The following is a 232,496-nucleotide window of genomic DNA, read 5'->3' on the forward strand; positions in this document are numbered from 1 at the left end:
CTGATTCATTCTTCTGCTTTGTCTCATCTATTTATTCAATCTAGTGTATTTTTAATTTTATTTATTGTGTTCTTTATCTCTAATTGGTTATTTTTTATCTCATTGTTAAGGGTCTCAGTTTTCCTACACTCTTTTCTGAAGCCCAGTCAGTATCTTTATGATCATTACTGTAAATTATCAGGCATATTACTTATTATTATCCCGTGTTGTGATTTTGTTCTGATCTTTCATTTGGAACATATTCCTCTGTCTCCTCATTTTATCTAACTCTGTGTCTCTTTCTGTGTGTTAGGAAAGAGAGGTTTGTCTCTTGCACTTGAAAATAATGACCTTATAAAGAAGAGGTTCTGTAGTGCCCTGTTGTGCAGTGTCCTCTATTCACCAGAACTTGATGCTTCAGGGTTGTCTCCTATGTGTGATACATACCCTCTACTATTGTGGCTGAGCTGCTTTTTCCTTCAGTCATCTGCAGTGGTTATTTTTGCCTGTTGCAGATAGTGTTTGGTCCTTGTGGTGTTTGTGGGTCAGTCTGGGGATACCTTGGGCTTGAGTTGAGTTAGACCAGGTATTTGCCAGAGATGCAGTAGTACAAAACTACAGGGCACTTTCCTTGTGTTGTCCCCTGAGAAGCTTTTGTTGGTGGGTAGGGCCTCCAGCCCACTTCTGTGGCCTGTCTGGCTAGTATGTGTGATTATATTTCCATTTTTCTAGGGCAAGAATCACTTTGAGTGGGTGGGGAGGGGAAAAAGAAAAAGAGTCACTTTGGAGTGGTGCTGGCCACTATTGGGGCTGTTTGCACACTGCCAGACCTGTGGCACCGCCCTGTGTGGTTTCTGGCCAAGAGCATATTAGAGAGGAAGGATCTGCCAAAGCACAGCACAAGGGAGTGGGGTGGCAGGCTGGCAGTGCTAGTAAGTTAGGTAGTGGATGCCCCAAATGGTTTTGTGTTTATACTGGGGGTGAGGGAAGAAATGGCACCTGCCAGTTCCTTTGTTCCTGGGGGACTTCCCCAGCAAATTCTGTATCTCTGGGACACACTTTGAGATTAGTAAACAATTCTCCCTCCCTTATGCTCCAAGAATTTTTCAAACTCTGCTTCTATGTTGTATCTTTGTGGCCTGTTTGTTGTACTGTCCCTTTAATGGCATGAAAGGTTTCCTTTTATTCTCCCAACTCTCCTAGAGCCTAGCCCACTAATTTTTTTTTTAATTCCAGGTTTTACATTCCATTGGTTGTAAGAACTCACAAAATTCAGCCCCTCTAGTTTTCAAAGCCAAATGCTATAGGGAATCATCTTCCCTATGCAGGCTTCCCAGTGTGCGGATCTGTTTCTCTCCCTTCTCCATGCCCATAGTGTCCCTCCTTCCCACAGAAAGTCCAGTGAGTCTATTTAGTTCCTGTGTCTTTGCCCTTCTTACACTCTTTAATGTGGCCTCTTCTCTACACTTAGTTGTGGAGATTATTCGGTCAGTCTTTGGGTTATCTTCTGGGTTATTTACACTGATGTGAGTGTTTTCTAGTTGTATCCATGGGATGAGGTGAGCCTGGGGTCCTCCTACTCCACCATCCTCCCCAAAAGTCCCTAAATCATTCAGGTTTTTAAAGTTAAATTTTAGAAATCTTTGCCTTTTTAGTTTTCCTAGTGAGTTTGTCTACCTGGTTATTTGGTTCCTTCAGCATTGTCCTTTTGATATATGTCATGAATATGGAGATGTCAGCTAGTGCTATATTCTGCCATGTGTCCTTACCCCATATGTTCTTATTTCTCATTTGCATGATTTCCTCAACATGTTCCTGACCAAAGAGCTACTCCATTAGCTACTGCCCATTTAGTCTGAGAAAAGTTATACTTCATTCTGATTCTCATTAACAGACTATTCAATCACCTATTTTATGACTATTTGTTGAGCATATTGTGCTGATTCTTCTGAACCTGATTCTGTTGGGGTTAGACCATCATTAGTCCTCAAGGCCATGAACAGACAGCATAATTCAGATGGTGTCATGGAGGTGATCTATCTATAGACCGTGTATTGTTGAGCCATAGGCAAGGGTGCTCCTGATTGCCCAATCACCTGAGCTCAGATGGGCTCACCCTTTGAACATCTGGCACCACTACTGGCTTTGCTGAGATTAGCTTACCTTATGCAGAGGGTTGGTCCTCCATCCGTTTGTCCTGCCTAGAAATATGCCATTTCCGTGATAAGAGTTTATGGTCAGGAATAGTTTCCCTCTGTCCAGAGTCTGCTTTACCCATTCCAGAATAGGCTGTTGTGTTAAGTATAATTCATTTGTTTTTTGTCAGTGGCTCTGTATTTTGTAGGGCCTCATGGAGTACCCAGCCGAGCTTTTCAATTGGCTGGTATGCAATCTATGTTCTTTATGACTGGGTCTGATATTTTTCTGCCTTCAGGGGACCTACTCATGCCTAGAAATTTTACTGTAGCTTGGGATCCTTGGTCATTACTTGGATTCATATGGATGAAATGAAATTAACTCTATTTTTTACCCTTTCTGTTCTTTCAAATTATCACATATAAGGATGTCATTAATATGCATAATGCTGGTTTGTAGGTGTTGTGTTTTCATCAAAGGCCTGAATGTCTTGTGTTAGATGGTTGTGGGCTCTTACTGAGCTGTTAAGGTATCCTGTGATACCCTAGTAAACTGGCATTGTCTGCCTTCCCATGTGACTGCAGTCATGGGTTGGCTTTCCTCACCAATTAGAATAGCAAAGAACATGTCAGATAAATCTATCACCAGGTAATCAGTTCCAGATCCAGTGGTGATATTTATGATAGCATCTATATATGAGAGTGCTCCCTCGATTTGGGAAGAGTGTTTAAATTCCTATAATCTACTGTAAATCTATATGATATGTCTGGCTTTTTAATGGGCCAGATTGGGTTAATATATGGCAAAAGAGTAGGCACAGTAATTTGTTTATTTATGAGTTCCTAAATGTTTACCTTGATTTTTGTATGTCCTATCATCCATTCCAAGAATGTTTTTTTAATTTATTTTTTAATTTACATCCAAGTTAGCATATAATGATTTCAAGAGTAGATTCCAGTGATTCATCCCCTATGTATAAGGCCCAGTGCTCATCCCAACAAAGTGTCCTCCCGTAAGCCCCTCACCCATTTAGCCCATCCCCCACCCACAATCCCTCAGCAACCCTCAGTTTGTTCTCTATATTTAAGAGTCTCTTATGTTTTGTCCCCTCTCTGTTTTTATTTTTGCTTCGCTTCCCTTATGTTCATCTGGATTGTATCTTAAATTCTCCATATGCATGAAATCATGATATTTGTCTTTCTCTAATTTCGCTAAGCATGACACTCTCTAGTTCCATCCACGTAGTCGCAAATGGCAAGATTTCATCCAAGAATGTTTTCTAAACTGCAGCCTATACGGCATTTAGCTGTAATGAGGTGGCCTATATCTATCTTCCATTGCTAGGAATGTAGATAGATACCCATGTCCCTGGGGTTAATTTTCCTCCTAATTCTTTAATAGTCCCTTTTTATTGTGAAAGAGTTTTCTAAATTAGTAGGATATCCTTGTATCAATGTTACTTGGGAAACTTTAAGAACATAATGGCATACTGTAGTTATTTTTATTTACAAAAGGTTGACATGGCCAGTGTAGCTTATGGGCAATTGCCTCTGGCTTAGGCCTAGAGACAGAGACTGCTGATAGGGTTTTGCTCTCTTTGGCAATCCCTGGCTTGCTTATTAATGGGATTAGGTTTCATAAAGGAGCTAGTGTTTACAATAAATAGGTTAGTGACTCCAAATGTGGGTTTATATTCTGTAAGTCTATTTACTTAAAGGTTTGGTTGTTTCCATTTCTCTAAGACTGTATGTAGTTTTTGAGGTTTCTATTTGGATTTCTATTTTTATAACTTGTTTTAAAGGGTGGTGGTCTAAATGGTTTCAGAGGCTAATAGGACCTTATAACTGTAGATCTATATGGTCTATTTTGATTTGATATATTGTATCAGCCTGTTTTGTCTGTGTGTGTGTGTGTGTGTGTGTGTGTGTGTGTGTAAGCCATAGTCTTTATCTTGACTTAGTTCCTCAGTTGTTCCTATCAAGCCAGTCAGTCCTGTGTTTCTGGCACCTGCAAAGACTGTGAATAATCCTGCTCTGTCCTGCAGGGTGCAGCTTTTAGACTGACCTTTTAAATTTGTTCTGTTGCTTCCATAAGTAATGGTGAGGGTATCTGCCCCCTATCATTAATCATAGTTAATAGCCATCATTTTATTATTAATAGTTTCCCCTGCTGTTTTCCATAGAGATGTTTTAGGGAACGTATATTAGGTAGAGGCCATTTTAATCTCTAGGTTGCTGCTCCCTAAGTATCTTTGTAAATTAGTATTATTTTCTCCAAATGCTCTAAGGTGTTGTTTCAATTTAGCGTCAGTGGTAATGAGTCCAAGTTGCACAATCTCTGTTCCAATAAGGACCATGTTTTGTTTTTCTTTGGACCATAAATCTAATAGCTGCTGAGCTTGTGTCCATTTCAATTTGTTAGAATTCCATTCTAATGTTTGTCATTTCTTGTCTAAGCTCGCTCTTCAGTGTCTCTGATTGGTTCCATATTCTCATCTGTTTTAGTTTTGTCTGTTTTCACAGGCCTGGCTTTTTAGTTAAATTTACCAGGGTCAAAGGGGTTAAAATAATCCTTTTCCTGGGGTGTGGATTAGTGCCGTTAAGAGAAAAGGGACTGGTTTCTTCCTGCTCTGGGGATTACTTTCTATGCCAACACTTTCCTCTCTACATCTGTTACTCAATGCTCCTAATAAGAGCACTGGAATGTTTTCCTCAGTTCTTTTCAATATAGGCTAGAACTCGCTGAAATGGGTGATCAGGCCAACACCTGGAGTTTAAGTTTTATAGGTCTCCAGGGATCTTTGCAGTTAAATATCACTCAAATCATCTCGAGCAATTTTGTAGGGTGAATGAGTGAGGCATAGTTACCATTGTCTTTTTTGTTGCCTGATGGGGTCCCATGCTTCTCTAGGAACCAGGACCCCAAGGTGTCTCCAAATGGAGGATACCCTGTCATGTGCTTTTAGCTCCTCCCCTGCAAGTCAGTTGAAAAATCCACAGCTCTGTCTTTAAGCAGAATATGCCACTGTGGATAGTTAGGCCTTTATGCATTAGGGTTGATGTCTTGTACCCCCCCATGACCCTCCTCCTATGATCTAGCCTCATCCGACATTGCCCTGTTTTATGTGTCTGGCTACCCTGACCTGTGTGGCCTGTGCCTGTACAACCCACACTCTGTCACATGGCCTTCAGGCCCAGGGAGCTCTGGGTGGCCCCCAACTCCTTTAATGGCCTCAGAGTGCAGCAAGCCCACCCCTTGAACATTAAGTGGTAGATTTAAACTGGCAACAGTCTGTCGCAATTTGGACTGGTTGTCTGATCGGGTCCTGGGCTTTTCCAACAATGAGGGTTCTCACAGAAGCCCCTGGTTTAAGCTGGAAGCTAAAAGGTTGGCTTTAAGAGATACCCGGGAGTCTTGATTACAGGTAAACCTGGGACCTGTTTATGGGGATTGAATGTTGCCTGTTTAAATTTGTCACCTCAGATTCATGAAGGGTCGTGGCGTGGATTTATTTCTCCCTGGAGGCTATGCAGGTGGCTGTTGACAGGCCCCAGCTCCAACCACCTGGAGGGATCCTGGTGTCTCAGGCCAGCTGAAGGAAATGAACTGCACATGAGTGTGTTGCACAGTTTAGAGTAGCCGGGGACCTAAAACATAGCCATGGTCTTGAGAGGCTGGGTCACAAGAGAATCTCTTGAAGAAAAGACATATGTATATATGCAAACCTAACCTAACTCACTACCTGAAGGCAGAGCTTGAATTAATGGCCTGCATTGGTGGGGCAGGTCTGGGAGTGCCGGCCATGGTATCATCTAATAAGAGGTTCCTTCAGTCTAAGGTTGCTGAAGTCCCAAACCTCTCAGACATCAAGCCCAAATGGGGACTGTTGCCAATCACCAGCTATTGCTTCCAGGTGATTTTCATGGTGGGCCCACAACATAGCAGAAACTGTGCCATTATTTGGGAAAGGTCCGAGCTCCGTGGGTCTAAAGGAACTGAATCCCTCAAGGAACCTGAAGGGGATAAACTGCGAATACCCAGGCCACGCAGGTCAGGTAAGCTGGGAACCTGGAAATGGGCACGAACGGGAGAGGCTGTGGCACAGAAACAGGATCGTGGAGACCTAAGGCATCTGCTTCATTCCAAGCCCTAACCTACACAAACATGCATATTCCCCCAGATGACATCACTGAAAGAAACCGGACTGCCTTGCCAGCGTGGGGCTGGGCAAACTAGATGAGGTACCCTTCAGTAAGAGACACCTGGGAGCCTTGATTGTTGGAGAGGCCCAGGATCCCATCAAGCAGCCAGTCAAATATGTACTGACGGTCACCAGTTTAAAGGTGTTGCCACAGAAGATTTTTGAGGGTGGGATCCCTTTGCCCTAGAGGTTATGTAGGTGGTTGGGAACTGGCCTGAGTTCCACAGGCCTGGAGGGCCACAGCTACCCTCAGTGGGCTAATGGGCTGCATACTAAGCAAACATCAGCTATGCAGGTCAGGGGACCCAGGGACCTGGAACTGGATAACGTTGGGAGAGTTCAGATCTCCAGAGTGGGCTTTTGAGGATCCATGGCATCTGCCTAATTCTAAACCCTAACCTACACAAATGTGCGTATTCCCCCTTAAAGGCATCGCTGGAAGAAACAAGACTGGCTTTCCAGAACAAATCCAGTAATCAAGACTCCCAGATGTCTCTTGTTGGAGGATACCCCATCAGTCAGCCCGTCTACACCTTGGCAAGGCAGTTCAGTTTCCTCCAGCTCTGTCTTCAGGGGGGAATACGCACATTCATGTAGGTTAGTGTTTGCAATTAGGCAGATGCCTGGTACCCCCTACAGCCTATTCTTGTGACCCAGCCTCCTGACACTTGCCTTTTAACAGGTCCCTGGCTTCCCTGACCTGTGTGGCCTGTGCTTGTGCAGTTCCAGCCTTGGGCAGCCTAGAACCTTCAGGAATGTGTAGTACCGGTTGTCCCAAACTACCTACATGGCCTCCAGGGCAGAGGGAACCCTCCTCCTGAAAATTTTTCTGAGACAGCAGCATTAAACTGGCAAGTCTCCATTCGGTCTGGCTGCCTGATGAGGTCCCAGGTTTACCAGTGGAGGGGCCCAGAGAAGGCCACCCAAAAATTTCCACAGTGAGATATTATTTTGAATTAAAGTTACTTTAAAAATGGCCAGTGACCTTCCTTTGTCGCCTGAAAGCAATGAATACATCTCCTGTGTGAAAGGTACCCTCCCTGTACCAGAAGGAGGAGAGATACTCTTCTCATCAGAAAAAAGGAAATCCAGGGCTGAAAAACCCTCTATACACAAACTGTGTCACTTTTACTAATTTATTACCTCAGCCCAAATCTTGTTTAGAATTCTTTACTAATTGAAGCTCTTGAACATAAGTTTTGTTTGTCCTGTCCATTCCTCACAGATTTATATTTGTCTAAAACATGTAAAACCTACATGCCTGCGTCATTGATTTCTTAGGGCCTCTATGCACACGTAATTTGACTTTTTTTTCTTTTTTTCTCAAGTGACTCTTCTCGTGTCAACTAAAGGTAGAGAAAAAATTTTCTTCCCCATCAGTTGGCGTAGGGGTGGGATAAATTTCCCAGACTGGATACTGTTTGCTTTGAGGCTGCTGCAGCTGAGAGATGCCAACACATCTGATCAACAGGGGGCAGAAGGTAAGAATCTTTACCACAATAGCTTTCTGGTTCTCTGCCTTCAGTGTCTGACAGAGCAAGAGTGGGGAGAGTCCTTTTTCTCTAAATTTAGATTAGCAGAAGAAAATATTTGTGTAACCAGTTCCTTGGACTTAGCAACTCTTGTAAATGTGAAGGACTACTCTTGGTTGGAATAATTCAACTCCTCCTAGAGATGGAATCGCTTTTTTGCTTCATAAAAAGGAATTACTTTAGGGAAAGAATGCAGGTATAGGTCCTTACAGGTATAGGTCCTGCTGTTTGAGCCAGCATCTGTTTAGACAAACTTTGCTGTGGGTCCTCTATGAAAAAAAAAAAAAAAAATCCACAAGGCTTTTCCTTTTGTCTGTCTTTATATGCTTGAGAGCTTGGCTTTGTGACTGGTGAGAATATTCCCTCTGGTCTCCATCATCCAGAGGATGCACTGAGTGCGCCTTGGTGGCCAAATAGGCTGTTTAAAGATACGCACTTATAAGCAGCATTCTTTTTCTGGCCATTCCAGCTCTCAGGGGAGTTTCTCATAAGGGGTCCCAGCCCATAAAACACATTTTTCATTTCAGCCTTTGTTGCTTGTTATGTTAGTGTCATGGACTAGCATGTCTGTGACTGGAGAGGTGTCATATTTTCACAGGAGACCAGAGAAACTATCTTGATGACACCATTCTTACTTCCGGTACAATGAAGGCCTTTGTTTTCTTATACTATTTTCGGGCAAAAACTTTTCAATAATGAGGGCCAAGGGCACCTCTGTGTCTATAACCTCAGACTGGAAAGTTGCCTCAGGGTCTTTCCATTAAAAAAATGTTTATTGGTCTGGGTCATCATTAAGATTAAGAAGATCCTATTCATCAATGGCCAGATGATGGATCCTTTAAAGAAAGAAAAAAAGCTTTATAGACTGGCTGGTCTTATGGACTCCTTTATTAAGTCTAATTTCCGATTTTTCATTTTAATATCTACATTCAATGTAAAGTTTCCTTCTCAAAATCTCTGGCCTCCAACTGCTTCTTCCTCCAGGATTTACAGAGAGCACTCTGGCCTAATCTTTAGGCCAAATTATACAGGTTACTCATGTAAATCCTGAAAACCAGAAAGTAAATTTAGCAGAAGGTGGTCCTTGTAATTCCTTCTACTTTTTAGGGCTCTGCAATCAGGCTCTCCTGGCTTCAGGCATTCTCATGCATTGTCCTTTGCACATATATCCTAAACTCCCCACTAAAAAGAAATTCGTGTCCCCTGGACAGCAAATCTTTTAGAAGATCCTACCAAATTTAGAGAAAAATTAGAAAGATTCATGATGATTCACAGCACCCCATCACAGAGAAAACAGATGACGAAAATTTCTCCTACGCCCTCCTACAAATCATCAGCTAAAGGCCAATATTCAAAGCCAAGGCAGAACTGTGTATTCAAAATGCTGTCCACAGACTTTACAAAGGCATAAATCTTTTCAATCTCCCTGACAGAAAGAAGTTAGAAACGTGGGTTAGTCCCTTGATATTCAGGTTGTAATTACAGTTCTTGCCTTGCAAATCCCTACAAAACCAGAACTGCAAATCTAGAAAAAAGGTCAAAACCCACCTATTTTACCAATCCCCAAAGTGACCTATTCCTCTCAAAATGCTTGTAGATATTATAAAAGATCAGGACATTGGAACAAAATTGAGCTGTCCTTAAAGCACTTACAAACTTAGATTTCTTCTCTGTCCCTTAAAGTTACAGATTTCGTTGTGTCTTTGAAGTGTAAACACAGCCCACAATCTCTTGAAAATGAAAAAAGAAAAAAATGGAAGGAAAGAGGCCTTGTTAAAAATACAAAGTGCAATTAGTACTCTTGCCCAAACTATAGATCACAGCTTCTAGAAGATTACTTCCAGGGACAAATACCAGTCTTAAAAGACCTCTCCAAAAATAGCAAATGACTTGAATCATCTGAGTAAATTAATATTCCCCCTACGATTCAAAAACTGGTAAGTTTTATATTGTTTTAAAACCAAGCTCTGAGATGTATTTGTCTATATGTATATGTGTGTATGTCATTTAGAGGTAGGATATTTTTTTGTTCCTGGATGTTACTGCCAAAATTAATTTGTAAAATAGCTCTATTTAACAAGCATTTGTATAAATTTAGTATTCATAAACTCTCCAAAATAAGATACAAACTTAATCCAAATAAATTTCAGGTTCATATGACCTGGTAAATATTTGGCATTACAAATAATTTAAGGTTTTTGAGTTAATTAAAATAGACCTGTAAGTGAAAACGTCTACTCTGCTCAGTTACTAAAAGTTAAATAATTTCATATTACATAGGCTGCAAAATTTTTCAACAACAAAATAGCTTGGGAGAATGGTTAATTTTGTCTGAAATCTCATGAAGTTTTTGTGGATGATCTAAACATAACTGTTAAAAATAAGTAAATTGAATATCTGTCAAGTTAAAAAGCTTTTAGGTAAACTTTTCAATGGTTGCCCAATGTTTTTGATAACCTGAAACTTTAAAATTTTGTTACAGGATGAGTTAAGTTAAATTCATTGAATATCTAGACCATTTCCAAATAAGATAAAATTAAATATTAATTACTGAATATAGGTTTACTTAGTTTTGGATTCCTTAATACAGAGAAACTAAAGATAAATTTGGATCGGTTACTAAATATTTTTGTGCTTCATTGAAAGATTGTATTATAAAGAAGCACATGTTTCTAGAAATGTATTCATAAATTTGCCAATCTAAAAAATGCCAGCGTAACAGATTCACACTACCTAGATTTTACTAGAAATTAAATTTCTAAGAGTTAAGAAGTCTAATATACATGAGTATATATAAAAAATAATAAGGGAAACATCTCTAGTAAAATGTGTGCTTTTGGTAGAAGAAGGTATGAGGAATGGAAATGCATTTTTGGTTGGAGAAAGTAATCTTGTCCTAACATGAGGCTGGTTATTTAAAAAGGAAAAACTTAGGACAAAAATCTGAATATAAAAGAGGAAACTTATAAAAGGTTTGTGAAAAGGGAATCTTTAAAGGAATTGTAGATTAAGATTAAAATGAATTTCTTTAGGGGCACCTGGGTGTCTCAGTCAGTTAAGCGTCCAACTTTGGTTCAGGTCATGATCTCAAGGTTCGTGGGTTTGAGCCCTGTGGTGGCTTTGTGCTGACAGCTCAGAGGCTGGAGCCTGCTTCACATTCTGTGTCTCTCCTTTTCTCTCTCCCTGCTCTTCCCCTAGTTGTGCTCACTCACTCTCTAAAAAATAAACATTAAAAAAATTTTTTTAGTGAATTTACAGGCTCTGGTTTAAGATTGTGATGTAAGATCCTGAACTCACCTCCTCCGCAGACACACCAAATATACACCTATTTCTAGAGTAATTCCCTCTGAAGAACTGAGGGCTGAGAAGCTCCTGCATAATCAAAGACTGAGAGAAGGGCAGGAAAGATGGAGACACTGGAAGAAAGGAACTCTCACTTTGATGCTATAGATTGCAGCAAGGAGGAATAGAACCCAAGGGATTATGAACAGATCTGTTTGCCTGGGGCACAGAAAAAAACAAAAAAACAAAAAACTGCAGTTCAAAAGATCAATTAGAATATAAAGGAACTAGCCCTAGAACCCTGCCCTGTGGTGAGGGGTGTTCTGGAACTCTGTGGGTCCAACAGGCTGCTGAGCACCTCGGTTTACATTCCCCAGCCACCCTGATAATGCAGATGGAAGCAGCATCCAAAGCCATAGCTGTCCTTCTATGTCCTCAGTGAACCCTGGGCCCCTACCACACACCAGCCCCAGGTCCCCTGGGTACTGACAGAAATCTGTGGTTTCAAGAGCAGCTAGAATATAGAAGATCCAGCCCTAGAACTCTGCCAGATGGAAAGAGAGTGGTTGGAACTCTGGGTCAGAGGGACTGGCGAGTACCACCGTTTATGTTCCTTCTCCACCTTGGTAGAAAGGATGGAAGCAGCGTCCAGGGGTCTCGGCTGGCCTACCACCTCATGGGCCTGGAGCCCCTAGCCCACACCTGTCCCAGTCATCTCAGTAAAGTGTCCCCAGTGCAGTGCACACCAGCCTAGCCCTGGGCAGTGTTTACTACAGCTCCAGCCATGTCACCAAGGTGACAGAGAGGTAAAGCATGCCAGAACACTCTAGAACCATACCACTTTGGCTCCAGATGACTTGTAGGGCACCTCTGGTGCAGAGCACTCTGGGACCTCCCAGCTTAGGCCTGCCTCTGCTTCCGCTGCCCCACCAGGGCACCCCTTTTGCTGAGCACCCCAGGACACCCCAGCTTGCACCCATTTCAACTTTATCCATCCTTCCAGGGCACCCTCTGCACAGAGAACCCTGGGACCACCAATCTCATGCCCACATCAGCTGTGGCCATCCCACCAGGACAGGCCCAGGATGGTATACCCCAGGACCCCCATACCAGCCACAGTTCCAGCCAACCAGCCAAAGTCACCAGGCACACATAATCTACATAGGGGTTGACCATACACAAGACCACCTTCTCAAGTTTAAGAGAAGTAGCTATTCCATCTAATTCAAAGAAGCAAACACAGAAAGTCCAGCAAAATGAAGGGATAGAAGAATGTGCTCCAAATGAAAGAACAAGGCAAAGCCTCAGAAATAAAACTAAATGAAATGGAGATAAGCAACATGCCTGAGAAGACATTTAAAGTCTCACTGGACTGGAGATTATAATATAAAGCTTATAATATAAGCATCTTTATAAAGATTATAAAGCTGGAGATTATAAAGAAGCATATATTATAAGATGCTATATTATAAGCTTATATTATAAAGATGCTCACTGGACTGGAGAAAAGAATGGAAGAACTGAGTAAGAGCTTCAACAAAAAGATGGAAAACATAAAGGAACTAATCAGAGTTGAAGACCACGATAACTGAAATAAAAGTACTCTAGAGGGAATCAACAGTACATTAGCAGATGCAGAATAATGGACCAGTGATCTGAAGTCAGAGTAATGAAAACTCCTAAGCTGAACAGTAAAAAGGAAAAAAAAAATTTTTTTTAATGAGGATAAAGGATCTCTTGGACAACATCAAGTAAACAAACATTTGCATTATAGGGGTTCCAGACAGAGAAGAGAGAAAAAGAGGCAGAAAATGTATTTGAGGAAATAATAGCTGAAAACTTCCCAAATTTGAGGAAGAAAACACATCCAGATTCAGGAAGAACAGAGTTCTAAACAAGATGAATTCAAGAGCCTCCACACCAACATACATAATAATTAAAATGTCAAAAGTTAGGCCATCTTGTGTCCCTGTGTGTACCTGATCTCAACTGGTCCACCCAAGACCCCTGAGTGCCAACCCCGGGTCCTATTTCCACTCCAGCAAGATGAAAGAAACTATCATGAACCAGGAGAAAGTCGCCAAACTGCAAGCAAAGTGTGCATTGGTGGAAAGGGAGCTGCTCACTGAAAGAAGAAGGTGGTTCATAGAATGGCTACAGCAGATGATACAAAAAAAAAAAAAAACAACTTCAGTTTTCCTTAAAGAAGTTAGGGGTAAACAATATCTCTGGTATTGAAGAATTGAATGTGTTCACAAACCAAGGAGCAGTGATCTACTTTAACAACCCGAAGTTCAGGCAGCCCTGGCACTTTCACAATTACAGGCCACGCTGAGACAGAGCAGCTGACAGCAATGCTACCCAGTATCTTAAACCAACTTGGCGTGGACAGTCTGACTAGTCTAAGAAGACTGGCTGAAGTGCTGTGCAAACAACGTGTAGCTAGAAAAGGGCCACTTGCTACAGGAGAGGAGGATGATGATGAAGTTCCAGATCTTATGGAGAATTTTGATGAATCTTCCAAGAATGAAGCAAACTGAATTGAGTCAACTTCCGAAGAAAATAAAACTTGGAGTGACTGGGAGCTGCTATTTTGTATTGTGACTGCTTTTTAAAATTTTGTTTATGGCTCTGATAAAATTAATATAGATAGCTAATATTTTTAAACCCAAGCCCCTTGGACATTGCAGCTCTGTTCGGTTTTGACTTACACACAATTCATTCTTTGCAGCTAATTAAGCTGAAGAAGCCTGGAAATAAAGTTTGAAACAAGGTTAATAAAGTTCTTTGCCCAATTAAAAAAAAAGTCAAAGGTTAAAGATAGAGAATTTTAAAAGCAGTGAGAAGCAAAAAGTTATGTTCAAGGGAAACCCTATAAGGCTGTCCAGCTGATTGTTTTCAGAAGAAACTGTGCAGGCCAGAAGGGGGTGGCATGATATATTCAAAGAGCTGGAAGAAACAAATCTACAACCAAGAACACCCAGCGAAGTTACCATCCAGAAGTGAAGGAGAGGTAGAGTTTCCCAGACAAGCAAAAGTTTAAGGAGTTCTTTAAGGAAAAAAGAAAAGGCCATAATTAGAAGAAAATTATGAGTAAAATTATGTAAAATATGACAACAGACACATAAAACATGGAAGGGTAGTAAAAATGTTCTTTTAGAATGTGTTCAAACTTAAGTGACCATCAATTTAATATAGACTGCTATAAAGTTAGAATGTTATATATAAATCTCACAGTAACCACAAACTCCAAACTTCTAATAGATACACAAAAAAATGAGAAAGAAAACCAAACAGGACACTACAGAAATTAATCACAAGGAAAGAGCAATAAAAGAAAGGAATACAGATCTACACACACACACACACACAAAAGAAGCCAGAAAACAACACGATAGCAGTAAGTACATATCTATCAATAATGACTTTAAATGTTAATAGTCTAAATGCTCAAATCAAAAGACATAGGGTGATGGAAGGGGGAGTAACAATCAAGTCTCACCTATCTGATGCCTACAAGAGATTCCATCAGACCTAAGACACCTACACAGTGAAAGTAAAAGGATGGAAAAAGATATTTCATGCAAATGAAAGGGAAAAAAACCAAAAAACCAAGGTAGCAATACTTATACCAGACAAAATACACTTTAAAAGAAGAGACAAAGGGCATTACATAATAAGTGATCAATCCAACAAGAAAATATAATAATTGTAAATATGCACTCAACATTGGAGTACCTAAATAGAGTAAATATTAAGAAACATAAAGGGAGAAATTGGTAGTAATAACAAAATACTAGGGGACGTTATCATCCCAATTACATCAATGGATATACTGTCCAGGCAGAAATCAATGAGAAACAGTGTCTGAGTGACACATTAGACCAGATTGACTTTAAGAAATAGACAAAACATTTTATCCTAAAGCAGTAGAATACACATTCTTTTCCAGTGCACATGGAACATCCTCCAGGAGAGATCACATATTAGACCACAAAACAAATCTCAATACATTTAAGAAGATTGAAATTATATCACACATCTTTTCTGACCACAAGAGTATGAAACTTGAAATCAATCACAAGGGAAAAAAATGAAAAAAAACACAAATATGTGGAAACAATATGCTACTAAATGACCAAGGGGTCAATGAAAACATTAAAAGAGGAAATAAATACATGGAAATAAATGAAAATGAAAACAACAGTTCAAAATCTTTGGAACACTGCAAAAGCAATTTTAAGAGCAAAGTATACTTATAAAAGGATACAGTCGCAACTCAAGAAACAAGAAAAATCCCAAATAAGCCATGTAACCTTATACCTAAAGGAACTAGAAAAAGAACAAACAAATCCTAAGGTTAGTAGAAGGAAAGAGATAATACAGATCAGAGCAAAATAAATGAAATAGACTAGAAAAACAATTTTTAAAAGATCAATGAAAACAGCTGATTCTTTGAAAAGATAGAATTGATAAACCTTTAGCCAGACTCATCCAAAAAAAGGTGAAAAAAATAAAATCAGAAATGAAGTAGTAATAACCAACACCACAGGAATACAAAGGATTATAAGAGATTGTTATAAAAATTACATGCCAACAAATTGGACAACATGGAAGAACTGAATATTCCTGGAAACATACAATCTTCTAAAATTGAATCAGAAAGAAACAAAAAATCTGAATAGATCAATTACTAGTAATGAAATTGAATCAGTAATTGAAAAACTATCACCAAAGTCCATTACCAGGTGGCTTCAAGTGAATTCTACCAAACACTTAAAGAAGATTTAATAACTATTCTTCTCAAAGTAGTCAAAAACACATAAAAGGAAAGAAAATCTTCCAAATTCATTCTATAAGACCAGCATTACCCTGATACCAAAACCAGACAAAGACACTACAAAAAAAGAAAACTACAGACCAATATCCCTGATGAACAGACACAAAAATACTCAACAAAATATTAACAAACCACATTCAACAATATATTAAAAGGATCATTAAATACAAACATTTTTTCACAGAACTAGAATAATCCTAAAATTTGTATGAAGCCACAAAAAACCTTGAATAGCCAAAATAATATTGAAAAAGAAGAAAAAAATGGATATCACAATCCCAGATGTCAAGACCTACTACAAAGCTGTAGTAGTCAAAACAGTATGTTACTGGCACAAAAATAGACACATGAAAAATAGACACATGAAACAGAACAGAGAGCCAAGAAATAAACCCACATTTATATGGTCAATTTATGACAAAGGAGATAAGAATATAAAATGGGTAAAAGACATTCTCTTCAATAAATGGTGCTGGGAAAACAGGACAGCAACATGCAAAACAATTAAACTGGACTGCTTTCTTACACCATACCTAAAAATAAACTGAAAATGAATTAAAGACCTAACTGTGAGACTTGAAGCCATAAAATCCTAGAAATGAACACAGGCACTAATCTGTTTGACATCAGTCTTGGCAACATTTTTGTAGATATGTCTTCTCAGGTAAGGGAAACAAAAGCAAAACCAAAAAAAAAAAAAAAAAAAAGAAAGAAAAGAAAAACAACAAATTCTTGGGACTACACAAAAATGAAAAGCTTTTTCACAGTGAAAGAAACCATCAACAAATGAAAAGGCAATATACTAAATAGGAGAAGACATTTGCACGTTATATATCCAATAAAGGGTTAATATCAAAAATATACAAAGAATTCATACAACTCAACACTAAAAAAAAATCTGATTTAAAAATGGGCAGAGGACCTGAATAGACATTTTTGCCAAAAAAGACATACAGATGGCCAACAGATACATGAAAAGATGCTAAATGTGTCTAATTATCAGTAAAATGCAAATCAAAACCACAATGAGATATCACCTTATACCTATCAGAATGGTAGAATCAAAAAGAAATGTTAGGATGTGGAGAAAAAGGAACTCTCATGCACTGTTGGTGGGAACAAAATTGGTGCAGCCACTGTGGGAACCAGTATGGAGATTCCTTAAAATATTAAAGATAAAAAGACCATATGATCCAGTATTTACCCAAAGAAAATAAAAACACTAATTGGAAAAGATATATGCACTCCTATATTTAATGCAGCATTTTTTACACTAGTCAAGATATGGAAGAAACCCAAGTGTCTGTTGGTAGATGCATGAATAAAGAACACGTAGTATATTATTACTCAGCCATAAAAAAAGAATGAAATCTTGCTATTTGTGACAACATGGATGGACCCAGAAGATGTTATACTAAGTGAAATAAGTCAGAGAAATACAAATACCGTATGATTTCACTTATATGTGGAATGTAGAAAGAAAACACATGACTAAGTGAACAAAAAGCAGAAACGGAAGCATAAATGCAGCATACAAAATGATGGTTGCCGGAAAGGGCGGTGGGGAATGGGCAAAAAGAGGAAAGGGGAGTGGGAGACCCAGGCTTCCAGTTATGGAATAAATAAGTCGTGGGGATAAAAGGCACAGCATAGGAAGTATAGTCAGTGGCATTGTAATAGCACTGTATGAGGACAGATGGTGGCCACACGTGTGGGGAGCATAGCACGACATAGAGTTGTCCAAACGCTGTTGTACGCCTGAAACGAGTGTAACACTATGTGTCAATTTAGAAAGTAAGCTGGTACAAAACTAAAATTTGTGCGTTTTGTTGTTGTCTTGCTGTTAAAAGACCAAAGTGTTCTTAGATTACTGGTCTGATTTGAATAAGAAATTGTAAACAGAGATTTTTCTTTAACAGTGTCATCTACCTAGAAAGCAAATGTTCTATGCTTTATCTTTATCAAATGTTTGGTTACTTTTAAAAATCTGAGTCTATTTAATATTAAAAGAGCTAAGAATTTTTATAACAATTTAACTTTCTGTATTTACTTGTAAAGTCTTCGGTTCATAGTGATCTGTGATCCTATCAGATTTCAACACCTTTTGATATTTTTTGACAAACTTCTCAAAACTAAGTTCAACAGTGAAGTCTTCTGGGTGGCTCAGTCGGTTAAGCGTCCGAATTTGGCTCAGGTCATGATCTCCTGGTCTGTGGGTTCAAGCCCTGTGTCAGGCTCCGTGAGGACAGCTCAGAGCCTGGAGCCTGCTTCGGATCCTTTGTCTCCCTCTCTCTCCCTGCCCCTCCCCTGCTCGCACTCTTGCTCTCATTTGCTCGCTCTCAAAAATAAACATTAAGAAAAATTTTAGATGAAGTCTTTTGACCACAAGCTATCTTTGAAATTTTTCAGCAAGTCCCTGGAATGATTCAAAATACTTACTCTTCTCATAAAAGAGAGATTAAATAAATTAGGTATGTGAAATCACATGGGAAGCAATGTCAAATAAGAGTTGCTAAACCTTCTTAAATTGTATTTGTGTAAATATGGGTTACTAAAATAAGTATTCTATAAATTGAATGAAACTCCTGGAAATCTGATATTATCCATGTTATCACTTATAATTCTAGTTACTATCTTGAAATGCTGTATATCGCAGAAATAACCAAATTTCCTTATTTATTGCATTATAATGAACTTAAATCAGATCTTTGGCCATTGCCATTTGTTGAGACTCTTTGTAATTTAGAGAATTCTTCTTTTATTTTGATAAAGAATTATTTTTACAAAAGGGCTTCATTTTGAAAGAGATTCAAAGGAAAGATTCTGAGAGGTACTATAGAATACAGGTCTCAAATAACCTTAAGAGCATACCATTGAATTGTGTAAGGATTTATAGAACTCTAATGAAGAAACTGATGGCTTCACACAAATGCTAACAAAAAATCAAAATCAGTTACACAGTACTGAACAAACTGAGGAGGATAATTGTACTTTTTTATGATGTTTTGCTTGAAATATTACTGGATCTTTCATCTTTTCCAAATATACGAAAACCTCTCCTCTTAAGTAATTATTATACTAATTTGGTAATTATACCTTTGTAAGCAGGATTGAAACATTTATCTTTTTCTCCTTACCTGATCCCTCTAGAATCAGAAACTCCCAGGGAGTATTTTTATATTTTCAGGACAATATATTTATTTGCATGTGTTCAATAAGAATCTAGTCTCTGTGACAGGACATAAATGGTAAGATTGGTTATGTTATCAAGGCTTTGACTTGAATGTCCTATTTGAGAGAGACATGCGTAGACTGAGATATGACCAGACAGCTTTAAGTCAGATTGACTTTCTGAAGCCAATAAAACTCCTTGGAAATATTGGCCTGATACCTTGCTTACAGGGATCCCAGAGGCTTTACCAGATGAATGAAGGTCACTTCCTAGCAGGTGTAGGAAACTCAGGATATTTTGAGAGAACTCAAGAAGACAGGAATTAACCCAAACATCAAGTACCACAGGTGGAGTATGATGGCAAGTAGTTGACTTGGCCTCTTCGTCTCAAGAGGCTTTTAAAACGTCAGTCTGGGATTCCTTATGAAAAGTTCCAGCCAAGCAGATTTTTAAAGTGCATATATGATCGATTGCTATTCTTGTTGCACTTGTATAAATAAGCAAGCTAGATTTATTGAAACTGGAGTTCATTTGCAAACAAATTAGTCTTCCTATTATTGGTAGAAATCAGAGTAATTATAGAGAGAAAAATTACATTTCAATTGAAACTATAATACATACTTTTGGATATCAGATTCTAATTCTGCTCACTATTATTAAGGTTTTGATTTCTACCTGTAAGCTAGACTTGATCCTGAATTATTCTAGTTTCTTCTAAAGTCTGGATACAACTCTTCAAATTAATTTTTCCAATTTTCTCCTATCCTTTTGACTTGAAATCATTGAAAACTAAAACTTCCCTTTTTCTTGAAGCCTTCCAAACTGAATATGAATGACTTTATATAAACTTTAGAGAAATAACCACAACAGCTTCATGTATGAATACTCTTGGTGCTGGCAGCCACTTTGTGGCCACTAACAAAAATCACCAGACATTCAAACACCAAAAAAAAAAAAAAAAAAAAAAAAAAATCTACCAGCATGCCATTGCCTGCCTTCACTCCCTATAAAAATACTTTGATCCCGACATCTGGAAATCATCTCAACTGGCTACCCTCATAATTTAGAAATTGACTTATAATGTGTTCCAATCTTTAACCAGTGTTTTATTTTGTTTCCATTGAAATGACTCTTATTTAATCGGATTACGTATTACTGATTACTTGAACCACAGGCCTAACTTTGAGAAAACATCTGCACACTGCCTCCTGAAATGAGTTTAACTGAACTGACCTACTGTCAGGACAAAGAGACGGGTTCAACGAGAGGAACAGTCTACCAATTTTAGTATGCAAAACCTTAGATTTTAGTTTGCAAAACTTCCAGGGAAGTTTCAGAGGAGGAAACCATAGCTAAAGGCCGGCTGCCCACCATCCCCCCACAAATGTGCCCCTTATTTTGATTTAAAGTTACTAAAAACTGGCTACTGTATGAAGAACACTCTGGCACTCCTTTATCTCCAAACAGCAGGAAATATATCTCCCATGTGAGAGGCCCTCTCCCCATACCAGATAAAAGAGACATCCTAACCATCAGAGCTAGGGAATTCAGAACCAAGAAGGCTGTGTAATCAAAATACTTTACTTCTTCAGCCCAAATCCTGTTTAGAATTCTTCACTAAGCTCCAGAATATAAATTTTGTTTGTCCTGTCAATTACAGATTTATGTTTCTTTGAATAAAACATAAGCATGACGTGGTCGTGTTTTGGGTCTTAATTTCATCATCAGGCCTCTGTATACACATAAAACTTCAGAGGTTTTTTTCTCCTATTAATCTTTCTTAGATCAGTTAGAAGACTATTGAAGGGTAAAGAAAAAAATTTCCTCCCAAAAACCAATAATCAGTGCTCCCAAGTATCTCTTAATGAAAGGTATCCTAACCAGCCTGCCTGGCGGTGCCCTGGCGAGGCAGTTCATATTCCTCCAGATCTGCCTTTAGGAGGACTATGTACTCCTGACACTTACACTCTTCCAGCTCCCCAGCTATCATGGCCTGCACAGGCCATGCGTGCATGGTATGCATCTGTCGGCCAGCCTTGGGAATCCCAGGCCCCCAGGCCTATGGAGAACCATCTGGTCCCCAACCACCTATATCCCCTCCTGGGCAGAGGAGGCATCGCCTTCAAACTGGTGACATTCAGTCTCTATTTGGACTGGCTTCCTGATGAATTGTGGCGTTCAGGAATGAAAGCTCCCAGGTGTCCCTTATTAGAGGCTACACCTGGCAAGGCAGTCCAGTTTCCTCCAGCTCTTCCCCAGACGGACTATACACACATTAGGGCTTGAAGTTAGGCAGATGACTTGTACCCCCAAAAGCCTGCTCCTGTGACCAGGCTTCTGCCGAAACTTTCTACAGTAGGTGCCTGGCTACCCTGACCTACATTGCCCACACATACCCTGTTTGCACCCCAACAGCAGGTTTCTACAATAAAACCTATTTAAAACACAGGTGTGAGCAACAGGAGGCCAATAATTAATATGCCTCACCCACTAGCTTTACCAAAATCACCTAAGAGGTGGTTTAGGGGTCGAATTTTTTATATATTAATTTCTGAGGATCCCTGGAGAACTATTGAAGACAGTCCAGACAAAACTTAAAATTAAGGAAATTCCAGATATTGGCCTGATCACCCAACCCAGGGAGTCATATTCTATATTAAAAAGAGCAACTCGGGAAGACATCCCAGTACCCTTTTTAGGAACATTAAGTAACATAGATGCCAATAGGCAGAAAGAAAACGTGCCTGCACAAAAAGTGATCTCCAGAGTAGAAAGAAACCCAGTTCCTTTTCCTCCTAAGGAAAAAGGCACCTCCTAATCCTAAAGGCACCAATCTACCCGAGGATGAGGATTATTTTAACCCTTTTGACCCCAGTAACTTTAAATAACTAGAAGCCAGGCCCATAAAGACAGACAAAACTACAACAAATGAGAAAATGGAACCAATCAGATGCACTGAAGAGCAAGCTTATACCAGAGAAGAAATGACAAAAGTTAGAATTCCAACAAATTTAAATGGACACAGAAACCCACTGGCTATTAGATTTTTGACCTGAAGAAAAAACATGGTCCTTACAGGAGCAGAGATTGTACAACTTGGAGCTGTCACCACTGATGCTAAATTGAATCGACACCTTAGAGCATTTGGACAAAATAATACTATTTTTAAAAGATCTTGGGTAGCAGCAATCTGGAAATGAAGATAGCCTATACCTAATATATTATCCCTTAAAACATTTTTCATGGAAAACGGCAGGGGAAACTACTAATACAATAATGAAATTAGGACTATTAAATATGATTTAAGATAGAGGACAGACATCCTCACCGCTATATGTGGAAACAACAGAAAAATTTTAAAGGTCAGTCTAAAATCTGTGCCCCCACACAACAGAACGGCATCATTTACAGTATTTGCAGGTGCCAGAGACACAAGAGAACTAATTGGCTTGATAAGATCAGCTGAGGAACTGAGTCAAGATACAGGTTATGGCTTTAACACTCGTGTATATAGACAAAAAGGCCAACACCTAACGTAAATAGACCAAATCAGAATAGAAAACATAGACCTAAATCTACAAGGCACTTTTGGCAACCTAAACCATTTAGACTACCACCATTTAAAACAACTATAAAAATAGAAACCCATTAGAAACCTCAAAACTATGTACAGTGGCAAAGAAATGGAAACAAACCTTTTAGAGTAAAATAAACTTATAGAAAATAAGCCCAAATATAGGCTTGCTAACTCATTTATTATACACACTAACTCCCATAGAAAACCTAATTCCATTAACAAGCAAACCACTGATAGCCAAAGAAGAGCAAACCCCATGAGTCTCCCAGAGAGACTCAGCAGTCTCGGTCTCTTGGCCCAAGCCAGAGACAATCTGACCTGTATGTTACATTGGCCGTAACAATAAAAACCCTTTTTGTAAATAAAAGTTCTATATATATTAGCATGTTGTTAGATACTGCATCTCAAGTAACAATGATACAGGGATATCCTACAAATTTAGCAAACTCTTTAAAAAGGGACTAGTTGAAGGATTAGGAGGAAAATTAACCCCCAGGACATCGGTACATAGATTCTTAAGAATTGATGACAGACCACCCATTAAGGCTAAATACCTTATAGATCCCAATTAAGAAAATGTTCTTGTAATGGAGGTAATAGGACATACAAAAAAAAAAAATCAAGGAAAACATCCAGTAACTCCTAAATAAACTATTGCACCTACTATTTCACCATATACTAATCCAATCTGGCCTGTTAAAAAGCCAGGTGGATCATATAGATTTACAGAAAATTTTAGGAATTTAAACCAACCCTCTCCCCAAATTGAGGGAGCACTCCTGAATATAGGTGCTAACATAAATATTATCAACATTGGATCTGGAACTGATTACTTAATGATAGACTTATCTGACATGTTCTTTGCTATTCCAACTGATGAGGAGAGCCAATTCATGACTGCATTCACATAGGAAGGCAGAAAATATTAGTTCACTAGGGTACCACAGTAGCCCAGTAATAGTCCCCAACCATCTAACACAAGACATCCAGGCCTTTCATGAAAAACACCACATATATACAGATTAGCATTTCCTATATTGAGGACATATTTATGGTGATAACTTGCAAGAATAGACTAGGGTCACAATAGAGTTAAATAAACTCCTTACACTCAGAGGATGGACAATTGACCCAAGTAATGGCCAAGCACCCCACACTACTATAAAATTTCTAGGCTTAAGTTGGTCCTCTGCAGGGAGAAAAATACCAAATCCAATCATAAATAAGACAGATTGCAAACCAACTCCTACCACAAAAGAAGCAGCTCAGAACCTGACAGAACCATTTGAATACCGGAAACAGCACGTACCGCATATAGGGATTAGATTAAGACACATTTGTGAAATAACGAGAGTAGGGAATTTAGATGGACAGACTCAAGAGGCAGCCTTATTTGAAAAATTCTGTCAAAACTTCTTAACATACTGGCACAAACTAATGAGGACTCTAAATATAGAGTGCCTATACTCATAAGAGTTTACAGAATAGTCACTGTGGACTGAAACAATGCAGGACCTAAAATCTTACCCAACTTCATTTTGGACTAAGAGGTTTCCATGGTCCAAGAACGTATACCAACCAACTGAAATGCTCACTCTCTAAGGCCACAAAATACAGAGCCACTACTCCGTCGGTTAGCTGTCTGACTTCAGCTTAGGTCATGATTTCGTGGTCCATGGGTTCGAGCCCCACATCAGGTTTTGTGCTGACATCTCAGAGCCTGGAGCCTGCTTTGAATTCTGTGTCTCTCTCTCTCTGCCCCTCCCCACTCACACTCTGTCTCTCTCTGTATCTCAAAAATGAATAAATGTTAAAAATTTTTAATTTTTGTAATGTTTATTCACTTCGGAGAGAGAGAGAGATAGAGTGTAAGTGGGGAGGGGCAGACAGAGAGGGAGACACAGAATCCACAGCAGACTCCAGGCTCCAAGCTGTCAGCACAGAGCGTGACACAGAGCTTGAACTCACGAACTATGAGATCATGACCTGAGCCAAAGTCAGATGCTTAACCGACTGAGCCACCCAGGTGCCCCCAAATTTTTTAAAAAATACATAGCCACTAATAGATAACACACTAGTTAACTTAAATTTCAACAGCCTATTCTGGAATGGATAAAGCGGACCCCTGACAAAGAGGGTAAAATACTCCTGACCATCAACTGTTAATGTGGAGATGGTATATTTCTGAGCAGGAAATTTATGGATGAAGGGTCAACCCTTGGTGTGAACTGAGGAAATTTCAGCAAAGCCAATAATGGTGCCATAATTTTCAAGGGGTAAGCCTATCCAAGATCAAGCAATTGGGCAATGGAGAGCACCCTGGTCTATGGAACTCAACAATGCATGATTTATCACCTTCATGACACCATCTGAATTATGTGGGCAGCCTGTGGCCTTCAGGACTAATGATGGTCTAACCTGACACAATCAGGCTCAGGAGAATGAACACAATATATTCAACAAGTAGTCATAAAATAGGTGATTGAATAATCTGATAATGAAAATCAGAATGAGGTATATCTTTCCTCAGACTCATGGGCAGTAGCTAATGGCACAGCTCTTTGGTCAGGAACATGTTGGGGAAATGACAGGAAAATGGGAAATAAGAACATATGGGGTAAGGACATATGGCAGAACATAGCACTGGCTGACATCTCCATATTTTCCACACGTCTCTGCACATCACAAGGACAATGCTGAAGTACCCAAATTTAATAACCAAGCAGACAAACTCACTTGGACAGCTAAAGAGGCAAAGATTCCAAAAATGTAAAAGGAGAATGATTCATTGCTAAGGAAGAAACCAACTCAAAGCATAACCACACATATACAAGAAGGGCAATGCAACATATAACTGAACATTACCAGTTGATAGGATCATTGCATGGGCAGACCGCCAACCAGGTCATGCTGCACACACAGCTGTAGAACATGGTTAGAGAAAGACACATGTATATACCCACCAAAAAAACTCCAAATTCAAATTAAATGTGAGGATTGCAAAGCAAAAAGCTTGTAGGTTATGAAGGGTCCAGATAAAGTCAAAGCTGACAGACCCTCCCAAATTATACAAATTGATTATACAGGACACTTGCCTATATCCGAGTATAACTACATGCATGCCCCACTGTAGGGACATGGGCAAGAATAGGAGAACCCTATCCCTGCAGGAAAAAAATGATTTTAAAAGATCCACTCTTGGAGTATTAGAAACCTAGATGCTAGCTAGGTTAGCAACCATCATAAAATCAGATCAGGGCATAGACTTCACAGGAAAGCAGAGACAAGAATGTGCTAAGGAACAAGGAAGAATATGGAACTTCTACTTACCCTATAACCCAACTGCCTCTGGAAATGTAAAATGGCTTGCTCAAGCTAAGGCTTAGGTTGCTTACTAACAATCTAAATATGAAAGCTTGGGCTAAAACTATCAGGAAGCTGTAAGATATCTAAACCATAACTATAGAAAGGATGGAAAACCTCCTATTGAATTGATGTTGCAGACACCCACAAAGACAAGCATTAGCACTATCAACCTAGAATTTAAATTAAAAGGAAAAGTGATTTTATATATATAATATATATATAATATTTTATATATTTATATTCAATATATTAAATATATATTAATAATTATTAAATTTATATATATATAATAATATATATTATATATATATATATATATATATATATAGTCACTGGGTGACTGAAGGAAAATGCATATTACCTCAAATTAAAGAAAATACCATCATGCCTCTAGAAAAATTTCAGACGTGAAAAACACCATCTTTTATTGTATCAACACCAGATGCCAAATGTTTAGCCAAGCATGATGCAGGGTGATCATGCTTGGAGAAATATTAGCAATAATAGCCGTTATAACTATAGATTTCTTTGAATGGCAAGAACAATATGAAAGAATTAAAAATGTATAGGACACTATATTTATTTTGCAGACATGAATCCAGGATGCATCTTTAATCCCATCAAAATTATTAAGTGGGTTAGTGCAGCATGCTACATCTGACCATAATGTTTTGCCTATTGCTTACTATTGGATACAACTCTCATTGCAGCTATGGATACCCCTTCAACAGCTCCAGTAATAGCATTTGCACAAAGTTAGTTCCAGGTTAGTTTGCTGCTTTCTGGTCCGATACAATGGCATTGTCTGTGACATCCTCTACTCCCTGCATGGATCACCATTCTGGTCACCTTCTTGCAACTGAGGACTCATAAGTATCACCAACATCACCAGCATCACTAACCCCAATCTCTCCACCCCACTCTCTCCTATCAGCATCATCTAATCCCTGGGAAATCTTCAATCAGTGGAGAAACCAAATACTTAGAGAAGCTGAAGAAGTAGAAACCTCCTCTTCAATCTCCACAAGAGTCAAGGAGGATCCTGAACAATACCCTCGTTAGACACTGACTTAGAGGATAAAGATTGGGCTGAACTACTAACTGGCTGTTGGTATTGTAACATCGCATATCGTATCATATCTTACTGAGTTGAATGAAACATTGGATATGTAGTAGAGACTGTTGAAATAACTCCAACTTAATTCCTGATTTACTTTGTGATTTAGTATTTCATAAAAGAGGAGATACTGACTATACAGAATGGGCAATTATATCTTTGAATATAAATAGGACAAAATAGATGATTTACTATAATCCCAATTTACACTATTTAATCAATATTGACCTATTGGAAAATGAATAGATCATGGACTCTACGTTCAGACTTTAAAAGAGCATGGACACATTGTAAGGTATATAGAGGACACATAGGAAACTTAGCATATAACACTTATTATCCTTCATGGTATATGCAAGGCTTCTATCTCACACCACAGATTTATACCCCAAGTATATGGAAACCTAGGTTCATAATAAAATCAAAAATAAACTATTGGGACTACACCAAAATAAAAAGCTTTTGTGAAGGACACCATCAACAAAATGAAAGCCATCAACTGAATGGGAGAAAGTATTTGCAAATTATATATCCAACAGCAGGTTAATATCAAAAATATATAAAGAACTTATATAAGTCAACACCAAGAGAAAAACCCAATGAGATTAAAAATGGGTAGAAGATATGAAGACAGTTCTCTGAAGAAGACGTACAGGTGGTCAACAGACACATGAAAAGTTGCTCAACATCACTTATCATCAGGGAAATGCAAATCAAAACTACAATGAGATACCACCTCACACCTGTCAGAATGACTAAAATGAAAAACACAAGAAACGAGTGTTGACAAGGATGTGGAGAAAAAGGAACCCTCATGCACTATTGGTGGGAATGCAAACTGGTGAAGCCACTGTGGAAAACAGCATGGAGGTTCCTCAAAAAATTAAAAATAGAATTATCATAGTAATTCCATTACTGGGTATTTACCCAAAGAATATGAAAACACTAATTCTAAAAGATACATGCACCATGTTTACTGCAGCATCATATACATTAGCCAAATTATGGAAGCAACCCAAGTGCCCATCAATGGATGAATGGATAAAGAAGGTGTGGACTTCTTTATGGACTATTATTCAATGGACTATTACTCAGCCATTAAGAAGAATGAACTCTTGCCATTTGCAACAATATGGATGGATCTAGAGAGTATAATGCTAAGTGAAATAAATCAGAGAGAGAAAAATGTCATGTGATTTCATTCATATGTGGAATTTAAGAAACAAAACAGAGAAGAAAGGAGACAAACCAAAAACAGACCCTTAACTATGGAGACGGGAGGTGGGTGGGAGGATGGGTGAAACAGGTAAAGAAGATTAAGAGGGCATTTATGATGAGCACTAAGTAATGTATAGAACTGTTGTACACCTGAAACACTCAATTGTACACCTGAAACACTGTTACGTGTCTGACATAACACAATCCAACCAGAAATGGCTGGACTTCTGGGCAACTAATGGCAAATCCTAATGGCTGTGATTTCTGGGCAACTGTGAAATTAGACTCTTGGCACTTAAAGGAGGGAACATGACATTAGATTATGACACTTTTACAGATCCCCAATATCAAAAGGGAGATTGGAGCCTAGAGAACATAGAAAGCCCCCTTATGATAGAAGGAAAGCACATTCCTAGGGATATTTGTTGGAATGAAACAAAAATACCTTTATTATTACTAGACTTTGGCTATACCTATGGTACAAGTACCTGTGGCTATGGCCTTGACACTTCCTCTACCAGTTATATATAATATGGGAAACTGGACCAGGATAATACACTCTAAGGCAAACCTCACCCTAACTTACTGGAGTCAAGGGGGAAATAAGGAACATGAAACATGCTGAGATGTGTAAAATGAGAACAGGTAATGAATGTAAAAACAGAAGGAAAAAGATGTAACTATAGTCAATAGAAGATAAGAGAACTAGGGGTGCCTGGGTGGCTCAGTTGGTTAAGTGTCCGACTTCGGCCCAGGTCATGATCTCACGTGGGTTGGTGGGTTCAAGCCCTGAATCAGACTATGTGCTGATAGCTTGGAGCCTGGAGCCTGCTTTGGATTCTCTGTCTCCCTCTCTCTCTGCCCCTGTCCCACACACACACACACACACACACACACACACACACACACACTCTCTCTCTCTCTCTCTCTCTCTCCCCCTCTCTCTCTCAAAAATAAACATTAATTTTTTTTAAAAGAAGAGAACTACTGGGGCGCCTGGGTGGCGCAGTCGGTTAAGCGTCCGACTTCAGCCAGGTCACGATCTCGCAGTCCGTGAGTTCGAGCCCGCGTCGGGCTCTGGGCTGATGGCTCAGAGCCTGGAGCCTGTTTCCGATTCTGTGTCTCCCTCTCTCTCTGCCCCTCGCCCGTTCATGCTCTGTCTCTCTCTGTCCAAAAAAAAAAAAAAAAAAAAAAAAAAGAAGAGAACTACTAAAATAACCAGGGAAATATTTCACACTAAATTACTAAGTAGACTACTAAAAGTAAACTAATAAATGCAAATCATACATTAGAAAACTTAAGACAAATATGGCACATTTGGAAGATGAGACTACTAAAGTCAAAATAACTTTGCAGGAATTGAAAAGAACAAAAACGTGCATCCCTAAAATAATGACAGGCTTGAATTCTGATGTTATAGCAATTGACAGTACTATGCAAGCTTGTGCCCCCTGGAGCTTTATAAAAATAATCTCTACTTGGAAATGTGCTTGTCAAGGAAGTTGAGTGGTTTAAGAAAGTTTTTTACTCATTTGGCAGTTGGATATGGTACCATGGTAGAGAGTTCTTTACGTTTCTATTGATAATATTAGGAATATGGTTGCTTAAACTGGTCATTAAACTATGGTGTAAAAGAATGTGCATTGAGTAAAAATAACCCCAAAAGATGAATGGTGTGATTAAATTCATATGTGAATCATAGAGTGGACTGATATTTTTGTGAGCTTAGATTTGTATTGGGCATTAGTCCCTTAGTATTAATTAGTGTGGAAGTGATTTGAAATCACCGGGTAGAGGTTGTGTATTGGCTTGATACTATTTCAAATCCACTTGTTTATGACAAAGACCAAGAAAAAGTTGGTTAGAAAGTTGTTTTGATATAAGAATGAAGTAAGTGGTGTCAAGATGTTAGTTCATCTGTCCTCACCCATAAGAACTCGAGAGCTCAGCTCATGAAGGGCCTTGCTGGAGGCTTATTAATAAAAATGTATGAAGAAGGAACTGTGGCAAGGGGCCACGAGACTGCAAATACAGAGCATTTCTGAGGATGAGAAGAGAGTGCTCGGTCTGCACAAGGCTACGCTTTTCTGATGTAAAATAGCTCTCTGAGGACCGTGGGGCAATTAGCTCCTGCCTGGTAAAGACAACACTTCTACCTGCGGCGGCCAGAGCTGTGCAGTCACCCCTCGAGGATGATCATCTTGCCCATCAATACCAGGACTGTCACTGCTAGCAACGTGCTCTAGCGACATGAGACTTGCACTTTTGCACTGGCAGCTGGACATCAGCTCTCAGTTGGCTAAGCCATAATCCCAAGTATCAACTCATATAAATATACACATCAACTAAATTTACACCATTCCTTTCATCTCCCCTTGCCTGGAGCGATCGTGTGATTAGCAATGTTTTGGGGTATGTCATTTCTTTAATTACTGATTAACAGAAATTGTTCTGTGTGCTGTTGGCTTGCAAAATTCGCACAGTGAACCAACGCAACTACATTGCTGGCAAAGACAAAATCATGGGGTGCCTGAGTGTCCCAGTTGGTGCAGCATGCAACTCTTGATCTCAGGGCTGTGGGTTCGAGCCCACGTTGGGTATACAGATTACTTAAAAACTTTTTAAATCTTGGGGCGCCTGGGTGGCGCAGTCGGTTAAGCGTCCGACTTCAGCCAGGTCACGATCTCGCGGTCCGTGAGTTCGAGCCCCGCGTCAGGCTCTGGGCTGATGGCTCGGAGCCTGGAGCCTGTTTACGATTCTGTGTCTCCCTCTCTCTCTGCCCCTCCCCCGTTCATGCTCTGTCTCTCTCTGTCCCAAAAATAAATAAAAGAAAAAAAAAAAAAACAACTTTTTAAATCTTAAAAAAAAAAGAAAAAGACAAAAGCAGTCCCTGAGCATTATTTGCCTCCCCAAACAAAACAGCCTACAGTGTGACTATGTGCATTTGCTTAGACTAGGGTTTGGAATCAGCAGATGCCAGGTACTAACAATAACTTGTCCCTGGGACCTGGTCTTGCCTGCCGTTGCCCTATTGCAAGTCTTTGGCTACCCAGATCTGTACACCCATATGAGCCGTCCTCACTCTGTCAGCCACCTTGGCCAGCTGGGACCCTCCAGGCCTGTGGAGTTAAAGCCTATCTTCAACCAAACGCATTGCATCAAAGGTAGAGAGAGCCCACTCTGAGGGAACCACTAAAATAAGGGATAGTCAGTCCCCATATTTACTTACTGTCTGCTGAGGTCCCAGGCTTCTGCAGCAATCAAGACTCCCACATGTTTCTTATTAGCATACACCTCAGCCAGCTTCTGGACCCAGCCATAGTAAGGCAATACGGAGTCTTCCAGATCTGCCTTAGGGGGAACATGGGCATTTATATGTGGCATTTATATAGGTTAGGGTTTATAGTTAGTCAGATGCCTGGTACCCCAATAGGCCCCCCCATGACCTGGCTGCAGTAGACACTGACCTGTTCCAGGTCCCTGATACCCTTGCCCTGTGCCTCCCACGTATGCACAGCCCATACCTAGTCAGCCAGTCTTTGGTTGAGGGGGTCCTTCAGGTCTGCAGAGCTCAGGCTTTTCCCAACCGCATGCTTACCTCCTGGGATAGAGAGAGCTCACCCCAAAAATCTTTCTGAAGCTAAAACTTTTAACTGATGACGGTCAGTCCCCATTTGGACCTGCTGCTTGATTGGGTCCAGACTTCCCCAGCAACGGAGGCGCCCAGGTGTCTATCACCGGATACCCCGGCCGAACCTGCTGGTCCCACCCTGGAAAGGCAGCCCAGACTCCTCCAGCTCTACCCTCAGGTGAGTATGTTCATTAGTGTAGGTTAGGATTTGGAATGAGTCTGATGCCGTGGACTCCAACAATCTGCTCTTAAAACCTGGATTCTCCTGACTTTGCCCAGTTCCAGGATGCTGGGTACCCTGAAGTATGCAGCCTGTGCATGAGCACCCCATCAGCTGTCCTTGGCCTGCCTGGTACTCCAGTCCTGTGGAGCTCAGACAGGTCTCCAACTGCATAGCCTCCAGTGTGAAGGCTGCCCAACCCCCCACCCCCAATTGTTCTGAGGTGGCAGTTTTAAACTGGTGACACTTAGTCCCCATATTGACTTGCTGTCTGAGTGGTCCCAGGCTTCTCTAGGAACCAGAACTTCCAGGTTTCTACAAATGGAGGGATGGCCTGTCCTGCCAGGCACCCTCTATCTGGAAGAGCCATTGAAACACTCCAGCACTGCCTTCGGAGAGAGTATTCCACAATAGGTAGGTGGGCCATGCACATTAGGAATTTGTACTGTATCCCCAATAGCATCCTTCTGTGACATCGTCTTATTCCAGGTCACTGGATACCCTGATCTACATGGCCCACACATGTGCCGTCCACAACCTGCCACCCAGCATGGGCGAAGGAGGTGTTCCATTCCTATGAAGCTCCAGCCAAACACCCACCACCTTGAGCCCACACCCCCCTCCTGAAAATCTCTGATACTCCAACCTAAGCTGGCAACTCTCAGTCCCCATTTAGACCGGCTGCCTAATGGTGTCCCGGGCTTCTCCAAACATCCGGGCACCCAGGTGTCTCTTACTGAGGGTGCCCCAGCCATCCCACTTACCCCTGCCCTGGCAAGGCAGTCCAGATTCTTCCAGCTCTGCCTTCAGGGAAAATACATGCCTTTGTGGAGGTTAAGCCCTGGAATTAGGCATATAACAGCCACTCCCAGTAGCTCCCTCCTGTGACCTGACCTTGCCCCTAATTGCCCTGTTTAAGGTCCCTGTCAACTTTGACCTACACGGCTCACAAATGTATAATCCTTACCCTGATGCCTGGCTTTGGTGCTACAGGACCAAAAGCTCTGGACCCCAACCACCTGTATGGCCTCAGCGGGGGAGGGTCCGCACTTTCATACATCTTTCTGTGGCATCAGCTTTAATGTGAGCATAGCTGTCCCCATTTGTACTGGCTGCCTGATGAGGCCCCAGGGATCTCCAGGAATAGGGGTTCCAGGTGTCTCTTTTTAAAAGATATACTGGCAAGCCTTCCTGGCCCCTCGCTGGCAAGGCAATCCAGATTCCTTCACCTCTGCCTCCAGGGGAATATGTACATTTATGTAAGTTAATCTTTATAACTAGGCAGATGCCAGGTGTCCCCAAAAGCCTGCTCTTGTGACCCGGACTCTCCTGACACGCCTGTTCCAGGTGCCTGGCTACCCTGACCAACTCGTCCCATGGATGGGTAATACTTCAAAAGCTGTCCAAAAGTATGGTCCCCCAAGTCTGTGGATCTATAGCCCACTCCCAACCACCTACATAGCCTCAAGGGTGGAAGGAGCCACCCCCCCCAAATTATTCTGAAGCAGCCACCTCAATGGGCCATAGACAGTCCCCATGTAAACTTACTGTCTGCTATTGTCTCAGGCTTTAGCAGCCATCAAGTTTCCCAGATGTCTCTTATTGGAAGATACGCAGGCCAGCCTTCCTGATCCAGCCCCGGAAAGGCAGTTCAGATGACTCCAGTTCTGCCTTCAGTGAAAATATGCTCATTTGTGTAGGTTAGGGCTTGAAATTAGGCAGATGCCTTGTAACCCAAAGGTCCGCCTCCTGTGACCCACTGGTATTGCCGAGTGCAGGGACAGCCGGCTAATCTTGACTTGCAAAGCCTGTGCGCGCATACTTCATACCCATCAGAGGGCTTCCACTATAGAGAGATCTCTAGGTCTGTGGAACTCTGCCTGGAATCCAACCACCTCAATGGCCTCAGAGTGGAAGGAGCTCACCCTTCGAAAAGTTTTGAGGTGGCAGCTTTAACGTGGTGACAGTCTGTCCCCACTGGCTGCATGATGGGATGTCAGCCATCTCCAGCAATTAAGACTCCTGGTGTCTCTTATTAGAGGAGACATCCCTCCCAGCCCTGCCCAGGCAAGGCAGTCCAGATTCCTCCAGCCCTGTCTCCAGGGAGAATATGCTTGTTTCTGTGGGTTAAGCCTAGGTATTAGTCAGATGCCAGGATACCCCTATAGCCCCCTGCTGTGACCTGGCCCTACCCATTTCAGGTCCCTGGACACTGACCTTTGCAGCCTGCATGTGCGTGCGCAGTCCAAATGCTGTCAGCCAGTCCCAGTCCTTGTCTGTCAGGGCCTTGTGGAGCTCAAACAGGTCCCCAAACCCCTCCTAGCCTCCAGCGTAGAGAGAGCCTACTACCTGAAAATCTTTCTGAGGCTTTCAGCTTAAACTGATGATAGTCCCTATTTGGTCTAACTACTGATCAGGGCCTCAGGCTTCTCCATTAATGAATGTTCCCAGGTGTCTGTGCTGGAGGGAACTCCGGCCATCTGACCCAAGCTTGCCCAAGCAAGATTCCTCCAACCCTGCCTTCAGTGGGAAGGGAAGTGAAAACTGACATACACCAGGCCCCTCCAAGAGCACCTTCCTGCGACCTGGCCTTGCCCAACTCACCCTGTTCCAGGTCCCTTGTTACCCTGACCTGTGAAGCCCGTATCAGCACCCTATTAGCCACCCTTAGCTGTTGGGGCCCTCATGGCTGTGGAACTTAAGCTGGTCCCCAAATACCTAGAGCCTACAGGATAGAGAGAGCTCACCCACCCGCTAAAAATACTTGAGGCTCTATCTTAAACTGTCAGCCCCTTCTTGGTCTGGCTGCCTAATGGGATCCTGGGATTCCCCAGTAATCAAGGCTCCCAGGTGTGTCTTATGAGAGAGCCCCCGGCCATCCCAGCCAGCCTGCCCTGATAAAGCATTCCAGCTTTCTCTAGACCCGCCTTTAGGGAAAATACCAGCCTTTGAATAGGTTAAGGCCTGGAATTAGGCAGATGCCAGGTACTTCCAGTGGTCTGCTCTTGTGACCTGGCTTCACAGGACCCTTGCTCTGTACAAATCCTTGGCTACCCTGATCTGACCGGCGCTTGCATACCAAGTACACACACTCCATTTGGAGCTGGGGCCCTCGAGACTGGTAGAGTTAGGGTCCTTGCTCAACAATCTAGCCTCAAGGGTGGAGAGAGCCAACCGCCCCAAAATCGCTCTGAGACATCCACTGAACTGGGCAACAATTAGCCCCCATGGAGGACCTAATGCCTGCTGAGGTCCTGGGCTTCTTGCAGCCCAGGGGAAAAAAGAGAGAGCGTGGGAAACCAAGAAACAGACTCTTCACTATAGAGAACAAACTGAGGGTTACCAGAGGGGAGGTGGTGGGGAGGATGGTTGAAATAGGTTGACGGGGGCCAAGGAGTGCACTTGTTGTGATGAGCACCACGTGTTGTATGGAAGTGTTGAATCGTTATATAGTACACCTGAAACTAATATCACGCTGCATGTGAACTGGAATTTAAATAAAAAATATTTTGAAATCCTTACAAAAAAAAAAATCATCTCTTGAAAAAGATTATTGCCTTTCCTAGTGTCTTTGCTCTTGTAACCAGCTTGGGTTGCTCATAAATATGGACTATGATCAATATTAAAAAGTAGCACAGGTGTTCCACAGTTAATTGTATAAATATAATCAACACTCACCAAAATCTTAGAAAATGACATCGTGAATCTATTAATACTAACTGTGCTATGAACAAAATTAAGAGTGAGCCCTTTAGTAATTGATTACTTTTTAATGTATGTGATTCCAAAGAAAAAAGGCATTAAATAGCCAATCCTTTTACATGTGAAAGTAAGATTTTTCAAAGGAAATTGTTTTAGGAGATTGAATGCATTTTTTTTATATTATCACAGTTGTTTTAAATTCAGTTAATGTAAAATTAAATGTCCAAAGGAAATATTTAAAATATTATGATTTATATAAAGCTTTTGGTCTGGAATAATTTTAGATTTATGGAAAAGCCACAAAGATAATGAAGATAAAGTCTTTGTTAATTCGAAAGTAAATGAAGGAATTATGATTAGATTTACTACATAAACATCAAAAAAACAACTTTTATAAAATAAGTGTATTTGCAACAAATTTTTAGTTTCTCTGTGGTGGTTAGATGAGACTTAAATGTATTAAGTAGGAAATATATGGCTGTCATTTACATAGGTTTTTAAAGTAGGTTATGATTACACAGTGATTCATGTGTTAATTCTTAAAAGTTAAGAATGCAACTAGATTTGATGCAATGCAAAGTTACAAGATATCACCTTAAAATGTTTTTATCTTAATTATGTATATCTTTATTTTTTTTTTTAATTTTTTTTTTCAACGTTTATTTATTTTTGGGACAGAGAGAGACAGAGCATGAACGGGCGAGGGGCAGAGAGAGAGGGAGACACAGAATCAGAAACAGGCTCCAGGCTCTGAGCCATCAGCCCAGAGCCCGACGCGGGGCTCGAACTCACAGACCGCGAGATCGTGACCTGGCTGAAGTCGGACGCTTAACCGACTGCGCCACCCAGGCGCCCCTGTATATCTTTATTTTTATCCTAAAGTTGCATTTTGGAGAAATTTAAAATGTTCAGTCAACTGATTTTAACTAAGTATTGTTTGAAATGAACATAAAAATCATAGTTTAAATTTTTTTTAATTTTTTTTAACATTTATTTATTTTTGAGAGACAGAGACAGAGCGTGAGCTGGGGAGGAGCAGAGAGAGAGGGAGACACAGAATCTGAAGCAGTCTCCAGGCTGTGAGCTGTCAGCACAGAGCCTGATGCCGAGCTCGAACTCACAGAGCAGACTGCGAGATCATGACCTAAGCCAAAGTTAGATGTTTAACCGACTGAGCCACCCAGGCAGCCCTAAAAATCATAGTTTAGACTCTTATTGTTGAATGTTTCCAAAGCCGCCTATTACAGCAAAATCATGAAAATGTTTTTCGATCTGAAGATCATCACCGAAGAGGTCTTTATGGTTCTCAAAGTGTATTGTCTTACTTTCTACATATCTTTATTTTAAAATAGCATATCTTATGGTTCAAAGGTAATATATGTTAAAGATAGAAAAATTGGAGAATAAATCTTCTAAATTGGAGAATTTAGAGATAATCTGAATTTAATTATAGTTATTATAAATATTGTTATACTTCCTGCCAACCTTTGTTCTATAAACATTTATTCAGTGTTCAAAGCATAGTGTGTGTGTGTGTGTGTGTGTGTGTGTGCATCTATACTTGTTATTGAACTTTTAAAATCTCTGTTAATGTCATGTTATAATAGTTATGTACCTAATTAGATTCAAATTCCTCTTTATGATTTGTTTGAATTATTACGTTTGCTAGAGAGACATCTTGTAGGAGACATGCATTTCATCATCTTTTGGCATATATATCCATTTATAGATAAGCAAAAGTAAATGATAACTACTTACATCTTATTACTAACATAGATATGACATAGGCTTCTATAGGTTTGTGAAGTAGTATTATTTTGAAGATGGGTGCATTTTTCCCCATTGCCTCTGAAATGGAGAACCTCAGGCATTCTCAAGAGTTGTGGAGAAATCTTTGAGAAAGTTAGGAGAAAGATGGATAGAAGCAGGCATTGAAGTGATCTCATCTAATTTCTTGCCACAGATATTTCATGAATAGGACACAGCATTTTGGTTCACCAAATTATAATGTAGTGCTTTTAAGAAATGATTCACTTGACTCTCAGATGATAGCAACCACATATTATTTAACACAAATTCTGATTTATGAATAAAAATTGGTTAAGCAATAGTTGAAACAATAACTGAGAAGAACTGGATTCATAATGAAAAATTCAGAATAAATGTACATATTTTAATTTTAGGACTGCATTTTAGCCATTGTTTTTTACACAAGTGGGATATTCCAGTTTCCCTTCCTGACAGGTTATTCGAAATGTGTGATGTGGTGTCTTTTTATGATATCCACTTTTACATACAAATTCAATAATATCTCCTGTTTTAGAATAAAATTTTTTTTCATGTCTCCATCGTAACTGTATGTTATGTTTATCCATGACTTCTTCTGATATCACACATGCATCTGAAAGTATAAAAAAATGAACATAAAACATTAATTAGCATACAAATATTTTCCACAGAATCTCAGACTTTCAACTAGAATATTCTACATTCGTCTAGGGCTTCATTCTCAAACCTTTCCAAGCCAACTCACTGAAAATCCGTCATGTAGATTTAAACCATTTTAAACAACTCAGGATATAAAAATGAGGTGCTGTGTTTAATGTGTAATAATTAAATATTATAATCTAAGATACAAAATGTCAGTTGTCACAGGAAGAGCTTTGATTAAAGATCTTTTGTTGCTGTTATTGCTTGAACAAGAATTTTTCCAACTTTATTTTCTCACATGTTAATATTTGGTAGTCATTCAACGGAATGGTTGCTTGTTAATCCATGAAAATTCTACAAATACAAATTCTACAAATACATCATATTCATTACCCAGGATCTATGAGGATGTTAAAATACTTACCCAAGCACTTTGGTGGTTCTGACCACTGTCCATGACTACATATTATATTCTTGTTTCCCTGAAGTTCATAGAAGGACTGGCATTGGTACTCAACTAATGATCCTGGAGCATACGTTGATAATGGGAATGAGGTAATGTCTCCATTGTCGATAGGTGGAGGAGGCCCACATTTTCTTTTAGGGTCTAAAAAAACGTTGTTTGATTTATTGAAAGACCAAAGGAAAACACAGGTTAAAATAAAGGAATAAAAATATAGCTCAGTACGTAATATCAACACTTGTGATTTCTGATGACATAAATGATTCATTAAAGAAATTTTAATCACTTAAAATGACGGTTCCACTTTTAAGCCCTTCCTTTCACCCCACATGAAAGCATGCATAAAACATTAACAAATATGTCTCCTTTGCATTATTTCAGTATTAAAAATGCTTTTTTTAGAGAATGTATGCTAAACAGCTAGGTAACTTAGATGAAGAAATGTCCTTTTTTTAAAATATATACAACATATTGTAATGTCTATTGGATCTCTAGTCATTTTTTATTGATTTTTTCCATTTTTATTACAAAATAAATATCTATCCCTTCGATAAAATTCAAAGAATTACAAATTTGTATAATGTGAAAGGGAACTGCTGGCTTCCTAGTCTGGACATGATGAGGGAAAAACATTTCTGTGTATTCCTTCTGCTAAGTATGACTAAAAATCCTAAACATATTGTAAAAACCAACATAAGACATTGCCTAGGCCTAGCAAGACAGAGACATTTCTTACAATACCTGAATTATTTCCGAGAAACACCACAGAAGAAACCTAAAACCACCCCTTTCTCCATCTTGATCAGCGAAGGCCAAGTAAGGAGCCTAGACTTCTACCCACACTCCTAGGGAATAGGATACCCCTCCCCCTTCCCATGGTGTCAGTGGAGGCCAAGTGGGAAGCCTGAACTTGTACCCTGCATGATGGTAGAGAGGACCTAATAAATAAAATATTTCAATAAAATGCAGAATTTTGAAACATAATACCCCAAATGTCCAGAATACAATTGAAAATCATTCGTCAAAGCAAGGACCAGGAGAATCTCAAAAGAGAAAAGAAAATCAACAGAAAACCATACTGATATGACACAGATATTGGAATTGACAATGGTTTTTAAAAATTCAATAAAGCAATAAAAATATAGAGGAATTACAGAACTAAAAATATAACAGAATTCTTTTTTAAACTCACTGGATGGGGGCAACTGAGTGGCTCTATCGGTTAAGTGTCTGACTTTGGCTCATATCATGACCTCACGGTTCTCGTGAGCTCCAGTCTCACATCTGGCTCTGTGCTGACAGCTCAGAGCCTGGAGCCTGCTTTGGATCTTGTGTCTCCCTCTCTCTCTTCCCCTCCCCCACTCACATTCTGCCTCTCTATCTCTCTATCTCTCCCTCTTTCTCTCTCTCTCTCTCTCAAAAATAAACAATAAACATTAAAATATTTTTTCAATCCAAGATGTGGTCACCTCCATTTTATTTTGCACCTCATTTATAGCATTTTTTAGCTCCTCCTGACTGTTTCTTAGTCCCTTGATCTCTGTAGCAATAGATTCTCTGCTGTCCTCTATACTTTTTTCAAGCCCAGTGATTAATTTTATGACTATTATTTTAAATTCATTTTCTGTTATATTGCTTAAATCGTTTCTGATCTGTTCGTTAGCCGTCGCTACTTCCTGGAGTTTCTGAGAAACTTAACAGAAGTCCATGGGGGAGGGGAAGGAAAAAAAAAGAGGTTAGAGAGGGAGAGAGCCAAAGCATAAGAGACTCTTAAAAACTGAGAACAAACTGAGAGTTGATGGGGGGTGGGAAGGAGGGGAGGGTGGGTGATGGATATTGAGGAGGGCACATTTTGGGATGAGCACTGGGTGTTGTATGGAAACCAATTTGACAATAAATTTCATATTTTAAAAAAATGTAAAAAAATCCAAACTCAAAAAAAAATTTTTTTAAATAAAATAAAAAGTAAAAAATAAACTCACTGGATGGGCTCAGTAATAGATTGCAGATGCAAGAAGGATAAATAAACTTGAATATACAGCAATACAAATTATTCATTTTGGAAGTAGACTGAAAAGAAGCAAACAAAAAAAATGGACAGAGCTTCAGGGACCTACGGGAAGATAGCAAAGAGTAGATACTGAGAAAAAGAAAGAGGAAGGGATTGGAAATGAAAAAATATTTCAAAAAATAATGGCTGAAAATTTCCCAAACTGTTCATAAGACATAAATGTATATACCAAAAAAGTTGAGAAATCTCCAAAAACATTGAACCCAAAGAAATTTATGCCAAGATACATCATAATCAAACTGCTGAAAACTATTAAGAAAAGGGGAAAAAAATACCAAAAGCAGCTAGATAGAAATTATGCAAACCTTTGGGAGAGAAAGGACTCAAATATCAGTGGGGTACTCATCTGTGACCATGGACCCAGGAAGAACTGTCAACCCCAAATTCTATACCCAGTGATACTATTCTGTAGGATTTAAGGGAGAAATGAAGACATTCTGAGATAAAGGAAAACAGAGAATTTGTCTTCAGCAGACTTGTCCTTGGAAGACTTTGAAATGAAGGGAAGAAGAATTAAGAATTAAGAATTCTTTGGAATTAAAACTTTGGAATGAAGGGAAAACAATGGAATTAGTAAAAAATAGGGGAAATATAACAGACTATCTTTCTCCTAATTAGTTGGTTAAACTATGTTTGGTGTTTGTACAAAATTACATCATTTGATATTATTTGATATTTGAGCAAAACTATATCACATGATGATGTATGCATTGGAAATACTTAAGAACTTTAATGTGGGGAGAGTAAGTGGACCTATATGGAAGCAAGGTTTCTACATTTCACTTGATGTGATAAGATGTCAATACCAGGCAGAATGATAAGCTATATATGTGCATCTTAATATCTACAGCAACACTCATAAAACTATACAAAGAGATATGCTCAAAAACAATATAGATATATCAAAATAAAATGAATTAAAATGTTCCAAAAAATCCACAGGGAAGGCAAGAAAACAGGAATTAGAGACACAGGAAACACACACAAAACAAACAAGAAAATGGCTTACATGGTGCCCCATCGATCAATAATGACTTTAAGTATAAATGGTTTAAATACTTCAGTTAAAAGACTGAAAATGGTAAAGTGGACATATAAACAAGACCCAACTGTACGGCATCTAAAAGAAACTCACTTCAAACATGGTAACATAGGTGGGCTCAAAGTAAAAGACTGGAAAATATATGTGGCAGGCAAAGGTTGATTTGAAAAACTACAAGTGGCTAATATAATATCTCCTTAGTTGGCTCCCTTTATTTCCTGAACTCTAAATATTAGTGTGTCCTATGACCAAGTTCTCAGACTTCTTTTTAGGTATACAGTAATTCCCTGGATAAGCTCAGCTAGTAATCTATCTTGAAATATAATCCACATGTTGAAGAAGCCCAAATTTATATCACATTCTATGATCACACACCAGCTGCCTATTTCATGTCTTCATGTCTCAAAGTGGAATTTCTTGGGCTGTCAAATGTACTTAAAGTATCTTTAAATACACTTATTCCTCAGGAAATAACTCTCTTAATGCTTATGATAGGAGAATTTTCCATGATTCCAACTGTTCTTTTAATCTGGACATTTTATAAAACAAATATACTATATTACTTAGTTCAGTCTGAAAAAAAAAACTGGATTTTAAGTACCATCATTTTATTTGTATTTTAAAAATATTCCATAAGAACTACTACATTACATATTTATAGCAACATATTTTATCTTTAATATGTTCTCTAAACTTTGGAGATGAAATAATAAATAATAAATATGGAATGATATAATCTTCTCTTTGAGTTTAGTAAAATAAATATTATAAATTATATAAACCTTAAGTGAATTTATAAACCACAAGAAAATTATTTTTAAAAGATTATTTGACATCAGAGTTTGGTTTATAGTCACCCTGTTTTTGAATTGTAATTTTGGCCCTTAGTAAAATAGATACAAGTAGTCAATTCCTTAAAGACTAAATCAAGAATTTATTTACTTTAATTAAGACTTGGACATATTTCATTTGAGGCAACATGTATGGACCTAAAGGGTATTACGCTATGTGAAATAAATCAGACTAAGAAAGACAATTACAATACTATTACACTCATGACCAGAATCTAAAAAAAAAAAAAAAAAAAAAAAGATTAACAAACAAAAAGCAGAATCAGAACTATAAACAAAGAGGGCAAACTGATGGTTGCCAGAGGGAAGAGGAGTGGGAGGTTGGGTAAAAAGGAAAAAGGAGAGAGGGAAATACACACATGCCTCCAGTTATGGAATAAGTAAGTCACAGGAATAAAAGGCAAAGCATAAGGAATACAGTCAATGACACTGTGAAAATAATGTAATGTGACAGATGATAGCTATACTTGTGAACATAGCATAATGTATAATCTTGTTAAATCTGTTAAATCACTTAGTTGTACTCCTAAAACTAATGTAACATTGTGTGTCAAGTATACATACATACATATATATAAAGTAGACTTTCTGTAGAAACTGACAAGGTGATGTTAAAACTCAAAGAAAATGGAAAACAGCTAGAAAAGCAAAAACAGTTTTAAAAATTAATGTTAGTTTTCTACTGCTGCTACAAAAGAAACCCATATATTCAGAGGATTAAACAATACTAACTTATTGGGCACCACTGGGGAGGCCATTATTCTGCCTTCCACAATTAAGAACAAATTGGAGGACTCTCACCACAGTAATCAAGGGAGGGCATAAAGATATGAGGATAAATATAAATATTAGTGTGAAAGACTAAAAGTACAGAAATTGACACAAACACACTTCTCCTATATTCAGTGGACTTTTGATAAATATGACAAGATATTCAGTGAGTAAAATGATACCACTCCCAGCAAAGTGGGTAAAACAACTGAAAATCTGTATGAGAAAAAAGAAAAAAAGATGAACCCTATTCCATACACAAAATACCTGTAAATCAATCACAGACATGAATGTAAAAGTACATATGTAAACTTTCTGGAAAAAAAAAAAGTATGATAAATCTTTGCAACTTTGAAGTTGGAAAAAATGTCCTATGTAGATCACAAAATTAAAAAATTAAAAAATTGATCAACTTGTATTTCATTGAAAGTTAAGGCATATGTTCCTGTAAATAAACTATTTTAAACTCAAAAGATAAGACATAAAATGTGAAAAAAATGTTTGCAAATTACATACTTGATTAAACTAGTCAGGAAGAAATTAAAAAATGCTATAACCAAGATGCTAAACTGACGGAATGTAATGAACACAAGGATGGAAGAAACAGAAACAAATAAGTGATATAGAAGATAAAACTGTAGAAAATAATGAAACTGAAAAGAGGGGAAGAAAAATATTAGATCATGAATGTAGACTTAGGGAACTCAGCAATTCCATAAAGCATAATAATATTCATATCATAAGAGTCCTGAAAGAAGAGAGGATAAAAGGGACAGAAAGTTGATTTGAGCAAATTATAGCTGAAAAGTTCCCTATTCTGAGGAAGGAAAAAGAGATCCAAATCCAGGAGGCACAGAACTCCCATCAAAATCAACAAAAGCAGGATAACATCAAGACATATTGTAGTAAAATTTGCAAAATACAGAGATAAGGAAAGAAACCTGAAATCAGCAAGGGAAAAGAAATTCCTAACCTACAAGGGAAGACAAATAAAGTTAACAGCAGATCTCTCCAAAGAAATGTGGCAGGCCACAAAGGAATGTCATGATATATTCAACATGCTGAATGGGAAAAATGCACAGCCAAGAACACTTTGCCCAACAAGGCTGTTATTCAGAATAGAAAGAGAATAAAGAGTTTCCCAGACAAACAAAAACTAAAGAAATTCATGACCACTAAACCAGCCCTGCAAGAAATATTAAAGGAGACTCTTTGAGTGGGAAAGAAAGACCACAAGCAACAAAGATAGAAAGGAACAGACAAAATCTCTGGAAACATCAATTTCATAGGTAACACAATGACACTCATATCTCATATGAATGACACATTCAAATCTATCGATAATCACTCTGAAGGTAAATGCACTAAATGCTCCAACCAAAAGAAATAGGGTACCAGAATGGATAAAAAAACAAGACCCATCAATATGCTGCCTACAAGAGACTCATTTTAGACCTAAACACACCTGCAGATAGAACAATCTATCATGCTAATGGAAGAAAGCCAGAGAAGAAAGCCAGAGAAGCCTTACTTATATCAGACAAACTAGATTTTGAACCAAAGACTGTAACAAGAGATGAAGAAGGGCACTATATCATAACAAAGGGTCTATCCAAAAAGATGATCTAACAATTGTAATTGTTTATACCCTCAACTTGAAAGCACCCAAGTATATAAATCAATTCATCACAAATATAAACTCATTGATAATAATACAATAATAGTAGGGGACTTCAACACCCTACTAATAGAAATGGACAGATCATTAAGCAGAAAATCAATGAGGAAACAATGACTTTGAATGACACACTGGTCCAGATGGACTTAACAGATTTATTCAAAACATTTCATCCTAAAGCAGCAGAATACACATTCTGCTCAAGTGTACATAGAACATTCTCCAGAATAGGTTACATATTGGATCACAAATCAGCCCTCAACAAGTAGAAAAAGATTGAGATCATTCTATACATATCTTCAGAACACAACACTATGAAACTTGAAATCAACCACAAGAAAAAAATTGGAAAGACCACAAATACATGGAGGTTAAAGAACATCCTACTAAACATGAATGTTAACAGGAAATTAAAGAGGAAATTAAAAAATACATGAAGCAAATGAAAATGAAAGCATGATAGTCCAGAACCTTTGGGATACACCAAAAGTGGTCGTCAGAAGGAAGCAAGAAGTAAGAAAAGTCTCAAATACACAACCTAACCTTACACCTAAAAGAGCTAGAAAAAGAACAGCAAATAAAGAGTAAAGGAGCAGAAAAAGGGAAATAATAAAGATTAGAGCAGAAATAAATGATCATAGAAACAAACAAACAAAAAAACAGTAGAACGGATCAATGAAACTAGGAGCTCGTTCTTTGAAATAATTAGTAAAACTGATAAACCCACAGCCAGGCTTATCAAGAAGAAAAGAGAAAGGACCCAAAAAAATAAAATCATGAATGAAGGAGGAGAGATGACAACCAACACCACATAAATATTAATAGTTATAAGAGAATAGTATGAAAACTTATGTTTCAACAAATTGAGCAATCTGGAAGAAATGGATAAATTGTTAGAAACATGTAAATTACCAAAACTGAAACAGGAAGAAATACAAAATTTGAAAGACCCATAACCAGCAAAGAAATTGAATCCGTAATCAAAAATCTCCAAACAAACATAAAGTCCAGATGACTTCACAGGAGAATTCTACCAGACATTCAAAGAGTTAATACCTATTCTTCTCAAATTGTTCCAAAAAATAGAAATAGAAAGACAACTTCCAAACTCATTCTACAAGGCCAGCATTATATCTTGATTCCAAAACCAGACAAAGACCCCACTAAAAAGGAGAATTACAGGCCAATATCCCTGATGAGCATGGATGCAAATATTCTCAACAAGATACCAGCAAATGGAATGCAACAGAACATTAAAATAATTATTCACCATGATCATGTGAAATTTATTCCTGGACTGCAGGACTGGTTCAATATTCACAAATCAATCAGTGTGATATACCACATTAATAAAAGAAAGGATAATAACCATATGATCCTCTCAATGGATGCAGAAAAAGCATTTGACAAAATACAGCAAGTTGGAGGAAAATACAGCATTTATTCTTGATAAAAACCCTCAGCAAAACAGCGATAGAGGGAATGTACCTCAACATCATAAAGGCTGTATATGAAAGCTAATATCATCATCAATAGGGAAAAACTTAGAGCTTTTCCTCTAAGGTCAAGAACAAGACAGGGCTGTCTACTCTCACCATTGTCATTTAACATAGTACTGGGAGTCTTAGCTTCATCAATCAGACAACGAAAAGAAATAAAAGGCAACCAAATTAGCAAGGAACAAGTCAAACTTTTACTATTTGCAGGTGACATGATATTCTATATATAAAACCTGCAAGACTCCAACAAAAAAATTTCTAGAACTGATACACAAACTCAGCAACATCCCAGGATACAAAATCAACATACAGAAATCTGTCATATTTCTATACACCAATAATAAAGCAGCAGAAAGAGAAATCAAGGAATTGATCACATTTACAATTGCACCAAACACCATAAGGTACCTAGGAATAAACCTAACCAAAGAGGTAATAAAAGTTCTATACTCTGAAAACTATAGAACATTTATGAAAGAAATTGAAAAGGACACAAATAAATGGAAAAGCATTCCATGCTCATAGATTGGAAGAACAAACATTGTTAAAATGTCCAAACTACCCAAAGCAACTACACACTTAATGCAATCCCTATCAAAAGACCAGAGGATTTTTCACAGAACTACAGCAAACAACCCTAAAATTTGTATGGAACCACAAAAGACCCTGAATAGCCAAAGCAATCTCGAAAAAAAAAAGAAAAGCTGGAGACATCACCTTTCTGGATTTCAAGCTATAGTCATCAAGCTGTATCATCAAGACAGTTTGGTACTAGCACAAAAACAACACATAGATCAATGGAATAGAATAGAAAACCCAGAAATGGACCCACAATTCTATGGTCAAATAATCTTCAACAAAGCGAGAAGTAATATCTAATGGAAAAAAGATAGTCTTTTCAACACATGTTGTTGGGAAAACTGGACAGCAACATGCAGAAGAATGAAACTGGACCACTTTCTTACACTGTACACAAAAATAAATTCAAAATGGATGAAAGACCTAAATGGGAGACAGGAAATCATCAAAATTTTAGAGGAGAACACAGGCAGCAACCTCTTTAGCTTTCCATGTCTGGAAACTAAAGCAAAAATGAACTATTGGGACTTCAAGATAACGTTTCTATACAGCGAAGGAAATAATCAACAAAACTAAAAGGCAACCGACGAAATGGGAGAAGATATTTGCAAATGACATATCAGATAAGGGTTAGTATCCAAAATCTATAAAGAACTTATCAAACTCAACACCCAAAAAGGCAAATAATCCAGTTAAGAAATAGGCAGAAGACACGAGTAGACATTTTTCCAAAGAAGACATCCAGATGGCCCACAGACACATGAAAAGATGCTCAACACCGCTCATCATCGGGGAAACACAAATCAAAACCTCAATGAGATATCACTTCATATCTGTCAAAATGCCTAAAATTAACAACACAGGAAACAACAGATGTTGGCAGCAGATGTGAAGAAAGAGGAACCCTCTTACACTGTTGGTGGGAATACAAACAGTATGGAGGTTCCTCAAAACATTAAAAATAGAACTACCCTACAACCTAGCAATTGCACTATGAGTTATTTACCCAAAGGATACAAAATACTGATTCAAAGAGGCACATGTACCCCAATATTTATAGCAGCATTATCAACAATAGCTGAATTATGAAAAGAGCCCAAACATCCATCAACTGATGAATAAAGAGGAGGTTTTATATATATATATATATATATATATATATATATATATATATATATATATATAAAATGCAATATTACTCAGCCATCAAAAATAATGAAATCTTGCCATTTGCAAGGATGTGGATAGAGCTAGACAGTATTATGCTATGTGAAATAGGTCAATCAGAGAAAAACAAATATCATATGATTTCATTCATATGTGGAATTTGAAAAACAATACAGATGAACATAGGGCAAGGAAAAAAAGAGAGAAGGAGGCAAACCATAAGAGACTCTTAACAATAGAGAACAAATTGAGGGTTGCTGGAGGGGAGACAGGTAGAAATTGGGCTAAATGAGTGATGGGTACTAAGGAGGGCATTTGTGATGAGCACTGGGTGTTATATGTAGTTGGTGAATCACTAAATTCTACTCCTGAAACCAATATTACACTATATGTTAACTAACTAGAATTTAAATAAAGACTTCAAAAAAAATGGCCAGTCTGGATTTCATCACAGGCTAAAAATCTGTTCCTGAAAATAAACTGTTAGAAACACAAAAGATAAGCCACAGAAAGCGAGAAGATATTTGCAAATTACATATCTGATAAAGGAATTATATCCCGACTATTTAAAGAACTATTACAAGTGAATTATAGAACAAACTATCCAATTAAAATTGGGGGAAAATTCAACATTTCACAAAAGAATATATACCAATGGTCAGCAGGAGTGCCTGGATGGCTTAGTCGGTTAGGTGTCCAACTCTTGGTTTTGGCTCAGGTCATTATCTCACAGTTTGTGGGTTCAAGCCTGGCATCGGGCTCTATGCTGACAGCTCAGAGCCTGGAGCCTGCTTCAGATTCTGTGTCTCCCTCTCTCTCTGCCCCTCTGCCTCTCTCTCTCTCTCTCTCTCTCTCTCTCTCTCTCAAAAACAAAATAAATAAATACATAAATAAACATTTAAAAAAATTTTTTTTAAAAATAAGTCAACCATAATTGCCAAAACCTAAAGTGTTTTGTGGAAACATTCCAAAATTGTCTCTAGCTTGATTGGGATTGTGGCTATATACATGTAAACATTTGTCAAATCATTAGCCTGCACACACATATGTGTCAATCATATTGTATATAATTCATACTGAAGAAAGATGATTTTTAAAATAAGCATGTGGAAACTAAACATATAGTTGTCAAAAAAATGTTTAAGTGATGTAATGACTAGAAGAAAAAAGCCAAAGCAATCTGTCTAAATAAAAAGTGAACATATATGGAATTATGAGAAAAATCAAGCCAAATAACAAGAAGCTCCAGACAGAACAGAAAGAAACTAAGACATAAAAACAAAAATAGCACAAGGAATGAGTGACATCGGCAAGATGGACAAAAAGAGATTCCTCATAAATCCCTCCTCCCAGTAATTACAATATGGCATCTGTCTACAGGCAAAGTGTCTTTTTTGGGAGATATGGGATCCAGGTAGGAGACTGTGAAACCCTGGTGCAGTCTAAGAACAAGGAGAGCTGTTTGAAAAGATAGCCTTCACCCAGGCAGCCAACTTACCAACCATCACCCCAGCTGGAATTGCAGAAACAGCTCCATAACCCTGAGAACTGGGCTACAGACCCATTTGACTTTGACCCTGTAACCAGCACCACCTGCCAAGGGAGTTGGGAGGAGTCTCACCCACCCATGTGTAGAGTAATAGGTACACAGACTTTGGCCCTGGCTCTGGACCCTGAAGCAGCCTGAAGCAGCCAGCTCCTCTCAGTCACTCTAGGACCCCCTAGAGAACACCAATTTCAACAATTAGGCCTAGATAAGAGAGCCTTTGTAGAAGTCCAGGAGTCAGACAGAGAAGTTCCAGCACATCATTGCAGCAAAAGATCCAAGATTGGTTGTTTTGAAGTGGCTCAGTTTGGCTTTGCCATGATAAAGGAGTAAGTGTAAAGGGAGAGCCTCAGAATTTTATGCATTCAAATATAATTTCCCTGCTCTCATCACATAGTAGTAAACAATAACCCTGCCGCAATTCAATTCAGTATCCCCAGCCTGTGTACATAATCCACTTCTATGCCTGTTAGTTCAATGACATGAAACGCCTGAGATAACAGATTTACCATCAACTTCCAGTAAAAGGAAATATTGATTTGTCCCTGGTGAAGGCATTATATCTTATGACCTACCTTCTAAACCAGCAGAGTACAAACTTGCAAGCCCAGAGAAAGAATGTTAGTGATTAAACATCTTAACGGATGCAGATAAGGTGATAATTGAATACAATACAACAAATATTTGGTCAAAAAAGAAAATATAATAAACGAAATTCTTATAAACACAAATAGAAGAGAATTTCTTTAAGCAAACAAAAAAGAGCTGTGAGATATTATGCTACCAATATGCACAATTCCAATTTACTTGCCACATGTTAATAGTTGTGATATGATTTATAACAAATATATATTTAGTTTTTGACCCCACATCTGGCATAGAGCTCCTAATATTAAGCCAATTCCTAAATGATTGGAATTTCCTAAGTGATGAGTGTGATAAAGGTATCTTTAGTTATGTAAATGAGGTGTCTTTTGTAAATACCAAGGATGGGGGCTGGTTGCCCAAGGAGTCAGCCCTGTCTTTAGAGAGTTGGAACTAGCAGTCCTACCATCCTGACCCCCAGGGAGAGGAGAGGGGCTGCAGGTTGAATCAATTGCCAATAGCCAATGATTTAATCAACCCTGCCTATGTAATGAAGCCTCCATAATAATCCAAATGGACAGGGTTTTGAGAGCTTCTGGGATGGAGAGCACATGGAGGTGCCAGGAGGGTGGTGAACTCAGAGAGGGCGTGGGAGCTCCACACCCCTTACCACATATCTCGCCCTGTGCATCTCTCATCTGGCTATTCCTGTAATAGCTTTTTGTAATAAACTAGTAACCTAGTAAACAAAATGGGTTTTGTTCTGTTGTTTTTTTTTTTTAATTCTGTGAGCTGCTCTAGTAAATTAATTGAATCAGAGAAGGTCATAGGAACCTCTGATTTATAGCTATTTGGTTAGAAGCACAGCAGACACACTGAACTAGCAATTGGCTTGTGAAGGGAATGGGGGCAGTCTTGTAGGACTGAGCCCTTAATCTGTGGGATTTTATGCTATCTCCAGGTAGGTAGTGTCAGAATTGAGTTGAATAGTAGGACACCTTCCTGGTGTCAGATAATTGCTTGGTGGTGTGGAAAAAACATACACATCATAATAGAAAAGATTACCATACGAGTTGAATAGCAAATTTCAGTTAGGATTACAATAAGACTTATCCTCAGTGGACGTAAGGTAAAAGGCATATATGAGAACTGAAAATATCAGCTTTACAATTTGCTTTTGCACAGTTAAAATAAAGCTAGTTTTCTCGTCTCCCTTTGTTTCCTTTCTATATACCATCCACTCCTGACGGATGAGGGAGGATAACGCAAGCTGAGGGCAAAGTACAAGCTACCACCACCACTGCCACCCCCACCCCACCCCCACCCCACCCCCAGCCAAGTAGAATATGAGTGATATTCCTCGGACACTCCTGGCTACCCAAGAACAAAGGAAAGGGGGTTAAGTGCTTGCCGTGTGACATGGGAAACTAAGGCAAATGAAAAATTAAATTCCTTTACTGCCTACAGCCTATTCACAAGTCCTTGAAACAGGCAGAGTGAACTCGCTCTGGGAGCCCAGTTGCCTTGACGATGACACTTTGCTAGGGGCAAAAGGGAATATTGGCTTAACATTATCCTGACCCCCCAGGAACCTATAAGTCTACTTTAAAATATAAAAATTCCTTTGGAAACTTCCTTTATCTCAACTCCCCCAAGGTATATTCTGGCAACCATACTCCAAGCTTATGGCCTCCTGATATACATCTGAAGGGTCTCACGACTGAGGTTTTACTAAAAGGTAATAAAAAGCATTTTCCTGACAACACCTAGCCCCTCAAGGTCTTGGAAACCTTGCTTCCAAAATAACTTAGAGACTTACTCTATCCCTAACCCCCTCCCAACCTGACGGTATATAATCAATTACCCATCACAACCCCAGTGCAGCTCTTTCTGCCCAAGGGTCCTGTCCTGGTGCTTTCATAAAATCACCTTTTTGCACCAAAGATGTCTTCAAGAATTCTTTCTTGGCCGTCAGCTCCAAACCCTAGCATCACGCCAAAACCCCATCACTGACAACTGACCTTGTCAGAGTACTCAAACTGTGCCACCTTTGAAAAGTATTATCATAAACCATACTTTGATTTGCTTCTTTTAATGTATTGCTATATTATGTGAAATTAGTAGGGATTATATACAAAATATCCTATATATCTAAGAAGCAGCACAATATGTAATATCAACACTTGTGTGATTCTGAGGAAAGAAAGAATTCATTGGTGAAATTTTAATCGTATCCTTCGAGACTGAAGGAGAAATGAAGACATTCTCCAATAAACAAAAGCTAAGAGAATTTGTTACAAGTAGACATGACCTCCAAGAAATGTTGAGGGCTGAAGTATAAGGACATCGGACAGTAACCTGAAGCTAAATGAAGACATAGAGCACAATGGTAAAGGTCACTATTGGGCAACTATAGGTAATAAAAATAAACGTAAAAGCCATTTTTATTATATTTATGCTTTTAAATTCTTTTTCTTGGGGCACCTGGCTGGCTCAGTTGGCTGAGTGTCCAAGTCTTGATTTTTGCCTCCGGTCATGATCTCACAGTTGTGGGATCAAGCCCCACATCAGGCTCTGTGCTGAGCCTAGAGTCACCATGCTATCCATTAGATCTCCAGAACCGATTCATCTCCTAACTGGAAGTTTGTACACCTTGACCAACATCTCCCCATTTCCCTCAACCCCCCGTCCCTGGCAGCCACCATTCTTTCTGTCTCTATGAGTTTGGCTTTTTTAGATTCTACCTATGCACGAGATCATAGAGTATTTGTGTTTCTCTATTTAACTTAGTTCACATAGCACAATGCCCTCAAGGTCCATGCATATTGTTGCAAATGGCAGGATTTCCTTCTTTTTTGTGGGTGAATAATGCTCCATTATATGTCACATTTTCTTTATTCATTCATCCATGAGTGGAAATTTACATAACTCCTACCTCTTGAAAATTATAAATACTGTTGGTATGAACATGGGGGTGCAGACTTCTCTTCAAGATCATAACTTCATTTCCTTTGGATATATACCCAGTAGTGGAATTACTGCATCATATGGTATTTCTGCATTTAATTTTTGAGGAAACTCCATACTCTTTTCCATAGCAGCTATACTAATTTACATTCTCAATAGTACATAAGTTTCCCTTTTCTCCACATCCTCGCCAACATTTGTTATCTCTTGTGTTTTTGACAATTATCATTCCACCAAGAATGAGATTTCATTGTGGCTTTATTTTCAGAGTTTTTCTGTGTGTGAACAAGTTGTCAGACCCACCTTGTATACATATTGTTTATTTCCATAAAAAGATATATATTTTTTTCTCCCCTGGAGTTTAAGATTCTTCTCATTTTTTTTGTTTTCCATTTACTTAAAAGTATAGTTAACATATTATAATATTCAGCCTGTATCAGACAGTCCAATTCTCTCTTTTTCTACATTGCAAATAACATAAACTAAAGCCCCAGAAAAATACTTCTTTTCTCCATTTTATCGTACCCCAGAACATGCCACATCTAGATTCTCCTAACTGGCCTTCCTCCTTTCTCTTCTTAATCACTCCAGATTCATTTTCAAAATAGCAATCATAATGATCTTGTTTAAAACTCATTTTGTGTCACTTGCCTGCTTAAAATCTCCCAGAGGCCTCTAATTGCACACAGGCTAAAATCTGCAATATATATTATAGCCTATAACTTTTAAATTAATTAATCCAACACTTTGCCTCATCATGGGCCAGCCACATTGGCCTCCTTGTTTTGCTTCAGTGAGTCCAAATCTTTTGATGCCTCAATGCTATTTCACCTCTCCAGATGCCATCCTGAAGGTCGGAAAAGATTCGAAAACTATCATATGTAAAATGTGCCCTTCCTCAGGTCACTATTAATATTATATTTTATAATGTACATGACTTTTAATCTTTAACTTTCTATTTTTTTATTTTTAAAATTATTATTATTATTGCTCCTGGTTTTCCACTTGACATAATAGGCTATGAATAAAGAGATACTGACTCTTGTAGAGTATTGATCTCCAACAGTTTTGGTAGTGCTTGGCATATAAATGTTCACAATAAATACTGATTAGATGAATTAATGATGAATGGGAAAATAAGTAGGGCTAGAATAGACACTGTTCCCTTAGAGTCTTTGACAATGCTTTAGGAATCTTATTATTTCTGAGACCCTTATTCACATTCAGCAACTGTTTTGTTTCCATTAAAAGTATGAGAAACTCCAACTCAACTTCAGCTCCAATATACTCCTATTTTCGACATTTTTTTTTTTATGAAGGAGATTTCTATGTTGTAAGTTATACCCTGGAAACCTAAATTTCAGAAGTACAAAGTTCTAACAATGTGGAAATTATCAATACATTGGTGCTTCTCTTTAAATGATGTAAATTTAGCATTTGCCAAAAAAGATAAATGCCAACTAGCATTTAGCAGTAAGATTTCCTAGCAATAAGATTTTGCACATGTGGAATTCTAACCATTACACCTTGCAAAATCGAATTTATTCTCATGTTGTGTCAACTGATTTTGCATAATTTCATTATAAACATTAAATTTGTGTCACTATAACATTAAAGTATCTACGAAAATTTTCATTATGCTCTTGACCAGTGTTTCCTAATATTGCCTACATTGAATTCATGTAAAGACAAAATGATTTTCTAGGATTATCCAGAGACTTTCATATCTACTCAGACACAACGGAAACCCTAAAACTGAAAAGGCAAAAATAGCAACAACAGCAACACTGCATATGTTTCATGATGTTACTTCTTTCTAAAATAAAAAAGAATACAGGATCCCAAAAGACTTACCTGTCGAACTGCATTTAGGAGGGATGGACCAGCCACTCTCTGTACATGTGATGTTGCTCTGATTATTTAAAAGGCGATAATCTGTATCACAGACAATTTTTGCAGTGTCACCTTCCTGGTGTGTTTGTCCTGAAGAGGCAGAATGACCATTTTCCACCCAAGGGAAAAAGCACTGTCCTAAAGACCCAAAAGGTAACTAATATAAATCTTGCAGTGAAGGAATATTATATTTTGCAAGCTTCAAAAGAGAAACCACACACAAAAATTCGTTTCTTAAAAATGAGTTCATGCAAGTTAAAAATATTAATATGTAACGTCATCAATCATCATGTGTATGTATAAAACACTCGACACTTGTAAAATTCCTTTAGATATCAGAAAAGTTAGTTTTGGTTTCTCATTTGATTATCTAAATTGCTTCCTGAAGGAGGAGATGACTTTTATCTCCTGTGCCTTTTTTGCTTTTCTCTTTGATGACTCTGTCTTCTTCATGACTCTGCTTTTCTCTGTGCTCATTGAGAGAGGAGGGCAGATGTAATTTTAAAAAACAAAGATGTGAGGGGTGCCTGGGTGGCTCAGTCCAACTTCAGTTCAGGTCATGATCTTGTGGTTTGTTAATAAGCCCTGTGTGGGGCTCTGCGTGGACAGCTCAGAGCCTGGAGCCTGCCTCAGATTCTGTGTCTCCCTCTGTCTCTGTGCCTCTCCCGCTTACATTCTGTCTCTGTCTCTCTCTCAAAAATAAGTAAATGTTAAATAATTTTTTTAAAAAGATGTGATTAACAAAAAGCACAAAATTAAGGATAATAGTAAAATTCTTCTTGGATATTCAAAGAAACAGCACATTTTGAATCTGATATTACACATAAAAATAAACTCTCTTGAGAAAACCTACAGTCATACAATTACCAATGAGTGTGTTTAAATACTAGCAGTTAACAGTATTGACCACCAGTATTTAAAATGAAAAGATTTATAAATGGCTTTTATGATGTTTAAGTATGTTCCTTCTATCCCGACTTTCTCGAGGGTTTTTATTAAGAAAGGATGCTGAATTTTGTCAAATGCTTTTTCTGCATCGATTGACAAGATCATATGGTTCTTATCTTTTCTTTTATTAATGTGATATATCACATTGATTGATTTGCGAATGTTGAACCAGCCCTGAGAAACTTAACAGAAGACCATGGGGGAGAGGAAGGAAAAAAAAAGAGGTTAGAGAGGGAGGGAGCCAAAACATAAGAGTCTTAAAAACAGAACAAACTGAGGGTTGATGGGGGGTGGGAGGGAGGGAAGGGTGGGTGATGGCTATTGAGGAGGGCACCTGTTGGGATGAGCACCGGGTGTTGTATGGAAAACAATTTGACAATAAATTCCATATTTAAGATAAGATAAGATAAGATAAGATAAGATAAGATAAGATAAAATGAAAAGGTTTAGACAAAAGTTTGTATCTTGTTTTTTTTCTGATTTGATTTCCACAAACAGTTTCTTATAAAAGGAGGAAAGACTACCTTGTCTTTGCTGATTGGTTCCTCCAGCCCCTGATTCTGTGATTGTCTAATTGTTCTGTGATTCTGTGATCTACCCCCTGGCATCCACTTCTCCACTCACTGAACACACTAAATAATTCATCCAGATAATAACCAGGGTATTTACTCACTGATACACTTTGGTGTTGGTGACCATCCTTCCTCTGTGCAGGTTATTTTAGTCCAGAGTGATTGTGAAGGAGACGCAAAGCTGTGATCACACGAGTAGTAGAAATACTTTCCCAGAGCAACTGGGAAGTTGTGTTTATATCTGTCTTCATCATATATATTTCCATGTTTTATTTCTGGAAAACCACAAGTTCTTCCTTAAGAAAAAAAAAAATAGTACCATACATGAATGAGTAATTCTATTTTAATAATCACATTGATGACTTTATGATTCTATTTAAGTTAATTGTTCCACTTGTATTTGTGATTCAAGAGCTGGGGCAGTCTATAACTAAGAATACAAAGGTATTTGAGGTGTTTGTGTTGTTTGAGTTCTTCAGAAGTATTTCCAAGATTAAGATCACACAGAAGAAGTAAACACTGAGAAAAAGAATAAAAGTAGGTCTATCCACTAAGCTTCCCAGGTCTAAGAACTTTGCTTCTGGTGGGATGCTCAAACTCTTTGCAGTTCTCCACTCATTTCCGGTGTCTCTTCTTTCCTGTGTCTCATGCATACCTCCCCTCAGAAACCTTAGCCATTTCCACCCCTCTTCTCCTACTCTAGGCAACACATCATACATAGGATATATAAACATGTATGCATATAAAACTATAATTATAAACTGGGTGTCCTAAATAACAGAAATTTATTTTCTTGTAATTCTAGAAGCTAGAAGTCCGAGATCTGGTATCAGCAGGAATGGTTTCTTCTGTGGTATCTCTCCCTGGTTTGTAGATGGTCTCCTTTCCCTGTGTCTTCACATCTTCTTCTCTTTGTGTCCTAATTTCCTAATTTGTTCCTCTTATATGAACACCAGTTTTATTGGGTGAGGGCCCACCCTAATGACCTTGATTTAACTTAACTTCCCCTTTAAAGACCCTGTCTCTGTATACTGTCACTCTTAAGTCCGGGGAGTTAGGATTTCAGCATCGGAATCTTGCAGAAACACAATGCTACCCGTGCCACTAAACACACAAAGATGTATTCTATCTATGAAACAGTCTGCTTCCACTAAACGAGTTCATGTCTCCTTTGAGAAACATTGGTACAACCCAAATTTACAGGGCATTCTTCTTAAAGGTACTTTCAGAAAAGAGTTACTGAGTGAGGATAGTTTTAAACTGGACGGGACCCTTTGTTGTATTGTTCTTATTTCTGTTGCTAGGAAAGGAAGTTGCCTGAATATAGTCTTAAATAGCATCTAAAACTCAGTGTGGGGCAAATTACAAAAATAAATTCTAGTAAATTCAGGAGTAAAGCATAGTGATTTATGTCCTACTCACAAATGCTGTAATGAAGTACCCTAAAGCACATTAGAGATTTCATTTACAATAATCTGGAAATAAGAGGCTTTGCTTTTAAAAGAAATCAGAGACTTTAAAAAGATATCATAATGAAAAATTTATAAAGATGTTAAGGAAGGAGAAAAATATAGTTATACAAATAAAAATCTTAAAGATTTTATACATGCAAGAGAAAGCTATTAGAACTAATACACAAAAAGAAATTGCTCTCTAAAGACAAGCTTAAAAAGCTACCAATTATATTTGTTATGTCATAAGATATAATTTTTAATACATAAGGATTGCATTCAGAGATATAATCTAGAAAATATATTACTCCAAAGGTGAAAACAAATCAGTGCTACAGTTAATGCTCTGAAAATTTTTATTTATTTACTCAATACTTACCAGTGGACTCAGAAATGTAAATTAAAATTTATTGTCTTAATGCTAATTTTGTTGAAATATTAAATTGATTATAATTGCTTACCACAGCTTTATTAAGGTATAATTGAAATATGGTAAACTGCATATATTTGAAATGTCTGATTTAATAAGTTCTTTTGCATGAGTGAATTGAGATAGCGGTTTTCTCCAAATAAAACATCAATTACTTTATTTTACTAAACTACTAGCTTAGGACAAATACTTATTCTGTTCTGTAAAGACAGATATTTTTAGGTTTTAAGTAGTTTTTAAAAATTAAATATCCACATATTGTGAATAATAGCACAGGCTTTCCTACTTGTTCAAATCCAAAATATTTTAGAATGACTTTATCCCAACCAAAAAGTGTCATTTTGTATTGAGAGAAATTACTATTAAGTATTGATTGTTACTGATTAATTCATATTTTAAGTGAACCTCAATAGTTGAAAAATATGACAAATATTTTACTTCCCCTAAATTTAAGCAGTTTTGACATATGAATTCATAAAACTATCATCATATACAAGATTATGAAGATATCCATTGCTCCCAAAGGTTTTCTTGCATTAAAACAAGAAACCTTGGGCCATCTGTGTGGCTCAGTCAGTTAAGTGTCTGACTCTTGATTTTAGTTCAGATCATGATCTCACGGTTTGTGAGCTCAAGCCCTGCATAGGGCTCTGCACTGACAGTGTGGAGTTTGCTTGGGATTGTCTATCTCCCTCTCTCTCTGCCCCTCTCCTGCTTGTGGCCTCTCTTTCTCAAAATAAATAAACTAAAATAAATAAATAATAAATAAATAAATAAATAAAATAAAGAAACCTCCATATATTTATTTTGAAGTCAGCACCTCACTTTTCTTGTGACATATTGCCTAAAGTTGTGTGAGCATACTCACATATCTCCACATTGAGAGTCCTTTTTCTGACAAACTTAGGAAAAAGAAAACAGAATTTATTTTATTTTCCCCTTAGATAAACACGAGGTAATTTTCCTATAAAGTTATATCCCATTATGGTGTCACAATACAGACTATTTTAACTAGTAAATTCATTAAAAAATACAGACACATGAAACTAGATACGATATGAAGTCACATTTAAGAAGGAAATCAAATGTTCAGATGTCTTTTCAACTTACCTTGTCCATGAGCACAGGAAACCCACAAGGTGAGAATGATACTGATTAGTAACAGCATGTTAGTTATTCCCAATGGTGTATCAATACAAATATTCCAGTTGTGCTCTTTGTGGTTTTAAATCTGTTCTGTTAGCAGTTACCAAGTGTGACCCTGAATTTAAGTGCACTACCATGAAGCTTGTCAATTGAGGTTACTTAGTAAATATCAAAGTTCAACGAAGTTTGCAAAGTCTCTCAATTCCTATTAGTGGTTTCACAATAATTTCTTGAATTCATTCCCTGATATGTACTTGTACGACTTTATTTAGGGACAGTAACAGGTTGGACCCAAAAGTGAAAAAACACTAAACTTTAAATAAACACCTATTGAAAATTGGTAAGGCTTTTCTCAACCAGATGAATCATATGCAAATAACTGAGTCTCTGTCATTGTATTTTTCTCTTGTCCGTTACTTACCCTCATTATGTAATTAATTAGGGGTCTATGAAAACCAGTGTGCATTTGGACCCTATTCCATTATCTATATTTTCTTATGCTTAGGGGAACACCGCTTGACTTTTAAACTCACATTAGATTACACTACTGAGTACAAGAGTTTCAGCATCTTCTTGGCATTTAAATATCCTTTAACCAACATGCTTTGAGGCACCTTTTATTTTAGGGTACAATATATTCAGAGGCATGCAGTGATATCCCTTTTGTTTTAGGAACATAACTCAAATGCCCTCACAACTGTCCTTTCACTGATTTATTAATTGCATTTGTTCTGATTTTTTAGATATACATGCATATTTACATATATATAGCTAATTATATTTGCCATCTTCAAAGATACAATTACTTAATATAAGAGCATTGTTTTCAAGCAGATAATTAATATGGAAAATTAATATTACTATAAAGGAGGAGAAAATAAATCAGTCATCACTGTCATAGAGTTAACGCATTGAAATTTATTTATTTCCTTACTATAACTACATGGTTTTAAATATTAAATAATTTAGTAATATATACAACTAATACTTCCAGAATACAAAAATAGCTTATATTAAAGTGAACCTCGGGGTGTCTGGGTGGCTCAGTCAGTTAAGTGTCTGACTCTTGGTTTCGGCTCAGGTCATGATCTTACCGTTCGTGAGTTTGAGCCCTACATCGGGCTCCATGCTGACACGGTGGAGCCTGCTTGGAATTTTGTCTCCCTCTCTCTTTCTGCCCCTCCCCTGCTCACTCTCTGTCTCTCTCTCAAAAATAAACAAATAAACTTAAAAAATAATAAAGTGAACCTCCTACAAATAACAGATATAAACTCGGCACAAATTACAAAAATGAACTGCTTGAGTGAGTTAATGCAAGCAGAAAATGAAAAGTGTCCAATCTTTGAAAAAATTGAATTAAACTCTGAGATCCATCTTTATGTATTTTATGAATTTAGAACACACCTACATCCACATGGTGCATGGATGATAGAACTCGGGCAGAAAGCAGGAGTCTCACCCATGGGACAATTTAGGGATCTGAGTATGGGCCTGGAAGAACCTCTGCCAGGTGAGAAGAGAAATGTATGGAGCTTCATCAGGGAAACCCCCCAATAATCTCCATATGTCCCCTTAAATTATTCCCTGATCAATATGAGCCTGCATGGGGCAAAACCCCAAGCAGCCCAGTGGGAAGAAACTACTGACTGCAAGGCTGAAAACTTTGAACACTTCAGGTAGTAATCAGTGTAGAAGAGAACGGGTTTGGAGTTCAAGGCCAGCATAGCTTATTAAAGTTGTCACATTTTACTTGAACCAGACAGATATGTCTTAGGAGTAAATACCATGTCCCAGGAGTTGACTAAGGGCTATATTCTTGTATTAAGGCAACACTGAAATAGATCAACTCTAAAAAAACCCTTAAAACTAAGACCTCACAGGATTACAGTATTCCACCAGGAACATAACTTCTGTCTTGTATTCCTTTATAAGACAGTCAGCCAGATATGATGGCCATAAGAAGAGACAGAGGATAGATTTAGGAAAAAATAAAGTTTATTATACTCACAAGTCCTAGAGGCAGAGTCAGAAGATAGGGATGAGGGGAAGGTTTGGGGGCCAGAAGAGGTACGGCTCTGGATTGGTTAGTTTGTAGATCAAAGACAGTCTCCTGTCTGGGCTCTTTGATATCTCTAAGATTTAGTAGTCTCTCTTCAGTCAGAGGTTTTGTAAGATATCAAACCATCATAATATACAGAAGACGAAAAAATTTACAATAGAACTTCTACTAGAAGAAAAATCTATATTATTCAGAGGTAAACACCAGAATCCATAAATCTCTACAATGTTTTCTGGTGATGTTCATTGTACAATAAAAACTTACTGGACATGCAGAGAAGCAGAAAATATGAACCATAGTCAGAGGAAAAGAGCTACCAAAAGAAACAGACCTAAACACAAACAGTATGCTAGAATAAATAAGATAAACATAACTTTTCAATGACTATGAAATAGAAGTTAAAGAATTTACAGGAAAAGTTATATATAATTGTTTAAGAGATGTTGACTTTCAGAATAGAGGCAGACAGTGTCTAAGTACCAAATATGAATCCTAGCATTAATGCTAGATATAATCTTCATAAAAACTGTAGAAAAATAATAACAATGAGAAATGTAAAAGAAGAAATAAATGGACTTGAAAGTAGGTTAATAAAAGTTATCTGAAATAAATATCTTAAAAATAAAAATGAGAATGAAAAATTAAAGACTCAGTGATCTGTGGGGCAGTATCATGTGATCAAACAAGAAGAGAGAAAGTTCAGGGCAGAAGACCAATTTGAAAAATTATGGATAGCAATCTTCCAAATGTTATTAAAGACATGAAGCCATGGAACCAAGAAGCTCAGCTAACATCAAGAACGACAAATACACAGAAAACCATAATTAAAAAAACAACAAAACTGTTAAAAATCAACATTAAAAAGAAAGCTTTGAAAGCACCTAGAAAAAAAATGGAGAAAGAACATACATCATACATAGACAATGCCAATCCAGAGATGAGCTAATACTGTCAGCAGACTTCTCATCAAAAACTAAGGGCCGGAAAACTAAAGAATTACATCTTTAAAGTATTAAACACACAAAATAATAAGGTGTTAAACATACCACGTACATGCACGCACACACACTGTCAAGTAAGGATACAATACCCATCAAAAAGATTCTTCAAAACCAAAAGTGAAATAAATACATTTTCAGATTATTTCAGAGAATTTGTTACAAATGATCCACGCTACAAGTAAGATGAAAAGAAATTATTCCAGAGAAATAAAACTGATACTAGCTGGATATGTGGATCCCAGAAAAGAGCCTAGACCCTGAAAGTGATCATGCTAAGGATGCCACCTGATTTGATGCAATATGAAGTAACAAGATATCACCTTAAAATATTTTTACCTTAATTATTTATATCCTTATTTTCATCTTAAAGTTTTCATATTTTTAGATACTTAAATGTTTATAGTCAACTGATTTTAACTAATTATATTGTTTGAAATGCATGAACATAAAAATCACATTGCAGACCCTTGTCTTTGAATGTTTCCAAAACCCTCTATACCAGCAGAATCGTGAAAATGTTTTTAGATTTTAAGAGCATTACCAAAAAGGTCTTCATCGTTTTCAACATGTGTTATCTTAGTTTTTAATATATCTTTATTCTAAAATAATATATACTTGTGATCCAAAGGTGATATATGCTAAAGGCAGGAAAAATGGAGAATACTGTTAAGTATTAAGCAGTTAAATAGCAACTCTGACCATTAGTATTTCTAACTATAGTTATTGTAAATATTCAATCATACTTCTGCTGACCTTTGTCTTATAAACATGTATCCAATGTTCAAAGCATAGCGCATATATGTGTGTAAGTTTATACTTGATATTGGATTTTTTGTCACTTTTCATGTCCTGTAATGATAGTTATGTACCCAATTATGATTGGTTTTAATCTTTATGTGTGCTAGATTGTCATCTTGTTAAGAGATTATGCATTTCATCATTTTTTGTGTATAGATATCTATAGACAAATAAGCAAAAGTTAGGTGATAGCTACCTACATCTTATTGCTAACATAATTAGGTTTTTATGTGTTTTTGAAGTGATATTATTTTGCAAAGAGAGAAAAGCATTTTCTCCCATTTTCTCTGAAACAAGAGTCTCAGGAATCCTCAGAAGTTATGGAGGGAGCTTTGAGAAAGTTAGGAGAAAGATGGATAGAAGCAGGCACTGAAGTGATTGAACCTAATTTATCACCGTAGATATTTTATGAATAGGACACATAGTATTTTGGTTTGCCAAGTTTTAATGTGGTGCTTTTAAGAAGTGATTCATAAAAAAACAAAAAAAAAAAAAAAAGAAGTGATTCATTTGTCTCTTAGATTATAATTATACTATCTATATATTTTAAACACATATTCTGATTTATGATTAAAAATGAGTTAATACTTGAAAAAATAAACTGAGAATTGATTAATCATGAAAAATGCTGAATAAATGTACTTACTTTAATTTTAGGACTGCATTTTAACCACTGTTTCAAAAAAAAATTTTTTTTTAACGTTTATTCATTCTTGAGACAGAGAGAGACAGAGCATGAACAGGGGAGGGGCAGAGAGAGAGGGAGACACAGAATCGGAAGCAGGCTCCAGGCTCTGAGCCATCAGCCCAGAGCCCGACGTGGGGCTCGAACTCATGGGCCGCGAGATCGTGACCTGAGCCGAAGTCGGACGCTCAACCAACTGAGCCACCCAGGCGCCCCTAACCACTCTTTTATACACAAACACGATACATCAGTCTCCCTTCTCAACAGGTTGCTCGGAATGTAGGAAGTGGTGTGTGTCTACAATAGCCAGTTTTACATGCAAATTCAACAGAATCCCCTGGTTTATCATAAATTTGTTTCTTAAAACTCCATCGTAACTGTATGCTATGTTTTTTCAAGATTTCTTCTGCTCATACACCTGAAAGTGCAAAAAATGAACACGAAACATTAAGTAGTAAATAAGTATTTTCCACAGAATTTCAGACTTTCAGGTGCAATCTTCCATGCTGGCTCACGGCTTCACTCTCAAAGTCTTTTCTAAACCAACTGATTGAAAATCCATCATGTTGACTTAAATTATTTTAAGCAATTAATGAATTAATGATGTAAAAATGAGGTACCATGTTTAATGTGTGATAATTAAATGTTCTAGCCAAAGATTCACAGTGTTAATTATCACACGAAGAGCTTTCATTAAAGAATATTTTGTTGCTGGGCGCCTGGGTGGCTCAGTCGGTTAAGCATCTGACTTTGGCTCAGGTCACGATCCCACAGTTCATGAGTTCAAGTCCTATACTGGGTGAGCTTGAGCCCCATTTCAGGTGAACCCGCTTCTCTCTCTCTCTCAGCTCTCGCTCACTTGCTCCCTCTCTCTCTCTCTCAAAAAAAAAAAAATTTTGTTGTTGTTGCTTGAACAGGAATTTTCCAGACTTTATTTACTCACATATTAATATTTAGTAGTCAAGCGTTCAACAGAATGATTGCTAGTTAACCCATGAAAATTCTATTATAAATAGATATTCTACAAGAATATTAAAATACTTTTTTTTTATTAAAATACATTTTGGTGGTTCTGACCACTGTCCATAAGTACATATTATGTTCCTGTTTCCTTGAAGTTCATAGAAGGACTGGCATTGGTACTCAACTGATGATCCTGGAGCGTATGCTGGTAATGTGAATGAGGTAATGTCTACATGGTCAATAGGTGGAGGGGGTCCACAGCTTCCTTTAGAGTTTTAAAAAAAATTATTTCATTTCTTGCAAGACTAAAGAAAAACAGTTTACAATAAAGCAATAAAAATATAGCACCACACTTAATATCAAGACTTGTGATTTCTGCTGACATAAATGATTCCTTGAAGAAATTTTAATCACTTAAACTGAGAATCTCACTTTTAAGCCCTTCTTTTTGTCCCACATGAAAACGCACAGAAAGCATTAACAAACATATCTGTTTTGCAGTATTGTGATATTGATATCACAGTTTTTCTTGGTGACTATTTGCTGGATAGATGGCTAGCTAATATAAACAAAAAAGTGTTCTTGTTATACACAACATACTACAGTGTCCACTGGATCTCTGGTCATTTTTTTCATTGATTTTCATTTTTACTACAAAGGAAACACCACCTTTGATAAAATTCAAGGAATTACACATTTGTATAATGCGAAAGGGCATTGCTAGCTTCCTGTTCTGGACAAGATGAAGTAGAAACATTTCTGCTTATTCCTTCTGCTAAGTAAAAACCCTGAATATATTTCAAAATCCAACATAAGAGACTATGAAAGATGTAGACAAGAAATCAATCTTTCAAGGACTTCAGAATTCAAGGAATCACACTGCAGTGAGTTGTTTGGTTTTTCATTTTGCCTTCTATATATCCTAGGCTGGGCACTGAAGAAGAGTAAATCCAGAAATGATATCAAGTTCAGGCATAAAAAAGGTTCCAAGAGTTTCCTTCGTCCCTTTAGACAATGGTTCAGGAAAGGAGCGACCTAGCAAGGCAAGCATTTTTTACAAGACTTAAATTACTTCAGAAAAACTTCATAGAAGAAACCTAAGACCACCCCTCTCCCCACCTTGATCCAAAGACCAAGTGAAGAGCGCGGACTCGCACCCTGCCTGGTGGCGATGGGGACCTGATAAACAAAAGATTTCAATAAAATCCAAAGTCTTAAAACATAATACCGAAAATGTCCTGTATATATTTGAAAATCATTCATCATACCAAGGAGCAGAAAAATCTCAAAAGGGAAAAGGAAATCAACACAAGACCACACTGAGTTGATAAGGATATTGGAATTACTTGACAATGGTTTTAAAAAATCCAATGTGAACATAGAACTGAATAATGTAATAATAAAATTTCTTAAAAACTTATTGGATGGGCTCAATTATAGATATCAGATGACTGTAGGATGCACAAACTTAAACAAAGAACACAGATTACTCACTTTGAAAATATACTGAAAACAACAACATAAAGTGAACAGAGCTTCAGGGACCTGTGGGAAGACAGCAAAAGACTGGATACCCAGAAAGACAAAAGAGGTTGGAGATGAAAGAAAACAACTTCCAAAAATAATGACTGAAAAGTTCCCAAATTGGACATAAGGCATAAACCTACACATTAAAAAAGCTGGACAAGATAAACAAAGAAATTCATGCCAAGATACATCATAATCAAACTGCTAAAAACTGGTAAGAAAAGGAAAAAAAATCAAAAGCAGTGAAATACCACCTCACATCTGTTAGAATGGCTAAAATCAACAACACAAGAAACAACAGGTTTTGGCGAGGATGCAGAGAAAGGGGAACACTCTTGCACCGTTGGTGGGAATGAAAACTGGCGCAGCCACTCTGAAGAACAGTATGGAGGTTCCTCAAGAAACTAAAAAAAGAACTACCTTTGATCCAGCAATTGCACTCTTAGGTATTTACTCAAAGGATGCAAAAATTCAAATTCAAAGGGGTACATGCACCCCAGTGTTTATATAGCAGCATTATCAACAATAGCCAAACGATGGCGAGAACCCAAATGTCCATTGACTGATGAATAGACAAAGAAGATATAGTATGTACACACACACACACACACACACACACACACACTCTCTGGAATATCACTCAGCCACCAAAAAGAATATTATTTGCAATGATGTGGATGGAGCTAGAATGTATTACGCTAAGCAAAATAAGTCAATCAGAAAAAAAATAAGTCAATCAGAGAAAGATAGGATTTCACTCATATGTGGAATTTAAGAAGCAAAACAGATGAACATATGGGAAGGGGGGAAGAGAGAGAGGGAAACAAACCACAAGAGATTCTTAATGATAGAGAACAAACTGTGTTGCCAGAGGGGGGTGGGGGGGATGGGCTAGATGGGGGATGGGTACTAAGGAGGGCACTTGTTGGGATGAGCACTGGGTGTTGTATCTAAGTGATGAATCAGTGACTTTTACTCCTGAAACCAATATTGCACTGTATGTTAACTAACTAAAATTGAGAGGAAAAGAAGAACAGCAAATAGAAAAAAGAGGTAAATAAAAAGAAATGATTACATAGGAGGAGCTACCATCATATCACAGAGAAATTGCACAAATGCTTCCTAAAACCACCATTCTGATGTGTATCCAGCTGCCAACCTGAGCAAGAACATGAAATTTAAAACGTCTATTTATTTATGAAAGAGTTCTTCAATGATTCTCAAACCAATAATGAATAATAAAAGGAAAAGCATTGAGAATTAACCATTAAGAAAAGTACCATAAATTGTATATCAGAAGGGGCATTATAGGAAAACAAGAAATGTTTTTTTAAAAACCTCCTGGAAAAGCAAGCATGAAAACTTACATAAATAGATAAGAATGTGAATAGGTAAACTTATATGAATAAGTAGGTTTAGTCTCACTACATATCTAGTTTTAATTTTTTTAATGCCAGAATTAAAAGTGATTCTATTATGAACCAATCAAATTAACAAAAATAGGATTGAGTTCATCATGCAAAAATTGTTTACTAAAATACATAAATATATAAATGATTTTAAATATTTAGGTATAAATGATTTTATATATTTAGAAATCTATAGGATTTTGTCTCATGACTTTGATGCCAATTTATTATGTTTAATGAATCGTATTGAAAACAGATTTTAGTTTGCGTACTGCCCTCACCTACACACTGAGGTGGAGAACTCCATTTTCCCATGTGACAAGTTATCTCGTCTTCTGCAGATATCCTGTAACCATCTTCACAAATAAAACTTAATTTAGTGCCATGTGCATAAAGCCTGGGTTTAAATGTTTCTTTAATGAGTCCATTTTCTACTTGAGGTGGTTGAGAACATGGAATTTTTTCTATGTGAAGAATAGAGATCAAAGAGTCAGGCACAAATATAATGTTTTACATTGAAAAATACAAACAAACACTGCCTGGGGATTTTAAAATATGGATAATTTGAACAAATTAAATTATTTAAAACTGAAACTCTTTGAAACTTGCAAGGATATATGTCTCCCTAATATCTATGCTACTATCCTCCTGTTCAATATGCCCCTTCATTCTTGTCTTGTTCATCATAAGGAGTGAAACAGGCAAAAACAGAAATCTTATCCCAGATTTACAGAAGGTTTTTGTAAGGTTTTGTCTGTGTTCATTTCACAGAGTGAAAGAACGGGGACTGATTTGTATACTTAGATTGTAATTTACTGTATCAAGATAAAGTTTAACATAGAGAAAGGCATAGAGAAAGGTTTAACATAGAGAATGAACATATTCAGGGCACCTGGGTGGCTCAGTCGGTTAAGCGTCCGACTTCAGCTCAGGTCACGATCTCGCGGTCCGTGAGTTCGAGCCCCGCGTCGGGCTCTGGGCTGATGGCTCAGAGCCTGGAGCCTGCTTCCGGTTATGTCTCCCTCTCTCTCTGTCCCTCCCCCCGTTCATGCTCTGTCTCTCTCTGTCTCAAAAATAAATAAACGTTAAAAAAAAAAAAAGAGAATGAACATATTCTTGTTCATTTATACAAAGCACAGGGGAGTGTTAACCTCATTCAAAGAACATCATAAAGCAAGTTATGCGCTACTGACCAACACAGCGTAGTGTTGACTGCCATCTTCCATCTTTACACACAATTTCTGCTGCATTGCGAATTATAGAATTTTCTTGACACAGAACAGATATTTTTTCTCCATCACGGTACTTCACTGTAGTTGTCATATCTCGAGCATTGGGAATCTGAGGTGGAGGTGGGCATGACTGCATTTGTAGCTCTAAAATTATTAAAATTAGATTTCTTGATTAAAAATCATAACTTAAATGTATCAAGAGGTTAATTTAGCAGAGAACTCAAAATGATGTATCATAAATGGTCAAATAATAATGGCATGTTCTGGGTTTAAATATGGTATACTCTTTGATACTTCAGTGTATCACATTTGGCTTATTCTTATGGTTTTATTTGTTGTTTCTTTTATTCTTTCTGTGATCATAATTTATATAAAACCTCTTCTAATTATTTCTAACCATTAAGATGTTCTGAGTTACTCAGTATCAGGCACTAAATAAAGGTTTTCTGAGTATACCCCAGGAAGTCTTCTAAATCCTTTCAATTGTCCACGTTTTACATTTAATTCAGGGAAACATTTGAGTAAACTTTATTTGTGCTACTAATGTCAGATTTTCTATTTCTAAGCTGACATGAGTAGTGTATATTTCATCACAAATTTTTTTTCTTATATTTAAGTATTTGGCATATTTTTTTAACGTATTCTCTTCTATGTCTGATATTTAATCACTTTTAGTCCTAATGATTCAAACTTGTACTTCCTCTTGATAAGTCTTGCCATAGGTTGAATTTAGCTGAATTTTAGCATGATACTCATCTAATTGTATACATTACATATGTGTAGTTCTTTATATAACAATCATACCACAATAAAGCTGTTTTAAAAAGAAAAATGATTAGAAAACATAAATATATGGAAATTAAACAACAAACTTCTGAATAACTGACTGGTCAAAGAAGAAATCAGAAGAATATTAGAAAGACAATATTTTATAAAGAATTTAATGAAAATACAATGTATACAAAAATTTTCGAGACACAGCTAAAGTAGTGCTTAGAAAGAAAAATGCAGTTTTAAAGTTTATATTTTAAAAGTAGGTTGGTTTAAGTCCATATTTTAATTTTCTACTTTAAGAAATAATATGTGTAATAATATTACACATGTACCTTCAGAACAATAGAGGATTACAGAACACTTCTTAACTTGATTTCTCAGTCTATAGTATCCCTAACAACAAAACCTGGCAGAGACATTACAAGCAAAAGTAACTGTAGGTTAACATCCCCCATGAACATAGATGTAAAAAAAAAACCTTAAAACTATATCAGTAAATTTAGTACATGAAAATACATCACTACCGAGTTGAATTAAGAAATGAGAGATTTAGGGGGCACCTGGGTGGCTCAGTTGGTTAAGTGTCTGACTTCGACTCAGGTCATGATATCACGGTTTGTGAGTTTGAGCCCTATGTTGAACTCTGTGCTGACAGCTCAGAGCCTGGAGGCTGCTTTGGATTCTGTCTCCCTCTCTCTCTGCCTCTCCCCTGCTCACTCTGTCCCTCTCTCTCTCTCAAAAATAAACAAACATTAAAATGAATAAATAAATAAATTATTCAACATTAAAAAACTTATACATGTAATTCACTGTAATAACACAATTAAGAAAGCCATATTATCACATCTATAGTACATCAAAAGCACTTGAAACATCAGTGGTTGATGATAAAATTGACTCAGCCAAGTAGGAATAGAAAAAAATTCCTTTGATCCAATAAAGGATATCTATAAAAATCCTAAACTGACCTTATAATTATGGTAAAATGTTAAATGCCCTCTCCCAGTGGTCAGGAATAAGACAAAGATGTTTCTTCCTTTAAAAAGTTTACTTAAGGGGCGCCTGGGTGGCTCAGTCAGTTGAGTGACCAACTTCAGCTCAGGTCATGATGTCACAGCTCGTGAGTTCGAGCCCCGCATCAGGCTCTGTGCTGACCGTGCGGAGCCTGGAGCCTGCTTCAGATTCTGTGTCTTCCTCTCTCTCTGCCCCTAACCCACTCGCATTCTGTCTCTGTCTCTCTCAAAAATACATAAAACATTTAAAAAGTTTATTTAAGGTCCTAGCCAATGCAACAAGATAAGAAAATAAACAAAAAGTAAAAATAAGAACAGACTCAGACAGATTTAAAATCTTGTATTTGTAATGACATAACGGCTCATAGAAAATTGTAACAGATCTAAATAAAAAAAAGAAAACTATAACAGATCAACAAAATGATACATAAAATAAGGCAACTTAATATAGTTTCAAACTATAAAATCAATACACAAAAGTCAAGTGCATTTCTTTATACTTGCAGTAAAACTGGAAAATATAATTTTAAAAAACTGCATTTATAGCATAAAATATAAAACAGGAATAATTTTTTTATAGCTGTAAAACTTCTACACTTAAAACATTATTGGGAAAATAGAAGCATAAAAAATAATTGAAGAAATCTAGTATGTTTATGGATTGAACACTCAATATGATTAAGATGCCAATTCTCCCTAATTTATTTTTCATTATACAAACCATCCATTTCATTATACAAGCAGATATCTTATAGAAATTCATAAGCTTTCCTTGAAATTTTTATGGAAATGAAAAGACCAGAATGAGTAAAGCAATTTTGAATAGCAAGAACATATCGGAGAACACAAATCAGACTTCAAGACTTACTATAAAGCTATAGTTACCAAGGCAATGGGGCAGGAATAAAGATAGAAAAATGGATACATGGGCTGAGTAGAGAGTCTAGAAGTAGATCAATGCTTACATAGTTAACTGATTTTCATTTCAAAGTCCTTTCCACACATATTGCTAGAACAATTGGCTACCTATATTTTTTAAAAAATCAACCCCTATTTTATGCCAAACTCAAAAATTAATATAATATGGATGATATACCTAAATATAAATGCTAAAACTATAAAGCTTCTAGAAGAAAATGTAGAGCATATATGCTTCATTGCACATAAATATTTATTTCCTTTTACAAAAGAACAAAAAATATGTTGAACCATAGGTAGTAGGTTGGGTCCTTATATTCACGTGACACTACTTTCCATGTATTCTAGGCTTGGGGAAATTAGTTAAAATATTGAGGAGAGTAAGTTAAGGTGTCCTACTGATAGAGAAGAGAGATACAAATATGAAGAGTGGAAAAATGGAATAAAGCCTGTGCTATTCAATAGGAATCAGTGGTGTCATCAGATACAGAAGTTTCAAGACAGATAAACACATAAATAAATAGGTGATAAGGGAGATTCATGCATCCATAAATAGATACATACATAGATACATTAATGGATATATTTATAGGTACACAGATACATACTAGTTATAGGCATAGGCATAGGCATAGGTATAGGTACCTTTGTGTGTAATAAAAGGAGTTAAAAGCAATGGTATTCCAATAGTAATTTGTACACCTACTGCCCAGATGTTAATTTAAAGCCAAGGTTGTAGGTGGTAATGTTATATCGCTAATACGGTAATGATACAGTAACACTAATACAATAATGATACAGTAAGTATTTAGAAGCAGTGTTTTGGCTCTTTTTTAAAATTACCTTCCCACTTGAAAATTATTTGTAATAATAAATAGCTAATTTTTTAAGGCACAAAGATCATTCTTTTACAGGTTAGAAAGAAACCAAATAAATTCTTAAATACATTATAAATAATAGCTTACCTGTGCAGGGTATTTCAGGATCCCATCTTCCATTTATGCAGATTGAGTGTTTGTAGTCTGTTCTTCCTCTACATTTGTAACGCATGTTGGTATTATGATCAATCACCTCATATGAAACTAACTGTGATGATTTACACTTCTTAAGTTTATTTGTTGCTATAAAATTAAAATATTCCCTTGAAAAGACTAATCATAAAAATCAAAACAACTACTACATAAAAAATAGCTATAGAGTCAGTAGTCTAACGTATGCTCATAAATTCCACCAAGTCATCCTGATCATATTGCATGAGATGGGCTTATCATAAAGACAAGAAATAACAAGTGTTGGTGAGGATATGGAGAAAAGGGAACCCTTGTACATTGTTGCTGGGAATGTAAATTGGTACAGCCACTTCAGAAAACAGTACGGAGGTTCCTCAAAAAATTAAAAATAGATCTACCATATCATCTAGCAATTCCACTTCTAAGTATTTATCTGGAAAAAAAAATGAAAACACTAACTTGAAAAGATGTATGCACCCCATATTTATTGTAGCATTATTTACAACAGCGAAGATATGGAAGCCATCTAAATGTCCACTGACACATGAATAGATAAGGAAGATGTGGTATATAAATACAAGGGAATATTTATTCAGCCATAAAAAACAATAAAATCTTGCCATTTGCAACAACATGGATAGACCTTAGGACATTATGATAAGGAAAAGAAGTCAGACAGACAAATACCATAGTATTTACTTATATTTGGAATCTAAAAAACAAATTGAAAGTTCATGGATACAAAGAACAAATTGGTAATTGTCAGAAGCGGGGTGGGGTCAGGTGAAATGGGTGAAGAGAGTCAAAAGATACAAACTTCCAGTTATAAAATAACTACGTCGTGGGATGTAATGAACAGCATAGTGACTATAATTAATAATACTGTGCTGTATGTTTTTAAGTTGCTAAGAAGTAGACCTTGAAAGTTTTCATCACAAGAAAAAACAATCTATAACTATGTATGGTGATAGATGATGGATTTAGTGTGATCATTTCACAATGTATACAAATATCAAATCATTATGTTGTATACCTAAAATGAACATAAGGCTGTATGTCAATTATAAATGTATATATGTACATATAAAAATTAAAACCCCCCTTAAAAAAGAAATTGGTTGTTTAAAGTCACGGACTGTTTTCTGTATATGCTCTTAGAATCTTTGAGAAGCTATTCTTTTTTATACCTAGTCATCCTATAATCCAATAATATTATAATGCCATAATAATAAATTTTTGCTAGCTTCAATATGTTATTTATGGACTATAGAGGCTTTTTATATAGCTATACATTTCAATAATTCAATAAAAATGGGAGTCCTTTTTGAAGTTGATAAAATCTCTTCATAGGCCTTTGCTAGGATTTGTTAATGGTTTAAAATACAGAGTCAGATGAGGATGAATAGAGCAAACTCAAATAAGTTGGCCGAAGAAAAGATTTTGCAATGCAACCTTAAGAAAAAATAAATAAAAAAGAGTCTAATTCAAAACAAACTAGAGGCTCCAGGCTTCGTCCTATTTTTAGAACTGGTCCAGAGTGTTGAGGGAGAGAAAACAAGGTATTCTTCAAGGGATGGTAACTGAAGGAAGATCTGTAATCAAGAGGAGCGGTGGTGGTTGTTGTCATGCCCAATTTTTGAAAGGATTTCTTCGTTCATGAGGAGAAAATAAACATATGGAGAAAAGTGAAAGGAAGAGTGGAGGTACAAAGTAAAAACACTGAGAGGGGAAAACTGGAGTAAAACCTAATGTAGCTGAAAAGGTGACATTAAATGTAATACAGGTAGAGGATTAATGTTAAGAAGGAAAACTCTGAGACCAGAGGAGAGTAATCACTGAAGCAGATGTTTTGGTGTTAAGTTATAATGAAAAGATGAGAGTTTTCATGCCTCGTATTACCTTGGTTTTTTCCCGCATATGACAGAAATGAGGTGAGATCATTTGTGGGGATAGGACAGCATTAAAATGAGGTTTGGTCTTGGGGGACTGACAATACCTTTGACAGGAATGTGTTTAGAAATAAGCAACAAAATTTATTGATCTATTTAACAAACTCCTACTGAATGCCTCCTCTATGTCAGCCAGTCTTCTGAGAACTGGGAACAAGTCAGTGAAGTATGAATCCCTGTTTCCTTGGAGATTGAATCCCAACTGTATCTTCTCTTGGGATTAATTAATGCCCAGAAATTGGATGAATAAATGAAACTGGACATCCTGGTCTCTCTTTGAATATAGAACCCAGAAAGACTCTTGGAAAGAACTCATTCAAAGGGAGAAGTGAAAGAAGGCCCCCAAGGTTCTCCAAGTTAGTCCTCAAAGGGCAGGATGATTCACTTACAGAATCAGAATTTTTTTCTTGGCCCAATCTCACCTGCCTCCTATGACTGAGTTATACTACTGACCGCCCACCCTCCAGCACATGAACTTCTTTTCGCTGCATTTGAAACTGGCTGAGGAATCATCTTTTGTTAGAAAATTTGATAGAGGCAAGATTCCTGTTGGAGTGTAGCTAGTGGTATTTTGTCAACTTTATTTCCTTGTTTTCCAGGGCCTGAAAGAAAGAGTGCCCTATAAAAACAAAACTGGTATTTATGCAAAGATAGTTATACTTTCCTGGTAATTAGTACTCATGTTTTAATCATATATACACCTGCAAGTAAAATTTATCTTCACACTTATAAACAATGTCAATATCAGGGACAGGGAGCGTCATAAAATTCAATTGCTAGTTTATATTTTTCCTCTGTTGGTACATGTTGAACTATAACAACAAATGTCTGAATATAATTTAAGACCTGATGTGTTTCACAAATATCTCTAAATTTCAAAAATATTGTCACAGATATAGTTTTTACAATAAAAATGTTACGTTTTACTGAATGGCAATTCAAGAAATACTATTCTCACCAACACACTGAGGAAGTGGGGTCCACCGTCCACTGTCACATGTAATTGATCTGGGTCCAATCAATGTACATGTTTCTCTGCAACTGAACTCCACTAAAGCTCCATGGTGAAAGGGAGGGGCAGAAGACTCCACAACATAACCATAAGCAAGTCCAGGTACGTCACCCCATGTACTGCCCTCTGTAAAAACTTCACAAAAAATATGTTTCTCTTTAAAATATAATTTATGTGGTTATATGCAGATAACAAAAAGTGTTGATTTAATCACATTTGAGTGTTCGTGCTTTTTATACATTACCACTACATAGAGGCAAGGTTGTCCATGTTCCATCTACACACTGAATTTTATTAGAACACGTCATCAAAAATCCAGAGTTGCAAACATATTCCACCACTTTGTTAAGTTCATATTTTTCTTTGTTTGTTTCCTTAATCTCCCCACTGGGGGGTTGAGGAGGCATACCACATGATTTTACCTGCCCTACGGTAGAAATACTGTGTAAATAATGGTTACGGTGTCTATAATTTCAAAATCCACTAGAGTGGAGAGATTTTTTTCTTTAATCAATTTATTATTTATTACATAATATATTATAGCATTCTTAAACAATAAAAAATGGTGTTTACACCAGATTCATTTCCCAGTTCTATTACTTCTACTGAACTAACCTATTAGAAGTATAGTTAAGCCTTGCAAATATGTTCAATATATGAAGGCATAAATCTGACTAAGGATATGCAAACTGATACTTGAAAATGAGAAAACATTGTAGAGATAAACTAAAGGCCCAAATAATGAAGAAATATAGTTCGGAAGATTTAATATTGTTAAAACGTTAATTTTCCCCAACGATCTATACAGCCAATGTTATCCCAATCAAAATCACTGCAGGTATTTTTGTAGAAATTGAAAAACTGAATCTAATATTCACATGGAAATGCAAAGGACCTAGAATGGCTAAAAAACTGAAAAAGAAGGAAGGTTTGAAGGAATAACATGATGTGATTTCAATACTAATCATAAAACTACAGTAATTAAGAAGCTGTGGTTTGGGCATAAAGACAGAAAGATTCAAAAAGAAAACAGAATGGGGTTCAGAAATAGACCCATATGTATATGGACAATTAATTTTTGACAAACCTACAAAAGGCCATTCAGGGTAAAATGATAGTTTTTTCTACAAAATGATATAGAATTGGACACTCACATAAATCAAATCAGAGCTTTGATTCTATCATACCTCATATTCATGTCTCACATACAAAAATTAACCAAAAATAGAGCATAGGCCTAAATGTAAACCCAGAAACTATAAATCCTTTAGAAAACAAAAGAGAAAATCTTTGTGAAATGAGATTAGTAAAATATCTTACATATGACACATAAAAAAAAGACACAAAAAATATTTTCTGACTACCTTACAATCCTGTAAACGTAAGAAACTGTTGGAGAACAAGAGGCGGGAGGCACGGTAAGAATGTCCTGAAGGAAAGGGACGGAACAGCAAGGAACTGAAAGCTGTTTCATTCCCAGGACGCCGGAAGGATCCTGGGACTGCTCGTTCTCTCCAGAAGGACATCGTACGGGCGCCAGTCCTGGGATAAGAATGTTTCGTCCGGCGCCAGATGTACTCATGACCCGGTATGGAATACACTGCAGGTGGATGGCCTGTCCAGATGTCAAATACCGTGTTGTATGTGCTTGCTGCTGTCAGACAGTTTGCAAAAATGAAAGAGGCTTGAGCCAGGGGACCGATGCTTGCGCTCCGGGAGAGTCTTAGCCCCTGCTTTGTAATTCTCTCGTCACCGCACCTTTAGGACCCGTCTCTCTACGAGAAACTTCAAGGGTGAATTAGAAACCTTGGTACACACCCTGAATTCAATTTTGAAAGTATAGCTCAGACAGGAAAGAGTAGCAAAAGAAATCTGTTCAATAATCTAGATATTCTAAAGAGGTATTCAAACCAATTAGTAAATATGACTGTATAATTATATTAATATTCATATTACATGCAAAAAATTTATCAAAACTTTCTTTAAAAAATACCATCATTTGAGATGAGCGCTTGATCAATATTTTTAACTTTGATTAAACCATATATGTGACTGAACTGACCAAAAGTTTAAATACAATCAGTGAAATGAGATACAATCAGTGAAATAGCCCATGCTATTAAAAATGTCCAGTATTAATAGTGGAATTGTAGGCAAAAGGAAAAGTAACAAAAGTCCCTTCAGAGTCAGACATCATAAAAACATCTATTCAGATTTCCACTGCATATTTCAATGAACAATTGGAGATTAATTTCTTAAATAAGAAGTCTAAAATATCTACTACCCAACACATGTCCTGCACAGGGTCTATCTCTGGCTTAATGCATTAGATTGTAGACACAATGGAAGCCAAAAGAAAATTAAGAGAGGAAAAAACTTGATATCCAAAACTCAATTGTTTCAGCAATTGTAGGATAAATATTCATCTTTACATGTTGGAAGATCAGGGGACCATCCAAAATGGGAACACTGAACTGAATCTGGTCCAACTCTTGTAAGTTTTTGTCTGCAGGAAAATTGCAACACATCTCCAACTTTATATTTGTCTTTTTTTGGCTTAGGAATGAAGTATTTTTCTATTTGGAAATTTTTTCTATTTTCTATTTGGAATCGAGCATTCTCTTTCTATTAAAAAAAAGGTAAAATAATTTAATGAGAATATATAATTAATCATTGCCAAAGTAAATTTTACATGTCTCATGTAATAGTGAGGTGCAATGTATTATATTTACAGAGGGACTTCAGATAAATTCTCTTCCTTGAAAAGTTGCATACTAGGTTTTATATACCTTCTAAAGCCATACAGGACTCTTTGAGAAATATTAAGGTGTTGAACAGCAATAGATATATCCTGAAAATTTATTTGTAAAATCACTTTACCTATACTGGATCTGATTTTATCACTGACATTTACAAAATTTAATGTTATATTTTTTATACTCTCAAAACAGAAAAGTATTCTCTCATTAAAAACTCAAAAAAAATAATGCTACAATTTTTAAATTGCACACTTAAATAAGAATTGGTATTTTTGTTTAATATAATTGGGGACCTGGAATGCTAAAGAGAAGCATTTCTTATGTATTTCAGTTAGAGGAACATTTAAAAAGCTTAACTGATACTTTATAAGTGAAGAAATCAAAGTGAAACATGAAACAAAATGAAGAAAGATGTTCAAGGCCATAGAGTTATATTCTAGGTGTCATGAATAGTTATGTAATATACAACCAACTATTATTATTACATTATATTATATTAACTTATGATATATATGTTATATATAAACTTATAATTATATTAACTGTTAATAAATTGTTGGTTGTTCTGATTCAAATTAGGAGTGTGTAAAATTATCTCTTAAAATTTGTAAAATTTGTGAAATTGCTAAGTAGTATCAAAAACTGCATTTTTCTTATTGAGAATCCTCCCATATTGCTAATTAATTTATAAAATTAAAAACTGGAATTTAAAAATTTGAATCATACTCCAAAGAAAATTCATACTATCTAGAAGTATTAACACATAATCATAAAATTAGATGTAAGAGAACTATTTTTAAAGTAATGTCACTAGGGGCGCCTGGGTGACTCAGGTAAACTTTCTTCTTGGTTTCCGCTCAGGTCAGGATCCCACAGTTCATGAGTTTCAGCCACACATCAGACTCCACGCTGACAGCAAGGAGCCTGCATGGGATTCTTTCTCTCTCCTCCTCTCTCTGTCCCTCCCTCTGCCTCTCAAAATACATAATAAGCTTTTTTAAAAAAGTAATGCCACAAAAATAACTCCACAAATGTGCTTTTGTTTTAATCTTGGGTTTTATAGATTAGTTGAGGTCACACCTGATGAGAACTATAGGAATTCCTCTCCTAAAATTCTATTCCAGTCTTCTATGTAGCAATTCTTTTTTTTCTACGTATCTTTGTTTATATACCTTGTGCTCATTTTATATATTCTCTATCTTTAAACACATCATGAAAAATTCTGCCTTAACACCAAAAAAATAATAATAATAAATCTTGGCCATCGGTTATTTTCCAATTGTTATATTTATATAAAGCTAATGACTTTTAAATTGTGATTTAAAGAAGAGTTTGAATAGGCATATCTTGAATTAGAGATATTTATCTTTATCCAAAAGTTAAAAATCCTAAATCCAGGCACTGATACTTAGAAATGCTAGCATAAATTTTTTAAAGTGTATATTTATTTAATATTGCTGGAAATACTGTTTAGCTTAAGTGGTTTATGACAACCATAATTCTTTGGAAACCTCCCCCCAAAGGGGAGAATGCCCAGGACATTTGAAATAAACTCAATATCATTCAATCTTTGTGCAATTTTCTGCTACATGGTCGAGGAAAGTCATTTGAAAAGAACACTAAACTGTCATTTGTTCATTCAACTTTTGGAGGCCTTACCATGCTGGTGAATTCCTACCAATGAGTTCATAGGGTCATAAGTTTTATAAAATTTGCAGTAAAAGCTTTATTGGCCACATCTGTTTCTACCACTGTCCTTGTCACCCCAACTTCTACTCCATCCCATTTTCCTGACATGTGGTGACATTGGAAAGATTATGGGAATTATATATTTAAGATTTTGAATTCTTTTTTAAAGAAGGCCCCTCAAAATTGTAAACGCTTCTGATTTTTTAAAACCTGTATCTGTCTCTAATCCCAGAAAAGAAATTCATGATCATCTTAAAAGTCTCCCCTTCTACTTAGAATAAAACCCAAACTCTTTATGATCCGTTTCTTGCCTACACTTCCAATGTAACTTCCATGTCTCTCCCCCTGTCAATCCAGACGCCAGGCTTTACGATCTTTGGATTTCTTTAAATAGCTCAAGTTCCCTGCTGTTCAGCTGTTGCACAGACCCCCATCTCTATCCTGAAGGGTTTTCAACCTTCCTTTGTGTATATGCCGTCCTATATAAAATTGAGTCCTCCATCCCCACCCTCTCATTTTCTAAGCTCTTGGATTCTTTTGTTTCTTTGAACAAGGTTACATATAAAATATATTTAAAATGTGTTTTTATCATCTGGTCCATTATTGGGCTTAATTCATTGTTTGTTGGTTTGTTTTCATACTGGGTTGAAAGTTCCCAAAAGGCAGACCCATGTTTTTCTCCTAGCCTATATCGAGCTCATAAATGGGTGTTTGTCAACAGCCCGAATTAATCAACTTTCACTGGGACCAACACACTACTCAGCAAGTCTACCTCATCTCAATAACAAACTCACTGCGTGCTCCTTTCTTGAAGTCTCTATTTTAAACCATTTCCCACACTTCTAAGTGTTCCTTCTCCTCCTTGTCCCGTGCACAACTCCATCTCTGGTGACTTTGTCTTGTATCTCAAAGGAAAATAGAAGCCATCAGCTCCCACTTCGTTCCAGCATGAAATTGACACATCCGTTTTCCTTCCTTCCTCCTGTTCAAAACTGGAAGTGGCTCTGTCGCCACAGAAGCCTTGTACTTCCACGGAGCTCTGGTTTCCTTTCCTTCCCACCTCCACAGGGAACCGCCCACCTCACGTCCTCAGTCTCTGCTATAGCCTATTCCGCATTCACTTGGCTCTAATGTCCTCCGTCTTTAGAAAAGACTCCCTTTGGTGTATGATTTCCTCTAGCAATACTCTGAACTTTCTATTCACATGCTCACATAAACTTCTTGACAGATTTATGACCACATACTGTTCTGAAGTTCTCACTGATGATTTCTCTTCGGTACACTCTATGTAGGTTCTATGCCCTGTGTTCCTTAACTGGCTCAGCCAGTTAAATGTCCAACTCTTGGTTTCAGCTCAGGTCATGATCTCATGGTTCATGAGTTCGAGCCCCACATTGGGCTCTGCAATGATGGTGTAAAGCCTGCTTGGGATTCTCTCTCTCCCCCTCTCTCTCTCTGCCTTTCCACCACTGGTGCTCTCTCTCTCAAAATAAACAAACTTTAAAAAATTACTTTAAATATTTTCAAATCAAATTATATCATTCCTTAAAAACTATTTTATGGCTTTTTTAGTAGTGATTAAATTAATCTAAATGCTGACATGCCCTAATATAACCTAAATAATCTTTCCTTTGCCTCCTATCTAGTTTCAGCTTATAAAACTCCCACATCTTGACTAGAACCCACTTACCGGAATATTTCCCCAAACACTATTCTGTTGTCAAAGTTTTGCACAGTCTACATCCATTCATCTCCCCACGTAATCAAGCTCTCCTTCTTATTCTGGACAGCTGATTGGTAAACACAAGAGAAATTCATGTAAGAGTCCATAGAACTTGTCAAAGTCAGAAAACAGATAGATTTTCTCAAGACCGGCAGAAATTAATTCTCAAGGTGAGAGGTACAAAGCAGAAACTCAAGAGCAAGATGGGTGCAGAATTTGTAAGAAACTAAAATTTTACTGAAGAGAGCTAAATTTAAAATAATTTAAAAGCTCCCGTTTAGTAAAACAAAAATAATTATACTTTAACCACAAATCTGTGATGTATCTGGCCCATAGGAAATATTAATACAGTGTGTTAAAATTAGAGTATTCTCTTTGGGCTTCAGAACACCTTCTCTTCCCAGTTTACATTAAATCAGAAGAATTTGCCTTGATTTTGTTCCTTAAGAATATCTCCAGGGGTGCCTGGGTGGTTCAGTCGGTTAAGTGGCCAACTTCGGCTCAGGTCATGATTTCACGGTCCATGAGTTCGAGCCCCGCGTCGGGCTCTGTGCTGACAGCTCAGAGCCTGGAGCCTGTTTCCGATTCTGTGTCTCCCTCTCTCTGACCCTCCCCCGTTCATGCTCTGTCTCTCTCTGTCTCAAAAATAAATGAATGTTAAAAAAAAAAAAAGAATATCTCCAGATCATTCAAAATTCTATAAAAAGGAACACAGAGATAGGGGCACCAGGGTGGTACCAGTTGGTTGAGTGTCCGACTCTTGATTTCAGCTCAGGTCATGATCTCAGGGTTGTGGGATCGAGCCCCGCGTCAGGTTCCACACTGAGCATGGAGCCTGCTTAACATTCTCTTTCTCTCTCTCTCTTTCTCTATCCCCTCTGCTCCTCTCCCCCACTCGTGCTCTTTCTCTCTTTCAAAAAAAAAAAAAAAGAACACATACAGGTTTTTTTTAACTCATTTTTCCTTTTACAAACTTTATGTTGAGGTAACTGATAACTGCTCTTGAAGACAAAAAGGTTTTTTTTTTAAATATGAAATTTATTGTCAAATTGGTTTCCATACAACACCCAGTGCTCATCCCAACAGGTGCCCTCCTCAATGCCCCTCACCCACCCTCCCCTCCCTCCCACCCCCCATCAGCCCTCAGTTTATACTCAGTTTTTAAGAGTCTCTCATGGTTCGGCTCCCTCCCTCTCTAACCTTTTTTTTTTTTTCCTTCCCCTCCCCCATGGGTTTCTGTTAAGTTTCTCAGGATCCACATAAGAGTGAAAACATGGTATCTGTCTTTCTCTGCATTTTTTAACTGAAGTATAGTTGACAATGTTATATTAGTTTCAGACGCACAACATAGTCATTCAACAATTACAGACTTTTTTATCCTAAAAAAAAGAGAGAATGCCTGAAATGAAAGTACTTACCATAACATGTAGGTGTATCAGACCAGCCATTGTTACCACATACTATGGAACCGTGTTGCCTCCAAGTCTGCTTTCATATCCATCATAGCACTCAAATTCTAACTCGTCATTGAGCTTAAACGACTTGCCACCACTTTTGAGTCTGGCATTCTCAAATCCTGGCATATCACAAGATTCTAGTTCATAACAGAATTGAAGATTTTATTGATAATGTTAATTAATGAACAACCTAACTTAATAATCCCATCCCTAGAACAAAAAGCTTTATCAATTAATATGTGCTAATGAATTAAACACTAAGTGAAAGTAATCCAAAAAGATCGGTGATGAATTGCCTTAAAATAATTACCAAAAGTGAAAACAGTGTTACTACAAAGCTTTTTCTCATCACTAAAACGCTGTGAAAATTTATTTTAGGAACATTTTTCTCAATTCAATTATATTTATGTATTCATAGCATGCTGGTAATAAAAGAGGCCATTACAGCATATAGTATTTTTTTCTAGGACACCAGAATAGCATCTTAAGAATTAAGATGCCAAACTTCTTAGCAGTTGCAATACATAGACCAGAGAAAAATGGATAATTAAATAAAAAGATTGATGTATTTGTATTATGTAAGACATTTTCCCTTCCATAATAAGAAATCTTGTAATGGAAAATTGATTACAATGAAATCAAATCTCTCTCCTAATACCTACATAAAGTTCAAATTTGAGTTCTGGAAGGAGGCAGCAGAGTTGTCAAGATCAGAAACATGTTTATTTGTTAAAACTTAAATGTTTCTTGAAAGAAATACCTATGTGCAATTGTTGCTTGCCTTTTTGCTTTTTCTAGTCTATAAATGTTGTTGAAAATGCATGGAAAAAAAGAGCAGTTACCTGAGCAATCTGTACTTCAGAAAGCTTAACAAAGGATCAGGAGGATGAACTATGGAAGGATAGGATTATTTTGCAGGTGGAACGAAACTGTTCTATGGTTATCTCCAGGGATAGCTAGGATTCTAGTCCTAACCCTTTGGCCAAGATAAGCATGTGGTACCCAGTGATTTATAATGTGCGGTTTAAGTATGAAACTCCCCTGGAGACACACTGTACAAGCTTGTCTAAATTTTGTAGGAATATATAGATTTATGGTTTATACCTGGTTTAATCAGTTACAGAAACTAGTTTAAGTAAGTAAGCATAATGGTATGAGACCTCTTTGTAAATTTGTGTACTAGCCTACCTGAAAACGAGATACCTTACATGTATCTTGGTGATTTGGAACCCAAAGATGAAAAACATCCGGAAAAAATGGTACGGAATGGCTGTGCTTGTAAGTGTTCAAACTTCTCTACAATTGCCTTTGTTTCTCTCTCCTGTTGTACTACGGTCTTTAACCTTTACAAACCCTAATGTAAATCTATGCTGTGGAGTCCTGCTAATCTTCTTAATCATCAAATACTGTATAATTGATGTAATAACCTATAGAACCTGCAAAATATTACCAAACTAATAGTAAATTAAGGAAGATGATGCTAAATGGTCAATACAGTAAATGAAATTGTATTTTGATACAATAGTAATGGGAAGTGGGAAATCAAAACTTTATAATTTGTAATAGTATTAAAAGAAAAAAAAAACCTGTGCCACAAAAGGAAAGATTTAACAAAACACGTGCATGACTTGTATTCAGAAATTATATAACCTCCCTGAGAAAACTTGAAGGAGGCCTAAATAATTGGAGCGATAAACCAAGATCTTAAATTGGAGGAAAAAATATTTTTACAATCAACTATCCCCAGAATAATATACAGATTCAACTCAATTCCAATGAAAATCCTAGTAGACTTTCCGTAGAAATTAACAAGGTAATAACAAAACTCAAAGAAAATGGAAAACAGCTAAAAAAAGCCAGAAAAAAAACATTAAAAATTAATGTATGAATTGTCTACTGCAACTACAAAGAAAATCCACATACTTACATCAGGTTTAAACAGTACTAATTTATTTCTTAAATTTTTGTCGGTTCAAAATGTGACAGGTGGATCACTGGACTAAATCAAGGTGTTGCAGAGCTGTGTTCCTCTCTTGGGGCTCCAAGGGAGAATCAGTTTCCTTGTCTTTTCCAGCTTCTAGAGGCTTCCTGAATTGATTGGTTCATGGTCTCTTTCTCCATCTTCAAAGCCAGCAACTGTCTCTCTCTGATCCTTCTTACCTCATCTTGTTTCTCTATCTTTCCCCGTCTCTGCCTCTCTCAATCCCACCCTTCTTTCCATATGGTATTACGGTGAGCCCATTTAGAAAATCAAGAATAAAGTTTCCATTGCAAGGCCTTTAACATTAGTAATATCTGAAAAGTTCCTTTCTCTAAGTAAGGTACCATAATCACAGGTACCAGGGATCAGACATGGGCATCATTGGGGAGGCCATTATTCTACCCCCCAAAATTAAGAACAGATGGGAGGACTCACACTACAGTAATCAAGGGAAGGCATAATGATATAAGGATAAATATATAAATTTGTGGGAAATGATAAAAAGTCCAGAAATAGACACACACGTGCACGTGCGCACACGCGCGCGTGCACACGCACACACATACACACACACACACTTACCTATATTCAGTGGATTTTTGACAAAACTGACAAGTTATTCAGGAAGTAAAAGGATATCATTTCCAGCAAATTGTGCTAAACAACTGAAAATCCATATGAGGAAAAAAGATGAACCCTATTGCATACACAAAATAGCTAGAAATCAATCATGGACATGAATGTAAAAGTACATATGTAAACTTTGGAGAGAAAAAAAGTATGACAAATCTTTGCGACTTTGAAGTTGGAAAAAATGTCCTATATAGAGCACAAAATAAATAATTAAAAATTGACCAATTTGGACTTCATCAAAAGTTAAGGCATATGTTCCTGGAAATAAACTGTTAGAAACTTAAAAGATAAGACACAAATGGGAGAAAATATTTGCAAATCATATACTTGATAAAGGAATTGTTTCCCAAATATCAAACTACCTACTTAAATTTGGGAAAAATTCAATTTCACAGAAGGAGACCTAATAATGGCCAATAACCAGATGAAAAGGTGTTCACTATCATTAGTCAAACAGCAACGTAAAATTAAAGCAAAATGACATCCCACAATATGCACAACATAGTGGTTAAAATTTTGAACCTGATGATCCTGTTTGTTAATAAAGATGAGAATCAACTGGAATTCTCAAACATTGCTGGTGGGGATGCAAAATGCCAGTTAACTTGAAATTCAGTAAGGCAGATTCTTACAGATTTAATCATGCACATAACCCAGCAATTCCCTTTTGGATATTTATGCAACAAATAGTAAATATACGCGCATTCAAAGACTTAAATTCAAGTGTTCATAAATAGCTCAATCATAATTGCCAAAACCTGAAAACACTCCAAAAATCTATCAATATTGGAATGGATAAACACATTTTATATCCATATAATGCTACACAACTCTATTATGAAAACAAATGAGCTACTGATGCAAGAAACCACACAGAAGAATGTCACAGACATTATGCTAAAATAAAGCAGCCAGATAGGAGAATCCATTTCTATAAAGCCATTGATATGCAACTGTGGAAAGGAAACACTATAGTAACAAAAAGAATATTGGTTGCCTGGTGTGGTGTTGCTGGGGGAAGCTGAATGGCAAGAGAAGAACAGAACTGGCTCAGAAGATGAAAACTGTCTCTAGCTTGACTTGGTTTGTGATTACATAGATGTACACATTTGTCAAAGCACTGGCCTACTCACTAAGATGTATGAATTTTATTGTATATAATTCACACCTATATGGAGATGATTTTTTAAATAGACACTTTGCCAAAGAAGACATCCAGATGGCAAAAACACACGTGAAAAGATGCTCAATACCGCTCAGCATCAGGGAATTAACAAATCAAAACCACACTGAGATACCAACTCACACCCACCAGAATGGCTAAAATTAACAACTCAGGAAACAACATGTTGGTGAGGATGTGGAGAAAGGGGAACCCTATTGCAATGTTGGTGGGAATGCCACTCTAGAAAACAGTTTGGAGGTTCCTCAAAAAATTAAAAATAGAACTGATCTACGACCCAGCAAGTACACTACTAGGAATTTATCCAAAGGATACAAAAATGCTGATTCGAAGGGGCACATGCACCCCAATGTTTATAGGAGCACTATCAACAATAGCCAAATTATGGAAAGAGCCCAAATGTCCATCAACTGATGAACGGATTAAGAAGATGTGGTATATATATACATACAATGGAATACTACTCAGCGATGCAAAAGAATGAAGTTTTGCCATTTGCAACAATGTGTATGGAACTGGAGGGTATTATGATAGGTGAAATAAGTCAATCAAAGACAAATATCTATGATTTAACTCATATGTGGAATTTGAGAAAGTTAACAGATGAACATAGGAGAAGGGAAGGAAAAATAAGATAAAAACAGAGAGGGAGGCAAACCATAAGAGATTCCTAAACAGAGAACAAACCATAAGAGACTCTTAAATACAGAGAACAAGCTGAGGGTTGATGGTGGGGATGGGGGGGGGGTGTTACATGAGTGATGGACATTAAGGAGGGCACTTGTTGGGATGAGCACTGGGTGTTATATGGAAGGGTGAGTCATTGGGTCCTACCCCTGAAGCCAAGATTACACTGCATGTTAACTAATTTGAGAATAAAATAATAATAATAATAATAATAATAAATAAATGAGCACTTGGAAACTAAACATACAGTTGTCAAAAAATTTTCAAGTGATTAAGTTACTAGGAAAAAAAATAATCTGCCTAAATAAAAAATAAAAAGTGAAAATAAATGGAATTACAAGAAAAATACTATGTTTCAAAGAAAATCAAGCTGAATAATAAGAAACTCCAGACAGAAAGAACAGAAAATACTAAGAAATAAAAACAAAACTAGTGAGACAGGGAAACTGAAGAACTGCATAAAAATCTGCTCTTTGTTCCTTTTCCTGTTTCTATTCTTGGCAGGACCTGCACCCCCACTCCGCTTTACACATACCTTGTAATGCAAACAGTATATGTCCTCCTTGTAAGAGACAAGGAATTAATGATTTCTCTAGAATAGGTAACATCTAAGGAAAGACCAGGTGAGAATGACCTGATGAAGCTATCATATGCATATTCAAGACCACTGGTGCTAGATATCTCCAAGGCCCTCTGGCTGCAAGGAATAATGCCTTCCTCCCCACCCCACCCCCATCTTCCCCCATCTTTGTACTAGCCAGTTCCTGGATGCATGAGGGGACACTTCACCAGACCACCATCCTCAATAAAAAACCCTAGACCCCAAAGACGAGATTCATGCTCCTTTCCTTTCTGACTCTCCCAGATGCTGTCTGTATCTGCTCTCTCTATATCTTCAGTAAACTCTGCTTTCACCTCCTGCTGGCTTGTGTTTGATTTCCATCCTACACAAAGCCAAAGATCTTGACTGGTCCTGCAGGACCCCCTCTGGGTCACCGGACCTGGCCTGCCAGCATCAATAGCACAAGGAATGAGTGACATCAGCAAGATGGTGGATAAAATATTTCTCACAATATCCTCCCCTAACCACTAGCTGGCATCTAGTTACAGACAAAAGTGCCTTTGGGGGAGATGTGGGATCCAGGCAGGACATTGTGAAACCCCAGAGAAGCCCAAGAACAAGAGGGCTGTTTTGAGAAAACAGGTCTGCACCCAGGGGCTGACTTGCCAATTGTGGTCCTGGCTAGAAACACAGAAACAGCTGCACAATCCTAAGGACTGGGCTACAGCCCCATCTGGCTTTGACTCTGTAACCAGCACCACCTGCCAAGGGACCTGGAAGGAGTCTCACCCACCCATGTGCATAGTAATAGGCACACAGACCTCAGCCCTGGCTCTGGACCCTGAAGCAGCCTGTGAACCAGCACCAGCCCCTCTCAGTCACAGTCTAGAAGCCACTGGAGAACGCCAATTTAAACAATTACGCATAGATAAGAGAGCCTTTGTAGAAGTCCAGCAGTCCAGCAGAGAATTTCCAGTACATCGATGCAGCAAAAGATCCAAGACTAGTCGCTTTGAAGAGGGTCAGTTTGGCTTTACAATTGATACCTCTCCCTCAGGGGTCTAGAGAGAGCTTCTTGGTGCATGATTCTTCTCCCCCCCGCCCCCCCCGCAGGTTAAAGTGAGGGTGTGTGAATGAGTCCAAGGCTTCCCAGCTGTGTGAGAGACTGCCAAGGAGGCCCATTTCTCTCTTGCTGCATCCAGAGTACTGATCCATGAGCTTTGCGGTTTGGAGCAGTGAGCAGCTGAGAGGACAGCAGCCAGTGCTTGGAATGAAACATGTCAAAGGCACCTAGTGATTTTTTTTCTATTGTTTTACTTTGAGCCAAACTATCTTTTCAAGTTTGAAGTCAATTTCTTGTAGATGGCATATAGCCGGATGTTGTTTATGTGTCCACCCTGCCATTGTCAGTCTTTTAATTAAAGTATTTACACCATTGACATTTAAAGTCATTATTTTTATATTAAATGGCTACATCAGCCATTTTATTATTTGGTGTGTGTGTGTGTGTGTGTGTGTGTGTCCTGTTTCTCATTCCTATTTCCTTTTTTGTCTTCCCTGTGGATTTCTTCAACATTTTAAAATAATTTTGGTATATCTATACTGTTGACTATATCTCTTCGTATGTTTTAGCAGTAGTAATCTAAGCATTAATATATACATATAAAGCTTATCACTCCCTGGTACTAGTTCACGTAAAACGTGGAAATCTTACTTCCTTTTGGCTTTCCCCACATCTTCAACTTTGCATACAACAAATATGTCTTTTTTCTATATGACTTATTGCATTAGTCATATTCAGTCAGGGAACAGAAACCAATCCATCTATTTCTGCAAGTGAAAATTAAATACAGATAATTAGTTGCAAAGGTGTAGAAAGGTCTACAAGACCAAATGGGAAAATGAAGAAGCTGGGGGACATGAACAGCAATAAGTATAATATCAAAAAGCAAAAGATACCATTGCTTTCAAGATGGCATCTAAAGCTTGCACCTGTTGCTTTGTTGTTGGAAAGAGTTTTATGGTTACTTCTGGCTCTAGTGAAGAAGGAACAAATTAGCAGGACTTCCGAAAACGGCATTCCCTCTGGATCACCCAATTGCTACTTGAATTATATTGTACAAATACCTTGTCTCTAACTACTGTTGGGAACTGCCAGTCTGGGAGAGCCAGAATGTTCTTCCTTGTTTCTGATGTCCCACTACTACTTCTATGGGCAAAACTCATTGAAAACCGACAAACAAAGAAGAGTGGGAAATATACTTTATGCTCTAAGTCTTAAGAATACGCAGCTTTGTATAGAAATTTGGGTGTGGTGCTAAATGACATCAATTAAATAACCAACACAGTCCACCACAATAACGATAATGATAGTTCCACATGACAAGATTACCTTTGCTTTCCTATAATGAAGATGACTTCGTTCTCTTCTATAAATGGGAATCAAAACTTCCAAGAGTCATCCTATTGATACTTGGTGATGTTGTTACCTTACTTTAGTCACAATCCCACAGAGGTATTCTGTATCTTTTTTTTTTTTAATTTTTTTTTCAACGTTTATTTCTTTTTGGGACAAAACAGAAAGTATAGTGCTGCAGTCCTCATTTAAGTTATTGATCATTAGGCTGTGGTTGATATTATAAATGTTTTTCTACACCCCATGTTTCCTTCCTCTGCAGCCAGCATCTAAACTAGTCCAGATCCTCTACCTGATGGGGCTAACCAAAACTTCATTTCCAAATTGTCAGAGACCATAGCAACCTCACATTTAGTAGGTTGCGGATGTCTTCCATTAACCTTTATTGATGCACAGAGAAGTGTAAAGAAGAAGCCTCAGTGTTTTCCGCATTCAAATATAATTTCCCTGTTCTCTTCACGTAGTGGTAAACAATAACTCTGTCACAATTCAACTCAATATCCCCGGCCTGTGTACATAATCCACTTCTATGCCTGTTAGTTCAGTGACTTGAGAAGCCCAAGATAACGGATTTACCATCAACTTCCAGTAAAAGGAAATATTGATCTGTCCCTAGTGAAAGCATTGTCTCTTACAACCTGCCTTCTAAACCAGCAGAGTACCAAGTTGTAAGCTTGGAGAATGTTATTAGTGATTAAACATCCTAACAGATGCAGATAAAGTGATAATCGAATACAATTCAACACAAACTCTTGGTCAAAAAAGAAAATACAATAAAATTCTTGCAACACAAACAGAAGGAAATGTCCTTAAGCAAACAAAACAGAGCTGTTGAGATACCGTGCTGCCAATATGCTACAATCCCAATTTACTCACAACAGTGTTAACAGTTGTGATATTGTGAAATACATATTTAGTCTTTTTTTCCCATTTCTGGTACAGAGCTCCTAAAATGCTTGGAATTTCCTAAGTGATGAGTGTGATAAAAAGTGTCTTTAGTTATGCTAATGAGGTGACTTTTAGAAAACACCAAGATAGGGGCTGGTTGCCAGAGGAACCAGCCCTGATTTTAGAGAGTTGGACTGTTCAGTCCCCTGACCTCCAGAGGTTGGATCTATTGCCAACGGCCAATGACTTAAGCCTTACAAGAAATGATGAAAGGAGTTCCTCAACTTAAAACAAAGTGTCGTTCACGTTAACATGAAAACATAAAAATAAAACACACTACTAGGTAAGTATACTCAGATTCAAAATACTCTAAACTGTAATATGGTGGTGTGTTAACCACTTAATTCTAATGTAAAGCTGAAGGACCAAAGAAATAAAAATAGGTATACCTGCAATACTTAATGATACAGAATATAAAAAGAAATTTTGACATGAAAAACATAGAATATTGGGATGAGTAAAGGGTAGAATTTTTATACACAATAGAAGCTAAATTGTCATTAGTATAAAATACAGTGTTATATCTATAAGATATTTGAAGCAGGCCTCATGGTAACCACAAAGCAAAAACCTACAGTAGATATACAAAAGATAGAGAGAAGGGATTCAAAAGATACCAAGATGAAAATTATTAATCCACAGAGGAAGACAGTAAGAGAGGAAAAAAGGAATAAGGGAACTGCAAACCACCCCAAAACAATTAATAAGATGACATTAGTAAATCCTTACCTATAAATAATTATTTTAACTATAAATGGATTAATTTTCCAATGAAAAGGCATAGAGTGGCCTATATGTATATGCTATAGAAAAGGCAGTGGAATATACTGCCTACAGGACACCCACTTCAACTTTATCAATACACATAGAATCAAGGTGTAGGAATGGAAGAAGATATTCTATGCAAGTAAAATCCAAAAACAAGCAAGGGTATCTATACTTATATCAGATAATACAGACTTTAACTTAAAAATAGTACAAGAGGGGTGCCTGACTTCAGCTTAGGTCATGATTTCATAGTTCGTGAGTTCAAGCCCTGCATCAGGCTTTCTGCTGTCAGCACAGACCCTGCCTTGGATCCTCTGTCCCCCTCTTTCTCTGCCCCTCCCCTGCTCATTCTCTCTCTCTCTCTCTCCCTCTTTCTCTCTGTCTCTCTCAAAATAAATAAACTTTAAAAAAAAAAAACAGTATAAGAAACAAAGCAGGTGATCATGTAATAAGAATGATTAAGAATGAGTTTTATCATCAATGATAAGAATGAGTCTTCAACTCATCAAGAAGATATATAATAGTAAATATATATGCACCCAACATTGTAGCACCTAAATACACTAAGCATTACAAATAAATCTGAAGGGAGATATAATCCACACACTAATAGCAGGGAACATCAGTATTGCATTATCAACAATGGATAGATAATCTAGACTGAAAGTCAATAAGGAAACATTGGACTTAAACTACATTTTAGACCAGATGGAATTTATAAACAAACAGGGAGCATTTTATCCAACAGAAACAGAATACACATCCTTCTCAGCTCACACGCACATTCTACAGGATAGATCACAGGATAGAATGTAAGCTATTATTTATCATAAGTATAGAAAACTGCTCATGGGCTTTCATCTGAATCTTTTTTCCTTATTTGTCTCTTGGGAAGGGGGTAAGTCTTTGATCTTCCATATACCTTTTAAATCAACTTATCAAGTTCCTTTTAATAGCCTTATTTATTTTCATTTAGAATTACCTTTAAACTTCGTAATTTATAAAAAAATTCATAGCTTTATAATGTTGTGCCTTTTCCTGAATGTGGTATATTCCTAAATGTAATAGGTCTTTTTCAATGCTCACTATTTGTCTTCTATTGTATATGTTAGGGAAGTTTTTAGTTTTTGTGAGCTGTTTTTTGTAGATAACATGGTTATTTGAGTTCTAAGAATGTTCTTTTTACCTTTGGTGATTTGAAACGTCACAAAACTATATTAGCTTAAAATTTAGAATTAACTTTATTGATGATCTTTGTCTTCCTTTGTGCTATTTTTTAAATAATTTAATGTTAAGATTTCTTTTTTGAGCTCTATTGAGATATAATAGATATATAACATTGTGTAAGTGTTTTTCTGAGAAATACCTTTTATATCAACAACTAATTTTTTTTTGGCTTTAGAAGTGCATTGCTTTGTAGATGATATACAGACAAACAACTCCTGTAATGCTGCATTAAAATGCAGGTGATACTTCGGAATGTAACAAATATCACTTGTAAAAACTGATGCTCCAAAGTGTGCATCCTGGATGAACCCACCTTGATAAAATTAAAAAGAATTAAAATAAAATACACTTTCTAGGAATATATGCAGAGGCAAGCATGGTGTATAGAGAGAAAGCAAGGAAATAATGACTAGGAAATACCGGGTGGTGTTTACTCCAAGTGAAGGGGGGAGAAGGTGATTCATGAGTCACCATATAATTAACAATAGGGGAATTTTTGTAGGGGTTCTAGCTTTCACTTTGGCTAATTTGTTTAAGGGAGTTTACACATTATTAATAGTTATTAACTTCATATTTTTAAAAATTGAAAATCAGCCACACAAATGACACAAACATGATGAGAATGAGTCACGAAGCACAAATGACTAATCTCTATGAAATTTTAATTTAAAGCTCTGTGAATTTTAATTTTTTAAAAGAGGTATGGTTTTCTATATCTATCAGATGGAAGACTAGGCTGTCCTAAGAAATCTGCAATTGTGAAGCACCTACCAGCCAGGAAGAATAGTACTCGCATTATCTCAAATGTATAGTTGTTCTCATAAGAAAGTTAAATCTCTAGACACCAAATAAAAAAAGGAAGGTGAAAACTCTTACCTCACATAGATTTACTCCTTATTAAATGTTTTTCTTTTTTAAGTAAAGTGCTGTGGGGCATGGTTGTGGATTTCTTTCCCTTTCCAACCTCTTTACTGGAACACCTATGCAAACATAGGTGCAGCATAAATGTGTAGGACATTTAGCTCAAAGACCCCTTTTAGAAAGAATTCACTAGCTCCTAAAACAAGATTAGTTTTCAACTGGAATGTGGGGTAAAGGTTTGTTCAAGTTTTACATTTAACTTTCATGTCTGCATATTCCCTTTCCTCTGCTATTTCTCTTGTCTAGAAATATCCTCTTTTAAGAAATGTTTATTTATTTATTTTGAGAGAGAGAGAGAGTGCACGCACATGAGCTGGCAAGTGAGGAAAGGACAGACGAAGAGAGAGAATCCCAAGCAGGCTCTTCACTGTCAGTGCAGACCCCAACATGGGGTTCGATCCCACAACCCTGGGATTGTGACCCGAGCCGAATCAAGAGTCAGACGCTCAACCGACTGAGCCACTCAGGCAACCCTAGAAATATCCTTTTAATGCCAATTCTAATATGATCTAGGGGATCAGAGCATTTAACATACAGTTGGGAGTCAGGAGGAAAAGACCATCAAATGACACATCTTCCCAGCTGGTCAGCAAGCACATTGATGATAGAGCCCTCCCTACTGGTGAACTGGGGTACTTTTCATTGAAACACTTAGGACTGGACAGGAAGCTTTATTGTGTTGTTTTTCATTGTTGTTGATAATGAAGGAAATTTCCCAAATATAGATTTAACTAACATACAAAACCCAGCATGCAACAAATTATGAAATGAAGAATGCTCACTGATGCATAGTCTGCTTGTACCTGGTATTTAATGAGGTACCATAAGCTCATTAGAGGTTTCATTTACAGTAGCTTGGAAATAGAAGACTGGATAACAAAAGAAAATGACAGACTTTTAAAAAAAACACATGAAGAATTTATCATTTTAGTAATAGAAATGATTTTAAATTTTCTTTTATTTTCAACAGTTGCCAATGGTCTCAGAAAACGAATTAAAATGTGTGGGCATTACACTGGGAATTAAGAATACACTCTACATTTTATTAAAAGGGATACGCCTACTACACATAGCTAACTTTACTAAAATATTAAACTGATGGTAATGTTCCTGAGTTTTAGCAGATGAATTGAGGTATAATTGACATAGAATAATATTTTCAATTACTGTATGTATTTAAAATGCACGACTTGATGAGGTTTGACATATTAAACCATCATCACATATGAGGTTATGAGGGTATCTGTCACTCCCCAAAGTTTCCTTGTATTATATATAAGAATCCCAGATACATTTTGAAGTTACAATCCAGCTTTTTTGTGTCTTATTTTCTAGTTAAGTTTCCATGAACATATCTACAGATCTCCATAATCAATGTTAACTGGCCTTTCACACTGTAGAACTCAGAAAACAGAAAACATATTTTTTACGTTACCCTTAGGTGAATATGTAACAATTTTTACACAAACATATTCTTTAGTACTAACTAACAATACAGACTATTCTTGCCTGTCAATCCAATCAAAAATATACCCACATGAAAGCAGACAGTTATATTTAAGAGGGAAGCTGAATGTCGAAAACTGTTTCAACTTACCTCGTCCATGAGAGCAAGAAACCCACAAGATGAGAATGACATTGACTAGTAATCACATATTACATATTCTCAATGGTAAGTTAATACAGTTTTCCAGTTGAGTTGTTTGGGGTTGTAAATCTGCTTCATTAGCAGTTAGCAGGTGAGACCCTGAATGTAAGTGCATTACAGTGAAACTAGTTAATTGTTGCCATCCAGTTAAATAACAAAGTTCAAAGAGTTATACACAATCCCTAAATAATTCCCCTCCGTAGTTTCACAATACTTCATTGCATTCACTACTCAGTATCTAGTAAAAGGGTTAAAGCAAATTCTTAGTATTTATATATTGTATAACTAATGTGCCTCGAGCCACCTTTACTTATGGCCCGATTTACTCTGAAACATATAATGATTTCCCCTCTTAGGAAAAATACCACATAAATTTCTTCCTGGTTATATTTGTCATTTTTTAGGATATGATCCTATGCTATAAAAAAATTGTTTTCAAACACATAATTATAATCTAAAATATGATATTACTAGAAAAGAGAAAACTAATGAGGAAACAAGGCATCTGCTCAATTCTAAGCACTAACCTACCCAATATCCTCCATTTCTCCTGACAACAGATCTAGAAGGAACTCAACTGACTTGCCAGGGCTGGGTAAGGTGGGCTGGTCAGAATGTTGACCAGTAAGAAACCACTGGAAGCCCTGGCTGCTGGAGAAGCCTAGATCTACATCAGGCAGCAAGTCCAAATGGGGACAGACTGTCATCATTTTGTAGCTGCCACCTCAAGGTGATTTTCAGGGGATGGGCCCCTCCACTCTGGAGATCATGAGGTGGTTGGGCCTAGAAAGCCCCACTGCCTAAGGCAGGATTTAAGGTTGCACACTGTGCATGCATGTGCCCAGTAGTTCAGGGTAGCTCAGGACCGGGAACAGGGCGCTGCTCAGCACAGTCTGGTCTTGCTAGCATGGGGCCACAAGGACTGGCCGGGGTGTCATCTAAAAAGAGACACCAGGGAGAGCCAGTTACTGGAAAAGCTGGAGACTCTATTAGGCTGCAAGTTCAAATGGGCACTGACTATAGCAAATTAGCAGAAGCAGTCTCAGGGTGATTTTTAAGGGATGGGGACCAGCTACAATGGCAAATACACAGGTGGTTGTGGGTCACCCCAGGCCTAAAGTGCTAGAGGCCCCAATCCCTAAGGCAAGCTGAAGGGGTACATACTGCCATGGGTGTTCAGAGCAGATCAGTAATCACTTGGGATGTGGAACAGACAATAGATTGGAAAGATCAGTCACAGGAGCGGAATCATGGAGACTCAAGGCATTTGTCTTGCTCAAAACCCTAACCTGCAAAATGGGCATATGCCTATGAAGGCAGGGCTCAAGGTTACAGGATTGCTTTTGCAGGACTGTGTTGGGAGGGCTGACTAGGGTATCATATAATCAGGGATACCTGTGTGACCTAGTTTTGGGAGAAGACCAGCACTGACTTTTTAGCTCCCATTTGACAGACAGCTAGTCCTCAAGGACAGGGTATCAGTCCATTAGGAGACACCTAGGAGTCCTTATTCCCTGTTGAGTCCATGAGCCCATCAGGCTACAGGTCCACAAGAGTCTCATTTTTGGAGCTGGCCTCTCAAAGTGATTTGGGGAAGCAGGTCTTCCCTCCATGCCTTCAGATCTGCAGGTGGTTGGGACTGGCCAGGGTTCCACAGGTTTGAAGGGATGGGTCTGCCCCTGGCCAGCTTTCCAGTGTGTTCCCTGTTACTGTGCCCACGTCATGGCACAGATCAAGGGAGCCAAGGACCTGACCAGGAAGGGCACCAAGAGCCTGGGTCACGGGAGCAGGGTCTTGGTCTTACTCGCATCTACTTGATCCTAAGACTTAACCTATACAAAGGGGCATATTCCTACTGAGGCCCTTCAGTAGTCATCTGGGCTGCTTCCCCTGAGCTGGGTTGAGCAAGTTGGCCATGGCAACCTCCAGCTGATAAAGGGACACCTGGGAGCCTTGCTCACCTGGCCACTGATGCCCAGGAACGCAGCTGATGATGGTAAGTGTATGTGAGCACTGACCACGGCCAGTTAAAGGTCAGACCTCTAGAAGGACTTTCTAGAAATAGGATTATTTGTTCTAGCTCTGTGAAGAATGCTCGTGTTACTTTGATAGGGATTGCATTGAATATGTAGATTGCTTTGGGTAGTATCGACATTTTAACAATATTTGTTCTTCCTATCCAAGAGCATGGGATCTTTTTCCATTTTTTTGTGTCTTCTTCAATTTCTTTCATAAGCTTTCTATAGTTCTCAGTGTATAGATTTTTCACCTCTTTGGTTAGATTTATTCCTAGGTATTTTATGGTTTTTGGTGCAATTGTAAATGGAATCAACTCCTTGATTTCTCTTTCTGTTGCTTCATTGTTGGTGTATATGAATGCAACCAATTTCTGTGCGTTGATTTTATACCCTGCAACTTTGCTGAATTCATGAATCAGTTCTAGCAGGTTTTTGGTGGAATCTTTTAGGTTTTCCATATAGAGTATCATGTTATCTGCAAAGAGTGAAATTTGACCTCCTCCTGGCCAATTTGGATGCCTTTTACTTCCTTGTGTTGTCTGACTGCAGAGGCTAAGATTTCCAATACTATGTTGAATAACAGTGGTGAGAGTGGACATCCCTGTCTTGTTCCTGACCTTAGGGGGAAAGCTCTCAGTTTTTCTCCATTGAGGATGATATTAGCATTGGGTCATTCATATACGGCTTTTATGATCCCAACATATGCTCCTGCTATGCCTACTTTCTTGAGAGTTTTTATCAAGAAAGGATGCTGTATTTTGTCAAATTCTTTCTCTGCATCTATTGAGAGGATCATATGGTTCTTGCCCTTTCTTTTATCGATGTGGTGAATCACATTGATTGTTTTCCAGATATTGAACAAGCCTGGCATCTCAGGTATAAATCCCACTTGGTCATGGTGAATAATTTTTGTAATGTATTGTTGGATCCGGTTGGCTAATATCTTGTTGAGGATTTTTGCATCCATGTTCATCAGGGAAATTGGTCTATAGTTCTCCTTTTTAGTGGGGTCTCTGTCTGGTTTTGGAATCGAGGTAATGCTGGCTTCATAGAAAGAGTCTGGAAGTTTTCCTTCCATTTCTATTTTTTGGAACAGCTTCAAGAGAATAAGTGTTAACTCTTCCTTAAATATTTGGTAGAATTCCCCCTGGAAAGCCATCTGGCCCTGGACTCTTGTTTGTTGGGAGATTTTTGATTACTAATTCGATTTCTTTACTGGTTATGGGTCTGTTCAAATTTTTTGTTTCTTCCTGTTTCAGTTTTGGTGGTGTATGTTTCTAGGAATTTGTCCATTTCTTCCAGATTGCCCATTTTATTGGCATATAATTGCTCATAATATTCTCTTATTGCTGCTGTGTTGGTTGTGATCTCTCTTCTTTCATTCTTGATTTTATTTATTTGGGTCCTTTCCTTTTTCTTTTTGATCAAACTGGCTAGTGGTTTATCAATTTTGTTAATTCTTTCCAAGAACCAGCTCCTGGTTTCATTGATCTGTTCTACTGTTTGGGTTTTTTTTTTTTTTGTTTGTTTCGATAGCATTAATTTCTGCTCTAATCTTTATTATTTCCTGTCTTCTGCTGGTTTTGAGTTTTATTTGCTGTTCTTTTTGCAGCTCTTTAAGACGTAAGGTTAGGTTGTGTATCTGAGATCTTTCTTCCTTTTTTAGGAAGGCCTGGATTGCTATATACTTTCCTCTTATGACCACTTTTCCTGCATCCCAGAGGTTTTGGGTTGTGGTGTTATCATTTTCATTGGCTTCCATGAACTTTTTAATTTCCTCTTTAACTTCTTCGTTAGCCCATTCATTCTTTAGTAGGATGTTCTTTAGTCTCCAAGTATTTGTTACCTTTCCAAATTTTTTCTTGTGGATGATTTCGAGTTTCATAGCATTGTGGTCTGAAAATATGCACGGTATGATCTCGATCTTTTTGTACTTGTTGAGGGCTGATTTGTGTCCCAGTATGTGGTCTATTCTGGAGGACGGTCCATGTGCACTGGAGAAGAATGTATATTCCGCTGCTTTAGGATGAAATGTTCTGAATATACCTGTTAAGTCCATCTGATCTGGTGTGTCATTCAAAGCCATTGTTTCCTTGTTGATTTTTTGATTAGATGATCTGTCCATTGTTGTGAGTGGGGTGTTGAAGTTCCTACTATTGTGGTATTACTATCAATGAGTTTCTTTATGTTTGTGATTAGTTGATTTATATATTTGGGTGTTTCACATTTGGTGCATAAATGTTTACAATTGTTAGGTCTTCTTGGTGGATAGACCCCTTGATTATGATATAATTCCCTTCTTCATCTCTTGATACAGTCTTTAAAGTCTAGATTGATATAAGTATGGCTACTCTGGCTTTCTTTTGTTGACCATTAGCATGATAGATGGTTCTCTATCCCCTACTTTCAATCTGAAGGTGTCTTTGGGTCTATAGTGGGTCTCTTGTAAACAGCATACAGATGGATTTGTTTTTTTATCCATTCTGTTACCCTATGTCTTTTGATTGGAGCATTGAGTCCATTGATGTTTAGAGTGAGTAGTGAAAGATATGAATTTACTGCCATTATGTTTCTTGTAGAGTTGGAGTTTCTGGTGGTGTTCTCTGGTCCTTTCTAGTCTTTGTTGCTTTTGGTGTTTGTTTGTTTGTTTTTCATCTTTTTTCCTCTCAGAGAGTCCCCCTTAATATTTCTTGCAGGGCTGGTTTAGTGGTCACAAACTCCTTTAATTTTTGTTTGTCTGGAAAACTTTCTCTCTCCTTCTATTTTGAATGACAGCCTTGCTGGATAAAGAATTCTTGGCTGCATATTTTCCTGATTCAGCACACTGAATATATCCTGCCACTCCTTTCTGGCTTGCCAAGTTTCTGTGGATAGGTCTGCTCCAAATCTGATCTGTCTTCCCTTGTAGGTTAGGGACTTTTTTTCCCTTGCTGCTCTCATGATTCTCTCCTTGCCTGAGTATTTTGTGAATTTGACTCTGATAGCCTTGTTGATGGTCAGTTTTTGTTGAATCTAGTGGGAGTCCTCTGTGCTTCCTGAATTTTGATATTCATAACCCTTCTACCCCTACTTCTCTCTATTCCTCTTCTGGGACCCCTATGATTCTCATGTTGTTCCTTTTTAATTAGTCACTGATTTCTCTAATTCTTAAATCGTGCTCTTTTGCTTAGTCTCCCTCTTTTTTTCTGCTTCATTATTCTCCGTAAGTTTGTCCTCTATATCACTGATTCTCCTCTGCCTCATCCATCCTTGCCGCCATAGACTTCATTCAAGATTGGAGCTCAGTTATGGCATTTTTATTTCATCCTGAGTAGCTTTTACTTCTTTATCTCCACAGAAAGGGATTCTAACCTATTTTTGACTCCAGCTGGTATTCTTATTATTGTGATTCTAAATTCTGGTTCAGACATCTTGCTTGTATCTGTGTTGGTTAAGTCCCTGGCTGTCGTTTCTTCCTGCTCTTTCTTTTGGGGCGAATTCCTTCGTTTAGTCATTTTGAAAGGAGAAAGGAATTAATGAGGTAGAAAAAATTAAAATTTAAAAAATATTAAAATTAAAAAACTAAAAACAAACCCACTCACCAAAAAAAATCAAATAAATGATGTTAGATGCTAGGTGTGTTTTGGTCTGGGTGTTGAAAGCGGCTTCATGGATTAGAGAAAAAATGGGGAGAAAAAAAGGAAATCATTTGAAAATTTGAAAAAATGAATACACTGAAGTAGACTAAAATGAAATGATGGAAGTAAAATAGAATTTGAAAAAATTACACAAAAGAAAAAATATAGTAGAAAAAATTTAAAGAAAAATATTTTTAATAAAAATTGAAAATAAAAATGATTTTTTTCTTTCTGTATTCAAGAAAAAGAAAAGAAACGAAAAAGAGAAAAAAGAGAAGGAAAATTGAATAGATGAACCAGCTAATAGACTGAAATACGACTGAAATTACTTCATTTTCCACTAGAAGTCAAATGATGAAGTGCTTTATAGTCCATAAACTAAGCAAGTGGTGAGACTTGTGTTCTTGAACATTGAGGTTGGCCCAGTTGGGCGGGGCTTAGTGTAACGGCTCCCTTTTCCACTAGATGGTGCTGCTTAGCTTACTGGGGTGGATTGTTGTGGCACTTGTAGGTGTGTGCGCGCGCGCATGTGCGGGAGCAGTGAAAATGGCATCACCCAGCTACCCAATCTCTAGTATAAGAACTCTGTTCTCCCCAATCAGCAATCACACACCCATCCTTTGTCTACAGCTTCCATCCATGCCCCGCTTTTACACAGTCCGTGACCAAGTCCCAGGCAGCACCTCCCTCCCTAATTTTGTCTCAGATGTGGCTGTTTCTCCCGGCCCCTTATTTCTGAGGGACTGTGGCTTTGACCCATTCTGCCCCTCTGCAGACAGTCTCACCGAGCAATGGCCAAATGCCGGCTGCACCCAGGAAAGGTCACAGCACCGTGATGCTGCCAATGCCCGGAGACTGTGGCTGGGTGCCAGCCTGCCCCAGAAAAAGTTCGCGAGATGGTGTAGCAGCAGCATTTCAGGGATTCTGGCAAATCACAACACACATCACCAGGCTTCACCCTTAACAACCTTGTTCCAGCACCAGCAGCTGTTGTTCTCTGGGGTCTGCTGGGGCCAGGTGGCCTCACAGCCTCTACCAAATGTCCTTCCAGCAGTGGAACCGCTTCTCCCCATGTGGCCCGAGAACCTCCCAGACACCACTCTGCTCCTGGGGATTCGCCCTTCACACCAGAGCACCTCCAGGTATCGAGCTGCAGAGTTTCAGACTCTGCGCTCCCCCTATTTATAGTCTTAATGGAATTTAAACCCTCTCCTTTCTCCTTTCTCCCTTTTTAATTCAGTCCCTGCGGCTGTTTCCAATTTTCCAGTTTCTCTCCAGCTGCTTTTGGCAGGGGGGTGATTTTCCCATATTCTGCCCCCCACCCCACCCCCGTGTCCATCCTCTCTCCACATTTAAAAGCAGCTCCCTGCCATCCACAGCTTCTCTCTCCCCAAGTTCACCTCTCCACACTGTGTGCCTGCTGAATTCTGTGGTTCAGGCTGTGCATATTGTTGTGTTAATCCTCAGATCAGTTCTAGGTGTACAGGATGGTTTAGTGTTGGTCTGGCTGTATTTCATGGGCGCAAGACACAAAAAACTTCCATGCTGTTCTGCCATCTTGGCTCCTCCCCCCTAGCTGTTTGTACTTTAAAAGGCCTCTCTCTTTTTGTGTTCTTCAGTCTCAGATTATTGTGTGCTGTGTTTACATTTCAAAGGTATGATAACATTTATAACCTTAAGGGATAGAGAATGGAAGTTTTTTTAGTTTTGGAGTAATTATTATTTACCTTTTTAAATTTCAGAGCAACTTGTTCTAATATTCTGGTGTTTTGTTAGTGTCTACAAACATTTTGACAGGAATAGGCAAGGTTTTAGGATTGGTAAAGATAGGTGGGTTTTGACTTGTTTCTAGAGTTACATTTCTGGTTTTGTAGAGATCTACAAGACAAAAACAGTTGTTTCTAATCCCCAAAGAACTGGATTACAGCCTGAATATTAAGAGACTGACCTACCTTTTTAACTAAACTTGCATCTTTATATCTGGAAGATTTTTAACTAAAATGAGAATCAAAAGATTTATATCTTTATAAAGTCTGTATAAAGCATTTTGACAAAGGCCTTATTTCTGAGTATACAATTCAACTTTCACTTTTACCAGTCCATGAACATCGTCCTTCCACTGATCATGTGTAGGAAGGCCTAGGAGAAATTTTGGTCACCTGTTTTCTCTGTGAGGAAGTGCCATGAATGGCCACTAATCTTTCTAATTCTTCTCTAAATTTGACAGGCTTTTCTGAAACAGAGGTAAAAGGACTTTATAACTTAAAAGATCTCTGCTTTTTTTTTTTTTCAACGTTTATTTATTTTTGGGACAGAGAGAGACAGAGCATGAACAGGGGAGGGGCAGAGACAGAGGGAGACACAGAATCGGAAATTTTTTTTTTTTCAACGTTTATTTATTTTTGGGACAGAGAGAGACAGAAAAAGATCTCTGCTTTTTAATGGACAGGAATTTCTTTCTGGAGGAGAAGGGGAAAAGAGACAGACAGGGGTAGGGGGATCCTTGGGTGGCTCAGTAGGTTAAGCGTCTGACTTCAGCTCAGGTCATGATCTCATGGTTCATGGGTTCGAGCCCCGTGTTGGGCTCTGTGCTGATAGTTCTGTGCTGGAGCCTGCTTCAGATTGTCTCCCTCTCTCTCTGCCCCTCCCCTGCTCAAGCTCGCTCTCTCTCTCTCTCTCTCTCAAAAATAAATAAACATTGAAAAAATATTTTTAAATAGGCAGACAGGGCCAAATTTTGAGAAGGGGAACTTACAGATGTGGATATTTTCATCTTAAGTCTAATTTCTGTTTTTTTCATCTTGCCAAGGGAGTCCTTAAGGCCAGCTGTTACACTAATAAGGACAATTGAAAACATTCTATAAAGAATTTTTTCTTCTTTCAAATACACCCAATTTAAAGGAGCCATCATCTGGCTCTGATGAGTAGGATCATATTAATCTCAATAGTGACTCAAACCAAAAAGTCTTTTTATGAAACGACCCAGAGGTAACTTTCCAGGCTTTGTCCTTGGGTGCAAGAGGCATCCCTGGATACCACAGAGATGATGCAGTCCCCATGATCCACAAGTTTGTGCCCCAAAATAGCACAAGAAAACAAAGGCCTTTGTTGCACTAGTAATAACAATGGTGTAGTGAAAATGAGGTCTCTGGTCTCCCACAAGTGTGAGATGCCTCCAGTCGGTCATGCTAATCTGTGACACTAGGCCGACACTTCTGCAATGGGACTTTTCCATCACTACCAAGCAATAAAGGCTAAGATGACAAAGGTCCCTTATGGGCAGGGACCTCTTATGACAAACTCCCCAGAGGGTTGGCACAGCCAAAGAGACAGCTGCTTGTAACTGCGTGTCTCTGAACCCAGTGTATTCAACTGGCTATCAAGTTGTACCCAGGTAAGCCACCCTCCAGATGGCAGAGACCAGACAGAATATTCTCACTGGTCACAAAGTAAAGGTTTCAAGACATAAAACAAGACAGAAGGAAAAAGCTGGTCTGGTTTTCATATATGGGCCCACAGCAAAGTTTGTCTAGCCACCGGTCTGATGAGAACTGTGAACTCACCAGGCTGTGAGGCTAGGTCAAACAGCAGGCTGATAAGACCAATGCCTGTGTCCCTTCTGTAACATAATTCCTTTTGTGACAAATGACACAGAAGACAAACAGTGATCATCTCTCAGAGGAAATGGGTCAAGCAAAGAGTACTTTACCAAATTTACCAGAGATGCTAAGCCCAAGCAACTAGTTCCACAAATATTTTCTCCTGCTAATCTACCTTTAGAAAGAGATTAACAGGAGTCTCTTCATTCTTATTACATTAGACCCTACAGTTAGATAACCAGGTAAGGATTCTTACCTTACGTCTGCTGTTTACCACCTGTCCCAGGATCTCTCAACGGTAGCAGTTTCCAGCCACGGAAGTTCATCCTTCTGCGTATGCCAGCTGTTGGTGAGGAAAAATACTCTTCTATCATTCAAGGTTCTTCTAGCTGGTCTAAGAATTAAATTGACATGAGAGAGATTAACAGGAGAAAAAAAATGTTTAATTAACTGTGCATGAAGGTCTAATATTAAAATTGAGACCCAAAGGAATGACCAAGGCAGCCAACTTTTATGCTTTTTGGGCAAAGAAACAACAAACCTGTGAATAATAGTAAAAAGAAAATTTATGTTTGATGGCTTCAGTTAGTAAGGAAGTGTAAAAAGAATTTGTTCTGAGGTAGTAAATTATTAAAAGAAACAAGATTTGTTTATATAGCCTTCTTTGCTCTGAATTCCCTAAATCTGATGATAAAAATGTCTCTTCATATCCTGGTACAGGGAAATGTATCCCCAGCCTCTCACATGGGCAATTTATCTCCTGTTTTGAGGAAATAAAGTGGGGGTCTGGGTGTTCTCTTTGCACTAGCTGTTTCTTACATAACTTTAATTCAAAATAATGAATATACCAAAGGAGCATATTAGGGCAGACTTTCATTGACCCCCACATGCACATTTGTGTAGGTTAGGGCTTAGGATAAGGCAGATACTGTGGATTCTCCAAGAGACCACTTGTGAGAACTAGATTCTCCAAATGTGGCTCCGTTCAGGTCACTGAGTTTCCAGATCTACAGTGGCCCATGAGTGTCCAGTATATACCCTGACAGCCATCTGTGGGCTACCTGAGTACTCCAGGGTTGGGCAACTCAGATGGGTCCCCAAACAAATGCATAATCTCCAGTGTAGAGGGAGCCCAACCCCCAAAATCCATTGTGAGGTGGCAGCTTCAAACTGGCCACACTCCGTCCCCATTTGGACTGGTTGCCTGATGAGGTATAGGGCTCACCAGTAATCAAGGTTCCTAGGTGTCTGTTAGGAAAGGCAATGCCAGCCAACCCACCCACTCCAGCTCTGGCAAGGAAGTCCACATTCCTCCAGCTCTTCTTTCAGAGCCGAGCTATCCAACCAGCCTGATGGCGGGGCCCGGGCGGTGGACGGATCGGGACTGCAGGGCGGCGGCCCACCGACAGTGAAGCTTCTTGTATTCCCGCTTTTATGTAATTTGGCCTTAATAAAAGTACCTGAGGAATTGCCCTCGACAGGTCCCCTGGGAAAAGAACCACTGGGAAAGAAATAAGGCTCCGCAAGGACATTGTGCGGCCCTACATTTAGCCCTTGCCACCGCCTATAAAGACTCCTCCACCTAAAGGAAGGCTAGCCTCATACATTTCCCAACCAAGGAGGGACAAATGGATTTAAAAGCCCCACTCCAGCGACAAAGGAGTGTATCTATGGGCACAGGTTACTCCAACCCCTAGGCCTACTTGACCCCCAGGAGGCATTCCAGATGATGATTGAACCTAGTCGGTTAGAGTACAGAATGGCTCATTAGTTCCTAGGTGCATTGTCTCTCTGAGAATGTATAAGGCGTGCGTTCCTAAGGCCCTCTTGGCCCCCTCCTGGCACCTCGGACCGAGGCGAACACTTTTGTTCCTCAAACCACAAATGGTTCGGGGAAACAACTAAGAGGTCACGTCCCTGTAACTGTTCCACTTGAGGTGTTGAGAGATAGATGACCTTTCACGAAAACAGCAGAGCAAATGCTTTATAGATAAACGTAGATACATAATGAAAATAATGTAAGAAATTAATCAAGAAGCAAAAGGCAGGAGGGAACGTTATGAGAAAATAACCATGTTATTCCTTAAAGGGTGATTACGCATAGGAACATTTTTGGAATTAGGTAATGCTAGAAAACATAGATGACGCACGCTACAAGGGAATTGCTAACAAATATAATGCCACGTTTGCCACAATAAAGCGGCCAGTCCAACACACTGCTGTTGTCTGTGTCCACTTTTATTTTTGTTTTATTTTATTTTCATTTTTTCGCCGACGCCGTTCATCCTTCGGGAACACCGGGACCTGCTGGAGCTGGACTCCGGCAGAGCACGGGCATTTGTGGAGACTAATGCTTGGAATGGACAGATGCCAGGTATTCCCAAGAGCCCTACCTTCTGGGACCCAGCCTCGCCCAGCATCGCCCTGCTGTATGCCCCTGGCTACCCAGACTTGCATGGCTCACATGTGCCAGGTACAGACCCATAGGCCAGCCTTGGGAAGACTCAGCCCTGTAAGCCTGGGGAACTCTAGCTCCCTTCAAACGCATGCATAATCTCTGGCATGGAGCCCACCTCCTGAAAACTGCTCTGACGTGGCAGCTGCAGACGGGCAACGGTCCTCACGTGCATTTGATGCTTGTTGGGGTTCCAGGCTTCTCTAGGAACCAGCCCTCCCACGTGTCTTCTAATGGAGGATACCCTGTCCTCCTGCCCAATCCCTCCCTGGCGGGGAAGCTGACAAATCTCCAGCAATGCCTGCAGGGGGAATGTTCCCCAGTGGGTCAGTAGGCCTTGAGATCAGGCCAATGTTTTATTCTCCTAAGAGCCTGCTCTTGTGAACCAACCTCTCCAGACACTTGCCCTATCCTAGGTCCCTAGCTACTCTGAACCCTGCAGTCTGTTCATGCATAGTCCACACTTCACCACCCGCCCTTGGTCAGCCAGGGCCCTTCAGGCCTGTGGAGCTGGGACCCATCCCCAAGCTAATGCCTTGCCTCAGTGTGGAGGAGGCCAACACCCCAAAAATCACTCTGAGACATAGCCGACATGGCCAAGAGTCAGTCCCTTGTGGAATGGCTACCTGATGGGCTCCCAGGCATCTCCTACTGGAGCCCACTGAAACCAGTTCACCCAAACCAGCCCTGGCAAGGCAGTCTAGATTCACTCAGTTCTGCCTTCACGGGGAATATTCACATATGTGGAGATCAGTGCTTCTAATTAGGGCGATGTCAGTTACTCTCAAAAGTCCCCTCCAGTGACCCGGCCTTGCCTGGCATTGCTTCACACCAGGTTCCTGGCTACCCTGCTCTGTGAGGCCCACACGTGCACAGTTTGCCCTCTGCCAGCAGGCCTTGGTCTGCAGGGGTCACTTCTGCCCTGTGGAGCTCTGGCCTGACCCCAATCACCTAAATGGCCTCAGAGTGGAAAGAGCCCTTCCTCTGATATACTTTTAAGGCAGCAGCTTTAAACTGGCCACATCAATCCCCAAACTAGAACGGCTGTCTGATGGGGTCCTGGGCTTCTCCAACAGTTGAGGCTTTCAGGTGTTTGCTGTTGAAGGGTACCCTGGCCGTCCCACGCTGCCCCACAAAGGCAAGACAGTCCAGGTTCCTCCAGCTCTGCCTTTAAGGGGAATATACACATTTGTGCACGTAAAGGTTACGAATGAGGCAGATGCCAAGTTATCACCACTAGGCTGCTCCTGTGACTGGGTTACTTCTGACTCAGTTCCAGGTTCCTGGCTATTCTGACCTGCCTCCCCAGCAAACGGGCAGTCCCAGCTCGTCAGCCTTTTACTGCCGGGGCTGCCAAGCCCGTGGAGCTCAGGCTGGTCCCCAAACACCTGCATAGCCTTGTGAAAGAAGATTCCAAAGTGAGGTAAGCATTGCTAAGAGAGTGATTCAAAATAGAGGCAGGAGGCTATTGAGGAAGCAGAGCCTACGCACTCTCCTGTTTCAACTCTTGGAACACCGTGAACTTGTGACTTTTGTCAGTTACAACTGCATGCCCTCCCCAAACACATCCTTCTACTTTGGACTGAGATAGAGGTAATGAACACTTGTTAGCTAAATTGAAGATTATTCACACACACAAAATTCATTGTCCCCTGTACTAGTCTCTGTAACACCCCCCTTTTCCCTGTTCACAAGCCATATGGAAGGGGATGGAGATTTGTTCTGGATCTTAGGGAAAGTAATAATATTTTATTTTCTAAATAAGATATCAAAACATTAATTACTGAACAGAGATTTGCCCACATTGGGCTTTTTATTATAGAGAAACTAAAGATATTCAGGTCTATTAGTAAACATGTTTTATGTCACATTGAGAAAACACATGTTTTCTCATGTGTTTATGAACATGTTTATAAACACGTTTATTAAATGTATTTATAAATTTGCCAGTCCATAATTGGTTACCTCTTTGTTTTTGCTGGAAATTAAGGATTCTAAGGTCTGAGAATTCTAATTAATGTATGTGAACTTAAAACTGCTAAAAGCAATAAGGATGAGAGAAAACAACTGTATATGAAAAGTATGCAAAAAGGAAATAGAATGTGTGCTTTTTGTTCTGTAGAAAAGAACAATTTGAGAAGTGGAAAGAACAAGGGACAAACAAAATGGGATGCAGAACGTTGTAGAAAGTTTGTAGAAAAGGAGTTTTATGTTGTATGGTCAAAGCTGGCTAAGACTGAATGTTATTTATAGATCTTTTAAAATGAGCTCAATAGTGTAGTGATATCAAACTAGAGTTTGGTTTTCTCTCTGTTAAAACAACAAAATTTTCTTATTTCTTATTTTGTTTACTTTCAGATACTAGCCTGTTCTTAGTAAGAAATTATAAACAAAATTTCTTTACCATTAATGTAATCTGCCTGGGAAACAATGACTCTGGGTTTTTGTCTTTATCATTATCTTCTTTTACTTAGCAAAACTGAGTCTTCTCTATTCAAAAAGAGCTAAGACTTTTGCAGGTATGTAATCTTCTATATTTATACTTGAAATATTTTTTGCCACTTTGGTTCAGTAGATAATTAGGTACTTTCATAATTTTCTGTGATCCTATTTAGCTAAGTGTCCAAACCTGTTATTTTTAACAAACTTCCCCAGATCAAATTCTAAATAAAGTCTCTCTGACCTGGAAGAAATTTGGGTGTTTTTTAACCCCAGAGGGTCCCTGGAACATTCCAAAGTATCTATTAAACTAATTAAACTATTATATCATTTGATATAATAAGTCAGAGGAACAATAGCTCAAAGACTCAAAACCAGGGGCGCCTGGGTGGCTCAGTCGGTTGAGCGTCCGACTTCAGCCAGGTCACGATCTCACGGTCCGTGAGTTCGAGCCCCGCGTCGGGCTCTGGGCTGATGGCTCGGAGCCTGGAGCCTGCTTCCGATTCTGTGTCTCCCTCTCTCTCTGCCCCTCTCCCGTTCATGCTCTGTCTCTCTCTGTCTCAAAAATAAATAAACGTTAAAAAAAAAAAAAAAATTAAAAAAAAAAAAATAAAAAAAAGACTCAAAACCATTCACCAGATCTACCCTTTGACTAAAATAAATGAGAACCTAACTGATATCTAGACCTTATTTCCTCAAACCTCATTACTTAAATGTGGGCCATAAGACTCTCACCTAGCACGCTTGTTGAATATGCTAAATCTCAACCAAGTATGAAACGTGCTCTCTTCCGAGGGATATGATGGACCTAGAGCAGGCTGCCAACGGCTCCAGCAGCGAAAGGGAATTCCTGCATCATGAAATCAATCACCGATTCTCTGCTGCTATACAGATCTTGATCAAAAGGGAGAAATGTGAAAGAAAATTCCAAAACGAAGTAAGCATTGTTAAGAGAGTCATTCAAAATAGAGTCTGGAAGACCGTGAGGAAGCAGAACCTATGCCCGTCTCCGGTTCAATTCTTGGAACACCATGAACTTTTGACTTTTGTCAATTGCACCTGGTTCACTTCCTGCAATGTATTCTTCTACTTTGGGTTGAAATAGACATAATGTAATACCTGCTAACTAAATATCCAATCCTATATTAGATAGTCAGTTTAACTCCACCAGCACCAATCATAATTCTTTCAAAACAAGTCATGTAACCTTGTGGGTTTTGCCTCTACAAGCCTGTACTCCTGGGCTCACAATTTGTAATTCACGCGTTGATCAACTGCATGTCTCCCGTGTTGTAATCCCTGAGGCCCCAAAGAAACGCTTTAGGCTTTACAGCCTCATGGTTTTCTCGGTCCACAGCCTCATGGTTTTCTTGGTCCACAGCCTTCAGGGTTGAGAGTGCCTTACCCACCCAAAATCTTTCCAAGACTGCTTCTTAAATTGGCCACTTTCAGTTCCCATTTGGACTGACTGCCTGATAGAATCCCAAGCTTTTCCAGCAATCAATGCTCCCAAGGATTGGTTAAGAGACGGTACCCCAGTAGTCTCATCCGGCACTGCCCTAGCAAGGCAGGTCAGATTCCTCCAGCTCTACCTTCAGAGGGAATATGTACATTTGTGTAGGTTAATGCTTAGAATTAGAAAGATGCCAGGGACCCCAGGAGTTCCCTCCTGTGACTGGCCTCAACTGATACTGTCCTTTTTCAGGACCCTGGCCACCCTGACCTGTCTCCCCAGTCCCCAACCTGTGCATGCACAGTCCAAGCCCTGTTAGCAGGACTTGGGCAGCAAGGGGCACTCCAGGACCAGTGAGCTCTGGCAGTGAGCTCTGGTACCCCAATCACCAGAATGGCCTCAGGATACAGAGAGCCCATACCATGAAAATAGGAGTCTCCACTCGAAACTGGGGATTACCAATCCCTAGCTGGCCTGGCTACCTGATGGTGTCCCAGGCATCTCCAGCAATCAGGGCTTCTGAGTGTCTCTTATTGGAGGGGACCCTGACCATCCTGTGGCCCACCCTAGCTAGACAGGTCCAGATTCCTCCAGCTGTGCCCTCAGGGAGAATATATGAATTAGCCAGATGAATTAGAATTAGCCAGATGTCTTGTGCCACCAACAGCCCACCTCTGGGACCTGGCTTCTCCAGACACTTGCCCTATTGCAGTGATAGGATCTGCATGGCTTGTGCATGCACAGTATGTACCACGTCCACCTGCTAAGTGTAGCTGGGGCCCTCCACGCCCGTGGGGCTCGTGCTGGTCCCAAACCACCAGTAAAGCCTCCTGGGTGGAAGGATCCAACTCCCCGAAATCTTGCTGAGGCCGTGAGGACTGGCTGCCTGATGACCCTCTGGCTTCCCCAGCCATCGAGGCTCCCAAGTGTCTCTTACCAAAGGATACTCTGGCTGGCCTGCCAGGCCGGATGCTGGCAGAGCGGTGCAGTTTCCTCCAACTCCATCTTCAGGGTGGATTTGGACATCTGTACAGTGCTCGAGACTAGGCAGACACTTGTACCCCGAATGGCCTGCTCCTGTGACCAGACCTGTGTCTACAACTGCCCTGTGTCCGGTTTCCTGCCTACCCCGACCTGCGCAGCTTGCGTATGTGCACCTCGCCAGCCACCTGGGGGCTTGTAGGGGGCGCTCCAGGCGCGTGGAGCGACGCATGTGAGGACTGAACCTCCCGAATGGCCTCGGGGAGGAAGCCCACACCAGGAAAACATTTCTGAGGCGGCAGATTTAACTGGCCACAGTCAGTCCCCATTTGGACTGGCCGCCTGAGGGAGTCCAGAGGCCTTCCAGCAATCAAAGCTCCCAGGGGTCTCTTATAGGAGGGTACCAAAGCAGTCCAATTTGCTCCAGATCTGCCTTCAGCGGGAATATGGACATTCGTGTAGGTTAGGGCTTGGATTAGGCAGATGCCCTGTACTCTCACAGCCCACTTCCCTGACCCAGCCTCCCCAGACATTTGTCCCATTCTAGATCCCCCATTACCCTTACCTGCCGGCTTGTACACATTCAGGAACATGCTGTTAGGCCACGGAGGCCCGCTGGGGATGGAGCTCAGGTGCGTCCTGAATCGCCGGTGACAGCTTTAAACCGGCAACGGTCAGTCCACATTTGGGCTGGCAGCGTGTTGGGGCCCCCAGCTTCTCCAGAAATCGAGGCTCCCAGGTGCGTCTTATTGGCGTGTACCCCGGCCAGTCTGCTGGGTCAGATGCTGGCAAGACAGTGCAATTTCCTCCCGCTCTACCTTCGGGGGGAATATGCGCCTTTGTGTAGGATGAGGCTTGAAATGAGGCAGGTGCCATCACTTCAAATCACCTGCTCCTGTGATTCAGCCTCTCCCTACATCCCTTTTTCCAGGTTCCTGGCTCCTTTCACCTGCGCTGCTCCAGCATGAGCAGTCTACATTCTGCCAGCCAGCCTTTGGCTGCTGGGGCATGTTAGGACTTTTGGGCTCAGGCTGGTCCCCAAAACCTGCATAGCCTCCAGGGTGGAGAGTTGCCCACTCCCCAAAAATCCTGCTGAGGCATCAGCATTAAACTGCTATCAGTCCCAGTGGACAGGCTCCCCTGGTGAGGTCCCAAGCTTCTCCATCAGGCAAGGCTCCCATGTGTCTGTTATTAAAGAGTATTTTTGAGACAGGGAAGCCAAGGGACCCCATGAAAGAAAAAGGTGCTTTTCACCCTTTGCTTTTTTTTTCTGCCTGCTCCTATTCTTGCTAGGATCTGCATCCCCACCATACACAGGCTTTAACGCGTGGAACAAATATTTTCCTTGTATGGGACAAAGCGTTAATGTTATCTTTGGAGTCTTCCAGCACAATAATTTCTAACCCACTGGCACTAGACATCTCAACACCGAGACCCCTGGCTTCAAGGAATAAGTGACCTTGTCCTTGTTCTAACCTTGTTCTAACTGGGTGCTTGAAACAACACATACACCAGACCCCAAAGATGAAACTCATGCTCCTTCCTTTTCCAAGGCTCCTGGATGGTCCATCTGTATCTGCCCTCCCTGTATCTTCAATAAACTCTGCCTTCACCTCCTACTGGCTCATGTTTGATTTCCATCCTGCAGGACCCCCTCTGGGTCCTCAGACCAGCCTGTCAGCATCACTCTGACCATCCCACGCTGGTAACGTAGTTTTCTGTAGCTCTGTCATCAGGGGAGTATGCTTATTTGTGTAGGTAAGGCTTGGAACTAGGCAAATCCCAAGTACCCCCTCGAGGCCTTTCCTGTGAGCTGACCTCACCCAGCATTGCCCTACTCTAGGTCCCTGGCTACGCTGAGCTGCCCAGCCCGCTCATGTACACTATGCACCAATAAGCTGGCCTTGGGCAGGCCCAGTCCTCCAAGCCTGTATAACATGGGCCAGGCCCCCTATGTAGCCCTGCCACCTACGGATCCCACCTTCTGAAAACCGCTCTGAGGCAGCAGCTGCAAAGGGTGACTATCAGTCATGAGAACAGAATGCCTGATGGGCCGCTGTGCAATCAAGGCCTGCAAGTGTCTCTTTACTGAGTACACCCTGGCCAGCCCTCCCATCCGGCCTTGGCAAGGCAGTCCAGATTCTTCCCCTGTGCCTTCTACGGGAGTATGCGCATTTATATAGGTTAAGGCTTGCAATTAGATACCACATAGCCCCAAAAGCTCACTCCTGTGAGCTCACCTCCCCAGACACTTGCCCTGTTCCAGGTCCCTGGCTACTTTGGTCCCCACGGCTCAGCGTGTACCCCTTCAGCTGCCTTCAAGCAGTCAGGGGCCCTCCAGGCCTGTGCAGCCGGGGTCTATCCCTAAATACTGCACTGACTTAAGAATGGAGGGAGCCACCCATTGAAAATTGCTCTGAGCCATCAGTTGAAATGGGCAACAGTCAGTCCCCAGTAGACCGGCTACCTGATGAGGTCCCAGGTTTTTCTTGTAGAGGATACCACAACCAGCTTGCCCAGTTTAGCCCTATCTGTAAACCAATGGTATCCTCTAATCTTTAATCCGTAAAAATAGAGTCAATGCCTTGCTTTCCAGTATTACCTGCCGTGTCTATTTTAGCTTGTTTTGATATCTTGAAAAATTCATACATTGGTTCCTGTACTAGGAGATGATCTCCCACTTTTCTCATTGAAGCTCATAAACTAAATTTACCCTTGGCTAAGGAGCGCGTACCTGAACCAAAAAGCGTATTTTGGACTTGGGAAGCAGGCGCCTGAGTAACACTGCAATAAGGCAGAGCTGGCAAGAAGACGTAATGCTTGCCACCATTGGTCCATTGCAATGGCAGCCTTCTTTCCCCTGCACCCAAACTGGGCCTCAGCATTATCAACAGAAAGCTCCAGGCAGATCAGATTATAAGCCACTTAAATGTATGTCCCATCCGGTCATAAAAGAAAGCAGCAGCACCCTGACTTCCAAACACAGGCATTTTGCTTTGTTTCTACTAAAAAATTAAATGAGGCCGCCTGGGTGGTTCTGTCGGTTAAGTGTCCTGCACCTGGTTTCGGCTCAGGTCATGATCTCATGGTTTCATGGGTTGTAGCCCCACATGAGGCTCCATGCTGGCGGGGCAGAGCCTGCTCGGGATTCTCTCTCTCTCTCTCTCTCTCTCTCTCTCTCTCTCTGCTCCTCCTCTGCTCACACTCTGTCTCTCTCAAAGTAATTAAATAAACTTTAAAAAAATGAAATAAATGGGCTTGGCCAATATTCATGTCAAATTTCTTGGCATTCCCCTTCTCCTTTATGCAGCCGTGATTGCTTCTCCGTTTGCTTCTTATGGATGTCGACAAATGTGCCTTATTCCAATTAGCTGTCTTGTGTTACCAAAACTAAATCTTTTTAATTTTTCTCAGTCGACTGATGCCTGGTCAGTTCCAAAAAGAGCAAGTGTATAGAAGTGGCCTGTGTCATTAATGATGGGACAGGAAACTGCCCTCATTTAACAATACATTCAAGAGCCAAAGAGCTAAAAGCAAAGAACACAGAATTGAATAGTCATTCCCAAGATCTGCAATAGGTTTGCAGCAACATGATTTTTTAATACATAAATTCACCACTAGAGGATGTTACATACTTCAAATAAATTGCAACCCACTGAAGCCTCCATACTGTGAAAACTGGCTGATGAGGAAGAGAGGTGCTATGAATGATTTACTTACTGTGGGAATTACACTTTTAAATAGTATATAATAAAAATGATGTCAAGTCTGAAATTGCAATCTGGGTAACTGAATGGTTGATACAGAAGCTGACAAAGATTCTTGACCAAACTTTAGTCAGGCTCCTCAGCCTTTTCGTAGGCTCATCTACGCACTTTCTTATAAAATACAGCTTTAGCAAGAACCTTTCTAAGTCAGTTTAATCTGGAACCCCCACCCTCATATCTGATCTGGCTCCCTCCAGGGGATGTCTGATCACCCCAGCCTGTCTTCGGCAAGAATCCTGTTAGGACAGTTTAACCAGAACCGCCCCCCCCCCCCAACCCTGATGTTTCCTCTTAGTAGTTATGCATCCACCGACCCCTACCCTGCCCCTTGCCTATAAATTCCTCCCTGCCCGTGCTGTATTCAGAGTTGAGCTCTCCCCGCCCCACCCCCCCACTGTAAAATCCCACTGCAATGTTCCCTACACCTATCAGGAGGGTCCTGAATAAAGTCTGCCTTACCATCCTTAACAAGTGTCACTGAATATTTTTTTCTTTAACAAAGTACCTTCATCAAGCTACATGAAGAAAGGATATAAGCTACTGAATGACCCTTCGCTACTTTATGAAAAGGAAACAGAGTGGACAGATCCCGTTTTGTACAGGTGCTGGGCACTCCTTACTAAGAAATCCACCCACATGGGATAGGACTTCAGGGCCTGGCGAAGGCTGCATACCCACAAACACTAAAATCGAGACACTGTCTTTTTTGACCTGTAGTCTGACACTTTGCAGGTTCCCTAATTTTCTAATATCAATACAGATCAATATTTGAGATGAACCATCAATGTAGTAATGTCTTGTATTGTCGTGTTAACCTAAGATGCCATTTTAGGTTCTCATTTTGAGTTAACATCCCTCTGTAACTCCAAACACATAAGAATAATAGATAAAATATTTCAAGGGAACTTTAAAAATACAGAGCCAGGCTCAAAAACAAAAAAAAAGCATCTTTGAGGATCAGAAACTGAATAAAAACCAGGTGGTGAGATGGGCTGAAACCACATGGATGTTGCATCCAGTCAGGCAGGGGCTGCTGGACACTTGAACACGAGTGTTCCCGACAAGGCACCCAAGTTCAGTTACATAAGCAAGACGGCTTATTGGCAACCCCTGCCAAATTGGTGGCGTTACACTGCAAATATTCAGTAATTATTTCGTTTCCAGGAGCCTTTTAAAAAACATCTAGTTTGAATGCTAGTACAGAAGTATGCTACAAGTCAGTTTCATAATCTCTTCTATTTTTTCCACATTTTTATTTGAATTCTAGTTAGTTAACACGTTTGGTTTGTGTAGAGTTTACTGATTCATCACGTCCATATAACACACGGCGCCCATCCCAAGTGCCCTCCTTAATCCCCATCACCCATTTAGCCCAGCCCCCACCCACCTCCCTCCAGCAACCCTCGGTTCGTTCTCTATAGTGAAGAGACTCTTCTGGTTTGCTTCCCTCTCTTTTTTTCCCCCTTCCCCTATGTTCATCTGTTTTAGTTCCTAAATTCCACATAGTTTAATAATCTCTTCTGTGTCACGTAGTTTGTCTTTGGCTGAACAAGGTCAATATGAACGTGCCCCACTAGCTTTCTGCTTATCGACGGTAATTTTATTACATGATGTGGGGCTATAATTACTCACCAGACACATTACTAAATAATGTGAACAGTAATCATATGCTTCTGGTTACTGAATTCCCATGTTGGTTCTATTGTCAATGATAATGGCATGACACTTTACCCAAAAATCTCTCTTGGGGTGCCTGGGTTGCTCAGTCGGTTGAGCAACCTACTCTTGATTTTGGCTCAGGTCATGATCCCAGGGTCACGGAATCGAACCCCATGTCAGGCTCTGTGCTGAGTGTAGTGCCTGCTTAAGATTTTCTCTGTCTCTGTCCCTCTCCCCTGCTTGCACACGATTGTGCTCATTCTCTCTTTCTCTCTCTCTATCTTAAAAAAAAATAGTGGGATGACTTGTTCAGGTCCATATATAGAGGAAGGGTGAGAACTTGCAGATTTATGTTGCTTAGTGTTTCAATTAGCTCTCCATACACCAACCCCACCTGTAAGCATCAACTCAAAGGAATCTTCAGTCATCCAGAGAAAACATACCATACTAAAAAGCAAAAGCAAACAACTTTATTTTACAGGAGGGAAGAGTGTGCAGCTGTATTGGGGGAAAATTAGCACATAACCTTTTGCTTACCATTTTCACTCTGTTTTCTTTTTCATCCTCTGATGCCCAGTGATCTTGGAATCACAGGCTCTATCGAATGCGTACAGCAGATGCCTACGGGAGGAGTAGAAATGCCCTTGTGGAAAACACACATGCACACGCCAACACACACACAACTACGCATTGTCATTTGCAATTTGCTCTAACTTGACATTTTTTAAATATTGAAAAGTGGAGTGAGCACTGGTTGCTTTGGTCTGGAGTGATGCAGATGAATGAAAATGGCCTGGTGGGCTGTGGCTACGTGGAGACGGAATCAGTCTCGCCGCATACGCCTGCCCGGATTGGTTATCCCACTGCAGTGCTGTCCGTGGCCACCCTGCCCAGGCATACCAAGTCCACATTCTTCTCCTCCTCAAAGAGGTCACAGGCTGGCCATGTTCTGGCCTCCTGGCCACAGCCAGGGAATGCAGTGCCAGGGCTTTGGCTGTCAGCTGTGCGGGGTACAGACACAAATGCCTGCGTGACCGAGGTGTGCTACATACGGTCCAGCACCTGTACACGCAATTATTTTTGTAGACGCACAAAGCCATGGCAAGACCTGCATCTTGTCCTCCCGGTGGCCACTCCCGGGGTTTCTTCATTTAGTCCAGTTAGTGCCTGTGGGTCCAGTATCTAAGAAACTGACACTCAAGTGGGAATTATACTCCTCCTTTTTAAAAAAAATATTTACTTCTTTTTGAGATAGAGAGTACAAGAGGAGGAGGGGCAGAGAGAGAGGGAGAGAGAGAATCCTGAGCGAGCTCCACACTGTCAGCACAAAGTCCGACACGGGGCCAGAACCCACCAACCATGAGATCATGACCTGAGCCAGTTGGCCCAACCCCTTTTATTTTTGAAGTGCCTTCTGCCTACATGTTTTCTGTAGCTCAGACGTCTTCCTTTTGCAGAGAAGCAGCAGGGGCTTGGCTTTTCTGAAAGGACTGAGAAGACAAAGGCCCTTGCCCTTGAACCTGTGCAGGTGATTGACTCCATAACAGTTGCCAAACACTAGCGGGGTGGGCGGGGTCTGCCAAGGCTGGCTCTGCTGTGTGATGAACACCTCCGACTCCAGGACTGTCTGGTTATTCTTCAAAACTGGGCATTTTTGTTTCCTGTCAGATAGTTTCTGTGAAGTGCACTGAGGTGGGAATAGATGTGACGGCCTCTGACAGTCTTCTAGAGCCTAGGACTCCATGATCCTAATGGCCAGGATCAAGTCTTATCGCCTATCTTCTTTCTCCTCTTGGCTCTTTAATTCACCACACTGTCTATGTCTGCTTTCCCAAGGTTCTCGCCTTTCACCTGGCACGTCCTCAGAGTATCTGCACCCATCCCTGGCTGAATTTCAATCTGTCTTCACTGCCTACGAATCACCTTGATCAATGGTTTCTTGCCCCCACTGACCTAGAACTCATGTGTTACAAACCTAATGCCTGTGTCCCCCCAAAATCCATATGTTGGAATTCTAACCCCCAATGAGATGGTTTTAGAAGGTGGAGCCTTTGAGAAGTAATTAGGTCATGAGGGTGGACCTCTCATGAATGGGATAGTTTCCTTATAAAAGACACTTTGGAGATCTCTCTTGTCCCTTCCACCATGTGAGGATACAGTGAAGAGATGGCTCTCTATGACCTGGGAAGCAGGGCCTCAGCAGACACGAAATCTGCTGGTGTCGTGACCTTGGACTTCCCAGCCTCCAGAACTGTGAAAAAGAATTGTTGTTTAAGCCACGCATCCTATGGTAATTTGTTACAGCTGCCTGAACTGACCTAGACACCGTGCTTGGTAATCTCACTCTTCCTCTCTAAGCTGAGGACAGAATCCGGCCGGAGAGAAGTGCTGAGGCTAGTATCAACTTCCTAAAGTCATTGTGCCACACTTCATGGGCTGATGAACCCTTGTCTCTGCCCCTGCCAGTCTGAGACCACCAGACTTACTCTCCTATTACATGTTTTAGTCCAGGACAAGCAAATCCCTGGAAGGTTTTTACTTGTGAAAATGTGCATTCATTCTCTGTCCCAGAGTAGAAACCCCTTGAGGGCAGGTGGGCACTTTTCATTTCTATTTCTCTAACACCTAGAACAATGTTTATCCCCTGGTGTCAGGTTCCCCAACAAATGTTAGTTGAATGAACAGTTGTGCCTGCGTTAGCCCTACTCACTAATGGCTATTTTTCAAAATCTGTGCCCTTTTGGCTTTTCCGCACATGTCAGCTCACAAGCACTTTGGCTCACCCTTGGAATCGGAGTTGGGTCACACGGTTGAAGTTGTGGACACAGCCGCAGAGGGAACCAAGGGAATGACAGTTTCTGACCACTTACCTGAATATGTAACAAATGCAACATACAGAAAGTTACACCTGAGTCAGATTTCTGACAACCGAGTTATTTTTTCTTTACCGAAATGTTCTCACTTCTGTCCCTGGGACAATCTCTGAGAGCTGGAAAGGCAAGTGGAACCCAGATTCCAGGGACAAGGATAGAAGTGAGGAGCCTCCAGGTGCCCAGGTCCAGCTCATGGGTCAACCAGTGGTCACATCCTCTCAATGACCTCCCACAACACTTGAATAACCAATAGGTTCTTTACACTTTGACTGTAAGATTCTTTGCCTAGAAGCCTCTAAGTCAAGAGGCTGTAGGGAAAGGAGGGCATGAAATACTACAAAGAAATGACTGAAGTGGTCATATAGTCAAAACCCTTCACTTTACAGATGGGAAAACTGAGGGACTAAGTGAGGGACTAAGTGAAGACCATGTGGTTGTCACTGCAAAACTGAGACCAGGGGGTGTCTGGGTGGCTTAGATCAACTTCAGCTCAAGTCATGATCTCACAGCTTGTGAGTTCAAGCCCCGCATTGGGTTCTGTGTTGACAGCTCAGAGCCTGGAGCCTGCTTCAGATTCTATGTCTCCCTCTCTCTCTCTCTCTCTCTCTCTGCCCCTGCCCTGCTTGCACTCCGTCTCTCTCTCAAAAATAAACATTTAAAAAATGGTTAAAACAAAGCAAAACAAACAAACAAACAAACTGAGGCCAGAACCGAAATCCTGAGCCTTAGGCCACTGTTCATTCTGTTGTGGAGAAACCTAGCAAGTGAACTAGAGAAGCCCAGTATTGCACAGAACCTACTGTGATATCACAGACATAGATTGGGGGTGGGGGGGGGCAAGAGGAGGGTAAAAATGTAGAGCTTTGGGGCGCCTGGGTGGCTCAGTCGGTTAAGCGTCAGACTCGATATCGGCTCAGGTCATGATCTCACAGTTCGTGAGATCCTGCTTAAAGATTCTCTGTCTCCCTCTCTCCCTCCTCTCTCTCCCTCTCCCAAAATAAATAAATAATTTTTTTTAAAGTAGAGCTTTGGATTCAGAGTTAAATTGCCATTGACTTTCAAAAGGGAAAACCTCCAGTTACAAGATAAATAAGTCATGAGGATCTGATGTACAGCATGGTAACAACACCATGTTATGTATCAGAAAGTTGCCAGGAGAAAGTAGATCTTTTTTTTTTTTTTTTAATTTTTTTTTCAACGTTTATTTATTTTTGGGACAGAGAGAGACAGAGCATGAACGGGGGAGGGGCAGAGAGAGAGGGAGACACAGAATCGGAAACAGGCTCCAGGCTCTGAGCCATCAGCCCAGAGCCCGACGCGGGGCTCGAACCCACGGACCGCGAGATCGTGACCTGGCTGAAGTCGGACGCTTAACCGACTGCGCCACCCAGGCGCCCCGAGAAAGTAGATCTTAAAAAGCTCATCACAACACAACACTAACAAATTTATAACTGTATGTGGTGATGGACGTTAATTAAATGTATTGTGGTGATCATATTGCAATATATACAGATGTCCAATCATTAGATGGTACACCTAAAACAAATACAATGCTCTAGGTCATTTATATATCTATTTTTTTAAGTTAAATAAGTAAAAGAAACTACTGTTGAACTCTCCCGTGATATGAAAGAGTGCTGTTTGCCTCAGTTTGCAGCTTTATCAGCATTCTGGACTTGTCTCAGAGTACGCCCCATCCGCACCCCCAAATTTGTCATGCTTATTGTCTAAAGCACTGAGAGGGGCAGGACCAGCAGCCTGGCAGAGGCCTGAAGGAGGAGGGGCTGAAGGACACCCTGGAAGGGAGGCTTCCCTCTGGTGTTCGCTTGGTCCTCCTACCCACGAGATTCACAGTACTATCCTCCTCCGTCACCAGCTCACTCTTCTGCTCCCCGTGTCCCCAGAGCCACAACAGCCCTCCAGGCGCCAGCCAAGGCGTGTGGGCAGCAGGTAGGGCCGCTTCAGCGCTTCCAGAAGCCCGAGGGCTTCTGTGGGGTCGGGAGCAGATGAGGCCGGCTGGGCAGAGCTCCCGGGCAGGGGAGGCACAGGAGCAGGGCCTGAGGTGGAGCCGGACAAGGAGGGAGGCACCGTGCAGTCTCTACGAGGTAGGCTCTAGTTTGTACACGTGCTTGCTTGTTCCCCACGCTCCTGCCTAAGGGCAAAGCCACTGTGGCCACTGCTGTGGCAGGAGATTGCCAAGTCCTGAGAAATGGCCATGGCTCTGTGTGTCTGCAGCCTTGCCCAGACCACTCAGAGAACTTCAAGGAGCAGCATGCTCCCGTTTCAACGCCAAGGCCTTTAAGAGGCTACGGTGGGTGCCACTCCATCCAGGTCAGCCTGGGACTCTTGAAAAATGTGCATCTGAGAAAAGCCAAGCCTTGAGCTGCACATGGGAGCCTTTAGGGTCCTACTTGTTCACAGCTGGCTATCAAAGCAAGAGGCATGGGGGTAGGGGGGTTGCATGAGCTGATTTCGGGAAGCGTCACACTGGAGGAACCAATAAATGACCAGCTCCTTTCGTCAGGGTTGGTCCTGGCTGCTGAGTAAATCCCAAAATAGATGGAGCTTAGCGAGGAGGTGATGGAGAAACCGGAAGACTCGGATGTTCCCAAAGAAGCGCAGCCTCGAATGGTCCAGACTTTGGGCTCTGGATCCAGGAGCAGATGAGGAAGACTGTCGCAGCTCTGAGAATGGTCCAAGGGGTGCTCCCCGCCAGGAAGCCTAGGACCTTGCTCAGATTCCCCAGCTACCTACTTTGTTGCAAACTGGCGGTGGGATCATGTTTTCCAGGGAGGCAGACTATAACCTCATTAAATCCCTGCCATCATCATGTGCTTTGGGCTAAATAAAGCCCAATATTTCATCTTCTCAAGTGTTGGAACTAAATAAATGCCACTTAAAAGACACATATAAAGGGGAAGCGGGGGCATTCTTCTCTCCCTGAACTCGGATTGTCTAGTCCTCTTGTATTTATGATATTATTCTATTTCTTTCTCTCCCCTTCTGAATACACCTGACTTTTTAAAAATATTAAGAACGGCCTAATGAAAGGGAGAAATGCATCCTGCTTCCTTTAGCAGACTCTGGCTGACTGCAAAGCGTGTGCACAACACTGCACCAGGTGCCGGGGCTCATGTGGTGGTGAATCCAGCCCTCCAGGAACATTCTGTCTGCCAAGGAAATAGAGGGCACCTCAAGTATCAATGCTCCAACCTAGAATGCTCTTCTGGCTATCCAGAAAACAGGACAGCTTACTGCAAGTGTCGACAGAGGAGTAAAACACTGAATCATGGAAAAGGTTGGAAGGACAGGGGAAATTTGCACTGGTGGAGATGGGAGTGTGGGGCGGGAGTTGCAACTGAAAAGTCGTTCCAGGTGGGATGAACAGGATCTAGAAAATTCCTGGTGTTGTTGTTTTACCTTTTTGGTGGGGAAGGCACGGACCCTTTTTGGATACCCAATACACACACATTTATGTTGAATCCCAGTGGGTTCATAAACCCCGTGCGCATTCAAACATGCGCATGGTTGGGTCCTGGGGGAAGTCTGGCAATGCTAGTGTGCTCCTTCCCTGCTCCCTTTCCCTCCCCTCTCCGTGGCTAGCGCTCCACCCGCTGTGGACCATGAGACACATGAAGGGGACAGGTGGCTGCTCAGCGGAGCAGGCCCCCAAGGTCTGCTGCCAGGAAGGATAGTGAGGCTGCCCTCGTGCACGGCTACTGCCTGGGGACTCCCCAGTGGTCCACATGAGGCCCCTGCCGTCCATCCAGTTGGCTGGCACAGCCCAGGACCTGAGCGTGCTGGCAGCCACCCACTGCACCTACTCTTACAGCTGGTTCATTCTCTCCACTGTCCAAAGTCTCTTCCTTTTCGTCTTAAAATATGCTGCCTGCCCAGGCCTCCCCCACTTTTCCCGCCGGATAGGCTGAAAAACTACTTTCCAACACATTTATCTTTGGAGTTTCCTTGAAGACACGTTTTGTTTAGGAGATTCCATAGTGGGGGCAGGGAGGTGAGGATCCCTCATCACTCTGCCTTCCTACGGCTTTATTTAGCCTCAGACTTCCGGCAGGAAGGGCACCGGGAGGGCCCCCTGAAAGCATCGTTTTCATGCAGAGATAAAATATAGCTGTTAAAAATAATTGAATCATGCATGGTTACAGAGTTTCTGTTTGGGGTGGCGGAAAGCTTCATAAACAGTGGTGATGGTCGCACAAGCTTGGGAAAGTAATTAATGCCGCTGAATCGTCCACCTCAAAATGGTTAAAATTGTAAATCTTATGTGTTATATATATATATATTATGATACGAACCGCTGTTGGCTGACATTGTTTTCCCTGTCGTCTTCCCGTCGTTGGCCTGGTGGAGAGAAAACTGCTTCCCACTCAAAGCCGAGAAGGCCCTTTGCCTGTGGAGGGTCCCTTGGGAGGCCCCACGGCAGCCAGCCGTGTTCCAGCCCCAAGAGTGAAGGGATTCAAACGTGGCAGCATCGTACAAGGCTCACGACGGGCCCAGGAGGCCAGACAACCCAGCGTCTCTTCCGGTGGAGACCAGAGCACAGACTTCCCCCGGGGCCCCGCCCACAGCCGCTGCGCGCGCACCTGCATGCAACTACCCAGCATGCACTATTCTCGGACACGGTCCTGCTGTACTCTAACTCGGGGAAAAAGCTCGTTTCAAAATGCGGAGTCACAAAATTCACAATAATACAACCAGGCAGACCCTGAAGTTGCGTGTCTGCTCCCATCTCATCGATTCCCCACTCCCTCCTGAAGGAAACCAGTTTTATTAGTTTTTGATGTATCCTTCCAATGCCTATCTCAGGCACATCTATTACCATTTTCTCCCTTATTTAAAGTGTTGAATTCTTGGGGCGCCTGGGTGGCGCAGTCGGTTAAGTGTCCGACTTCAGCCAGGTCACGATCTCACGGTCCGTGAGTTCGAGCCCCGCGTCAGGCTCTGGGCTGATGGCTCGGAGCCTGGAGCCTGTTTCCGATTCTGTGTCTCCCTCTCTCTCTGCCCCTCCCCCGTTCATGCTCTGTCTCTCTCTGTCCCAAAAATAAATAAACGTTGAAAAAAAAAATTTTTTTTAAAGTGTTGAATTCTTAATTTTTCTCTCTTGAGTTCCTCCTCATTTATTGTCACTTGTACCTAACTCCTCCTGGGACGGGTGTACTGGGGGGGGCGGGAGGGGTGAGAGGGAGGTAGAGGCAGGAGAAGGGTGAGGGTGCCGGTAAGACCCTTGGAATGCAGGGACCTGGTGTTTGCAGACCTCTGATTGTCGTGGATCCTTTCGGTCAGGTTCTATACCTAAGGAAAAAGAATCCAGAGGACGTTGTAAAGAGGGTCAGGCCTCCGCTAGAATTCCAAGATGGTTAATTAGACTCAGCACACAAATCCTCTAAGGGCGGAGGTCTTTTTTTTTTTTTTTTTTTTTTTTTTTTAGAAATAAGGTTGTTGTGGGCAGAAAACTGTGGCCCAAGGCAAAACCCAACCCAGGAGGATAGGTAGATATCAGATGGGTTGAAGTGGATACAGGAGCTGGCAGGCCAGCACTGGAGCACAGCGTTCCTCCAGGTGCTCGGGGGCCTGGGGCCAGGGCCCGATGAGCCACGTCATCTTCTGCGGAGACCTAGAAGGGAAGGTGATGTCAAATGTCCAGTGTGATCCAGCCACCAAGTCTCTGGACTTTTACCCCTGTGAAGACCGGAACTGTTCTGCCCACTGGGTGGGAGCCAGTCAGTCAGGGGGAGAGGGCTGCCTCCCCTCTCCTCCTCTCTTAGCTGTGGCTGGGTTCCTTGGTGGTGGTGGTGATGTGTGTGTATGTAGAACAGGGGTGGGCATTGATAACAGAATACAGAGGAAGTGGGATAGCCAAGGGCTTTCCTGGAGGCCTGGGCAAAGCTTCCCACAGGGACCGGCCACCCTTGGTAAAGGACTTCGTGGGAAGTGACCTCACCTGGGGTTGTGGGGGCAGTCCTCTGGAATAAGGGGTGACTTCTGCCTTGGTTGGAACATCCTGGCTGGATGTTTGTATCCTAAGCTTTAGGCAGACTTCAGGGCTGCCCAACAAGTGGGCTAAGAAGCAGAACATATTATCTATAAGAACATACATGACAAGTGGGTTTATCCTGAATGTATCTGAATATGCTTGTTGGACAATAATTTCACTTATGTGGAGAATGTTGACCTTTTCATAGCCTGTATGTGGCTACTTTCAATGATCTTGCCTTTTGGAGATTGGGAACAGGAAGGTGGAAAGGCCATCCTCCACTCCGCTTCTGTCCCTCTACCCAGGACTCTGTCCTACCTGAGGATTCCTGCCTGAGGAAGAGTTAAAGAGACTCCTCCCTGGGTTTGAGTTACGGCCTCCTCAACTGTACATTTACTGTGGGTAACAGTACAAACTGGTCACCTGGAGAAGGCCTCTCCCTTTGCTTGGGCCTGTATGTTTGAGGGAGAGTACAGAGGGCTTTGTGAGGAGGGTCAGGCGTCTGTTTAACCTTGACTTGCTTACTTAGATCCAGAACACAAATCATTGGGGCACCTGGGTGGCTCAGTTGGCTAAGCATCCAACTCTTAATTTCGGCTCAGGTCATGATCCCAGGGTTCTGGGATCAAGTCCCACATGGGTCTCCACACTGAGCCTAGAGCCCGCTTAAAATTCTTTCTCTCCCTCTGCCTCTCTGCCCCACTCATGCTCTCTCTCTTTCTTAAATAAAAACAAATTTAAAAAGATGTCTTAAACCTCCATGACCAAAGTGTCCAGGAGTATAGGTATGGGTTTTATTTCCTCCCGTGTAAAAGTACCCACTAAGCCCCGTAAGAAAAGGGGAAAGGCAGAGGCACCAGGAGCTGCCCCAGTGAAGCCCGGTACCACCTGCACCCACGGCAGGCACAGGACAGAGATGAAGGCAAGTGGTGCAGAAGGTTGGTTGGTGGCGCTTGGCAGGCTGTCTGAATCCTGCCGGCCACCCTCCTCCAGGGGGCTAAGTGCAGGGGGCCTGGCAAGTGCACTGCCTGGCAACTCTCTCACAGAATGGGCAGGATTGGGCCTCAGGGTCTTACTGTCCCAGAGTTCAATCTCCCGGCACCAGTCAAGTTGCCTTAACTCGTCCTGAAGTGGGAACAAGTCCAGAGACACGACATTCCCTCTGACAACTTAGGATTATACAGAAAACTTGTCCAGAGTCGTACATGGGAACAGAGGAACAGGAGCATAGCAGGTGCAGCGTCAGTCTAACCATTCTGTAAGGTGAAGAGAGGTTTTATTTCAGAGGAACGACAGCCCCGGAAGGAGGGGATGTAAGTGGCCATACGATGTCTGGTCAGGGAAGCCGAGGCCCCCCCGTGGCCTGTGGGTGAGGGTTACAGCCATGCCATCGTCTCTCCTTGTCCTCCGTGGATCCAGGCAGTACGTGAGGAAGAGGGTTCGGGGCAGAGCGAAGGTGGGTCCCACAGAGCCAGCACTGGGAGAGGCAACGGGGGTGTGAACCAGATGGTTCTCCTTGGTTTCCTAGCTCTGTGAAGATGCAGATGGTGTCCTGCAAAAGCACATTTCTGTCCCTTCCTGCCAGACATCAAGACACCCTTCCTCCCCGCACTCACCTCCCCACTATCACCCAGAGTCCCTTATCCACTTCTGGTGGCAGGGAAGCCAGCTGGTTCTGGGTGAGGCCCAGCAGGGCCAGAGATGAGCGAGTCGGGGAGTCCCGGCTTAGGAGGAGGGGCTGGAGCTCCTCCGGATCCCTTCTGACTTGACTTTCAAACGTTGAACTTGGGGGAAGCCAGTGAAATAAGCAGCACAGAGGCGAGCCGAGAGTTGTGTCTTGAGTTGGAATATGATTACCCTCCTTCATTTGTCCAGTTCATTGGAGCAATGTGGGTCAAAAAATGCAGTCCTGGGTTGATGGGAGCTTTGGTCTCTCAAAGGGTCATAGGTAGCTATCGGGGAGGGGGGCTCCAAATGAAGAGAGAGGCTGTGGTGAGCAGAGAGGTGATCCCGACAATGCCTGGAACAGGCAGGGAGAGGTGGTGAGGGAGGAGGGGTTTAGGAAAGGCTCAGGGGAGAGTAGAGGCAAGAAGATGAAATGCAGCCCAGAGCAGCCCTCCACCCTGGGGCCTGAGCAATCGCAACTTGGGGTCCTGCTGCCTCCTGAACTCAGGTTTGGGCCCACCTACAAATCCTACTAATGACAATGGCGACCACGTGTGCCAGTCTCACTCAGTCCTCCAATAAGGTAAGTGTTCTGATTTCAATTTTATACAGGAGGAAACAGAATCAGAGAGAAGCAAAAGGCTGCCTGAAAAGTCACACGGCAAGTGGTAAAGCCAGGGTTCCAAGCGAAGTCTGACACAAAACTCCACCCTCTGACCGCCATTACTCCATTACTGCACCTGCTGGGATGTTAGGTCACAGGGAGAAAGGAGCCCTTCCTGATGGCTGCTTGCCTAGCACACACAGCTGTGGCTGGGGGATGGTCGGGAGGGTGCTGTGTGCTGGGCACCCTGAGACACGCTATGGGGACTCTCAGAAGCCTGAGGTGCAGGGGCATTTTTTAAGAGCTTGTGTGCTACTGGGTTCTCCACAGAAGGAGACGTTAGGCGGTGGAAGGCGGATGGCCACTGGGGCCGGGGGTCTCGGGTGGAGAAGGTGGCCAAACAGGGAGGAGAGAGGAGCAGCCTGGACCAGGCTGACGAAGGAGGAAGAGGTGCTGGCTGGCTTTGTCACTGTTGTCTGGGACATGCCTAGGTCAATGCCTGAGGTTCAAGGACTAGGGGCCATTTCCATTCAAATAGGGCTGGGCGGGGGGGTGGGGGTGGGTTGGGGTTGGGCACCTTATGCTTTTTCTTGATTTTGTGCTGTCAGGAGCTCCTGGCCTCAGATACTTATGGTTTGGTCCTCTTTTCCCGGAAATGATCAGTAATCTCTGAGCAGTACTTGTAAACTTGAGTATAGAAAATGGGATGAGAAGCTTTGACAGTGGAAGAAGCTTCTCTCTGGAGAAACCTCAGGGATCCGGACTGGCATGATGCAGCTTAGGGGGCTGACAGTGTCTAGGGTGCCAAGGGCTGTGACGGTCACAGAAGCTCATGGGTACTGAGTTGATGGACCTGTGATCTTGACCACTGCTCCTGTCCTCCCGTCCCTGCCCATCTGGACATAGAAGGTGTAGTAAGACCCGAGGCCTGGGGCTGAGGCTGAGGTCACTCAGGTGCCACCAGGGAGAAGAACTGGGCCAGGGCTGTGACCCTCACGTCGCCTGGGGCTGCACAAAGATGTGGGGCAGCCCAACCTCCCAGAGGAGCCATCTGAGAGGCAGGGATAGAGTGGGCCTGAGCCACTTTGCAGGGGAGGAGATGGCTTGAGGTTGGGGTGGGTGTGGTGACGAGACAGAAGAGCTTCAGGTTTCTGTTCCCAGAGGACGACTGGTGGCCGCGCTGTGGCCAATGGCCCCCAGGGCTGAGGTTGAAGCTGTGCCCCACGGCACTACCAGAGGCCTGCAGGAGCAGAGTGTCTGAGCTCTGCAGGCCAGGCTGCCCACTGCCCACCCAGCTGTAGTCACACTGGCCCCGAGAAGGGGAGGGGGTGTCTCCCTCTCTCTCTCAGACACACGCAGAGTCCCGCACACAGATCCATCCTCATCCTCACCCTCCCCGGACGCTCCTTTCACGCACAAAGCTATTTCCGGGTTCTCTGGTCCACACTCCATTCCTCTCCTGGTTTTGCGGCATCTGCCAGGTTCTGATCCCCAAACTCTCTCCTCTTCTGTCTCTTCCCAACGTGCAAGGGCTGGCAGTGTGTTCAGGTCTCCTCAGACTTTGGAGGGTTGGTGATGTAACCCAGAACTACAGGTGGGAACACCAGGGGCCTGGACAGTAAGGGGGTGGGGTGGCAGGGAGCAGGGCGGAAGCCTGGGTTGCTCCCTGTGAGGCTCCCTGTAAGCGGGCTGGGCCACTTCCGCCTCAGGGGCAGCAGCAGCTACTATCTTCACATCCCCTCTCCCAACAAACAACACATCCTCCCTGGGTGCGAGTTCTGACTGAGGTAGCAGGGCGGGCGGGGGGACAGCAGGCGACATGGCAGAGGAGACCTATTAGTGTGGAAGCAGGAAGGGAGAAGCAGCTGGTACATCTTGGCGTTGAAAATGGACATTCTGGGAAATAAAAAGGAGCGTTCACTCTTAAATCTGTGCCCAGCTGCCCCCTCCTCAGGTGAATAACAGAGCATTCTGTGGGATTTCTATTTCAAATTCCTCATTTATTTTGACATTCACTTGGTTGTGACTCCAAGTTATCAAAGATGCAGGACAGGAAATGTGCAGCAGGAGCAGTGACATGGCGGTGGAGACAAGATGGCGGAGAGGACAGGGTGCTCCCAGCCTCTCCTTTTCTTCCTGTTAGGGAACAATTTGAAAGGTGTCCAAAGAGTGTCCCATAGCACAGACTCCATAGCTAAAAAGTGCAGCACAATTGAATGGGTGGGCTTCCTCTTCCATAGGTTAGACCGTCACAGCTACAGGGAGACAGACAGGCAATCTGGAGACTGTGTCCTGTGCACTGTGGGGCTGTGTGGGGGAGGGCCATGGCCCATCATCCCTCCAGTGCCCAAAACCCAGATTTTGGTGTGTAGATTGATAAGATTTAGGCTAAGAAAGCTATAGGAGGAGAGGGGACTGTCTACGATGCTTTTCACTGAGGGACCCCAATAGATCGATGCAAGAAGCAGGTGATAGTTGACTGGGCTGTCTTGATTTCTCCAAAGGCAGGAGGTACAAAGGAGGGACAGCCCTTGCTGTGGCTGATTGGCTGTGAAATTCCCAGGCGGGGAGGCACTGGGGCTGGTCATCGGGAAGCCACGATGGCTGCTAGACCCAGAAGCTCATGTCAAGGGGGTGCACCTGGGCCCAATGAGGACTGCTCAGGGGATGGAGCAGGTTAAAGTTGCTGTCCTAGGCTGGTCCCTCTGGTCTGGGAGAGAGAGCTCATCACCCCCACCCAGAGCTGCCTCCCGATGTTAGGAAATGCTACTATTTGAAATCACTCAGTAGGATCAGACATGGTTGCTTTTCCCTGACCGTGAAAATCATTTTGCCTGCTAAACCTGTGTTTCACCGTGGTCCTTCAGCCCTCAACACACATCCTTGCACACTGGATCAGGCCGTCGGTAAGTACATCCAGCCCCTGCCAGGGTGAGGGCAAGGAAAGCAGCATAGCGGGCAGGTCTCTTCAGGAAGTCCTGGCTGTTTGGAGTACTAGCGGGCTCTTAGGTCTATCTGGGCAGGTCTCATTTTCCTGGAGAAAATGGGGTCTCGGAGACGACAAATGACTGGCCCTAGAGCTAATGAGGGACCAGAGTGTGTGTGCCAGACCCCCAGGTCCTCTGATTCTTCAGCCAGTGTGCACTAATTACAGAGGAGATGCAAGGTGACAAGTGTGTCCAGACAGAGTGGAGCAAGAAGTGTGGTGAATTCTCTCCCTGCCCCGCTCTCTCCCAGCTGCACCTGGCCCTTTCTCAAATGCAAAATTGGGATTCCAGCAAAGGGGCCAGCTCTTCCCCTGCCCCACCCTCTGCAGCATTCTGTGATGCCACAGTGCTGGGGAGGGGGGTAGGTATGCCCTTAGAAGGGGGTAGCAGCCACCCCTTACTGTAGAGGAAACCAGAAAACCCATCAGGTGCATTCCTTCAAATGGCATAAGGCCACAGCCTAGTTCTAAGTGGGGACCGAGGGCGGGGCTTGGACAATTAACAGCACCCCCCCCACTGGAGACTGGCGTGGGGTTGGGGGGAGCAGCGGTGGGAGGGAAGCAAGCCCGGAATCCATGGAATCCAGCTACCAGGGAATGTCCCCTGGGAGACTCTGCAGGCTCTCCCCGCACCAGCCAGCTGGTTGCCGTGGGGACCGGCCACCTTAATCACCTTTCACTCCTGCTGTCTGTGGGTCAGTTCTTCCTTTCTAGCTGGAACATCAGAGACCCTTCCCTCTGCAGCTCCCAAAGGTGGCAAAGCCCCTGGTGTGTGTGTGTGTGTTCTCCACCAGTTGGTGAACACACACACACACACACACACACACCCTCACAACACTGCTCCCGCACGCTGCGCTCAGGGAGGTGGGCCAGGACCCCAGAGACCATCAGCAAGTAGATCTCCTTCGCTAAGCTGCTCAAACTCAACAGCAAAACTTTGAACAAGGTTCTCTGGCAGGGGCAGCTGGTTCCCAAGGCCGAGAACGGGGATCTGCGGGGAGACAAGTCTAGACATGACCCTTTCGGTGCATCCCCTACAAACAACCTTATGCCATGACCTTGAAAGTCAACTCAACGTGTCCCACGAGGAAGGGGGCCAGTACAGCTGTTGTGTGTTCTGGAATCAATGCCCATTATTGGAGCAGATGCAGAGGCTGCGGCCCTCGTGATGACCAAATACGAAACTAGACCGCGAACTACTTCTTGGATTCCTTGTAGCTCGCGGGTCCTGGAGAGGTCCCCGGAGCACCTCCTTCTCCCTCCTCAGATTCTCACGTCTCCCCTGGCCCTGGGCCCCTTTCTCGTCCATCCCCCAAGGAGTCTGGAGGCCTCTGGGGCCTTTGCTTAGCTTTCCTGGTGCGCCTCCTCCCGCCGTCCACCAAAGCTGGGGGAGCGAGGGGAGCGAGAGCGGTTATGACGGGGCCAGAGCCGGCAGAGGACCGTCCCAGCACAGAAGCCTGCAAAGCCATCCGCTCCACCTGCCAGCCCCCACCTCTGAGCCCCGGGGCCGGGCCCTGCCCTGGTCCTCACTGCACTCAATAGCTTGGATTCCACCGTGGGGCAAGAAAAGCCAAAAAAAAGAAACTGAGACAGTCCTTGTGGGCTGTTGGAGGGGATCACCTGCTGCCCCCATGGCTCCTGCTGGGAGAGCAGCATCGTACGCGGAGGGGTCAGGGGTGAACGGGGTTACACGTCTGTACTAATAGCCCTTGGATTGGTGAAGGCCTCACGCCCGGAGCCTGGCCACGTCACCGGGTAACTCTGGGGTACTGCCAGCTTGAGGGTCGGGGGTCCCCCTTCCTTGAAGTATGTAGGAGCAAAGGAGAGCCTCTCGCCTCCGCCCCCGTTGGGTACCATGTCAGCCGTCCGTATGTAGAAGGGGGAGCTGTACGGGGAGCAGGTGGTGCAGTGGCCGGCTGCCGCCCCACACGGCTGGCCGCAGGGCTCGCTGGTGAGAGGCACCAGGCTGCCTCGGCCGTCCAGGGCTTGGGAGCTACAGGCATTGCAGGTGGGGCCTCTGGGGTGTGTGGGCAGGTCGTGCTCTTCCTCCTCCTCGTCTGCATCCTCGGCCCTGCTCTTCTTGCAGCAGTAATACTGAGGGGAGAGTGGGGAGGGATGCCTGAGGGCTGGATGCTCCCCTTCCAGCACACAAAGGCACCCGCGCCCCTGTCCACGGAGGACCCTGTGCAGAGAGCTTCCTGGTGTCGAGACTAAAATGCAACACCAGACGCCCACGTTCCACCAATACACAGTCCCAGCCTTGCGAGACCAGTACCTTCCCTCTTCCTTCCCCCTGCTTCCCGGCACGTTAGCTCCCGGCTGTGGTTGAGAGAGGCGGGGCGGCAGAGAGGAGGGGCATGTATGTCCTATCGAGGACAGAACGGGGGCAGCTGGGAGCAGTTTTCCGTCTCCCCAGAAGGATGCCCTTCCCACCACTCCTGAAAGCTCAGATACGCAGGACACACAACACCGTGACCCAGCATCTTCCCGGCACACTGCCTTTGGGGACCCCAAAGTGTACAGGGTGTGGGGGCTGCATGGCTCCCTCCGGCCACCCCCAATTCCCAGCCCCCTTAACTTATGCCTCCCACATTCCATGGCTTTGGGCTTTGTCACCCTCCAAGTGGGCCCCCCGTTTCTGCCCCCGGTGCCCCCTGGGGACTGACCTGGAGTCTACAGTAGCACAGGACGGCGATGATGCAGAGGAGAATGACCGTAGCTAGGATTCCGCCAGTGATCACAACTGTTCCCGCTGTCATCCGCCCGATGCCCCATCAAACTCTGCAAAGATGGGTGCGGAGAGGTGAGGGGCGGCCACACTGGCCGTGGGGCGGGGAGGCCTCCTGGAACTTTCTACACAGTTGGAGGCTGGGCAGACCTGAGGGCAGCTGGAATAGGAGGGGCCCCAGGGACTTCCTGTGCCTGGGCCAGCCGGACCTGAAGGCCTACGGCTGCAGGAGGGAAGAGAGGAGGCAGAGTGCTCACTGAGGACATAATTCTGCTCTCTGCTTCTGTTCAAAGGATCTTGCTGTCTTTCTCTAATTCTCTTCTCCTTCTCCACACACTCACCCCATGACTCCAAGACACAAAGACAGCGGCTTCCTCTCCTGAGGGCTTAGTCTGTGGCACTGCCCTAAATTTTCCCTGGCTGTCTCCGTTAATCCTCAAAATACCTCTTGGGATACTTATCCATTATCCCCGTTTCACACACGGTGAACCGAGGCTTCGATTGGTTTGGCTGAGATCCTGTCCAGCCTGGTTCACCCCTGACACCATGCTCTTAATCCCTGCCCTCCAGGACACAAACAGCAGACTCCTGAGCCTTTGACCCAGGTGGAGGGGACAGGCACCGAATGTGAAAAGTTCTGCCCGGTTCTGCCCTGGCTCAAACCCACACTCCTTTTGGGGGCATCTCTCCTCTCTTTCCAACTCTTACGGAAAACAAGGGCAAGGTAAGCCCAGGGGGAGTGGGCAACGGGCAGCATTCTGGCTCCCGGAAGCTGGCGGCGAGGCCGGAGGACGGGTCCTGCTAATGCGGATAATGGGCCAGGGGTGAGCTCTGGACGTGAGGCTGTGTGGCCTCAGGCAGACTCCCTTTCAGGCACTGAAGGGGGACTTCCCGCCCTCGCGGGCACTTGGGGACCACGGCTGGCCCTGCTAATGGAGCGGGACGGTGGGAGGAGACTCGGCATCTTGAGGAAGGAAGAGTGACCATGAGCACTTACGTTCAGTAAAGGGAACAGTGACCTGCAAGACAATAAAAGGGACAGAGATGTTGGGAGAAGTGTTACCCCTGAAAAAGGCCCCAAGGGTTAGATCGGTCCCTAAGGCCCTCACCTTGCTTTCCCCTCTGTGTGGTCCACCACTGAGAAACCCACACGTCCCCAGCCCTGTCTCCAGCTATGCCTCCTGCTACTGATAGGTAGACGCTTCACTCGCACGTCCCTCTGGTATCTCACACTCAACTGTGACGGCCTAAGTCATCACCCTCTTTCCAGAGGGGTGCTCCCACCTCCAGCCTCTCACCAGGGCTGCCACGAGGGGCCTGGCGGGATGTTCGTCACTCAAAGGGCAAGTGGGGCCGGAACGCAAGCTGCGGTCCCCTGAGGAAGGTGTAGGCCCTGCCGTGTTCACCTGGTGGGAGGAGTGATTCTTCCTCACCCAGGTCCCTCCTGCCCCCCACCGTCATGCACCCTGACATGCTTTGCCCTGCCCCAGTTCCCTGCGTGCTCACCACCAATTTATCTTCCCTCCCCACCTCCCACTGCCCCCCTACGTGAATCTTCCGTCCACCAGGAAGGCCCAGTTCCTAAGAAGCTTAGAGCCTCGTGATGAAAAGACACTTCACATACCGGATGATATGGTGTAAGACACACAGACCAGGGGCTGTGGGGACACAGAGGAGGGAGCGGCTAACTACTCGGGGAAGGTTCCCTGGAAGATGTTACACTTGAGCTGAGTCCTAGAAGCGGACAGGGAGCTTGTCCAGTAGACAAGTGCAGAGGGCTGGATGAACAGCCCAGGCATGTGAACGACCACAGGGGGTTCCAGGACCTGTGGCGAATCTGCAAAGGCTCGGGCAGGGTAGGCAGGAAGTGGGAGAGGCTGTGAGCCAGGCAGGGAATTGGCATTTAACTTTCTTCGAGTCGAGGGGGTTTCCTGAAGAACTCTAGGTAGAGGAGTGCATGAACCCGCTTTCTCCACCTGTTTAGATCCTACCCACCATCCAGGGCTCTGAGAGACCTCCCTGACCTCCCCATAGTGGTGTTCTCTCTCTAGACTCCTACTGCAAAGCCTTTCCATGGGCCACTTTTTTTTTTTTTAAGTTTATTTATTTATTCTGAGAGAGAGAGAGAGAGCAAGCAGGGGAGAGGTGGAGAAAGACGGAGAGAGAGAATCCCAAGCAGGCTCCGCACCAGCAGCACAAAGCCCAATGAAGGGCTCTAACTCACAAACCACGACATCATGACCTGAGCCACAATCAAGAGTCAGATGCTTAACCGACTGAGCCACCCAGGCTCCCCTTCCATTCATTGGCCACTTTTCTTTTTCTTTTTTTTTTTTTTTAATGTTTATTTTTGAGAAAGAAAGAAAGAAAGCACGAGCAAGGGAGGGGCAGAGAGAGGGAGACACGGAATCTGGAAGCAGGCTCCAGGCTCTGAGCTGTCATCACAGTGCCTGACGCGGGCTTGAACCCAGGAAGCGTGAGATCACGACCTGAGCAGAAGTCAAGCTTAACCGAGCTAGCCGCCCAGGCTTCCCCATTGGCCGCTTTTCAAATCTTGTCCCGGTAAAATGCTTGTCAAGTTTCACATGGGAACATCTTAACTCCTCCAGTACTTTAGAAGTCCTTTGGGATCAGGAGTTGTGTCCTCTACTGCTTCCTACGCCTGCAACGTTGTACACAGTGCTGGGTTCCAAGTGGGTACTTGATAATCACCTCGCAGTGCAGCGTTTCCTTCATGGGCCTGGAAGTTATGACTCGGACCCACCACCAGGGGGCAGCAAGTTGTATCTATCCGCTCGCTTCCCATTTTCAGACCTGAGCATCACTGTTCCAGACCAAGTTGACTTTGCCCAGATGCACGGTGGGCCATGCTTCAGGGCTTCACTGGGCATTCGCTGGGTTTGGGGGCGGGGGGCAGGTGAGGAGATGAACCTCAGCTTTAGGAGAATGTATGTGCCCTCATTACAACATCAGTCCACTTCCCCTGCTTCCCCTGCTTGCTCACCAGGGAGGGCTGTTGAAGAGACAGAGGCCTGTGGAGTGACCTGAAGTTGGAGGCAGCAGTGACCCACTCTACCTGAAAGTCTCGGCCTCGTCCCCTGGGATGAGCTGAGCCCGTTTTAGGATGCAGCGAATTATGAAGCTATATAAGAACAGTGCCCTCCCCTCCTTCTGACCTCCACGCCTGGCCTCCCCTCTCTCAGTACCCTGACGCTGTACGGTACAAGTGACCTGGAAACGGGGAGCACGGCAGGGCAGGCAGAGGCGCACATCTGAAGACCCATCTGAGGTCCAGCTGTGCCATTTACCAGCCACCCCATCTTGGAAACTGACCTCCTTTCTCGCTTGTAAAAGAAAGATTAAAAAAAAAAAAAAAAACTCAGCTTACAAGCATGACTGTGAGGAAAAAGTGAGATTCATGTGTGCAAGAGTCCCTTGGAAACTCCAAAAGATCCTGCAAACACAGCTATTTGCGGGGAAAAGGAAGGCCCAGACGTTGTCTGTGTCTGATTAAATCTGGCCTTAAAAATCATAAGCCAAGAAGGCACAGATAAAGGGCGGGCAGGGAACGAGCCAGGTCCCAGCCACTCTCCCTGCGGGCCCCCTACTAATGGTACAATTTGGCATTGAAATTCCCATAGCCAGTGGCTCCTATTATTTCCGGTGGGTTCAGGTTCTCTGCAACTCGATGCAAAGGACAGCACTCTACAGTCTACAAGTGTGCTTCCATTTACGGCCCCTCCTGCAATAGGCAGGCTCTGAGATGGCCTCTGGCAGCCATGCCTCGGGTAGTCGCCTTCCCTAGAGGGTGGGTGCCCTCTGTGACTTACTTCTAACCAACAGAACACAGCAAAGATGACGGGATGTCGCTTCTGTGAATAGATTATGTGGCATTCTGACTACCTTCTTGCTAGCCAACTCCTTCCCTTGCTGGTTTGGACGCAGCAAGTCGCCATGCTGGGAGGCCCACGTGGCAAGGAACAGAGGGTGGCCTCTGGCCCTCAGTCCAATGACCTAAATGGAACTGGAAAATCGCACAAGTGAGAGTGGAAGCGGGTCCTTCCCCAGTTGAGCTTTGAGACGAAACTGTAGCCCCAAGACGCCTGAATGCAGCCTTATGACAGACCCAGAGACAGGAACCCGCTAGCCACGCCTGGATCCCTGACCCACAGAAACTGCAAGGTAATCAGTGTGTGTTGTTTCAGCTGCTAAGTTTGTAGTAGTCCCATTGTACAGTGAGAGATAACTAATACACCTCAGCACCACGCAAAAACCCCACATGCAGGAGAGGAAGCCAGACCATTAAATAAATGATGTGCCTAAAGTCAAGTGTCTGAGTCAGGACCCAAGGGCCAGTGCCATAAAGTCTCCATAATACCCAGCTGCCTTCTGAGGAGCTTCCAAAGGACAGGAGAAAGAGGTCCCCTTCTGGGGCCTAGTGGATCTGAACAGATGGGTTCAGTGGTGGCCAAGTCAGGGACCAAGGACGGCCAAAGAGGACAAACCTGTTGCCCGCTAAAGACTCCCGGGCCTGCCCTCTGTGACCAGGACTTTCTGAACTTCCTCCCCAGGAACACCCCTCGCTACCCAGGGCCCGGACACCTTCTCCTGGGGACAGAGGGTTGGCCTGAGCCACACACTCACGTGAAACAGCTGGGGCAGCAATGGCTCGGTCACACAGGCTGTGCCTGAGCAGACAGCGGTTGGGGGTGCGTCATGGCCAAGGACATCAGTTCCTGCCAGAGGAGAGAGGGGAAGATCAGTGAGAGCTGGAGAGAGAGGTCAAGAGGACGAACTGACCCCAAGATTCTGAATGGACACCCCCCAGAGGGCCTTGGCTCTCGACCTCCATGGCTGCCTCAGTCTCTGAGGCTCCTAGCCCAGGAGCCCGAGGACAGACCTGTAAGGCCACATCCTATCCCGTCTTTGTTTGCTGCCCTCAGCGCTGCTGTCCGGACCCCGCTGGCCAACATAGGACACTGGGCACGAGCTCCTGCCTATTCTGGGAAGTGAGGCTCAATGGGGGGCAGGGAGTCGCTCACGCTCCTGGAGAATTCTGGGCTGTGCCCTGGCGAACGTGTCCTTGTTGCCTGCATGGCTGGTCCTTTTCTCCACGGCCCCACACACTCTTCCCCAAACCCTTCCCCACTCTTCCCTGGGCCTGCCCGTATTCCCAGTGCCCAGAGCCACACACTCCTTCCTCTTAACTCCAGTATCCTGACCTCCCCCAGGACAACACACCAACTGGACGGTCGGATGAGCAAGTTCACGCTGGTGGGCTGATGGAGAAGGGGGAGGCAGGATCCTACCAGGACATTTAGGAATCCAGTCTAGGCTAATTACTGGGGCTCCCTTCAAACGAAAATTCTCTAATTTATTTACAGGGGAGTCTGGGACCGAGAGTACAGGAGTGGGGAGAGGAAGGAAGCCCTCTGGGGAGGCTTAGCCCTGCCCATTGTCCTGAGGGGGAAGGCCCCACTGGGTGTCTTTGTATCGGGAGGGAACCCAGCTGTTAAGTGGACCCACAGCATCACCTTCCACAGGGGATGGGCTGACCTCCTCAGGGTTCTCTGCCTCAGCCAGAAGCTGGGGGTCAAAGGGCAGACATTAGCATGCCTCCGGGCCCTGTGCTCATCTGAGTTCAGCTGGTCTCAGGAGCAGATTTCTGGGAGAAGTTGAGAAAGGCAGATGTTCACCTCCAGACTCAGCCCATCCCCTCCTTCACCTCCCTTCTAGGTCTAGGCCTTACTGCCTGGAATCTGCCTGGGATGTTTCAGGCACCCCGGCTTTCTTTTCTCAAAGATGCTCTCACTCTCACTAATACGGAAATCACAGGTAGCTGGATGTCAGAGTGGGACTCTTCTTAAAATTTTTTTTTTAATTTTTATTTGGTTTTGAGAGAGCGCAGTGGGGGAAGGGCAGAGAGAGGAGGACAGAGGATTCAAACGGGGCTCTGCACTGGCAGCAGTGAGACTGATGTGGGGCTTGAACTCAGGAACTGCGAGATCATGACCTGAGCCGAGGTCGACGCTCAACTGACTGAGCCACCTAGGCGCCCCCTTATCTAAGTCTGATTGAGATGCCAATTGATAGAAATCAGAAGACTGAAGTAAGGTTGGGACAGGTCCCTCTTCCCTGGCCGAGAGCAGGGAAGTGTACATGGGAATGTCAAAACGTCTGTTTCAGGATCCAAGAAACTTTCTCCCACTTTGTAAAATACAGATGGGCCAAAAATTTGGAGAAGATTTGGTGCAGAAGATTTCCTTGACAAGAGCTGTTGCTGAGCCATGAAATCTTCACTCTAACCCCCAAGGGGCGGGGCCGAGGGGCAGGCAGAGGTTGGCTGTCCTGCGTCCTGTCCAGTAGGGCCACCTGGAGGCACGAGAAAAGCCCAGTCCACCAGGCTGGAGCTGGACATCCTGACGCCTGGGGGCTGGGCAAGGAGTCGCAAGGGCCTCCTGGGACAGAGAGATGTGTTTGCCTGGGGCAAAGGGGCTGCCGGAGAGAGGGGCCCAGCAGGGACCCTCAAAAGTGCCCACAAAAAACATCCACAAAAGCAAGAGCCCAGGAGGCTTCCCCGGCTCTCTAACCAGCAAGAACTCCCCATTCAATCTGGCAGCTAGTGAAACAGCAGCTCTTGGGGGCAGCGGGAGGAAGGCAAGAGGTGGGGGAGTGTGACAGCAGAGGGACACGGCCCATCTCCCCAGTTGCTTCCAGCCCAAAGCAGATCCAAACTGGCAGAAAGGAGGAGCATAATACTGTCAATTGTTCAATGATTCCAATTTCTAAGTTGAGTCTGTAGCTACAGCTGAGAGGCACCACAGATTATCACCTAAGAGTGGGTGACCAGCAATGGGACTGGCCCAAGTTTTTATCTAGGGGCAGGGGGAGATTTCTTCCACTGAATACATTTTAACATGAAGGGATTCTCAAAGGAAAAAAAAAAAAAAAGCCAAAGTTGTTCGTTGAGCACAAATCATGCAATATGCACGTTTAACCTATTAGTTACTGACAGAAAAACACATGGAAATGGAAGGACTCTAAGGGATCTGGCCCGGTTTTCTATTTTCTAGATGAAGAAACCAAGTTCAGAGAGGACAAGTGACTGGCTTAACCACACACAGCAAAATAGAGGTGGAGCAGGAGAGGCACTGGGAGTGGAGCCTCCTGGCCCCAGGCCAGGGCCCTGCCATTAGGCTGCTGTCTCTCCTTCCAGAAGATCTGCACTAACTACACCAGGATCCACGGTGTCCTGAGGCAGGGTCTCTCAAATCAGCTTGACGGTAACAATCACCTGAGTCGGGTGTTAAAAGACGGAGAGTCCAGACCTACCGAGGCATCTCCAGAGGAGGGGCTCGGGGACCTGCCTTTTTTACAGGTTTGAGTCTTCCCATCTGGCCCTTTTAGGAAATGATGTAGGAACGAAGGTCTTTGGGAGGACTTCAGGCAGCAGGCAGCAAGGAGGCAGGTGACTTTGCAGAGTCTGTAGCATCATCTGACGCCCATAAGATTGGCTCCGGATTCTGTGTCCTTTGGGCAAGTGGGCCAGGAGGCAGGAGGAAGAGGGAGGTGCGGAAGAACCAGGGTACCTGGCAACCCTGGGTGGGGTGGGGCCAACAAAGACGCCAGGGTGGGGGATCTTAAAGGCCATTCTTCTGGTAGAGGCCGGTGGGGGGATTAACGGCCAACCTGATAGGACGTGCTGGGAAGTGAGTGTCCCACTCCTCACAAGGCCAAGTGCCTGTGCTGTGTCTGAAGGGCCCCTGCCCTGAGTGACTTCAGCTCACTGACGCAGGGTCACCTCCTCGCTGCCTGAGCGATGCTGGCAGGAGACGCGGCCACAGTTGGCAGCCGTACATGTAATTAACGACCGGCTGCCCCTGCTCCCCACTCAGCCCCCCTAGGAGCACAAGTTAATTGAGTGGGGCCTAAGCACCACTGATCTCAGTTTCTTCTGAGGCAAGTAAGCCTTCTCCAATCATTTATTAACTCATGAAATTGACACAGCAGGTTAGCAGCCCTGGAGAAAAGGAACAGGTTTTTTGCCTTGTTACCAGACTTCCTAGACTGCAATCCTCACGCGAGGTTGGCAGAGGGAATCGGAGGAAGGGTTTCCTTTTACCCTGACTGTGCTTGTGGCCATTGGCAGGCCCATATCCCCAGGATGAAGGTGTGAAGAACGATGGCCAGATGGGTTCCTCCGTGCCCAATACATAGGTAATGATGGCCCCACAGAGGTGTGTGCTATTTGAGAAGAGGCCTCTGTAGGAGATACAAAGAACCCTTGCAGGGGTGCCTGGGTGGCTCAGTTTGTTAAGCATCCGATTCTTGAGTTCAGCTCAGGTCATGATCTCAGGGTTCTTGAGATCCAGCCCTGCACCGGGCTCTATGCTTACAGCACAGAGCTCCCCTCCCTCCCCTGCTTGCAAGCACGTGTGCATGCATGTGGTGTCTCTATCTAAATAAATAATTTTTTTAAAGGGACCCCTTGCTAATCATCAAGGGGATAAAGGGAACCTGGATGTAGTAACAGGCAATGGACAGGTGGTTTTCAAAAGAAGTAACCAAAAAGGCTAACAGGAAAGTGAAGAGATGCCCAAACTCATGACTATCTGAGAAAGACAAATTGAAACCACAGTACACTCTTACTTTACGCTGGTAGGACTAGCAAAAATTAGAGAGCTGGATAATGCCAAGGATCCGAGCATCTGCAGGAATGCAGGGACACTGCGGGAGGGGCGTAGCAAGAGCAGCCACTGACCTGGTGTTACTTCGTCATATTAAGTTCACAGATACCCCACGAGAAGCGATTCCGCGCCTGAGTCTATGTCCCCAAAATTTCTCAACACGTCCACAAGGGGGTCATGTGTGAAAGATGTTCATGGCTGTGTTGTTTATGGAGGCAGAAAACTGAAGCAAGCTCAGTGATCATCACTGGGGAGTGGAGAAGTAAAATCAGGGATGACGCCTCTGTGGAAGGCAACAGACCAGAGGGGCCATAGCAACAACCGTACATCTTAACACAGCGCTAAGTGAAAAACAGACAAAAAACCCCCAAACAAACAGTGAGATGTAAAATAGCGCCTACATAAACTTAAAATCCAAGCTTACAGATCAACAGTTCACATGTTCAAGAACACACACCAAAACAATGGATCTCATTAAGTGTTAGAATGGCCGCCGATGGAAGGAGTTGAACAGGACTGGAAGAAGAGACAAGCAAATAACGCAAGAGAGGGGCCTGGCACAGACCCATGGTAAGTGGTAATGTGCTATGATTGCACGCAGCATAATTATCTTCACCGTCTGCATCTGAGGTCCAACTTGAACAAAGGGTAAGGAAAGAAAGGGGCTTTGACCACCTCCAGGAAGCCTTCCATGATGCACTTAATGTTGCACACTTTTGGTTAGCCTTCCTATTTGTCCCCAGACAACTATATTTGTTCATACACTCGTGTCCTGTGGGGGTGTACTTTGCTTCCTTCATTAGATTACAGACCATTTGAGGGCACAGACTTGGAATCCTGTGTCTTCGTAAAGCTCCACTCCAACTGCTTGATGTTCTGTACATTCCAAACATGGAATGACCAGCTCTAATGGGGAAGTTGCTTTGTATGCAGAGTGCTATTCCAACACACAGCCGGGTGTTCTGGGCTCATCCGCCGCAGGTAGTTGTAGGAGCACCAGGCTACGAGGGCCAAGATTTGCGCTTAAGTTCTACTTTCTAGGCTCCCTGCGGTGACTTTGGATAATTGATGATCTCTTTGAGGTTCATCTGCAAAATGAAAGTAAATGACACACCTTCCCTCACAGAGTAAGGATTATGGGAAAGGGGGTGTTATTTTAAATTACGCCAGCTTCGAAGGAGAGTGGATGTTGTTCCAAGGACTCAGGGTCCCTGTGGTCCTCTGCTGCCAACAGAAGAGATGGCCCTTCGCTCTCACTTGTCCCTCAATGAGTTGGCCATGTCAAGGTTTGGAAATAGACGTGGTAAGAGCTGGACCACTCGACATAAGAGTTAAGAGAGTTTATTGAGGTGTAAGGTAGCAGGTAGGCCAGAGAGGGAGGGATGGGAAAGAAAGGAGATCCAGAAAAAATGACTGAGTCTGGGGGGCTTCTGTTGAGTCTCTTGGCCAGTTAAAAATCCCGGCAGTTGGTTAGTGCCAAAGGAGGTCTCGAAGTTTTTTGCAGTGTCTTCTCAAATTGTCGGTAACTCACAAATGTGAATGATATTCTTCTCATTAGTGGCAATAGTTTGAAGAGGCTGAGCTCAGGCTCGGATCGGTGGAATGCGGATGACGCAGTAAGGACCAATTCAGCAGACGGGGCTGAGCAAGGAGTATCTAGACCCTTACAACGCAAGACCCCAGCTCCTATGTGAGTCACGCCTCTCAGATCAAATGTGTCCTGAGGTTCCCGATCGTGACCTTGACTAGCATTCCAGCTGGGACCTCTGTGTCTCAGACTCATGGACACCCTATGTCATTCTCCTCATTTATTCTCCACTTACTATTATTAGTAGTAGTTATTATTTGTAGTATTAGTAGTAGTTATTAAGCACGGTGCCCGGCATTGAGTTTTGCCTCAGGAACACAAACATGATAAGACAGAGCGCCCTCGAGGAGCTCACGGGGAGAGGGGGGTGTTGTAAACAGTGGGGGACATGGTCTCAGGCCCGGTGGTTGGAAGGCCCGGGCTGACTGCAGTCCCTATCGGACCACCACGGTGCTTGAGCCTGCAAACTCCCTGGAACAGGCAGAGCTCCGGACCAGTGTCCGGGGGTATCAGTAAGCGTTTACTGCAGATAAATAGCAAAGATGGGGGGGAGGGGCTGCTCCTCTCAGCCCAGGGCTGACCCAAAGGACCCGTGGTCCCTCAGTTACGACTGTGCGGGTCATGGAAACCGGGCACAGAAGTGCAGAGCATCACATGGGCACCCCCAGTGCCCCCTGTCCCAGTCTATAGCCGTCCTGAGCTCTCCTCCCGCAAACCCCCATTGTGCTTATAGTCTGTACACACAAGTGGGACTTAATTACGTGTCACTTTGGATGGCTATTTTGGACAGATGACCCTTGTCTCTGCAGCTCTTGAAATCAGGGTCACCGATTGTGGTGGATCTGTTCTCTCTGCCACAGGGAGACGGGTGCAGAGGCCAGTAAACTTGTTAAGGGTGTGGCTTCCCTTAGACTTGGCTTTGTTTCCCTTTCTGCCTTTCAAAACAATGTTCATCACTGCTTACAGAATTTCCCCGGGCTTCGTCTTGTTTGATCTCCAGGCATGGCAGTTTTTTGACTTATTCTACAGAAAACAGTAAGTTCAGAAAAGCCATGGATGCAGCTAATTCCGGGAGCGCCGGGACACCCTGCTGGCACTGTTCTTCCACGACCAGCGTGGGTTTTGTGGGAACATGCAGAGTGGCCCGTGTCTGTGCTACCCCAGCTCTTCTGAGCCCACATTCCATACTCTCTCCCGGCCTGACCGTTTGCAGGAGGGAAGGAGGCTCCATTGGCCTCCGTAAAGTGCGTGGTTCTGCATCATAGACGTGCGTTTCTCTCCATCTGTATTTGATGTCTACCATTGTTCAGAAGGTGTTCTGAGATCCCCAGGCACCAGGCCTCCGGCCTGATGACTGCTAAACAGGCTTGTTAGGAAAGGCAGAAGTGTCTGTGGGGTTTGTTTCTCCTCTCTAGCAAGATGTCAGCTGGCTGGAAGAGATCCAAATAAGAACACAGGCCATGCGAGGGACGGAGAGCTTGTTTTTTGAGGCCAGATGGCGATAAGGAGAGCATGGCATTAGGACTGAAAAGGCAGCCAGAGGGAGCTAGACTGTAAGAGACTGGTCATTGACCCACAGTCGTCAAAGCAGGGGAAGAAGAAGTGGGAGGGTTTCCAAGGGAGGTGGGATTTGAAATAGGGATAAAATTGGACTGAGGGAAATTTAGACCAAATCCAAGACAAATCTCACAGGACATAAGCAAGTGTAACAGAGGTTTGGAAACTGTTAACTCATGTCGCACAGAGAGGCTTGGGAGCATCACAGAGCTGGTCTCCTCTCCTGACCCCCAGTCCAGAGGACAGGGCCTATTTCTGCACCTGTCGGGTGTGACTGGGCCAGACTGAGGGCAGGACGGGGGTGGGACATCCAGGGCGGAATGGGGCAGCTTCTGGGTTTGGGGACCTTAAAAAAATGCAGCAGAATTTATGCAGAATCCTTGAATCATTTTAAAGAAAACATTCTAAAATGGGCAAGAGCACCCGGGGAGGACTCTCAGAAGTCCAGGCACAGGAGATCAGGTGAGGGAGACGGCAGGCCTCTGCTGCCACGGGTGTGGCCCTCTATGGAAGCCACGGAAGCCCAAACCCAGGGCTTCAGCAAGGGCTCTGGGCAGAACCCCACCGGCAAGCCGGGCACAGACACAGCAGGTCTGTGAGAGGGCCAGCAGAATCTGCAAGGAAGGCATGTGACTGCATCAGAACAAAACCATCCCCTTGGCCACACGGGCTGGAGCTCCCACCCTTAGTGAGCAGGAAGGGGGAGCTCACCTCCAGACATGTCTCATCGTCTTAACAGTGGATGTGCACATCCTCAAGGCCACTGCACCCCACAATATACAGGGTTCCTGCTCCATATTCTGGGTCTAGTAATTCTCAACTAACGCTTTGCATGTCTTTGTGAACTGCCAAGGTAAACTCTTCCGCCAAGTGACCTGCTTGACTAGTCCAGTCAACATCCTAGCACGTAGAGGGAGCAAAACTCAGGAAGCAGCGTCTGGATCTCAGTGAATCGTATTTCTGGCTGAGCTACATACTCTGACTTATCTGACAGTGGTCGTCTTGCGATGGTTCCTTCAGCTGAATCTTGATCCCTTTGCACCTTGTGGATGGGGTCGAGGGTGGGGGGTTTACAGATTCTAAACTGCAGGTTTCTAACTCTTCCCCCAGAAATAAAGATTAAGGAGGGGGCGCAGGGGGACTGAAGGTGGCCAGTTTACCCTTCAGGGAAGCCTCCAGGATAGGTTGATCCAGAGAAGCCAGAAAACAGGTTAGGAAGATTAGAAAGAGCAACTTCATGCTTTTTTTGTGTAACGGGAAAACAGGTTAAGGTAAAATATTTATAGGCTTTCTCCTCCTCTACTTTCTGCTAAGCTATGTCTACTGGCTCATCTCTTGGAGTGGGCAGAGTTGGGGTAAAAGAGAGGCTGGGAGGTCCCATGCTATTTGAATTTATGGGAGCTAGACAGGTCAGAGTACTGACCTGAATACACTTGGACGATGAGAGGACAGGAAGAGAGATCCAGGAGCCAGTGTGAAAGGCATTTGAAAAGCATGTTGGAAGGACAGACAGAACAGGAGGCTCAAGGTGGCCATCATATGTGTGAGATACAGGGAGAGCAGGAGACGGGGGAAGATGAAATGTTGAAGTTTTTTTTTAATATATATTATGAATACAATTTCTCCCATTGGGATCTTCCCAAAATGTGCATTAAAGGTTTAAATTGCTCTCCAAATTTTTTTTTTTTTTGCATATTGGATTTGAATTTCCTGGAATGAGACACCTCGAAGAGACTGAGACAATGTGATAATTTTTTTCTTTCCTTTAGTGGGTTATAATCATAAAGAAATACTACTTGGTCTGAAGAAAAATAATCAGTAGCAATTTAGTTACATCAGCACCACTTTGGGTAAAGTTAGAAAGAAAGAGACAGCTAGATTAGCATTTATGAACTTCCAAAACTTTAAGCTTGTGTGTGTGTGTGTGTGTGTCTGTGTGTGTGTTTCTAGTTTCCAGAGAGGCAGTGTATAGCTTTTGTCAGATATCAGAGAGCACTGTGACCTCAGAGAGGTTAAGGACTACCAAGTGAGATGAGGTACAGGGAGAATGTATAAGAAGGGGATGGCTAAGAAGACAGCAGCTGCAAAAATAAAAATAAAAATAGAACGGAAGCAAGGAAGGAAGGGAGGGACGGACGGAGAGAGGGAGGGGGGTTTCTGTCCAGGAAGACTCCTGTCTTCCTCTACGGGTCGAGGAAGGAAGAATAATTACATTTAAATCAGGTATGAACGGTCAAGACAGGAGGTCATTTCCACAAGCAAAAACAAGCCAAACGGAAGAAAAAACTAAAAAGACACAAAGACAGGGATTTGGTAGGAATCATGAAGGATACACAATTCCTCAAAATGTTCCTGGCAGGTGACCCCTCTGGGACAAGGCAGCAGAGCACATCTGAGTCTCTGACATTTTTTTAAGCCCCAAATGGATTAAACGTCCTTTAAAAAGACCTCCTTCTATGTCAATGATCACTTCTTAATTTCATTCATTTTTCCTACTTGTTATTTTGTGCTTTTCTTATCAATTTCTCTTTTTTCTCCCAGTTCTTTATGTACCTCTCAAGATACATTGCACAGGCACGTTTATCTTTATGCCAATGGGAAGATATTATAAACTCTGTTCTACACATTTTTTTCTGTGTGCCAATATATCATATATATCTTGAATATCATTTCGTATCAGTAGAAGGCAGTCTCCCTTCTTACTTTAACAGCTGCATTGTAGTCTATTAAAATGTAGCCCTGTAATTTATTTAACCTGCCCTTTACGCATGGATTCCTATGTCATTTCCAGTCTTTTGCTACTACAAACAATTTTGCAAAGGACATCTTTGTACGACTGTCTCTACATCACACATGAGTATACCTGCAGGATGACGCTTAGAAGTGACACGCCTGGGTCAGGTGTGTGTCTGTATTGCTCATTCTGGCAGGCATTGTCAAAACTGCCCTTCAAAGAGACCGCACCGCATTTATACTCTTACTGGGAATGTATGCTGGTGCATTTTCTCACATCCTCGCAAACAATCTATGGAGGTATAATTCACAACTCTTAACCACGTTCTTTGAAAAACTACTGACTAGGCATATTAACACTTGCAGTGTCATAAATACTGTAAGTATTTTTCTACTCTGGGAAAGTTTTCCTACTAGGAAGTTTTCTTGCACACAAGTTTACGTAAGGCATTTTTCATTTTTTCAATGTAAGTCTTCACCCAGCATAGATCTGTTTCATACTCCTAGGATTTCAGTTTTAGTATATTTTTTTAGATAGAGAACCAATTCTGCCAGTTGAGCCTAATTTTCTTAAACTAAATTATCATCTTGTGTACATATTATGCACACATTATATTAATTTCAGCCTTATTCATATACAGGTCTATTTCTGAATTTGCTACTCAGAAATTAATTAATTTAATAATTAATTATTAATAAACCCCACTATTTTATTAAGCTGCTTCGTAATACATCTTAACAGCCGGTAAAACTATATTTTAACTTTTTATTGAAATGCAACATACGGCAAGTATGCAAATCATAAATAAGCATCCTGATGAATCTTCTCACGTGGAACACACCTGTGTAAGCTGCACCCTAGAAGCTTCCCTTGGAGCTTTGGTTCATGGGCCTGCTTTAACTCTGCTGGGTGGCACGAGAGTCCAGACTTTCTCGTGGCCGCCAACTCCTTTGCTGCTAACTCTTGGGCTATAGCTTCTTACACGATGGCTCAGGGCCTCATAACAAGAAGCCACGGTAGAGAAGATTGTTGTGGCTGGACTATGATAAGAAAGAAATCTGGGCTCTGCTCTAAGGCTTTTCCACCAGAAAGGGCACTGAACCATCATCAATGAACAGAAGGGAAAAGTGACTGAAGCCTTTACCCTCAGTTTCTTCTCATCAACAGCAAGAAGAGCTGTTCCACTCCCTTTTCAAACGTCGCCATCCGGGCCAGTGCGATGGGGAGTATCTGGGACACAGTCCCCTTGAGTGGGCTGGGGGCTGTGGGTGAGTCCAGGGGCTCCTTACAGAGAGCTGTCAGGGGAGGACATCCAGCCCCAAATCAGAGCTGGTCTGGGTAACACTGTAAAATCATTTCTCTACTGCGGACAGGGGAATCCTTATGGGTGATGCTGTATTTCAGAAGATATTTTTCCTTCTTGAGTTTAGACTGAACTGTGAGAATTATTTGACCTTGGAAGGTATGTTATATGAGTGTGGGTGTGCATGCGCATGTTTGAGCCAATACTAGTGCTCTGGAGAACTACAGTAGGCATCTCTGCACATCACGTTGCCTGAGAGAGACAGAGAGAGAGAGACAGATGTGGGGTGCCAAAGCCCAACTCTGACCGCCCCGCCCCAAGTGCCCACCGTAACTCTACACTGACTGGCTCAGACTCTGTGAAATGGACTGCTGGCAAACCGTGTCCTTGCATTGCCGTGGAGGGACAGGGGGACAGATCCTAAGGAAAGATCAAACCTTGTGAGTCACAGATGGGAAGAATGGTCCCTTCTGAGAAAGAGAGACAGAGGAGGACGAAGGGGGAAATAACTTGCTTTCTATCCCTTTAGATTATAGTATCTGACTGGCCAGGCTCCGTATCCATTTAAATCCCCCTCTGCCCTACAGAAGTCACCCTTCTAATTATTCCCTACCTGCCAATCAAATCTGTTCCGCACCAGAGCCTCGGGGGCAGGAGGGTGGAAGGCTGGGCCACCAAAGGAGAGGTTGCCTTCTCCACTCCACTGTTTCGTGGAGGCTAATGCAGCACAGCATCAGAAGGACAGAGACCCTGGAGTCCCCGGGGAAGAGCCACCACAGTGCAGCAGCCGAGCATGGCAGCGAGAGGAAGAGAAGGAGCATACCATGAGGAAGAGAAGACAGCTAGTGGCCGTCTTGTGACCAGATGTGACCAGGTTCCCTGTTTTCTTCAATTTCCGAGAGGAGGTGTGAGGCCAGGAGAGAGGGGTGAGGGTAACAGATGAAAGAAGATGAGCTGAACACTTCCTGTCTGTTTGCTCAAGCTGGTTTGCCCCCAAGGGTCAGTTATGACAGATTTGTCTCTCTTCTAAAGACATTTTCTCAAGTCTCAAGATAGCATAGCATCCAAGGCCCTTCTTGCTCAGCTACCTGCCGGGACAGGTAAGCCTCCAAATCTGGGACCTGGGCCTTCCATGTGGTAATGTAGGGACCCAGGGTCCTCCCATTTAGTGACTCTGCCTGCAGCCATCCGGACAGAGAAGGGTGGGGGAATCACGGCAGGAAGGGTTTTGTGGGCCAGACCAGGAAGCCATGCACGATACTCCCGCCCACATGCTGTTCACAGGCCCTGCCCAACTGCACGGGAGGCTGGGAGGCATAAAGGGGGGTATGTGCCCAGGAGTAAGGAGGAACACAGTCCCTAACTTCTAATCCATCTTTATTTCTTGGCATTATCTCTTTGTACTTTTGCTCCAAAAATACCGAAATGCATCCTAGGTAAGCCAATCTCTCTCAATGCTTCTCCATCCTTCTATATACTGTTCTGTCTTCCTAGGCCACCTTCTCCACCATGATCTATTTGGCAAATTTCAATTTCTCCTTGAGGAATCAGCTCAGGAACCCCTCCTGTTCCTTTTAGGTGTTCCTTGACTCGTCTAGGCAGACGTAATCACTTCTTATTCTCGACCTTATGGAAACCTCCTTCATAGCGCTGGCATAATTTATAATTGTTTTTAATCGTCAAAAAAACCTGCCTCCTTTGCTAAACTGCAAGTCTAGTGCAAGCAGGAATGTTTTTTAATGTTTATTTATTTTTGAGGGGGTGGGGGGAGGGAGAGAGCACACAAGTGGTAGGGGGCAGAGAGTGAGGGGGACAGAGGATCCAAAGCAGGCTCTGCGCTGACAGCAGCGAGCCTCATGTGGGGTTCAAACTCACAGACCACGAGATCATGGCCTAAGCCAAAGTCAGATGCTTAACCGACTGAGCTACCCAGGAGCCCCTAGGAATGATGTTTTTATCCTGTACCTGTTTAGGGGAGTGCCTCGAACAAAAACGACTCAGTAAACACTCACTGACTGAATGAACAAAAGAGCATCTGCCCCTAGTTTTCTTTTTCTTCAGGCTAAGTGCTCTCATTTCCTTCTACCTTTCCCCAAGCAGCACGGCTTCCAGTTTCTCACCATCCTTGTCTCCATCTTCAGAGTGAGCCCCAAGTTGCCTACATCCATCAGAAGATGTGGAGCCACAGATGTGAACAGGGCCCTCTGGCCTTGAACTGACTGGCGCTGATTCACTGGGCCGACTTTGCCCCCTTGCTTGACAGTAAAGTCCACAGCAGATGTGGGACAGGGCCTCAGCTCTGGCCACAGACCCTTCTTTCCTCTTGGAATACTTCCCCCCCACCCCACCCCCATCCAGGCACATCTACGATCTCATCCAACAATCGTCCATTCTAATAGAACATTTTAAAGACCTTGGAGGAGGGATGTTAAGTTTAGATGCATAAGGTATTGCTGGGTAATGTGGGGCTTTGGAAATTACGCCAGATACTTCTAGGTCCATAGATAGGGACAGTCACTTTGCAGCAGATTTTCTCGCCTAATGTGGGAATCACTTGAGCAGCCTCTTCTTGTCATATAAATACAAATGACTGGTATGGTGGATGGAGTGCAATGTCTATTCCATCCTCCTTGCCTGTCTTACTGCAAGGCCACGGCTAGAATGCTAAAAGTGATGTTTTCCAGACTCTCTTGTATCGAGGGTTCTGGACAACTTAAAGTGTAGCCAACCAGATGCACTTGTGCGAGACTTGGAAAGTGGAAGTGAGGCAGACGCTGCTTTTCTGCTGCTTCTGCTGGCAAGTTAAGACATGGAGTTTTCTGGAGCAGGGTTATCAGACATCTCAGGGTCCCTCAAGAGGCAGGGCGAGTGGCGTCTATTTTTTGCACTAGTGGATCCGGCAGGATCCACGCGGTTCTGGAGCCAACAGTTGTGGTGGCAGCTTCCTGATCTCTGGATTATAGCTCAGGCCATGTGCAGCTATGGCCAGCAGCTACAGTGTCCGCTTCATGATCCCTCAGCTTCCCGACGTGGTGCTATTATTCCAGGAGTCACCTGTAGGGGCTCAGCCCAGATCCTGCCCCTTAGATCTGCCAATGATTTGTAAGCACCTAATCCCCTGTATTAAATACATCTTTCTTGAAATGGATGGAATGAAATAAAACAAAAATAAAGACAACGAGAAAAAGGAAAATAATTCTAAAAAATGGGTAGAGTGATTTCTGGTTTTTGCAGCCTGATCCAATGAGTAGGCATCCACTGACCTCCAGGAAAGGTCACCCAAACATTCTGTGGCTTGAAAAAAACTGTACCTCTCTTCTGGAGACCGTTTAGTATGCACCAAGCTGAAAACTCATCGCAGTATGAATTTGTAGAACGATCCCAAGATCCTTCTGAGAGGGCAGAAACCAAGACTTTAACTCCTTCTTCCCAAGATTTGAAGTTAGAGAATCCTGTGGAGTCGCCCTGACCAATGTCTGCTGGAAATAAAGCACTGCGGGGAGGAAGTGGATATCTGTGAAGGGCACACAGTTGTGGGGGAATTGCTGGCTCTGACATGTCACCTGGCTCAAGCCAGAAGCCTCTCCTCATCCAGCTGCCTTAGAATAGTATGGCGCCATGGGGAACAATGGCTGGATGGGAACCAAGAGCTATTTAACTTGGGACCTTGGCCTGTTCAGGGACCACATCAGCAGGAGGACTTTGCTACAGTGGACATACATGTCCATGGGACAGCACAGAGCTAGCATTCAGCAGTACGCCACAGAGCATCAATCAATGCAAGCAGACTCACCAGAATTTCTAGTTTCTTTCCCAGTCTTCTACCTAGAAACAGAAGCCGTCTCCTCTGGGTTGAATGAGACCCTTAAGGTTTTGGGGAAGATGGCAGAGAAGCCTCAAGAGGGAGATACTGAACTTTCTGCCAATAAAAACATTTTAGGGTTGGACAATGAATTAGAGAAATAAGAGCTATGAATTGACTTGTGACCCAGGCTAGTGAAGTGGGTTACCCAAATTATAGGCACAGAATAAAAACCTAAATACATTCAAAATTCAAACTTAGGTATGAAAGAACTCAGAGCAAAAAATTAATGAAAAGGTAAATAATAAATTGAGAAAGTAACTACATAAATATGAAAGCAATCTTGATGATAAAGCAATATATTAAGATCAAACAGGTAAATGAGCAAGTACAGAAATGGAGAGTTTACAAAGGATGAAATGAATTAATAAACATGTGTAGAAATATCCAAGCTTACTAATAGTCAAAGAAGTGCAAATTGACATATCTCTTCCTTCTACTAAATTAGGGGAACTTACAATAGCTAGTGCTGATCAGATTGGGGTTTGATACCCTATTTTGTTAGACGAAAATTTGTAAAACTCCATGGGAAAATACTTGGCAATATTTGTTTTACACATGTACATAACAAAGGCTTCTAGTTCTAAACAGCTGATCAGAAGGCTGTATTTATCTTTCCTACCTCCCAATGTCTCACTGAAATAATAGAAGACATATGGAAAAATAACCTTAATAGCAGTACTGGAAAATCAGGACAGTGTGCCTCCAATTGGGAATTTCTGTAGGAGGTGAAACCGATGAGAGCAGATTGATGGTGAACCCCAACAACCCATGACCGCATAACAGATGGCCAAGAGGACAATCCAACCCAAGTAGCTTTCCTACCAGAATTCTGGCATAATCCCAATATGAGAGGCATTGGACCTTAGGAAGAAAGAAGACCTTAGGCCTCAAACTTGGGCCTTCAGACAAACTAGCTGAGCCAGCCTCTTCCCCTACTGTCTGAGCTGATGGGGATGTAGGATAAGGCTCAAGTTCAAGGTTCTCTGAAGGAGGAATTTCACCACAAGAAACTCCTAGAATGGACGCTAAAGTTAGATAAACAAAGCAGTATCCCAGGGTGCCTGGGTGGCTTAGTTGGTTAAGCATCTGACTTCAGCTCAGGTCATAATCTCATGGTTCATGAGTTCGAGCCCCACATCGGGCTCTGTGCTGTCAGTTCAGAGCCTGGAGCCTGCTTCGGATTCTGTGTCTCCCTCTCTCTCTGCCCCTCCCCTACTTGTGCGTGCTCTCTCTCTCTCTCAAAAATAAACAATTAAAAAAAAAAAAGCAGTATCCCAGTGATCAGGAGGGGTGGACAGGGCCCCAAACTTGAAAGTCAAAAAATTTATTGTTCATCTTCCTAGTAATAAGGAAATATAAGTTGAAACAATAATGAAACAGCATCACACCTGACCGGCTAAAATGTAAAAGGCCAGATAATATCCAGCGCTGTTGAAAGTGGGGGGGGGGGGGGTACTGGCCTTTACATGCACTTGTTGGTGGGATGTAAACTAGCAGAACCGATATGAGGGCAATTTGATAATATGTACCAAAATTTGAAAGGTCCGTGTACTTTGTCCCAGCCAATTCTACTTCTAAAGAGCTCATCCAATAGAAATGCACATGAGCACGATGCAAGTACAAGTATATTCCTTGTAGTTTTATTTGTAATTGCAAAAATGTGATAAATATCCATCAGTAGAAGTTAAATGAGTTAAAGTTCTTCCATGGAGAACATGTTAAAGAGATCAAGGGAAAGTAAGACTCTATTTGAATTAAAAGTTGGTGAATGAGAGTAACATTGAAACATGTTCATGTTGTTTGACCCAACTTCTAATTTCTAGAAATATAGCCAGAATGAAATGATCCAAAATAAGGAAAAAGCTAGAATCAGAGAAAAAGTTAACTGTAGTGTTATTTATAACTGAGAAAAAATTGGGGGTGCCTGAGTGGCTCAGTCTTTTGAGCCTCCAACTCTTGATTTCAGCTCAGGTCATGATCCCAGGGTCATGGGATTAAACCCTGCTTTGGGCTCTGTGCTGAGCATGGACCCTGCCTAAGATTCTCTCTCTCTCTCTCTCTCTCTCTCTCTCTCTCTCTCTCTCTCTCTCTCCTTCTGCCCTATCCCCCACTTGCATGTGCTCTCTCTCTCTAAAATAAAATTTTTAAAAATAACTGAGAAAAAATTGGAAACAAGCTAAATATTTAGTGATAAGGAAGCTATTTGTTTATGCATTATACAGGTACTCAATGAAACATTATATAGTTACTGAGTTATAATTACAAACACCTTATCCTAACATGGAACAATGTTTAAGAGGACAAATTTGGACACAAATTCATGTAAAATAGGATCATAACCAGGCAAAACATGGAATATAAGTGAAGAAAAGAATGGACTATGTGGCACTGGGCTGGGGGTGGAAGTGATGCGAAAGGACTGTAGATGATTTTTTCCCTTTATTTTTATCGCTTTCTGTAATGCTGTTTTAAAATAGTTTTATGAAACTCTTTTTTGGCTCTATAAATCCTCGTTAGATTAATTCTTGTTTTTCAGTTATTCTAGTCACTCTGGTGACCTTCTCCCATGCCCCCTTCCCACTACCTCTCATGTACAGGCCTTCTTTGAGGTCGCTGGATGATGTCTGTGGTTACAAGTTTCCGTGCTGAGTGTGTGGGGAAGAAGCCCAGGCCTTGGAGCTAGAGGGCCAGGTTAGATTCCTGGTCAGTGGAACTTTAGATAAGTCATTCAGCCTCTTTCCGTTTCCTTATGGTAATTTTCCTACTTACATACTTACACCGTTGTGTAAATGTCCCCCTTTGACATTTACCTGAGTTCACCCTCCTGTATTATCTGTCTCCCATTCCTTTTTAACATAAACTTCTCTGGTGCAGGGACCTTATTTATCTTCTGTCTCCTACAGCATCTAGCAAAGGGCTCTGTACATCAGGGGTACTCACACTTGTTAAAATCAAAGTCTCACATATAAAGCTACCATATAAGCCCTTCACAAAAGCAAAGGATTACTGTTTCTTAATTAATTTTTTTTTTGCAGAATATGCCTTTTATTATATTCAATTTATTTAAACTAACAAAAAAAATGCACCCATTTCTCCCACCCCCCCCCATGACCCATCTCTGGCCACTGCTAATCTATTTCCCTTATCTACACACTGGTATTGGGGGGGTTATTTGTGAAGATTTCACACTTAAGACAGATTATACAGTATTTGTCTTTCTCTGTCTGACTTACTTTACTTAGCATAATACCCTTAAGGTCCATGTTGTTGCAAATAACAAGATTTCATGCTTTTTACGGCTAAATAATATTTCATTAAAAATATATACCACTATTTCTTCATGCATTCATCCCTCAATGGACAGTTAGGTTGTTCCCATGCTTTGGCTATTGTAAATATGCTACAACGAACATGGGAGCGCCGATATCTCTTCAAGTCAGTGTTTTCGTTTTCTTTTTTTTTTACTTTTCTTAAAATGTTTATTTTTGAGAAACAGAGAGAGGCAGAGCACGAGTCGGGAGAGGCAGCGAGAGAGGGAGACACAGAATCCAAAGCAGGCTCTGGGCTCTGAGCTGTCAGCACAGGGCCCCATGAGGGGCTTGAGCTCATGAGCTGTGAGATCCTGACCTGAGCCGAAGTCGGACACCCAACCAACGGAGCCACCCGGGCGCCCCTCATTTTCTTCAGATAAACACCCAGAAGTGGAATTGCTGGATTATATGGTCGTTATATTTTTAACCTTCTGAGGAACCACTGTATTGTGTTCCCTAATGGCTGCACCAATTTACATTCCCACCAACAGTGTTACACGGGCTCCCTTTTCTCCACATCCTCACCAACACTCATTATTTTTTATCTTTTTGATAATAGCCTTTCTTTTTTTTTTTTTTTTAATTTTTTTTCCAATGTTTATTTATTTTTGGGACAGAGAGAGACAGAGCATGAACGGGGGAGGGGCAGAGAGAGAGGGAGACACAGAATCGGAAACAGGCTCCAGGCTCTGAGCCATCAGCCCAGAGCCCGACGCGGGGCTCGAACTCACGGACCGCGAGATCGTGACCTGGCTGAAGTCGGACGCTTAACCGACTGCGCCACCCAGGCACCCCGATAATAGCCTTTCTACGCCCCGATAATAGCCTTTCTAAATTGGTGTGAAATGATATCTCATTGTGGTTTGATTTGCAGTTCCCTGATGATTAATGATGTCAAGCATCTTTTCATGTACCTATTGGCCATGTGTGTGTCTTTTTCTTTAGAAAAATGTCCATTTAGAGCCTCTGCCCATTTTTTAATTGGATTGTCTTTTTGCTATTGAGTTGTGTGAGTTCCTTATATAATTTGGATATTAGCCCCTTATCAGACATATGATTTGGTAAATATTTTCTCCTATTCAGCTGGTTTCCTTCTCATTTTGTTGATGGTTTCCTTTGCTGTAAGTCAACTTTTTCGTTTGATATAGTCTCATTTGTTTACTTTTGCCTTTGTCGCTTGTGCTTTCAGGGTCGTATTAAAAAACTCATTGCCAAGACCTGTGCCAAAGATCTTATGGCCTATGTTTTCTTCTAGGAGTTTCATGATTTTAGGTCTTAAGTTCAAATCTTTAATACATTTTGAGTTAATTTTTGTGCAAATTATAAGATAGTGGTCCAGTTCCATTCTTTTGCGTATAGCCGCCCAGTTTTCCCAGAACCATTTATGGAACAGACTCTTCTGTCCCTATTGTGCATTCTTGGCTCCTTTGTCATGTATTAATTGACCATATGTGTGGGTTTATTTCTGGACTCTCTATTCTATTCCATTGATCCATGTGTCTGTTTTTATGCCAATGCAATACTGTTTTAATTACTACAGTTTTGGAATATGGCTTGAAATCAGGGAGCATAATGCCTCCTGCTTTTTCTTTCTCAAGATTGCTCTAACTATTTAAGGTCTACAAATTTTAAGATTATTTGTTCTATTTCTGTGAAAAATGTCATTGATATTTTGATAGGGATTGCATTGAATCTGTATATTTCTTTGAGTAGTATGAATATTTAACGATATTAATTCTTCCAATCCATGAGCATAGAGTATCTTTCCATCTGTTTGTGTCTTCTTCAATTTTTTTCATTAATGCCTGATTATTTTAAATATACAGGTCTTTCACCTCCTTAGTTAAATTTGTTCCTAGATATTTTATTCTTTTTAATGCTATTGTAAATGGAATTGTTTTCTTAATTTCTCTTTCTGATAGTTCACTATTAACATATTGATTTTTGTGTATTGATTTTGTACCCTGCAAATTTACTGAATTTAGTTATTAGTTCTAATGGTTTTCCTATGAATTCTTCAAGGTTTTATATATATAATATCATGTCATCTGCAAATAGTGACAGTTTTACTTCTTCCTTTCCAATTTGGATGATTTCTATTTCTTTTTCTTGCCTACTTGCTCTGGCTAGGACTTCCAATATGATGTTGAATAAAAATGGCAAGAGTGGATATCCTTGTCTTGTTCCTGATCTTTGAGAAAAAGATCTTTTTCCTGATCTTTGAGAAAAAAACATACAGTTGAGTATGATGTTAGCTATAGGCTTTTCATATATTGTCTTTACTATGTTGAGGTATGTTCCCTCTATTCCTGCATTCTTGACAGGTTTTATCACAAATGTATGTTGAATTTTGTCAAATGCTTTTTCTGTGTTTATTGAGATGATCTTATGATTTTTATTCTTCATTTTGTTAGTGGATATATCAAATTGATTAACATGCACATGTTGAACCATCCTTGCATCCCTGGAATAAATCCCACTTGATCATGGTATATGATCCTTTTAATGACTTATTGAATTTGGTTTGCTAATATTTTGTTAGGAATTTTTGCAACTAGGTTCATCAGGGATATCAGCCTGTAATTTTTCTCCTGGTGTCTTTGTCTGGTTTTGGTATCAGGGTAATCTGCCCCATAAAATGAGCTGGGAAGAGCTCCCTCCTCTTCTATTTTTTGGCAGTTTAAAAGGAATTGGTCTTAAGTCTTCTTTGAATATTTTGTAGAATTTACCAATGAAGGTATCTGGTCCTAGACTTTTGTTTGGGGGGAAATTTTGATTACTGATTCAATCTCCTTACTTGTAATCAGTCTGTTCAGATTTTTAATCTCATCATGATTCAGTTTCGACAGGTCATACATTTCTAGAAATTCACTCATTTCTTGTAGGTTGTCCAATTTATCAGTCTCTTATGATCCTTTGCATTTCGGTGGTATTTGTTGTAATAGCTCTTTCATTTCTGATTTTTTAAATTTGAGTCCTCTTTTCTTCTTGGTGACTCTAGCTAAAGGTGTGTCAGTTTCATTTATTCTTTCAAAGATTCAGCTCTTAGTTTCATCTTTTCTATTGTCTTTTTAGTCTCTGTTTCATTTACTTGTACTATAATCTTTGTTACTTCTACTAACCTTGGGCTTTGTTTTTCTCTTTCTAGTTCCTTGAGGAACTAGAAGTTAGGTTGTTTATTTGACACTTTTCTTGTTCCTTGAGGTAGGCATTTATCACTATGAACTTTTCCCTTACAACCGCTTTTGCTGCATGCCAAAGATTTTGTTATGTTACACTTCAATTTTCATTTGTATCAAGGTGTTTTTTATTTCTCTTTGATTTCTATTTTTACCTGTTGTTGTTTGGTAGCATGTTGTTTAATCTCAAAATATTTGTGAATTTTCCAGTTTTGTTTATGTAATTAATTTCTAGTTTCATAACACTGTGGTTGGAAAAGGTGCTTGATATGATTTCAATCGTCCTAAATTTATTGACTTGTTTTTGGCCTAATTTATGATCTATCTTGGGAAATGTTCCACATGCACTTGAGGCAAATGTATATTCTGTTGCTTTTGGATGGAATGTTCTGTATTTCTGTACTAAATACATCTAGTTTAATGTATAATTTAAGGCCAATGTTTCCTTATTGATTTTCTGTCTAGATGATCTATCCACTGATGGAAGTGATATTAAAGTCCCCTACTATTATTGCATTGCTGCCTATTTCTCTCTTTAGATCTGTTAATATTTGCTTTATACATTTAGGTGCTCTTATGTTGGATGCATTAATATTTGCAAATGTTGTATCCTCCTGCTGGATTGACCCTTTTATCATACGTCATGCCCTTCTTTGTCTCTTGTTACAGTCTTTGTTTTAAAGTCTATTTTGTTAGACATAAGAATAGCTACTCCAGCTTTCTTTTAGTTTCTAGTTGCATGGAATATCTTTTCCCATCCCTTCAGTTTCATTCTGTGTGTATCCTTGTTTTAATCTAAACTGCCTTTTATAGGCAGCATATAGATGGGTCTTATTTCTTAAATATATTTAGCCACTCTGTCTTTTGATTGGAGTCCATTTACATTTAAAGTAATTATTGTTAGGTATGTGTTTATTGACACTTTGTTAATTGCCTTCTGGCTGTTTTTGTAGTCCCTCTCTGTTTTTTAAAATTAGAATTATTATTAATGATTTTTGGTCTAGAAGGTTTTACCTCACCATTAGAATTTCTTAAAGCATGCCTATCCACCACCTGCAACAAAAATGCCCCATATGCTAGTTTAAAATCCAGATTCCTAAGAACCCCTAAACTTAGTAAACCAGACTCTATGAACGGAGCTTGGAAATATGAATTTTAAGTCGGGCAATTACATAATTTATTGCCCAAACTGTGACATTTTTGAGGAAAAGGGGGCACTATTAATTATGTTGGAAAAATTGTCATAAACCTAGAAGAGTCATAAATTTTATTTATTTACTGTGATGTGTGAGAACCACTGACCAAGGTTCTAATCCTTTCATGGTGAGATCCAGGTGTCTTCCCTTCTTTAATTCTCTCATAGGCCACAACAAGGACAAGACGCTGAGATGATGGGCTGACCCAGGAGCTACAGTGCTGCCATTAGGGTGAGCAGAAGTAGAAGTCGGCCAAGAGTGTGAGAACAAGGACAGCTGGTGTCCTAGGTAGGTCCTGGCCCACAATGGCCTCCTGATACCTTAAGAGATGCTGACTGTGGTCACCACAAATGAAGCTGACAGGACTAGTCCTGGTGTCCCCTTGAAGGACCAGTCTCTTCTCACCCAGAGATGGGACTTTCCGGTGACTGCAGTTACACAAATTATGCCCCACATAAAATGGTGGGAAAGAACACGTGTGTTAAGTGAGACAGCCCAGAGACAACAATAGCCACCTAGGGAGGGGTGACACCCTGCCATCTGCCACATGTCTAGTGTGGCATTGCAGCCTCTAGCTCCTGTGGCTGGACTATTGTATTCTTCCAGGGGAACTTCTCTTATGTTCATTTTGCCTTTCCTTTTCATCTGCAATCATGGAAAAGCACCCAGTTTTATCAAAGCCAGTTCTGAGAACTTTGAGCCTAAGAGACTACTAAAATACTAGTCTCTGACCTAGCTCACTAGAATCCCTTGAGATTTAATAAGAAACCGTCCAAAGCTGATGTTTTCATTGTCTCCTAGTTGCATTAAGCCAGCAATCCACAGAATCTCTGCATGTGTGTATACATGTTCTTTTTCTCTTCCCTATGCCCCACACTTTCTTCACGCTGATATTTTTTCTGTGTCCATGAGACAAGCCCATATATCACTATGTGAATGCCTAATGAGTCTCCCAATTTGTACTATAGCTTATAGACTCTGGAATTTTGCAAATAAAGCATAAACAGCTTTAAAATAAGGTTTCAATTATGCTATAGCTAACAAACTGGTTATGGTAATGTACATGGCATATGTAGACCTTTGAATATTTCCTGCCATTGGGGCATATCTGGACCATGTCCAGAGAGGGGCTCGGGAAACTCACAGCCAATCAGGTGAGCAATAGTTGGATAAATCAGTCTTGTTGGGTCTGCCCAGAGAAGTTGTTGGAGAAAGAATAGAAGGAGAGGCTATGATAACTTCTGTCTAATATGTGAATACCTGTCACTTGAAAGAAAGATTTGTTTTATCCTGCATTTCTGTTCCATAAACTATGTAACTCCACGCTTTCTTTTTCATGATATTCCCTTCCCCACTGTCTCCACCTCTCAAGTTTCACTTCTCCCGTGAAGCCTTCCTGAGGCAAAGCCAGTTGTCTCCACCTTCAGGCTGCCAGCACCTATCACGCTGTTCTTTTTAAAAAATATTATCTCTTTGGGGCGCCTGGGTGGCACAGTCAGTTAGACATCCAACTCTTGATTTCAGCTCAGATCGTGATTTCACAGTTTGCGAGTTCGAGCCCTGCATCAGCCCTACAGGAGCCTGCTTGGGATTCTCTTTCCCTCTCTCTCTGCTCCCCCACCTCACTCATGCTCACACGCTCTCTCTCTCAAAATAAATAAAGTTAAAAAAAATAATAAAACACATTATCTCTTTGTCTCGTCCACTAGAGTCTGAGGCCCTGCAGGGAGGAGCTGGAACACATTTTTTTTTTAAACGTTTATTTATTTTTGAGACAGAGAGAGAGCATGAACGGGGGAGGAGCAGAGAGAGAGGGAGACACAGAATCGGAAGCAGGTTCCAGGCTCTGAGCCATCAGCCCAGAGCCCGACGCGGGGCTCGAACTCATGGACCGCGAGATCGTGACCTGGCTGAAGTCGGACGCTTAACCAACTGAGCCACCCAGGCGCCCCTGGAACACATTTTTGTTTTTCAGCACCTAATATAGAGTAGACCTTTCATGCATGTTTACATGAATAAATTACATGAATAAATGAGTAAATGAGTTTTTGGAAGGTGCTTTTTCATATAAAGCTCTGCGAGGTGATGAGGATCGTCATCACCTCCGTTGCACTGATGAGGTCACTGAGGCCCCAAGACAACAGGAGACTTGTCTAAGGCCACATGACTTGACAGCAGTGTCACAGACTGGTTCTCAGGTCTTCCTGTGTTAAGTGCTAACTTCTTTCTGCCCTGAGAAGAAAGTATGAAAACACCCAGGCAATCACAAACAAGCCAGTAGTGGTTGCACTGATTACATCCCTCCTTGCTGGGACTGGGCCTTCTGTTTAAAACATCAGTAATGAATAATGGCCTCAGAGATACAGAGAGAAGACTGGGGGTTGCCAGCAAGGCGGTAGGGAGTGGGCGAAATGGGTGAAAGGGGTCAAAAGGCACAAACTTCCAGTTATGAAATAAATAAGTCACAGGCATGCAATGTACAGCGTGGTGACTACAGTTAATTATACTGTATAGCATATTTGAAAGTTGCTAAAAGAGTAGATTTGAAAAGTTCTCATCACAGGAGCACCTGGGCACCTCAGTCGGTTAAGCATCCGATTTGGGCTCAGCTCACGATCTTGCGGTTCATGAATTTGAGCCCTGAGTTGGGCTCTGTGCTGACAACTCGGAGCCTGGAGCCTGCTTCGGATTCTGTTTCTCCCTCTCTTTCTGCCCCTCCCTCTGCTTGCTCTCTCTCAAAAATAAATAAGCATTAAGAAATAAAAATAAAAGTACTCGTCACAAGAGTTTTCTACAGTAATGCTTTCAGGAGAATCATGGCCAAGCCTTGCTGGAGTCCTATTTTAAGATATCCTACCTAAACAAGAACATTAAAGTCATTGTTATTTATTTTTTAAAATATAACTATGTACAGTGATAGGGGTTGACTAGACTTAGTGTGGCAATTGTATAGATCATTTCATAATATTTACAGATTTCAAATCACTATGTTGTGCACCTGACACTAATACAATGTTACATGTCAATTACACCTCAATTAGAGAATGAATAATGTCTACCAGATCTATTTATTACTCAAAACAATGCTTTGAAGAGGAACTTGCTATTTTCCATTTTACAAAAGAGGAAACTGAAGGTCAAAAGACTAAGAAATGTTCCCAGAGTCACACATCTAGTAAGTGGCAGAGTCAGGATTTGGACCCTGGTCTTCATGAGGCCAAAGTGCATTAACGCCTGCGTATTATTGCTCGATTCAATATTCAATTATTACTACTGAATGCTGTTTCTGGAACAGGAGGATTGACCTCGCCTCAAAATAAAGGAGCACGTTTTAATAGTGAGGAACTACAGAGAAAAAGGAGAGGACGAGTGGGGAGGAGGCAGTGAGACCAGTGCCAACCATAATTGGAGGTGTTTAAGCATTTGGTGGGATGGATGGAGTAGACGACTTTTATGGTTCCTTTTGTCCGAGGTCTTGCTCCCAACACTTGTGGGGCCCAGGGCAAGACGACAAATGGAGGCTGCAGACTATGTGTCTAAATATTTAAAAGTTAAAAGTCAAGCTAGCACCTGTGAAACAAAAATAAATTGTATCTTCCTCCCTTGATAAATATCCTTTTACAACACCTGGGTGGCCAGGCTCCATTTTAGAATTCTTTGGAGCTCCATGTTGAAATGTGGCATCGTGATGATGGCTGGCCCAGTTGGCAACCTCATACCCAGCCCCCCCCCTTCACCACAGACTTGGTTCTATACCCATGAGAGGCCGCATGTGCATGGAGTGTGGACACTCCAGTCTGAGTGTCCAGGCCCCATCCACTGTCCCCAAGATCTGCCTCTTGGCCACCCTACACATGCATACTCATGGAAGAATAGATCTGGAAGAGGCCTGCACGGGTTCTGGAAGCAGCTTGGGGCTGTATGGACCAGCAAGGCGGGCACAGATGCATCCTCTCAACCCCACAGACTTGTCCTCACACATGAGTGGCATGGCCCAAGGAGAGGGAGGACAGGGGCTTCTCCTGCAGGGATCTCAGAACTATTTCCAACATGGAAGTTCCATGATGTTAAATTCCTTGGGTTTTTCCTTTCTTTTGAGTATTTACATTATCTGAGTTTAAGAACAAAATCCTCCATCTGGGACAAAGACCTCTAGGCTGGATGATTCTGAGCTGGGCTCGGGGAAGCTTTGCTGGACTGTTAGATTTTGGGTGCAGTGGCCTAAAAAGGAATATTTGCTGCAGAAACCCAGACCAAATTACTGATGGGGACTCAAATTCATTTCCCTTTATTTTCTGCTCATTTTTTTTTTTTAACGTTTATTTATCTTTGAGACAGAGGGAGACAGAGCGCAAGTGGGGGAGGGGCAGAGAGAGAGGGAGACACAGAATTCTGAAACAGGCTCCAGGCTCTGAGCTGTCAGCACAGAGCCCGACGAGGGGCTCGAACCCACGAACCATGAGGTCACGACCTGAGCCGAAGTCGGACACTTAACCGGCTGAGCCACCCAGGCGCCCCATGTTTTCTGCTCATTTCTTCCTGGCCAGAAGCCCACACAACGTCGTTTACTTAAGAACGTTCTGGGATTTGGGGAACTTCTGTCCTTTATCCCACAACTTTCTTCCCCTCCTCTCTCTCCTCATTCTCTGATGTTCCAAAGGCCACCACCATCTTCCCAGATCTGCTCAGAATCTGAACTGGAGCTGCCTTCTCCCACCCCTACAGTAGGCTTTTTCTACAGCAAATGTCTTCAACTAGAAATCCCAATCTCAGTGAGGACGGACCGCTACCTGCCCAGATCACTGGAAGGGTGAATTTGGTCTCTGAAGGGTGACAGCAGCTACAGAGGCTAGGTCTGCCGTGCTCACCAAACCAACTCTCCCTTTATCCCAGCTTATATCTGCAGGTGGGTTGGAACAGCTCTTCAGTGCTGACTTAAGAGTCTGAGAGCCAGACCTTGGTCGAAATACTGGCTCCATTGCTTGGTACCTTTGTAATCTTGGATAAATCATTTAATCACTTTGGGCCTCAGTTTTCCATTTCTAAAATCTCTAAAATGCGGGGACGAGGGGTGCCCATGACCCGTGAGATCATGACCTCAGCTGAAACCAAGAGTTGGACGCTTAACGGGCTGAGACACCCAGGTGCCCCCAGAGTAGACTTTCTTAATGAGGCAAATGGGCTCTGAATGGTTAACAAGCACAGTCTGGCAGTTATGGTCTTACTTAAAACCAGAGGATTATCATCTGGATTTACCAAATATAGGAACAGGTGAGTGGGCAGTGGGACAGAGGGAGGATTATTCACTTTCAAAATGGTTCCCTTTTTGTCTTCTGAGAAGAATTCTTTTTTTGTCTTGACTGGTTAGAAGCTGGAGGACCAAGAAAACAGACGCAGAAGTGTTAGAGTGAAGGTCAAACCGACCACTGATTGCACGCTGAGAGAAGTAGTCAGGTGGTGTTTGGCAAAATTACCTTTGCAGAGAAAATCCTGAGAAACACATCACTCATATTTGCGTTGCGTTTTACAGCCTACGAAGCCTATATATTAACCCATTGTCTCCTGGAGTCTCTGAGCTGGAGCACACACCAGGAGTAGTCCCCAAACTGGCAGCAGCAGGGAGTTTAGTCACCAGGCAGGTCCCCAGATGCCCCCCAGACCAACGAATCAGAATTTCTGCAGGTGGGAAGCTGTATGGTTAAGTGCCCTCCACAGGGTTCCCCATGGGGCGTGGGATTGGGGCACCTGCCCTCAGCTGGGTCAATTGCCACCGCCTCCCATCATCCTATCGTCTCTCCCCTGGGCCCTGCCACGGGTTCCTTGTTGGACTCCTGTCCTCTGTCCTGCCCCACTCGGCCCCTTCTCCACTCTGCCACGAGACTAAGTTCCCGGAAACACACCCGATCAGGCCCCTCCCTGGCGCCCCCCCAAACTCCCTCAGGCTGCTGCCTGGCACTTGGAAGAAGTGGTGCAGTGGGGTGTCTAGACCTTGCTCGCATCACCCCCCACTCCGACCCCACTCCTTGTGCAAAGCTCCTCTGCGGAATGTTTCCTGATTTCGCCCCAGGCCTGTAGCAGGTGCTGTGTATCTTCTATCAGCACCTCTGTCAGGCTTATGTGGTTGTGGATTACAGATCCATTTAACTACCCAAGAACGCAGGGAAGGGAGCCTTCGGGGCAGGGGCTATGTCTTGCTCATTCCTGTATCCCTCCTACCTAGTCAGGGACCAGCACAAGGTAGGGGCTCTATAAACGCCAGCTGAAGGAATGAGTGCATGCACGCAGGTACCCTGAGCTATCATTTCTTCGCTTTAGATCGGGCAAGTCCCAAGAACAGATGTGTTTAAGGTGAGCTCCCCTTGCTCACGGGGCTAACTGCACAGCCAAATATCTCACTGTATTTACTACAAATTAAGTAGCCTTGGACTAAAGAGATTGTTTAGGAACTGGAAGACTGCTTTGGGTTTGATATCACTTGTTCCATGACCACTTAATATTTTAAAATAATCTCATTTCAAACCATTATTAATAATACTGCTTTGTAAGTCAAAGGATGTCAGGGTTCGCCTAATGGACTTTATCTAATTCATCCTCCCACATCCCTGATGTTCCCTTTTCCTGGCAGCAAGCCTGAGGTGGCCAGGACGCAGAAAATGCTGGTGGGAGTGCCCGCGCATTCCACCACTGGGCCCTTGAGAAAGGGCCCTGCATCTGGGTCCTGAAACACACACAAACGCATAAGGACACGGACAGGGATGCTGGGCTGAGAAATGCCAGGGGCCAGAGAGGTCGTGGGTCACATAGGAAATGCTCAGCATTTGGGATCTGAAGTCTGAATTTAAATGCTGGTTCTCCTTGACCTTGAGAAAGTTACTCGATCTCTCCGAACCTGGACGCTTTCCTTTGTCAATGGGGATAATACTTGCATCTTCCTTATTGGGTTGTCTTCAGGATTAAATGACCCAATTACGTCAGAGGGCTCGGCAGGCAGGGACCTCACAAATGTGGCTGGTGAGACTGGGCCCGGAGACCCCTCTCCGCTGCTCAGCCACGGAAACAGAACAGCCCGGCCCCTGCACCTGAGCCCACATTCTAGCCCAGGCTCCCGTTCAGATGTGCGTTTCACTTCGCTCATGACTTCTCGAGCATGGTGGCTAGTCCTGAAGGGTCCTTTCTCTTTTGGGCTGATCAGGACAGGGACCTTTCAACCAACTTGTGCCTGGCTCTGGATCAACCTAGGGGGAAACTGGGACCACAGCGCTGTGACTGCTGCCCTCCTGTGGGCGAGGATCTCAGAAAGGCCTATCTGAAGTAGGGGCAGGGCTGCTCCCACTTCAGGTTGAGTTCCTGGTGGTCCTGGGAGCCTTCTGTGATGTGTTAGTAGGGGTTTAGTGGCTGTTTTTTGTTGTTGTTGTCTTTTAACTTTATGTACTTATTTTGAGAGAGGAGAGAGAAAGAGCAGGGGAGGGGCAGAGAGAGAGAGAGGGACAGAGGGTACGAATTGGGCTCTGTGCTGACAGCAGAGAGCCCAGTATGGGACTCAAACTCACCAACCTCGAGATCATGACCTGAGCCGAAGTTGGAAGCTTAATCGACTGAGCCACCCACGCGCCTCTAAGTGGCTGTTTAGACTAAAACAACATGACGGCTTTTTTTTAACCCAACAAACCAGTCAATATTTAAAGATGTGTATTAATGAGTCCATTTTTGACAAGGGTGTGGGGTAATATGCACAAGCATACACTAGTGAATCGTAAATACGTTTAACCTTTTCAGAAGGCAATTTGGCAACATGTACCACTCTTTTTTTTTTTTTAACATTTATTTATTTTTGAGACAGAGAGAGACAGAGCATGAATGGGGGAGGATCAGAGAGAGGGAGACACAGAATCCGAAACAGGCTCCAGGCTCTGAGCTGTCAGCACAGAGCCCCACGCGGGGCTCGAACTCACGGACCGCGAGATCATGACCTGAGCCGAAGTCGGCCTCCTAACCAACTGAGCCACCCAGGCGCCCCATGTACCACTCTTAAAAATCAAGGGTCCAGCAATTCTACTTCACACATTTGCTCCAAATAAGGAATTATGGCTACATGCAAACTTTAAGTCAATAATGATCACTGAAGCATTCTATATGAGTGACAATTTGGAAGCAATCAAAATGTTTAACAGCAGGGGGAAGTTAAATACATTATGGTACCTACAGAATACCATTAAAAAAATAATATTAACATAAATACTGCTGAGCAAGCAGGCTACAAACCAGTATTACGAAGTGACACTCTTTATACACGTTTTCATAAAGAAAAACAAATATGTACACATACAGCCTAGAATAATAGGGCAGCCTAGAATAATATACACTAAAATGTTAATAGGGGCGCCTGGGTGGCTGAGTTGGTTAAGCCTCCCACTTCAGCTCAGGTCACGCTTTCGTGGTTTGTGAGTTCGAGCCCCATGTCAGGCTCTGTGCTGACAGCTCAGATTCTGGGTCTCCCTCTCTCTCTGCCCCTCCCCTGCTCACACTCTGTCTCTCTTGCTCTCTCAAAATTAAATAAACGTAAAAAAAATAAAAAATAAAATGTTCACAGATCTTTTTTTAAGAAACGGGATTATGGGTTATTATTCCCCCCGCCCCATATACTTTTCAGTGTTTTCCAAGTTTTTTGCTTTGAACTCATACACCTTTTATACATTGGGAAGAACAGTTGTTACGTGGAAAAACAAAACCTGGAGTCTGGGTTGGGGTAGCTAAGGTATACGGTCCCACCAGAGGCTGAGAATTCCCTGGAACATGCCATATGACAGGATGCAGAACGAAAACCCAGGGAATGCCTTTTTGATTCCTGGCTGGCTGTTCTCTCCTTTTATCCGAGGAAGAGGTCTGCTGGAAGACATGGGTGTGGCTTCCGACTTACGCTCACAGTTTAGAATCGCCTGTATTTATAGCCTGTGCAGTGACCTTTCTAGTCGACCGCAATTTATGGTTTCTTAATTGGTTTTCTTGAAACAAGCAGCGGTAAGTTATATCCCTAGCAAGGGAGAAACAAATCCCATCAGAGGCCAGGGTGAGGGCTGGGGGTGGGTGGGGAGGGGATGTGGACCCAGGGGGCGGGGGGGGTGGCGGGGAGGGGGAGGTTGGAGCTGTTCTCTTCACAACCTCCCCCATGCACTGAATTACAGTGCCTTTAATTGATCTGGTGCATCACAGCGAGGAGATGTTGGAGAAGCTGGGCTCTAAGTGAATAATCTCTTGATGTTCTATATTTATTTGTCCTCCCGCAGTGACGTCCATGGCCAATTTCTAAGGATGGACAGCTTTTTTTTTCCACATTTGGGACCACCCGCCTGGTAGCCAAGCAACAGAAGAATCAGGCTTGCCTCACAGAGCCGAAGGGACAGGAATGGGGAGGATTCAAATCACTCATTAAGTCAGTGAAATAAAAATAATCACAAGGAAGGAGCCTGGAAGGAATGCCCTAAAGCCCCAGCATCTAGCTTTCATGCACTGAGATGTCTCAATCTTGGGCTATCCTTCTATGGAAAAGCAATGAGATGCAGTATTTTTTTTTCTTTCTCTGGCATAAAACAGGAATTCAGCAAATGCCAGTCTATTTTTCTAACTTTGTGTTGCAGAGATGAAGGATTTTTGCCTTCACAAGATGATTAAGCCCCTCCAAGGATGATACCACATCATGTTTTTTCTGGGTTTGGGGATACAGGTTTTTAAGGCAATGTCGAACAGAGCTGGAAGGGAATTATAGAAGGTTACACCAGAGGTACACTTTCGATGTTCCAAATTCAGTTCATCCTCACAACAAATTCTATAATGCAGAATTGTCTTTATTTTCAGATGAGACCAGAGTTTCAGAGAGATTTAAGTAACTTGCCCATGTCACCCCACCAGAAAGTGGCACAGCAGGGATGGAAACTTAAGCAGTGTGGCTTTACTGGCCCAAGGTGGGGACAAGGACAAATGTGGCTCCGGCTAGGTCATTCTTGGAGGGCACAGGAGGTTCTGGAAGGCCCAAGGTGCTGGTGGGTATGGGGCAGGCTTATCTTCAAATACAACCAACACAGAATCGCCTTTCCAGCAATTCTCCAGCCCGGTCACTGCAGACCAGAGCTAGCCTCTGGCTCCGTGCGGATGGGCCAGGGGAGGCAGGAATGTCATCTGCCCATTTCTCCTTAGGGACTTCTCTTCCAAACGTGTCTCCAAGAGTGAAGATGGCCAGCATTTGAGCAAACTCCGGAGCTAGCAGGTAAAACCGGGGAAATGTTCCTTAGAGCCACCTAGCCTAGCCCATCAGGAAGTACATGAGTTTTTTACGTGCTCGATTGCAGGAAAAAAATGGGGAGTATAAAAAAGTGCAAAGCATGTGGCCATCCCGCATAGTGGCTGAGACTTATGATTTGCTACTTAATGTCTATGTGACCGTAGGCAAATTTTGCAACCTTTCCACGGCCTGTTTTTCTCATATATGAAATTGGATTATCTTTTCCTATTTCTTCTATTGTGTCAGTGGAATGTTCCGGGGAGAGACAGACGTAGGGAGGCCTGAATTACACCCCTGCCACTGCCTCTCATGAGCTGGGTGGTCTCAGGTGAGTTCCTCAACTTCTCTAGAAAACAGTTTGCTCAGGGGCGCCCGGGTGGCTCAGTCGGTTAAGCGTCCGACTTCAGCTCAGGTCACGATCTCGCGGTCCATGGGTTCGAGCCCCGCGTCGGGCTCTGAGCTGATGGCTCAGAGCCTGGAGCCTGCTTCTGATTCTGTGTCTCCCTCTCTCTCTGACCCCCTCCTCTGTTCATGCTCTGTCTCTGTCTCAAAAATAAATAAACGTTAAAGAAAAAAAAAGAAAACAGTTTGCTCCCCTGCAAAAGGAACTGCGTCCTTGCTGACCGACCCCTTCCCGGGCCCCCTTCGCCCCCTCCTCGCCTCTGTCCCCACATTAGGGCCCTCCTCACCCCCTCCACGTTTGCTAATTCAATGAGTCCGGGTCTGTCGAATTAAGCCCACTGCAGCCCCTGCCAGAATCCTCTAACAGCCCTAATTGGAAAAACAGCCTCAGCCTCTGCCCATCAAAGCTGATTACATCTGCGAGCAGAGGGGCCTGGTCCCTGTCCGGGCACTCGCTCCACCCAGGCCCGTGAGATCATTCCCCGGCTCCCTGGGGCTGTCTCCGGCCGGCCGGCAGGCGCCTCCTCACTTCAAGGAGAGCAGCTGGCCTCCCAAGCTTCGCCCCTGCCGGCATAAACAAATTTGTGCTCGTCACAGTGAACTGGAAACAACTCTCTCTCAAAGCAAAGAGTCATTTTTCTCAAACCCGCATTCACTTTTCCCCTCCACGATCCCAGGGGAATCTCGGGACCAGAGGTGAGGACTGACTCCAAGAAAAGATACGCTTGCCCCCGGGAGCCGTCCTGAGGGGCCACAGTCCAGCCTCCTGAATTCCCATTGGAATTCTCATTGGAACCCCTTCCTCAGGGGTCGGATCTGTCAACCAGCCAACAGAGAACATTCTGAGCATCTGTTGTGTGTCCCCCACTGTGCGGCCGCTGGGTGTGGGAGGAAGGGAATGAAGAGAAGTATAATTGTTTCTCCCCATTAAATCACAGGCTTTTAAAAGTATTTTTTGAGGGGAACCTGGGTGAACCAGTCGGTTGAGCGTCTGACCCTTGGTTTCGGCTCAAGTCATGATCCTGGGGTCATGATATGGAGCCTTGAGTCAGGCTCCGTGCTAAGCAGTGAGCCTGCTTAAGATTCTCTCTCTCTCTCTCTCTCTCTCTCTCTCTCTCTCTCTCTCTCTCTCTCCTTTGCCCCTCCTCCTGCTCTCTCTCTCAAATAAACAAAATTAAAAAATAAAAAGCACTTTTTGAGATAAAATTCACATAACATAAAATTCAAATATTGACCATTTTAAAGTGTGCAGTCCCGTGGTATTCTAGAATACCCACAGTGTTGTGCAACCATCATTCCTAACTCCAAAACATTTTCATTGTACCCTAAAAGAAACCCTATACCTATCAGGCAGTTACTGCCCTCTTCCCAAGGGCCTGGAAAACCACTCATCTACTTTCTATCTCTATTAAACCACTGGGTCTAAGACTCATCATGCACACCTGCTTTCCCCACTTTCCATCTCTACACTTTGTCATGTCTGGGTGCCAAGGGACTTTGCACGGAGCACATAAGATACTTCCATTTCCAAGACCGCAAAGCACTCAAATGCTACGGGTTCCTCGGTCCTTGCCACACAACGTGACTGTCAAGTGCCCTCTGTCCCCACGCCACCCAGATGCTGGGAAGAACACTCTTGGTTCTTTGGTGTTAAGTCCGGAACATCTCTGCTCAAACTTATATAATCAGGTAGTGTTCAACATTTAACTAATGTTTTTAACTCATGTTGGCATCAAGAATGAAGCATTTTAAGCAAACACAGGAAACTAAACAGAGATGGTTAATGCAAACTGTTCTGGGGTGGGTACCTGTAAAGCAATCACACTACCTTTGGGACGCATCAGAATCCCCTGGAGGGGCTTGTTCAAATGCATTGCTGGCCCCATCCCCAGAGTCTCTGATTCCGCAGGTCTGGGTGGGGCTTGAGGATGTGCATTTCTTCTTCTTTTTTTTTTTAATGTTTATTTTTGAGAGATAGTGTGAGAGCAAGGGAGCAGGCAGAGAGAGAGGGAGACACAGAATCAGAAGCGGGTTCCAGCTGAGCTGTCAGCACACAGCCCGACGCGGGGCTCCAACTCACAAACTGCAAGATCATGACCTGAGCTCAAGTCAGATGCTTAACCGACTGAGCCACCCAGGCGCCCTGAGAACGTGCATTTCTACCAAGTTCCCAGGGGATGCTGATGCTGCTGGTCCAGGACCACATTTAGAGAACCAGTGACATAGTATATGCATGGTTACCAGCCCGTATTGACTAAGGGCCACAGCAAGGAAGAATGAGCACCGATCCCATGCATCTGGTTTTGTCTATACATCACTTCTTCAAGCTAATTAAGTTGAAGTCTTGTCTTGACGGTAGTCGTTGGTAAATAACACTGTTTATACTTTCTTAAGTGTGTTTTATGTTCAAAAATTTCCATTTCACACTAGGGAGCCCAGATCAGAAATCCTTAATGTGCTTGCAAAGGGCATAATCAGGTAGTAAATAATTTCCTTTCTGAATAGAAGGGTGACTGTGAATTTACAGACTATATCCTGGTACTAGTTATGGTCATCTTTGAGATCTTTACCCATAACATAAACACACATTTGCATAGTCCTAGGCCCTCTGGGCCCATCATCTTAAAGGGCTACCCTCCGAACATGTGGGTCATGGCTTGTATCGTAATATCCACACGAACCTGCATGGCCCTAGCTCCCCACATGCTTTGCTCCCGGGACGGAGCCAGCAGCAGACTTTGAGTTATGGCCAGGCATTCTTCAGGGCATATGCTCTTTGCAAAAACAACCACTCCTCTTCCATAAAGAAATAGTAATATTCATGACAGTAAATACACACACAGTTTTATATGGCTCTGTATAGTTTATGTAGTATTTTCACATCATCTCATATAAAGCTCAAAGAGATCCTACGACGTAAGTAAGGTGGTATGGCATTATTATTCTATTTAACCCATAAATAATCTGAGACTCGGTTTACCAAGGTGATTTTCCAAAGATCCTGCAGTCAGTAGTGAATCCAGGCCTCTAACCAAGGCCATGGCCACATATCAGCACTTTATCATTCACATGGATTCCCAGAGGTAAAGCCCCATCTGTCAATATGAAGGTCTTGGGACCTCCACTTGAAAACAACATAAATCTATCTGTTTATTTACGGTAGAATAGCAGAAACCAATGGGTGCACGTAAGCAGAAAATGTGAATGCACATTCGTATTCCATTTTGTCTCAAATGTGCCCAATGCAAGACCATGTTCCCTGGAACGTCTCAGTCTGTTCATTTAGCTGAAACATCGTCTTGTCATTGTCCATCTCTGAGACCCACTAACCAAGTCCCACTGGGGCTTTTAAGGCCTTTGGGAGGAAGCATCTGTCTGTCTCAGCAAAGAGCCACCCACAGTCCCCAATCTTATTAGTTCTCATTAAAGTACCAGAGGATCAGGAACATTGATGGGCCAAGGAGGCACTTGGGCCCTTCAGGGGTGCCTTACCACAAAGTAAAGGTGTGACCCTGACCCTGACCACTCCAGCCCATCCACCCATCCACCCATGCATCCATCCAACTTCTCTTTCTCTCCCTCCCTTCTTCCCTGTCACTTTCTCTTTCTTTCTCTCTCCTCTGCCCCTAGGCTAACTTCCTCCTCAAAATATTCAAATCCAACCCCTTCTTTCTACTCCTGTTACCAATACCCTCATTCAGAGCCTGTGACTCCTCGCAGACTATTGCCAGTATAAAATATTTTAAGTGTTTATTTTGATATAACTTTTACTGACTCCTTTTCTAATAATATAAACATTGGTAAAGAAAAGTATAAGGAAAAGAAAAACCACCCAGATTCTTATTACCTAGGATAACTGCTGTTCATATTTTATATTCTTTTTTAATACATAAGTATATATTGACAGCATTCAGTTTTGAAAGCTACTTTCCAAAATGCAACTGCGTGGCTCTCCCGCCTAAACCCTGTAAAGGTTCTTCCCACCTCTGGGATAAAACGTTAACACTCGCTGCCCTCTTGGGTCTAACAACTGCTCTTGAGCCTCGTCCCCAAGCCCTGGGACTCTAGCTCAGAGCCTGAGATGCACAGCCATCAAGCATGCGCCTGGCTGGCTGGTCTGTTATGCCTCACAATGTTGAAAACAAGTTTTTTTAGTTTTTACTTATTTTTGAGAGCGAGAGAGACTGAGTGCAAGCAGGGGAGGAGCAGAGAAACAGGGGAGACACAGGATCCGAAGCAGGCTCCTGGCTCTGATCTGTCAGCACAGAGCCCCGTGTGTGAGATCGTGACCTGAGCCGTGAGATCATGACCTCAGCTCAAGTCAGAGGCTTAACCGACTGAGCCACCCAGGTGGCCCACAGTGTTTAAAAGGGCAGTGTTACCAGCTGGTGCTGCCAGTATCTGACCCCCCTACAAACTGCTTGACACTGAGTACCTTACATGCACACACACACACACACACGTAAACAGCCTTGCACACGTGTGTTAACTGCATACCCCTGAGTTTACAGTGTGTGTCTAGATACACTGATCTATATACCTTCCCCTAAAACTGTCAATTTCCCCTGCCTGGAATGCTATTATCCTTCCTGTCACCACTCGTCAGAAAACCCAGATAATATCTTCATTTTTTTCACATCCCACGGTCAGAAAATTCTCTTCCTCCCCTTCGTTCCTGGGGCATGTGATACTCCACTTCTATGTCCTAACCACAGTCTTTTACCTGCGTGCTATCCCGCCCTCTGGAATTCCTAGTGGCCTGAGACCGTCCTTATGTGGTATTTTATTCCACAAATGCTGTTCACAGTAGGTGTGGAGGGTCGGTTGAAACTGATCAGGAATGGGTAAGGCCCTGGGACCACCTTCACCTGATCTGTCCTGGGTGGTGTCTCCTGTTTGGGAACCAGGGCCAGCAGAATGTCAGGAGGCTGCTCTGGCCTCCTCATGATCTTACCTGGACCAGCTGGGATTCTGTACTCAGAGTTGATGGTGCGAGGCCATGTATACTCAAGACTGCCAAGACGAGAACATGATTCTTCACATCTTAGCTGAACCCAAAAAGAATTGCGGATGCTTCAGAAACGCATACCATACAGTAGAATAAAAATTAAGTAGATAAAGACAGCAAGGAGGGTCTCATGGCAGCATGTGTCCAGCCAGCAGTGGGTATTCAGAATTGCTGGAAGTGGGCTACAAATTTACCTCTGAGCTTCTCAGCGATCAAAGCCAAAGGGGAAATAGGGTCAGTTAAAACAAATCCCAGCTGAAGAGGGGCTCAGTTCTTTGTCGCACTAAGTTGAGAGGAATTCTCTTAAAGGGGAGACTGACATCTACCAGGGAAAGCTGTCACTATATCGTCACATATATTCTAAAAAGCAGCTTCTTATTGTATCTTCCAGGGCAGTGTGAGGGCCTAACACCCAAGACAAATCTCTGAAAGAAAGCATGCTGGGGGCGGGGGGGGGGGGGGGCGGGGGAGGGGGTGGAGGGAGCCTGGGAGGCTCAGTCGGTTGGGTGTCCAACTTCGGCTCAGGTCATGATCTCACAGCTTGTGAGTTGGAGCCCCCTGTCGGGCTCTGTGCTGACGGCTCAGAGCCTGGAGCCTGCTTCGGATTCTGTGTCTCCCTCTCTCTCTGCCTCTCCCTGCTTGTGCTCTGTCTCTCTCTCCCCGAAAAATAAATACACATTAAAAAAATAAAAAAATAAAAAGCAAGCATACTGGAAGGTGACAGTGTTCACATCCTCAGTTCTGACAGGCCAGCCTGACCTGGAGTTCGGGGCATCTGGAGCAGTGGCTCTGACGGCTGCCACCCAGAGCCTGGGAGGTCTGGGGACCCGCCTCAGGTCTTCAGGGGCACATGGGGGAGAGGGGAGGTGTGTGGAGGCTGATCTCCCGGCGCCTCTGGCCTCCTCGTCTGCCTCACCCGGAGCACATCTGCGTCTCTGTTTCCTATCTTAGAGTTTGGGGTCAGCTGTTTGACACAAGGGCTTTGCATCAAGAAACTGAAGTTTAAAAACCTGTCATGAGTAATATTTCTCCTCACTGAGCTTCGGGTAAGCATTTGCCAGCAAAATTTAAATTCATGGTTAAATTTTGGGGCGACAACTTAGAGGGTTTCCATTATTAGGTATGTACCCAGAAGAACGAAAAGCAGGTACCCACATAAATACACGTGCACCCATGTTCTCTGAATCACCGTTCACAGGAGCCAAAAAATGAAGGCAGCCCAAATGTTCATCAATGGATGAATGGGTAAAAAACTGTGGCACATTCATATAATGGAATACTATTCAGCCATAAAAAGGAATTACATTCTGATACATGCTGCAACACAGATAAACCTCAAAAACATTACGTTAAGTGAAAAAAGCCAGATACAAAAGTTTGCATATTACATGATTATTTTCAGAATAGGCAAATCCATAGACACAGGACCCAGATTGGGGAGAAACTGCTTAATGAGTATGGGGTTTTAGTTTGGACTAATGGAAACTGAACAGGAATGGTTATCGCACAACAATGTGAATACATTAAACGCCTTTGACTTTATCACTTCAACAAAATGGTTATTTTAGGGGCACCCGGGTGGCTCAGTCAGTTAAGCGGATGACTCTTGATCTCGGCTCAGGTCATGATCTCACAGTGAGATCGAGCCCTGCGTTGGGCTCTGTGCTTGTGGTAGGTCCCCTCCCTAAGGGAGAAAAAACAAAACAAAAAAAAAAAAACCCTCAAGGCAACCTGGTTATATGCGTATGTAACATCCCTCAGGACCTTATAACATAAGACCACTTAATCAGACTACATATTTGTGTGTGACCATATATGGGGAATAAAAAAGTAAAAAACGTATGAAAAACTATGCCATGTGGCATTCGGGGCTCAGTTCTTCGGGTACAAACTCAACTGAGCAGTGCCAGCATAAATAAAGTTGCTTCCTAAAAAGAAAAGCCTCTGGGGGGCGCCTGAGTGCCTCAGTCGGTTGAGGGTCCGACTTCGGCTCGGGTCATGATCTCACGATTCGTGGGTTCGAGCCCCGCGTCAGGCTCTGTGCTGACAGCTCGCAGCCTGAAGCCTGCTTCATATCCTGTGTCTCCTTCTCTCTCTGCCCCTCCCCTGCTAGTGCTCTGCCTCTCTCTCTCAAAAATAAACACTGAAAAAAACAATTAAAAAAAAAAAAGAAAAAGAAAAGCCTCTGCGTCATGACTCTCTGTGTGAGAATCCTGCTACATGCTGACAGTGTGCAGCCTGCCTGGGATTCTCTCTCCCTCTCTCTCTGCCCTTCTCCTGTGCGCACATGTGCCCCCCCCCCAAAATAAATAAATAAACTTAAAAAACATATATTAAGGGGCGCCTGGGTGGCTCAGTCGGTTAAGCATCTGACTCTTAATTTCAGCTCAGGTCATGATCTCACAGCTTGTGAGTTTGAGCCCTGCGTAAGGCTCCGCACTGACAGTGTTTGGGATTCGCTCTCTTTCTCTCTCTGTCTCAAAATGAATAAAATGGAAAAAAAATTAATATATATATTTTAAAAATGCTTATGTTATGTGAACTTCAATAAATTAAACAGAAAAACTTGGAGGTTAGATCAACAGTGTGGCCAATTAAAGGCCAAGTCACAGCTTGGCAATCAACACAGCAGAGGGGAGGGCTGACATTCTCCCGGAAGTGGAAGAGCTTCGCCAGGGCCCACACGCACACGCGGACTTCCTTAGAGAGCAGAGCGGAGGGGTGAGTGGCCCGTAAGATGGCCCTATGCATACCATTAGGTTAGGGCCCTCGTAGGTCATTTCTCTTTCTTGCGATTCCTGCATAGGGTTGGCGCTGGTTTAATGCTGTCAGTCCACAATAAGTGCTCCTAAGATGTGGACTGGTTGACTAGGCCACAAACAAGTGTAGGCTTCTGTATTTTGAATCTATGACTCACCTGTTTCACCTATTACCCTCGCACTTAATTATTTCCCTAATGAACCCCCACCCCCATCAATCCATTCAGCCTCATCCGCTCTTGAACTCGTAGCAAAGAATGATGAGAATAAAACTTACGGGGCCAGGACCCCACAGGGTGTATCCACTGTGGGTAGAATTAAGATGAACCTCCTTATAGGGTTACTTCACAAAGTCAGGCTCACCTTGTTTTCCGGTTCTTTCCCTCTGGCTTAAAGGTCCGCTTCAGCTATTTTTCTAAGGGCCCTCAAACTATTCCCGGGGTGTCGTGTCCTCACCCAGAAGACAAGACATTCTTTTATAGATTTATCTATCGATCCATTGAATTAGTATTTATTGAATATAGAGTGTCTATCATGGGTCAGGCACTGGGCCAGGGGACTGGGGGGGGGGTGGGGGGGCTACACTGTGGGCAGGACAGGCAGGGATCGCCTGAAGAGGGAACCAGCCACAATTACAAGTGTGCAGGCTCTGACAGGAAGTGCAGGGGGCTATGGGAACAGACAGGTCTGGGGCCTCAGGGAAGTCTCCCTGAACTTGAGGTTAAGAGCTAACATGGAAGAGGGCTCCTCCAGGACCTGGGCATGGAAATAGGCTCCTGGCTGCCCTGGCCATGACTTCCTCCCAGACTGAAAGCAGGGCAGGCCCGCTAACCCCACGGGGAATGGGGGACGGGGAGGGGGGAGCAGTGAGCATTACTTGCACGCGCTCAGCCTATAAGCCACAGCTAAGTACTTCCTCGCCAGCTTTTCTACTCTGGCTACTTGTCTGCTTCACCTGGCCCTTACCGACACACCCTCCCTTACTCCTCCTCCTCCAAATCTCCCTTTCTTGATGTTATTGGGTATCATTCTCAGCATTCAGGGGTTTATGGATCCCTTTGAGAATCTGACATAAGCCATGGATGCCCTTCCTGAAGAAAAAAAGCACATACGGAATTTTGCCGACAAGTTCAGGCAATTCATGGAACCTCCCAAAGCCCACCGCTGGACCCTCCCCCACCCACAGCGAGTCCATGGGTTCAGGAGGCCCAGGAGGCCTGGCCAGCAGCCCCCGCAGCCAGCAGCCCCTGCCCTGCAATGTGCTTGCCCTCAGGGCCAAGGAGAGCCGTGCTGGGCCGGCATCCCTGTTCTCGGTCCACACTCGCTCTTTGATGCCCGCTCTGCCTGACTCTGCCCTCCTTCTCCGGCTCCCGGTCTGTGCCTCACCCCTTTATTCTTGCCCCAGATGCCCATCCCTGTCTCTCTTCAGCCACCTAGACACCCATTCCTGGGGGGCAGCCCTCCTTCCCCAGCCCACCTCAGCCCTCCCTCTGCCCCTCTTGGGGCAGAGCAAAGAGCTGCCAGGAGAAGCCTCTGGGCAGGATTCTGGTTGAGCAGAAGCTCCTGACAGGCAGTTTAATTCCTCCCCATAGGGGCACAGTCAAGTTCAGCAAAGCCGCCCTGGGGCGAGGAAGCAGCTGGTGCTGGGCAATGCCTTAAGCAAGGAGCACCAGAACATGGTGGAAGATGACAGGACAGAATTCTTTAAAGTCATGCTAAAATATGCTTCAGTCCTTCCTTCCCCCTCACTGCAGTCACCGCGGCAACATAGGGATCTAAACAGCCCCTCTCTGCTCACTGCCCCTTTCCTCCAGAAAAGGCCATTTTCATTCTCGTCCATTTCATTCTCTTCCATTTTCATATGGCGCCATACCTAAGGATCTTGGTGCTTTCTCAGAATGGAAACTTCTGGAAGGATAGGAAAATCTGTCTCACTCGCTCTATTCGGGACCATACAGGTGAAGAGGTAAATGCTTCACAAATCTGTGCACACCTTTGGGGCCTGCCCTCTAGAGGCTAACGCTTTAAGGCACACGACATTGACCTGGTGAAGGAGTTCAGCAGACACCAACCCAAAATATGCCACTTTAGTATATGGATTCTTTTGAGCTGAAGGCACTTGGAGAATAGCAGGTGCACACAGGGGCCTTCTTTGAACTCCTGCCTAAAGACAGATCATCCAACAAGAACTAAGTGGTCGTAAATCCCCTTCCTGGAGTCTCCCCAACCAGGAAAGACTGACTCATCCCAGGAACGAGAAGTTCACACCACATGCAAACTATCACAAACTCTCATAGCTTCCATCTATTTTCTAAGGGCCCATTTCTCTTTCCCAAAAATCATTTACTCTCCCCTCAGTTCCCCATTCCTCTTTTCCCTATTAAGATAGTATATAAACTCTGAGCCCCTGGGTGGTGGCTCAGCCTGTTGAACATCAGACTTCAGCTCGGGTCACCATCTCACCATTTGTGAGTTCAAGCCCGGCATCAGGCTCTCTGCTGTCAGCACGGAGCCAGCTTCAGATCCTGTCTCCCTCTCTCGTTGCCCCTCCCCCACTCATGCTCTCTGCCTCTCTCCAAAAAAAAAAAAAAAAACCTTAAAAAAAAAAAAGACTGTATATATAAGCTCTTAAAGCTCACAGACTTTCGGTGTATTCACTTTTTTCCCCCTGTGAATTAATATTTGGGTCCCCGTGCACAAAATATTAAAAATTAATAAATTTGTATGCCTTTTGGTAATCTGCCTGTTGTCTGTCTGTTTCCTAGACCCAGCTATTGAACTAAGGAGTGTAAGAGGAGAGTCTTTCCTCCCCCACACGGGCAAGGTATGGGCTGCTCAGGAGGCACCCTACTGTGGGATCTTAAAGGTCCTCATTATGCTAATAAGCTGGTACTGTTTACAGCGGGACGCTGGGTTCGGTTTAAGGCAGAGACCACTTGTTGCTTTTAACATCTCTCCTTCCTCATCAGTAATAGAACCTCAATTTGTTCTTAAATTTTTTGAGAAAACCATAAATTTATAAGATATAGAAATAGTAAGTACTTATAGTTCGAAATTTTCATAGAGATCCCTTCCCCCACTTTTCCAGAAGGGTAACATCTTGCAAAAACGATAGTGCAACATCACACCAGGAAACTGACATTGATACAATCCAGTGCCGTGCAGGTTTCACGGGTTTTATTTGAACGCACGCATGTTTGCGTATGTATATTTAGTTCTATGCAAATTTATCACATGTCTAGAAACAGGTGACCACCGCCACAGTCAGGATACAGAACAGTAACATGACAAGGATCCCTGGTTCTACCGTTTGACAGCCCAAATCACCTCCCTCCCTCCCCATTCTCCAACTCCTAGAGACTCTTAGTCTGTTACCTTTTGCTGTAAATTTGCTGTTTCGAAGATGTTATATAAATTGAATCATACAGGAGGTAATCTTTTGAAAGAACCTCAATTTTTAGCCGGGCATTCTGCCACCCACAACAAAAACTGCATTTCCCAGCCTCCCTTGAATCTCGTGTGGCTTTGGGACAAAAGTCTGACCAACTGGACTTAAGTGACAGTGTTATCTGGGTCTCACGGGAAGGTTGCTTAAAGCTTGGAAGGGGACTCAGCTGGAAAAGTCCTCTGGCTCCTCTGCTATTCCTCCTGGTCTGTATTAGGATGCGGGATAGTGTGATTTATGACAAGAAATGTAAATTTGGTCTTCATCCAGTTCCTGGCACAGAGCTCCTAAACCCTTGGGATTTCCTAAGAAAGCAATAGAAGTGTCTTTTGTTATGTTAATAGAGTAACTTCTAGAAAGCCCCTAGGCAACCAAAGGATGGGGCTGGCTGCCTGGGGAACCAACCCTGTGATCAAAGGGCTGGACTTTCAGTCCAACTTCTTGGGAGAGGGATTCAAGGGCTTCCAGGCTGATGAACAGATTGGGGAGAGGTGGGCTCAGAGGGGCCAAGGAAGCTCTGAGCCCTTTCCCCCACACCTTGCCTACGTATCTCTTCATCTGGCTGGCGATTTGTATCCTTTAATATCCTTTGTAATAAACCAGTAATCTAGCGAGTAAAATATTTTTCTGAGTTCTGTAAGCTGCTCTAGCAAATTGATGGACCCACAAGGAGAGGGTCGATGGAACCTCCAACCTATAGAATCACAGGTGACAATGTGGACTTGAACATGGCATCTGAATTTTGGGGGAAGCTTAGTCTTGTGACTAAGCCTTAACCTGTGGGATCTGATGCTATCTCTGGGAAGATGTGATAGCTGGTGCACTAGCAGCCATCTTGAATCATGAGGAAGCTTGATGACAAGAGGGCCATGTTCCAGGAGTTGAAACAGAAAGCTAGGACTCTGGGTTCTCGATGACACCATGGAGCTGCTATAGCAGCCCTGCACTGCCGATGGCCAGATTTCTCTTAGGTCAGAAATAGATTTCTATCTTGTTTAAGCCACTGCTTTTGTTGTCACATCCAGCTGAATCGAATCCTAAGTAAACAAAGCATTTTAGGTTTTTAGGCAGAGGAGAAACTTGTTTAGTGCTGTGTTTTAGGACAGTAGTTTTCCAGCTTTAGTGGACATCAGAATCACCCCACAGAAAGTGCTGGGCCCCGCCCCGAGCTCCTGAAGCAGTAGGTCTGGAATGAGACCTCAGAGTATGCGCTCCCAGGTGATGCTGAAGGTGCCGGTCCAGGGGCCTGGAGAGTGAACAGTGCGCTGGAAACATGAAGACTGGAAACAGGATGGAGGGCAGGAGAGAGGGGAGCCTGGCTTCCACTAACCCAAGAGGAACTCAGGGACAGCGGAAGTGCGGGGCCTGCAGGCTGACAGACGTGAGCCGAGGACGGTGCCGAAGGAGGGAGGGCCCAGAGAATGGCGGTCCTGCTATCGGAAGGAGAAACTCCGGAGGAGCCGCCATTCAGAGGGGAGCCGTGGAGTTTAGCCCATTTGACAACACTGAAATCCCAAATAAGAGCACAGAAGGGTCTTTTGGAGCATCTGTGTAGACAGGACAGGCAGAGGACGGAGTCTCACAGAAACTTACTCTCAGAGGTTGGGAAGGCGGGGACGTGCCAGCAGATGAGTCAGAAAGTGTGGACAAGGACAGAAGCAGGCTGATGAGCCAGGGAGCCTGAGGAGAACATCCGAGAGAAGAGGATGGGATCAGGGTCCGGGCGGCACAGAGGTCAAGGAGACTCCTGAGGACCCGGGGTTCGACATGGGGAGTGCCAAGGTGACAGGGAGTGAGGAGTGGACAGCTGATGACACGGGGGTGGGGACACTCCCCTGGGGAGGAAAGGGGGCAGAGAGCCAGCGTGTGAGCTTATGGGGTCACAAGGGCAGGGAGAGCTTTACAAGGGAAAACATCCAAACACAGGCATAGACAGGAGAGAACACGAACACGGGGAAGAGGGGGGCAGACCAAAGATACCAGGAAAATGGGGGCAGGGAGCGCACAGGGTCCCGAACGAGGGAGGAGAGGGTGAGGTAGACACACAGGCCAGAGGGACACTTCAGAGACAAGACAAGAGAATGCGGGAAGGACAGAAACCCTGCAAAGGGGAGACCACAGGGGCTGCGCTCTCAGAGAAGGACCGCGTAAGGCCCAGAGGGCAGGAAGTCAAGGCAGCTGGATTTTGAGCATGTGAGGGGCAGGTGGGGCCCCTGGTGTTGGGTGAGGCTTGTGCGCAGAGGTGACCACAGGGCTGCAAGCACAGGACACGCACCAGGTCAGGAAGCTCCACCAGGCCTGGGACTGTGGGACCACCCAGGGGACCAGCTCCCCGCGCAGGGGGCACGGTGTGAGGTCCCGCGCGTGGTGGGGCCAGAGCCAGGGGTGGGGGGTGGGGGGATGCTGCGAAGATGGGGAGCTGAGATCACAAGAGACACAGCAGGCCCGCCAGCAGCAACTGGAATCCGCCTCTGATCAGCAGACCGGGGAATGTGTGCGGCCTGACAGAGCACGAGGGGATCTGCCGGCGGAGATACTGCAACCCGCTTGTTGCAATGTACTCTGCTTCCTTTCTCCTTGCTTTCAAGTCAAATGCATTCTGTCAATTCAAAAAATACGGACAGCGGACAGCGCAGCTCCAGTAAGTGGGGCTGAAAGCACTGGGGGAGGGGGGCAGTTACAGGAGGTGCTCCCGGCAGGATCACCAACAACTGGGCAAGTCTTCTGGTGGGGGGAGGGGGAGACAGCAAGAACGTTTTGGGGGGGGGGGGTGGCGAGGTTAACTGAGCCCCTCCCATGGCGAGTCACTGAGAAGGAGGCAGTGGTGGAAGAGAGAGTAGCCGGGGCAGAGGGAACAGCATGTACGAAGGCCCGGATGTGAGAAAGAGCATGGTGTCCCGAGGAACTGAAAGAACTCAGAACTCAGGGAGGCTGGGGCACAGGGAAAGAGGGGTGGGGGTAGACAGACTGGAGAGTCACGTCCCCAACAACTCTGTGAAGCACCACTGCAGTCTGGACTACATCTGAGGGCAGAGGGAAGACTTTTCTGGGTTGGGGCTTTTTTTTTTTTTTTAAGTCTATTTTTTGAGAGAGAGGGAGAGGGATTGCGCAAGCAGGGGAGGGTCAGAGAGGGAGAGAGAGGTGGAGGGGAGAGAAGAGAGAGAGAGAGAGAGAGAGAGAGAGAGAGAGAGAGAGAGAGAATCCCAAGCAGGCTCTGCACTGTCAGCGTGGAGCCCCACGCAGGACCCGAACCCACAAACTGTGAGATCATGACATGAGCCAAAGTTGGACACTTAACCAACTGAGCCACCCAGGCACCCGCAAGACTTTCTGGGTTTTTCTGGAGCAGGGTTGGGTGACGAGATCTAACCCAAGAATGGAAGGGAAGGGGCAGAGTGTGGAGAAGGAGGGCAATTAGGAGGTGTTGCACTACCTAGCTAAGCGATGCTGATGCAGGGACTTGGCTAGGGGCCACGGGTTAAAGTGGGCAGGTTCGAGGTATTCAGGAGGTAAATTCAGCCATAGCTGGTGATGCTTGGATGCAGGTGGTTAGAAAAGGAAGTAACTAGGGATGGGCGAATGAACGCGTATATAAATGGACAAACAAACATATTTACTTCCTACTGTGGCCAAACGTCTTTAAGTTAGGAAGCTGGTGACTGCTGAGGGGAAGGTCTGGTGGAGAAGCCCCCCGGGTTCAAGGACGCCAGAGCCCAGGGCCTGTGCTGTTCCAGTAAAGAAATCTGATGAGCCCCTCGTGCACTCACAGCTCTGTCCCGTGACTACACACAGAAGCCACCCCCACAGCCAGCAGGGTTTCTCTTTGTTCTCACATTGCCCAATGGTGGCGGTATTTTATTCTCTACAGCATACAATCGATAATGGCCCGAACTGCTCCTGTTTCACCAATAATCTGCTAAGTTCCCAGAGAGTGGGTACATGTGGCCCTATCCAAATGTAAGATTTTAAAAAATGTTTTTAAGATTAAAAACATTTTATTATACATCAGGCTCTGGGCGGATGGCTCGGAGCCTGGAGCCTGTTTCCGATTCTGTGTCTCCCTGTCTCTCTGCCCCTCCCCCGTTCATGCTCTGTCTCTCTCTGTCCCAAAAATAAATAAAAATGTTGAAAAAAAAAAAAAATTAAAAAAAAAAACATTTTATTATAGAAAACTGAAAACATATACAAAAGTAGAGAGAGTAATATAATGAGCCCCAGCCTGGTTTCATCTATGCCTTCTACTGATTATTCTGAAGCATATTATCTTAGACACCATACATTTAATTTCACAAATGCCGCAGTATGCATTTTTTAAAGTACTGTAGTTTTTTTAATTATTTTTATAATTATTTTCTAATGTTTATTTTTGAGAGAGAGTGAGCAAATGCAAGCAGGGGAGGGGCAGAGAGAGAGGGAGACAGAGGATCTGAAGCAGGCTCTGTGCTTTCAGCACGGAGCACAGTGCGGGGCTTAAACTCACGAACCTTGAAACCACGACCTGAGCCAAAGTCAGACGCTTATCCAACCGAGCCACCCAGGCGGCCCCCTAAAAGTAGCTCTTTTTAAAACCTGTAATAACACAGTATCATTAGCATACCTGACAAATTAATAACAGTTGCATAATTTGATTAAAAACTCCAGTATCCATACACACAGAGCCTTTGGCCACGTCAAACCAAAGCCAGATGTCACACAGGCACACAGTCATCAGGACCTGCTGCCTGGATGTCATCACATGACTCTGTGGCCTGTAAAATTCTTGGAGATCCTATTTTAGCCAACTCGGGTTGGACCAGAGCCTCCCACATGCTGATGCCAAAACCAAGGAGACAACATAAAATCCTGAGCAAGCACACATCTCATTCGCTGCGTGGCCTTAGGTAAGTCTAAATGTTTATGCGGTGACTAGCTACAAAATAAGGGGTTAAAAAAACTGAGGAAGCAACCCAAATGTCCACAGAAAGATGAACGGATAAAGACTGTGTGGTGTGTGTGCACAGTGGAATATTACACAACCCTCAAAAAGGAAATCCTTCACATACCACAACACGGATGAACTTCAAGGACATCATGCTCAGCAAAAGAAGTCAGGTGCAAAAGGGCAGATACTGCATGATTCATTCCATTCACTTGAAGTATCTGAGGCGGTCAAAAGTCACAGAAAGTAGAAAGGTGGTTGGTCAAGGGCTGGGGGAAGGGAGGAGGTGAATCCGTGTTTAGTGGGTATAGAATTTAAGTGCTGCTTGATGAAAAAGGTCTAGAGATCTGTTGCACAACAGCGCGGATACACTGAACACTACGAAACTGCGCACTCAGCAGAGGTAGGAGAGTAAAGTTTATGCTCTGGTTTTCACCACAATAAAAAACATAAAACACTTCTGCAGCCCGTCCTAGTAGGAGTTGGTGGGGTGTGATAAATCCTGAGCTGTTGCTTTGAGCCGGGTTGGGAGGCACATCAGAACACCGCTACGCTCCTTCAGAGAGTGAGGCAGGAGGGAAGCTGTCTGGAAACTCCTCTACTTCGGCCTCATCCGGGAGGAAACAGAAGGCTGTGGGTCGGGGCGCCAGCGCACCGGGCAGGCTCTGTAAGGTACTTGTTGGGGCCAAGGGGTGGGGGGTTCAGCAAGTAAGAGAAACAAAAGAAAGTGGAATCCCTTATCCGGGGCCGGGCTGTCCTCGGGGAACATTCTGGGAAGAAAGGAGAAAGCCCAGCTGGCCGGGAGCAGCCATGCGGGGGGATCCGAAGTGACAGATACAAATGTGTACCACACTTGGCAGACGTGTGGAAGATTAAAAGTGCGTAGATGCTGACAGCAGTCATGGGGGGGGGGGGGCAGGGAGCTGGCAATACTGAGTCCCCGAATCTTCTCCCAGGGCACCAGGGTCTGCAGAGTGCTTTTAGTGTGCATTATCCTAAAGCTATTTTTCAGGTTAGCACAAGCCTGGCCTAAGGGAATCCAGGCAACAGCAGGCAGAATTGCCTGTCTGGTTCCATCTCTCCTACCTCTACCTTTTTTTTTTTTTATGTTTTATTATTTATTTTTGAGAAAAAGAGAGACAGCACGAGTGGGGGAGGGGCAGAGAGAGAGGGAGACACAGAATCCGCAGCAGGCTCCAGGCCCTGAGCCATCAGCACAGAGCCTGACGCGGGGCTTGAACTCACGAACCACAAGATCGTGACCTGAGCCGAAGTCGGACGCTTAACCGACTGAGCCACCCGGCGCCCCTCTCCTACCTCTTCTGAAAAGGCTCGTCTGGAATCTGCGCAGGCCAGAGAGCAGAGAACAAAATGACCGCGGCCGGGTGATAACATTGTGTCGGTGTCTGACGGGGACTCTGAGGGAAGACAGCTGGGAGGAGAATGGCAGAGAGGATCCTGTTCAAGGCTTTGAAAAAGGAATAAAGGTGTCTCAAACGCGAAGGTCACCGGTTATGTTCATTTGGGTACTCAGATTATTTGGGAGAGTTGGGTCGATCCATCCCAACTGGAGGTAGAAGTGCCAGGTGGCTCTCACAGGTCAGGTTCAAGATGCCTGAGGGAGTATTAGATCCCTCCCAGGCAATGTCACTGTGAAGGAGTGTTGGGTCAGGGCCTGGGGGCCCAACTTCGTTTGGGGGCTTGGGTCCCTTCAGGCAGTAGTTCTGAACCTTCTTGTAGTCACACCCTGGGTCCCTGACACTGACCACGTGTGACTCCTGGGCACTGGGGGGGAGGGGAGTACAGCCTTCTGTCCACCATTCAAGAGTGCAAATCCAGGGACACAAATGAGAAAGGTATGATTAAAGCTATAGCCTCGAACCAGCTCTGATATTTAAAATAAGCAAAAGAATTCCCAAAGCTCATTTCCTTACCCAGTGTTATTAACTACCTGCAACCACTGCTCACGACAGGTGTCCAGGCCCGCCTAGGGCACTGGCAGCCTCCTGGCGTCCCCGCTCCCTGGGCTGCTCTCCTCAAACGCTCTGAGCACATCTAAGCAACAACCCCCCACCCCATACTAATGCTCTCATCTTAGGAACTTCACATGAGCATGAACTTCATAGGCTTTTGCCCAGACTCACACAGGCTGTGGCCTTGCTCTCACAGCGTGGTCCCCGGGCCAGCAGCTTCACTCCGGAGCTTGTTAGAAATGCGGGATCTCCGGTCGGATGCATCAGCACCCACGCTGAACAAGACTTAACAAGATCCCCAGGTGATTCGTGTGCGTGAGCAAGTCTGAGGTCCTACACTTACACATCACGCCCCACCTCCCCTGCCCCAGGTGAAGCGGGGAAGAACCCACTCCAATCCAAACAACTTTAACCAGCTGCAGCTGTCCCCATAGTTGGGACGGGGGAAGCAGAGAGAGGGGAGGTGGACACAGCAGGACCTTGCTACAGTGCACAAAGTGCATTTAAACTTGGGGACCCTGGGGCGCCTGGGTGGCTCGGTCAGTTAAGCCTCCGAGTCTGGATTTCTGCTCAGGTCATGGTCTCACGGTTCATGAGTTTGAGCCCTGCACTGAGCTCTGCAATGGTGCACAGTCTGCTTGGGATTCTCTCCCTCCCTCTCTCTCTGCCCGTCTCCCTCCCTCTCTCTCTCAAAAATAAATGAACTTAAAAAAAAATAAATAAATGTGGGGACACTGAGATGAAATCTAAGAAGGCATCCCATCAATTCTGAGGGCCTGTGATCTCAGGCAGATGCTGACTGAATAATAACCATGGCTAACATTTACTGGACCCTTACTATGAGACAGGCACTATTTCAAAATACATGTGTTGATTTACATGATTTCATATAGCAACCTCTCCAGGTGCAGACTATCATTATCCCCCTTTTACAGATGAGGCAACTGAGGCACAGAGAGGTCAAGTGATCTGCTCCTTACCAGGCACGGATGGTTGCCATGTGAGACCGCCCCCAGAAGGGAGCTGGGAAACACTCCCCACCCCAGGAGTTTCTTTCGAAGCAGTGACGTACCTTCAGGGAAATCAACAGTCTTGGTTTGCCCAGGACTGAGACGGTTCCCTGGATGTGAGACCTTCAGGGCTAAAATTGGGAGCGTCTTGGGCAAGTTAATTGCCTCAGAGGTACAGGCTGATGCTTTGTCTCCCACAGAGGAAAGACAGAAGAGAAATAAAGGGAAAAGAAATGAAATGTAATAGGAAATCCTTGAGATTATAGAATTTGAGCTGCCGGAGCACTGCATCAGAAGAAACAGGGGCCTGTTGCTAGTGCATGTGACAGTACCAATGTCCTGAGGAAAGAAAGGCAGATAAAAATACTGGCTAGTGTTTCCCTTGTCAAGGTCAACCGACACCCACATGGGTGTCTCCATCAGCTCTATTTTCTGCAGGACTGGCAGCCGGTTCTGTGAATCTTGTTTCTTTTGAGCCCCTGGGAAAGTTGTTTGATTGGTTCAGGTTTCATTTAGCCCGAGAGCCATTTATGATTTCCCATATAAAATACAAAGAGCTCACTCAGCGTGTGTGTGTGTGTGTGTGTGTGTGTGTGTGTGTGTGTCTGTGTGTGATCTTTTAGAAATAATTTTTTAAAGCAGTTCCCCAACCCCAACTGGATGGGGCTGGTGAGGAAGCACGGCGCGGGGGGCAAAGTCTGAGGGAGGGTCAGAGAGAGGAATTCAGACTGCTCCACACACCCGGCTGAGGCCTCTGGGGGAAGCCCCTCTTCTCAGATCAGGGAAAGCAGTTGTCTGCAGCCTTTGCAGGGGTCCACGCTTTGGGATTTCCCTGCTTTTGGCTGGGGGGGGCGGGTAGGTCTGGCTCTCAGTTTCTACATCTGTGAAATGGGTCTTGCCACAGCCTCTCACCAGAGACCGTGTGTCCCCTCTGGGGCTGGGATGCAGCTCTCCCAAGTGCTGCACCCTAAGTCAGTTCCTTCAGATCTTTCCTGATCAACCTTAGTAGACGTATTAGACTGGAGAATCACACATTCTTAGAGCAGACGGGAAACCGGAAAAAGCAGAAGCCATCCCAACTGCCTCATCTTTCAGAAGAAGAAACTAGCCAGCCCGGCGTCCCGAGGCCACCTCGCTCACGGGATTTTCATGATTCAACAGTGTGGCACTGTAACCCCACGGGTAGCGTGTATTCTCGAGAGGAAACTGAGCTCCCGGAAGACAAAGACCAACATGCTGCCCGAACCATTTCTCTTCCAGGCTCCCACAGTAGTCTGGACGCCGTGGCCTTCCCTCCCGTTGCCAAGCTGGAACAAGGAACACTCGAGCTTCTATGCACAGCAGGGAAGATGAATGAGGAGATAAGGGATGCAAACCAAGGTTTTCCTCAATCTCTACTTGCTGGCCCAGTAACCAATCTCTGAGCGGCACATGTGGAGAAAAACAGCTCTTCGCTGGAGCCAAGGAAGGCCGTCAGTTTGCTGCAACCTTGAAAAAAATAAAGAAATAAAGCCTTGCTCTTCCCAAGCGGCCCAAGAAGCTTCCCTGTTTGAGGCCTCCTTGCTCCTCTGTCCGTAGGCCCTGAGAACCGAGCAGGCCCAGGCAAACTGCTAGGACCCGGTAGGACCCTGGTAACCAATTTGCAAATGAGAACAGCAGACATCTAGCTTTGTGCACGGGAACTCGGCCAGGCTAGCCCCTCCCCACCCTGAACCATGACAGCACTGACCTGACCCACATACCCACAAGACCCCAATTCTCTCCAGCCCTCGAAAAATGACTCTCCTGACGTTTACTCCCATTACAGCCATCTCTTGTAACTCTTGGGTAAGCGACAGAAAGTACTATTGAATCCTGGCCACATTCATTTGTGGCAACTATCTTGGTGATAGCTTTCTAATGTGATTATCTCTCTCTGCCTTTATGTGATTATATGACCTTTCAAAACTCATGCTTTCTTTTGTTCATTCATCCATCCCTCCCTCTATCCCTCCGTCCATTCAACAAGAGCATTTGGCATCTACTGCACGCTGAGTAACTTCTAAGCCCAAATCAATGGGGCATTTTCCAAGCTTTAAAATTCCCCGCCTTTAAGCAGAATTCTTCAAGCAGGGAGGTGTAGGCAGGGGTAGTGTTCGGTGAAAAAACAGCTACGTTAAAACCTAAGCTGCTGTTAACTAGTTATTATTTATTCTCCCTGAGCCTGTTTCAACAGGGGAATCATTCCTCATAGAAGTGTCATGGAGTTTAGGGGCGCCTGGGTGGCTCAGTCGGTTAAGCATCCGACTTCAGCTCAGGTCATGGTCTCACGGTTCGTGGGTTTGAGCCCCGTGTCGGGCTCTACGCTGACAGCTCGGAGCCTGGAGCCTGCGTCAGATTCTGCGTCTCCCTGTCTCTCTGGTCCTCCCCCACTTGCTCTCAGTCTCTCTCCCTCTCAAAAATAAATAAACATTAAAAAAAATTAAAAATAAAGAACCGTCGGGAAGTTTAAACGGGAGAAAGTGTAGACAGAAACAGACTCCATGCTTGGCACGGAAAAGGCATTCAATAATTGACAGGTTAAGAAAAGTGACCGAAGAACCCAGCTTGTTCCCCCACACTCTCTTCTCCTAACGCCGTGCCCCAGTCAATACTCCTTCCAGTTCATTTTGCTTCCTAGGACAGTGTTCTTTTTGTGTTAATCCTCTGGTGAGCCAGCCCTGTCTTTATGCTGACTGATGGGCTGTACCATTTTCAGAATATGATCTGTATCAGAGTCAGCTGGGGAGCTCCTGGAGCTTGTGGAGGATGGATACATAAAGTCCCGTTAATAAATAAACACACAGACATCAAGGCTACCGGCTGGGCTGTTGGCTGGCTGTCGTCGTAACAAGACTTTATGCCTTCCTGGCTCCTGTCATCTTCGGGACGGAAAGCATGTAACGAATTAGTCTTGCTTGCAGCCCTCCTGGAGAAAAATACTGCCGTGTCTACAACGAGCAGTCAGGGTAACCAGCTAGAGGTCAAGGACTCTTGGGAGCACTGCCAACCAGACCCCCGGAGCAGCTTTGTATGTTGTTTATGTCTTACCATAAAATAATCTTATACTAGAAAATTTTAAAAATAGGTGAGTCGAACGCCCACAGCGAAAATCCCCTGTGCTTCTGTCCACTTGGAGAGAAGCACAGTTAACACTTTGTCATCCTCTCCTCCACACACCCGCACACGCTTCCGCTCCCTGGGATTCCGTACTCGCTCCACCTTATGATCGAACAATATGTCATGAATATCTTTTCAGGTAAAATACGTTCCGACATCATTTTAAGCAGCTGCCAGTTTACTGGAGAAATTCCTTCTTATTTTAAACAGGTCCGTTGCTACTCATCACTTTCACTGTGAGAAAAAAATCTTGTGTTTTCTCTTTTTGGGATTTTTGGGAGCAGCGTGAGTGAAGGGGTTTAGAGGGTGGCAGTCGATGAAAGTACATGTCGCTGGGTGCGCCAGGCTCCGGTGGGATGATGACACTCGAGAGCCATTGTGGGGAGCCTCGGGGGACACAGGAGATGAGAGGGACACCGGCAGACCTTCTGCAGTTCTAGACTTTGACAGGACCCTCTGGTGGCAAGAGCGGGTGTCCTGCAAGAGACTAGACTGGAACCCCCACACTTGCATCGGCTCCTGTCTTCACCGCACTGTCAGTTGGCCCTTGAGGCCCAAAGGTTGGGTTTGTTGTCATGGTCTGGCCCTTGCCGACCCCTCCAGCCTCTTCTCCCACCTGTCCCTGCCCTGGGTCTTCTGCCTCTGCCCCGCCATGCTGTTTGCACCCTCCGGGTCTCTGCCAGGTTGTGCGAAGCCTGGCATGTGTGTTCTCCTTCCCTTCACTCGATTCACTGATTTTTTTTCTTATCAACTGGTGCAGGTGTCACCTCTTCCAGTTTTCCCTGGCCCTCCCCGCTCCCAGGTCAGACCAGCGCCACCTCCACAGACTTCCGTGGCACCTCACGCTTATAGGGTCTCGCACCTCTGCACCCAGATCGCATTGTGTCCGTGTCCCTACTAGACTTGGAGCTGACGGGGCCAGTGTCTTACATGCTGGGCATACAGTGGGCGCTCAATAAATGTTACTGAATAAAGGCGGTCCCAGAGCCAGTACTGCCAACCCTTGGGTATGGCCAAAATATGTGAGACATCACGAACAGGTGGGGCAAATCTCAAGTCCATCTATATCTCTCTGTCTCCAGTGCCAGGCTTCAGGCCACCCCCCACCGTCTCCTGCCTCGGCCACTTAGTCCTTTAACGACTGACTGCCACTCAGCAGACAGATGATCTTCAGACATCAGCCTGGGTGTGTCTCATTCCTACTTAAAACACTGTACAGGGGCGTCGGTTGAGCATCCGACTTCGGATCAGGTCATGATCTCACAGTTTGTGAGTTCAAGCCCCGCATCAGGCTCTGTGCTGACAGCTCAGAGCCTGGAGCCTACTTCAGATTCTGTGTCTCCCTCTCTCTCTCCCCCTCTCCCCACTCATGCTCTGTCTCTCTCTCAAAATAATAAACATTTAAAAAAATTAAAAACACCGCACAAATACTTGAATTACTCTTAAAACACACAGTTTATGAGGCCCAGCATAATCTAGTCCCTACTAATTTTTCCAGTCTCATCTCGCACCGCTCTCCCCTTTTGTCCCTAAGCCCCAGCCAACGAGCTTTCCTCCTGTTCTTCAAACAGCCAAGGCCCTTTCTTGTATTGGGGTCTTCTCCCACCAGGGACGTTCAGTCCCTCGTTCCTCGTGTGACTGGCTCCTTCTCAGCCCCCAGGCTGCCTCAGGGTTACTTCATTCAGGAAGCCTTGCTTTATAAGTGAACCTAAAATAAGTCTCCTTTCTTCCTCTGTCATGGCACACGCTTATGTTTTGTCAGGGTATCTTTATACTTAGTAATTGTGTTTTTATTTTTGTGATCAGCTGTTTGGTAATACTTTTTATTCTCTCAATGGGGGAGGGGGTATTCTGTCCCTCAACAGGACATTCAGCAATGTCTGGACATACTTCCGGCTGTCGCAACTGGGGGAGGGTGCAGCTAGCATCTAGGCGCACAGAAGCCAGAGATCCTGCCTAACACCCTACGATGCACAGGACAGTCCCCCCACAGCAAAGAACTGTCAGTGGTGATTCGACTGAGACATACCGCTCATGAGGGCGCCTGGGGGGCTCAGCTGGTTAAGCTTCGGACTCTTGATTTTGGCTCAGGTCATGATCTCATGGTTTGTGGGACTGAGCCCCACATCTGGCTCTGTGCTCACCGTGTGGAGCCTGCTTGGGATTCTCTCTCTCCCTCTCTCTCTGCCCATTCCCCACTCGTGATCTTTCTCTCTATCTCAAAATAAATAAATCAACATTTTAAAAAAAGAAAAGAAAACAAAAGAGAAGAGAAGAAAAGAAGAGAAGAGAAGAGAAGAGAAGAGAAAAGAAAAGAAAAGAAAAGAAAAGAAAAGAAAAGAAAAGAAAAGAAAAGAAAAAAGAAAATACTGCTCAAGACTGTAGTTTCCACAAAGGCAGAAACCTTGCCTGCGTTCTTCACCATTCTATCTCCAGCACCTGGCTCAGTGTCTGTGGTGAGCCTCCCTCCATAGGGAGCTGGGTGGAAAAACTGACAGGTGATGAAGGGGTGTTATTAAACCTATTTCATAACCGGCAGGGCACATCAGGACCGATCAGAACTGATGCCCACCATAGCACTGGAGCTGGGGAGAGGAGGCATTTTCCCTTTGGTCGCTGGACTGTGGGGAGTCTGGATGCCCTAAGGGAGGGCGCGGGAGCAGCCCCAGGGGTGGGGGACTCAAGGAACTCCGGGAAGTGGCCATTTGCCACCTCATAAGAAAGTATATAAAAACTGTAACACCCTGCACGGCCCTACCAATTCATACCTCCTCCAAGTCAGTCCTGGACAGATGGATGGATGTGCAGAAGGCCAGGAATTCCGATGAACTGGCTAATGAGGTGAAGAGAGGTAAGGGGCAAGAAAGAACTCTTTCTAGTGTCTACGGAGACACAGAATCTCCATGTCCTTCACACTTACTCAAACTTACCTCGTAAGGGTAGGTCTGAGAGACAGTGGGAGCATGAGCAGACACACAGGTGGGGTTGGGGGGGAGGCTGATGGGGTGGGAGGGGAGCAGGTTTTTTCTTTCTATTGTTCTTCTCCTAAACCACGAAAAGCCTGTTTCCAAGAAACTGCAGCTTTCTCCCTCTCAAACACCCACCTCCCCCTCTCCTTCCAGTCCAGGCTTCCCACTTCCTCTCTTATCTCTAAACCCTCGGCCCATGGACATGATCGAGTTCCTTCCACTCGGAAGACAACCCATCGCTTCACCTCACATCCCCCTGTAGCTACTTTCCCAACCGTCTCTCTTCTCTTTCCCAACAAAGCCACTAGGAATAAAAGCCTTGGGGCGCCTGGGTAGCTCAGTTCGTTAAGTGCCTGACTTCGGCTCAGGTCATGATCTCACAGTTTGTGAGTTCGAGCCCCCCCATCAGGCTCTTTGCTGTCAGTGCAGAGCCTGCTTTGGATCCTCTGTCCCTCTCTCTCTCTACCCCTTCCTCTGCTTGTGCTCTCTCTCTCTCAAAAATAAACATTTTTTGGGGCGCCTGGGTGGCGCAGTCGGTTGAGCGTCCAACTTCGGCTCAGGTCAAGATCTCGCGGTCCGTGAGTTCGAGCCCCGCATCGGGCTCTGTGCTGATGGCTCGGAGCCTGGAGCCTGCTTCCGATTCTGTGTCTCCCTCTGTCTCTCTGCCCCTCCCCCGTTCATGCTCTGTCTCTCTCTCTCTCTCTCAAAAATAAATAAACGTTGAAAAAAAATTTTAAAAAAATGAAAAATAAAAAATAAACATTTTTTCAAAAGCCTAAACTCGGTGTCTCCACATGTGGGTGACAACCATCCAGATGCCGCTGCACTTCGCTGCCTCTTCGCAGCAAAGCTCCTCAAGTGTTTCTGCACGCTTGTCTCTCTATTTTCTCATAACTTGTTCATTGCGAGCTCACTGAAATCCGCCTCCAGCTCCCACCCGCCACTCTGAAATCACTTCTGACAAAGATCTCCAATGACCCGCGTGTTGTCCCTCCCAAACAGTCTGCGTTGACTACCCACTCCTACTTGAAACTCTTTATCCCTTAACTTTTCTCCTCATCAGCCACTCATCACACTACCTCTCCTGGTTCAACTCACGCCATCCCGACTATTCCCTCTTAGACGGTCCCCTCTACACCACTCCCCTCCTATACGTGAATCCTTCCCAAGGCTCCCTTCTTGCCCTCCCATGCCTTCCATACGCCCTCGCCTGTCCATGGGCAATTCACAGAGCTGTGAGCTCGGCTGGCCTGGTTTTCAGACTTGCACCACCAACTGGCGCTTGGACACAGTCTACTTAGCTATCCTACAGGAATCTTCCATTCAAATGGCCTCCAACAGACGCCATCATCTCACCTGCTCTTCCCCCTCAAAGTGCTTGCCTTCCTGCCTTTCTCCCCCTAATTAATGGGACCACCATCCCCCCAGTCCCCAAGCCCAGCGGTGTGTGAATCACTGCAGTCTCCCCCCTCCATCTCTCCCCTCAAATCCACTCAGCCACCAAATCTTACTCACTTTATCCCTTAAATGTTTCCAAAGTACGTCCGTTCTCCATCCTTTTATTACCATTGCCTTCATCTGCCTCCTCATTAACTTTTTTCCCTTTGTTAAAACACTTACTCTTAATACAGTCACATCAACAAAGGCAACCGAGCTCCACATCTACTTGTGTCATTTATAAATGAGCCTGCAAACTGTCCATTTTTTTTTAATTTTTTTTTAATGTTTATTTATTTTGGGGACAGAGAGAGACAGAGCATGAATGGGGGAGGGGCAGAGAGAGAGGGAGACACAGAATCAGAAGCAGGCTCCAGGCTCTGAGCCATCAGCCCAGAGCCTGACGCGGGGCTCCAACTCACGGACCACGAGATCGTGACCTGAGCCGAAGTCGGACGCTCAACCGACTGAGCCACCCAGGCGCCCCAAACTGTCCATTTTCAAGTCAGAGCTCTTCACCGCCCTTCCAAGTGTCTCCTCTGTTGTACTTCCTGTCTCTCAGAACGGCACCCCCACTTGCCAGGCCTACTCCCCACATTCAAAAATCTGCAGGTCATTTTAGGTTCCTTACTCTGTCTTTTCCATCTGTCTCAACTCTTGACTAGACAGTTGCAGTACATCTACCTTATTTCCTTCCTGCACCCAACCACCTCTCCCTTAAACCAAACAACAAAGGGCATCGCTGTTCCAGGTGTGCCAGTCCGGCTTTTCTATTTAGACCCTGAGATCTTTGAGGGCACGGACCATGTCTGGGATTTTTCTGATTCCTCCAATGTCCCCAGCACAACACTGGGTACAGAGCATGCCCAGCAGAGAAGAAAGCGGGCAATGAGACCCATCTGCTAAGAGAAATCTGGTGTTGAGCTGTCAGCCCCCTGAGGTGAAGGGTGCTGGGTGCCTAACTCCTCTGCCACAACGAGAGGACATGCTTGGTATCAGCAAGACCTCAGCAAAGATGTTGGAAATGATTCTCTGAGGGGTCTGGGAAATGGACTCCAGCAAGGACAGCATCATGGATTGTGGTGCCATCACGAGGACTCAGCTGATTTCTGAGATCTCGAACTGGTGGGCACCCATCTGTGATGTTGTATGGTGTCTTTGAGCGGTACTCAGTGGTCCAGCAGCTTGGAAATACATTCCACCTGTTTTCTGGTGGCCCCCTCGCCTTGGAAATAAACAACGGTTCAGTCCTTTCAGGAGTTTATTCTGTTTTCCAGAATTAGAGTCTAGAGTGTTTCATTTCTGTTATCTTGTCAAAATCCTTATCCCTTTGAGGGCCATGATATTTGATTATTCTTCACTCTATCCTTCACCACACCACTGCCTCTCCCTCACTCATTGAGGACGTTAGCAATTGTCCCCCTCCATTTAAGGTTCTGTCATCATCCTAGAAAGTTTCAATACACACAAAGATGGCCTCTCCAAACGCCCTAGCATCGTATTTCCACACTTCCTTAATGCCACTGGCTTTTAGTTTCATTTCACTCATTCACTAGCAATGACCATACCTTGGACCCATATCACTGAAACTGTCCTGCGGTCAACCCTCGCCTAGACTACCGCCACTGACCCTTGACCAATCACTCTGCCGTTGTTCAGAAACCTCCAGTGGCTCTACCACTCCCACAGGTTCAAGTCCAGGTCCTTAGGCCAGGAGGCAGAACACCAGCCTGCCATCCTGTGTCTCACCCCCTCCCCATCGCCTGTCATTTCCTGCTCTGACATTGCTGGACCAAATTCAGTCTCTGCTTCCCCTCACCGTCTCCTGAGCTTCCCGGGCCTAACTGCGCCTTGAAGGACCCAAAGACTTCCCTTCTTACCTGCAAAGATGTTCCCTCCTTGTCTGTTTCCCTTTTCTGCTCTACAAAGAATGTTGATCTTCACATTCCAGCTCAAACACTACCTCCTCTGGGAAGCCCTCCCTGCCTAGCCCGGGCACAGCCAAGGGCTCCTTCTTCTATGCTCCCCAGCATGGGATGCAGCCATTACAATGTGTATCTGATCACATTAATATCACAAGGGCAGGAACCATTTCTATTCATCTCTGTATCTCAGACCCGGGTACAGGCCTGGTTCAGAGTTGGCTTCACTGGATATTAGGAAAGTGATGAAGGCGTGAGTCCCACAGATGCCCTGTCCTCTGTGTATCAATGAGGCCAGAGGAGATTGGGCTCTTGAATTAATTGAACCTTGTCTCTTCTCACCCTGGCCCAGTGCCCTGTCCATATGCTTAACTCCCCTAATAGAATCTGCCCTGGCTAAGCACCACATATAAATGAATCCCTAAGCATTAAGTAGCAGAAAAGCTTCCAGTTGCTTAGAGAAGAAAAGAGGCTGGTGCTTTACAGATGGAAGGGAGACAAGTGGTGTAAGGAGAGACGTCCGTCTAAATTTTAGGTACTAAGTACCTGGAAGTGTTGACGACTCTTTCATACTAAACCCAGTTATGTGTTCAGCACTAGGCTAGCCACTGATGGTGAGAAGAAAAGTCAAAACAGCAGCAGGCATTTGTTGATGGTGTTCTACGTGCCAGGCACAACTCTGTAGGGTAAGCATCGTGGTTATCATTCCCATTTTACAGGTAAGAAAATGGACTCAATGTCACCCGGCTAATACATGCTCGACTAGTATCACCTTTGACTAGTGTCTTCACCCCTTCTCTCTTCACTGTCCTCACCACCCCCATTCTAAAGTAAACGTCCTCCGTCCTTTCTCCCCTCTAGCCATCCTTCCTTCTCTTCATCAGATGGAAACATCCTCATCTTCCACCATCTCATAAAAACAAACAGGCATGAGCCTTCTCCTCCCCTCCTTCTCTCCAGTTATCCCAGAGCATGGCCCCTCTCCATCCTAAGGCCTATTCCCTCCACCTGCTTGGTTGATGCTGTCCACCCATTTTTCTCAGGGACCTCACATTATGAATTATCCTTCCTTGAACCTATAGCTTTTCCATTCAACTGGATCCTTCACACTGCCATGTAAAGGTGCTCAACTGTCCCCCATTAAAACAGAACAAAACCACCCCACCTCTCCAAACCTCTGGAAAGACTTATTTGCACATTCAGTGTCTACTTCCCCCTCTGCCAACTACAGTCTGACTTTTGCCCATCACATCCCTGAAACTGTTGTTTAATCACCTGTGATCTCTGTTTCTGAAGCCAATGGACTTTCATTGGTCCTCATCATAATGGACTATGCTTCCTCTTCTCTTATTCAAGAAACACTCTGCCCTTGGTTTTCGTGACATTTCCCACCCCTGGCTTTTCTCCCATCTCTCTAGATCATCCTTCTCTGCTTCCTTTCTAGGCCCATCCTAACTCGAAGTTAACCCCAGGCCTTCTCTTCTAAGCCTGTCCTTCCTCCCTCGGCAGCCTCCTCCATGCCATGGTTTCACTTACCCCTGGATGTTGACAGCTTATGGGGGCACAGATCCTGCCCAGACCTCTCCTTCAAACTCCTGCCCATATATCCCCCTGGCCGCTCTCCCTCCACCCAGATGGTTCAAAGGCCCCTCAAGCACAACATGCTGAGACTGAACTCATGTCATTTGTCTCAGGAAATGGTACCCCTATCCACTGCTACATAGCTGGCAGCCCAGGGCTCATCCCCAAAACTCCCCTCTGACCAAACCATCACTTCTTGTCCATTTCACTTCTAAACCTCTCAGCTCTGTCTTCTTTCTCTCTCCACTACAAATATCCCAGCGTAAACAACCATCTCTCGAGATGTCTCCCCGGATCTTCCCTTGGCCACCTCAAATATACTGTCCACACCCTACAGCCACAGAGATCTTCCTAAAGTAGGAAATCTGACTATATCACCCTCCTGCTTAAGTACTTCTGTGATTACCTGTTCCTGTAGAATCAACATCAGAATCCCTACCGTGGCTGATAAGACTGAGGGTTCTAACTCCCTCCTGCCTCTCCTGTTCATCTCACATGCTTCTCCCTCTCCCTCTAGGCACCCCAGGCCACTGGCCTTTGGCGCCTCAAAATGCTATGCCTGCTCTAGCCAAGACCCTCCCCCATTCCCGGAATATCCTCTCTCAGGTCCAAAACCCCACTCACCTCCTTCTCTCCTACTCACTCTCCAGGACTACTGAACTATCATTTCCCCAGAATGACTTCCCAGATACTCCCTGAGTGGCCCAGACCTCCTATGAAACACCCTGACAATGCCATGGACCTCCACTTTATTGCTTGTATAAGTGGCGCTGTACATTTACTTTGTGACAAGTTTGTTTCCCTGAATGACTTCAAGCTCCATGAAGGCTGGGGCTTTGACAGTTCTGGTTTCCCCAACACACACACACAGACACTGTATCCCCTGTGACATTCAATAAATACTTGGTTGACATCATGAAAATGCAACCCAATTCTATCGGGCTTCTGGCCTCATTACTCTCCTGAAATTGCCCTTGCTAGAGTCATCAACAACCTTCAAACTGCCAAAACTATGCGCCTGTGGATCCCTGGTGTTCTACCAGCTGGACTGAGGGTTTCCTGCACTAAAATAGAATCTTGGCAGGCTTTCCCCGATTCATAGAAAAAAAAAAAAATAGCTCACAGAATATCCTCAATTTAAGGCTTTTGTTTCATAAAGTTTTCTTTCTTAAAACTTGGTGTCTGCTATTCTATGCCTGTAGTAGAATCTAGCATAAGATGCTCTCTGATTTAGCTCAAAATTATATATTCAGCCCTTTCAAAATTCTATGGTATTCTCCAGCAAGCACCATAATTTCCATGGGTTTCATGACATGAACAAGTGTTTTGAGACCCATTGGCCAAATCCAAAGAAATATTTTTAGCCCTCTGATTTGTTCTCTTGGTGATATCTGGTACTGCCGATCGTGATGTTTATGTGTTTTAGCAACATGCATTTATTGAGCACATATTACGTTTTCCCACAGCCTTTTGTTGCTATTTTTACTATGGCATTTGTCACCTTCTCCTGTGATATCTCCCATGTACTACAAGCTCCTGGAGGCTACAGGGCCCTTGACTTTCCCTTCTCTCTGTCTCTCTCTGTCTCTCTCTCTCTCTCTCTCTCTCTCCCCCTCTCCCTCTCTCTCTCTCTCTGTTTCCACTTGCCCCTGCCCCCAGCCAGCCCAGCACTTGGCTCGGGCACATGGATCATCTTCATTGCCCATAGGAATAAATGAACGAGTGAATACATGAGTGAACACAGAATAAAATGCTGAGGCAGAACTGGAGCCCCCATTCCTGGCACCCCGCTGCCTCCCCACTGGAAAGCTCATGGTCGTTCAGTGGTTTGACAGGACAGACATGTCGAGTTCACATACGTCCGATATCACCTGTTGTTATTTTAACAAGTAAAATGAATCTGATAGAAGCCTAATATGGTTTTAGAGCCTTGTGCCTCCGAGAAGCCCTTCTAATATCTAATCCGTCATCAAGCCCTGTTGATTTACCACCAAAAAAAAAAAAAAAAAAATCATTGTGATTGCCTATCTTATGGGGACATAAACAGTTTTACTCTGTAAGCACCTGAAAATGCCATGTATTATGTCTGTGGCAGAAGTTGAGTAAATAATGACATTACTGATATGAATGTATCTTGAAATGCTCCATATTCTACCGAAACCGTTCCCTTGGCCTCTTCTGCCCTTTCTTCTGAGCCTGTCTATCAAAATCATACTTAACCTTCAAAGCCCAGCTCAAAAATCACCTCCTCCAAAAAAGACCTTAACACTCTACCAAATTACTGGGGCCAGCCTCTGGCTCACTGTCACCCCTCAACACCTGACCACATGCCATTTGTACCTCTACTTAGCACGTGCTTCTTCAGTCTGCAGGATCCCGCTGCTGACGCGAATGTCCCTCTCCCACACTGCCTTGTGGGCAACTCGAGCCCAGGAACCACGGCTTGCTCGTCTTTCGGTCTTCCCAGTGCCTTGAGCAATACTCACTTTCTGGCATGTATTACGCTGATCATCCACTACTATTTTGCTCTGCTGTGCAAACATCATTTTTGGGGTATCATAAGAGGACTTTTTAAAAACAAACCGTTCAGGCATCTGGCTTTCTCCCTCATGGCTAGGTTCTGGCAGACTTAGCTGAGAGCCTAGCCCAGCTTCTTGCTCTCAACCCCATGAGCCACAGCAGTGGCTGCCTTTGCGCTAGAATTCATGTGGGGGAAAATTCGAGCGGTTTCTTTTTGAAGTGGAGTGGGAGTCAGAGGCGAGCCCTGGCCAGCAAGCTGTGTGGGAGGAGAAAGGTGTGCAATGAGCCAGGCCCTTGGCTCTCAGGCTGTTTCTGCCAAACAGCAGACGGACCCCCAGCACAGACCTGGGGGGTTCAGGGGCCACCCTGCCCACCTCCTTCCTTGGGTGTAAACACCGACCCTCACAAGCACTCCCTTTCCTCCTTCCGTCTCTGGGGAACATCACACTCACAGTCCACTCGGCCTGGCCCTAATGCACACACAGAGACAGAAGCAGTTAAGATGGGACCCTGAACCAAGAATGCTGACTGCTTTGTCCCTGAACTGTGCCCTGTACAAACCTACCCAGACTGCAAATATTCCAGCTCATCCATCAAAGTATGTAATGCTCAGCTACACACTGTTATAACACAAACCAAGTCTCTGAGCACCTGGGATGCTCTTGTGTCTCTGGTGCAGGTTACTATGCAGGAAAGAAAATCATCGAAGAAAGAGCAAAAAAGGTGCTGCTTGATGGCAAAGAGCCTGGGCTCTCACACATACCCGATCAGGAGATTAAATGAGATGATGTAGGCAGAGTGCTTAGCAGAGTACCTGCACACAGCAAGTTCCTAATGAAGGCTTCCCACCTACTGGAAGGTCCCTTCTCGTGTGGCTGGAACAAAGTCTTTCTTCTGCTTCTGCTATTCAACAGCCTGTTTACCTGAAGGAGGGAAGGCAGTTCCTAATACTTGCTCCCATCCCCTTCATGCATCCAGCAGCTTCCACAGTAGGTGATCAGCAGAAGGGAATTCTTGGCTGGGGAGCAGGGCAGGGGCTGGACATCTGTGCTGATGGGAGACACCCAAAGGGGCATTCCAGAACATACCAACTGATGCCATTACAGCTGCATCAATAACCTTCTTCCTTCCTCTGAGACAAAACAGCCCAAGACCCCAGAATAATTTTCAAAACTTTTCATTCAAGTATATCTCTCTCCCTCTCCTTTCTGAAGTCCAAATACAACACCAGAAATAGACTTACTGCCCTCACTGATGACGAGGCACAGTGCTCCCCCTACTCCCGCCTACCCCCGGCCCCACTGAGGCTACCCCAGTGCTGGCAGTTTCTCTTGTATAAGGGAATATTAGGGCAAAAAAGTTTCTACTTCTTCATATTGTTTTCAAGGCCAGAGGGTCATAACTTGCCCACCCAGCTCAGAAAGATGTCTAAAGGCAACTCTCCCTCCAGCTTTCCAAGCACAACCTACGTATTTAAAGGAATTCTGGATGGCCCAGAGCTGAGGGACCCTGTGTGTTCTCAGGGACCTTTGTCTTTTACCCCAAAGGGAACCCCTCAAGCAACCTGAGGGTGGGGGTGCCACCTCCACACCGTTCACCCGGAGAAGAGCTTGAGGGAATGTATCAGGCACAGGACAAGGAAAGAGGATTTTTTAAAATAGTTAATGCATCTGGGGCGCCTGGGTGGCTTGGTCAGTTAAGCGTCCGACTTTGGCTCAGGTCATGATCTCACGGTCCGTGGGTTCGAGCCCCGCGTCGGGCTCTGTGCTGACAGCTCAGAGCCTGGAGCTGTTTCAGATTCTGTGTCTCCCTCTCTCTCTGCTCCTCCCCTGTTCATGCTCTGTCTCTGTCTCAAAAATGAATAAACGTTAAAAAAATTTTTTTTAAATAGTTCATGCATCCCTATGGTTCCGAATTGAAAGGGTACAGAAGGGTTTAAAGGTCTGCTCTTCCTGAAGGCAACAGATCTTATCAGGTTTTTTGGACATACCTATGCATACACAAGCAAACATCTTGGAGTTCTCCTTCTTCCTCCTCTTTTATAACATAAACAGCATCATAGAGACACTCTATGCATGTTTTCCACTTAGCCATATATGTTGGAAATCATTCCGTGTCAGTTACAGAGAAATTCCCAAGTCTCTTTTTATGAATGAATAGCACAGTATCCAACTGCCTGGAGGTGCCACAAGATATTCAACAAGTTCATCTTTGATGAGCACGTGGATTGTTCTTTCAGTGCTACACTGTACATATGTCTTTTTGCCCATGGGCAAGTGTAAGGACAAGTTCAACCCCTAAAAATGGAATCGCTGGGTCCGACGGCATGGGCATTTCTAATTTTGGTAGATGGCTCTAAAACACCCTCCAAAGAAGTTGTACCCATTTACTCTTCCAACAGCAACGTATGGAGGGGCTGTTTTTCTAGAACCTCATTAGCAGTTTATCCATCTTTTTGATGTTTGCTAACTGAAAGGGAAATAAGTAGGCCATTGCCCCACTGCCGCCAGTTTGCAGTCTACATGTTAAAGGATCAATCCCTTGTGTACGATTAAACCCGTGGGTCCTAGAGGGAATGAAGAGCAAGCAGTTTTACCTGGCCAGCACTTTCCCTAAAGCCTAACGGGGTCACAAACATCTCTTGCGCCTCCAAATCGTGTTTATTCACAACGGTTCTGGATTTTCAGCTACCACATGTGTCCGTTCCTAATGGGAGAAGAACGGCCGTGTGGAGGGAGCAGGGGGCTTTGGAACTGAGACACCTGGCTTCACAGAACAGCTCTGCCACAGACTCACTTTAGGGTCCTAGCAAGTTATTTAACCTCTCCCAAACTCAGCCTCCTCGTGTGAAATACAGGGATAATAATATTGATTTAGCAGAGCCTTGTGTCTGACACATAGAAAGTACTCAATACGTGGTGGCAGTTTTCCTTAGTGCTAACGATCATCAGGCCAGATTCTAAACCTCGGGGCGCTTTCCACAACTGATGAGACCAGCTAGGGCCATTCTGACGATAAAGGGGCCACCAAGACGATTCCCAGTTTCTGCTACGATCTCCCCCCCCCCCGCCCCCTGCCACCAGCCTCCTTTCCAAGGTTATCGGGAGACATCACTAAAATCCTACCCTGGGTCTCTGGGTGAGGGTGGGTCGTTTCCGTGCCAACACAGGCCCCCCTGTTGCCGGATGATGTTTGCGCTCAGACTGAAGCCGCTCTGAGCTAAGCAGAGCTCATTTCCAATTACAGATGGGCACACTGGAGACAAAGCAGAGATCCTTGAGCAAAATGTGAGGCACTTGCTCTCATCAGCACTGGAGCCCATTCTGCCTTTCCTGAGCACTGGTTTTGATAAGGTCACTAAATGCAAATTTCTGGTTCTGGCAGGAATGCCAGTGAAACCCACCACCAGGGTTTCTACCCATGCATGTGACACACACACCCTACCCCCACCCCCAGAGGACTTCAGAGGCTTCTCCCATTCACACATGGTCCTCTCTCATTCACTCATGGTCATCTCCCCAGGAGAGCAGAAATCCTGCCCCCGCTCTGCTTGTGAGTAGGGGGAACTGAGAGGAGGGTGCAGCTGATTTGCCTAAGACCACAGCTGAGCCACCCCGAGTGCCAACACGACCCCTGTCTCTACATACTGGTTTAGATCCCTACAGACACGGGAGCTGGAACCTCTGGAGAGGGGTCTGAGAAATTATCATTGCTCCCAGAGAATATGCCTTTGCTCTTTCTCCCCTTTGATCCACCTCTGCCAGTATAAAGGGAAGGGGCAGGGGCCAAATGTACCTCCAAGCACTTTATTAGCACAGAAAGGAAGTTGCCTTCCACCCCCACTCTACCCCCCTAAGAACACCCCAAATCGCAGCAAATCTCAGGCAAAGTGCACTTTTCCAGATCTGAAGTCCCCCCATCATTGTTTCTCACGCGGTATAAAACGTGAGTCTGGCTCAACCACTGGAGGACGCGGGACAGGGCACAGAGATCCGACTACGTAGACGTCACCCTTGCCAGTTGCACTGAACCCCCAGCTCCAACCCGGGTCCTCCAGCCCCGGGCCAGGAGTGTGTCCTCCTCAAGGAGGGTCCCGGGCTGGGCAGACTGGAAAGGACGGGAGAAAGTGCCTCAACTGACTGCAGGGGGGAGTGGGGGCTGCCTGCGGTTGCACACCTGCCCCCCACCACCTTCCCGCCGCGGCCAACTTGCTAGGAAGAGCGAACTTCTGGGGCCCCACAGTTCCACCCAGAGAAAAGGAATGCCCAAGTGTGACAGAAAAGCACGGGTGGTGTATGCAGCCCAAGGGCACCGACAGAGAAGACCGAGCTCCATCCCTGCCCTCCCTCGCGGCCTCGGGAAGCGCAGAGACCGGACGAAGCCACCCGGGCAGGAGGTCTCCGGGGCGCCGCGCTGGGCACTCTACCCAAGCCACCCCAGCCAGCTAGGGTGAAGAGGACGGGAGCAGGGGGACGCCGGGCCTAGCCCGACACTGCTCTCCGCTCCTGCCCTGCTCTATTTGAGCCAAACCCTCCTCCGGCCGCTGAGCGAAGCTTCGATGTGGCCGGCGCCCCCAGCCCAGCCCGCCGCGCACGGCCCTGGGGATAGGGGTGCGGGACGCAAGCTCCCTCCTCGGGAGGAAACGGACAGCGGCCCGGGTGCCAGTCCGGTTTCTCTGTCCCTTAGGCAGACGTCGGCGCCGGCTGTCTTGGACCCGGACGGCCTGGCGGAGATAGCGACCCCGCACCGCGAACGCACCTCCGCCCTCCTAGCGTGGTCAAACTTGAGCAGGATCACCAGGGTGCAGGGCTGGCGCAGAGGCGCCCGCGCGCTCGGAGGAACCCGCACGCACAGACCGACGGCGGCGGAGCGTCCCGCCCGCCCGCCCCGCACCCACCCACCGCGGTGCTCAGCCCCGGCCCGGCTCACTCACGCGCGCCCCGCGGTCCCGCCGAGCGTGCAGCGTCGCGGGCCCCGGCCGCCGCATGCTCCCGGGTGCTGGCGGGCGCCGAGGCGCGGCTGCGGGGTCCGTGTGCGCTCCGGCCGGTGGAAGGCGCTCGCGGAGCAGGAGCGCGCGGCAGGGGCGCAGGCGGGGACGGGGACTCGGCAAGTCCGGCCCCGAGGCGGGGACAGCGCGACCGGCGGCCTGGCCACGAGGCCGGAGACGTCCACCCCCACCCCCACCCCCTCGGAGCGCGCGGCCCGCGGTGCGGAGCGGGAGAGCCAAGCGGCGACCCAGACCCAGTCCGGCACGGCCGCAGTCAAGATAGGGGCGCGCGGGGAAGGTGGCCCCGGGGCGCGCTTACCCCGGTGCTAAGGCGCCCTCGGAAGTACGCCCCGGCCCGGCACCTCCCCGCGCGGAGCCGGGCGCCCCGGTGGGGGGCGGGGAAGGAATCCTCGGCCCGCCCCGCTCCGCCCCGTCCCTCCTTTTCTTCCTTCGGGGAACCTCGCTCGAGGAGCACCCTAACCCGTTACCGCGACTGAGCAGCTCCTTTCCGGCGTCCACTCGCGCGTTGGGCTGGCACCTGGTCTGCGCGCGTCCTGCTGAGCGCCTGGGCCTGGGGCTGCCCACGTGAGGCTCCTGTGCGTTCCCCGGCGCTCCGAGAACTGCCCCTGCACGGAGCCGACAGCCTCATCGCCCCTCCAGGTGGCCCGGGCTGGGGGCAGGTACCGAGCCACCTGATTGGCGCTGGCCCCAGTCCTGGGAGAATCCCCCACGAGAGAGGCTGCTTGCACGAGGGCGGAGGGAAGGGACCAAGCAGAGCAGGCTGGCGTCTTCCAAAGAGCCTTCCCGTAGCTCCACTGCCTTTTCGCCTAAGAAATGTAAGCTCAGGAGTCGGGCCCCCTAGGAACGCCTTATACAGGGAACTCTATGTGCCACAGCTCAAGTCCAGCACTGAAAATCCCGTGGGAATGATAGTTTTAAGGACCAGGGTGTGTCGCTGTCCACCGGACTTTGCCTGGAAAGCCGCCTGAAAGGCTCATCTGCTTCCCTATTTCTGGCCAGCACTGTTCCCTGGAAGTCCAGTCACACCTGGGTGCCCCCGCCGTTGAGGGGTACCCCGTCCTTGTAGCGGGCAGAGAGGGAGTCAATCTGTAATTAGAAGTGTGACGGCGAGATCTAGCAGGAAAAGGCAGGGAAGGGGACGCAATGTCTTCCCCATCCCCCAGCAGGAGGAGAAAACGTTAACGGTGCTCTAGATTTCTTTTAAATTACCCTCCTTTAGTGTTTTAAAACTCTACAAGTAGCTTATGTGCTGTACCCCCAGACAATAAGTTCTGACATCAGTCTGCCTGGAGAACATGGTAGGTGGGGTGAGATGGAAGGACACTCACTTTTTAGCGTCTCCAAAGCATCTCAGTGTGGAACTTTTGCCTGTTCCGATCTGTTCATGTTTCTCCTGACCCTGCTCTCCAGTCTTGGACTGAAGACAGGGGAGGAGGAAAGGGGGTCACCCAAATTAATGCTGGGGGGGGGGCGGTGTTCCCCACATCAAATATATTTTCCTCTTCATACTCTGGACAGTCTGGAGGATTCAAAGCAAACGCGAACACTGTATCAATTTCTCAAACAGGAAGAAAGAAAAACGTTGGTCCCTCAGCCCAGGTCCAACTTGTAACCGAGAGGAGTAAGAAATTTAGCACTTGGAGCAACCTTTATTATTCCTAAACCACTATTTAAATATATATATATTTCTTATATTTATTTATGATATATAATATTTATATATAAAACATATCATATCCAAAGGAACGCTACCCACCTGCTCATTCCAGAAGATTTACTGTTGCTTCAACACTCCACATTTTTCCTCCTCTTCGCAGGTTTTAAATTTTGACCTCAGATCTTGACGTGCTGCCTTTTCTCACCCAGTCAAACCTCACACCTACATTCCTTCCTGGCCTCACTTCTTCTCAGAGACAAAAGTGAAATATGAAGAGATGTGTTATTTTGTTGTACACGATGACACAAGAGAGAAAAGTGAAAATGAAGTATATGTACAGCCTAACCAATCATCATAAACCAAACTGGTGTATTCACCCAGGTCATTGACATCACCCTACAAACGCCCCCATTTGTTTTCCTGAGCCCTTCCCTTCCCCCACAAGCAACAGCCATCCTGACTTTATAGTAATCACTTCCTTATATATCTTTTTGGTTTTATTAGCTTGTTATGCATCCCTAAACACTGTAGTTTAGTTTGCTTGTTTTTGTAATCTCTGTAAATGGAATAATATAGCATGGATTTTTCATGTGTAGCTGGCTTGTTCTTTCACTTGGTCATGTTTGTGGGGTTATTTTTGTTGCATATAGTTGTGGTTGGGGCTGCTAATGTAATACTGCTAATAACATTCTTGTGTATATCTCCTGGTGTCTAAATGCAAACTTTTCTTGGGGCGCCTGGGTGGCTCAGTCAGTTGAGCGTCCAACTTCAGCTCAGGTCATGATCTCATGGTTCGTGGGTTCAAGCCCAGCGTCAGGCTCTGTGCGGACAGCTCAGAGCCTGGAGCCTGCTTCAGAGTCTGCGTCTCCCTCTCTCTCTGCCCTTTCCCCGCTCATACTCTGTCTCTGTCTCTCAAAAATTAATAAACGTTAAAAAAATTTTTTTAATGCAAACTTTTCTTTAGGGTATACCTTGGGGTGGAATTGCTGGGCTATAAGGTATGTTTCTATTTAACTTTATTAGATAATACCAAGTTGTCTACTGAGACGGTCATGAAATGTACACTCCCACGAGCTATGTTCCAATTGCTCCACATCTTTGCCAAGACAATATTATTAGGCTTCTTGATTTTTGTCAATCTGGTGGACGTGTAATGACACCAAAGTTGTGATCTTCATTTCATATCCCTAGTTACCAATAAGATTGTGGACCTTTACATGTGCTTATAGCCTATTTGAATTTTCAGTTTTTATGAAGTGCCTATTCAAATCTTTACCCATTTTTCTATTGAGTTATCTGATTTTTTTTTCTTGTTGATCCATAAAGGTTCTTTGTATTTTCTAGCTAAATGCCTTTGTTGGTTATAGATTGCAAGTATCTTCTCCACTCATTAACCTTCATCTTATGATCAGGAATAATTTTTTAAAGCAGAATTTTCATTTTGAGATACTTGTAGATTCAAATGCAATTGTAAGAAATAATACAGGGATCTCAGGTACCCTTTATCCAATTTCCCCCATGTTTAACATCTTGCAAAACTATAGTACAATATACAACCAGGAGATTGGCATTGCCACGGTCAAAATACAGAACAATTTCTATCAGCACAAGAGTCCCTCATAGTTCCTTCTTATAGCCACACCCACTTCCCTTCTGATCCCTAACCCTTAGAAACCACTTATCTGTTTACCATTTCTAAAACAGTGTGATTTTAAGAATATTATATAAATGAAATAATACAGTATGTAAACTTTTGTATTTTTTTTTCACCGCTCAGCGTAATTCCTTGGGGATTCATCCAGGTTTATCCACTGGATGGTATGGATGTTCCATGGCTTGTGTAACCATTCATTCACTCATAAGAAGAAAGACATCCGGGTTTTTTTCCAGTTTTGAGCTATTTTGATTAAAGCTGCTATAAACACTCGTGTGAAGGTTTATGTGCGAACATAAGCTTTCATATCTCTGGGATGAACGCCCAGAAGTGCCGTGCTGGATCATGTGCTAGTTGCACGCTTCGTTTTTACGAGAGATTGCCAGTCTGTGTTCCAGACTTGCTGTACCTTTTTGCATTCACACCAGCAGTGTATGAATTAACCAGTTTCTCCACATCCTTGCCAGCAATTTAGAGTTGTCACTTTTTAAAAAATTTTACCCATTTTGATAAATGTATGGTGATATCTCATTGTGCTTTTTAATTACCATTCCCCTTAATGGCGAATGATGTTGAATATCATGGCACCTGTATTTCCGTCTAAATGCCCTCTTTGGCGAAATATCTGTTTATGCCTTTTGGACATTTTCTAGTTAGAGGGTTTGTTTTTTTACTGTTGAGTTTTGATAATTCTTCACACATTCTGGATCTTAGTTCTTTTGAGATACATGGTTTGCAAATATTTTCTCCCAGTCTGTAGATCACCTTTTCATCCTCTTTGCATGGATTTTGCAGATGAATTTTTAAGTTTTGATAAGGTCCAATTTTTCACTTTTCCCTACTGTGGGTCATGCAGTTTCTGTCAAGCCTAAGAACTCTTTGCATGGCCCTAGATCCTAAAGATTTTCTCCTAGATTTTTTTGTTTCGCATTTTAACCTTTAAGTCTATGAAACATTATGAGTTAATTTTTATATAAGATGTAAACTTCTGGTTGAGATCTTTTTTCTTGCCTAAGTATGTCCAATTGCTTTAGCACCATGTGTTGCTTTTACACCTTTGTCCAGAACCTATTGCGCGTATTTGCGTGGGTCTATTTCTGGATGCTCTATCTGTTGTGTTGATCTGTTCCTCCACCAGTACCACCACACAGACTGATTCTGCCCATGTTATTCTTCCTATTCAAAATTGTTTTAGGGGCACCTGGGTGGCTCAGTCGGTTGGGCGTCCGACTTCAGCTCAGGTCATGACCTCACGATTCGTGAGTTTGAGCCCCGCGTCAGGCTCTGCACTGACAGCTCAGAGCCTAGAACCTGCTTCAGATTCTGTGTCTTGCTCTCTCTGCCCTTCCCCTGCTTGTTCTCTCTCTGCACTCTGCTTCTCTCTCTCAAAAATAAATAAACATTAAAATAAATAGTTCAAAATTGTTGTGGGTCTCCTAGGTCCTCTGCCTTTCCATTTACACATTAGAATAATCTTCTCTGTATCTACCAAGAACCTTGCTAGCATTTTGATATTAAGGAGAAACATTCAGGGGCGCCGGGGTGGCTCAGTCAGTTAAACATCTGACTTCGGTTCAGGTCATGACCTCACAGTTCATGAGTTTGAGCCCTGAGTCGAGCTCTGTGCTGACAGCTCGGAGCCTGGAGCCTGCTTTGGATTCTGTGTGTGTGTGTCTCTCTCTGACTCTCCCCTGCTTGTACTCTGTCTCTCTCTCTCTCTCTGTCTCTCTCTCTCTCAAAAATAAACATTAAATTTTTTTTTTACAAAGGAGAAACATTCAGCCTTTCATCATTAAGTATAAACTAGCTGTAGCTAACAAAATTTCTATTTCTATTTTTTGTGGAAATGTTTGTGATAAATGGATAGTAAATGTTGCTGAATGCTTTTACATTGGGTTATGTAATCATGTGATTTTTCTTTTTCAGCCTGTTAATATGGTGGATTATGTTGATGATTGCTTTTTGAAAATTAAAGCAGCCTTGCAGCCCTGGAATAAAGCCTACTTGGTCATGGTATAGAATTCTTTTTATGTATTGCTAAATTCTATTTGCTAATATTTTGTTGAGCATTTCTTGCATCTATATTCACAAGAGGATTATTGGTCAGTAGTCTTCTTTATTTGTGCTGTCTTTGTCTGGTTTTGGTATTGGAGTGATACTAACTTCATAAAACGAATTGGAGAATGTTCCCATCTCTACTATTTTCTGGAAGAGACCATGTAGATTTGGTGTTAAGTCTTGTTAAAATGTTTGCTGGAATTCTCTGGTGAATCTATCTGGGCCTGGGCCTTTTAGAAGATTTGAAATTATACGACACATATCACATGATTTCACTCATTTGTGGAATTTGAGAAACTTAACAGATGGTCATGGGGAAGGGTAGGAAAAATAAGATAAAAACAGAGATGGAGGCAAACCATAAGAGAGTCTTAAATACAGAGAACAAATTGGAGGTTGATGGGAGTGGGGTGGGGAAAATGGGTGACGGGCATTAAGGAGGGCATTGTTGGGATGAGCCCTGGGTGTTATATGTAAGTGATGAATCACTGGATTCTACTCCTGAAGTATGTTAACTTACTTGAGAATAAATAAAATGAAGATTTGAAATTATAAATTTAATTATCTTAGTAGTTATAGGGTGATTAAAATTGCCTATTTCATATTGGGTGAGATGTGTTGTACTTCGTATTTTCCAAAGAACTGACACTTCATCTAAGTTGTCAGATTTATGTGTGTAGAGTTGTTTATTTTATTCCTTTTTTTCCTTGCTGATATCTGCAGACTGTATAATGACCCTGTTTCATTCCAGAAACATTGGTAATTTGTGTTGTGCCCTCCTTTTTTTTCCTTTGCTAGTCTTGCCCAAGTTTCATTAATTTTATCGAACCTTTCAAAGAAACAGCTCTTTGTTGATTTTCTTCTATTTTCAGTTTTATTGATTTCTGGTTTTGTCTTAATTATATCCTTTCTTCTTCTTGCTTTAGGTTTATTTTGCTCTTTTTTCCCCTAGATTCTTTAAAAAAAATTTTTTTTTAACATTTATTTATTATTGAGAGAGAGAAACGGAGCGTGAGCAGGGGAGGGGCAGAGAGAGAGGGAGACACAGAATCTGAAGCAGGTTCCAGGATCTGAGCTGTCAGCACAGAGCCTGACGTGGGGCTCGAACTCACAAACCGCGAGATCATGACCTGAGCTGAAGTTGGACGCTTAGCCGACTGAGCCACCCAGGCGCCCCTCCCCTAGATTCTTGAGGTGGAAGCTTAAGATTACTGACTAAAGACTTTCTTCTTTTCTAATATATGCGTTAGTGCTATAAATTTCCCCCTTAGCACTGCTTTAGCAGGGTCCCACAGATGTTGACATTTGTATTTTCATTTTCATTCAGTTCAACGTATTTTTTTATTCCCCTAAAACTTCCTTCTTGATCAATGGGGTTATTTGCAAGTGTGTTGTTTGGTTTCCAAGTGTTTGGAGATTTTCTGTTATCTTTCAGTTGTTGATTTCTACTTTGATTCCATGCGGTCAGCCTTCTTCTCTCCACTTTTCCTGTCTTGTCTAGGACCTCCAGTGAAATTGTGAATTGCAGTGGAAAGAGCAGACGTCCTTGTCTTGTTCTTGACCTTAGGAGGAAAACATCCAGCCTTTCACCATTAAGTAAATTATTAGCTGTAGGTTTTTCATAAATATCCTTTATCAGGCTGAAGAAAATCCCTTCTATTCCTAGTTTGTTGAGGGTTTTTTTGTAATAACAGGATGGAGGATTTTGTTAAATGTTTTCTGCATCTGTTACTGTCATCAAATGGTTTTGGCCCTTATTCTGTTCAAATGGTGCATTATATTCATTGATTTTTGGATGTTAAAAACAACCATGAGTTCCTCGATTAACTCTCACTTGGTCCTGTGTATAATCCTTTTTATATGTTGCTGATTTGGTTTACTAGTATTTTGTTGTGCTGTTTGGCACCTGTATTCATAAGGGATATTTGTTTTCTTTTCTCGTATGTCCTTCTCTGGTTTTGGCATCAGGGTTATACAGACCTCATAGAATGAATTGGGAATTATTCCCTCTTGTATTGTTTGGAGGAGTTTGTGAAGGTTGATGTTAATTCATCTTGAAATAGTATAAATCCATCAGCTCCCTGGGTCTAGGCTTTCTTTGAGAGTAATTTTTTTAATACTAATTCAATCTGCCTTCAGTGTATTCAGACTTTTGTATCTCTTCTCGAGTTAGTTTCTATAGTTTGTGTCTCTCTTGGAGTTTCTCCATTTCAGTTAGGTCATCCAGTTTGTTGGCATACAGCTGTCTGTGGTGTTTCTTTAACATCCTGATGCTTGTGTAAGGTGATTACTTCTCATTCTCGAGTTTTCTTCTCTCTTTTTTCTTGATCAATCTACTTAAAGGTCTGTTCACTTTGTTGATCTTTTCCAAGTTGCAGTTTTACTTTCACTGATTCCCTATTGTTTTTCTATTTTCTATGGCACTTATGTCCACCCTAATCTTTATTATTTCCTTCTCTCTTCTTGCTTTGGGTTCAGTGTGCTCTTTTTTCTAGTTTCCTAAGGTATAAGTTCAGGCCGTTGATTTGAGATCCTTTTTCCTTTTTAATATAGGTGTTTCTAGGTGTCAACTTCTCCCTAAGTGCTGCTTTCACTGCATTCCATGAGTTTGGGTGCATTCTGGCTTCATTTTCAGTCGTCTCAAATTTTCTAACTTTCCATGTGATTTCTTCCTAGAACCATTGGTTATGTGGGAGTGGTTATTTGCTGTTTAATTTCTTCCTATTTGTGAATAACTTTCTTAAAGTTTCTCAAAGTCTGCTATTTCCTGGTAGATCTTCTGTCTAGTTGTTCTATTCATTTTCAGAAGTGAGATATTAAGGTCTCCAACTTTCGGGGTGCCTGGCTGGCTCTGTCAGTACAGCATGTAACTCTTGATCCCAGGGTTGTGAGTTTGAGTCCCACACTGGATGTAGAGCTTGCTTTAAAAAAAAAGTTTTCGGGGCGCCTGGGTGGCGCAGTCGGTTAAGCGTCCGACTTCAGCCAGGTCACTATCTCGCGGTCCGTGAGTTCGAGCCCCGCATCAGGCTCTGGGCTGATGGCTCAGAGCCTGGAACCTGTTTCCGATTCTGTGTCTCCCTCTCTCTCTGCCCCTCCCCCGTTCATGCTCTGTCTCTCTCTGTCCCAAAAATAAATAAAAACGTGGGAAAAAAATAAAAAAATAAAAAAAAAGTTTTCTAAAATTACAGTCTCCAACTTTTGTTGTAGAATAGTCTATTTTTCATTTCAATTCTATCACTTTTTGTTTCATGTAATTTGGAACTATGACACTTTTCACATATGAATGTGCAAGCAAAACTTATAAATTTTCACAAGTATGATATGGAGCCCTGAACCCACCATGGTGTAAAGAAACCCAGGATGAAAGACCATGGGCAAAAAAAGTCACTTTTGACAGACAATATGCATTGGAAGTGAGTCACTGAATCCAGTCCACACTCAGGTACAAGTGCCTCCCATTCACCCCACCCTAGGGTGTAACTCCTTTAGGATCCCAACCCAAAGCAGGGCGTGGTTCTACAGCACCCATACCTCCGGCGAACCATGGGATCTAACTTTTGATTTCCAACCAGGATTACCAGATGCCCCCCAGTGGCCCCACGTGTAAGACCCCTCTGTTTGAATGTCTACCCTCTCTTGAGACTTAAAGGTAGTAATTCCTTATGAATTAGTTGGCTCTTGGATGCTTTTAAGATTATTTAAAACATTTTATCAAATATTTGAGTTCTTTTCAGCTTACCCTGCAGGACGATGGGTCTGCCATCGTCATCAGAAGCAGAAGTTCTCCGGTTGCATATATGAATGTGCTGTTGTTTTAATCTGGAAGGATTTATTTTGGGTGAAAATACTGCCTTTTTGCTAAACATCAATAGCACTACATCAAGGAAAAAAGTAATTACCCAGACCTTTTGCACTCTTAGGTGCATTCTAGTAAAGTATTATTTTTCTACCAACTTTCATTATAAAATCAAAGGATCATCCAGGGGTGCCTGGGTGGCTCAGTTGGTTGAGCGTCTGACTTTGGCCCAGGTCATGATCTCGCAGTTCATGAGTTCAAGCCCTGCATTGGGCTCTGTGCTGATAGCTCAGAGCCTGGAGGCTGCTTCAGATTCTGTGTCTCCCTCTCTGTCCCTCCCCTGCTCGTGCTCTATCTCTCAAAAATAAATAAAAACATTAAACAAATATCAATCAATCAAAGGACCGTTCCGACAGGGGCCACATCACTTAATAGGAGTGAGACAAAACCCTGCCTCCCACCCCCCGTTTCCCAGGGCCACTGGAAGCCTCTCCTCCTGCCTTATCTGAGGAGGCCATCCTCTCTTCCCAAAGCAGTTTTTGTGTTGTCGGTATCATTGGGGGGGAAAATTACTTTTTGTCTAAACACAAGTTCTTCTGGTGGAAGCTTCCTGACATATCAGAAAGGAATATTAGTTTAATTTCTTCTGTGTGACCAACTCTGCCATCTGATATTCAAACTACACATTAGGATTCAAGTTTTTCTTTTTAAAGCGATTAAGATCACAGCTCTCTCTAGAGAGGACTGGATTATAAGGCCCAGCTCAGTGGTTTTCTCTCATGTAGATCTACGATGGCTTATCCACAATTTGAAATTCACAACTCTCTGAAAGTCAGCTTAGAAAAGATCTCATTTGAGAACAAAACCAGAGCTGACCTGATCTGATGTAGGGGCAAAACTTAAGCTCTAGGGAGGATGTTTAAAATCTTTATCTCATTTGGTGCCAATATTTATTCATTTTGCTGCAAAAACATTGATGCGTTTGCCGCTCAGGTCTCTGTCAGGGGTGTGTTACGCTAATAGACAGGAAGTGCACCAAATTACCTTTCTAAAATTGGGAGGGGTGATCGATTTTTCAAAAACCTGTTTTCTGTGAGGCAAGGGGAAGACGCGGTTGCTCCTGGGATGTAAGGGACAAGGAGGAAGAGAGGAGGAAAGTGGACACGGGCATATGGCTGAAGACTGCGCTTTCTCGCTGCACCCCATTCCGTGAACTTCTCCCCCCAGATCTTCAGCAGTGTTTCCAAACCGACACTATGCGTTTCTGTGAGTGAATTTGCAGGTGTGTGGGAACGGGGGCAAGTGGTTGGCTTTGTGCCTGTTTCAATGTAGGTCAGAAAAGAGGCAGCAAGTAGGGATGGATATGTGAGCACAGAGACAGAGAGGAATGTGAGACAGTTCTGAGTACTCCCAGAAGTTATTGGGGGGAGGGAGTTGTCCTCTCTCACAAGGTCTTGGAATTAGGATTGTGGTAGGGTATAGTTAAATATCTAAGGAAAAGGTAATAACAGGGCGTGCGACCGCTGTGAAAGTCTGGATGTCATCTTGCGTTTTCTTCTGTCTCTGTTTCCTGGTCTCTCTTATAGAAGTGAAACATCCATCCTCTCTGGAGACAAAGTCTTTTATTTTATGGTCATTTTGTGGGACTCGGGGATTATTGAATTCCCCTTACCTGCCCTGGTGCCCATGGCTGATGCATGAGACTGTCTGCACCACCGTTTCACAGCCAGAACAGCTGCTTTCAAGAGTGACTGGTCAGCCTCTTCTCTTAGGAAGATACAAATAGGACTCATGAAAACAATGTGCTGAAAAGCACTCTCAGCATAATGAAGTACTTTCTCATGATTGAATTAAAGTAATTGGTAGAGCAAAATGGGAATTAAAAAAAGTATGTGTGGCTATATGGGGACAGAGTACCAGCATCCATGCCCTAAATATTGCACCAGCACCAAAGAGCTGAAGGGCATTTGTGTTTCAGTATAAAGAAAAGTTGACATGTTTGCATGGGCCACCAGAAGATACTTGAGGGTGAATCAGTTCTTTAACAGAAATTCGCAAAAGAGCTATAGGATAATTCAGTAAATGAGTAAGGAGCAATTTCCTATTCAGATTTGTAGCCTCTGCAAGTGGTTCCTGAGACTTCTGTAAAATCTTAAATGACAGGAGAATGAATTAAAGAAATGGAATTAGTTGGCCTTGGGTCTGCTTTTAGCCACCTAAAGCATGAGAAAGATATTAACTTATTTATCTTTCCCAACACAATATTAAATGTATCAAAGAATTCACATCTTTGGGAGCTTCTCCAAGGGCCACAAGAACTGGGATTATTCGCCCATTTTACATGTGGGGATAGAATATTTAAGTGACTTACTCAAGTTATGCAGAAGATCTGCATAGACCTAGGAACTCATTGTTGGCACTAAAATATCTCTTTGCCTTCAAAGATGTGATATTAGTCTTGTTCCTGACCTTAGGAGGAACTTAGAGCTTTTCACCATTGAGTATGATATTAGCTGTGGCCTTGTCATAAATGCCCTTATTATGCTGAGGTGCATTTCTTCTATAACTAATTTGCTGAGAGTTTTCATCAGGAAAGGATGTTGATTTTGTCAATTTATATTCAAATAATCAAGTGCTTTTTGTCTTTCATTTTATTAATGTGATGTTCGCATTTATTGCTTTAGTGTATGTTGAACCATCCTTACATCCCACAGACCAATTCAACTTAATCATGGTGTTTGGTGCTTTTAACATGCTGTTGAATTCTGCTTCTACTATTTTGTTGAAGATTTTTGCATCTATGTTCATCAGGGATATTGGCCTATAGTTTTCTTATCTTGTAGTGTCCTTGTCTGGCTTTAGTATCAGAGTAATGCTGGCCCCAGGAACAAAACAAGGGTGCCTACTCTCCCCACTTCTGTTCAACACAGTACTAGCAGTCCCAGCCAGAGCAATTAGACTCCAAAAAGAGATAAAGAAATCTAAATTGGAAAGGAAGAAGTAAAACTGTCTCCATTTGCAGATGACGTGATATTATATAGAAAAACCTAACGACTCCATCAAAAAATTGTTGGAACTAATACATTTAGTAAAGTTACAAGATACAAAATCCACATGCAAAAATCAGTTGCATTTCCGTACACTAACAACAAACCATCAGAAAGAGAAGTCAAGAAAACAGTCCTGGCTACAATAGCATCAAAAACAATAAAATACTTAGAATTAAATTTAACAAGGAGGAAAAGACCTATACACTGAAATCTACAAGACACTGAAGAAATAAATTGAAGAAGACACCAATAAATGGAAAGATACGTTTACTGACTGGAAGAATTAATAATGTTAAAATGTCGACACTACCCAAAGTGATCTACAGATTCAATGCTATCTCTAAAATAAATTCCAGTGGCATTTTCCACAGAAACAGTAGAAAAAAATACTAAATTCCAAAATTTGTATGGAACCACAAAAGGCCCAATAGCTAAAAGCAATCTGGAAAAAGAACAAGCCCAGAAGTATCACACGAACTACCGTAATCAAAACAGTATGGTACTGGCATAAAAACAAAGACCTAAGCCAATAGAACAAATTTTAGAGCCCAGAAATAAATCCATGCATATGTAGTCAACTAATCTTTGACAAGGGCTCCAAGAACATGCAGTTGGGGGGGGGGTGAGGGGAAGAACAGTCCCTTTAATAAATGGTGCTGGGAAAACTGTAAATTCACATGCAAAAGAATGAAATTGAACCCCTATCTTACACTACTCAGAAAAAAATTAACCAGAAATGGATTAAAGACTAAAAGGTAAGACCAAAAACTAAAAAACTTCTAGAAGAAAACACTTAGGGAAAAAGCTTCTTGACGTTGGTCTTGCCAGTGATTTATTGGAATGTCACCAAAAGCACAAGGAACAAAAGCAAAATTAAGTGGAACTACATCAAATTAAAAAGTTTCTGCACTGCAAGGGAAACCATCAACAAAATGAAAGGCAGCCTACAGAATGGCAAAATATATTTACAAACCATAGATCTGATAAGGGGTTATTATCCAAACTATATAAAGAAATTATACAATTCAAGAGCAAAACAAAACAAAATAAAATCCAATTAAAAATGAGCAAGGGCTGGGGCGCCTGGGTGGCGCAGTCGGTTAAGCGTCCGACTTCAGCCAGGTCACGATCTCGCGGTCCGGGAGTTCGAGCCCCACATCAGGCTCTGGGCTGATGGCTCGGAGCCTGGAGCCTGTTTCCGATTCTGTGTCTCCCTCTCTCTCTGCCCCTCCCCCGTTCAAGCTCTGTCTCTCTCTGTCTCAAAAATAAATTAAAAAAAAAAAAAAAATGAGCAAGGGGTGTCTAGGTGGCCCAGTAGGTTAAGTGTCTGACTCTTAGTTTTGGCTCAGATCACGATCTCACGGTTTTGTAAGTTCAAGCCTCATGGCAGCACAGAGCCTGCTTGGGGTTCTCTCTCTCCCTCTCTCTCTCTGCCCCTTCCCTGCTAGCGCTGTCTCTGTCTCTCTCAAAATAAGTCAATAAACTTTTTAAAAAATGAGCAAAAGACTTGAATAGACACTTTTCCAAAGACACAGAAATGGACAACAAGTACATGAAAAGGTGCTCAATGTCATTCATCATCAGGAGAACGGAAATCAAAACCACACTGAGGTATCATTTCATACCTGTCATGGTGGCTTTTATCAAAAAGACAAGCGAACACATGTGGAAAAAAAGGAATCCTTGTATATTGTTAGTGGGAATGTAAACTGGTGTAGCAATTGTGGAAAACAGCATGGAGGTTCTGCAAAAAACTGAAGATAGAACTATCATACAGTCAGTGATCCTACTTCTGAGTATATATCCAAGGGAAACAAAATCATTATCTTAAAATTTTCTACACTCGCATGTTCACTGCAGCATTATTCACAATATCCAAGATATGGAAACAATCTAAGTGTCCACCAACAGATGAGTGGATGAAGAAGATGTGATATATACATATATCATATAATTATGACTATTATTCAGCCATGAGAAAGAAGGAAATCCTGACATTTGTAAAAACACAGATGGGCCTATGCTAAGTGAAACAAGCCAGAAAAAGAAAGACAAAGACAGCATGATATCCCTTATAGTGAAATCTAAAAAACTGAACTTATAGAAACAGAGTAAAATGGTGGTTACCAGTGGCTGAGGGGTAGGGGAAATGGGGAGATGCCGGTCAAAGAGTACTTGCCTTCAGCTATAAGAAGAATAAATTTCGGCAGCTAACATACAGCATGGTCTCTGTAATACTGTAATAATCCTGTGTTGTATACTTGAAATTTGCTAAGAGAGTAGACCTTACACATTCTCACTACACACACACACACACACACACACACATACAGGTAACTTCATGAACTGATGGAGATGTTCATTAACCTGATTGTGGTAATCATCTCGCAAAGTATGTCAAGTCACCACATCATACATTTTTAAATACATGTATTTGTCATTTACACCTCAATGAAGCTGGAAAAAAAGAAAAAATAAAGGACAGAAACGCCACAACAAAAAAAGGATGCAATATTTGCTCCCTAAAAAAAGACTTTTTATAGCATATTTGTAAGCAGGTAGATGAGCACAAGGGAAAAGACGGTGTTCTGGCGATCTGCAAACTGCACGAAGACACAGGAGGATTGTGATGGGCCATTAATACCGCCGTGGGGGCAACACTTAGTCTTGCTGCAGTGATGCAAGGGCCGAGCATTGTTTATTTGGCCCAAGGTGGGCACCACCAGTCAGTATTTTTTTCTTATTCCAGAAGTTCTAGTTTAAAATCTGCCATATAAATGTACTGTTGTCTCCTATGTCTTGTCTTGTAGAGCCAACTGCCTTATTTCCTCTGAAAATTTGAGACTGCTCTCCTACTGTTACCATTGCTGCCCAGAGGAGAGCCCCAAATCTCTGTGCTTAGCTCAGTATTGCTCTCCGAGGCTCTCCCATTGGAATTTGCTCATTGTCATCTGGACATTTCCTGTTGCTTCAGTCCCTCCTCCACTGCTTCACATCCAAGCTTGCGTGTGTAGCTCTTCAGGGCATATTACCTCCGAAGTCTGTATCCCCTCTCCTCCCAGTCCATTCTGTCTCAGCTTGTCTCAGACCTTCAGTGCTGCATGGATTTGTCCACTGACTGTACACACAATACCGGGAGAAGCTGTTTGTTTGTTTTAGTTTATTTATTTAGTTTAGTTTAGTTATTTATTTTGAGAGAGACAGAGACAGTGTGAGTTGCTCATAGCACGGAGCCTGATGTGGGGTTTGAACTCACAAACCGTGAGATCATGACCTGAGCAGAAATCAAGAGTCAGCCGCTTAACTGACTGAGCCACCCAGGTGCCCCAACACTGGCAGAAGTTTTGCTCCAACTTAATGAAGGAAGCACAACTTAACCATTTCAAAAACTAAGTGTGTTTGATTTGTATCACTAAACCCAATCATAGGCATTACAATACACCTTCTTTTGCAAATTCATTTTAATGCCACGTTACATAAAAAATATATTAAAATTGTAAAGGGTGCCTGTTGGTCCCGACTTCAGTTCAGGTCATGATCTCATGGGTTCATGAGTGTGAGCCCCATGTCGGGCTCTGTGCCAACAGCTCAGAGCCTGAAGCCTGCTTTGAATTCTGTGTCTCCCTCTCTCTCTGCCCCTCCCTTACTCACGCTCTGTCTCTCTCTCTCAAAATTAAATAAACATTTAAAAAATATGTATATATATTAAAATTTTGAATTAAATGGAAAATAAATTAAATTCCCAAACTAAATACCTGATTCAGCAAGCCTTGAGCTTTCTTTCTAAACCTTGAGCTTTCTTCAATGAAGCATTTACTGTAATAATTAATAGTGGTAACAACACAGGGATAAACACATACTCTCCATTTGTTCTTCCTAATAACAATGATTTGAGCTTTATGGTCCATCTATTTTTTTTTCCATATAATTTTCAAGATTTGCTGAATGCAAACCACTGCTTTTTTACACTAAGGTTCACCAAAACAAACAAATAAACAAACAAACAAACAAACCATACATAGACTCTGGTTTTAGATCCAGCACAATGATTTACAGAGTCAGGCACTTAATATTTTCTGCTGATGCCAACAAAAGTGTTAATTTCAGCTTGAGAAACAAACACCCTCATAGATTCTTTCTGCAGGACTGGTTTCTATTTCTTATCAAATGCAAAGAAAGAGAATGTCACCAGGGGACTTTTCCTTCCTAGAAACCTGCTGCCAGGCCCCCGAGGCAAGAGTCCAAATGTTGCTTCGACCCACCAAAGCCACAGCAGAGGCCAGAGGTGGAAGGCTGTCTGGCTATAACATCTGTCGCCCTGCGGTCCCAGGACCGTTTTGAGTGACTTTTACCACTTTGGTGGGAGTGGAGGCTCTAATCCTCCTCCAACACTGTTCGGCGTTCCTGAAGGAGGAAATCTGCTTCTTTTCAAAGGTAGACAGGGGTTACAGGGGCCTGGCCTTGCTTCCTGTTCTACAGTTTTCGAATCACCTTGCAGATGCCAGCATGTAGCAATCTGATGGCTTCCCTGTAGTGGTCAGTGCTTGCACGTGGGAGCATGAAGGCCGCCATATGGAACGAAAGGTGACTGGGCTGTGAGGATGGTGAGGAAGGGCTCTTTGCAACACTCAACCTGTCTTTCGTCTTCAAACGCCGTCCTCCTTCCAGCCAGGGCTGATGGGAGGCGAGGCCCCAAAGGCAAGAGGCTGATGTTCAAATCTCCTAATGGAGCTTGACAGCAGCCGGATTAAAAAGCACAAGTGCAGCACCCAGAAAGCAGTGCCAGAAAGCGTATGCATCCTCTGTCTGCTCCTTCTCCTGCTATCGGCTCTTTTTTTTTTTCAGAGAGCTGAACCATAAGATAAAACTTTTCAAAGAAACAGAGGCTTAAAAAAAAAAAAAAAAGACTAGCGATGAAAGGGCTTTGGTGAGTGGGAAAGGAGGACAGAAGTCAACTTTGTTGTGAGATTTCTAGGGGTCAGGAGCTTGGCTTGTCTGCAGGATAAATGCCTTTGAGGAAGCAGAGAGACCAGTGTGCAAAGGACATGATGACAGTCGCACAAATACTGTTATGCTAGCTAGATTCATTTGTAAAACCAGGCCAAGTTGGAAAGCAACTACGGACTTATTTTCTCTCTGCAGGCGACCGCTGTTACAAGCAAGAGCCTTCTCAGACTGGCCCTGCCTCCAGACTTTTCTCCCCCCACTTCCTCAGCACAGAACCTCCGGGGTCTACATTTCCGCTTGGGCACTGACCTATTGCCTTGCCCTGTTAGTGAACTATTTCACCTGGCTACCCCTTGCCTTCCCAGTGAAACTCCGAGATCCTTGAGGGTAAAGCAATGCATTAAAATGAATTCAAAAATATTTGCAGACTGTCTACACTGCATACTCAGCTGAATGGAATTCAAAGACATTTAAACGGCTCACAAAAATAAGACAGACACGAAGCAACTCTCTGTCAATGCAAGGCAATGATTGAGTGAAGTCACAAATATGTGGTGTTATATGAAGAATGGACATCAGATTTCCTTGGAAAGGGAGATTCTGCTAGAGAGACTGCAAGGGAGGGCATTAAGAAGCAACAACTCCCAGAAGAGTAGCTTCAGGATCTGCTGTTCAGCTGGGAGGAGGAGAAGCAGGGAGTCCAGTCTGACTCTAGCACCTTGAATATGACAAGGAATGTTCTTCTCCTCCCAGAATGATAGCTACCCAGCTGGGTACAAATAGGTGCACTTACTGAGAATCTGGGATTAACTGATTCTTTAACAGGACTGACATGCTGTGCACCTAGGCCCACGTTCAGGAACAAATATGGGTCTGGTGCTTGGGACATGAGCTGGTGCCCTGAGGAACAGGATCACAGTGACTTAAGGTTGAACACAACCATCCCTAGGGTAGTTGGTGCTGATTGTAGGCTATCCAGATTGCTTTGTCTTTTAACCCCTGTGACGAATCTCTGGCCATATAAGTGATCATGAATAGTGACAACTGGGGACATATGTCCTTTTGGCAGACATTTAGCAAACAAAAGACCAGAAGCCATCCAACCACAAAAATGCCAACACCACCTCTCCCAAATCGTCACAGGAAAATATGGAAATACCAGAAAACCTGTCTGGAGACCACGAATTCCCTGGGTGCTCTCGCATCTGTGCTGCGGCGCCACAGAGAGAAGCAGGAAGATCACTCACGGCCTGAAATCTGGTAGTTGCTGGCACCTCCAAAGCACCCTGTCAGGCTGACGTGAGGGGACATGCAGCTTCATCCTGCCGGCACCAAATGCACTCTGACGGGCCGCTGAAGACACAAAGCCCTTCCATTTACGATTCCTGGAAGCGTAACTTTCGTCTAGAAAGGCCAGAGGTACAATCATTCATAACTGTGGATAATTCTCTGAGTGACTGTACATTCCTGGGACTCGCATAAGACAGTCACAGACCGGAAACACTTTCAGGAGAAAAATGAACTCTGAAGAGACACAGGAAAGACAGGGGGCAGGAGATATAACACTAAGAATAGCTACGTGCTCATTCCAGGCCGGGCCCTGGGCTCAGGACTTGAATGCGCACGGTTTCGTTTAGCCTGTGTCACAACGTTCCAGCTGTGTCACAACGTCCCATTTGCTGCCTACTCACAGAAAGTCTCTAGGGTGAGCCGACATTGTCTCCACAGTCTCACTTCCCATTCATTCTTCCTCCTACCTTCGAGGTCACCAACCATCTTCGTGGTTGAAGACTACTTCCCATCTAGTAGTAGACACATGACTACATCTTACTCCATTCTTTACCTTTTGGTAACATTTGAAAGAGCTGACCATACTCTCCTTCAGAGCCTCAAAGGCTGATTTTTGTCAGGTTCTTTTATTTTTCGTGTAGGATCTATCAGTACCCAAAGCTGTTTTGTGTCTCTCTACACTAGAATGCAGCTCATGAAGGATGGGAACTCTGTTTCATTCACTGCTCTCTCCCCAGGACCTAGGGCAGTGTCTAATGCCACTGTGGCTGAGATACTAAACAGATTAAGGGAAATGGATGAGGGGAGACTGTGGAACCTTTTCAATTCTCTTAAGTTTTGTACAATGTGTATGTTTTGGGCTATAAAAACAATAATTGTGCAAAATTTCCCCAATACTGGAATATACGGTGTGGGAAGTGAAAGAATATGGAGAAGTCATTCATTCCTCTCCCCTACCTTTTACAGGGCCCCACCAAACGCCCCACCATATTGTTTTAGAGGACAAGGAATGGAGACAGATGGGAAGTAATTTTTATAGGTCACCTTGATAGTGAATTTTGGTTTTCTTGCCATCTCACTTAAACCCAGATGGATTAGCATTGTTTTACTGACACTGTCAGGAGCCATTTATGAATCTGAGAAAACATCATACCTGGGAAGACTGGCATTTTTCACCAACCCTACAGTCCTGGGAAAGCATGCAGTGGGATTCCTTGATGTTGACTGTCCTTGGAAACTGGGAGCCAGCTCAGGTTTTACTAAACCTGGCCCTGGTTTCTGGCCACAGATGCAAACTTCTCATCTATAATTAAGCAGCTGATAACTTTGCAGGGAAGAAAGGTGATTCGTGAGCCCAAGATAGATTCAATATGGTACGTGCCCCTCTCTTTGCCAAAATTTCAGACATGGCCTCTGTAGGTCTGAACCAAATGGTGGGAGTCATCACTGAGGTAAGGGAATCGTAAATCATAGAAACAGATTGAGGTACTCTGCAGGGTTCATGTCACAAGTCATTCTTCTTTTTCTGGGACCCACTGTGTTTGGGACAACCCTAGAGAATTCGTGTTCTAACACTTGCCAAGGCAGGCTGTGAGCGACAGAATTACATACGTAATGCCATTCAGTGATGAAGGAGATTTCCCATTTTCACTAGAATTTGTATTTACTTTTAGATCAACCAATATTAATCTTTGTCTAAATTCTTTTTGTTATAGAAATACCCTCCAAGTATTATTACAAAAGCTACTATTCCAAATCCCAAAGTTACTAGTAGAGAAAGCTATACATTCCTAAAGATTTAGGGTCTTGGACATATGTTGATATAAAGAAGGGAATATAAATTACATTTATTGAGTACCTCCTACATGTCTGACACAATTGAGATGCTGGCATGAATTTGAGAAAGGAAGTATCAGTGACGGAGATATTGCGTAAATATTCCTCATGAGTCGTGGATAGCAACTGCTCTTAGACCATGTAAAAGAAATTTTGGTATAGAACCAAAATAACTTACAATGAGAGGCATCTGGATTTCCTAATTCTGATTTCTAATGTTGTCCTCTAATAACTGGGCAGTCTTCAACAACTAAGTCAGGAATATACAAAATCCTATTTTCCATCTTATCCACACTTTAGGGGTAGGGTGGGAGGGCATGGAAACACTCAAGATTCGCTACAGACCCACTAAATCAGAAAACCTCCAAATGGGCCAGTTGTCTGTATATTCTGAGACTTCCACAGGTGATTCTCAACTATGTCTCTATTTAAGACCCATCACCACACAGCACTTTGTACTAAGCCTCCTCTGGAGTCTGTGAAGTCAACATCTCCTTGCTTGATCAACATGGGCTTTTTTGCTCCTATCAAAAGGCTGTTTTTTATTAACTTTTTTTTTTTTACTGAAATAT

The 232,496-nt window shown here is 43.0% G+C and overlaps 4 protein-coding genes and 1 pseudogene across 7 annotated transcripts; 2 read left to right on the top strand and 3 right to left on the bottom strand.

The window, feature by feature from the left end:
• The first annotated feature begins 12,948 nt into the window (after positions 1-12,948).
• On the top strand, positions 12,949-14,193 carry LOC124510446 (transcription factor BTF3-like; annotated as a pseudogene).
• Positions 14,194-38,165: 23,972 nt separating this feature from the next.
• LOC124510475 (complement factor H-related protein 2-like) lies at positions 38,166-60,084 on the bottom strand. Its single transcript, XM_047077345.1, has 5 exons — positions 60,027-60,084; positions 57,137-57,331; positions 55,477-55,653; positions 38,828-39,010; positions 38,166-38,374 (listed from the first exon to the last, which is right to left on the bottom strand). Exons 1-5 carry the CDS (start codon positions 60,082-60,084, stop codon positions 38,166-38,168), a joined length of 822 nt encoding a protein of 273 aa, XP_046933301.1.
• A 6,406-nt stretch (positions 60,085-66,490) lies between these two features.
• LOC124509856 (complement factor H-like) lies at positions 66,491-108,705 on the bottom strand. Its single transcript, XM_047076459.1, is given in 12 exon segments — positions 66,491-66,603; positions 66,688-66,747; positions 68,786-68,968; positions 69,698-69,880; positions 73,407-73,562; positions 76,359-76,547; positions 76,660-76,838; positions 78,838-79,017; positions 79,019-79,037; positions 84,002-84,059; positions 84,062-84,177; positions 108,642-108,705. Coding segments are annotated over 12 exon segments (1,500 nt in total).
• Positions 108,706-119,774: 11,069 nt separating this feature from the next.
• LOC124509858 (uncharacterized) lies at positions 119,775-126,803 on the top strand. The gene is made up of 4 exons (XM_047076460.1): positions 119,775-120,066; positions 123,609-123,825; positions 124,953-125,173; positions 126,244-126,803. Exons 1-4 carry the CDS (start codon positions 119,775-119,777, stop codon positions 126,600-126,602), a joined length of 1,089 nt encoding a protein of 362 aa, XP_046932416.1. The 3' UTR covers positions 126,603-126,803.
• A 2,332-nt stretch (positions 126,804-129,135) lies between these two features.
• Positions 129,136-230,237, bottom strand: FAM163A (family with sequence similarity 163 member A). 4 transcript variants are annotated; one of them, XM_047076928.1, is made up of 6 exons: positions 230,046-230,237; positions 140,495-140,586; positions 136,848-136,869; positions 135,789-135,903; positions 134,977-135,216; positions 129,136-129,887 (listed from the first exon to the last, which is right to left on the bottom strand). In XM_047076928.1, the coding sequence occupies exons 4-6, from the start codon at positions 135,879-135,881 to the stop codon at positions 129,810-129,812; spliced, it is 411 nt and encodes a 136-aa protein (XP_046932884.1). In that variant the 5' UTR covers positions 135,882-135,903; positions 136,848-136,869; positions 140,495-140,586; positions 230,046-230,237; the 3' UTR covers positions 129,136-129,809. The 4 variants fall into 4 exon arrangements, with proteins under 4 accessions (XP_046932884.1, XP_046932881.1, XP_046932882.1 ...); XM_047076925.1 differs by lacking the exon at positions 129,136-129,887 and having other exon boundaries at positions 132,116-135,216; XM_047076926.1 differs by lacking the exons at positions 129,136-129,887; positions 230,046-230,237 and adding an exon at positions 229,958-230,032 and having other exon boundaries at positions 132,116-135,216.
• Between the last annotated feature and the right edge of the window lie 2,259 nt (positions 230,238-232,496).

The sequence above is a fragment of the Lynx rufus genome, unplaced genomic scaffold (assembly GCF_022079265.1).
Source record: "Lynx rufus isolate CCGP_SWC_20201006 ecotype Redwood Valley unplaced genomic scaffold, mLynRuf1.p SCAF_15, whole genome shotgun sequence".
Classification (NCBI taxonomy): Eukaryota; Metazoa; Chordata; class Mammalia; order Carnivora; family Felidae; genus Lynx; species Lynx rufus.

Excerpts from the sequence above, each read along its gene's own strand:
- LOC124509858 (XM_047076460.1), top strand. The coding sequence starts at position 119,775 with ATGCAGATGAATGAAAATGGCCTGGTGGGCTGTGGCTACGTGGAGACG. Across the intron at positions 120,067-123,608 it reads CTACATACGGTCCAGCACCT|CACTGAGAGGGGCAGGACCA; the intron begins GTACACGCAATT and ends TATTGTCTAAAG. Across the intron at positions 125,174-126,243 it reads AACACTGAATCATGGAAAAG|AGAAAACTGCTTCCCACTCA; the intron begins GTTGGAAGGACA and ends GGCCTGGTGGAG.
- LOC124510475 (XM_047077345.1), bottom strand. The coding sequence starts at position 60,084 with ATGCTGTTACTAATCAGTATCATTCTCACCTTGTGGGTTTCCTGTGCT. Across the intron at positions 55,654-57,136 it reads ACCAACACCAAAGTGTATCA|GACAGTGCTTTTTCCCTTGG; the intron begins GTGAGTAAATAC and ends TTGGGTCTTTAG. Across the intron at positions 39,011-55,476 it reads TCCTAAATGCAGTTCGACAG|ACCCTAAAAGAAAATGTGGG; the intron begins GTAAGTCTTTTG and ends ACGTTTTTTTAG.
- FAM163A (XM_047076925.1), bottom strand. The coding sequence starts at position 135,881 with ATGACAGCGGGAACAGTTGTGATCACTGGCGGAATCCTAGCTACGGTC. Across the intron at positions 135,217-135,788 it reads TGTGCTACTGTAGACTCCAG|TATTACTGCTGCAAGAAGAG; the intron begins GTCAGTCCCCAG and ends CTCTCCCCTCAG.